The 288358-nt window shown below is 43.7% G+C and overlaps 1 protein-coding gene, 1 long non-coding RNA gene and 1 other non-coding gene across 4 annotated transcripts; 2 read left to right on the forward strand and 1 right to left on the reverse strand.

Moving 5' to 3' along the window:
• Window positions 1–58120: 58120 nt before the first annotated feature.
• LOC116970364 lies at window positions 58121–72225 on the reverse strand. The gene is made up of 2 exons (XR_004411121.1): window positions 72124–72225; window positions 58121–58448 (listed from the first exon to the last, which is right to left on the reverse strand). It is a non-coding gene; the product is annotated as an uncharacterized LOC116970364 (long non-coding RNA).
• Window positions 72226–72281: 56 nt separating this feature from the next.
• Window positions 72282–242636, forward strand: LOC116970348 (genetic suppressor element 1-like). 2 transcript variants are annotated; one of them, XM_033017016.1, is made up of 16 exons: window positions 72284–72769; window positions 111816–112028; window positions 153189–153385; window positions 167854–168017; window positions 178957–179166; window positions 180271–180459; window positions 185529–185830; window positions 190356–190611; window positions 196411–197054; window positions 198319–198431; window positions 211283–211544; window positions 219349–219456; window positions 227316–227669; window positions 228957–229169; window positions 237893–237996; window positions 240766–242636. In XM_033017016.1, exons 1-16 carry the CDS (start codon window positions 72733–72735, stop codon window positions 240883–240885), a joined length of 3486 nt encoding a protein of 1161 aa, XP_032872907.1. In that variant the 5' UTR covers window positions 72284–72732; the 3' UTR covers window positions 240886–242636. The 2 variants fall into 2 exon arrangements, with proteins under 2 accessions (XP_032872912.1, XP_032872907.1); XM_033017021.1 differs by lacking the exon at window positions 219349–219456 and having other exon boundaries at window positions 72282–72769.
• A 20568-nt stretch (window positions 242637–263204) lies between these two features.
• Window positions 263205–263278, forward strand: trnat-agu. Its single transcript has one exon. It is a non-coding gene; the product is annotated as a tRNA-Thr (tRNA).
• Window positions 263279–288358: the final 25080 nt, after the last annotated feature.

Genomic DNA, 288358 nt, shown 5'->3' on the forward strand with positions numbered 1-288358 from the left:
CGTCTTATCTTTGTGTGCTCACTGACCTGCATACCATTACACTCATGCATGCAGCAAATCCGGTCGCTGAGCATTGAAACATTGATTCCTGAAAGCTTTTCAAAGCATTTTTGCTAATCATCATAGCGTTCATTTGATCCACAAATCTTCACTCACCGCTGCCACCATGTTTTGATATGTGTCTGCTTACGATATAGGTAAAACTAGCACATATTAGACGGAGAAAGATGGCTCCACACCCACTTGTGTTGGGATCAAATGCAGGAATTAGTATTTCCAAGTAAATGGTCACTGACTAATTTACATAATTATATACACGAGTCTGAGCATGTGCGAGAATGAGTACAGCTCATAGGCACAAATTATATGGATATTGTCACATTTAGTAACAAGAGAGTGAAGATGAAAACATACAATCTGATTTTTTAGATCACAAGCTCGAGTTATGATATTTCCTGTATTGTAGAAGGCAGAGTACACACATAAGCTGCATGCGGTAGGTCAGTCAAAGCACAGTCATTCTAGCTGCTTGAGCAAATTGTTAGACAGCAGAATACACAAAAAATCAAAGAGTTGCACTTTTGCATTTTGCAGGATCTCTCCAGAACTCCATGCAGCTGGTACACTGTGTGATAACATCATGATTAGCTGTATGATATATCAGATGACAACATGGCATATGTTATCTGCACATTGTGCTTTTATGGATGAGTTACATTCTGGATTTGAGAGTCAACTGGTCTCTTGACTCCAGAACGTGGGGCTCCAAATTAAAGGTCACTGATTAATTTACATAATTATATGCGCGAGTCTGAGCATGTGCTAGAATGGGAAGCAGAGGCGAATGGCATGTTGGCCTTTATAACAAGAGGAGTTGAGTATAGGAGCAAAGAGGTCCTTCTGCAGTTGTATAGGGCCCTAGTGAGACCACATCTGGAGAATTGTGTGCAGTTTTGGTCCCTTAATGTGAGGAAGGACATTCTTGCTATTGAGGGAGGGCAGCATAGGTTGACAAGGTTAATTCCTGGGATGGTGGGACTGTCATATGCTGAGAGAATGGAGCGGCTGGGCTTGTATACTCTGGACTATAGAAGGATGAGAGGATTTCTTATTGAAACATATAAAATTATTAAGGGTTAGGACACGCTAGAGGCAGGAAACATGTTCCCAAAGTTTCTTCACAGAGAGTTGAGAGTGTGGAATTCTCTGCCTCAGAGGGCGGTGGAGGCTGGTTCTCTGGATACTTTCAAGAGAGATCTAGATAGGGCTCTTAAAGATAGCAAACACAGGGGATGTGGGGAGAAGGCAGGAACGAGGTACTGATTGGGGATGATTAGCTATGATCACATTGAATGGCGGTGCTGGCCGAATGGCCTACTCCTGCACCTATTGTCTATTGTCTATTTTCTGTGACACCACTTTCAGGGAACTATGTCCATGTACTCTTTGATCCACTGCTCTGCAACACACCCCAGTTCCCTGCCATTTACTGTGAAGGTCCAGCCCTGGTTTGACCTCCCAAAATGCACCACTTCACACTTATCTGCATTACATTAGCCATGTCTCAGCCCACTTGCCCAGCAGTGGTTTATGCTGTAATATTTGACGACCATTTTTACTACGTATGATACCATGCACTCTACTGTCAGCTGCAAATTTATTAACATGGCTTCTACATTCTTATCCAAATCTTTGATGTATCAAAGTCATAAACATCAACAGGCCCAGCACCGATCCCTAAAGCACATCACTAGTTGCAGGCCTCCAGTCTGAGAAACAATCTTCCTTCATCAGCCTCTGATGAAACAGTAAGAACATTTAAGAGGCTTTGTTATGTACTTGAATGAGCCAGTATAAAGAGATATGGAACTAATGCAGGTAAGTAGGACTAGATAGGCATGATGGCCAGAATGGATGCAGTGGTCTAAAGGCCTGTTTCTATGCTGTACAACTTCATGGAGTGGTAAGGCCTGAGGAACCACAGTTCAAAGGTTTGTAAACCTTGGCTAACTGGGGAAGTGTGTTCCCTACTGAGAATCCGGAATGCTGCATTTAAATCTGGGGCCAACGCAGCATACAAACTGGCAAGGAGTAACCTATCCCGGGGGATCAGGGAAGCGAAGAGGCTGTATGGACAAAAACTTAATAGCCACTTCGCAAATGACAAAGACACACGTCGCTTGTGGCAGGGATTTCATACCATCACTTACTACAAGCCCTCCCCCCCCCCCCCCCCCGCTGCGGATATGCCAAAATGACCCCTCTCTACCAGATGAACTGAACGAGTTCTACGCACGGTTTGAGGTTAAAAACAGCACCCAGACACGTGCACTACTGCCATCTCCTAGTGACCAGTCGCTCAGGCTGTCCGCAGCCGGAGTTAAAAAGGCCTTTGCCAGCATCAATCCACGCAAAGCTGCAGGGCCGGACAACATTCCTGGATGCGTTTTAAGAGACTGTGCCGAGCAACTGAAAGATGTCTTCACAGACATTTTTAACATCTCACTCAGACAGGCAGTAGTGCCCAACTGTCTTAAGAGTGCCACCATCGTCCCTGTCCCGAAGAAACCAAACCCAGCCTGCCATAATGACTTTCGACCAGTGGCTCTAACACCCATAGTAATGGAGTGTTTTGAGCGACTGGTTATGCAGCACATCAAAAATAGTCTACCTGCCGACCTAGACCCACTGCAGTTCGCCTACAGAGCCAACCGATCCACAGAGGACGCAGTCTCAACAACACTGAACCTCGTACTGTCACACCTTGATCGGAAAAATACTTATGCCAGGATCCTCTTCATAGACTTCAGCTCTGCTTTTAACACAATCATTCCACAGCAGCTGGTGGAGATGTTGGAGCTATTGGGGATTGATGCTGGCACATGTAACTGGGTCCTGAACTTTCTATCGCAACGGCAGCAGACAGTCAGGGTGGGCAGTAGGACATCAAAAACCATAGCCGTGAGCACTGGCTCGCCCCAAGGCTGTGTCCTAAGCCCCCTGCTGTTTAGTCTGCTTACACACGACTGTACTGCTAGACTCAACAACAACTTCATCAACAAGTTCGCTGATGACACAACAGTGGTGGGTCTCATCAGTGACAATGATGAGTTGGCGTACAGGATGGAGGTGGAGCTGCTCTCAGGATGGTGCAAATCCCACAACCTCATTCTCAACGTGGGAAAAACTAAGGAGATGGTGGTTGACTTCAGGAGGGCGGGAAAACAACACCATACACCTCTGCACATTGATGGAGCTGATGTGGAAAGGGTCAGCAGCGTGAAGTTCCTAGGACTCCACCTGTCAGATGACCTGACGTCCACGACCAACACCACAGCACTGGTCAAGAGAGCCCAGCAGCGACTACACCCTCTCCGAAAACTACGGAAAGCAGATCTCCCCACTACACACCTACGAACTTTTTATAGGGGGACAATCGAGAGCACATTAACCTACGGCATCACTTCCTGGTTCGGGAGCTGCAAGGCGTACGAACGGCACCAACTAGACAGGATTGTGAAGACCGCCAGCAGAATTATTGGTGCTCCACTCCCTTTCCTGCTGGACATATACAGGAAGAGATGTATCAGCAGAGCCATCTCCATCATCAAAGACCCCTATCACCCATCGCATCACATATTCTCCATCCTGCCATCTGGGAAGAGGTACAGGAGCATTAGCTGCAAAACCAGCAGGATGCTCCTCAGCTTCTTCCCGCAGGCTATAAGACTGATAAACGGACTTTGCCCCCTGCCAAAGTATCGCGCACCAACCACCAACCTGGACACACTGCAGCAGAGCCACTGTCGTGCCGCTGCCGATCGGAACGCCTGTTGATGTTTAGTAGAGAGTAGAGTGTTTAATTTGTTCATGATATATGTATTTTTATTTCTATTTATTTTTTACTGCACACTGAATGGACACTGGTTGAGCAACGTTTTTTTGTTTCCTCTGGGTATGTGAGTACTCAGGAAAATGACAATAAAGATATACTATACTATACATCATATTTTTCCACATTGATATCCAGCTACCATACATTCACCTATTTCTGCATCCTGTCACGTCGGTCTGCTGTACAATTATCATAATCATTTTCAGCATTGCAAAGTTATAAAACATCTGGATGTTTTGAAATGTTTCCCCCACACGAGTGGAGGTCATTTATCATTATAATTAAAAGTCTCATCTTGACCTCTTCCTGGCTGCGCAGTATATTGATTTTAGAAAAAACTCTACCCTGTATCGCTGTGATTTTTGACCATCTTACTCATAGTCCTCCGCTGAGCCAGCCCCGAGGAATTTTCCCATCGATGAAAACTAAAAAACTTATGAGTGTTTAAAAAACCCTGAGATCAGCTGATTGGTCCTCTCGCCGGTCAATCACGGCAATGAAAGTAACGCCCCTTCCGGGGGGGGAGGGGGCAGGAATATAAAATTGCAGATGCCTGAATGTGAGTCAGTCACTCTGCAAGATCGCGAGGGAGAGGCCATGACTGTCATTCTCCGCTGTATATGTATGTGTGAGTGAGTGAGTATGTGTGTATTTGTGAGTGTAGGTGTGAGGTGAAGGGTGTGTGTATACGTGTGAGTGTGTGTGTGTATATGTGAGTCTGTGTATATTGGAATTGGTGGAGAGGTGGAATATTGCGTTGGGGAACCAGCCCTCCCGTGTGAAGCTGGGAGCCAACGGGTCCCACTTAGTCTAGTGTAAACTAAAAAGAGGAATGGATCCGGAATATACTCATGGGATGTACTGAGATAAACCATCTATCATTATTTGAAAAAGCATTCTTCAGCCAGATCCCTTCATATTGTGCTACTCTCCCATCATTACCATAGACTTTCATTGCCCTTTCAAGCTGCCTTTATAATTTGTGGAATGTCTTTGGAAAAATAAATTTAAGGAAATACAAGGAATTTATAAGAAATGAATATAAAGCCTTCTGTGATGCAAAGGGAAGATGGATATGAGTGAAGTATGAATTAAGATTTCCAAACAGTCAGGAAGTTATTTATGTGTGTAAATTCTATGCATTTCTCCACCATCTCTGACACCCTAATTCTGCAACTATATTACATGTCTTGACTCAGACTTACTTACATACAGTTTATGACCCAGCCTTCTGCTCATTATCAAATCTCCATTTTTCATTGGGTCTTGGATCTTTATCAATATTAACTAATACATCCCCCAACCAACCACTGGGATTTTCACTTCTCTTCGCTGCCTGTAGACCAAATTATTATTTAGTTTAATTTAGTTTGCGACATTATTCCATTGTTTACTTTCATGCATATCAGAAATTAATGAATTAGTCTCTTCCCTCCTGTGGGTCCTGTATCATTTCTTTCAAATTGAAGCTAAAACAAGAGTTCGTAAGCGTAAAGGTTAAGCTACTAACAGCTGTGGCATTCTGCAGATACACCACCAGGAGATGCACCAGTCTGAAAATATCATTTAAGAGTTAAGAGTGTTTTATTGCCTTATGTCCCGAAACGGAACAATGAAATTCTTACTTGCAGCAGCACGACAGATATGTAAACATAGTACTCCGTAATACCCATAATAAACAACAACAAAAAATTCTGTATATATAAAAATAAATAAAAATAAATAGACAATAATAGTGCAAAGTCAAAATTAATATCCCCAAGTGTAGATAGTTCAGTCTATTTGGAGGTTGTAATGTTTAATAGCCTGATGGTTGTAGGGAAGAAACTGCTCCTGAACCTGGACATTACAGTTTTCAGGCTCCGACATCTTCTTCCCGATGGCAGGAATGAAATCAAAGCCTGCCCAGGGTGGTGTGGGTCTCTAATGATGCTGGCTGTCTTTTTGAGACAACGACTCTTGTACATCCCTTCAATGGTGGGTGGTCAATACCAGTGATGGGGTGGGAGGTTGCAACCTTCACGTGGTCCATCCTGTTCCGACGAATGCAATCAACCTGGCGTGCACAATCAAATAACATCAAATAGAACAAGTTGTCCTACAACTTTAGGAGGAGGAGAAGGAGGAGGAGGAGAAGAAGGAGGAGGAGGAGGAGGAGGAGGGGGAGGAGAAGGAGAAGGAGAAAGAGAAGTATTTGAGTTGCCGACCCAGGCTGCGTTGCAACCACTTAATATGATCTTCACCGTCCACCTGTCGAAGATCTTTTTTTTTAAGAGTAACCCTACATGTCGGAATTCCATCTGATGTAAAAATCAAATTAGAGAACAGTGGCAGCCCTATATTCAGAGTACGAGTATGATATATAAAGATTAAGAAAGAGGCAAGAGTGGACACTCGACCACTGGAAAATAATGCTGGAGAAGTGATAATGAGAAACTAGACTGTTGGGGCCCAGCTTCACACTGGAGGGCTGGTCCCCCAACGCAATATTCCACCTCTCTACCAATTCCAATATACACACACATTCACACACACACACACACACAGACTCACACACATACACACACACACACTCACAGGCACACACACGCATACACTCACACACATACACTCACACACACACAGACTCACACACACACACACATACACACACACACATACACTCACAAACACACACTCACACATACGCACTCACACACACACGAGCCTATACACTTACACACATACACTCACACACACACACTCACACACACACACACTCACATACACACTCACACACACACTCACACACACATACACTCACACACACACATACACTCACACCCACAGAGACTCATACACACACACAAATACACTCACCCACACACACACATACACACACACAATCATACACTCACACACACACATACACTCACACACACACATACACTCACACACACATTCACACACAAACATTCACACACACTCGCACACATACACACACACACACATACACTCACACACACATATACACACACACATATACACTCACAGACACACACACACATACACTCACACACATACATACACTCACACGCACACACTCACACTCACACACACTGACTCACACACCATATATGTGACAGTAAACATAGAAACATAGAAACATAGAAATTAGGTGCAGGAGTAGGCCATTCGGCCCTTCGAGCCTGCACCGCCATTCAATGTGATCATGGCTGATCATCCAACTCAGTATCCCGTACCTGCCTTCTCTCCATATCCTCTGATCCCCTTAGCCACAAGGGCCACATCTAACTCCCTCTTAAATATAGCCAATGAACTGGCCTCGACTACCCTCTGTGGCAGAGAGTTCCAGAGATTCACCACTCTCTGTGTGAAAAAAGTTCTTCTCATCTCGGTTTTAAAGGATTTCCCCCTTATCCTTAAGCTGTGACCCCTTGTCCTGGACTTCCCCAACATCGGGAGCAATCTTCCTCCATCTAGCCTGTCCAACCCCTTAAGAATTTTATAAGTTTCTATAAGATCCCCTCTCAATCTCCTAAATTCTAGAGAGTATAAACCAAGTCTATCCAGTCTTTCTTCATAAGACAGTCCTGACATCCCAGGAATCAGTCTGGTGAACCTTCTCTGCACTCCCTCTATGGCAATAATGTCCTTCCTCAGATTTGGAGACCAAAACTGTACGCAATACTCCAGGTGTGGTCTCACCAAGACCCTGTACAACTGCAGTAGAACCTCCCTGCTCCTATACTCAAATCCTTTTGCTATGAAAGATAACATACCATTCGCTTTCTTCACTGCCTGCTGCACTTGCATGCCTACTTTCAATGACTGGTGTACCATGACACCCAGGTCTCGCTGCATCTCCCCTTTTCCTAGTCGGCCACCATTTAGATAATAGTCTGCTTTCCTGTTTTTGCCACCAAAATGGATAACCTCACATTTATCCACATTATACTGCATCTGCCAAACATTTGCCCACTCACCCAGCCTATCCAAGTCACCTTGCAGTCTCCTAGCATCCTCCTCACAGCTAACACTGCCCCCCAGCTTAGTGTCATCCGCAAACTTGGAGATATTGCCTTCAATTCCCTCATCCAGATCATTAATATATATTGTAAATAGCTGGGGTCCCAGCACTGAGCCTTGCGGTACCCCACTAGTCACTGCCTGCCATTGTGAAAAGGACCCGTTTACTCCTACTCTTTGCTTCCTGTTTGCCAGCCAGTTCTCTATCCACATCAATACTGAACCCCCAATGCCGTGTGCTTTAAGTTTGTATACTAATCTCTTATGTGGGACCTTGTCGAAAGCCTTCTGGAAGTCCAGATACACCACATCCACTGGTTCTCCCCTATCCACGCTACTAGTTACATCCTCGAAAAATTCCATAAGATTCGTCAGACATGATTTACCTCTCATAAAACCATGCTGACTTTGTCCAATGATTTCACCACTTTCCAAATGTGCTGCTATCCCATCTTTAATAACTGACTCTAGCAGTTTCCCCACTACCGATGTTAGACTAACTGGTCTGTAATTCCCCGTTTTCTCTCTCCCTCCCTTCTTAAAAAGTGGGGTTACGTTTGCTACCCACCAATCCTCAGGAACTACTCCAGAATCTAAAGAGTTTTGAAAGATTATTACTAATGCATCCACTATTTCTGGAGTTACTTCCTTAAGTACTCTGGGATGCAGCCTATCTGGCCCTGGGGATTTATCGGCCTTTAATCCATTCAATTTACCCAACACCACTTCCCGGCTAACCTGGATTTCACTCAATTCCTCCAACTCCTTTGACCCGCGGTCCCCTGCTATTTCCGGCAGATTATTTATGTCTTCCTTAGTGAAGACGGAACCAAAGTAGTTATTCAATTGGTCCGCCATATCCTTGTTCCCCATGATCAACTCACCTGTTTCTGACTGCAAGGGACCTACATTTGTTTTAACCTTCTTGAATCTACTCACACGGCTGAGCGCAGCCTCTCCGCTGTGGGGCTTCCGCAGTCAGCGGAACTTCCGCTATCAGCATGACCTTTACACTTACCAGAAATTACACAATCAGCACGACCTCTGCACTCATCGGAAATTGCACAATCAGCGTGACTTGTCCATGAAGCGGACTTTTGGACTAAACATAGTCGGACCTAATAAAGCATTTATTCCTTCCAAACACAGTCGCACTTAATAAAGTATTTATTCCTTCCGAACACAGTCGGACCTAATAAAGCATTGCAGTTTCAAGCACAGGCAGGGCAGCAGGCCAAACAACTCATGGCATTGCCATTTCATTTCATTTCATTTCCAATTAATCATTGCACTTTCAAGCACAGGCAGGGCAGCAGGCCAAACAACTCATGGCATTGTCATTAAGGGCTAACAAATCATTTATTGCAAGTACGTTGCAGACTCACAGTTCAGTTGATTCACAGCTTAGAATGACACTCGTGGCCTCTCCCTCACGATCTTGCAGAGTGACTGACTGACGACCAGGCATCCAAGGTTTTATAGCCCTGCCCCCCACCCATCCCCCCCGAAAGGGCAGTGATTGACATGTAATAGGACCAATCAGCTGATCTCAAGGATTTTTAAACACTCATAACTTTTTTATTTTTCATCGATGGTAAAAATCCTCGGGGCTGGCTCAGCGAACGAGGACTGTGCCAAAAATCACGGCGATACAGGGTGGCATTTTTTCTAAATTCAATATACAGCGCAGACAGGAAGTGGTCAAGATGAGACTTTTAATTATATAGATAAAGAATGGTAGGTGAAGTGAATACGTTTTTTGCATCAGTCTTACATTGGAAGACACTAGCAAAGTGCAGGAAATGTGTTTGTGTTCCAGAGATAGGTTTAGGGCCCCGAAGATGGCGTCTGCTGTTGACTGTTGTGATGCTAAGCAAACCTCAGCTTCGCAAAGGCTGGGTATGAGGCTGGAGTTAATATGCACCATTAACAGTCTCTCAAAGCTCTTTGTGATGGTGTATGTCAAAGCCACTGGATGGTAGTCATCAAGGCATGCTACCTTACCTGTCTTTGGCACTAGGAGGATAGTGCTCTTCCTGAAGCAGGTGGGAACCTCAGAATGGAATAGAGAGAGGCTAAAGATGTCTGTGAATTCCTCTGCCAGCTGATTCACACAGGCCCTGAGGACATAGCCAGGGATACATTCATCAGGGAGGGATCTATCATTGCCAGTGATACTGCCTGTCTTTGCTTTGTTGCTCATTATTGCATACAAGCCTTGCCATGATCTACTGGTATCCTTCTCATTGCCTTGGGACTTCAGCTTGGTCTGGAATTCCCTCTTGACATCCTTATTGGATCTGCGAAGATCGTAGATCCATTGTTTGTACCGTTTAGGAATACTGCAGATTTGGACATGTCTAATATTTCAAGATTGTTGTAGTTGCAGAATCTGTTATAAATGAGACACAGGCCACAGAATACTTTTCTGCTGTGAAGCTATATGTGTTTCCTATCATAAGGTCTGTCAAAAATAATGTTTCATTTTTATTATGTACAAAATCTATATGCCACATTAATGATATCAATACTGCGACAAATTGCTGGTATTAAATCAGCATATGTAAAGCCTTGGTATGATTTTACAAATATAGCTTTTATTGTGTGCCCAGCCTAGATAGGTAATGTTAGTTGTAATGCCATACATTGGAATGCCATATATTATTCTGCTATTCACTGTTTTAAGTGCGATATCCCATTCAGGCAACAAAGTCTATTTGCTGCAGATAATCTCTATTTGACTTCAGTTTGGTGATGGAACTTTGCAGAGTGATAAATTAAGAAATCAAATTCAAATTATGCTTAAATAATGGTCTTGATTACTTTTTATGTCGACTTGCTTAAATCAAAATGACTGAAAATTAATTCAAATTAATGAGTGTGACAATATAAATGTTTTATGTTAGCTTGATAACCATTGAAATTTGCATGGTAGAATAATGTTGTGACCAAGTATATTACGTGATCATTTTATCAAAGAAGGGTGTAATCAACAATATAACAATAAAACAAGAAATAAATTTAAATGGGAGCATATATTCTGGTTTTACTGCTGCAATAATTTTTTTAGCTAATGCTGCAGATATCGCTGGAATGATTTTAGAGGTTGTCTTACTTGCGCATTTCTTCTTCATGTCACCTATGAAGAGTAAGTGAAGTAAAAAAATTGCACAATACTTAATTAATATTGTAGATTTTAAAATAAATATAAACTTAAGAGTTGAACAGGGTAAAATGGGGGATATAATGGCCGAGATGTCCAGAACTGGGGCTAACTGTCTGAAAGTAAAGGGTGGGCTATTGAGGAATGGCCATTGACGTAGGCTGAAATGAGGAACAAATTCTTTACTCAGAGTGGCAAATCTTTGAAACGCTCTTCCCCAAAGGTCCATGAAGACTAATCAGTGATTTCATTCCAAACAGAGACTGAAACATTTTTGGAATCCTGTACTGATTTCTCAAATGCTTCCCATCTTCAGGCTTACTACTACTCTTAACCTTTTACAATCCTTTTTAAAAAATTTATAACACACTTAACATTCTTAATTTTTAGTTTAGATTAGTTTAAAGATTAGTCGTTGATGGATTGCTTTTCATTTGGATTCTTTATTGCCATTTGAAAGTGTATTACTTGGGAATTATGAAATGTTTTTATGGTTATCTCCTGCTTAACTGCCACCATGTCTTTTTTAAAGTAATTTTAAAATTCACTTAAGCAACTCATACCTCCATAATTATGTTTAGACCCCTAGTTTCAGCCAAAAGGAAACATATTTCTGCCACTTGGGAATATTACAGTGTATATTAAAGATGTCGATAGCGTCCTACTGGGATGCAATACATAATTGCTTGTACATCATGAAATATATGCACTGTCTATACTATTACTAAAACTCTCATCTTGACCACTTCCGGTCTGCGTGGTATTTAAATTTGCGCAAAAACGATCCCGCATAGCGCTACGATTTTTCGCCATCTTACTCACCATTCTCCTCTGCTGCAAATCGAATAAGTTTTGTTCCGATCGGTAAAATAGTACAAACGTTATGAAGATTTTTAAATCGTAAAAACCACCCCTTCCGGAACCCGCTGTCAATAACGCGGCGAGGAGAATAAAAAGCTAAAGGGGCGCAGTGTGTTGAGCAGATTGCAGACAGTCAGCAGTTCGCGGAGAGTGAGCAGCCTGCGGGCTGCATCTGTGGAGACCAGCACGACAAACTGGAAGCTGCTGAGTTGAACCGGAAGCCTCTGACTGAAGCCGGAGTGGAACCCGGATCTGCTGCGTAAGGCCGAAAGCTGAAGGTGAGCAGAGTGCGAGCCCCCTCCCCACACACCCCCCCTTCCCCCAACCCCTTTCCCCACACACACCCCTTTCCCCACACACCCCATTTCCCCACACACCCCCTCCTGATTTACACTGATTACTCACTCTAAGCAACACCATAATTTACATTAAATAGTTGTGTGATACTTATTAATTTTGTGTCATCCTATCATCAAACTTAAATATTCATTCTGATTTTTCTTAATTATTGTTTTGTTACTTGGATATATTGGGGGTATACTTCTATTAATTATTTTCTAATAGTGTCTAGGCGTTACTCCAGCAGGAGACTATAGTTCATACTGCATAGTCATGGAATTGATAATGTGTGGTAAGTCTGACAAAAATCTAACGAGGAATGGAAAAATGTATTCTAAATAGTAGACTGAAACTAGCTGCTAGCAACATGTTTTTACTGTGTAATGAATCTGCTACGACTCCCTTTAAGTCATTGAGAGCCATAGTGTGTACAGCATTGAAACCAACCTTTCGTTCAAACTCGTCCATGCCGACTGCATTGCCTATCTATTTTACACCCATTTGCCTGCATTAAGCCAGCATCCTTTAACCTTTCCCATCCAAATACCTCCCTAAATGCTTTTTAAATGCTGTCATTGCATATGTTTATACTATTTCTTCCGGCTGCTTGTTCCATATAACCATCACCCTGTATGAAAAATATGTCCATGAGATCCGTCCCACTCTAATCTTATAAACATCTATAAGATCACCCCTCAGTCTTGTACGTTCTAGTGAGAACATACCCAGCCTATCCAATTTCTCCTTAAAATAAAGCCCTTCATTCCAGGTAACATACTGGTTAATCTCCATTGAGATTCTTTCTAATGCCACCACATCCATTCTGTCATGTGGCAACCATTTTTTGGGGGGCTATGAGCTTTTACCCCCTGCTTCCTCTACATCAATACACCAGTGTTCCCTAGCATGCACTATTTATGTCCTGGTAGTATTTGACATCCCAAAATGCATTAACTCACACTTTTCTGGATTAAATCCAGCAGCCATCTTTCTGCCTAATTTATCAGCAAATCTATGTCCCACTTACCAGTCATACCCCAATATTCTCATCTAAGTTGTTAGTATATATGACAAACAGCAAGTTTCAGCACTGGTCCTGTGGTGTACCACTGTTTGCAGACTTTCACTCAGAAAAACACCTCTGCACCTTAAAACTCTTGCCTCTTATCACCAAGACAATTTTTAATTCAGTTTGCCCACACACTGTGGACCCCCATATCTGAATTGTGTGCACCAGCCTAATGTGAGGGACTTTGGTCAATCTCTTTGAGCCTCAAATTGTATTTGTATTTCAAGATGAGAGCCTCAGGATTCTATTGCAAGGTTCTCTTGCTGACATTCCTGTAGAATGCAACAGAGTTGATCAGAAACCCACAATCATCTGCATATTGTGCTGAATAATCACCATTTTGAAGATTCATGATGTATCTAATAAAAGTTACAACTTCTGGTCTACCCTGCAAAGACAATTGGAGATACAAGGGTAGACCAATACGAGCAAGACCCTTTATATCATAATTTCCTACCTTTTACTGATGAAGTATATCAGGTAAATCAACTTTTTTTTTTCATATTCTTGAAAATATTAAGAAACAGAAAATGAAGCTTCAAATAATTTTACAACAGATAGTTTTAAATAGCAACTTTTAAATAATCATTGAGGAGGTGCAGTACTCTGCCTTACAGAAAGTGTGTGCTTATAATAAAGTTTCAATATACTGTAGAGGAGAGAATACATTATTAGTTCTTGTATCTTGAATATCTAAGTTTACCTGAGGCTTTGAAGCACCTGCTGTTTACAATCTGTCATGATCAAACGGTGTGCCTACAAGCATCTGCTGTCCTATTTACACAGCTTATGTGCTTTAGAGAATCTGTGAAAACTGATTAGTGAAAGGGTTACACTACAGGACAAGAGGTAAATAATTCACACCCTCTGCTCCCTTTGGGTAAATTTATTACACTTGAAGTGAACATTATATCTTAGCTGGGGGTAGACACAAAATGCTGGAGTAACTCAGCGGGACAGGCAACATCTCTGGAGTGAAGGAATGGTGACGTTTCGGGTCGAAACCCCTTCTTCAGACTGATGTCAGGGGAGTGGGCGGGACAGAGATAGAATGTAGTCGGAGACAGTAAGACTGGTGGGAGAACTGGGAAAGGGGAGGGGATGGAGAGAGAGAGAGAAAACAAGGGCTATTTGAAGTTAGAGAAGTCAATGTTCATACCCAAGCGAAATATGAGGTGCTGTTCCTCCAATTTACGCTGGGCCTCACTCTGACAATGGAGGAGGCCCAGGACAGAAAGGTCAGATTGGTAATGGGAGGGGGAGTTATAGTGCTGCCAAACCGGGAGAGCAGATAGGTTAAGGCGGACTGAGCAGAGATGATCAGCGAGACAATCGCCGAGCCTGCGCTTGGTCTCGTCGATGTACAGGAGTTGACACCTGGAATAGCGGATACAGTAGATGTGGTTGGAGAAGGTGCAAGTGAACCTCTGCCTCACCTGGAAATATTGTTTGAGTCCTTGGACGGAGTCGAGTGGGTAGGTAAAGGGACAGGTGTTGCATTTCCTGCGGTTGCAGGGGAAAGTACCTGGGGAGGGGGTGGTTTGGGTGGGAAGGGACGAGTTGACCAGGGCGTTTCGGAGGGAACAGTCTCTGCGGAAAGCAGAAAGGGGTGGAGATGGGAAGATGTGGCCAGTTGTGAGATCCCGTTGGAGGTGGCGAAAGTGTTGGAGGATTATTTGCTGTGTGCAACGGCTGATGTGGTGGAAGGTGAGGACAAGAGGGACTCTGTCTTTGTTATGAATGGGGGGAGGGGGAGCAAGTGCGGAGCTGCAGGATATCGAGGAGACCCTAGTGAGAGCCTCATCTACAATGGAAGAGGGGAACCCCCGTTTCCTAAAGAATGAGGAAATCTCTGAAGCCCTGGTATGGAAAACCTAATCCTGGGTGCAGATGCGGCGTAGACAGAGGAATTTGGAGTAGGGGATAGAGTCTTTAAAAAATACACAAAATGCTGGCGTAACTTAGGGGACAGGTAGTATCTCTGGAGAGAAATATATAAGCTGTGTAAGAAGGAACAGCAGACCCGAAACATCACCCATTCTTCTCTCCAGAGATGCTGCCTATCCCGCTGAGTTACTCCAGCTTTTTGTAATATACTGTATCTAAGCTGTGCAGTTTTGCAATAGCTCTTTACTTGGGAGAATATGTAAAACCTTTCATTACTCTTGTTCTAGGACAGATAAAGCAAAGGGTAGATTTTTTAAACATTTTAGAACACTTGATAAATAATTTAAATAGTTATGGTTATTATTATAATCGGACATCATTATTCTTGCAAGCGCTTCACCAATATATAAAGCAGCTTTTTTTCTGCAAAACTACAGAGATGTTTTAAATACTAAAGTATTTAGAATACATGAAGAAACACAAACATTACGCAGTATAATAAAACGTTTTCATTAAATTCAAGAGACTTTCCAGAATTGCATTGTCCCTATATTTGGGTGAATTCATTTTTCACAATTAAGGACGTAATTTTTCCTCATTTTAAAGTGATTTTGGATTTACTTATCATCTAATGAGTAATTTTTCTTAGTATTTTCCAAGGCCTGAACAAATACTAAAGCATTTAATGTAAAAAGTATATTTTATCACCACTTAAAGAACCCACCTGGCCCTGCAATGTGATCTACATTCCAACAATGCCCTCATAAAGTTTTGCACAATTCTTTATTGTATTTGTCATACTGAGCCAACCATGGTGTGTGTACAGGGCATACTTGGCCAATCTTTTACATCATAGAAAAGATGGAACATGGAACATAGAAAAATAGTTGCAGGAGTAAGCCACTCGGCCCTTCATGGCTGATCATCTAAAATCAGTAGGTGGACAAAAATGCTGGAGAAACTCAGCGGGTGAGGCAGCACCTATGGAGCGAAAGAATGGGTGACGTTTCGGGTCAGACTGATGTGGGATCTAAAATCAGTACCCCGTTCCTGCTTTTTCCCCATATACCTTGATTCCTTTAGCCCTAAGAGCTAAATCTAACTCCCTCTTGAAAACATCCAGTGAATTGGCCTCCACTGCCTTTCTGGCAGATAATTCCACAGACTTACAACTCTCTGGATGAAAAAGTTCTTCTCATCTCAATCTTAACTGGCCTACCCCTTATTCTTAAACTGTGACCCCTGGTTCTGGACTCCCCCAACATCAGGTAAATGCTATTGTTGTAACTCTGTTGGAACAATGTGGACTTTTCCAGCGCAGGTTTTCGGGCCTGGAGCTGGGATGTTGTCTGGAATCATAACCTTTGCTGCGCATCCCTCTGCAATTGGATCCTTGACTTCCTCATCCACAGACCACAGTCTGTCCGTATTGGTAGAAATGTGTCATCCTCGATAACAATCAGTACCTAAAGGCTGCGTGCTCAGCCCTCTGCTTTACTCTATACTTGTGACTGCGTAGCCGGACATAATGCGAACTCCATCATCAAGTTCGCCGACGACACCACTGTTGTGGGACGTATCACTGATGGGGATGAGTCAGAGTATAGAAGTGAGATTGACCGATTGACTAAATGGTGCAAATAACCTGGCTCTCAACACCAGCAAAACCAAGGAACTGATTGTGGACTTTGGAAGGGGTAGGATGGGGACCCACAGTGCTGTTTACATGGGGGAAATGGTCAAGAACTTCAAATTCCTGGGCGTGTACATTTCCGAAGATCTTTCCTGGTCCCAGCACACTGATGCAATTATAAAGAAAGCACATCAGCGCCTCTACTTCCTGAGAAGACTACGGAGAGTTGGTATGTCAAAGAGGACTCTAACAAACTTCTACAGGTGCACAGTAGAGAGCATGCTGACTGGTTGCACCATGGCTTGGTTCGGCAACTTGAGCGTCCAGGAGCGGAAAATAATGCAGAAAGTTGTAACCACTGCCCTGTCCATCATCAGCTCTGGCCTCCCCACCATCGAAGGGATCTATCGCAGTCGCTGCCTCAAAAAGGCTGCCAGCATCATCAAGGACCCACACCATCCTGGCCATGCATTCACCTCTCCGCTACCATTGGGCAGAAGGTACAGTAGCCTGAAATCTGTTGCATCCAGGTTCAGGAACAGCCTCTTCCCCACATAGAGGCAGGAAACATGTTCCTGATGTTGGGGAGTCCAGTACCAGTGGCCACAGTTTAAGAATAAGGAGTAATCCATTTAGAACGGAGACGAGGAACTTTTTCTCACAGAGAGTGGTGAGTCTGTGGAATTCTCTGCCTCAGAGGGCGGTGGAGGCAGGTTCTCTGGATGCTTTCAAGAGAGAGCTAGATAAGGCTCTAAAAATTAGCGGAGTCAGGGGATATGGGGAGAAGGCAGGAATGTGGTACTGATTGGGGATAATTAGCCATGATCACATTGACTGACGGTGCTGGCTCGAAGGACCAAATGGCCTACCCCTGCACCTATTGTCTATTGTCTATCCATCAGGCTGTTAAACTCGCCAACAAACAGACTCTGAACTGTAACAGCCTATTGCACTTTATCTGCTTATTTATGTGTATATTGAACTAAACTGTTCTGTATTTATGCCTACAATATTCTGTTGCGCTGCAGCAAGCAAGAATTTCATTGTCCTATCTGGGACACATGACAATAAACTCTCTTGACTTGACTTGTATCCAATACTCTCAGCTATTTCTTGCTATCATGAGGCCTGAATCATATTGTTTGGATGCCTGTTTCTGACATACTATTGATCTCAAGAGGAAGGCCTCTCCAGAGTTGAGAATGGGATTGTTCTGGGAACCTTCTCCCATTACCTGATTATTTATCTATCGTCGTCTGTTACCAGATATGGTAGGACTAAAACGCTTTGGTCTGAAGTATTTGTGATTGAATTGGTTAGCTTGGTCTACTATTTGATGTCTTTTTCTTATTTAGCAGCTTCATTAAGTATGTCAGGTGCTGCTTCCAGCAAGCCTTTGAAGTTGTAGAAACAAAGAACTGCAGGTGCTAGTTTACAAAAAAAGAGGCAAAGTGCTGGAGATCATAGCAGGTCAGGTAGTATCGCAGGAGAAATGTGTAGGAAGGAACTGCAGATGCTGGTTTACACCGAAGACAGACACAAAATGCTGGAGTAACTCAGCGGGATAGGCAGCATCTCTGGATAGAAGGAATGGGCGATGTTTCGGCTTGAGACTCTTCTTCAGACCTCAGTCTTTCCAGAGATGCTGTCTGTCCCGCTGAATTACTCCAGCATTTTGTGAGTATCTCTGGAGAACATGGATAGGTGAAGTTTTAGGGTCATCACCCTTCTTCAGACATATTGTGGGGTGAGGGGGAAAGAAAGCTGGAAGAGATGGGCCAGGATAAAGCCTGGCAGGTAATAGATTGATACATGTAAAGGGGGGGGGGGGGGGGCAATGGGAGGGGGGTTGTGGGTGTGGGTTGATGAAAAGACAGTAGTGTGAAACATAAGGATTGAACAGTTGCGAATTACGAAGCTAATGGAAAGAATGTAGGTGGAAGAAGAGGGGGAAAGGAAAACTACGTGCAAGTCCAGGAGGGATATTGGGGAGGAGGGGAGGGGGGACAAAAGAGAAGGGTGGTTTGGTTACATAAAATTGGAGAATTCAATGTTCACCCCATTGGATTGTAAGCTATCCAAGCGGAATATAAAGTCCTCCAGTTTGCACGTGGCCTCACTCTGGCATTGGAGGAGGCCAAGGACAGAAAGTTCAATATGGGAATGGGAAGAGGAGTTAAAATGGTTAGGAACCGAGAGATCCAATAGGCCTTGGCAGACTGAGCGCAAGTGTTCGGCAAAATGGTCGCCTTGTCTACATGTGGCCTTGCCGATGTTAAGGAGGCTACATCGGAAACACCAGATGCAGTAGATGAGGTTAGAGAATATGCATGCGGACCTCTATCTCACCTGGAAGGACTGCTTGCTTCCCTGGATGGAGGTGGACTGTGGGCTTCCTCCACTTTGAGTGGAATGGCTCTGAATAAAATCATTACCATGATTAGTAAGCCATTTAAAGAATCATAACTGCGACCCATGCAACAGTGACCTGCAACACCTTGGAGAATGTTCATTCAGTATTGTATATATTTGCTTTGTTTAAAATAGCCATCCATGCTAAATCTATAGGTTCCTTGAAATATTACCTGTTTATCATTTAGTTAAAAATAAATAAGTGTAGAAATGCGCATGTAAACTTCAGGGAAAGATAACAGAATAATTGAGATCATGACATAAAATAAATCTAAACCAAAGCTTTTAAAAACATTTTTAACTTTCTCAATGCATTATTAATAATACGTGCAAATATGTATCTGGCTGATTGAAAATAATTGCAATCTAATTATACACTAATGGGACAGAGTCATGGAGTCATACAGCACGGAAACAGGTCCTTTGGCCCAACTTGTCCATACTGATCAAGATCTAACCTAGTCCCATTTGCCCGTGTTTGGCTCATATTTCTCAATACCTTTCCTATCCATGTACGTCCAAATGCCTTTCGAATGCAGTTATAGCATGAGCCTCAATGACCCATTTTCTCACCACCCTCTGAGTGAAATGTTGCCCCTCGTTCATATTAAATCTTGCCCCTCTCAGCTTAAATAGATATCATATAACCATATAACCATATAACAATTACAGCACGGAAACAGGCCATCTCGACCCCTCTAGTCCGTGCCGAACACATAATCTCCCCTAGTCCCATATACCTGCGCTCAGACCATAACCCTCCATTCCTTTCCCATCCATATAACTATCCAATTTATTTTTAAATGATAAAAACGAACCTGCCTCCACCACCTTCACTGGAAGCTCATTCCACACAGCTACCACTCTCTGAGTAAAGAAGTTCCCCCTCATGTTACCCCTAAACTTCAGTCCCTTAATTCTCAAGTCATGTCCCCTTGTTTGAATCTTCCCTACTCTCAGTGGGAAAAGCTTTTCCACGTCAACTCTGTCTATCCCTCTCATCATTTTAAAAACCTCTATCAAGTCCCCCCTTAACCTTCTGCGCTCCAAAGAATAAAGACCTAACTTGTTCAACCTTATCCTCTGGCTTAAATATAGGAACTACTTCTATTTTTAGGTGTGCATGAATCAAAATTGATCATTTCTTTCCTATCTGATTTCATTGACATATCTTAAGAATTGAGATTGTTGTGAAGTACACTTTAGGAAATGGAGTATTATTCAGGAGTACTTTACTAACCGAGTTAATTTTAAGAGTTTGTTGTCTTGGTTATGAGTGAGAAAAACAATAATGTATCCCTTTTGTTGTACAGTATCATATCACATTCCACTGGGTGGCGCTGTCAGCGATGGCAGCCTCGCCAACGGTCTGTCTGTCTTTTCGTCTTTTTTGTTATTTTTATTGCGTTTTAAAAAGAATGACTAATGTTCTCAGGTTTGTTTTATGTGGGGGGTGGGGTGGGGGAGGGGTAAACTTTCTTTCAATCTCTCACCTTGTCAGAGATGCAATTGTTTTCCGGATCGTGTCTCCAGTCGCTCTGCGGCCTAACTTCATGGAGCTGGTGGCCTTGCTCGAGACTGACTGTGAGCCCCACCGCGGGGCTGTGGACTTACCATCGGAGCCTGTGATCCCTCGCCTGGGATCGACGCTCCAACCGCGGCCAGCGCATTTCACCATCGTGGAGCTTGCATTCTCAGGTAGAGACTGATGTCGGTAAGCTCCAAAGTCACAGGAGGTTCGACCAGCCCCGACTCAGGGTCCGATCCCCTCGATGCGGGAGCTTGATCGCCCCGACGCGGAGGGCCCAACCGCCGGCTGCCGGGGACCAAGATCGCCCTGACAACGGAGGGCTCGAGGCCCCCGACCACGGCAGAACAAAGAAGGGAAGAGATTTAACATTTTTTTCGCCTTCCATCACAGTGAGGAATGTGGAGGAGTCACTGTGGTGGATGTTTATGTTAAAATGTATTTTGTGTGTTTTGTTACTTTTTATTAGTATGACTGTATGATAAACCAAATTCCTCGTATGTTGCAAAACATACTAGGCTAATAAAGTATGATTATGATTATAGTGATATAGTTTCAAAATAATGATGTTTGCCAAATTAACATTTAATAACAATTGAAAGCTGTCAATTAAAAATAATGCTGTTGATAAACCAATTAAATGATCGGGAGAACCTGAAGATATCTGTATTCAAAGCAGGCCAAAGGACAAATCATCAACAATTAATTGAACAGGCTAAGATAAATGACTAAAAACCTCTATTAAGCATAGTTGGTCAATAGTTGGTCAATAGACAATAGACAATAGGTGCAGGAGTAGGCCATTCGGCCCTTCGAGCCAGCATCGCCATTCAATGTGATCATGGCTGATCATCCCCAATCAGTACCCCGTTCCTGCCTTCTCCCCATGTCCCCATGACTCCGCTATTTTTAAGAGCCCTATCTAGCTCTCTCTTGAAAGCATCCAGAGAACCTGACTCCACCGCCCTCTGAGGCAGAGAATTCCACAGACTCACCACTCTCTGTGAGGAAAAGTGTTTCCTCATCTCCATTCTAAATGGCTGACTCCATATACTTAAAGCGTGGTCCCTGGTTGTGGACTCCCCCAACATCGGGAACATGTTTCCTACCTTTAGCTTGTCCAAGCCCTTAACAATCTTATATGTTTCAGTGAGATATCCTCTCATCCTTCTAAACTCCAGAGTGTACAAGTCCAGCTGCTCCATTCTCTCAGCATATGACAGTCCCGCCATCCCGGGAATTAACCTTGTAAACCTACGCTGTACTCCCTCAATAGCAAGAATGTCTTTCCTCAAATTAGGGGACTAAAACTGCACACAATACTCGAGGTGTGGTCTCACTAGGGCTCTGTACAACTGCAGAAGGACCTCTTTGCTCCTATATTTGATTCCTCGTGTTATAAAGGCCAACATGCCATTTGCTTTCTTCACTGCCTGCTGTACCTGCATGCTTACTTTCATTGACTGATGAACAAGGACCCCCCAGATCCCGTTGTACTTTCCCTTTTTCCCTTGACGCCATTTAGATATAATCTGCCTTCCTGTTTTTGCTACCAAAGTGGATAACTTCACATTTATCTGCATTAAACTTCATCTGCGATACATCTATCCACTCCCCCAACCTGTCCAAGTCACCCTGCATTCTCATAGCATCCTCCTCACAGTTCACACTGCCACTCAGCTTTGTGTCATCTGCAAATTTGCTAATGTTACATTGAATCCATTCATCCAAATCATTGATGTATATTGTAAATAGCTGCGGTCCCAACACCGAGCCTTGCGATACCCCACTAGTCACTGCCTGCCATACTGAAAGGGACCCGTTAATCCCTACTCTTTGTTTCCTGTCTGCCAACTACTTCTCTATCCATGTCAGCACCCTACCCCCAATACCATGTGCCCTAATTTTGCCCACTAATCTCCTATGTGGGACCTTATCAAATGCCTTATCAAATCAAATCTTATTCAACCAAATGAATGGCTTTGCAAAACTAGATGTCAACTTAACAAGGACTTTATGATATTTCAATTTCAAGCTCCTGTTCTTTCCCAATGGATGTATTGAAAACCCATGCTCCTTTGTGATCAATTGCACAGGGGTATTGTGATGAGGAGTAGTGCACTTGAGGTTATGCTTCTCTGTTTCAAAATATAGGAAATGACCTTCAGTGTTATCCACTTTACAGATTTATTCCCTTGTCGCATTCAGCTCAGAGCAGTGGGAATGAGACAGAACAGATTATTTTACTGGGTCATGCACAGGCCATGAACTTTAATCTGCAGGTGAACTAACAGATGCCTTTTGTGAAATTATTATTTCAGAGGTGGCTAAAGAGGAGAAGGTTATCAAGTGATTAATATAAATGTTGACAAAGCCTAGCAGCAGACAGAACTTCAGGTTGAAACTTAGTAAATTTACTAGGATGAAACTTTCATATTAGTGATTAACAAAAAATGATGAAGTAAATGTAATTTAAAAAAACCGGAATTATTGAAATACTACAGCTATTACAAAATCATGGACATAGCTTTACAAATTACATACATCAAAAAAACATTGTAATCACATAACGCCTTAAAACATTAGTCTGTTGATAAAATATCAATTGGTTGATTATAAATTAAATGACTTGCCATGCATTCCTGTGCTCTCTTTTACATGGAAGAACATAAAGAACCCCAAAGATTTAATACTGGTGTGAGAACAAAGTGTGTACAGATAATAAAGTTGCAGTACAAATAGAAAAACAATAGCCGCAGCACTTCTGGTATTTTAGTGGATTTATGTTTGTGGAATGCAGTTATGCAAGAAGGACATAGAGAGCTTAGTAACAACACGTATCAGGACAACAATTTCAGCCTCAATGCCACATAGATGAAGGAGCTGATCATCAACTTCAGGAAGCAGGGTGGAGTACAAGCCCAGCCTGCATCATTGGTGCAGAACTGGAGATGTTCGAGAGCTTCAAAATTCCTAGATGTAAAAATCACCAACAATCTGTCCTCGGCCAAACGCATTGGTGCTATGGCCAAGAAAGCACACTAATGCCTCTACTTCCTCAGAAGACTCAGTACGTTTGGCATGTCTCCAATGAGTCCTAACCATTTTTACAGATGCACCCTAGAAAACATTGCACTGGGATGCATCACAGCTTGGTTTGGCAATTTGGTCTTGCTCGCAAGACCGCAAGAAATAGCGAGTTGTTTATGTAGACCAGTCCTTCATGCAAACCAGCCTCCTCCCCACACATTGACTCCATCTACACTTCAAGCTGTCATGGGAAAGCAGCCAATATGCTCACTCACTCAGACCTCATTCTTTCTTTCTTCTCTGCTCTCCCATCGGGCAGAAAATACCACGGCTTGAAAGAACATACGACCAGATTCAAGAACAGCTTATTTCACACTGTTATCAAACTCTTGAATGGACTCTCACATGCTACGAATGGATTTCTGATCTTCCAATCTATCTTGTTGCAGCCTTTGCATATCTTTTTAATTTGCAATTTCTCTGTAGCCGTAACCCTATATTTTGCACTGTATTCAATTTCTTTTTAGCTACCTGTTGTTCTCTTGTGTGGTATGGTATTGCTGAACAGCACGCAAAACAAAGTTTTTCACTGTATCTCGGTACAATAATAATAAAACACCAATAACCCAAATATCATAGCTTGTTTATGTGAAATGTTTATATATCAGGATCAATGCAAAATAAAACCAAGCGGAGTGTAAAAAAGGAACTGAATCCATTCCCATATTCTTTTTGCCATGTAGTTTAGTTTAGAATTATTCCCCATTATATTTTTGCCCTCAGGCGTACTGTCATGCTTTCATTGAGAGCTGACTGCTCTGTGACCACGTTTCCTCTGCTAAACTCATTTACATGCATCCTTTCTCTTACTGGCTATGCAAGGATACCCATTGTAGGTAAATAACAATTGAGAGCAACCTGACTTGCATGGGATACTTTTGCTTCCCTACTTTATTCAAAATGGTGGATTAATTGTTTTTCTCTTATGAGTGTAGCAGCGTAATTATGAGATGTTCATAACATTCCAACTGATATCAAATGAGTTAGATGAAACATTTCCCAGGAATAAGCGAGTTAGGCATTCCGAATGTGCATGCCCAGTTCATTGGTCACGCGCAATAAACATTCTCAGCAGCTGTGCTGCTGCATGTATACAGACCTGCGTTTCATCCATAGTCAGGATCGAACCCAGGTCTCTGGTGCTGCAAGAGCTGTTGAATTGCTACTGGACCGTCCCCATCCCATCCCGAGAGTCCCATCCCTGTCCGGGGGCAGCCGGAGATGTCCAGGGTGACCCTGGACTGATGGGACACTGGCCCGTTGCAATGGCGGCCCAGGCTTACAGCCAGTGCGGAGAAGAAGCGCTAACTCCAGCTCAACTCTGCCTGTCCTGCTGGATTAACCAACAGCCCTGGACTGACGGGACACCGGCCCGGAGCAGTGGTGGCCCAGACTTACAGCCAGCGCGGAGAAGAAACGCTAATTCCAGCTCAACTCTGCTGTCCCGCTGGGTTAACCAACAGCCCTGGACTGACGGGACACCAGCCAGGAGCAGTGGAGTTAGCGCTTCTTCTCTGCGCTGACCCGTCGGGACAGGGAGGTCAATGTATGGTCAAACAGATATATATTAAGTGGTATATTAAAGGAGGAAAGATAAAAACAGAATGTGCAGCCGAATTTCTGGGCCAGATTTTGAAACTATCAATGTTCACTGCTATTAAATAATTAAGTTGACAGCAACGTAGAGATTTCCGTGCATTGTAGTTTACTGGGAAAATGACCAATATAAACTCAAGTTACAGGACAAATGTTTAGGCTTGTTGCAAGGGTAGTTAATCTGTGGAACATTGCTGCAGTTGGCTGCGGAGGTAGAGTCAGTGGATATTTTTAAGGCAGAGATAGACAAATTCTTGATTACAACGGGTGTTTAGGGTTATGGGGAGAAGGCAAAACAATGGGATTAGGAGGCAGAGATCAGCCATGAGTGGAGTGGAATCGATGGGCTGAATGGCTTAATTCTACTATAACATAGACCCTTGGAACACAATATCAAATCTTTCAATTTCAGATAATTGCCTTCCTTTTCTTCCATAGGTGTGGCTGTAGCTTTCAGTTCCAGTTGGTTTCTTTCTTTCTCTTTCTCAAAATGCTGTTTTTTGAATTATTACTTTGACAGCTTTCATCTGCGCCCTATCACTGTTATCTCCTCTGTTCTCTCCTCTCTCCCACTATAAAAGATGAAATAGCGGCACATTTGGATAGCAGTAACAGGATCGGTCCGAGTCAGCATGGATTTACGAAGGGGAAATCATGCTTGACTAATCTTCTGGAATTTTTTGTGGATGTAACTAGGAAAATGGACAAGGGAGAGCCAGTGGATGTAGTGTACCTGGACTTTCAGAAAGCATTTTTGATAAGGTCCCACATAGGAGATTAGTGGGCAAAATTAGTGCACATGGTATTGGGGGTTGAGTGCTGACATGGATAGAAAATTGGTTGGCAGACGGGAAACAAAGAGTAGGGATTAACGGGTCCCTTTCAGAATGTCAGGCAGTGACTAGTGGGGTACTGCAAGGCTCGGTGCTGGGACCGCAGCTATATACAATATATATATCAATCATTTAGATGAAGGGGTTCAAAGTAACATTAGAAAATTTGCAGATGACACAAAGCTGGGTGGCAGTGTGAACTGTGAGGAGGGATAGACAGAAAGGAAAAGGAGGTGGTGAAGCGTTGCTGGTTAGAGAGGAGATTAGCGCAATTGAAAGGAAGGACATTAGCTTGGAGGATGTGGAATAGGTATGGGGAGAGCTGCGAAACACTAAGGGGCAGAAAACGCTAGTGGGTATGTGTACAGGCCACCTAACAGTAGTAGTGAAGTTGGGGATGGCATCAAACAGGAAATTAGAAATGCGTGCAACAAAGGTAAAACAGTTATAATGGGTAACTTCAATCTACATATAGATTGGGTGAATCAAATTGGCAGGGGTGCTGAGGAAGAGGATTTCTTGGAAATATGCGGGATAGTTTTCTAAACCAACATGTAGAGGAACCAACGAGAGAGCAGGCTATTCCAGACTGGGTATTGAGTAATGAGGAAGGGTTAGTTAGCAGTCATGTTGTGCGGGCCCCCTTGGGCAATAGCGACCATAATATGGTTGAGTTCTTCATTAGGATGGAGAGTGACACTGTTAATTCAGAAACAATGGTTCTGAACTTAAAGAAAGGTAACTTTGAGGGTATGAGACGTGAATTGGCCAAGATTGACTGGCAATTAATTCTAAAAGGGTTGACAGTGGATATGCAATGGAAGGCATTTAAAGACTGCATGGATGAAATACAAAAATTGTTCATCCCAGTTTGGCAAAAGAATAAATCAGGGAAGGTAGTGCATCTGTGGATAACAAGGGAAATCAGGGATAGTATAAAAGCAAAAGATGAAGCGTACAAATTAGCCAGAAAAAGCAGCCTACCAGAGGACTGGGAGAAATTCAGAGACCAGCAGAGGAGGACAAAGAGCTTAATTAGGACTGGGAAAATAGATTATGAAAGAAAACTGGCAGGGAACATAAAAACTGACTGCAAAAGTTTTTATAGATATGTGAAGAGAAAGAGATTAGTTAAAACAAATGTAGGTCCCTTGCAGTCAGAAACAGGTGAATTGATCATGGGGAACAAGGATATGGCGGACCAATTGAATAACTACTTTGGTTCCGTCTTCACTAAGGAAGACATAAATAATCTGCCGGAAATAGCAGGGGACCGCGGGTCAAAGGAGATGGAGGAACTGAGTGAAATCAAGGTTAGTCGGGTAGTGGTGTTGGGTAAATTGAATGGATTAAAGGCCGATAAGTCCCCAGGGCCAGATAGGCTGCATCCCCGAGTACTTAAGGATGTAGCTCCAGAAATAGTGGATGCATTAGTGATAATTTTTCAAAACTCTTTAGATTCTGGAGTAGTTCCTGAGGATTGGAGGGTAGCTAATGTAACACCACTTTTTAAAAAGGGAGGGAGAGAGAAAACGGGGAATTACAGACCAGTTAGTCTAACATTGGTAGTGGGGAAACTGCTAGAGTCAGTTATTAAAGATGGGATAGCAGCACATTTGGAAAGTGGTGAAATCATTGGACAAATTCAGCATGGATTTACGAAAGGTAAATCATGTCTGACGAATCTTATAGAATTTTTCGAGGATGTAACTAGTAGAGTGGATAGGGGAGAACCAGTGGATGTGTTGTATCTGGACTTTCAGAAGGCTTTAGACAAGGTCCCACATAAGAGATTAGTATACAAACTTAAAGCACAAGGTATTGGGGGTTCAGTATTGATGTGGATAGAGAACTGGCTAGCAAACAGGAAGCAAAGAGTAGGAGTAAACGGGTCCTTTTCACAATGGCAGGCAGTGACTAGTGGGGTACCGCAAAGCCCAGTGCTGGGACCCCAACTATTTACAATATATATTAATGATTTGGACGAGGGAATTGAATGCAAAATCTCCAAGTTTGCGGATGACACTAAGCTGGGGGGCAGTGTTAGCTGTGAGGAAGATGCTAGGAGGCTGCAAGGTGACTTGGATAGGCTGGGTGAGTGGGCAAATGCATGGCAGATGCAGTATAATGTGGATAAATGTGAGGTTATCCACTTTGGTGGCAAAAACAGGAAAGTAGAATATTATCTGAATGGTGGCCGATTAGGAAAAGGGGAGATGCAACGAGACCTGGGTGTTGTGGTACACCAGTCATTGAAAGCAGGCATGCAGGTGCAGCAGGCAGTGAAGAAAGCAAATGGTATGTTAGCATTCATAGCAAAAGGATTTGAGTATAGGAGCAGGGAGGTTCTACTGCAGTTGTACAGGGTCTTGGTGAGACCACACCTGGAGTATTGCGTACAGTTTTGGTCTCCAAATCTGAGGAAGGACATTATTGCCATAGAGGGAGTGCAGAGAAGGTTCACCAGACTGATTCCTGGGATATCAGGACTTTCATATGAAGAAAGACAGGATAGACTCGGCTTATACACGCTAGAATTTAGGAGATTGAGGGGGGATCTTATAGAAACTTACAAAATTCTTAAGGGGTTGGACAGGCTAGATGCAGGAAGACTGTCCCCGATGTTGGGGAAGCCCAGGACAAACATAGAAACATAGAAATTAGGTGCAGGAGTAGGCCATTCGGCCCTTCGAGCCTGCACCGCCATTCAATATGATCATGGCTGATCATCCAACTCAGTATCCCGTACCTGCCTTCTCTCCATACCCTCTGATCCCCTTAGCCACAAGGGCCACATCTAACTCCCTCTTAAATATAGCCAATGAACTGGCCTCGACTACCCTCTGTGGCAGAGAGTTCCAGAGATTCACCACTCTCTGTGTGAAAAAAGTTCTTCTCATCTCGGTTTTAAAGGATTTCCCCCTTATCCTTAAGCTGTGACCCCTTGTCCTGGACTCCCCCATCATCGGGAGCAATCTTCCTGCATCTAGCCTGTCCAACCTCTTAAGAATTTTATAAGTTTCTATAAGATCCCCTCTCAATCTCCTAAATTCTAGAGAGTATAAACCAAGTCTATCCAGTCTTTCTTCATAAGACAGTCCTGACATCCCAGGAATCAGTCTGGTGAACCTTCTCTGCACTCCCTCTATGGCAATAATGTCCTTCCTCAGATTTGGAGACCAAAACTGTACGCAATACTCCAGGTGTGGTCTCACCAAGACCCTGTACAACTGCAGTAGAACCTCCCTGCTCCTATACTCAAATGCTTTTGCTATGAAAGCTAACATACCATTCGCTTTCTTCACTGCCTGCTGCACCTGCATGCCTACTTTCAATGACTGGTGTACCATGACACCCAGGTCTCGCTGCATCTCCCCTTTTCCTAGTCGGCCACCATTTAGGGGTCACAGCATAAGGATAAGGGGGAAATCCTTTAAGACCGAGATGAGAAAAGCATTTTTCACACAGAGAGTAGTGAATCTCTGGAACTCTCTACCACAGAGGGCAGTTGAGGTCAGTTCATTGGTTATATTTAAGAGGGAGTTAGATGTGGCCCTTGTGGCTAAAGGGATCAGGGTGTATGGAGAGAAGGCAGGTACGGGATACTGAGTTGGATGATCAGCCACGATCATATTGAATGGCGGTGCAGGCTCGAAGTGCCGAATGGCCTACTCCTGCACCTATTTTCTATGTATCTATAGGAGGATGCTATGACAATGCAGGTTGACGGACAGGTTGGGTGAGTGGGCAGATGCATGGCAGATGCAGTATAATGTGGATAATTGTGAGGTTATCCACTTTGGTAGAGAAAACAGGAAGGCAGATTATTATCTAAATGGTGTCAAGTTTGGAAAAAGCGACGTACAATGAGATCTGGGTGTCCTTGTTCATCAGTCAATGAAAGTAAGCATGCAGGTACAGCAGGCAGTGAAGAAAGCAAATGGCATGTTGCCCTTCATAACAGGAGGAGTTGAGTATAGGAGCAAAGAGGTCCTTCTGCAGTTTTATTGGGCCCTAATGAGACCACACCTGGAATATTGCGAGCAGTTTTGATCCCCTAATTTGAGGAAGGACATTCTTGCTATTGAGGGAGTGCAGCTTAGGTTTACAAGGTTAACTCCCGGGATGGCGGGACTGTCATATGCTGAGAGAATGGAGCAGCTGGGTTTGTATACTCTGGAGTTTAGAAGGATGAGACCTTAAATGACATTGACTCTCTTTCTTTCATCCCTGGCGCTGCATGACCTGCATGAGTTGAGTACTTCCAGCATTTTCCACTTTTGTTTGGGCTACACTGCAATGTAAGCCTTCTCTTATGGAATCAAGGGACAGCAGTTCAAATGAGAGATTGAGATACTGTTTTTACAAAAGCTGTTTTCCTATAACATATCCTGAAAATGTTACACTTTGTTGGATTGTCTAAATGAATTTTTAACAGAATACTAAACCACAATTACTACTTACCAAACTTTCTAGTAAGGTGGCACAGTGACACAGTGGAGCTGCTGCCTCACAGCATCAGTAATCCAGGTTCCATCTTCATCTCGTGTGCTATCTACATACAATTTGCACTTTCTTCCTGTGATCGTATGGGATTCCTCCTGGTGCTGTGGTTTCCTCCTACATCCAAAACCTCCCACATCCCTAAGATGGTGTGGGTAGGTTGATTGGCCACTATAAATTATCCCTGGTGTATATGTGAATGGTAGAATATCTGTGGAATTTAATGGGAACATGGAGAGAATAAAATGGGATTGGTTTAGATCAGTGGTTCTCAAATGGGGGTATGCGTACCCCTGGGGGTACGTGAAGGCACTCCAGGGGGTACGTGAGATTTTAAAATATATTTTTGCGCTGGTTAGGGGGTACTTGGCTGAAAAAATATTTCACAGGGGGTACATCACTGAAAAAAGGTTGAGAACCACTGGTTTAGATGAGTGCTTGATGATCGACATGCGTTAAAGGGTCTGTTTCCATGACATTATGCCTCAAAACAAACTATATTAATGTGTGCATATTATAATATCTTCTCTTTAAGATTTTAAATATAACGTATATTTAACTTGTATTCCATTTTTTACCTGAAGCAAATATGTACATTTCAGTGTTTGATTCCTACTATTTAGTATCAGTGGGCACCACAGTGGTGCAGTGGTAGAGATGTTGCCTTACAGCACTAGATACCTGATTTTGATCTTGACTGCAGGTGCTGTCTGTACGGAGTTTGTATGTTCTCCCTTTGACCCCCTGGGCTTTCCCGGGTGCTCCAGCTTCCTCCCGCATTACAAAGATGTGCAGGTTTGTAGGTCAATTGGATTCTGTAACTTGTTCCTAGTGTGTATGTTAGAACTAGTGCACGGGTGATTGTTGGTAGATGTGGACTCTGTGTGCTATAGGCCTATTTCCACCCTGTATTGAAACTTACCTAATCGAAAAAATATTAAAATGTGAGTGTTTTCTTCTTGTTCAAGTTCAAGTGAGTTTATTGTCATGTGTCCCTGATAGGACAATGAAATTCTTGCTTTGCTTCAACATAGTAGGCATTGACTACAATACAGATCAGTGTGCCCATATACCATTATATAAATATATACACACATGTATAAATAAACTGATAAAGTGCAAATAACAGATAATGGGTTATTAATGTTCAGAGTTTTGTCCGAGCCAGGTTTAATAGCCGGATGGCTGTGGGGAAGTAGCTATTCCTGAACCTGGTCGTTGCAGTTTTCAGGCTTGTGTGCTGTTTGTGAGAATTCTTTCACGTAAATAACTGTTCTGCCAGAATTATGACATTTTAATTTGTTAAAAAAAGTCAGCTTTCAGAAACACATATTTAGAAAAGGAAAATGTGCACCACAATTATAGCTGGATCTTTCTAGACAGCTTTCTTTGAGTGGAGCAGCAAGTACTGTTACTTCACCACAAACTGCAAAATTCACATATACATATATACATCATCCTGAATGCTGGGAATCTAAAATCAAAATAGAAAATGTTGGAAGTACTCAGCAGGTCTCGCAGAATCTGGGGGAACAGTATAACATGTTGGCTGCTGTAATGAGTCAACTCGAACACACATCAAGATACAATACATGTTTATTAAATCCACTTACAGCAAGGATCTGCAGACATTACATCTCCGAGCTGCTACTCATACTAACTAGCGTAAGCAAGCTCTTGATAATATGAAGCACATATTATCAAGGCAGAGTCACTACTAACAAACACTATAATTGGCTAGTATGAAATAGCCAATCTACAGTTGCTTTCCCGAGGCAGCCTGAAGCGTAGATGGAGTCGATAAGATGTGGTTGGTTTGTTTGATGGACTGGACTACATACACAACTATCTGCAATTTATTGGGTGGAGTTGTTGCCAAACCAAGCTGTGATGCTTCCTAATAAGATGCTTTGTACAGTGTAGCAATAGACACTGGTAAGAGTCTTTAAGAGATATGCGTAAACTTGAACCAAATACCAAAGTTAGAGAAAGAGCAGTGGAAGTGGAGGGAAGAACAAAATGAAAACTTTAAAATAGAGTATAGAGGATAAGAACTTAATAGACAATAGCGATAACACTGCAAATCTAAAATAAGAGGTGATGGGGCACGAAAATAAATAAAGTATGAGGCTTGAGCTGCTGCAAATGAAAATGGTAAAATAACTGTAATTGACTGCCTAGAGAGCTGTCTAAATTTTGGACAAATGTTGACATTTTATTTACCTGGAATCAATTAAGGGATTAGTGTGATGAAGGGGCATTAGTTTGATAGCCGTCAGTGAGCAACTGTTCTAGAATCTGGTTGGAAAGAGACTTTCCAACCAGAGACTTTCCAACCTGTAGCAAATGACTTCTTGGTAGGACCTACCAACCGTAGGTCTTCAGACCTTGTAGAGATTTGTGCCTACATTTTATCTTGTGGAAGTAGCCTAGTCTATCGCACAGCCCAGATACACCACCATTGCCTCCATCTACACTTCTCAATGCCGCAGAAAAGCAGCCAGCATAATAATAATAATAATGCATTTTATTTGCTGGTGCCTTTCTGGACACCCAAGGGCAGCTTACAGGACATAAAATCACAATACATTTATCAATATTAAAATCAAGTTGATTAAAAACAAAAAAAACAAAAAATACACAAAACATTTAAAGTCATAAAATCAGGGTGAACATGGTGGAAGTTATGTCGGGTATGCTAATCTAAACAGGTGTGTTTTGAGTTGTGATTTGAATTGATCGATAGTGTCCAGGTGACGGATGGGAGGTGGGAGAGTGTTCCAGAGACGTGGGGCAGAGCAGCTGAAGGCTCTGGCACCCATGGTGCTGAGTCTAAATGTGGGGACAGTTAAAATTGCAGCTGAGGAGGAACGAAGTGACCGGGAAGGAGTGTATGGTAGCAGCAGGTCAGAGAGGTATTGGAGAGCAAGGTGGTGTAGGGCTATGAAGGTCAGCAGTAAAATCTTGTAGTTAATCCGGTGGTGCACAGGGAGCCAGTGGAGCTGAGTGAGGATGGGTGTGATGTGGTCCGATGATCTGGTGCGGGTGATGATCCGGGCTGCAGAGTTCTGAATGCATTGGAGGTGATGAAGAAGTTTATTGGAGGTGCAAGTGAGGAGGGCGTTGCAGTAATCGATGCGGGATGTGACCAGAGCGTGGATGAGGACTTTTGTATTGTCTTTGGAGAGGGAGGGGCGGAGTCTGGAGATGTTGCGGAGATGAAAGTATGCAGAGCGTGTGATATTGCTGATGTGGGGGCCAAAGGAAAGTGTACTGTCCAGAATGACGCCGAGACTTTTGACATGGGAGGAGGTGGGTATGGGTGAGCCATCAACTGAAATGGTGAACGGGTGGGTTTTGGAGAGTGTGGACTTTGAGCCAATTAGCATGATTTCTGTTTTATTTCCATTGAGTTTTAGAAGGTTGAGTGACATCCAGTTGCTGATAGCTTGAAGACAGGTGGTGAGGGCAGTTGGGGGAAGGGAGGTGTTTGGTTTTGTGGAGAGGTAAAGTTGTGTATCATCGGCGTAGCAGTGAAAATTAATCAAAGACGTACCACCACAGCCATTCCTTCTTCCATCTCACGTTGGGCAGAAGATACTGACAGTTGAAAGTGCACACCACCAGGTTCAAGAATAGCCTTTCCCATTCCTCCTAATAGATAAACAAGACCAATTTGTAACAAGTTGGTCTCCATTTATTGACTTTTTGGATTCATGTGGTGCAACTATCGTAAAAACCAATTGTTTCAGGTCTGGGTGAAAGATGATCAACAATATAATAACTCATCTCCTATCGCCGATTTGCTAATCTCTCTTCTGCTCTTTTTTCTTTCTTACTTCTCTTCCTCACTATCTCTGTCTTTTTTTATACACCACACATTTTTCTACTCTCTATTATCTCTTTCTGTCTCATTTCTCTCTTTTTAAAAAAATAAAAAATGAAGTTGTACAGAGAATGTATCATGTCATCATATATTTGGCACCTGAAAAAAGGTACCAATGTATGTACTTACATCTAATAAATAAAATAAAAAAAATAAAAAAGAATAGCCTTTCCCCTCTGTTGTCAGGCTTCTGAAAGATCCTATCATAAGCTGGGGCAGTGGTCGATTTACCTCTAGCCCATAGCGGACATTGGACTTTGTGTCTGGAACTGGTGTGCTACAATTATATTCTACACTCTGTATCTTTCCCATTACCTAATGTACTTGAGTTTGACTTGTACTTATGTATAGCGTTATCTGTTCAGATTGGATGGCATGCAAAACAAAGCTTTTCACTATACCTCGGTACACGTGACAATAATAAATCTAAACCTTAAACCTGAAAACCAAACTGCTTATAGGAAGGGCAGGTCCAAATGTTGGTGTAATGTATCAGTATTTACAGGCAATGCCAAAGAAAGGAGTCAAATTTGAGATACCAGCTGCGCCACTGTGACGCCCTGAACTACCAAGAATATCATTGTTGTGAATAGATGAATGAAATCAGTAAAGAAGGGTTTTCTGAATATGAGATTCATAGCTGAGGTCGGCAAACAAAAACAAAATAATGTTAATTGCTAAATTTAGGACAGTAATATTTACAGGAATAAAGTTCCCATTTTATTTGAGCAGAACGGATATGACAGAATTTAAATTTTGCAAATTGCAACTCTAATCTATTTTTATTTATAAGCAAAATAATTTTGGTAGTGAAAATTTACTCTCAGTGGTCTTTGTTAAACCACAGCAAATAAGTATTAAGGCGAATAAATTAAGAACTAGTTAGAATCATTAAAATAAACTAAGTAGATATTTTAATATTATTTTTAGTTCTGTGCAATTGAAACTAATCTGTGCAGAGTATTTTTTTGAAAATCAAATTTTCAAACCTGTGAACACAACTATCTTAAATAAATGCTGACAAAATAGATGCAAAATACATGCTTCCTATGATAGGGAAATCTAGAATTAAGGGTTTTAGAGTAAGGGGCTGGCCTTCCTGATTGAGAGGCAAAAACATCTCTTTATCTGGAAAGTTATGAATCTGAAATTCTCTCCCCAAGAGAGCAGAGGAGGCTCATGCACTGGATATATTCAAGAAACATTAATAGGTTCAAGTTCAAGTGAGTTTATTGTCATGTGTCCCTGTATAGGACAATGAAATTCTTGCTTTGCTTCAGCACACAGAACATAGTAGGCATTTACTACAAAACAGATAAATGTGTCCATATACCATGATATAAATATATACACACATGAATCAATAAACTGATAAAGTGTAAATAACAGATAATGGATTATTAATAATCAGAGTTTTGTCCGAGCCAGGTTTAATAGCCTGATGGCTGTGGGGAAATAGCTATTCCTGAACCTGGTCGTTGCAGTCTTCAGGCTCCTGTACCTTCTATCTGAAGGTAGCAGGGAGATGAGTGTGTGGCCAGGATGGTGTGGGTCTTTGATGATACTGCCAGCCTTTTTGAGGCAGTGACTGCAATAAATCCCCTCGATGGAAGGAAGGTCAGAGCCGATGATGGACTGGGCAGTGTTTACTACTTTTTGTAGTCTTTTCCTCTGTAGGGTGCTCAAATTGCTGAACCAAGCCACGATGCAACCGGTCAGCATGCTCTCTACTGTGCACCTGTAGAAGTTAGAGAGAGTCTTCCTTGACAAACCGACTCTCCGTAATCTTCTCAGGAAGTAGAGGCGCTGATGAGCTTTCTTGATAATTGCATTAGTGTTCTCGGACCAGGAAAGATCTTCAGAGATGTGCACGCTCAGGAATTTGAAGCTCTTGACCCTTTCAACCATCGACTCGTTGATATAAATGGGGCTGTGGGTCCCCCTCCTACTCCTTCCAAAGTCCACAATCAGTTCCTTGGTTTTGCTGGTGTTGACGGCTAGGTTATTGCGCTGGCACCATATGGACAGTTGCTCGATCTCTCTTCTATACTCTGACTCATCCCCATCAGTGATACGTCCCACAACAGTGGTGTCGTCAGCGAACTTGATGATGGAGTTCGCACTGTGACTGGCTACGCAGTCATGAGTATAGAGTGAGTACAGCAGGGGGCTGAGCACGCAGCCTTGAGGTGCTCCCGTGCTGATTGTTATCGAGGCGGACACATTTCCACCAATACGAACAGACTGTGGTCTGTGAATGAGGAAGTCGAGGATCCAATTGCAGAGGGATGCGCAGAGACTCAGTTCTGCGAGTTTGGTAACCAGTTTGGAGGGGATGATTGTGTTAAATGCCGAGCTGTAGTCGATGAATAACAGCCTGACATGAGTTTTTGTTGTCCAAGTGGTCCAGAACGGAGTGGAGGGCCAGCGAGATCGCATCCACCGTTGATCTGTTGTGGCGGTAAGCGAACTGCAGTGGGTCCAGGTTTTTGTCGAGGTAGGAGTTGATTTGCTCCATGATCAACCTCTCAAAGCACTTCATCACCACCGGCATTAGTGCCACTGGTCGATAGTCATTGAGGCACGTCACCTTACTCTTCTTGGGCACTGGTATAATTGATGGCCTTTTAAAGCAGGTGGGGACCTCAGACCTCAGAAGTGAGAGGTTGAAAATGTCCGTAAAAACTCCAGCCAGTAGGTCCGCACAATATTTTTTAGAACACGACCGGGTATACCATCAGGTCCAGGTGCTTTTCGGGGGTTCACCCCTCTGAAGGATTTCCTGACGTCAGCCTCTGTGACTGAGACTGAAATGCCATCACAGCGAATGGGGGATCGGGAAGGCACATCAGTATTCTCCCTATCAAAGCGTGCGTAAAACGCATTGAGCTCGTCAAGGAGTGATGTTTCGCCGACATTCGAGCTGCCTCCTGGTTTCGTCTTGTAGGAGGTGATTGCATTCAGGCCCCGCCACAGCTGCCGAACATCTGTCTCGTCCTCCAGTTTGGAGCAGGTCCCTTTTGGCCTTTTTGATGGCCTTACCAAGGTCGTATCTGGACTTCATGTAGGCCACTGTATCATCGGACGTGAATGCCCTGTGTCTGGACTTCAGAAGAGTGCGGATCTCAAAGTTCATCCAAGGTTTCTGATTGGGAAACACTCGGAAGGTTTTTGTAGGGATGCAGTCCTCCACACAGTTCTTTATGAAGTCTGTAACGACTGTGGCATATTCGTTCAAGTCCTTTGCCGAGTCCTTGAACATTGCCCAGTCTACAGACTCCAAACAGTCCTGGAGTTGTTCCTCTGCCCCCCCCTCCCCCCTTGATTAGGGGAATCAAGGGCTATGGATTATTGCAGGAGATGACTTTGAGGTAAATAATCAGCCATGAAAGTACTAAATGCAGAACAGGCACATATAACTATATATCGTCCTCCTGTTTATTTCTTAATTTCTTATATTGATCATTTTGCCCTCTGGTAGATTGTGATCAACGAGGATCAGGAATTTTCTCATTAAACATAGTTGCAATTTTTATAGCCTGTACTGCAATAGCACATGAACAAGCTCCAAATACATGCAGAAACAAATAAAATATCAATATTGACGTCCTCAGATGCCAATAACCATTAACATTATGTATACATAATAAAGTTATCCAAAAACTGGTTGGTTATGGAATTCAACTGTAGAATACTTATGTTTTGGGTACAAATTTAGCATGCCATGAAAAAATTCAAGTAATGTGCCTTTGTATGGAATACAGATTAGGAAGATTATGATATAAATAAAGATGCCATTTTGAATAACAACAAACACACGATGGATTAAAAAAAGGACAGAGGTTTAAATATTTTGCAATATTTGGTGGGTCATGGCATTTGAAGACACATTGATGAAACATGCAAGATCATTGAACATCTTGCAGCACTGCAGCAAGTCATCCATGCTTGGCCTTAGGCATTTCACCTCCTGACCCATACCCTGCTACAGCTTTTGCATAGTCTGTCTGGGCAGTCCACAATAGAGAAATTGCAACTTTTTTCTCCCCCTTCTCTTCTGTTAAAGCTCTAGTGCAGTATTGGCGTGCCGTTCTCACCCCGTTGTGCCATGCTTCTTTGATCAAGACTTATTTGTGCCACACTATTTCCAACAGTTATTAGTGTGCACTCCATCCCCCCACCCTTTAAAAGGTGAGGCTGATTTTAAGTAGTGTAACTACTAGAAACCACTATTTCAAATTCGATTTCCCCAAGATGAGCTGCTGATTTAATTAACGTGGTTAGTGTTGACTGCATATCGAAGCTGCTTTAATGATCAGTAACTATGGAATTTGCACCTTCTCGGCACCAGCTTGAATAGGCCCAGGTAAATCATATATTGTGATCCACTCACCCATTTTCTAACAGTCTCCAATTTTACCAATATGATATTAAGTGTTCCACAATCCTTAACCTTTTACTGAACATTTGATGCCTGCAGAGCACTTGCAAACTCATTCAGCATCTCAATCTTGCTTAGCACTGATTTCAGTATATATTACTGCAGCTTCATCTTTTAAATAAAGCCACCACTGAAAAGTGGAATATTTATCAAAATAAAAGTGCTAAAATGCCTCCCTTTGGCAGTATTTGTAAAAGTAATAACAAAAAAACAATTATTATCTGGCACAGTATCACATTTATGAAAGAGTATTCAAATATTTACACCAAAATACTAATTTTTATATGTTCACAGTCGAGTCCTATTCTTTAGTAAGGAATGTGCTTTCATGTTAGCTCACACAAAAAAAGCAAGAGTTCAGTTTTTTGTTTGACAGTCAGACAGCCGAAAGATAATGATAAGCTGTACCTCATTAATGTTAGTAATAGCCAAAAGGTCCTTGAGGTCATCGAGCACAGAGAAGGGAAAATGCTCAGAAATTTGTGGAAGGAGCTGAACTCCTTGACAACTGGCAGCTGCCTGCCAGGGAATGCCACAGCATGGAAGTGCTGGCTTAGCCTTTACCTTTGACCCAGGTGAAGGATACAAGCTCAAGTCCCTATTTTTCTCAGTAAAAATAAAGAGTTGCTTAATCTTCTAGATAAAAAGAGAGAGGAAGACTGAAAACAAGGAATGGATTATATTATTAAATAACTTTAAAGTATTTCTTCACTGTTCCTAAAATTGGAATCAACTAATGTTTTATGCAACAAGCTAATGGTAATTTGAGGAAAATGTAATATTTAGTTATTTTGAATAGTCCTCATTTGTAGTTTACAGCTAAATATTTTCTCATAAACTGTATATTTCAATCAATGCAGTTTTTCTCTTGAAAATTTCTCTATATGAATTGCTGATGTCAAAAATATTATAAAGATAATTTATATTTTTCAATATCTCCATATCTTTTCATTAACTGATTGGGTTTGCACGCAGACTGAACTGATGCCCTATTTTCATACGCGTGACTCGAAGATTTGTTTAGATGAGGTGTTAGCAGCATGGCTCAGGAGGGAGCTTTGAATGGGAGCAAGGTAATTAAGTTTCACGAAAAGCTGTCACAGAAATGTCTGTTATAATTAACACAGCATTTGAGAATAATAAGAACCTGTTTATAGAAAGAAGTGTTAATGCAATATCAACCAGCTCTGCCCCTAAGTGGGATACTTTAGCAGCTGCAGTTGACATATCAAAATACCAGATTAAAAACGTGTTGGGAACAAAGCGGTGTATAACACAAAACTCCCAAGAATTGCCAAAGCAGACTCTATGAAAGAGATAAATTTGCTTATGGTGAAATAGACTGCAGACTAATTTTCTTAAATAAGCCATTATAATTTACGGTTTAACGGAAAAAGAATTTTCAATTTGTACACAATAAGATTAATGGTTTGATGTCAATTCTACACGTCTAATCATGTTTATATGAGGAAATTAGGGTTTATGGAAATATCAATTCTACAGTGCTCAAGCATAACTGAGATTTTAGCTCAATTAAGAGATGGAAGATAATTGCAGGAGAGGTGGAAGGATACATTTTCTGAAATCAGATGTAGCTGTTATTGTCTGTGTAGCCCTCACAAAGGCATAGAAACATAGAAATTAGGTGCAGGAGTAGGCCATTCGGCCCTTCGAGCCTGCACCGCCATTCAATATGATCATGGCTGATCATCCAACTCAGTATCCCGTACCTGCCTTCTCTCCATACCCTCTGATCCCCTTAGCCACAAGGGCCACATCTAACTCCCTCTTAAATATAGCCAATGAACTGGCCTCGACTACCCTCTGTGGCAGAGAGTTCCAGAGATTCACCACTCTCTGTGTGAAAAAAGTTCTTCTCATCTCGGTTTTAAAGGATTTCCCCCTTATCCTTAAGCTGTGACCCCTTGTCCTGGACTTCCCCAACATCGGGAGCAATCTTCCTGCATCTAGCCTGTCCAACCCCTTAAGAATTTTGTAAGTTTCTATAAGATCCCCTCTCAATCTCCTAAATTCTAGAGAGTATAAACCAAGTCTATCCAGTCTTTCTTCATAAGACAGTCCTGACATCCCAGGAATCAGTCTGGTGAACCTTCTCTGCACTCCCTCTACTGGCAATAATGTCCTTCCTCAGATTTGGAGACCAAAACTGTACGCAATACTCCAGATGTGGTCTCACCAAGACCCTGTACAACTGCAGTAGAACCTCCCTGCTCCTATACTCAAATCCTTTTGCTATGAAAGCTAACATACCATTCGCTTTCTTCACTGCCTGCTGCACCTGCATGCCTACTTTCAATGACTGGTGTACCATGACACCCAGGTCTCGCTGCATCTCCCCTTTTCCTATTCGGCCACCATTTAGATAATAGTCTGCTTTCCTGTTTTTGCCACCAAAATGGATAACCTCACATTTATCCACATTATACTGCATCTGCCAAACATTTGCCCACTCACCCAGCCTATCCAAGTCTCCTAGCATCCTCCTCACAGCTAACACTGCCCCCCAGCTTAGTGTCATCCGCAAACTTGGAGATATTGCCTTCAATTCCCTCATCCAGATCATTAATCATGAAAGAGGAAAGATTTAATAGGAACTTGAGGGGTAACATTTTTGCACAGAGGGTGGTGGGGGTATGTTTCAAGTTGTCGGTAGTTGAGGCAGTACTATTGTAATTTATAAGAAGCATTTAGACACATACATGGATAGGATAAGTTGAAAGTGCTATGGACCAAATGCAGGCAGGTGGGACTAGTGTAGATGGGCATGTTGGTCCACGTAGGCAAGTTGGGCTGAAGGGCCTGTTTCCGCACTCTATGACTTTGACATGAAAGAGCCATTGTTTATGGCAATCTACAGTTAGACAAGCACCCTTTCTTTAAAGTCTTTGAAATAATGATGCAGTGGCAAGAATAGGTAAGATACTGCCCATTTCAGGTAAAATTACAAATTTAACAAAAGGCCCGATTATAGATAGGAAGAGGATAGAAATGTATTGTCATTTTAATCAAAGTACCATGTCATTCCTAAATGATAACCAAGTGACCAATCTGCTGCACAATCTAGACCTCTTACAATTTGTGTATAAGAATAATAGGTCTATGAGGACACCATCTCCTTTGCATTGCATTCATCTCAGGATTACCCGGACAATAAAATCCAGGATGCTATGAAAGGATGCTGTTCAATAGACAATAGGTGCAGGAGTAGGCCATTTGGCCCTTCAAGCCAGCACCGCCATTCAATGTGATCATGACTGATCATCCCCAATCAGTACCCCGTTCCTACCTTCTCCCCATATCCCCTGACTCCGCTATTTTTAAGAGCCCTATCTAGCTCTCTCTTGAAAGCATCCAGAGAACCTGCCTCCACCGCCCTCTGAGGCAGAGAATTCCACAGACTCGCCACTCTCCGTGAGAAAAAGTGTTTCCTCGTCTCCGTTCTAAATGGCTTACCCCTTATTCTTAAACTGGCCCCTGGTGCTGGACTCCCCCAACATCGGGAACATGTTTTCTGCCCAAGCCCTTAACAATCTTCATTGACTGCAGCTCAGCCTTCAATGTCATAATACTGAATAAGCTCTTCTCTAGTTCTGGACATTGGCCTTAGGAACTCCGCAGCTGGCTTCTGGACTTCCTCTCAGTTAGTTAGAATTAGTCATAATTTCATCCTCCTGACCCTCAACACAGGTGCTCCTCACGGTTGTGTGTTCAGTCCCCTAATGTAGTGTCTGCACACCCAAAACAGTGTGACTAATTACAGTGCAATTCACCAATAATACCACTGTCAGCCAACAATAATGCAATGTAGTACAGGAAAGAAATCAGGGACCTTATGTCATGGTGTCAGAACAAGAACCTACCTCTTAACACCAGCAAGACTAAACATTAGGTTGTTGATCAAAAGAAGTGGAGGGGTGGGGGAGGATGCATGAACACAACCTTGTCCTCAACAGTGGGGCTGCTGCAAAGATGGTCAACACCTTCATGTTCCTTCACATCAGTATCACCAGCAACCAAGATTGGTCCCTTCACACTGAAGCAGTGAATAAGAATGTGTACCGCATATTTCCTTAGGCATCTGTGAAGATACGGCATCTCCTTGAGAATTCTCTCTAACTTCTGCAGATATGCCATACAATGTATTCTTACGGGATGCATCTCAGCCTGGTATCGCAATAACTCTGCTCGTGACCACCTGAACCTGCAAACAGTGTAAACACAGCCCAGTCCATCATAAGCTCATCATTTCCTTCCATCCAGTCCATCTTCACGGTGCAGTGCATCAGGAAGGCTGGCAGAATCATTCCCTTTTATCTCTCCTACCTTCTGGAGAAGATACAACAGGTTGAAAAGCTGGACATCCAGACTTAAGGACAGCTTCTTCAACTGAACCAATCAATGTGATTTATTACATTATTGCATTTTGATTTTTTTTTGTGCACTTCTTCCAATTGCACTGCAATCTTTGCACCATTCATCGTCATATTTATTATTGTATCTATCATTACTATGTATACGTTTTACTCTATGAGCTTCAGTGCACTCAATAAACTAATCTGAATCTGAGTGTGAATTAGATAGAATGCCTCTAAGGCACAATGCCTCTAAGACTTTAATTTAATCAAGATATCCATGTAGAATATGTGCAAAATCTACCATGTTGCATTGTGGAAGAAACAATGGTGAGGCCCAGCAAGATCATAATATATCAGTAGTTGTTAGTGGCGTGATACATGGCTATCTGAAACTTAATTCTGATGTCAGGTAATTGGGATATTCCTATTTCCCCAGTACTAATAGTTGGGCACTTTTTATGTAGATTGTGTATCTCTTCCTCTGGAACAGTTAATCTTAATATGGCTTGAAGGTTCTTCACTGCTCTCCTGTGAAGAAAGTTAAAGAAAAATATCCATAGTGTGCTTATGCCAGTTGTTCTTTTGATGCATGACTAGTATTTGTTAACAGTGGTGATGAAAGGGAATGATGACATTTCATTAAAATATAGTTTAACATCAGTGGTAGATGGGTGGATAGGAATCTGAGGAAGTGACTATTTTGGGAAGGTTAGGTGCATCGGCAGAATCAGCAGCGTGTGCAGAATTGTATGCTGCACTAGGCTTGAGAAAGCAGAGTAAGGGATTTTGTGTGAAAGTGCACAAAAGGATGTATAAAACCTTGCAGTTACACATGTTGGCACTTTCTCCATTCGGTCCATGAGTGTGTATCCCGCTGTTAAGCTTTTTTGTCATCTTACATAGAAACATAGAAAATAGGTGCAAGAGGAGGCCATTCGGCCCTTCGAGCCAACACCGCCATCAATAACCCGTGCCTGCCTTCTCCCCATATCCCTTGATCCCACTAGCCCCTAGAGCTCTATCTAACTCTCTCTTAAATCCATCCAGTGATTTGGCCTCCACTGCCCTCTGTAGCAGGGAATTCCAGAAATTCAAAACTCTCTGGGTGAAAACATTTTTTCTCACCTCAGTCTTAAATGACCTCCCCTTTATTCTAAGACTGTGGCCCCTGGTTCTGGACTTGCCCAACATTGGGAACATTTTTCCAGCATCTAGCTTGACCAGTCCTTTTATCATTTTATATGTTTCTATAAGAACCCCCTCATCCTTCTAAACTCCAGTGAATACAAGCCTAGTCATTGCAATCTTTCCTCATATGACAGTACCACCATCCCAGGGATCAATCTCGTGAACCTACGCTGCACTGCCTCAATCACAAGGATGTCCTTCCTCAAATCTTCAACCATGATTTCTCCTGCAGGCTTTTACCTCACGTTACAGCCCACAGGAGCATATCAAATGAGGTGTAGGAGAACCCATATACGCCCCTCAAATATTTCACCTCCATTGACATTAGTCTTCATGCCTCTTCGGCAAAGCCACCAACATAGTTAAGGACCAGTCTCACACTGGTCACTCCCTCTTCTCACATCCACATCAGGCAAGAGGTACAGAAATTTGAAAATGCATACATCCAGATTCAGGAATAGTTTCTTCCCAGCTGATATCAGGCAACTAAACTGTCGTCTCACCAACTAGAGAACGGTCCTGACCTCCCATCTACCCCATTGGAGACCTTTGAACTATATTGAATCAGAATTTACTGGACTTTATCTTGCACTAAATGTTATACCATTAATCCTGGATCTGTACACTGTGGACACTGGATTGTAATCCTGTACAGTCCTTTCACTGACAGGATAGCAGGCAACAGAAAAGCTTTTCACTGTACATAGAAACATAGAAAATAGGTGTAGAAGTAGGCCATTCGGCCCTTCGAGCCTGCACCGCCATTCAATATGATCATGGCTGGTCATCCAACTCAGTATCCCGTACCTGCCTTCTCTCCATACCCCCTGATCCCTTTAGCCACAAGGGCCACATCTAAGTCCCTCTTAAATATAGCCAATGAACTGGCCTCAACTACCCTCTGTGGCAGAGAGTTCCAGAGATGTACCACGATACATGTGACAATAATAATAAAATAAAATAAACATTTCTAATCTTTCTCTTCCCCATCCAACTGCTTCAACTTGCATGTTTATGTTGCCTATTTAAATGTGGCGATGGTCATCATACTCACTGCTCACTGAAATTTGACAAACAAGTCAATGCCGTGGTAAAAGCTAGCTTCTTTCAGCTTCGGACGATAGCTAAAATAAAACAATTCCTCCAGTTTGATGACCTCGAAAAGATCATCCACACATTCATCTCCTCCCGCCTCGATTACTGCAACTCCCTTTACACTGGCATCAGCCAATCTTCCCTGTCCCGCCTGCAACTGGTCCAAAACGCCGCAGCGAGACTCCTGACGGGCACCCGAAAAAACGACCACATCACCCCGATCCTGGCCTCTCTCAACTGGCTCCCTGTGCGGTTCCGTATAAACTTCAAGATCCTCCTCCATGTCTACAAAGCTCTCAATGGGCTTGCCCCCACCTACATAAAAAGTCTTCTCACCCACCACTCCACCTCCAGGCCCCTCAGATCGGCCGACTTGGGGTTGCTGAATATCCCGCGGTCTAGGCATAAGCTCAGGGGCGACCGCGCCTTTCCGGTTGCAGCTCCTAGACTGTGGAACAGCATCCCTCTTCCCATCAGAACTGCCCCCTCCATCGACTCTTTTAAGTCAACACTAAAAACTTATCTATACTCCCAAGCCTTTCCTGACGTCCTCTGAGTGAGGGCTACATGTATATAGTTTGTTTTGTTGTGCTATTCTTATAACAAATGTAAAGCACTTTGGCCAACGAGAGTTGTTTTTTAAATGTGCTATATCAATAAATGTGACTTAACTTGACTTGACACTGCTACTGACTGGATTGGGAATCGAGAAATTAAATTGTAATTATGTAACTGCATTTCAGAGTTATCTAGAGTCATAGAATAATACAGTGTGGAAACAGGCCCTTCGGGAGCAAAGAGGTCCTTCTGCAGTTGTACAGAGCCCTAGTGAGACCACACCTGGAGTATTGTTTGCAGTTTTGGTCCCCTAATTTGAGGAAGGACATTCTTGCTATTGAGGGAGTGCAGCATAGGTTTACAAAGTTAATTCCCGGGATGGCGGGACTGTGATATGCCTGAGAGAATGGAGCGGCTGGGCTTGTATACTCTGGAGTTTAGAAGGATGAGAGGGTATCTTATTGAAACATATAAGATTATTAAAGGTTTGGACACGCTAGAGGCAGGAAACATGTTCCCGATGTTGGGGGAGTCCAGATCCAGGACCACAGTTTAAGAATAAGGGGTAAGCCATTTAGAACGGAGATGAGGAAACAGTTTTTCTCACAGAGAGTGGTGAATCTGTGGAATTCTCTGCATCAGAGGACGGTGGAGGCAGGTTCTCTGGATACTTTCAAGAGAGAGCTAGATAATGCTCTTAAAAATAGCGGAGTCAGGGGATATGGGCAGAAGACAGAAACAAAGTACTGGTTGGGGATGATCAGCCATGATCACATTGAATGGCGGTGCTGGCTCGAACGGCCGAATGGCCTACTCCTGCACCTATTGTCTATTGTCTATTTTTTTTATTTTTATGGGATATTCCAGGCCTCAACTACCTCCTCTGGCAGCTTGTTCCAGACACCCTCCATCCTCTGTGTGAAAAGGTTACCCCTTGGATTCCTATTAAATCTTTTCCCCTTCACCTTGAACCTATGTCCTCTGGTCCTTGATTCCCCTACTCTGGGCAAAAGACTCTGTGCATCTACCCGATCTATTCCTCTCATGATTGTGTATACCTCTATACGATCTCCCCTCATCCTCCTACGTTCCATGGAATAGAGACCCACCCTATAGCTCACACCCTCTAGTCCTGGCAACATCCTAGTAAATCTTTTCTGAACCCTTTGTTTGGTTTTGTTTTGTTTATGTCCAGAATTCTCTTCCATTAATGGGCACCTTTCTGTTTGCCATCCACCTGTCTCTCAGTGTTATGTTTAGAAATTCAGACCTTGATTTGGTGATGATCCCACAAAGCACTGGTGCAAGCAAGAAAGTGTATCCTGTATTCGGCATTCCGTTTCCATTAATACATACCACTATGTTTTCTGCTTAAGGTATTGCACTGAAGGGAAAGAAGATTCATAGGATATATTCTTTGTGAGAGACTTCCAGTTCATTGAAACAGAGTTTTTCCAACCACAGATTGCATACACTGAAACATATAGTTAATTTGGAATTCATATTTATAAAGGTTAGTCATTCCACAGTAATCTTAAATATACAATGCAATTATTTTGCTTTCCACTTTACATAAATGTGAAAACTGTTGTAGTTTATTTTTTTGCGTGACAGACCAGCCAACTTGCTTTGGAATCTTTAGTGAGAATCATCTCCTATTTGGAAATGCAATTTGACAGGACATGCCCCTGAGACAGCTGACTGACTTTAGCAGTGGTCCTCACCTACATACTGCTCACCAACTTCTCCATCAAGTCTGGGAATGATAAGAAGTATAATTCAGAGAATTCTGGACCCCTTAAAGAAAATTAACCATTTATTTTCAAACCAAGTTCTTGCGATTGGGGCTGCCACTGCATTGACTTAGTAGCTAAATAATATCAATTTATATTGGCATCATAATTTACATAAATGTATGAAGCTCACATCTGACATAGATGGTATTGTAAGCAAATTAAAATTCAGATGCTACAATTAAAATGGTAGTTGGAACTGAATTAGCATTTCCACTCACTTCATTTTAGCTTTTTTCTACTTTGTTTCCATAAGACATTTTGATTTCCATAAGAAATGTTGCATTCATACTTTATGGCCATACAGTAGGTCTTTTACTTTCCAATCAATAAACGTATAGGCGAGCATCCTAATGAATTGACAATGTGTAGTTCGATCATAAATTAAGCAGCTGTTTTCTGTATATGTGAGAGGCTAACTGAAAAGTGTTTGGGGTGTTAAGTCCTGCTTTTTACTGCTTATTACTCTTCTCGATCTTTCTCCTTTTTGAACACTATTTTGGCTATTATGGTGGTCTCTCATTAACACAAGCAATTTTGTTCTGACATTTTCAACAGCTTTCAGGGAGATATATTCCTCGGACTAAAACACATAATAAGTAACATATGGGCACATTCTCTGAGTCTCCAATTAATTTCCAATGCATTTGATCTATTGCTAATGCATTCTACTTAATAGAGATAATCAGATAAATGGAGCAATTTTTGGTTTCAACAGTGTGCTCTGTTAAGAAAGGAATTGTACTTGTACTTGGTCCACTGCTAATGTATCACGTGTTCATCCTCATGTGTAGAATGGTAAACTAGATGAAGAAACCATGTTTAATACTCAATTTAGTCCTTTGAATCCTTCTTTCTGATTTTTCAGTATCATTCTGGATTTTTAATATTTTTATTAGAAGTAGACATATTATAAAGTATAGTTACATATTATAGTAAAAAAACTTTTCATATACATCAGTCATACATTATTAACATTTTCAATTGTCGATTACTTCTACTTCTAGTGGGTTTTTTTTATATAGAAAAAGAGAGAAAGAGAGAAAAAAGAGTTACAAATATCAAAAAAAACAAAAAAGGTGGAATGGATTACTTATAATACGTCATTGGAGATAGGTTCGTAGATTATAAAGTATGACTTTTCATCTAATCCTGAGTTCAAGTTTCAGTTGGGTTTTCATGCTGGGCCAATCTATCCCGTCAGATAATTAATGAATGGAGCCCATATTTTATCAAAAAGTTCTTGTTTGTCCATTAAGACAAGTCTAATTCTTTCTAGATATAGGGTCTCCGACATTTCCACAATCCACATTTTAATTGTGGGGGTCGTAGGGCCTTTCCATGGATCAATTGCTCTTTAACATCATTTATGCCATCATCTAAGTTTCCATCAACCAGCATACGATGGGAACTATCTCCATCTCCATAACCATCAGCTTATTAAACATTCTGCCATAAAAATTGACATCCATCCGATTAATTGGGGCAGCACGGTGGCGCAGCAGTAGAGTTGCTGCCTTACAGTGCTTGCAGCGCCAGAGACCAGGTTTCGATCCCGACTGTGGGTGCTGTCTGTATGGAGTTTGTACATTCTCCCCGTGACCGTGTGGGTTTTCTCCGAGATCTTTGGTTTCCTCCCACACTCCAAAGACGTACAGATATGTAGGTTAATTGGCTAGGTACAAATGTAAAAATTGTCCCTAGTGTGTGTAGGATAGTGTTAGTGTGCAGGCATCGCTGGTCGGCGCGGACTCTGTGGGTCAAAGGGCCTGTATCCACGCTGTATCTCTAAACTAAACTAAACTAATCAATTGAATCTACCAGTTGACTCAATAGTAATATTTTTTCTATTGTGACAGAGGTATCGCCATAGAATCTCATCAAATATTCTTGTTTCAGGAGCCAGCTTGTTTTATGCTATGCTTGATATTCAGTACAACAGATATTAATCAAATTTATAACAAACATATTAGCTGCTAGCTGCTGATCTGATTTGATTTTTTTTCCCCCCTGTTGATCAATTCATAATAAGACGTGGCTTTAACGAACAAAATAAGTTGTAATTGTACATCATCCATATTCTAAAAATGTAATAAAATGCCAAATGGTGGCCGACTAGGAAAAGGGGAGATGCAGCGAGATCTGGGTGTCATGGTACACCAGTCATTGAAAGTAGGCATGCAGGTGCAGCAGGCAGTGAAGAAAGCGAATGGTATGTTAGCTTTCATAGCAAAAGGATTTGAGTATAGGAGTAGGGAGGTTCTACTGCAGTTGTACAGGGTCTTGGTGAGACCACACCTGGAGTATTGCATACAGTTTTGGTCTCCAAATCTGAGGAAGGACATTATTGCCATAGAGGGAGTGCAGAGAAGGTTCACCAGACTGATTCCTGGCATGTCAGGACTTTCATATGTCATTTCACAGGACTGTCTTATGAAGAAAGACTGGATAGACTTGGTTTATACTCTCTAGAATTTAGGAGATTGAGATGGGATCTTATAGAAACTTACAAAATTCTTAAGGGGTTGGACAGGCTAGATGCAGGAAGATTGCTCCCGATGTTGGGGAAGTCCAGGACAAGGGGTCACAGCTTAAGGATAAGGGGGAAATCCTTTAAAACCGAGATGAGAAGAACTTTTTTCACACAGAGAGTGGTGAATCTCTGGAACTCTCTGCCACAGAGGGTAGTCGAGGCCAGTTCATTGGCGATATTTAAGAGGGAGTTAGATGTGGCCCTTGTGGCTAAGGGGATCAGAGGGTATGGAGAGAAGGCAGGTACGGGATACTGAGTTGGATGATCAGCCATGATCATATTGAATGGCGGTGCAGGCTCGAAGGGCCGAATGGCCTACTCCTGCACCTAATTTCTATGTTAGAAAATCGACTTTAAATATTTGAATTTGAAACTCAAAGGTAGAATATATCATTTGTTAAATGATTAGCCATTGCTTACTTGGCAAATAAATGTACTATTTATTAATATTTTGGTTGTTTTGATCAGATTGATCATGCCATTGATTTGCAGTCAATATTATTAACTGATTTTAATTGAAAAAACAACTTACCTTCTTGCGTCTGCTTATACTAGATTGTCCACATTGGGCAAACAAAAGATCATGCTTGGTTACGTAGCTCTTCGTGGTTAATTGGCCTGTAAATACATTACCTATACATGCATAAAGATTAGCTTTTTGGATATTGCTTCCCTGACAACAATAGTCTGACAAGTATATAGAAAAATGTAGAGAAGAGGGACAACATTTGGAAAAAAAGAGATCCAATCTAATGGTGGGATAGCATACTGGTCAAAAGTAAAGGATTTAAAAAAAGGAGCATGGGGAATTAAACTGGGCAGAGAATTCATGGCTGCGATGGAAAAATGAGTGTGTTTGTAGTGAAGGAAGAGAGATATACTAATGAGATCTATAATTAGAGAAGCATAGAGTGTTTACATATATAAATTAATCACTACAATAGGATAGGACAAGTCATGCAATGGAGGGATTTGGAGACATTTGGACAGAAGAATAAGCAATTGGAAACTGATGCACACGAGGAGCTGAGAAATGGTATGAGTACTGGTAGTTTGATTCCTTCATGAGGATCCAACATGAAATCATGTTGGGTGTTCTTGTCCATTCCCATAGTTTTGATTAATTGGAAATATTACTCAGCTAGAACTAAACTGGCTCTGGGAAATCAAAATGTTTAAATTGTCACAAAAGAAGATTATTCTTTGAGGCTAAGATAAATTTAAAGCAAAGTAAAAGAAGCCCTACGGTGAATTTATTTTTACAAATTCAAGGCAGCCTCTTTTCAGAGTTTTAGTGCTGATTCCCTGTTATTCAACTATATTTGTATTAACACAGACCTAAAACTACTCATGGTGAAGAGGTAGTACAGCCTTGTTTTTATTCTCTAATGGCGCATTTTATAAATTTGAGTAAGGTTCATTCCAGTTTTAGAGCCATAATGAGCTGAAAATATATTTACAGTTTTAAAAATGCAGATGTTAAATAATTGACACAACAGTTATGTCACATTTTATTAAATTCAATATGAAAACATATTCAATGCCATATGTATAACAATTATTTTAATAATATGGAAATGATTCAATGTAGAACAATAATTTGCAGTGCATGAAAAAATTGCAGCTGTTGCGGCCTCACATTTCAATAATACAAATAAGTCGCCAAAACTTCCAATAGATGTGCACCCATGTTTTATGGTGCTGAATGTTCAGAATAAAACATTGAATGTAGAATAGGTACATAGAAACATAGAACATAGGTGCAGGAGTAGGTGCTGTCATTGTTGATCATCAAGGTCTGTTTACATCATATATTGATTTTGAAGAGCAAAAACAATTAAAGGTAAATGTTTTCTGGGAAATGTTCTGGTCATCATCGTGCCATAGAACCTACCACATAGGAAGAAACTATTCGGCCAAAAGTGCTGCTGCTGTCACTTTGAAAATGCAATCTTATTTGGTTTGAGAGCCCTCACCATTTTTGCCATTATCCATAAATTCTTCATACACAAATTACATGCTTAATTTATTTTAAAAATAATGGAATTAATTTCCACCCTTTTTCAGCTGTATCATAGAAACATAGAAAATATGTGCAGGAGTAGGCCATTCGGCCCTTTGAGCCAATCATTCAATATGATCATGGTTGATCAGTACCAAAATCAGTACCCCGTTCCTGCTTTTTCCCCATATCCCTTGATTCTGTTAGCCCTAAGAGCTATATCTAACTCTCTCTTGAATGCATCCAGTGAATTGGCCTCCACTGCCTTCTGTGGCAGAGAATTCCACAGATTCACAACACTCTGGGTAAAAAGGTTTTTCTTCATCTCAGTCCTAAATGGCCTACCCCTTTTTCTTAAACTGTGACCCCTGGTTCTGAAGCAAATAGGGCTGTTGAGCCAAAACCAAAAAGGCCAAAGTCAGGCAACGCCATTGTAGTGGGAGACTCCATTGTGAGAGGTACGGACAGGGGTTTCTGCGGCAACAGACGGGATGCGAGGATGGTGTGCTGCCTTCCTGGTGCCAGGATCCAGGATGTCACGGACAGATTGCAGAAAATCCTCAAGGGCGAAGGTGAACAGCCAGAAGGTAGTGCATGTTGGAAAGAAGGGGATGAATATTCTGCAGCGTGACTTTAGAGAGCTCGGAAAAATGCTGAAAAGCAGGACCTCCAGGGTTGTTACCTCCGGTTTGCTTCAGTTCCTCGTGCTGGCGAGAGCAGGAACAGGGAGATACGGGACCTGAATGTGTGGCTGAAGAACTGGTGCACGGGGCAGGGATTTAGATTCTTAGATCACTGGGATCTGTTTTGGAGTAAGGGGGAACTGTACAAAAGGGACGGATTGCATCTTAACAGGTGGGGGACCAGCATTCTGGCAGGCAGGTTTGCCACTGCTACACGGGTGGTTTTAAACAGAATAAGGGGGGTGGGGTGTCAAATGGGATAGTCGAGGATGGAGTTAAAGGGAAAGGGTTTCTTAAATGTGTGAGCGGAGAGACAGAGGGGGTGTAAAATGAGGGTAGAAGCAATAGGTAGCAAGGTGAAAAGTAAAAGTGGCAGGCAGACAAATCCAGGGCAAAAATCAAAAGGGCCACATTGCAACATAATTGTATAAGGGGTAAGAGTGTTGTAAGTACAAGCCTGAAGATTTTGTGTCTCAATGCAAGGAGCATTCGTAATAAGGTGGATGAGTTGAATGTGCAAATAGCTATTAATGACTATGATATAGTTGGGATCACGGAGACATGGCTCCAGGGTGACCAAGGCTGGAAGCTGAACATCCAGGAATATTCAATATTCAGGAGGGATAGACAGAAAGGAAAAGGAGGTGGGGTAGCGTTGCTGGTTAGAGAGGTGATTAACGCAATAGAAAGGAAGGATATTAGCTTGGAGGATGTGGAATCGATATGGGTAGAGCTGCGAAACACTAAGGGGCAGAAAACGCTAGTGGGAGTTGTGTACAGGTCACCTAACAGTAATAGTGGAGTTGGGGATGGCATCAAACAGGAAATTAGAAATGCGTGCAACAAAGGTAAAACAGTTATAATGGGTGACTTCAATCTACATATAGAGTGGGTTAATTAAATTGGCAAGGGTGCTGAGGAAGAGGATTTCTTGGAATGTATGCGGGATAGTTTTCTAAACCAACATGTAGAGGAACCAACGAGAGAGCAGGCTATTCTAGATTGGGTATTGAGTAATGAGGAAGGGTTAGTTAGCAGTCTTGTTGTGCGTGGCCCCTTGTGCAAGAGTGACCATAACATGGTTGAGTTCTTCATTAGGATGGAGAGTGACATTGTTAATTCAGAAACAAGGGTCCTGAACTTAAAGAAAGGTAACTTTGAGGGTATGAGATGTGAGTTGGCCAAGATAGACTGGCAATTGATTCTTAAAGGGTTGACGGCGGATATGCAATGGAAGGCATTTAAAGACTGCATGGATGAACTACAACAATTGTTCATCCCAGTTTGGCAAAATAATAAATCAGGGAAGGTAGTGCACCCATGGATAACAAGGGAAATCAGGGAGTGTATCAAAACAAAAGATGAAGCTTTCAAGTTAGCCAGAAAAAGCAGCCTACCAGAGGACTGGGAGAAATTCAGAGTCCAGCAGAGGCGGACAAAGGGTTTAATTAGGAAAGGGAAAATAGATTATGAAGGAAAACTGGCAGGGAACATAAAAACTGACTGCAAAGGTTTTTATAGGTATGTGAAGAGAAAGAGATTAGTTTAAACAAATGTAGGTCCCTTGCAGTCAGAAACAGGTGAATTGATCATGGGGAACAAGGACATGGCAGACCAATTGAATAACTACTTTGGTTCTGTCTTCACTAAGGAAGACATAAATAATCTGCCGGAAATAGCAGGGGACCGCGGGTCAAATGAGATGGAGGAACTGAGTGAAATCCAGGTTAGCCGGGAAGTGGTGTTAGGTAAATTGAATGGATTAAAGGCCGATAAATCCCCAGGGCCAGATAGGCTGCATCCCAGAGTACTTAAGGAAGTAGCTCCAGAAATAGTGGATGCATTAGTGATAATTTTTCAAAACTCTTTAGATTCTGGAGCACTTCCTGAGGATTGGAGGGTAGCTAATGTAACCCCACTTTTTAAAAAGAAAGGGAGAGAGAAAACGGGGAATTAAAGACCAGTTAGTCTAACATCGGTAGTGGAGAAATTGCTAGAGTCAGTTATTAAAGATGGGATAGCAGCACATTTGGAAAGTGGTGAAATCATTGGACAAAGTCAGCATGGATTTACGAAAGGTAAATCATGTCTGACAAATCTTATAGAATTTTTCGAGGATGTAACTAGTAGAGTGGATAAGGGAGAACCAGTGGATGTGTTATATCTGGACTTTCAGAATGCTTTCGACAAGGTCCCACATAAGAGATTAGTATACAAACTTAAAGCACACGGTTTTGGGGGTTCAGTATTGATGTGGATAGAGAACTGGCTGGCAGACAGGAAGAGTAGGATTAAACGGGTCCTTTTCAGAATGACAGGCAGTGACTAGTGGGGTACTGCAAGGCTCAGTGCTGGGACCCCAGCTATTTACAATATATATTAATGATTTGGACGAGGGAATTGAATGCAACATTTCCAAGTTTGCGGATGACACGAAGCTGGGGGGCAGTGTTAGCTGTGAGGAGGATGCTAGGAGGCTGCAAGGTGACTTGGATAGGCTGGGTGAGTGGGCAAATGCATGGCAGATGCAGTATAATGTGGATAAATGTGAGGTTATCCACTTTGGTGGCAAAAACAGGAAAGTAGATTATTATCTGAATGGTGGCCGATTAGGGGAAGGGGAGATGCAATGAGACCTTGGTGTCATGGTGCACCGGTCATTGAAAGTAGGCATGCAGGTGCAGCAGGCAGTGAAGAAAGCGAATGGTATGTTAGCATTCTTAGCAAAAGGATTTGAGTATAGGAGCAGGGAGGTTCTACTGCAGTTGTACAGGGTCTTGGTGAGACCACACCTGGAGTATTGCGTACAGTTTTGGTCTCCTAATCTGAGAAAAGACATTCTTGCCATAGAGGGAGTACAGAGAAGGTTCACCAGATTGATTCCTGGGATGTCAGGACTTTCATATGAAGAAAGACTGGATAGACTCGGCTTGTACTCGCTAGTATTTACAAGATTGAGGAGGGATCTTATAGAAACTTTCAAAATTCTTAAGGGGTTGGACAGGTTAGATGCAGGAAGATTGTTCCCGATGTTGAGGAAGTCTAAAACAAGGGGTCACAGTTTAAGGCTAAGGAGGAAATCTTTTAGGACCGAGATGAGAAAAGCATTTTTCACAGAGAGTGGTGAATCTGTGGAATTCTCTGCCACAGAAGGTAGTTGAGGCCAGTTCATTGGCTACATTTAAGAGAGAGTTAGATGTGGCCCTTGTGGCTAAAGGGATCAGGGGGTATAGAGAGAAGGCAGGTACAGGATACTGAGTTGGATGATCAGCCATGATCATATTGAATGGCGGTGCAGGTGTTGCGAGTAGCGCTACAATCCCATTGTGAATTCATAGCTGTAAGCACAGGGAAGAAATTTTTCTCAATTTGTGGTTTTGTAAATCTAAAAATGTTAATGAACTTGTAAAATATAACATCAATCTGAAAACAACTTGACACAAACCACCACAGGACAATTATGAGTAAGGTGTGCAAAAATGTTTGCGCTATCGTATATCGTTTTGGTGTAGTTCCGGGATTGCATACGCGCGCATAGATAGAAACAAACAAGATGAGAGTTTTAGTAATATACAGACAGATTTCAAGTTCAACTTCAAGTTCACATTTATTGTCACATGCACCAATTGGTACAGTGAAATTTGAGTTACCATACAGCTATATGAATAAAAAGAACACAATACACCATGGAGTTTAACATAAACATCCACCACAGCGGAATCAACGTTTCTCACTGTGATGGAAGACAATAAAATTCAGTCATCTTCCTCTTTGTTCACCCGTGGTCGGGGCCTAGAACCCTACGTAGGCGCCGCTACGGACGGCCCGTTGTATAAGCCCTCTCGCCGTGATGATCGAAACTCCAGCTTCAGAACGGATCGGAACACACTCTGCGGCTTGGAGTTCCCGAATCGGCCGCTTCTTACCGGAGACCGTGGCTTCCGAAGTCCACAGGCCGAGCTGGGTGGAGCGCCAAGACCGGCGATCCGCGACAAGGATCCCAGGCTCCGCGATAGTAATTCAGTGCTGCGCCTGCTGCTGAAGCTCTGGGCCGGTTTCCGGTAGGAAAGGCCGCGCCAATCCAGTTGGTAGGCCCCGAGGGGGGGCGAAGATGCGACACAGAGAAAAGACCTGTCCAGGTAAGTGACTGAAAAACGGTTTCCCCCTATTCCCCCCACCTCCCACATAAGACATACTGAGAAAAACATTAAAACACACATTTAGACGCACTAAAAATAACAAAAAAGGCCAAAGGACTAACGAGCTGCTGGCGAGGCAGCCACTGCGGTGACACCACCCATTGGAGACAGATAGTTAGGGATCAGATTGTGGTCAACCGCCTTGCTATACCCATTTCAGGAATGACTTAAGCGCTTGCCTTTTGACAGAGAAACAATATGAAGAGAAGAACACAAAAGAAAAATTATAAAGTGGAAAAATAATGACAGGATATTTTTAAATTTAAAGACAACAAAATAAATACTGTGGCAAATAATTTAGGTAAATTCTGGATATGTATGTAAAGTTTATTTTCTTTGCATAGCGCGTTAGCTTATTCCATAACCCATTGTCACCTGTTATTAAACCTAAATGCAATGCCCTAAGCGTACAAGTACAAATATAAAGAACTTTGTGCATCCTGTGCTGGCAGTTCATGGCTAAATGGTTACTTCATGCACCTGTCCAGCAGCCATACATGAGCACAGAAGGGGTTCCAAGGAGACACATTTGCATGTGAAATATATGGCTTTTTATTTGGTCAAAGGAAGTACTGGGGCATGACAAGTTCATATTGTTACATTATGACTTCTATGCTCTGCTTTGTGGTTAATCCTTGTTGAATAGTTATTTATATAGATGCAGTAGGCCTTTCCCCTTACAACCATGCACATTGAACTGAGACTTTTATAAACAAAAAATCCCCATGGGTTACATAAGATTGCACTGTAATTTATCTTCCAGAGGTTATTATATTTAAAATAATGTTCTGTTTGTATGGAGATCACTCCACTGAGTGCAGTTATTCTTTCATTGTAGTTTGCTTTGACATTTGACCTGGATTTTGAAATAAAAGAAAACTTTATTTATTATAAAACAGCTGAACGAACACAGGCCTGTCAATGAATGCATACAAAAGATGATACTTATATTGCCAGTCATGGGTTACATTTGTCATATTGCCGTTCCTTTCCTTTCATGGTGAAGCTCCTACTGTTAATGTCAAATATTAATACTAAACACAAGAAAAAAAAACACAAAAAAGAAAAATCCTCATTTTAACTTGCACCGGAAATTTAGTATGGTGATGGTAGGCAAGAAATATCCACACATTGACATGCAGATGTGTCAGCTGGACACGTTGACCATGTTCACATCATTGGCACAACTTAGGTAAATTCCCATTCGCATCTTACTCCTCATGCCCCACAAGGAAGCATTAAAATATATATTTTGCTAACCAATCTGGCCCCAATGAAATTGACACACGCTGTTTCTGATGAGTGCCAAACAAGATAGCATTAAGATACTAAGAGTCTAAAGAAGGGTCCCAACTCAAAACGTCACCCAGCCATGTCTCCAGAGAAGCTGCCTGAGTTACTCCAGCACTTTACGTCTTTTTTTGGTAAACCAGCATTTGCAGTTCCTTGCGTCGAGTGTTAAAATACTGTCAGGTTGCAAATAGCTTGATCAGATTGTAGCATCTAAATCCTCATCTTCCTTTGACAATAGCCTCAATGGACAAAGTAAATGCACCTTTAATAAAGTTCAGGCCTTACAGCATTGGAGAGGATGCAGAAGATATTTACTGAATGCTGCCTGGAGTAGGAGCCCAGTAGCAACAAGGAGTTGTTCCAGGTGTCCAGGTGTCAACTCTTGTACATCGGCGAGATCAAGCACAGGCTCGGCGATTTTTTCGCTGAACACTTCCGTTCACTCTGCCAAAACCTACCTGATCTCCCGGTTGCTCGGCACTTTAATTCCCCCTTCCATTCCCAATCTGACCTTTCTGTCCTGGGCCTCCTCCATTGTCAGAGTGAGGCTCAGCACAAATTGGAGGAACAGCACCTCATATTTTGCTTGGGTAGCTTACACCCCAGCAGTATGAACATTGACTTCTCTAACTTCAAATAGCCCTTGCTTTCCCTCTCTCTCGATCCCCTCCCCCTTCCCAGTTCTCCCACGAGTCTCACTGTCTCTGACTACATTCCATCTCTGTACCACCCACTCCCCTGACATCAGTCTGAAGAAGGCAGGGCTGCCAACTCTCACGCATTGAGCGTGAGAATCACGCATTTCGCCAAATTCTCACGCTCTTAAGCTGACCACAAATTTCTCACACTCTGTCGTGAGAAATTCTGTGATCAAAGAAAATTTCAAAACTCATATCAACTGCATGGGCCACGGGTGTTAGAGAGACAAGGCTGAGGGAGGGATGGAAGCAGAAGCAGCAGTGGGGGCAGATGCGCACATGGAGCCGGGGCTGGCGAGTTTTTGCCGGGCTGGCAAATGTTTGCCGGGCTGGCGAGTCGCTCGCTGCAGCTCCAGTTATGGAGCAGCCTCAGTGCAAAAGTCCCGGGCCGTCGGAGGCGTCGGAGGCGAGGGGGACCAATATCCTGGCGAGGAGATTTGCAAAGGCTACTGCGGAGACTTTAAACTAGAACGGTTGGGGGGAGGGACTCAAATAGAGAAAGCTAGTAGACAGTGTGTGAGGCAGGAGGCAGAGAAGAGAAACACTCAGACCCAACATGTAGGGGAGAAAGAAGAAAAATATAATAGAGAATAAGTGGTGGGTTTCTTAAATGTGTGAGCAGAGAGTGTAAAATGAGGGGAGAAGAAATAGGTAGCAAGGTGAAAAGTAAAAGTGGCAGGCAGACAAATCCAGGGCAAAAATCAAAAAAGGCCACTTTTCAACATAATTGTATAAGGGGTAAGAGTGGTGTAAAAACAAGCCTGAAGGCTTTATGTCTCAATGCAAGGAGCATTCGTAATAAGGTGGATGAGTTGAATGTGCAGATAGTTATTAATGAATATGATATAGTTGGGATCACGGAGACATGGCTTCAGGGTGACCAAGGCTGGGAGCTGAACATCCAGAGATATTCAGGAGGGATAGACGGAAAGGAAAAGGAGGTGGGGTAGCGTTGCTGGTTATAGAGGAGATTAATGTAATAGAAAGGAAGGACATTAGCTTGGAGGATGTGGAATTGATATGGGTAGAATTGATATGGATATATTATCAGTGCAGAGGAGCTAGGAGCAAGGCCAAGTGTGAATCCACAGTCAAGGTCTGGAATAGTACTAGGTGTGCAGTCAAAGCTGGGATAATGGGTGTTCAGCACTGGGAACCTAAGCAGGTAAGCAGCTACGATCAGGGTAGAATAGGGGGCCAGGTGTAAGGCTGGACCCAGGGTCAGGAATGAGAGAAGGTATGCAACTGGAGTCAGGGTCAGGAGTAGTACCAGATGTACAGTGAGACCCAGGTTGGTCAATATGGGCCAAGTGTTTGATTACTATCTGATTTCCATACATTAATATACTAAGATCATTCATGTGCTGCACCTGTTGATCAGAGCCTGGCTCTACTGTGGAATGTAATTAGGAATGTAATTTATCCTAACCTTATTCATAGCTAATCCAATTTAAAGCATAAATATTGCATTCAAGTGTAAGTTAAAAGACTCGCTACAGTATGCACCAGATTGCATAATTTCGAGTTGAAAAATGCAAAAGCTCCATATTAATGGGAGGGGGGACACCCCCCTCCCTCACCAAACTCTCGCTCAATGTTGGCAACCCTGAGAAGGGTCTCGATGCAAAACATCACCCATTCCTTCTCTCCAGAGATGCGGCCTGTCCCGCTGAGTTACTCCAACATTTTGTGTCCACCTTCAATTTAAACCAGCATCTGCAGTTCTTTCCTACACAGCTACAAGCAGACACTGGTCAAACCTGGACTGTTTCCTCTAGAACACCAGAGGATGAGAGGAGACCTGATAGAAAATGATGAGAGGCATAGATAAGTAGATATTCAGAACCTTTATCACAGGGTGGATTCATCAAAGGCAAGCGGGTAGAGCATTAAGGTAAGAAGTGCAAAGTTTAAAGGAGATTTCTGGGCAAGCTTTTTATACACAGGATGGTGGGTACACTTGCAAAAAGTGGTGGTGGAGGCAGATGGAGGGGATATGGATCATATGCAGGCAGTTGAAATTTGTCCCTTGGCATCACATACGGCACAGATGTGGTGGGCGGAAGGTCCTGTTTCTATGCTGTACTTTTCTGTTCCCCAATTTTAATCCTCTGCATGAATGCATGCTCAATTCTTGTTGCAGTAATTGAGTGAGTTTGGAGTAATTTAAATTGGCTCTTCGACACAATTATATCTATCGATATATCTAATTTATTTAGCTATCACATATCTGTACAAATGGAGCGACTGGGCTTGTATTCACTGGAATTTATAAGAATGAGAGGGGATCGTATAGAAACATATAAAATCATTAAGGGATTGGACATGCTAGATGCAGGAAACATGTTCCCGATGTTGGGGGAGTCCAGAACCAGGGCCCATAGTTTAAGAATAAGGGGTAGGGCATTTAGAACTCAGATGAGGAAAAACTTTTTCACACAGAGAGTTGTGAATTTGTGGAATTCTCTGCCTCAGAAGGCAGTGGAGGCCGATTCACTGGATGCTTTCAAAAGAGAGTTAGATAGAACTCTTATGGCTAGCAGAATCAAGGAGTACGGGGAGAAGGCAGGAGCGGGGTACTGATTGTGGGTGATCTGCTGTGATCACAGTGAATGATGGTGCCGAATGGCCTACTCCGGCACCTATTGTCTATGTATCTATGAATCAATGTATTTGGTTTTCAACATATTTTCTCTTTATATCATGAATATAAACAGAAAAGTTTTCAACAAAGCAAAACCACAAGATACTGATGTTTTATAGTATTGTGCCCTACAATTTTAGGATTTCAGTCCTTAGGAATAAATCTTTATATGAGCCCACCATATTTCAGAGAAGCATTACTACAGATAAGGAATTAGTGGATATGTTATTGCATCTTTGTTTTATGAACCAGCTAAAGAGCAAGACATTTTAATTATTTTTCCTGAATTAATGTCCTAGTCATAAAATAAATCATTTAAGCTACCATGCCATGGGTAAAAGCTCTTTCTTAAAAGTTGCATGTCATGAAGCCAGAGTCCCTTGTGTTTTGAAAAAGGTGATATGTTTGTACTCAGACTTTAATTGTGATAAACCAAATGAATAAATTTTGGATTCACGTGAAAGGGTTAATATTCAGGTGAGTTGATTGTGCCCTGGGGTTGCTAAATCCTGTGCAGCTTTCACTGTTTCAAAGCAAATCAATTGCTACATTCAGTCTTTGTTGGCCAATAGAACATCTCAAATCAGCACTGTCAGTTATTTGAATTATTCCCAATGATCAGTGTTACTGTTACTACAGTGTTGGAGTGTCTGAAATAGAAGAAAACCACAAATGTTTGAAATGTTGGGTGGATTAACAAAGAGAGAAAAGGAAATGGCCAGAGTGACCAGTATCCTTGACTTCCAGCCTTACAAACCCAAGTGTGACCAGCAACCCTCACTATCCAGCCTTACAAACTCAATGCACATGAAGATGGACTAGATAGATAGAAGTGATGAGCCTGTGATAGGCTGCGCTCTCTGCAGCTTCAGTCAGTCAAGAGCATAGAGTCACACAGGGTGGAAACAGGCCCTTCAGCCTGACTTGCCCGTGCTGACCAACTTTCCCCATCTACATTAGTCTTACCTGCCTGAGTTTGGCCCATATCCCTCTAAACCTTTCCTATCCACGTACCTGCCCAAATGTTTCTTAAACGCTGCAATAGTACTTGCCTCAAATACCTCCTCCAGTGGCCCGTTCCATAGACTTACCACCCTTTGTGTAAAAATGGTGCCGCTCAGGTTCCTATGAAATCTTTCCCCCCTCACCCTAATCCTATGTCCTCTGGTCCTTGATTCCCCTGCTCTGGGTAAAAGATTGTGCATTTACCCTATCTTTTTCTCTAATGGTCTTATACGCCAAGCAGAGCAGTTGTCATAGCCAGCTGGGATACATTCCACCAGAATACTTTATTTAGCACATCTGTAGAAGTTCTAGAAAGTCACATTTATTGTGTTCAGTTTTGGTCACCATGTTATAGAAAATATATTGTCAAGCTGGAAAGTGTGGAGAGAAGATTTACGAGGATTTTGCCACGACACGACGGCCTAAGCTAAAGGGAGAGGATGAGCTGAAAAGGACTTTATTCCTTGAAGCGCGGGAGGAAGAGGGGTAATCTTATAGAGGTGTCAAAGTCATGTGAGTAGTAGATTGGGTAAACGCACAGCATTTTTGCCCGGAGTTGGGGAATTGAGAATCAGAGGACATAGGTTTAAGTTGAGGGGGAAAAGGTTTAATAGGAAACTGAGGGGTAACTTTATTATGCAAAGGGTGGTGGTTGTATGGAGGAGGGAGTTGAGGCAGGTACTATTGCAATGTTTAAGAAACATTTAGACAGGAACATGGAAAGGGTAGGTTTGGAGGGATATGGGCCAAACATAGGCAGGTAGGACTAGTGTAGATGGGCCATGGGTTGGCGCGGGCAAATTGGGCTGAAGGGCACGTTTCCATGCAATATGACTCTGACTCTAAATAACAGGATAGACAAAGAAGAGCCAGTAGATGTTGTTTACTTGGATTTTCAGAGGGCCTTTGATAAGGTGCCACACATGAAGTTGTGAAACTCTTAGAAGGAAGACAATAACATGGATAGAAGATTGGCTGAATGGGAGAAGGAAAAGAATGGGAATAAAGGGGGTTTCTTCTGGTTGGCTGCCAGCGACTGATATTCCGCAGTGGTCGAAGTTGGGTCTGCTACTTTTCACGTTGTACTATAATGATTTGGATGATGGAACTGATGGTTTTATGGGCAGATTTGCAGATGATATCATGGCAGGTGGAGAGGAACCAGAGAGTCTGCAGAAGGACTTGGACATGTTGGGACAGTGGACAAAGAAGTGTCAGATGGAATGCAGCGTAACAAAGTGTGCGGTCATGAACTTTTGCAGTAGGAATAAAGGCGGACTTTTGTCGTAGGAATAAAGGCGTAGATTTAGTAAATAGGGGAGAGGATTCAGCCTTGTAAATTATTTTTGCGCTTTTTCCAGCTTTCCATCTTTCCTCTGGCAGGGTGACCAAAACCAGGGTCAACACTCCAAGTGTCGCCTCACCAACATTTTGTAAAACTGTAACATAACATCCCAACTTCTGTATTCAATTCTATGTCTGACGAAGACCAACATGCAAATTCCCTTGTCAACACACCATCTACCTGTGATGTCACTTTCAGGGGACTATGAACCTTTGTGAGTTCCTGACTAATCAAAGTTCACCTTGCTCACTTTAGAAACTTCAACTTGTATTTCCTTGCCTTATTATTACTCCTCAAGTACAATCAATTCTTTTAATTTTTATTTGTTTTGAGTCTTGCAAAACTTTTGAAACTTTCATTGTATTTTACAAATTCAACAGGAAAGTTTGTCAGGGGTTTAACTGGATGTCAAGTATTTTTCAGCTTTTTTTATTGGTGGGCATTCCCTGTTCCCATTGCATTATGTTGGTTATTTATTTATTAGTTTTCTAAAATCTGACCAGCACTGGCAAGGCCAGCATCTATTGCCTATTCCTAACTGCCCTTCAGAAGATGGCGGTGAGCCCCTTTCATGAACTGTGACAGTCCCTCGGGTGAAATGACACTGTCTACTAGATCTTGAAAAGGTCTTTGACAAAACCTGTTCACGAAAGGCACCAACAAAAAATTAAAATTGTTTTATTTGTAAAAATAGATAAAAGACTGGCTGAAGGACAGAAAGAGGTTTGTGGTAGTATAGGCAATGATATCAAGTTGGGCTTAAACGAAGAGTGGAATTGTAATTCTCCCATTAACTAAGATTCAGAAGCTGAATCACTGGTCCTCAGGCAAAGTGCTGAAATCAGGATGCGGTCATTGAGTCTGAATCAGTATCAGGTACTGATAAAATGAGTTGGCGTACAGAAACGTTTACCAAGAAAAATTGGCTTTCAAAATCGTTCATTGGTGATGCAATAACTAAAAGTAAAACTGAACAAGGTAATGGTGCACTGAATGGAAAAATTTCTGACTCTTGAACCAATAACCAATAAACGAGCAAAATGTTGAACAGTAGAGTACTGTACTAGTCAGAGGAGGACAAGCTTTAACTAGACATTAAACCGTGCTGCATTTTTATTGTCTGTGAGTATATCCTGACTGCTAAGAAATCTCCAAGGTCAAAATATTTTGTTTATTGCTCGTTAATTGTCTGGATTTCTGTAATTTAATTGACGTAACAGCATTTATTTCCTTTATATCATATATGAAAAACAAGGTAATCAGATTTTAATGAAGCCTGGGAGTTAAAATTTCCTGGGCTTAATGCCTTGCGGAGCAAGATACATTTTGTGTGTGCCGTGTGCTGCCAGCCTGAAATCTGCTTTGGGTTAAAATTGACATATCTTCTGCTTGAAACAGCTGTGTTACTGATATTACAGGGAAAAAATGGCACAACATCTGTTTTAGGACATGGCTCTTCTCCTATATGCTTGTGTTGATAGATAAGGATGCCAGAGATTTACCAGCATATCCTAAAAGACAATCTTGCAGTCTTCTGGCCAAATGGATTATGCATATCATTCCGCGCTCCTCAACTCCATCATTCACATATCTACCACAACTGGGAGAATTGGCATCTGGGTTGCCTTATGGTGTACCATTATGGAGTCAACAGTCAGCTTTAGGGTGCCTACTTGGCTCTTGTAATCCATCTCAATATTAACTTGCACTAAACTTACTTGCAAAAAGCATTAAAATCCGCTCCAGAATTCTATTGGGAAGTTGGATAGTAGATTGACACGAAATGCTGGAGTAACTCAGTGGGACAAGGAGCATCTCTGGAGAGAAGGAATGGGTGACGCTTTGGGTTGAGACTCTTCTTCAGATTGCCAGTCTGAAACGTCACCCTGAAACGTCACCCATTCCTTCTCTCCAGCGATGCTGCCTGTCCCGCTGAGTTACTCCAGCATTTTGTGTCTATCTTCGATCTGCAGTTTGTGTCAATCTTCGATCTGCAGCATCTGCAGTTCCTTCCTACATATTTAGATAGTAGATATTTTGGATTACTGAATTATGCAACAATCATACTTGGGGATAAATAAACCAAATAATGTACCTGGTTCAGTATCGCAGGCCTTTTCAGGATCTGCTAACTCATGACACTGTTTCCTAACATGTAAGGCTTAATTATTTGTTCCCTTCCAAGATACTTATTTCTGCTGACATGTTTACACATAAAAAGGTGATATAAACAGTTGTGAAGTTTGATAGAAGCAAAAAGCACACCTGCGTCTGCAACTGACCAAAAACTACTATTAAATGGATAGCCAGCCTTCCACAAAGTGTGTGATAGAAATGGCTCCAGCTTTTCATATTTTGGCAATTGTGCCTACAGTAAACGTTTAGTTATTGAAGGTGCTATCACGCCCACTTACATTTAGAGGCATAGAGACATACAGCATGGAAACCAGGCCTTTTGGCCCAACCTGCTCAGGCCGACCAAGATGCCCCATCTACGCTGTCCCACCTGCCCACGTTTGGCCCATATCTCTCTAAACTTTTCCTATTCTTGTACGTGTCCAAATGTCTTTTTAATGTTGTTATAGTACCTGGCTGATCAACTTTCTCTGGCAGCTTGTTCTATATGCCCACCACCCTCTGTGTGAATAAGTTGCCTTCAGGTTCATATTAAATCTTTCCCCTCTCATCTTAAACCAATGTCCTCTGGTTCTTGATTCCAATACTCTAGGTAAAAGCTTCTGTGCATTCACCTTATCCACCTCCCACCCACCCCTCATGGTTTTAGACACCTCTATATGATCACCCCCTCAGCGCCTGCACTCCAGGAATATAAATCCTGGCCTGCCCAACCTCACTCTATAACTCAGGACCTCAAGTCCTAGCAACATCCTCGTAAATCTTCTCTGCACTCTTTCCAGCTTAATGACATCCTTACTATAGTCCTTTTAGGACTGAGATGAGAAAATCATTTTTCACACAGAGTGGTGAATCTGTGGAATTCTCTGCCACAGAAGGTAGTTGAGGCCAGTTCATTGGCTATATTTAAGAGGGCGTTAGATGTGGCCCTTGTGGCTAAAGGGATCAGGGGGTATGGAGAGAAGGCAGGTACAGGATACCGAGTTGGATGATCAGCCATGATCATATTGCATGGCGGTGCAGGCTCGAAGGGCCGAATGGCCTACTCCTGCACCTATTTTCTATGTTTCTATAGTAGGTTGACCAAAAATGAATGCAATACTCCAAAAGCGGCCTCACCAATGTCGTGTACAACTGTAACATAACATTGCAACTTCTTTACTCAATACCCTGACTGATGAAGGCCAGTGTCCACCTTATCTACTTATGACGCCACTTTCAGGGAACAATGTTCAACACCACTCCCTAAGGCCCTGCCATTCACTGTGAAGGTCCTGCCCTGGGTTGACTCCCCCAAAATGCAATACCAGCATTTATCTGCATTAAACTCCATTAGCCATTCCTCAGTCCACTTGCCCATCTGATCAAGATCCTACTGTAATTTCTCCTAGCTTTTCCACTGAAAAATATTCTGCATTCTGCTACTGGAATTCAGATTGCAACATTGAAACAAGTGAGTCTTTTTCACAGGAACTAATTACTATCTTTGAATTATATATAATGTGAAAAGTTCAGGAAAAGGGGAAAACTACATTGAAAAAATCAGTTTGCAGATTTTAAGTATTTATAAGCATCAATCTCTGTCTCCAACTGTATATAATATTCTGTCAAAAAACATGGATTTATTACTTTTGCTGGCCTTAACTTTTATTTAATGAGCGATGGTGGGGTACCATCTTGGGAGAAATCCATTCCATGTTTTCTGTGCTACATGCCTTAGCTCAGCAGTTGTTCACACAGAATGCATAAACTCCCAAGTGCAAGGCTGATAACATGACATCCTGCCCTTGCAAAGTTACTGACTGACACTTGAATAATTAATCAGCTCACCAGGCCATAACAGCCCCTACACCAGTCTATCTGATAAAAACAGGACACAGTTCACTGCTCTATATGCTGCTGGGGTACCCTACTATTTTGATTCACAGTTCAAATGGCGAGTGATGCAGACTAAATGTCTGCCAGGAATAAAATAAGCCCCAATCCATTTACGTCCCACTGATCTTTTACAACACTTTAGATGTACACAAAAATGGGTTAAAACGAGCAATAAAAAGCTGAAGTAAAAGTGAGGATGATGAATTGGCAGTGTGATACCGTCTGGAAGATAAACAAAGAATGTAAGTTATACATATGACAGTGATAATAGTTTGACTTGTCTTGATAATAAACTAGTGTGAAAGATAAGTGTTCCTAATGCAACCAGACAGATTTTACATATTCTGTCCATCCTCGCATGTCAGTGGTCGGAAAATTATTGGACATTATGCCAGTGACAGGAAAATTATTGGATATTATGTCAGTGTTAGGAAAATTATTGATGAAAGTCTGAAAGGATAAGATTTGTGAACATTTGGAAAAGCAAGAGCTGATAATCATCATGGCTTTGTCCCAGGGGAAATGTGTCACACTAATTTGACAGTGTTTTTTGAGGAGGTAACTAAGAAGATTAGATACAGGCAGGGCACAGTGCAGAAGAGATTCACCTCGATGTTCCCTGCTTTTGGCTACTTTAGTTATGGGGAGAAATTTGGAAGGCTGGATCTCGGAGAAGACTGAGGAGTGTCCTGATAGAGAGATATATGAAATTCAAAGAGACACAGATGGAATCAATAATCAAAATCTTTTCCCCCATAGCACGGGTATCAAAAACAAAAGGTTTAAGGTGAGAGGAAAGAGTTTTATTGGGAATTTGAAGGAGTAGTTTTTATACAGAGAATGATTGACAACCTTTTTCCTGGCGTGGACATGTCAAAGACTAGAGCGCATAGCTTCAAGGTGAGAGGAGTAAAATTTTAAAAAGATGTGCGAGGCATGCTTTTTAACACGGAGAGTGTTGGGTGCCTGGAACACGCTGCCAGATTAGGTCATGGAGGTATTGTTCCTGATGTTGGCTCCAAATAGATACCTCTATCCTGAGGCTGTGACTCCAGAACTCTGGATTCCCCAGCCATTGAGGACATCCTCTCAGCATCATATCCTTCTGGCTGTTAAAATGTTATAGGTTTCTATGACACCTCCTTTTATGTTTGTAAACTCCAGTGAATGTAGTCGGCCCATTCTACATGTATGGGGGAATATAGTGAATATAATATTTGACCGGACATTTAACATTGTTGGAAATTCTATGACCGATGTGTTATGATTTTGCTCTATGATAACTTTTGAGTTCAGCAACATGGCTAGGTGACTGGTTTTCATGCAGCAGAGAGATAGACAGAACTCTGTAATACCTTTCAAAGCACATGTACCCGACACCAAGAATTTCATGGGTTCCCTAATCCATCAGAAATATTAAGCTTCATATCAAGCTTTGCCAATGACTTTATATATACTTACAGCACATGCAAATCAATAGTCATACAGCATGGAAACAAGCCCTTTGGCCCAACTTTATCATCCCAACCAATGTACCCGATCTACACTGGTCCCACCTGCCTGCATTTGCCCCATATCCTTTCGAAATCTATCCTATCCATGTACATGTCCAAATCTAAAGTAAAATGTTTGAAGATTGTTTATCTAATAATAATAATCTGTTAATGGCTTCAGTGCTTTTAAGAATTATTCCACTTTATATTGAGTTTTAGTGGGGAAGACATAGAAACATAGAAAATAGGTGCAGGAGTAGGCCATTCGGCCCTTTGAGCCTGCACTGCCATTCAATATGATCATGGCTGATCATCCAACTCAGTATCCTGTACCTGCTTTCTCTCCATACCCCCTGATCCCTTTAGCCACAAGGGCCACATCTAACTCACTCTTAAATATAGCCAATGAACTGGCCTCAACTACCTTCCGTGGCAGAGAATTCCAGAGATTCACCACTCTCTGTGTGAAAAATGTTTTTAGTCAGTTTAGTCAGTGCATGGACCACATTGGCCAATGGGTTATCCCACATTTAGAAATGACACTAATGAATAGTTTTCAATTTTGGTACAATTTGATGGGTGAGCAATGAAGAGGATCATGGACATAATGTGGGGAGATGGTAGAGTAGCAGAGGACTCTGAGGCAAGGAATCTCCTCAAGGAATACCTACTATGAAGTAGTTCTCCTTTCTCCAGACTGAAGAAGGGCCCTGACCCGAAACGTCACCTATCCATGTTCCAGAGATGTTGCCTGACCTACTGTTAGTCCAGCACTTTTTTTTAAACTCAGCATCTGCAGCTCCTTGCGCCTACATTATATGTTAGTAATTTGCTAAATTACTGGAGAGAAGCACACAATTCGTATTTACTTTAAATAATTAAAAATGAGGTCATGAATGATTTGCACTGGTTACGTGTGCAATAATTGAAAAAATAGAAGCCATCTACTGCCGAATCCAGAATGTATAAAACTGAACATTTCGTGTGCAAAACCTAAAAAATGCCCGATTTGATTTTCAAGGACGTTTTTCTATACACTAAATCAAAACAGATTTTGGAGTCGTGAAGATTTAAAGTATCGCTCGGCACATTAAATTAATTAAACGAAGCCTGCAGTAGGAAGCAAACATTCACAGAGACAAAAACTAGCTTGTGGATGAAGTCATACAAATACAATTGAGGGGGGGAGGTGGAAGAAACAGATCATGCTGCAGTTGTCAGGGTGTTCCCTTGGTCTTCCCTCACAACAGTATCCGAGGGGAAGAGTGAATCCGAGGGTTATTAAAGGACCTGGACATCTGCCCAGTGCTTTCCTCGCGGTTTCCTAGGAGTCTGCTGACTCCCCTTGTTGTAAATCAAACAGTGCTTTGATTGTATGGGGAGTCCAGGGGCCTCCAAGGATCACCTCATTACCTGCTGTCTCCCAAATCTGCATTCACAGGGTCACCAGCTCGGAGCTCCGGCGGGGCTGGTGTTTGAGTGAAGCCCTCAAACTGTGGGGGCGAAAGAAAGGTGGAGAAAGTGTGTGTGTGTTTAGTGAGAGGGAAATGGATGAGTGCGAGGTGATGACATTCCTTACATTCTGAAGCGGTTTTCCACAATTTCTTCTGGGATATTGGAACATAACTAAATCGAGGGACGCGAACGTGGAAATTGACAGGGGGGGTGAATCGATAGATGAAGGAGATGTGCTCGGGTAATAATTGTCGGAAAAGTAAGGACTGCGCTGTCAGTAGTTGCTGCTAACTTTGTGTGTGTGTGTGTGGAGGCGCGCCTCCCACGGTCGCCTAGAGAGGGAAAGAGCGATCTGTGATTCAAGCTACTTGTCACTCTGCCAGCAAACACACTAGCACAAAGATTGCTTGGGGCCGCCGGAGCCGCGTCATGTGAAACCCGAGCTGGATATTTATAAACTGCCTGAGGCCTTTTTGGAGCCATAAAGGTGTTGCTGCCTTCACTTTGTCAACCCCCCCCCCCCCCCCGTCCCCGTCCCTCTTACCGACTGGCGCTGAATAAAGAGCGGAGAGTGGCAACCTTACCAAGATGTGATTGTTGTTGTTGTAACGCTCCTGTGTTGTTATGAATCTGACCCGCAGCTACATAGGCAGAAATCATTATATATTGTTTCCTTTCTGGTTCTTGGCCAGCAGGGGCTTCTTCAGCGGCTTGGTGTCTCCCAGAGTTTGAAAGCGGACACCCCCCCACATCCCACATATTCCGAGCCGGAGTTTCCAGCCGGTGCCAGCCATTCCTTCCACTCATCCAAACGGCGGCGCAGCAGCCAGCCTGAACCGCGGCCCTTTCATGCTGCCGCTTTGACCTCGCATCATTCCCGTCTCTTCGTGTTTTTGTTTCTTCTCTCTCTTTCTTTCTCTGTGTGTGTGTGTGTGTGTGTCGCGGACCCCCCGCTGACTCGAGAGGGCAGCACAAGCCTTTCTTTCTCCTCCGCGCTTCGTAACCTTGCGAGGGGATCGCTCTCTGTGCTGGACCTCGGCTGAACGGTGGCGAGGGGACCTCTCTCACTGCTTTGTACCAAGAATTATCAAGTCCCCCCACCACGACCTCCCCGACACCCGCAGCTGCAATTAAGAGATCTTCCCTCTGGTTATTTTTCTTTCAACCATGTCAAAAATTTGCTGAGACGGAATATGTTCGGATTAAAATCTTCAACCTACTTCTTCACAGGTAAGATCAATTTTAATTCCTTACCTCGCACTGTACAAACAGTTATGTTGGTATCGCTCTGCTGTGCGGTTCAAATGTAGCCATTGGTGAGAATTGTAACTCTGTGCTCATGGACCTATGTTCCATAGTTCAGACCCGGCATCAATAACGTTGGACCAGTCAATGGCTTGTTTCTTTCTTAAGAGGGGAGAGGCAGATGTATCGACAGGCAATGGACACAATAGGCGCCAACACTTAATCATCTGAGGAGGGGGAGAAGGAAGAAGGGCAAGAGGAAAGAAGCAAATACCAAGCGGATAGAGAAGAGCGATCTCGTATGTTGGGTTGCTTTATCTCCCAGGTCATTTTTTTTTTGGCAGTTTGGTGCAATTTAAATGTCCCTGTCTGCGCTCTGTCAACTAAAACAGCGCAGTATATGACTGTTAGTGGTGCAAGATATATCGTAGTTATTCAGAAGATAGACACGAAAAGCTGGAGTAACTCAGCGGGACAGGCAGCATCTCTGGAGAGAAGGAAAGGGTGACTGTCCCGCTCAGTTACTCCAGCTTTTTGTGTCTATCTTCGGTTTAAACCAGCATCTGCAGTTCCTCCCTACATACGTAGAGTTATTAGGCACGGAAATAAGTCCTTCGGCCCAACTCGTCATGCTGGCCAATTGTCCCAACTTGTTTACTTCTATTTGCCAGCGGTTCACCCCGACCCCTCTAAACCTTTACTATCCATGTACCTGACCAAATGTTGTTCTTTTACCTGTCTCAACTACTTCCCATGGCAAAAAAAATGACACGAAGTTCTTCAGAAATGTTGCCTGACCCGCTGAGTTACTCCAACACTACGTGTTTTGTTTTGTAAACCAACATCCGCATTTCCTTGTATATACTTCCCGCAGCAGCTGGTATCATGTACTCACCGCCTTCTGTGTGTGAAAACCGTCCCCCGAGTCGCTTTGAAATCTTTCCGCAACTCTGGGAAACATATCATGTACATTCACTCTACTCCTCTCGTGATTTGTATGTACCTATAAAACCACAGCTCAGTCTCTTGTGGTCGAAGGAATAACGTTCTAATCTGCCCAATCTCTTCCTGTACATCACGCCCTCCATAAAGTCCCAGCAACATCCTAGTAAATCGTCTTTGCATTTGTTCTGGCTTCTGGCATATTTCTATAGCTGGTTGACCAAAACTGAACACAGGTGCAAGTGCAGTCGCACCAATGCCTTGTGCAACTGTAACAATGTCCCAATTTCCATACAGCGAACCCTTGTTATCACGGACCTCTTTATAATGAATTTCAGTTTATAGAGGTCAAGTCAAGTCAAGTTTATTCGTCAAATACACATACGAGATGTACAGTGAAATGAAAGTGGCAATGCTCGCGGACCCACCAACCTTCACCACCAGGCTGGGCTGCCGACACCATCCCTGGCCTGCATCCCCTCCCTGGCCACTTCCAGGCCCGACCTACTGCTGCTACTGCCAGCCCACACAACTTCCTCAGCAGTTTCCAGGCCAGACTGCCATTGCCACCCTCTAGCCTGCGTCGCCTCCCTGGCTGCGTCCAGGCCAGACCTACTGCCGCCGCCGCCGCCGGCCCGCATAGCTTCCTCGGCCACTTCCAGGCCACGCCTGGTGCTGCCCATGCCACCGCCGACCATTATCTGCACTCCGGTAGCCCGCAGGTTGCAACCAATTATTGCACCGATCCTCGCCTCTCTCCGAGCCGCTGCACGCCATCAACTCACTTGGATTCCAGGTCCAGTTCCAGACCGAGTGTCTGAAGGATGCTCTCAACCCGCAACGTCACCTATCCACATTCTGCAGAGATGCTGCCTGACCCACTCCTGCACTTTGTGTTCTTTAGTGTACTAACCAGCATCTGCAGTTCTTTTCCCCCCACTACTGATACAATGATACCCTAGGTAATCCCTTACTTGGTTATGATGAACAATCAGCAATAACATATATTTCCCCTCATGGTCAGTGACAACGAGGGTTTACTGTACTCAATTTCCTGCTCGATGAAGAGTAGGGTGCTAAAAGCTTTTGTCAGCACCTTATCTACTGGCAATGCCATTTTTAGATTACAGTATACTTTGAAATCCTTGTGCTCTACAACACTCACGTTGCCATTCCTTGTCCATTTGCCCAGCTGTTCAAGCACCTGCTGCGCATCTTGAGAATCATTTTCACCGTCAACGATACCACCTATATTAGTGTCATCTGCAAACCTACTAGTCTTGTCTTATGCATTCTCATCCAAATCGTAGATATAGATAGACACAAAATGCTGGAGTAACTCAGCAGGACAGGCAGCATCTCTGGAGAGAAGGAACGGGTGACGTTTCGGGTCGAGACCCTCTCGTTGATATAGATGACAAACAGCAATGGGCTGAACATTAACGTCTGAGACACACCATTAGTCACAGGTCGCTGGTCCAAAAAACAACCTCCACCATCACCCTCTGCATCCTACCTTGAAGCCAATTGTATATCCAGTTAGCTAGCTCTTCCTGGATTCCACGCAATCTAATCTTCCAGAGCAGCCTACCATGCGGAAGCTTACCAAAGGCCATGCCAATGTTTAGGTTCTTTATATCCACGGGCTTGCCCCCCACCATCCTTCTTGGTAACATTTTTCAAAACTTAATCAAATTGGTGCCTCCCACGCACAAAACCATGCTGACTATCCCTAATTAACCCCGATTTCCAAATTAATTTATATCTTATCCCTTAAAATCTTATCCAATAACTCAGTTCACAGATATTAGGTTCACATATCACAGATATTATGTTTACTGGTCACTAGTTCATTATGGCCCTTCTGAAATAAAGGCACAACATTAGCTACCCTCCATAGACACAAAATGCTGGAGTAGCTCAGTGGGACAGGCAGCATCTCTGGAGAGAAGGAATAGGTGATGTTTCGGATCGAGACCCTTCTTCAGTCTGAATTCCTTCTCTCCAGAGATGCTACCTGTCCCACTGAGTTACTCCAGCATTTTGTGTCTATCTTCGATTTAAACCAGCATCTGCAGTTCCTTCCTACACATTAACTACCCTCCAGTCTGCTAACACCCCACCCGTGACTACCTATGATACATATATACCAGCCAGAGCTCCAGCAATTTCTTTTCTAGCTTCCCAAAGGGTCAATTCAGTCAGATGAGTTTAGTTTATTGTCACGTGTCGGGAACAGTGAAAAGCCTTTGTTGTGTGTGAACCAGCATGCAATGATTATATGAAATGGATATATCTGATCAGGCATGGGAGATTTATCTACCATCATGTTTTGGGACATCCAGCAATCCTCGACTATAATACAGACTATCCTCAAGACATCGCCATTAACCTTTCCAAGTTCCCTTGTCTTCATGTCTTTCTCTGCGGAAAAAAACAGAGGAGAAATATTCATGGAGGACTTTACCCATCTTCTGTGGCTCCACATTTAGATGACCACATTGATTTCTATGGGACCCTATTCTCTTTCTATAATTACCCTTTCTTCCTTGATATATTATACAATCAAAACGTCAAAAACGTATAACGTCACGCATATACTGACGTACATAGTCATTTACCCAACACGCCCACCATCAGTGATGCCACCCCACAAGCCTCACTCTCATATTTTACGTGTCTTATTGAGCTCAAGCATTCCCCAGCCAGCCACGAAAGGAATCCCGAAGATTCCTGCCCACCCCAACGGCAGGGCTGGAACACCCGCTGCAGAACCCGGATCCTGCCCGGAAAGGGAAGCCTGGTGAGCCATGGGCATATCCCAACCTCACACCTGGGACTCGTGCCATGGAACTGGGAACCCAACTGGAAAGGAAAGCCGTGGAGAGGAGGATGGAGGGAGACAGCGGCGGATGCTGGATAAAGAAGAACCGGGGTGTCTTCCCCCCCCCCCCCCCCCACCTTCCGCTTCAGGATTAAATGCTGAAGGAGGCCACGCAAAGTGAGGGTCGACAGTTCGCTGGTCGACTAGAATGGAGGTGACGGCTATAATGGGCTTTGTGGCCAACTGCAGCTTGGACTGTAAAATGGTGCCAAATGGCACGTCTTGCATATAGACTTGTGGGCTTTTCTGTAAATTCTTTACTGACTGGGGGTTGTGCATATGTATAGTGATAGTCTTGCTGAGCTACATGCAAACAAAGTATTTCACTGTACCTCGAAAAACAGTACACGTTGAACCATTAAAACAGCAGATAGATTGATATCTTGAAAGCAGGTGATACAGGCCAGACATTTATGGAAACATTTTGCTTTGTAATCCGAATTCAAGTCCTTTTCTTACTTGTGTAGTCGGCCGGTCAAGGCTTTCAGGACCTGATATGCCTATCAGTTTGAACTGCACCGACCCCTTATATCAAAGACAATGGAACAATTTCCACGTGAATTGTAAACATGTTGCGATCAAAGAAAATCACAGGATACATGTCAATGTATTTTGTTTGGAGCTACAAAATACAAATGAATTTCATGTGGGACACTGGAGTTAAAACCATTCTCTGCCTGTAGATCAGTAGGGATCGAATCAGCTTCACACCTATTCAACTACACCAGTCTGAACATTTTAAACTGCTGCTGCATAGCTGGGGCCCAGGTCCATAATGATTGAATTGCACCAGTGAACTGTCCATTTATTTATCGCTCTGATGGCCTGCAGTGTCAATCTGATCAAGTGTGAGAAGAAAATAAAATATTTACAATCTTATTTTGACACAAATCAAAACTGCATTGGACACAGCCTTAACTGTGTGAAATTGCACTTATTTTGTGCAATCTTGTTGATCTAGGTAAACCATTATTCCTGTTTTCCACAACTACTGTCTTTAAAGTGCAATTTAAGTTTGCCCAGTATGAAAGGTCAGAATATGAAGCACTTTCCTGTGGTGCCTAATTAAGAGGTAGAAAACCAATTTCTCTCCTTTTTTGCTTTAAAAGCTTTTGAGTAAGTGCATTAGTAATGTGACAAGAGTGGCTGAGCGGAGACTTCAGTTCCATTAGCAGAGGGCCGTAGATTACAAATCTTGAAAATGTGATGTGTAAGGTAAAATCCTAATTGTAAGGCTGTATCTGTTGTACCGATTGAAGTAAAACACGAGTCAGGGTGACAAGATGTCAGAAGGCATTGTGGAATGACTATTCTCGGGATAGTAACCATGCTGCCTCAGTAATCTACTGAAGGATAAAGTGCGCAAAAGGACATTTTGTAATGACCAAATTTTTCATCTACTTCATTATATGCTTCTCATATCAGTTAACGTTTGATTGTATAATGTTAAGATATTTTAAATATGGTGCTCGTTATGGTCCGTTGGAGTAATGTGTTTCATTTGGTGGGGGGAACAGAGTGATCTCGGACAGGGGCATCAAGCTCGTCTTTCTCAATGGGGCTGCTCAATTGGTTTGACAACAGGTGTTGTCAAAGTGTACAGTATCTGTGTGAGTTCCACCCTGTGGCACCAGTCTTCATCTCATGGTCTGGTAATTCAGGGACAAAGTAACGACTCTCTGTTGCAGGCCATTTGAATTCCACACAGCTCTAGCACTTCAACCAGGCTCATCCGATGAGAAGTAGATGTTTGACTAATTTGCTCCCTGCCATCCTGCTACACATAGGTTGAATTGTTCCACTTTTACAAAATATTACTGCAACATGGACTACAACATGCCTGTGCCAGTGCTGAACCATATATCAGGTAGACAACACTGCTCTCTCTCCCCATCCCCCCCACTCGGAACAAGGGCAGAGTCCCCCTAGTCCTCACCTTCCACCCCACTAGCCGTCACATACAACAAATAGTCCTCCGTCATTTTCGCCATCTCCAACGTGACCCCACCACTCGCCACATCTTCCCATCTCCCCCCTCTCCCCCGTCTGCTTTCCGCAAAGACCGCTCCCTCCATAACTCCCTGGTCAATTCTTCCCTCCCCGGGCACTTTCCCTTGCAACTGCAAGAGATGCTACACTTGTCGCTTTACCTCCCCCCTCGACTCCATTCAAGGATCCAAACAGTCATTCCAGGTGTGACAGAGGCTCACCTGCACCTCCTCCAACCTCATCTATTGCATCCGCTGCTCTAGATGTCAGCTGATCTACATCGGTGAGACCAAGCGCAGGCTTGGCGATCGTTTCGCCGAACACCTCCGCTTGGTCCACATTAACCAACCTGATCTCCCTGTGGCTCAGCACTTCAAATCCCCCTCCCATTCCGAATCCGACCTCTCTGTCCTGGGCCTCCTCCATGGCCAGTGCGAGCACCACCGGAAACTGGAGGAGCAGCACCTCATATTCCGCTTGGGCAGTCTGCATCCCAGTGGCCTGAACATTGACTTCTCCAATTTCCGGTAGCCCTTGCTGTTTCCACCCCTTCTCAGCTCTCCCTCAGCCCTCTGGCTCCTTCTCTTCCTTTCTTCTCCCCACCACCCTGCATCAGTCTGAAGAAGGGTTTCAGCCCGAAACGTTGCCCATTTCCTTCGCTCCATAGATGCTGCCGCACCCGCTGAGTTTCTCCAGCACTTTTGTCTACCTTCGATTTTCCAGCATCTGCAGTTCATTCTTGAACACTGAACCATATATATATATATTTTTAGACTATGGGGATTATTACCCTATCGTTATTACTTGGCATAGGATCCCCTGCTGTCTCAGTTAACACAAAAATCTGCTACAGAAATAGTATTCGTTTTCTGGTTTGAGTTAGGAACATAAAAACAGCAGTAGGAGTAGGTCATTCAAATCTGCTGCACACATTTCAATAAGATCATGGCTGATCCAATCTTGGCCTCAGTATCACTTTCCCGTTCTCCCTATACTGTTGATTCTCCTACGAGTTAAATGTTTGGCAAGCTCTGCTTTAAATATGTTCAATGACCCTGCCTCCACAGCCACATGGAGCAGAGAATTCCCAAGATTCAAGACCTTCTGAATACAAATACCTTCTCATCTCCATCTAATATGAACGATTGCGGTATTCTGAAATTATGTCCCCTCATGTTTAATGACCCCACTATGGGAAACTTCCTCTGAGAATTCACCCTGTTAATCTCCCTCCAAGCTTTTATGATCCAAGTCTTTTAAACTCCAATGACTGTAAGCTCAACTCATATACAAAAGTATGAGGGTTTGTTACCTATCCAGTCACATGCAAGGTCCCGGAGGATTGGAGTGTTTAAGAAGGAACTGCAGATGCTGGTAAATCGAAGGTAGACAAAAGTGCTGGAGAAACTCAGCGGGTGCAGCAGCATCTATGGAGCGAAGGAAATAGGCAACGCTTCGGCCCGAAACGTTGCCTATTTCCTTCGCTCCATAGATGCTGCTGCATCCGCTGAGTTTCTCCAGCACTTTTGTCTAACCCCCAAGAGGACTGGAGAGTGGCCAATGTTGTTCTTTTGTTTGAGAAAGGAAGTAGATAAAATCCACGGAACTATAGGCCGGTGAGCCTCACATCAGCGGTAGGGAATTTATTGGAGAAAATTCTTTTTTTTTTTTTTTTTTTATTTAATTAGAAGTACAATAAATTACAGTAGTACAGGCCACATATATCTTATTACATTTGTTGTACCCTTTCATTTTTTGAGCTTTAGGAATGATAGAAATAAAGGAAGTAAGGAAAGTGAGAAAGAATCGTGATAGTGGTAGAAAGTGTTGAAAAAAAAGCCCATTAGAGAAAGAGTTAGGGAAGAAAGTTAAGAAATAGACCCTAGAAAAGAGAGAAAGAAAGAGAAATAATTGCTTTATTATTTTAAAAAAACACGCAAAAAGCGATATACCAACCATATTTTTCATCCCCCATTACCAGATCCTGGCACCATTTATTTTTTAAATTACCGTTGCACCTTATACTTGTAGTAAGTCAATAAATGCAGACCACGTCTTTTGGAAGTGGTTTTGGAGAGAATTCTTTGAGAGGATTTACTCCCATTTGGAGGGATAACCAGCATGGCTTTGTTGGTGGTAGCTTGTGTCTCACTAACTTTAGTTTAGTTTAGAGATACAGTGCGGAAACAGGCCTTTCGGCCCACCGAGTGATCCCTGCACATTAACACTATCCTACACATTCTAGGGACAATTTACACTTATACCAAGCCAATTAACCTACAAACCTGTACGTCTTTGGAGTGTGGTAGGAAACCAAAGATCTCGGAGAAAACCCACACAGGTCACGGGGAGAATGTACAAAGTCCGTACAGACAGCACCCATAGTCAGGATCAAACCCGTGTCTCCGGCGCTGCAAGAGCTGTAAGGCAGCAACTCTGCCGCCCTAATCTCTTGATTAAGTTTTTTTGAGGAGGTGACTAAGAAGTTTGATGAAGGTAGGGCAGTGGATGTTGTTTTTTTTTTGTAAGGCTTTTGATATGGTCCCTCGTGGTATGGCTGATCCAGAAGATTAAGATGTCTGGGATTCACAAAAACGTTCGCTTTAGAACTGGCTTATTCATGGAAGACTGGGGGTTGTGGTGGAAGGTAGATATTCTGACTGGATGTCTTTGACCCAAGGAGTTCCACAGGGATCTGTGCTGGGACTTCTGCTGTATTTGATATACAGTGTATAAATAACCTAGATGTAAATGGAGATTGGTTGTTGAGTAAATGTTCAGGTGGCACCAAAATGGCACCTTTTGCATATAGACTCAGTGAGCTATTCTGTGCATACTGTACTGACCGGGATTGTACTTATGGATGAGGATAGTCTTGTGGATCTGCATGCAAAAAATGTGTTTCACTGTACCTGGTACACGTGACAATAAAGAAACCATTGATTCATTGTATCATTGAACAAGTTGCAGACAGTGAGGAAGGCCATCAGAAGATACAATGGAATATAGATCAGCTGCAGAAATGGGCATAGATGGCAGATGGAGTTTAACCCAAGCAAGTGTGAGGTGGTGCACTTTAGGAGGTTGAACGTAAATAGCGAGTATACAGTTAATGGCAAGACCCTTAACAGCATAAAGGTGGCAACACAAGTAGATAGGATGGTAAAGAAGGCATATTGTATACTTTGCTAGGGGCATTGAAGATTCAGGAAGTCATGATGTAGCTCTATAGGACTTTGGTTAGGCCGCATTTGGAGTATTGTGTTCAGTTCTGGTCGCCCCCTTACAAGAAAGATCTGGAAGCTTTGGAGAGAGAATTGTACCAGAATGCTGCCTGGATTAGAGGTTTTCAGCTGCAGGATAGACTTGGATTGTTTTCTCTGGAACGTTGGAGGTTGAAGGAAGACTCGATAGAAGTATATAAAATTATGAAAGCCACAGATAGGGTAGACAGTCAGTACCTATTTCATGGCTGCCAACTCTCACGCATTGAGCGTGAGACTCACGCATTTGGGCAAATTCTCACGCTCTCATGCTGATCACAAATTTCTCACGCTCTGTCGTGAGAAATTCTGTGATCAACGAAAACGTCAAAACTCATATAAAGTGAATGGGCCGCGGGTGTTGGAGAGCCGGGGCTGAGGGAGGGATGGAAGAAGCAGTAGCGGGGACAGATGCGGACCACGAGCCGGGGCTGGTGAGTGTTTGCCGGGCTGGCGAGTCACTCGCTGCAGCTCCAGCCATGGAGCAGCCTCAGTGCAAGCCTCAGGGCCGTCAGAGGCGTCAATAGACAATAGGTGCAGGAGTAGGCCATTTGGCCCTTCGAGCCGGCACCGCCATTCAATGTGATCATGGCTGATCATCCCCAATCAGTACCCTGTTCCTGCCTTCTCCCCATATCCCCTGATTCCGCTATCTTTAAGAGCCCTATCTAGCTCTCTCTTGAAAGTATCCAGAGAACCGTCCTCTGAGGCAGAGAATTCCACAGTCTCACAACTCTCTATGAGAAAAAGTGTTTCCTCGTCTTCGTTCTAAATGGCTTACCCCTTATTTTTAAACTGTGGCCCCTGGTTCTGGACTCCCCCAACATCGGGAACATGTTTCTTGCTTCTAGCGTGTCCAAACCCTTAACAATTTTACATGTTTCAATAAGATCCCCTCTCAACCCACTAAACTCCAGAGTGTACAAGCCCAGCCGCTCCATTCTCTCCGCATATGACAGTCCCGCCATCCCGGGAATGAAGCGTTGCACCGCTGCCGTGAGAGTTTCTGTGCCGAATTCGCCCAGGTGACCGGCATGGATCAGGCTGTGGCATCCTGGAGGACAACCTGTGGCTGCTGGAAGTAGGTACCAAGCACTGGGTAGAAACGGTGGAAGATAATGGCTTTCAAATGGGGTGGTTGGAGAAAGCATCCTGCTTGCCTGCTAGATTTTCTCTTACTGTAACTGCAGGGAAAATGTTCCCGATGTTGGGGGCGTTCAGAACCATGGGTCACAGTTTAAGAATAAAGGGTAGGCCAGTTCGGACTGAGATGAGGACAAACTTTCTTCATGCAGAGAGTTGTGAATCTGTGGAATTCTCTGCTACAGAAGGCAGTGGAGGCTAACTCACTGGATGTTTTCAAGAGAGAGTTACATTTAGCTCTTGGGGCTAGCGAAATCAAGGGATTATGGGGGGAAAAACAGGAAAGAGGTACTCATTTCAGATGAACAGCCATGATCATATTTAATGGCAGTGCTGGCTCAAAGCGCCGAATGGCCTATGCCTGCACCTATTTTCTATGTTTCTATGCTTGAGTATATGCAATAAAACTCGACCACTTGATTTTGAAGCATTCATGCATGGGGGAGGTATAATGTTGTCATAGAGTGATACAGTGTGAAAACAGGCCCTTTGGTGCAACTTGCCCACACCCGCCAACATGTCCCAGGTACACTACGTGTTTTTGGTCCATATCCCTCCAAACCTGTCCTATCCATGTATCAGTCTAACTGTTTCTTAAATGTTGGGATAGTCCCTGCCTCAACTACCTCCTCTTGCAGCTTGTTCCATACACCCATCACCCTTTGTGTGGAAAAAGTTACCCCTTAAAAAGTTACTTCTTAAAAACACTTCAAACAAAAAACATTGAAATCATACTTCTACGGTGCACTAAAACATGATTTTAATACATCAAATTTCAAAAAGTTCCTCCCTTGGGAGGGGTACACCCCCCACCCACACCCTCCCTCACTCGGTTGCCCCACTTCCTCGCCGGGTACCCCCAAGGCCAGTGAACAGTGATCGCTCAGCCTCCCATTTTCAAAACCACTCCGTGCCCTCAGGTTCAGACAGAGAGCACTGCCAGATGTGAGCGGAGAACTGAGGCCAGTTGTCCGTGATATCTGGATCCCAATGCTCAACGCTTCGTGTTTCGGAGTTGGCTAATGTTATTGATTTGTAATTAGCCTGATTTGTAATTAGTTGACAAAAACCTTAATTTATTCATCCGGAATATCCAGGGGGATGGGTTAAGTGTAATATTAAAATGACATGCAAGGTGTCAGGCGATAGTAGTTTCACTCATCTAGAAACCCGATCCAGACATTGATTTTCCTAAATGCATGTTTCATTTACTCTTTCAATTTTTCCATATTTGATGACATCACTGACATGTATGCTCATTTTACGTGTTGAATAAAAGTTGGATTAAAGGGTTGTGACCTGTTGCCTTCGAAATGAAACAAGGAGTGCATCAGGCTAATGGTGATGAATCACTTGTGATTCAAAATGTTTCTCCTCCACCCCTACCATCACATCGTTTTGATACTCAAAACATCCTCCCATAACACTGTTCTTAGGAAAGAGTGCAGCAAATGAAAATCATACAAAAAGAGATTGAGCAGACTACATCTCTTTAGAATTTAGAATCATAAGAAGTAGATGTTTTCTCTGGCTAAGGAGTCCTGAACTTGGAATCAAAGTCCCAAAATAATGTGTAGGCCCTTTAGGACTGAAATGCGAACAAATTTCTTCACTCAGAAATGGTGAATCATTTAGTTCTCTACCATGGTGGGCAACACAGGATCGATTATTAATTGCTCTTAAAATAGAGATCAACAGGTTTTTAGATATTAAAGAAATCAAGTCCTAAATCCAGAAAATGGTGTTAAGGTGGAAGATCGATCGATGATTATGCTGAATGGTACTGCAGAGACATGGGAAGGAAAGGGTTACTCCTCTCCTGTTCTTATGTTCATGATCTTTCCATCTTCTAATTGTTGGATAATAAGCTAAAGGAGTATATATTTTTTAGGCAGCCACTTATTTCAGTAGTGATAATGTCTAGTGGTTTCAATTTCTGACTACACATACATTTGCTGGACAAGCTGTAGGGAATCAACCAATACATTGGACCAAATCTGTAAACAGTAAATTAAGTTGCAATTGAATAGTGAGTGGTGATAGTTTAGCTCTCATTAAGACATTTTGAGAAATTGTCACCCTCTCCTCCCATGTTAAGTGTCCAATATCTTTTGGTGTCTCTCTTTGAGAGGTAAAGCTTGCACTTTACCGCTCTGTAACCATCAGTTGCAGTAGATGGAAGTTTTTGACTATGAAGACTCTCTCTCTTTGTCTTTCTCCTCCCCCCCCCCCCCTTTCTCTCTCTCTCTCTCTCTCTCTCTCTCTCTCTCTGCATTGTATAGTTATAAAGGATAAGGATAGATGCATCGGTCCTCCCAGATCTCTGTTTGCAACACTCTCCAAGGTCCTATAATTTACTTTTTAAGTCCTGTGCTGGTTTGACATATCAAAGTGCAACCTCACACCTGTCAGAGTTAAATCCCATTTGCCATTCAGTGGTCTACCTTCCCAATTGATCTATCTCCTGTTGTAAACTTCGATATCCTTTCACATTGTCCACTGAACCACCAATCTTTGATTAAAAAGCCGTTTTTTGATATTTTTAAGACATTTTATTTTTTTGAGTATGACATTGAAACAGATCCAACTTTGTCATAAAAGTCACCAGAGCAGTATTCAGCCCATCGAGTCTACTCTGTCATTCAATTGTGGCTGGTCTATTTTTCCCTCAACCCCATTCTCCTGCCTTCTTCCTCTAAACTTTGACAGCCTTACTAATCAAGAATCTGTCAATCGTTGCTTTAAAAATACTCAAAGACTTGGCCTCCGCAGCCAACAAAATAAACATTTTGTTTCCCACCTTGATACTTTGGTGATTTTAATGTATTCTTGATAAGACTACGTACAATTGCAACTCTTGCTTATTTGTAAAAGCAAGTCTGGAACTGGGTGGCTCTGCACTTCCTTGAGTTTTTACGACTACTAACCTCATTAAGAAGTACGCTAAATCAGACTATTGTGACTATTGTGGTTAATGCATAATAATCATTCCTTCACCAGCTGCTTGGTTTCATATGACTCCCATGCAGAGCATTGAACATTTTTGGCCAATGATGGGAAAATGCTGAATAGTCTTGTAACCTGATTGAAAATTCTCCCCAAAAGTAATTTGTCATTTGCCAGTGAATTGCAGTAATGATGTTGTTCATTCTATCTGGTGCAATTTTTATTCAATTAAAATGAAAACAAAAGCCCGTTTAAATGGGCCATAAATTAACCTGTGGGTTAGACTAATATGTCCCCCTTTGGCAAGGCCTACAATTGCTTTGAGCGCCTGTAGAGCAGCTGCTAGTTTGGATTAATGACAATGGGTTAATGACAAAATCACAGCCCAACAGCCACCCACTCTCATGTTGCTAAATATTCGGCACTGAACGGAATTGGTGATATGAAAATTAGAAATTCTTCCTAACCAAACATCATTGTGAGATGTAGTTCCCACCGAGGAAGGAGCCAGTTGTGTTCTTGAAAATGGTGATAATTTCCACTATGATAATTGATCTCAAAAATGGCCTGACCTGTTTCCAAATTACGTGAGAAGGTGGGGGATTGGAGTGCAGTGGGGGTTGTGAACAAGTGTTGGCTTTATCCCACAGATGAGCACCAGGCCTTAATCTCAAATACCATTACTGATTACATCACTTCCGGCTGTCTGCCTTCCAAAGCCTCCAACCTTATCAGTTCCCAGCCCTTTTTTACTTCTCCCCAAAATCCACAAACACAACTGCCCTGGCAGACGCATTGTTACTGCCTGCTCCTGTCCCACGGAAATGATTTCCATGTACCTTGACTCCATCCTATCCTACCTGGTCCAATCTCTCCCGACCTATGTCCGAGATACCTCACATGCCCGTTGTCTCTTTAATGACTTCCGCTTTCCGAGCCCCCACTCCCTCATCTTCACTATGGATGTTCAGTCACTCTACACCTCCACCTCCCGCCAGGAAGGCCTTAAAGCCCTCCGTTTCTTCCTCGACCGCAGAACCATCCAAATTCCCTCTACGAACACTCTTCTCCGCCAAGCGGAGCTGGTCCTCATCCTCAACAACTACTCCTTTGACCCCTCCCACTTCCTACGTTCAAGGCATAGCTATGGGCACCCGCATGGGCCCCAGCTACGCCTGCCTCTTTATAGCGTACGTTGAACAATCCCTGTTCCAGTCCCTATCCCCAAACTCTATCTCCGTTACATTGATGACTGCATCGGTGCTACCTCCTGCACCAATGCAGAACTCATGGATTTATCAACTTTACCACCAATTATCAATCTGCACTCAAATTTACTTGGACCATCTGCTACACCTCCCTCCCCTTTCTTGATCTCACAGTCTCCATCACAGGAAATAGACTATTAACTGACGTCTATTACAAACCCACTGACTCCCACAAATAAACTTCTTCCCACCCTGCTTCCTGCGAAGACTTTATCCCCTACTCTCAATTCCTCCGTCTACGCCGCATCTGCGCCATGGATGAGGTGATCCATACTAGAACATCCGAGATACCCTCATTCTTTGGGGAACGGGGGTTCCCCTCTCCCATCAAAGATGAGGCCCTCACTCATGTCTCCTCGGTACCCCGCAGCTCCGCCCTTGTTCCCCCTCTCCTAGTCGTGCAGAGACAGAGTCCCCCTAGTCCTTATCTTCCACCCCGTCTGCCGTTGCATACAACACATCCCTCCACCTCCACCCCTTTCCACCTTCCACAGAGACCGTTCCCTCCGCAACTCCCTGGTTAACTTATCTCTTCCCACCCAAACCACCCCATCCCCAGGTACCTTCCCCTGCAACCGCAAAAGATGCAACACCTGTCGCTATACCTCCTCATTTGACTGTCCAGGGACCCCAACAATCCTTTCAGGTTAGGCAGAGGTTCACTTAGACCTCCTCCAACCTCATCTACTGTGTCCATTGTTCAAGATGTGGATACATCAGCGAGACCAAACATAGACTGGGCGATCGTTTCGCTGAACACCTTCGTTCAGCCCGCGTGAACCTACCTGATCTCCCGGTTGCTGGACACTTTAATTCTCCTTCCCATTCCTACACAGACCTTTCTGTCCTAGGTCTCCTCCATTGTCAGAGTGAGGCTACACGCAAATTGGAGGAACAGCATCTCAGATTTCGCTTGGGCAGCTTACAGCCCAGTCTTATGAATATTGATTTCTCTAACTTCATGTAGCCCCGGCATTCCCTCTCTCTCTATCCCTCCCCCACCCAATTCACACTAGCTTCTCGTTTTCACCCTACAAACAGTTTACATGATAAAGTAATGATGATAAAGGCCTGTCTCCTTTATCATCGTTACTTTGTTGCATATCTTTCATTCATTGGTCTTTATCTGTCCACATCATCATCTATATCTCATTTCCCTTATCCCTAACCAGTCTGAAGAAGGGTCTTGACCAGAAACGTCACCATTCCTCCTTTCCAGAGATGCTGCCTGTCCCGCTGAGTTACTCCAGCTTTTTATGTCTATCTTTGGCCTTGCGTTTCTAAAGACAAAGCCAAATATACAACAAATGATGATTTTCATTAACTGAAGACCTCCAGATTATTTATAAAGAAGCTGTAGTAAATGATTATCAAAAGTCTGATAGATGTTTTCACCCTAATAATAGCTATTATTGACGTGAAGTTCTTGAATAGATGGAAGTGCCATACTAGGAATGTTCCTGATAGAGCATTGTTCAGGCAAGATGTTTTAACACCATAAATACAGGCAGGCAGTGAAGAAAGCGAATGGTATGTTAGCATTCATAGCAAAAGGATTTGAGTATAGGAGCAGGGAGGTTCTACTGCAGTTGTACAGGGTCTTGGTGAAACCACACCTGGAGTATTGCGTACAGTTTTGGTTCCTAATCTGAGGAAAGACATTCTTGCCATAGAGGGAGTACAGAGAAGGTTCACCAGACTGATTCCTGGGATGGCAGGACTTTCATACGAAGAAAGACTGGATAGACTCGGCTTGTACTCGCTAGAATTTAGAAGATTGAGGGGGGATCTTATAGAAACTTACAAAATTCTTAAGGGGTTGGACAGGCTAGATGCAGGAAGATTGTTCTCGATGTTGGGGAAGTCCAGAACAAGGGGTCACAGTTTAAGGATAAGGTGGAAATCTTTTAGGACAGAGATGAGAAAAACATTTTTCACACAGAGAGTGGTGAATCTCTGGAATTCTCTGCCACAGAAGGTAGTTGAGGCCAGTTCATTGGCTATATTTAAGAGGGAGTTAGATGTGGCCCTTGTGGCTAAAGGTATCAGGTACAGGATACTGAGTTGGATGATCAGCCATGATCATATTGAATGGCGGTGCAGGCTCGAAGGGCCGAATGGCCTACTCCTGCACCTATTTTCTATGTTTCTATGTAAATACGTTTTAAATTATGCTGCTTAATGGTGGAAAATAATATAGTCAGAAAAGACAGGCTACAAAGGGGGACAGACAGAGCATAATATAAATATTGCTCATTCCTTTTGAAACTCGAAAAAAAATCACATCACTTTTGATTTTATAAAAACTCAGCAGATTTAGTACAGTAGTAGTTTTTGGCTTACTGAACTGATAAGCAATCTATCCACACAACACATCCTTAATTGTGTTTCCGTTATGATTAATAATGATTTGCTTTGCTTTGACTTTTACCTGTACTATATAATAGTAGTATCGAGCTAATTATAATGCACAGTGAACTCACTGACGTCTTTATTTTAATTGTATGAACAATACCTCAAGACACTATCAATAATGCAGAATTACGTTGTGTAGTAATCATAAATTCATCAATCAAAGTCACTAAGTTGGAACTGGCAGTGACCTAGGTCTTACCAGCTAGTCAGTCAAAAACTGTACTGGTCCATTCATTTTGTTGGTTAGATATTTGGATCATTAATCCAATGTCCAGAACATTTCTGACATGAAGAGAAACAGATGGAATAGATCACCCTGCCTTCTGAAGCTTTGAATGAGAATTAGAACATCTCTGGGGCTACCATGTTATAAGGCTTATGCATGAAATAGTTCAGCTACATTTCCAATTAGCTGGAGAGGGTGAAGAGAAGATTTGCCATAACTTGAGGGCCTTGGCTATAGGGAGAGGGTGGACAGATGAGGACTCTATTTCCTGGAGTGAAGGAGGCTGAGGGGTGATCTTATCGTGGTGTATAAAATCTTGATATACAGACAGGGTGAATATGCATAGGGTGAATAGGGCAGAGTGAATTGCAAGGTGATTTCATTTGCTGTTCATTTTTAAAACTACTTTTATTCCTGAATCATTACTGGCATCATATCACAATAGAGTAACAAAGAACACAAACAGGAAATATGCCTTCATTTTTACACCTGTGCTAACCCTTGTAATTCCTCTCTCATCGCGTCTTTACCAATACCACTCTGGTCTGGTCATGAATTTGAGGAGTAGAGGAAAGCACATAATTTAAAAAAATTGCAGATTAATCATATGTAAAGTGGACCCGCCCAGTTGCAATCAGTTTGCCTACCGCAAGAACAGGAGTACGGAGGATACCATCTCAACGGCACTTCACTCCGCCCTCTCCCACCTCGACAACAGAGACACTTACGTAAGAATGCTGTTCATCGATTACAGCTCAGCATTCAACACCATTATACCATCAAAACTGATCACCAAACTCGGTAATCTGGGCATCGACCCCTCCCTCTGCAACTGGATACTGGACTTTCTAACCAACAGACCCCAGTCTGTTAGGTTAGACAAGCACACCTCTTCAACCCTCACCCTGAACACCGGCGTTCCACAGGGCTGTGTGCTGAGCCCCCTCCTCTACTCCCTCTTCACCTACGACTGCACACCTGTAGACACACATTGTAGACTTCAGAAAGTCTAGGGGCGGCACGCACACCCCCATCCACATCAACGGGACGGAGGTGGAACGTGTTTCCAGCTTCAGGTTTCTGGGGGTCAACATCTCCGATAACCTCTCTTGGACCCACAATACCTCAACTCTGGTCAAGAAGGCTCACCAGCATCTCTTCCTCCTGAGGAGACTGAAGAAGGTCAATCTGTCTCCTCAGATTCTGGTGAACTTCTACCGCTGCACCATCGAGAGCATCCTTACCAACTGTATGCAACTGCTCTGTCTCTGACCGGAAAGCACTGCAGAGGGTGGTGAAAATTGCCCAATGCATCACTGGTTCCTCACTCCCCTCCATTGAGTCTGTCCAAAGCAAGCGTTGTCTGCGAAGGGCGCTCAGCATCGTCAAAGACTGCTCTCACCCCAACCACAGACTGTTTACCCTCCTACCATCCGGGAGGCGCTACAGGTCTTTCCGTTGCCGGACCAGCATGTCCAGGAACAGCTTCTTCCCTGCGGCTGTTACACTACTCAACACTGTACCTCGGTGATTGCCAATCCCCCCCCGGACACTCCTTCCACCAGGAAAAAAATAATAATTGCACTACTATGACTGTATGCACGTAAATATATTTATTTATTGCTCATATTCTATGTCGCTCTTCTAGGGAGATGCTAACTGCATTTCGTTGTCTCTGTACTGTACACTGCACAATGACAATAACATTTGAATCTGAATCTGAATCTGAAAAATCTGAATCTGAAACACATTGGTAAAACTTCATGCTTTTTCAAATCTGGTCAGCTCAATCGCCAATGATACAAAAACATCTCCGAATATTTATGTCAGTGACAACCTAAACTTGAGTATCTATACTCTATAGAAATCTACCTTAAAGTGTTTACCTTCCATAAATGAGCGAAAGAGACTAAGTGTTGGAATCTGAAGCCAAATAAAACAGTCTGCTGGAGTAAACTCAACAGGTCTGGCAGCATCGATGGAGGCAGAAGGATAGTCATTGCTCGGAGTTGTGAGCCTGCATCAAAAGCCTGATGCGCAGAGTCTTGGCCCAAAACATTGACTGTCACTCCCACAGATGCTGGCTGATCCATTGAGTTCCACCAGCATTTATTTTTAAACTTACTTTGAATATAGCATTTACTTCTAACAATTTCCGAATTACATTCCGTTGATATGTTAATAAAATTTTATAAAATTGCGTAATCTGAACTTTCCAGTACAAAATATTAAGGCTTCTGTTGAAGGTTAAGAAGTTGCTATAACTTAAACATAACTTAAAAACATAAAGTATAATACATCTTGTCTTATACTGCGCCATGGAGGTTTGTTTGGTTGGCAGCTTTTTCTGTGAGGATGTCTTCAGTATAATAGATGGACATAATAAATATCAGAGGTAGACAAAATTGCTGGAGAAACTCAGCGGATGCGGCAGCCTCTACGGAGCGAAGGAAATAGGCAACGTTTCGGGCCGAAATCCTTCTTCAGTCTGAGTATTTTGGGTGGATTTTAGGGAACAGAATGAATGATGGTTGGCCAGGAATTGAAGAAGTTATTTTACAATGAAAATTGGGTAAAAGCTTGAATTAATACAAGTATAGCACGGAAATAGGCCCTTCGGATTACCTTATCCATGCCAAGAGTTGGCATACTGGGCTAGACCACATTACTAACCAGAAACTATTTCATTTCTTTCATAGTTGTCTCACTGGGTCAAATGAATTTGCATTTTGATCCACATATATTAACTGATTTCTGAGATAGACATAGGCTGGGGTCAGGAACAGCACAATGATGTCTAACTGTGAACTTGACCTAAACAACTCCGTGTGGACAAGTGATGTAAATAGACAAATCCACGAAAAAGTAACTGCAAGCAATCTCCGACGTGGAATATTTTTGCTTTGAGGCATTTAAAAACTATTTTGGAACTGCTGTCTGATTGCATTTGGAACAAAATAAGAAATGTTGAAAGATGATATTTAAAGTGTAATAGATACTCACTGGATGCTAGATAATTTGAAAGCATGATACAAGAATGTGTCCTGGTGTGAGATAGAAAACTGAAAATGGATGTAGCTGAATACATTTATAAGTTTTCATCATACTTTAGAACTTACTGATTCAGTTACAATTCTGAGCATTTGTTATCAAGGTATAGAATTCAAAACATTCCGTCAGACTAAAGGGAAAAATTAATCTTTAAAGGATAATCAAATTGAGCAATATCCCAAATGGACAAAAATATAATTGTAAATAGGTTGCTGAGCTGCACACTGGTTTTCTTTTGAAAATTAAAAAAGGCGTAGTGGCCTGGATGAGGTCGGGGAAAGGCCAGACGCCAGGCAGGTTCAGAAGTTGTGTAAAGAATCATCGCATCAACCAGCACTCCCGCAAGCAGGACCCGGGAAACCCCGTGGGCAGACAATCCTCCCTGTCCCTCAAGAGCCGAGGGGGATGACCCAAGGGGTGGCCTAACCTCCAGGAACTGCCACAGGACCCCCCCACCCCCCACCAAGAACCAGAGGCACGAAACGGACAGAAGGTGCTCTTTTTACATTAGCATTTTTATAAATACTTTATTCCATCTTACTCTGATGAAATGTAAGAAACAGCAAAAATAAATAATTCATTTTCTGACAAGAGATTTTCAGTTAATATAAATTTACCCACAGCATAATACAACGTTTTTAACACAGCCACATTCTGCTGTAAAAGTACATCCTCTGCTGTAATGCTAAGCTGTTATTGTAAAATGGATGCCACTTTGAGGGATGGACTTTGAGGGAAGGCTATTAATGTTAAGAACATAACACAGATTTATTTTTTATTCATTTGTTTGCTGGGGGTAGATATAGTTGGGTTGTCACCATTTATCAAACATTCCTAATTGTTCCTGAACTCAGAGGGCAATGAAGCATCCATCACTTATGTATTAACTACATCTAGTGTGGATAGCAGATCTCCCTCTCTGAGGAACATTAATGATTTATCCCTTATCTCCATGGACCATTATTGACATTAGTTTTTCATTCCAGGTTTCTTGAGTTAGTTATGTTTTAAATTGACCTACTCTTCCACCGAGAACAATGACCTAACTCTCTGTATGACCATTTGGTAAACCTAAATATTCTGTTTCCATACGCATTCTTTAGGATATTTTCTTCCCTGATATAAGGAAAAAAATCCAAAGAGAATTTTGAAAATTGGGCTAGCTAGACTAAGTGGCACCCGTTGGGTCCCAGCATCACATGGGAGGGCTGGTCCCACAACGCAATATTCCAACTCTCCGCTAATTCCAATATTGGTGGCCAGTGGGGGCTTTCTGGAGCGCTAATATGGGTGTTGTGGGCTGAAGTGACTGGTTTCCAGAGGGTTAATATAGACATTGTGGGCCGAATGGATTCTTGGGCTGGTGGCTCAGTCACTCAAGCCTGTTGTGCTGGCAGCTTACTCACTCACGGATGGTGGGCTGGCAGTTGACTCGCGGCTATTCCTTGAAATTCCATTTCAAGCAGGGTGCAAGGCCACCAAATTCAAGTGCAGTTTCTTACCACTTCAAGCAGGGTGCAAGGCCACCAAATTCAAGTGCAGTTTCATACCATTTCAAGCAGAGTGCAAGGCCACTAAAGACAGCAAGTCGTGACCTCTCCCTCCTCCATCTTGCAGAGACTGAGCCACGCCCACACTTCCGGGTTTTATAGTCCCTCCCCCCTCCCACCAGAAGGGGTGTGGCCTTCATGGCGTGATTGACAGGAGAGAGCATCTCAACATTTTTTAAACACTAATAACTCTTATTTTTCATCGATGGGAAAAATCCTCAGCGCCTGATGAACGGAGGGGGACTCTGAGTAAGATGGCCAAAAATCACAGCCGGACGAGTAGCGTTTTTTTCTAAAATCAATATAAAGCGCAAACAGGAAGTGATCATGAGCAAGCTACGAGGGCTGATTCCATGGCTAAGAAGCTGCTAAGTAACAATGCTACAGATTTTTGGAAGGAAGTGAGAGCTCTTAGCAGTTGCAAAACATCTCTACCATGTACTGTAGATGGAATCTCCGGAACAGCTAATGTCGCGGAGTTATGGCGACAACATTATAGCACTATATTTAACTGTGTCCAAGGTGACTTGTATAGGGTGGACAATATTGAGAGTAATGACTCGATGGAAATTATGTCACATGAGGTGTATCATGCCATGAACAAGCTGTCCAACAACAAAGCAAGTGGCTTGGATCATATCTCTGCTGAACATCTTAAGTATGCGAGTATGAGGATAGCTCCTCTCCTTGCTCTTTGTTTTACTGGCTTTATGATTCATGGCTTGTTACCAGACTCAATGTTGTCTGTCCTGTTAGTGCCGGTCATTAAGGACAAAGCTGGTAAAGTAGGCAGCCTAAATAATTACAGGCCCATAGCTTTAGCCAGCATATTGTCAAAAGTCTTAGAAAGAGTTCTGCTGGACAGAATAAATGAGTTTGTTAACTCCACAGATAACCAGTTTGGCTTTAAAGCTAAACATGGCACTGACTTATGCATATATGCCCTAAAGGAGATTGTAAACAAATATAGAGGCAAAAACTCTTCAATTCTTATGTGCTTTATTGATGCTTCCAAAGCCTTTGACCGTGTTAATCACAGAAAGCTGTTTGGTAAAATGAGTCAAAGAGGGGTACCTAAATACATTGTGAGAATTGTGGCCTACTGGTATGCCCACCAGACTATGCAAATAAAATGGGGCAATAGGGTCTCAGCCCCATTTGGGGTTAGTAATGTTGTTAGACCAGGGGGAATTTTGTCCCCAGTCCTTTTTAATCTATATATTGATGATCTGTCTAAACAATTGAAAGCCTGTAACACTGGGTGCATGATTGGTAATATTTTAGTGAACCATATTATGTATGCAGATGATCTTGTGGTCTTTAGTCCATCTAGCGCTGGTCTCCAGCAGCTCCTTACTATATGTTCCGTGTATGGTGTGGAACATGACATTAAATATAATGCTAGTAAGAGTGCTGTTATAGTCTGTAGAACCAAAGAGAATAAATGCCTAAAATATCCTGTTTTTAAATTGTCTGACAACAATCTTAGTGTCTGTAATAAGATAAAATATCTAGGGCATATTATTACAGAACAAATGACAGATGATGAGGATATTTATAGGCAACGACGCATGCTGTATTTATAGGCAAATATCCTCTTGCGTAAATTTGGTGCGTGTGCAGATGTGGTGAAGATGTCGCTATTTAGAGCATACTGCACACCCCTCTACACTGCGCACCTGTGGTCGAACTATTTAAAGACAAGTATGCAGAGACTAAAGGTGGCATTTAACGATGCCATGAGAACACTGCTAAGGCAACCTAGATGGTGTAGTGCCAGTAATATGTTTGTGGCTGCAGGAGTCAGTACTTTAGAAGCTATCCTAAGACACCACATGTATAAATTCATTTGCAGGATAAATGACTCTAAAAATGTGCTTATTCTGGCCTTGACAAACATAAGGGTTAGCACTACACGCTACGAATCCCAGCTGTGGAGACACTGGTATCGTTGTCTCGTTGTAGGACATTGATCATCTTTTAATCTGGATTTTTAACTTAAGTATTGTGGGTTTTTGTTAAATATAAATTATGATGTTTTTATGTGATATACCATGATTTTATATATATTTATGATATTTGATATGCAATGCATTTTTAATGTAATGTTGCCCCTTGTCTGGACCTTGAGTCCGTAATAAAATTTATTATTATTATTATTATTATTATCAAGATTAGACTTTTAATTATATAGAAGGCAAGGCAACTTTAATTAGGCAAGGCAACTTTAATTAGGCAAGGCAACTTTAATTAGGCAAGGCAACTTTAATTAGGCAAGGCAACTTTAATTAGGCAACACAGCTTTATGCATTTCCAAACCAAAGGCACCACAGCTTTAGCATTTCCAAACCAAAGGCACCACAGCTTTAGCAATTCCAAACCAAAGGCAACACAGCTTTAGCATTTCCAAACTATATTTTCAAACCACATTAAGGGCACTGACAGGTCAGTAAAACCACTCACAGTTTAGTAGACATGTGTTCAGTGTTATTCACAGCTCAGACTGAGAGACGTGACCCTCTCGCTTCCCCATCTTGCAGAGACTGACTGAGGCACTCAACACTTCCGGGTTTTATAGTCCCTCCGGAAGGGGTGTGGCCTTCAGGAAAGAATCTCAACATTTTTTAAACACTAATAACTCTTTTATTTTTCATCGATGGGAAAAACCTCTTGTCCTGCGCAGCGGAGGGGGACTCTGAGTAAGATGGCTAAAAATCACAGCCGTAAGCGGCAGCGTTTTTTCTACAATCAATATACAGAACATCTGGTCAAGATCAGACTTTTAGTAATATAGATTACAAGATACTGTAATATATGCACAGCGAAGTGATGTGATGGGGAAAGAGAAATATATAGGATACATGTTCAACTACAGGTCACTTCCGGCAACTGATGGTCTGGCACACCCCCCCCCTTTAATATGGCCAAAATTATGAGAGCGCACACTTGAAATCCACCCTTGGACGTCCGCCATGAAAATGTGGCACCAAAACCGGGTGAGGCAACTGATCTCGACTTTATTGGGACTTCCGCGACTGACTGGCAGGTCAAATGTGCTACCTGTGGCCTGGGGATCTGGAACTGCTGCCCGGCTGGAGCCGGCAGGTCCGTTCCCATGGCCGATTTACGAGGCCAACTATGGGGAGGGGGGGGGGGGGGATTTCCTCGGTCCCGCGAGGCCATGACCTCTGTTGGCCCAGCAAAACGGATTGTTGCGGCAAGGCTCTGGAGCAAGGGTGACGGAAAATCAATGGTGGACCTGCACAGCATAGGCAAAAAACTAAGTATTATATCAGCCATCTGGTGAACACCTGGTCTGTTTCTCCTTTCTATTGACTTCATTAGAAAGTGCTCATCCAGTCATCACAAAGCTAGTGCTACCCACTTCTGGGTCAGTGCTTGAACTGAACGACACTTTGCAGCAGCAAGCAAAAGTAGCTGGGCAGAAAATCAATAGTCTCATAGAGTTGGAGGTGAAGCTGATTTACTAATTAACCCATTACAATATACTTACTCTGCAAACAGTTTATTTACAAAGTCCCCAGAAACCATAATAAATGGACATCATAACTAAAGTTTACCCATAAAAATAGGATAATGCTTCAGCAAACTGCATCGAGTGAAAGCAGGATTGTTTCTTAATACACTTTATTGTATAAAATCAGTCTCATTTATACAGCACCCTCCATAATGTTTGGAACAAAGACCCATCATTTATTTATTTGCCTCAGTACTCCACAATTTGAGATTTGTAATTTTTTTTTAAATCACATGTGGTTAAAGTGCACATGGTCAGATTTAATTAAAGGGTATTTTTACACATTTTGGTTTCACCATGAAGGAATTGCAACTGTGTATATATATAGTCCCCCCCCCCCCCCCCCCCCCCCATTTCAGGGCACCATAATGTTTGGGACACATGGCTTCACAGGTGTTTGTAATTGCTCAGGTGTGTTTAATTGCCTCCTTAATACAGGTATAAGAGAGCTCTCAGCACCTAGCCGCTGTCCGGTGGGCGGCGCGACTCTTGTTAGCAGCGGCCTCTGCAGTCCGTCTGTCTTTTTATTGTTTTCTGTCTTGTTTCTATAGTTTTTATTGGTTTTTTTTGTCGGGGTATGTGGGTGTGGGTGGGGGGGGGGGACTTTAAGGTCTTTCCCCTGCACGGGAGACCCGAACTTTTCTTTGTCGGGTCTCCGTTGTCGTTGGGGCTGCAACGTGGAGCGGCTTCCAACAGGAATGACCTGGGGCTCCAGTCGCGGAGCTGCGGATCTACTCACCATCATGGAGCTGGCCGAGTCCGGAGCGGGTGGAGCTGTGGTGGAGCGCTGCTGTGACCCGACACCCGGAGATTCGGAAGCTCCTACCGCAGGTCTGTGGAAAGTGACACCGGGAGCCCGCGGGTCCCTGGTGGGAGACCGCTTTTCGGGACTTCTGCAACGGCGACTTCTCCCGCCCGAGTTGCGGGGTTGAAGATTACCTGGAGCGGGGCCTTACATCACCGCCCAGCGCGGCTTGGAATGGCCGCGGGACTTTGTGAGCGCCCGCCGGGGCTCCAACACCAAGAGCCCGCCGGGGCTCCAACACCAAGAGCCCGCCGGGGCTCCAACACCAAGACCCGGTGCGTGGCCTTGCATCACCCGGCGTGGCTTTAATGGCTGCGGGACATTTAACATCGCCCGCCGGGGGCTTTGACTCTGTCTTTGACTCTGACATGGGGGGGAGAGGGGAGTGCAGGGGAGAGATATGGTTTTTTTTGCCTTCCTTCACAGCGAGGAGAAGATGCGCTGTGAAGGATGTTTGTGTAAATTGTGTTGGGTCTTGGGTCTTTTTTGTTTTGTATGTATGGCTGCAGAAACGGCATTTCGTTTGGACCTCAACGGGGTCCAAATAACAAATAAATGTATTGTATTGTATTGTATAGTCTTTCCTCCAGTCAAGAGTGTTTTATTGTCATATGTCCCGGATGGGACAATGAAATTCTTACTTGCTGCAGCACAACAGAATATGTGAACATGCAAACATTGTACATAACAGGAAAAAAAGTTCAATAAATAACAAATATAGTACAAATAACAAATAATAATATAGTCTTTTGCAGTTCAGAGCTCAGAGCTTATTCGATGTTGTGTTTAATAGCCTGATGGCTGTGGGGAAGAAGCTGTTCCTGAACCTGGACGATACAGAATCATTGAAGGATTCATTGACCTACTCCTGCACCTATCTATGTTGTTACAAGCCAAGTGTTTGAAATCTACAGTTCTAATTCATTTATTTCAATCAAATTTCCAAAGCACCAGTACCATGTTGCACATTTACTCTTAGAAGTTCCGTCACTATTTACTATTTCCATCCATCAAAGGAGATCCATCAACCTATGGATTCATTGCCAGCTCTGAGAACAATCTCATCAATCCCATTCTCAATTAATTCCCTTGTAACCAATTGTATTAACAACCAAAGATAGACACAAAAAGCTGGAGTAACTCAGCGGGACAGGCAGCATCCCTGGAGAGAAGGAATGGGTGACGTTTTGGGTCGAGACCGGGGGTTATTGACAACCCCCTGACTTTCCTCCTGCCCTTAAAGGGAAATATGCACAATGTAAGAACCCACCTGCAATGGGGTAGTCAAAAAAGGTCCAGCCCATGTGTCTTCAAGACATGGGATGAAACTGAACATTACTCACTTGGTGGAAACCTGCTTGATCACAGGAAGAATATGCAAACTCCATACAGATTGCACGGGAACTGTCGCTGTTTTAGAATTTTGCATAAAGACCATATCTTCAATTATGAGGTTTTTTTTTAAATGGGGATGTTAGTTGGTTTTCACTGTGTCGTGCTTTATCAGCCTCAGCATAAATCATTGCACGGATCAATTGAAAGGTCTTGCACCTGCCAACACTTAATCCTGCAGCCGTGACCTCAGAAATCATCCCTTAAAGGGACACATGCACAAACTCCTTTCAGCTGTTGGAGAGTGCTGCTGCTTAAAGAATGCATGCTCCAATGATGGGGAAAGAAAGGAAGAAGGAAGGAAGGAAGGGAGGGAGGAAGGAAGGGAGGAAGGGAGGAAGGAAGGGAGGAAGGAAGGAAGGGAGGAAGGGAGGGTGGGTTCTTCCAAAAATACAGTGGTGGAAATCGCTATCAAAGCATGGGGGGACCACAATTTCTTGGTGGCACGCACACACACACACTCGCGAGGCTTCCGCCGTGGGCCCTGTTGATGGTAACATCGGGAGCTGACCTAGTTGGTGACCGACTCCGAACTCCAGCAACAGCAGCTTCGTCCACCCTGAATCTTGGGGATTTAATCGGCCCGTTCGCGGGGCCTTTCATCACCCGGTGCGGCTTAAATTCGGCCGACGGGGGTTTCAATCCCCTCGACGCAGCAATTTCATTTTAAGCCACACCGGGCGATGAAAGGCCCCATGAACGGGGCGAATAAGCCCTTAGAAAGCGTCTGATACCCGCTTGAATCTTTGAAAAGTTACAATGTGATAAATAACACAAACAAATAAAACTGAAGCAAATAAAGGCAAACAGAAGGACCAACCATGGGGGGGGGGGGAGGAGAGGGTGAGAGAGAGAGAGGAGAGAGGGAGAGGAGGGGGGGGTAGGAGAGTGTAGAGAGCAGAGGAGAAGTGAACATACGACGATAGAGAGAGGAGACGAGAGAAGAGAGAGTAGAGAGAGAGAGAGAGTAGAGAGGGAGAGAGAGAGAGAGAGAGAGAGAGAAGAGAGAGAGAGAGAGGAGAGAGAGAGAGAGAGAGAGAGAGAGAGAGAGAGAGAGAGAGAGAGCAATGTCATGTAAATGAGAGTAGTCATTTGGATGAGGGAATTGAAGGCAATATCTCCAAGTTTGCGGATGACACTAAGCTGGGGGGCAGTGTTAGCTGTGAGGAGGATGCTAGGAGACTGCAAGGTGACTTGGATAGGCTGGGTGAGTGGGCAAATGTTTGGCAGATGCAGTATAATGTGGATAAATGTGAGGTTATCCATTTTGGTGGCAAAAACAGGAAAGCAGACTATTATCTAAATGGTGGCCGACTAGGAAAAGGGGAGATGCAGCGAGACCTGGGTGTCATGGTACACCAGTCATTGAAAGTGGGCATGCAGGTGCAGCAGGCAGTGAAGAAAGCGAATGGTATGTTAGCTTTCATAGCAAAAGGATTTGAGTATAGGAGCAGGGAGGTTCTACTGCAGTTGTACAGGGTCTTGGTGAGACCACACCTGGAGTATTGCGTACAGTTTTGGTCTCCAAATCTGAGGAAGGACATTATTGCCATAGAGGGAGTGCAGAGAAGGTTCACCAGACTGATTCCTGGGATGTCAGGACTGTCTTATGAAGAAAGACTGGATAGACTTGGTTTATACTCTCTAGAATTTAGGAGATTGAGAGGGGATCTTATAGAAACTTACAAAATTCTTAAGTGGTTGGACAGGCTAGATGCAAGAAGATTGCTCCCGATGTTGGGGAAGTCCAGGACAAGGGGTCACAGCTTAAGGATAAGGGGGAAATCCTTTAAAACCGAGATGAGAAGAACCTTTTTCACACAGAGAGTGGTGAATCTCTGGAACTCCCTGCCACAGAGGGTAGTCGAGGCCAGTTCATTGGCTATATTTAAGAGGGAGTTAGATGTGGCCCTTGTGGCTAAGGGGATCAGAGGGTATGGAGAGAAGGCAGGTACGGGATACTGAGTTGGATGATCAGCCATGATCATATTGAATGGCGGTGCAGGCTCGAAGGGCCGAATGGCCTACTCCTGCACCTAATTTCTATGTTTCTATGTTTCTATGTCATGTTTAGGTTTTTTTTGCATATCCTGTGCCTGCAATGACTGCTTGAAGTCTGCGATTCATGGACATCACCAGTTGCTGGGTGTCTTCTCTGGTGATGCTCTGCCAGGCCTGTATTGCAGCCATCTTTAGCTTATGCTTGTTTTGGAGGCTGGTCCCCTTCAGTTTTCTCTTCAGCATATAAAAGACATGCTCAATTGGATTCAGATCAGGTTCTTGACTTGGCCACTCAAGATTTGACAATTTTTTAGCTTTGATAAACTCTTTTGTTGCTTTAAGAGTATGTTTGGGATAATTGTCTTGCTGTAGAATGACCCACCTGCCAATGAGTTTTGAGGCATTTGTTTGAACTAGAGCAGATAGGATGTGTCTATACACTTCAGAATTCATTATGCTACTACCATCAGCAGTTGTATCATCAATGAAGATAAATGAGTCAGTACCTTCAGCAGTCATACATGCCCAGACCATAACACCCCCACCACCGTGTTTCACAGATGAGGTGGTATGCTTTGGATATTGGGCAGTTCCTTCTCTCCTCCATACTTTGCTCTTGCAGTTAAGTTCATCTTTGTCTCTTTTGTCCACAAGACCTTTTTCCAGAACTGCGGTCGCTCTTTTAATTACTTGGCAAACTGTAACCTGGCCATCCTATTTTTGTGGCTAACCAGTGGTTTGCATCTTGCAGTTCAGCCTCTGTCTTTCTGTTCATGAAGTCTTCTGCGGACAGTGGTCATTGACAAATCCACACCTGACTCCTGAAGAGTGTTTCTGATCTGTCGGACAGGTGTTTGGGGATTTTCTTTATTATAGAGTGAATTCATTTGTCACCAGCTGTGGAGGTCTTCTTTGGCCTGCCTGTCCCTTTGCGATTAGTAAGCTCACCAGTGCTCTCTTTCTTCTTAATGATGTTCCAAACAGTTGATTTTGGTAAGCCTAAAAGCTCTGTCCCATTGTACGAGTTCATTCAAGAGTTCTCCCAAGTTGGCCCTGATTCGAACTCAGAGATTTACGGTAATGGCCGCTCAAGGCTCTCGTGGACATTTTTCAACATGTTGAAAAATCTTCCCGAGCTTACCGCGTTTCCCGAGTACCTGACGTTAGCGTTACGAGTTGCTAAGAGACGTCCCCGAGCTCCGATGTACCCGCTACGTACATTCTATGTGCTTCCACGAGTTTCTTTTTTTTTTAAACTCGGGAGAGCTCTTGAATGAACTCGTACAGTGGGACAGGGCTTTTAGATTTGGCTGATGTCTCTTAACAGTTTTATTCTTGTTTCTCAGTCTCATAATGGCTTCTTTGACTTTCATTGGCACAACTTTGGTCCTCATATTGATAAACAGCAATAAAGGTTTCCAAAGGCGATGGAAAGACTGGTAGGAGCTGAGAGCTCTCTTATCCCTGCATTAAGGAGGCAATTAAACACACCTGAGCAATTACAAACACCTGTGAAGCCATGTGTCCCAAACATTATGGTTCCCTGAAATGGGAGGACTATGTATTTCTGTAATTTCTACATGGTGAAACCAAAATTTTAAAAATATCATTTAATAATAACCACATGTGATTTTTTTCTATTACAAATCTCAAATTGTGGAGTACAGAGGCAAATAAATAAATGATGGGTCTTTGTCCCAAACATTATGGAGGGCGCTGTATTGTGCTTTTTGTCCGGAAAGATTGTTGTAGAACCGCCCTTAATGTATGAACACTTGAGGAATAGCTTAATGTAACCAGTTATTATGTATGTATCTGGAAACTCATAGGCATTTCAGGCACAAGTAAATGATGTTACTCTTCCATCCATGCTTTGCATTCTGTGTGCCTGTCTCCTGGTACAACGTTAAGTGGATCCTACAAATAAATTCTGACACCCCTGCAAATTGCCACTGGCTGTTAAGTGTTACTTTGCTTGAGTGAATTATTGATGATTTCCTCACTGCTTGGAGATATGAATCCTTCAAATGGTGAAAATGGATGCATTGAATTAAAAGTATGAGCAATGCTTCAAATAAAATGCACTTTACCGTGAAAACCGGTGGCTTACATGTCATTAAGCTCAAAAGGTGAGAGCATACAAATGCTACATCTGTAGATCAGGCTATCTAAAGCAATACCTTCTAATTACGTAATTGAAATAAAAACAGAATATGGGAGAAAAAACTCAGCAGGTCAGGTCATATTTCTAGCATCTGCAGGTTTTAATTTTACTTCGGAGTCACGTGAGTGACTACGTGAAGAACCCGCTCAGTGCGCAGGCGCAGCATTACGCCAGCAGTGCAACAGCGGCTGCCACGGGAGTTAGGCTGTCCCGTTACAGCATGAACCGGACCGTCAGGTGAGTACCCTGAGGTCGGGTTTTCTTTTACAGGTGAGCCTTTTTCTGCTTGTGTTTTTTACAGGCAGAGAAAAAGGCTCTGGATAAAACTGTCCCCCGTTTTCCCGTTGGGGAGGGGGGCAGCAACAGGCGGTAGGAGCATTACCCGGTGTTCCGTAATTCCCCGACACCGTGCCGAGGCCAGCCCGCTAGTACCTGAAGCAGCGGGCTGGACGCATAGCCACTCGAGAGGCATTCCGACAGGTGTTCCCGATGTCGGACGGGACGTCTCTCCACCCGCACGGGGGGAGAGAGAGCCGCCTGAGCCGCTGGAGCGGCTCACGGAGCAGATGCCTGCGAGACGCGCTGCTTGAGGGGCGCTCTCGCATCTACAAGGCAAAAGCTCCAGAAGAACCTGTCCCCCGCTCGACTCAAGCAATTGGAGCAGCTCCAGCGAGATGCGCAGAAAGTGCGCTCTCGCGGAGGGAGGTCAGGCACCCCCTCCACAGTGCTTCATGCACTGCCCTCTGCTCCCTCATTACTGGAGGCTAGCATTGGTGACCAGGGCTGGGCTGGTCTGGAACAGGGGCAGGCGGACGAATTCGGGAGTATGCCAGGGGTGCAGGAACATGAAGAGCTGTTGGGTGTGATGGACCGCTTGTAGCAACCCCACGGGCTGGAGCACCGCTGGAACCAAGAATGGCGGCCAGCATCAACCATTACTGGAAAAGGTGCTCGCTGAGGTGCTGAAACAACACAGCACCAGAAAACGGTGAGGCCCTCAAAGTAAAAAGTGTCAACAGCTAAATCTGGGGGCATGTGGGTCACACATCCAGACCCAAGAACTCAAGCTATAGCGGATCCTAAGGCTCCTGACGTCAGCCATCACAGCCTTTGCTCGTTCCGTGGAGACCACGGAGATGGATACCTGCCAGCAGGATGTGCTGGCATTAATGTGTACCACACAATTTGAGATCAACAATCTCCGGAGGGAAACATAAGACCTGCCCTCAATCCCAAATTTGCTGGCTTGTGTAAAGCCCCAGCTGCGGAGACGGACGCGCTGCTATTTGGGAAAGATTTCAATAAAAACTGAAGGAGATGCAGGAAGCATCAAAAACCTTCGGCCTAATGAGGGCAGGCCCCGGGACGAGCAAACCAAGACCTCCGATACCCAAGTGGCAGCACCCCACGGCATCCACCAGTCGACGTCCGCAATATGGGACTGGTGAACGCTTGGGGTCCGCACATTATCCCCAAAGATCTTTCAGATCAGGGCCCGCAGCGGACCCTCTGGAAAATGCGCCTCCCCCCAACATCGCCAGCACGTCAGAACAAAATCTTCAGGAAAATGAAGAAACAGAATCGCCAATAACCATGGAGGTAGGTGGGTCTGGTCCCTACCAGCATATAGAGAATAAGGGTACTTTATTAACAGGGGGGAGATTACACTTGTTTAAAGAAGCATGGGGTATGGTCACGAGTGACAAGTATATACTCAACAACATTACAGGATATAAAATACAATTTATGTCAGAAAAAACGCCGCCAGTTCAACAATGGCCCCAAAGGGTATTTCTCCCTCCGTCAAAGAGAAACGTGAGGGACAAGCTGAACTGGTGAGACTTATCACAAAGGGGGTCATCGAAAAAACCAAACATGAACCTTTGGAAATTGTATCGAATATATTCACTAAAACCAAAAAAGATGGTGTCTGTCGCGTCATCATTGACTTAACATCACTAAACAAATTTGTTAAGTATATACATTTCAAAATGGAGACATATGTTACTGCCAAACAACTGAATTCCAAAGGACACTTCATGGCAAGCATTTATCTTAAAGATGCTTACTATCTAGTACCCATATACAAGGATCATCGCAGATACCTAAAATTTATCTGGATGGTACAAAGCATTGCCCTATGGGCGAACTTCAGCCCAAGATTATTCACCAAAATATTGAACCCAGCCATGGCAATACTAAGAAAACAAAAACATATTGTCATGGCATATCTGGAGGATATTCTCATAGTAGGGAAAACGATGGAATTGGCTGTGGCAGCAGTATCAGCTACAAAACAGCTCCTCAAAACTCTGGGGTTCGTCCTACATCCAGATAAATCTAAGTTGAAGCCATCCACTATCATGGACTACCTGGGCTTCACAATTAACTCAGTCCATATGACTGTTACCTTGCCAAAGGCAAAAATGGTTGAATTAGCACAATCATGCAACAAATTAATGGTCAACGAGCGACCAACTATTCGACAAGTAGCAAGAGTAATTGGGGAAATGGTAGCAGCATTTCCGGCTACACAATTCGGACCTTTGCACTATCAAAAAATTTACAGAGAGCAAAGGTACGGGCAATAAAACGACATACAGGTCACTATGATCGTGTCATGAACTTACCCACTGAAGCAATATCAGAGCTACAGTGGTGGGCAAAAAACGTTTGGCATAGTTTCAGCCCTATCTTTATCACTAACCCTACTTTAGTTATTCAAACAGATGCCAGTGCTCAAGGCTGGGGAGCGACTAACTCCATATCCAGCACAAGTGGTAGATGGACTAAACTAGAGTCATCATTACTACTTACACTGGGCATTAACTATCTAGAAGGTACACAAAATTGCTGGGGAAACTCAGCGGGTGCAGCAGCATCTATGGAGCGAAGGAAATAGGCGACGTTTCGGGCCGAAACCCTTCTTCAGACTGATCTATCTAGAGGGCTATCTGGGATAACTATCTAGAGATGTTGGGCGCCTTTTATGGTTTAAAAGCATATGTATCTAATATGCAGCACTTGCATGTTCGGTTACAAATTGATAAATACTACGGTGATGGCTTATATTAACCATATGGGTGGCATAAAATCATTATCATGCGACAAATTGGTCAACATGATTTGGCAATGGTATGTCGAAAGACATATTTGGCTATCAGCTACTTACCTACCAGGTTTGCTAAACACCCATGCCATGAGAAAATTAAACGCCTGGGTTGCAAGTTTGAACAGACCTTACCTGGAACTGGGATTGTCCAAACAAACCATCACCACCATGTCGGCATCCCTTCGAACATCCACCAAGAGGCAGTACTTAACCAGCATCAAAAAAGGGAGAAGTACTGCCTGGAAACATGGACAACATACGCAACAGCTACAGCCACCAACATACTGGAGTTCCTGCCCATCTACACCACGATGTAGGGATCAGCTACAGTGCCATCAACACAGCGCAGAGTGCTCTTTCTGCTTATCTCAAACCAGCGGCAGGACAACAGGCGATGGGATCCCATCCACTGGTGGTAAAACTGATGAAGGGCATTTACAATATCAAGCCCTAAGCCCAGGTATACCCATATTTGGGATATCAGTGTGGTCCTGACATATCTCAGGGAATGGCCACCAGCCAGATCCCCCGGCCTCGAGCAAGCTACACTAAAGACGCTTAGGTTGATGGCACTTGTATCCGCTCAGAGGGTCCAGTCACTACACCTATTGCGACTGGACAACATGATCACAGCTCCAGACCAGATCTGTCGTTATCCAGCGACTGGTCAAACAGAGCAGACCAGGAACACCTAATCCAGTCGTGGCTTACCCACCAGAACCACGGTTATGTGCCATGACCTACCTACTATCCTACATAGACACAACCAGAATATTCGAGGGAGATGAAAAGCCTTGTGGGTCAGTCACAAAAACCTTATGGTGGGGTACGAGCCAAACCATTGCGAGATGGCTCAAGCAGGTGCTAGAAACTGCTGGGATAAACACTAACATGTACACATTTTATTCCACCAGGGCAGCATCCATGTCGACGGCTAAAGAATGGACATGCCTATACACCACATCCTGGCTACAGCAGGATGGTGGGAAGGGAAAAGACCGTTCAGAAATTTTATAATAAGCCGTTGGCAAAACCTGGTTTATTTGCAGTAAAGATTTACGAACTGCAAATATTTAATTTAAGCCCAGGGGAGCAACTTAATTCTTTGTTGTTATTGTTTAAAAAATACCATTGTGTTTTTCTACAAATAGACTCATTGGTTCATTACGATAACACTTCCTCCCTCAAGAACTTCGGCAGTGAGTGAAATGAAACTGTTACACGGTTTGAAATCACAGAGCTTTGAAATCTTCACGTAGTCACTCACGTGACTCCGAAGTAAAATAGTAAGATTAAACGAGAACTTACCAGTTTGAAGTTTGATCTGTATTTTATGAGGAGTTACGATGAGGGATTATGTGCCCTCCGCTCCCACCCTCATTATATGGATCAAACTAATAAATTGATGTCTCCTTATCTTTACTATGTTTACTTCAAAATAACTGTGTCTATCTGTGATTCCACACCGCTGCTTGGAAGTATGCCGCGCCTGCGCACTGAGCGGGTTCTTCACGTAATCCCTCATCGTAACTCCTCATAAAATACAGATCAAACTTCAAACTGGTAAGTTCTCGTTTAATCTTACTATTTTATTTTCATGTTTGTGATTGGAATGACCAATAGCAACTTTAACAGATCTATGGTCCATGAGTTTGTAATAAATGTTGCCTATAATCCTTCCCAGAACCAGCAAATCTATTCCACTGTTAATGATGCACAGTTGGCCGGTTGAAAGTAACTTTGTCACTCTTTCATCTATTTCGCCAATGGATTGGATAGTTTAGTTTCTGTGGATAAACCAACGTTATATCAGACATGTGTAAAACACGAAGTGCAGGAGGAACTTCAGACTGATGGAAAAGGGGGACGTAAGCTGGAAAAGAGAGGTAGGGGTAGGGCAAAGCTTGGAAAGTGATAAGTGAGTACAAGTGGGTTGTGGGTGAAGATGGTGACAGAGGTTACAGGTGGAAAAGGGTGTCATAAGGAAAGACGAGGAGGTGTTAAAGCTAAAGCCAGAGGGGGGGGGATATGGGTGAGAAGGGAAAGAGGGGGATATAAGTGAAATGGGAGACACGGAGATAGGAGGGTTGGGAGATATGCGTAAGGAGAAGCAGAAATGAACAGGCTCACGGGTGTGGTGGGAGAAATGACAAGTAATGCACCCTACCCCCTTCCCTTCCCCTCCTACCTGCCAACCACACCATAGACATTTCCCCCGTCACCCTGTTCCATTACCCTGACATTGATGTGCCTGTCTCACTTAGGCGATTTTTCAGGGGACTGTCGTTGCCTGAAAAACCAGCAACTGTAACAGGGACTGTCAGAGTGCAACACACACACACACACACATTGCTTCCTTCACCAGGCGAGGGACAGGGCAAGCGGGGGGAGCGCTGTCGGAGTGAAATTCACACGGTGCAAAGCCAAGGTGATACAGACACACACCGCGATGAACAGGAAGGTTGGCGCTGTAATTAAGACGGCTACAGCACAGTGTACAGTAAGTCCTTTAAAAGAGGGGAGGAGAAGGAGTGGAGACAATTTTAAGAAGCCAGAGATACACGGCTGTGAAGCTCGGCGGACATTAACATTACCGGTCGGTTATCCTTGATTCTGAAAACTACTGCTTACGTTTTTTTTTCCCCAATGAGCCATTAAAATTCACCGGTCAGCACCGGCTACAACCTACGAGAACCTACGAGAACCTTCGACCTCCTGGCAACCCACTAGGACCTCCTGGTGACCCACCTACAGCTCGAGAATTCTCGCTACTCTCCATGGCGGCTTCATTCTGGTCGCCGCTAATTTTTCAACATGTTGAAAAATTTGCGGCGACTATAATGAGGCCGCGACTAGTTCCCAGAATGCGGGAACTCCTCACGACCATGAAGGCGACTCCCCGGCAACCATCCGCGATCATGTGGCGACCATGTGGCAACCCGTAGAGTCTCCTGCAGTCGCCTACAAAGTCACCTAAGTGGGACAGGCCCATGACCCTTCCCTTTTCCAAAGATGCTGCCAGACTGCTGAGTGCTTGCAGCAATTTTTAAGTTTTTTTTTCCAAATTTCTGGCATCTGCAGATTTTCTTTGACTTCATAAGCTAGTTATCTGATGCAGGTGTAAACCTACCCTCTGCTGCTTTTGGGAAATTACCGTACTTTGCTAATTTACTTTCTATTTTCATTCAAAAATAACAAACAATGAAAGCGAAACAACTTTTAACCCTGTTGTGTATCCAAAATTGAAAGAACCTGGAGAAAGCTCTTCATTTCTACGAGAAATAAATGTTGGTATCAGGTTCAACAAGTCTCGGAATGCGCTTGGATTATTGCAGCTTCAGCCCTCGTGTGACTGACTGTTGATCGTGTCTGTAAACCTATAGATGATTAAAGAATTGAGACATGAAAAGCATGTTCTTGGTCTACGAATCAGCTGTTTCAGCTCTGCAAACGCTCGGATGATTTCTTGAATCTGCTTAAATGTGACAGGCATGAAACTGCTATAAAAGAGGGAATAGTTTCATGCCTGCAACCGTCGGGCTATTGAACACTACAAACTCAAACAAAACTACAAACTGTCAGCTGCCTGGGTTGCACCAGGGACATTGGGCTTTGTTTTGTTTTTGCATTATATTGGGTTTTTTAATTATATTTTGAACCTTTTTTTGTTTGTTTATTATATTATCTATTAATAACTTTACAACCCGCTATACTGCTGCTGGAAATAAGGAGCTTGATAGGCAATAGACAATAGGTACAGGAGTAGGCCATTCGACCCTTCGAGCCAGCACCGCCATTCAATGTGATCATGGCTGATCATCCCAAATCAGTACCCCGTTCCTGCCTTCTCCCCATATCCCCTGACTCCGCTATTTTTAAGAGCCCTATCTAGCTCTCTTTTGAAAGCATCCAGAGAAGCTGCCTCCACCATCCTCTGAGGCAGAGAATTCCACAGACTCACAACTCTCTGTGAGAAAAAGTGTTTCCTCGTCTCCGTTCTAAATGGCTTACTCGTTATTCTCAAACTGTGGCCCCTGGTTCTGAGAGAGAGTTCTGATGAGAGAGCAACTGAAACACTTTCAAAGATATGAATGCTGACAATGAAACACTTTTCATATCCCAGTTGTGAATTTAAGAGACTCTTTTAAATTCCGATAGCATAACTGCAAGTGGTAATCCTGGAAGGTTGCGCTATACATTGTAGGATTATAAACCCCGTGAGCGCTGTAATACATGAGAAAAATAAAAATTAAGTTTTGATCAAGTGTATTGGAGTGGGTTTCAGTGATGAATTTTAGGACCCAAAACAAGAACGTTATGTTGCAATTATCTTTACTTGCAGGAATGAGCCATGAGCCAAAGTCATCTGCCCTCAGTATGATCTCAGCAACACAGAGGACCACAGCTACTGTCAATCCCTTAATTCCATCCTCACTGAATGGACCAGTTGTAACACATGGGAGTCCAAACACCCGAGGAGGTCATACAGCCGGCTTTGCTGCAGCCCTTCGAAAACTGGCCAAGCAAGCAGAAGAACCAAGAGCTACAGTCAACAGTAAGTAGCCATCTTTCAAACTTTACACACTTTTAAATCCAGAGGTCCTGCAGCTACTAGAAACATAGAAACATAGAAAATAGGTGCAGGAGTAGGCCATTCGGCCCTTCAATATGATCATGGCTGATCATCCAACTCAGTATCCTGTACCTGCCTTCTCTCCATACCCCCTGATCCCTTTAGCCACAAGGGCCACATCTAACTCCCTCTTAAATATAGCCAATGAACTGGCCTCAACTACCTTCTGTGGCAGAGAATTCCACAGATTCACCACTCTCTGTGTAAAAAATGATTTTCTCATCTCGGTCCTAAAAGATTTCCCCCTTATCCTTAAACTGTGACCCCTAGTTCTGGACTTCCGCAACATCGGGAATAATCTTCCTGCATCTAGCCTGTCCAGCCCCTTAAGAATTTTGTAAATTTCTATAAGATCCCCCCTCAATCTTCTAAATTCTAGCGTGTACAAGCCGAGTCTATCCAGTCTTTCTTCATATGAAAGTCCTGCCATGCCAGGAATCAGTCTGGTGAACCTTCTCTGTACTCCCTCTATGGCAAGAATGCCTTTCCTCAGATTAGGAGACCAAAACTGCACGCAATACTCCAGGTGTGGTCTCACCAAGACCCTGTACAACTGCAGTAGAACCTCCCTGCTCTTATACTCAAATCCTTTTGCTATGAATGAGTTCAAGTTCAAGTTCAAGTGAGTTTATTGTCATGTGTCCCTGTATAGGACAATGAAATTCTTGCTTTGCTTAAGCACACAGAAAATAGTAGGCATTTACTACAAAACAGATAAATGTGTCCATATACCATGATATAAATATATACACACATGAATAAATAAACTGGTAGTGCAAATAACAGAAAGTGGTTGCTAATAATCAGAGTTTTGTCCGAGCCAGGTTTAATAGCCTGACGGCTGAGGGGAAGTAGCTATTCCTGAACCTGGTTGTTGCAGTCTTCAGGCTCCTGTACCTTCTACCTGAAGGTAGCAGGGAGATGAGTGTGTGGCCAGGATGGTGAGGGTCTTTGATGATACTGCCAGCCTTTTTGAGGCAGCGACTGCGATAAATCCCCTCGATGGAAGGAAGGTCAGAGCCGATGATGGACTGGGCAGTGTTTACGACTTTTTGTAGTCTTTTCCTCTCCAGGGCGCTCAAATTTCCGAACCAAGCCACGATGCAACCGGTCAGCATGCTCTCGACTGTGCACCTGTAGAAGTTAGAGAGAGTCTTCCTGGACAATCCGACTCTCCGTAATCTTCTCAGGAAGTAGAGGCGCTGATGAGCTTTTTTGATAATTGCGTTAGTGTTCTCGGACCAGGAAAGATCTTCAGAGATGTGCACCCCCAGGAATTTGAAGTTCTTGACCCTTTCAACCATCGACCCGTTGATATAAATGGGGCTGTGGGTCCCCCTCCTACTCCTTCCAAAGTCCACAATCAGTTCCTTGGTTTTGCTGGTGTTGAGGGCCAGGTTATTGCGCTGGCACCATATGGACAGTTGCTCGATCTCTCTTCTGTACTCTGACTCATCCCCATCAGTGATACGCCCCACAATAGTGGTGTCGTCAGCGAACTTGATGATGGAGTTCGCACTGTGGTTCGCTACGCAGTCATGGGTATAGAGTGAGTACAGCAGGGGGCTGAGCACGCAGCCTTGAGGTGCACCCGTGCTGATTGTTATTGAGGCTGACACATTTCCACCAATACGAGCAGACTGTGGTCTGTGGACGAGGAAGTCGAGGATCCAGTTGCAGAGGGATGCGCAGAGACCCAGTTCTGCGAGTTTGGTAACCAGTTTGGAGGGGATGATTGTGTTAAATGCCGAGCTGTAATCAATGAATAACAGCCTGACATATGAGTTTTTGTTGTCCAAGTGGTCCAGTGCGGAGTGGAGGGCCAGCGAGATCGCATCCACCGTTGATCTGTTGTGGCGGTATGCGAACTGCAGTGGGTCCAGGTTTTTGTCGATGTAGGAGTTGATTTGCTCCATGATCAACCTCTCAAAGCACTTCATCACCACCGGCGTTAGTGCTACTGGTCGATAGTCATTGAGGCACGTCACCTTACTCTTCTTGGGCACCGGTATAATTGATGCCCTTTTAAAGCAGGTGGGGACCTCAGACCTCAGAAGTGAGAGGTTGAAAATGTCCGTAAAAACTCCCGCCAGTTCGTCCGCACAGGTTTTTAGAACACGGCCGGGTATACCATCAGGTCCAGGTGCTTTTCGGGGGTTCACCCCTCTGAAGGATTTCCTGACATCGGCCTCTGTGACTGAGACTGAAATGCCATCACAGCGAATGGGGGATCGGGAAGGCACATCAGTATTCTCCCTGTCAAAGCGTGCGTAAAACGCATTGAGCTCGTCAGGGAGTGATGTTACACCGGCATTCGAGCTGCCTCCTGGTTTTGCCTTGTAGGAGGTGATTGCATTCAGACCCTGCCACAGCTGCCGAACATCTGTCTCGTCCTCCAGTTTGGAGCAGAAGTCCCTTTTGGCCTTTTTGATGGCCTTACCAAGGTCGTATCTGGTCTTCATGTAGGCCACTGTATCGTTGGAAGTGAATGCCCTGTGTCTGGACTTCAGGAGAGTGCGGATCTCAAAGTTCATCCAAGGTTTCTGATTGGGAAACACTCGGAAGGTTTTTGTAGGGATGCAGTCCTCCACACATTTCTTTATGAAGTCTGTAACGACTGTGGCGTATTCGTTCAAGTCCGTTGCCGAGTCCTTGAACATTGCCCAGTCTACAGACTCCAAACAGTCCTGGAGTTGTTCTTCTGCCCCCCCCGACCAGCTCTGTGCTGTCCTCACTTCTGGGGGTGCGCTCTTTAATTGCTGCCTGTAGGCAGGAAGAAGCAGCACCGCGGTATGGTCGGACTTACCGAAGTGAGGGCGAGGGATAGAACGATAGGCATTCTTGATGGTGGTGTAGCAGTGGTCGAGGGTGTTAGGTCCTCTGGTGCAGCAGGAGACATGTTGGTGGAAGTTGGGGAGTGATTTCTTGAGGTTCGCCTTATTGAAGTCCCCAGCAATGGTGGTAAATGCCTCGGGGTAAGACGTCTGGTGTTTGTTGACCACGGCCTGCAGCTCCTCCAGTGCCAGACGGACGTCTGCCTGGGGTGGGATGTAGACCGCGGTCAGGATAACGGAGGTGAATTCTCTCGGGAGGTAGAAGGGACGGCACTTCACCGCCAGATGTTCGAGGTGTGGAGAACAGGAGTTGGACAGGACTGCCACGTCGGAACACCACGCAGAGTTGACCATGAGGCAGACGCCCCCTCCTCTCCCTTTCCCAGAAGCCAGGGTACGGTCCATGCGGTGGATGGAGAACCCTTCAGGCTGGACCGCTGAGTCTGGGGAGCTGGGGGTGAGCCATGTCTCTGTGAAACAGAACACAGAGCATTCCCTCAGCTCCCTTTGATAAAGCAGTCTTGCCCTTAAGTCCTCCACTTTGTTGGTATGATACCATACCATATGATAACATACCATCATACAAATGGTATGATAACATACCATTTGCTTTCTTCACTGCCTGCTGCACCTGCATGCCTACTGCATGAAACAAGAATGAAAATCACATTCTGTACGAATTGTAAAGAACTTTGCAACTGCCAAGAAATGGATATAATCTTTGAAAGAACGGTCAGAGGTAGAATTGTTAATGGTGCTAAATCAACTTTGCAAGGGCAGCAACCTGGATTGATATAATGCCTTCATAGGAAAATACATAATAAGGTACTCAATGCAGAGGAATGTGGATAAAACTCTGATGGAGACACGTTCTGATGGAAGCATGTTGAACAAATGTGTTTTAAGGGACATTTTTGTCTGGTTTTATGTCTGGTTGTAGCGGCTTTGACAGTCCGGAGTCGCCTTCCAGAGGGAAGTGCTTCAAAGAGTTTGTGGCCAGGGTGAGAGGGGTCAGAGATGATGAGCTCCAGGTTTTTGCGATGGCACCAGGGCGCCAGCTGTGTCACTTCCTTTCTGTAGGCAGATTCCTCCCCATCCTGGATCAGTCCAATCAGGGTTATGTCGTCCGCAAACTTGATAAGCTTGATAGAGGAGTCTGTGGAGGTGCAGTCGTTGGTGTAGAGAGAGTAAAGGAGAGGGGAGAGTACGCAGCCTTGCGGTGCTCCTATGCTGAGGGTCAGCGGGTCCGAGATGTGCTTTCCCAGCCTCACATGCTGCTTCCTGTCTGTCAGGAAGTTGGTGATCCACAAACAGAGGGGTTCAGGCACAGTCAACTCAGGAAGTTTGGAGTGTTGCTAAAATCCACAAACAAAATCCTTGCAAAGGTCCCCTGACGGTCTAGGTGCTGGAGGATGAAGTGCAGGCCTAGGTTGACTGCGTCATCCACTGATCTATTGACCCGGTATGCAAACTGCAGGGGGTTGTCCAGCAGGGGGTTTGTGATATTTCTCAGGTGGGCCAGCACAAGTCTTTCAAGGGTCTTCATGATTACTGAGGTCAGTGCAACAGGCCTGTGGTCATTTTTGGGTACAGGAACAATAGTGGAGACTTTGAAGCAGGCAGGGACAGTGTAAGTTTGCATGAACTGATTGAAAATGTCTGTGTACAGGGGAGGAAATCCTGGGGGGGGCAGGTCCCCCCTCTGTTTTGAGAGGTGGGGGACATCCCCCCAAGTTTTTGTAATCCCGATTTTAAAACCCGGTGAAATCGCCGCTTTCTGCGAGACAGTGGGGGTGGGACTGCTGATCGAGGGCGCCGATTGGATGAGAGAGACGTCGGTCAGCAGGCAATGGGGGCGGGACATGATGATTCAACGAGATCATTGGAGGAGGGAGGAGTAAGGGGGGTGGGACTGAGGATAGAGCGCGGTGATTGGAGGAGGGAGACGTGCCAAAACACTCACGGCACAGACCTGCGCCTCATCCGCAGCCAGGATCGATCCCGACTCCGGCGCTGTCCCGTCCCCACCCGAGTGCCCCCCCCCACTCCCGGGGGTGGCCAGAGAGGTCGGGAGTCAGACGGGAGCTGTGCCCCCAGGCCCACAGCCAGTGCAGAGAAGCAGCGCTAAACTCAGCTCAACTCTGCCTGTCCCGCCAGGTTAACCTACAGCACTGCCTGGACCTGCGGGAAATATGGCCAGCGCGGAGAAGCGGCGCTGGTGTCCCGTCAGTACAGGCAGGGCTGTAAGTTAACCCGGTGAGACAGGCAGAGTTGAGCTGCATTTAGCGTTGGATTGAGCCTCCGAAGCCTCGCATGTGTGTGTGTGAGTGTGCGCATCCATATTTTGATAGCTATTTCCGTGCCTGTCTGTGTAGACTGGTGCCAGTTGTTCGGCACAGAGCTTGAGGGTAGAGGGGTAAACATTGTCCGGTCCTGGAGATTTCAGGCTTTTCTGTCTCCTGAATAGCTTCTGCACCTCCTCAATTGCTATTGTTAGTGATGGAGAAGTGGCCAGATTGATGTTGGGCAGCAAGGAGGGGGTGGGTAGTGGATGAGGGCCCAGTCTTTGCAGACTGGTGTCAGGCTGTAAGTGGGTATGAAGTGGTGATTGGGGAGGAGGGTGTTATGTTTCTGTCTATCGAACCTGCAGTAGAACTCTTGACTTGCGTCGCTAATGTGTGGGATAGAACTAGTGTACGGGTGATCGGTGGTCAGCGTGGTGGGCCGAAGGGCCTGTTTCCACGCTGTATCTTTAAATTAATCTAAAAACACTAAAACCAGAGGGAGTCTAAAGAAGGGTCTCTACCCGAAACGTCACCCAATTTCTTCTATCCAGAGTTGCTGGCTGCTCCATGGAGTTCCCCCACACAATTAAAGCATCGAATAGTCTTCACCCTACCATAGTTACCCAACCAGATGCAACTACATTTAAGGTAGCTCTTTTTTCCCCAAGATCCTTTTTTGCTTAAGTCCAAGTGAAGAGTGAAGAGAGTTTCATTGTCATGTGTCCCAGATATGACAATGACATTCATGCTTGCTGCAGCACAACAGAACATGTAAACATAATACAGAACAGGAGATAAAAGTTCAGTGTGTCTATATATATATACACAATAAATAAACTGATAAAATGCAATAGGCTGTTATTGTTCAGCCCTCCACCACCTCCAGTTTAAATTCCATTTAGAATATTTATGGAGGACCAGGAAACCAGAAGCAAGAGTTACTCCAGATCCAGGGTCAGGGAGTGATTCTGCGTTGGTTTTCAACGGTCGTGGCGAGGCAGCGACCGAACAGCAATGGCGGCCAAATCTCCCACAATTCAAAGCGAGGGAGAAAGTGCCCAGCGCCGACCAGTTGCCGTGGTTGTGCGCGTGTGCAGGGCGGCCGGCCGATGATGTGCTGACTGTGGTTGTGCGCATGTGCAAGGTGGCCTGTCGTGCCGGCAGATGAGGAGCGAGTGGAGAGCAGAGACCCGGCGACACGGATACGGATGGCGGGCGGAGACGGAGAGTGACAGACAGAGAGAGAGAGATAGAGAGGGGGCCCGCCCAGAGTTGAATGATAGGTGTCCTGCCTTGGCCGGAGGCCCCCTAGATTTCGAGGCCCTAGGCTTAAGCTTGTCAAGCTTATACGTGAATCCGGCCCTGCATGCACCCGTACTCCTAGATCCCTCTGCTCTACAACACCACCCAGAGGTCTACCATTTACTGTGCAGGTCCTGCCCTTGTTCAATGTTCCAAATAGCGAATTTGTATTAAATTCCATCAACAATTCTTAAACAATAACACTCCCACATTGGTACTAGCTCCCCGTTGGATTGCAACCTTGTCGTGGTCGGGGAGCTTGTGTGTTTCAGTGACCCCAAGAGCTATGCCAGCGGGGGATTTGTCTGCTGTTAGGGTCTCCCGTGCTGGACAGGTGGAAGGGTAGAGGCGAGACGAAGTGCGATCCACTGGTCCTCCAGGTTGGGGGTTGAGCACAGGGCTAACAACCCTGTCTCGTAAAACACATATATTATGGAAACAGCAGCTGAAGGAATCAACACTACTGAGTGGAGGGATCTTCGTTGCTGCTCTACATGCCAGGAGGCATAATAGGCAGTAAGTAAGTAAGTATTGGTACTAGGCATTTGTCCAAGATGTTGCATGTGTGACGTGTTTAAGGGAGAGGTTGGATAGGCATGCACCTTTTATTTCAGTGTATGAGGCTGAGGGGTGACCTTATTGAGGTGTACAAGATCATAATCACAAGATCGTGCAACGAAAGCTTTTCAATGTACCTCAGTACATGTGACAAACTTAGCTGAACTAAACTGATAACTGATGAGGAGCATGGATAAATTGAACGCTCAAAGTCTTTCTCACAGGGTAGAGGATTCTAAAACTAAAGGGCATACCCTTCAGGTGAGAGGAGAGAGATTGAAGAGGGAAATAAGAGGGTCATCTGATATTTGAATGAGCTTCCAGAGGAAGCTATAGAAGCGATTCCCCCAACATGTTCCCGATGTTGGAGGAGTCCAGAACCAAGGGCCACAGTTTATGAATAAGGGATAAGCCATTTGGAACAGAGATGAGGAAACACTTTTTCACACAGAGAGTTGTGAGTCTGTGGAATTCTCTGCCTCAGAGGGCGGTGGAGGCCGGTTTTCTGGATGCTTTCAAGAGAGAGTTAGATAGAGCTCTTAAAGATAGCGGAGTCAGAAGAAATGGAGAGAAGGCAGAAATGGGGTACTGATTGGGGTAGATCAGCCGTGATCACATTGAATGGCTTGGTAAATGTAAAAAAAATAAAAATATATAGAAACTTACAAAATTCTTAAGGGGTTGGACAGGCTAGATGCAGGAAGATTTTTCCCGATGTTGGGGAAGTCCAGAACAAGGGGTCCCAGTTTAAGGATAAGGGGGAAATCTTTTAGGACCGAGATGAGAAAAACATTTTTCATACAGAGAGTGGTGAATCTGTGGAATTCTCTGCCACAGAAGGTAGTTGAGGCCAGTTCATTGGCTATATTTAAGAGGGAGTTAGATGTGGCCCTTGTGGCTAAAGGGATCAGGGGGTATGGAGAGAAGGCAGGTACGGGATACTGAGTTGGATGATCAGCCATGATCATATTGAATGGCGGTGCAGGCTCGAAGGGGCGAATGGCCGACTCCTGCACCTATTTTTTATGTTTCTATGCTGGCTCGAGGGACCGAATGGCCTAATCCTGTACCTATTGTCTATTGATTACAATTGCTACTTTTAAAAGACATTTGGATGGATATGTAGATAGAAAGAGTTTAGAGGGTTGTGGGCCAAATGCAGATAAAAGGGTTGACCTCAGTCTGTTGACTTGGTTGGACTGGACAAGGTGGGCTGAAGGGTATGTTGTCATGCTGTATGTCTCTGTAACTATGACACTATGAGAGAGTACTATTTGCTGGGCCATGTTGAAAGAGTAGGCAAATGGGACTGATGGGCTTGTTTTATCAGGGCCCTGCAAGCATTCATTCCATGGTTGGTTAGTCTCTTCTGCACCATAACTATTCAATGTTTCTATCAGAACATTGCAGGCAGCAAATCTTCCCTGGTTTTGTGCAAGGTTCTGGTAATACCTCACTTATTTTATGACTGAAGAAACATCGCAACCAAAACATCGCCTGCTAATTCCCTGCTCAGATGCTGCCTGAGCTGCCGAGTTACTCAGGCACTTTTGTCTTTTGCGTTCCAGCGTTGCAGTTTCTTGTGCCCCTATTAATGTTACCCTGCTGTGCGCGAGTTGCTGAGATCTTCGTGTTTCCTCCCACACTCCAAAGACGTACAGGTTTGTAGGTTAATTGTCTTTCTATAAAAATATAAATTGTCCCTAGTGTGCGTAGGATAGTGTTAGTGTGCGGGGATCGCTGGTCGGCACAGACTCGGTGGGCCGAAGGGCCTGTTTCCACGCTGTATTTCTAAACTAAACTAAACTAAAACTGTGGTTCAAGTCAATACTAAATTATCACCAGGCCAAACTGAATTATAATATTTGAGCGTTGTCGCGTAATTTATTTCATCTGCAATCTTTGTTGTTCCAGTCAAAGAGTCAGCACCCCAAGTGTAAGCCTCCGAGCAGTCTAGACTGGTAGCTATATAGCACATCTGTCAATGTATTCCACTAACTGCAGTAAAGCTTTGATGTTTATCCCTGGAGACTGTTGGATGCTGATAGTTTTCACACCATTTCATCAGAACCAAACAAAAATGGTATGATTTTGCTTTCCTGTCCTGACCTAAGCTCAGCACCTACCCACGGGGATAATCGCAGTGAATATCTGATATTTCACTGAAAATCAGTGTTAAGCCCTCATCAACTTGTCACCATATGCTGAGGTACAATTTAGCGGTTTAAACTAGTGGTGGTGGGATTCATATCAGTAAAAATCAAAGCCATGCACATTAATGATAAGAACAGATGGGAAGTAGTTAACTGCAGATAATCTGCATACGAAGCAATACTAGGATGCGCTCAGTAAAGATAGAGCTGCCTTTTCTCACATTTGCATCTAATACTGATAATCTAATCTTGGAGAAATGTACCAGTTTAAAGACTGCTTCCTGACCTTTAGCCATCCCTTTAGTTCTTGAGATTTTCATTGGCTTTTATCCCTATTCATTATCAAATTATCATTATTTTGGTGAATTGACTGTAAAAAGAGACATCTTAAATGTTAACATATGCGTTACTCCGTGAGAGCGTGTCTGTGCATGTGTAGTGTGTGGTGTGTGTGTAGTGTGTGTGCATGTGTGTGTGTGTAGTGTGTGTGTGTGTGTGTGTGTAGTGTGTGTGTGTGTGTAGTGTGTGTGTGTGTAGTGTGTGTGTAGTCTGTGCATGTGTGTAGTGTGTGTGTGTAGTGTGTGTGTGTGTGTGTGTCTGTCTCCCTGTGTGTGTGCGTGTCTGTCTCCCTATGTGTGTGTGTGTCTGTCTCCCTGTGTGTGTGTCTGTGTCTGTCTCCCTGTGTGTGTGTGTGTCTGTCTCCCTGTATGTGTGTGTCTGTCTCCCTGTGTGTGTCTGTGTCTGTCTCCGTGTGTGTGTGTGTGTCTGTCTCCCTGTGTGTGTGTGTGTCTGTCTCCCTGTGTGTGTATGTGTCTGTCTCCCTGTGTGTGTGTGTGTGTCTTCCTTTGTGTATGTGTCTCCCTGTGCGTCTGTTGTCACATCCTGGCCTTAGACAGGGCTGCCAACTCTCACGCTTTGAGCGTGAGAGTCACGCACTTCAGTCAATTCTCACGCTGATGACAGAATTCTCACACTGTCTTCAGTTCCTGCACAGTTTGTCTGTGCAGTCTGGGGAAGCGCGTCAGTTGGCGGCTGTGAGTGACGTCGCATCTCTTCTCTTCGCTTCTTTCTTGGTTGGATGTGCAGCCGCCGACAACATGAAGCAGCCGGAGATAAAACTAACCAGGTGAATCGGTTGAAAAACATGGGGAGGACCACAATGAGGCCAAACATCTAGGACCGGGTTCGGCAACCTACGGCACATGGGCTGAATCCGGCAGGGTCGGGGCAGGCGAGCCGACCTGAGAACTGCAGCCAGTCCCTGGGACGCGAGCTGATCTGGGAACATCAGCCAGTCCCTGGGCACGCAGAATGCCAACTTGATCATTATGGACAAATTGGGCCAGCCATGTACATGTTGTAAAACTCTGACTCTATGCAGATCTGAATGGGCTTAGAATGACCATTTAAGCAAAATTGCCCGCATTTTCCCCATTTTGATTCTTGAGATTAATATCCCTTTGCTCTGTTAACAGCGTTAAAGTACTTATGAGGTCGAGTCAGGAAAGGGAACATGTTATTTATTTTTAGTTTGCTTTAATTTGTTAGTTGATTGTTTGTTGAGTGCCATCATTTCTGAAATGGTCTTAAAGTAACTTAACTAAAGCAGTAATAAATGATTTTTGTCCAAACAATTGGAACTTGCATAAAATGTTTGCATTATTAGCAGGACTGCCAACTCTCACGCATTGAGCGTGAGACTCACGCATTTCACAAAATTCTCACGCTCTCACGCTGATCACAACATTTCTCACGCTCAAATATCTGCGGGTGCTGAAAGTTCAAAATAAAGCAAAAATTGTTTTAGAGGTGAGTAAAAACCATGAGGGGAATATCAGGTGAATGCATAGTCTTTTTCCCAGGATATGTGATTCAAGCACTAGAGGGGATTGGTTTAAAGCAGGGCTGTCAAACTACCGGCCTGCGGGATGATTTTGGGGGGAAAAGCATAGTTTAGTCTCTCCCATGCAGATGTTGTGATAGGTGAGACACGGCGGCGGTGGTCCCAGCACCAATCCCCCTCCCCCTTCCCCCCTGAGGCACGGCACACACCTCCCACCCTCACCTCCGGCGGCTCTATGTCCGTCGACCGCTCTGTCCACACCCCATGGAGTTTGAACCCCGGCCCGGAGCCAGGAGCGGACCGGGTGAGTTGGTGCCGCCTCCGGAGACTACTATGGGAGGGGGAACACCTCCCCCCATCGGTCGCTACGCTCCCTCGCAATTTCTCACTCTCAACTCTCACCCAATGTTGGCAGCCCTGCTATACCTCTCATGATTTTATACAGCTACTTTAGATCAGCCCTCAGCATCCTGCGCTCCAGTATTTCAGAACGGTTTCAATCTTACATTCAAGTTAAAAAACACCAACGATTCAGACAACATTTATATATACAGTGGCTTGCAAAAGTATTCATACCCCTTGAACGTTTCCACATTTTGTCAAGTTACAACCACAAACGTAAATGTATTTTATTGGGATTTTATGTGATAGACCCACACAAAGTGGTGCATAATTGTGAAGTGGAAGGAAAATGATACATGGTTTTCAAATTTTTTTACAAATAAAAAACTGAAAAGTGTGGCGTGCAAAAGCATTCAGCCCCCTTTACTCTGATACCCCTAAATAAAATCCAGTGCAACCAATTGCCTTCAGAAGTCACCTAATTAGTAAATAGAGTCCACTTGTGTGTAATCTCATCTCAGTATAAATACAGCTGTTCTGTGAAGGCCTCAGAGGTTTGTTAGAGAACAATAGTTAACAAACAGCATCATGAAGCCAAAGGAACACACCAGACAGGTCAGGGATAAAGTTGTGGAGAAGTTTAAAGCAGGGTTAGGTTATAAAAAAAGATCCCAAGCTTTGAACATCTCACGGAGCACTATTCAATCCATCATCCGAAAATGGAAAGAGTATGGCACAACTGCAAACCTACCAAGACATGGCCGTCCACCTAAACTGACAGGCCGGGCAAGGAGAGCGTTGATCAGAGCTCTGGAGGAGCTGTTGAGATCCACAGCTCAGGTAGGGGAATCTGTCCACAGGACAACTATTAGTCGTGCTCTCCACAAATCGGGCCTTTATGGAAGAGTGGCAAGATGAAACATAGAAACATAGAAATTAGGTGCAGGAGTAGGTCATTCGGCCCTTCGAGCCTGCACAGCCATTCAATATGATCATGGCTGATCATCCAACTCAGTATCCCGTACCTGCCTTCTCTCCATACCCTCTGATCCCCTTAGCCACAAGGGCCACATCTAACTCCCTCTTAAATATAGCCAATGAACTGGCCTCGACTACCCTCTGTGGCAGGGAGTTCCAGAGATTCACCACTCTCTGTGTGAAAAAAGTTCTTCTCATCTCGGTTTTAAAGGATTTCCCCCTTATCCTTAAGCTGTGACCCCTTGTCCTGGACTTCCCCAACATCGGGAGCAATCTTCCTGCATCTAGCCTGTCCAACCCTTTAAGAATTTTGTAAGTTTCTATAAGATCCCCTCTCAATCTCCTAAATTCTAGAGAGTATAAACCAAGTCTATCCAGTCTTTCTTCATAAGACAGTCCTGACATCCCAGGAATCAGTCTGGTGAACCTTCTCTGCACTCCCTCTATGGCAATAATGTCCTTCCTCAGATTTGGAGACCAGAACTGTACGCAATACTCCAGGTGTGGTCTCACCAAGACCCTGTACAACTGCAGTAGAACCTCCCTGCTCCTGTACTCAAATCCTTTTGCTATGAAAGCTAACATACCATTCGCTTTCTTCACTGCCTGCTGCACCTGCATGCCCACTTTCAATGACTGGTGTACCATGACACCCAGGTCTCGCTGCATCTCCCCTTTTCCTAGTCGGCCACCATTTAGATAATAGTCTGCTTTCCTGTTTTTGCCACCAAAATGGATAACCTCACATTTATCCACATTATACTGCATCTGCCAAACATTTGCCCACTCACCCAGCCTATCCAAGTCACCTTGCAGTCTCCTAGCATCCTCCTCACAGCTAACACTGCCCCCCAGCTTAGTGTCATCCGCAAACTTGGAGATATTGCCTTCAATTCCCTCATCCAGATCATTAATATATATTGTAAATAGCTGGGATCCCAGCACTGAGCCTTGCGGTACCCCACTAGTCACTGCCTGCCATTGTGAAAAGGACCCGTTTACTCCTACTCTTTGCTTCCTGTTTGCCAGCCAGTTCTCTATCCACATCAATACTGAACCCCCAATGCCGTGTGCTTTAAGTTTGTAAACTAATCTCTTACGTGGGACCTTGTCGAAAGCCTTCTGGAAGTCCAGATACACCACATCCACTGGTTCTCCCCTATCCACGCTACTAGTTACATCCTCGAAAAATTCTATAAGATTCGTCAGACATGATTTACCTTTTGTAAATCCATGCTGACTTTGTCAAATTATTTCACCACTTTCCAAATGTGCTGCTATCCCATCTTTAATAACTGACTCTAGCAGTTTCCCCACTACCGATGTTAGACTAACTGGTCTGTAATTCCCCATTTTCTCTCTCCCTCCCTTCTTAAAAAGTGGGGTTACGTTTGCTACCCGCCAATCCTCAGGAACTACTCCAGAATCTACAGAGTTTTGAAAGATTATTACTAATGCATCCACTATTTCTGGAGCTACTTCCTTAAGTACTCTGGGATGCAGCCTATCTGGCCCTGGGGATTTATCGGCCTTTAATCCATTTAATTTACCCAACACCACTTCCCGGCTAACCTGGATTTCACTCAATTCCTCCAACTCCTTTGACCCGCGGTCCCCTGCTATTTCCGGCAGATTATTTATGTCTTCCTTAGTGAAGACGGAACCAAAGTAGTTATTCAATTGGTCCGCCATATCCTTGTTCCCCATGATCAACTCACCTGTTTCTGACTGCAAGGGACCTACATTTGTTTTAACTAATCTCTTTCTTTTCACATATCTATAAAAACTTTTGCAGTCAGTTTTTATGTTCCCTGCCAGTTTTCTTTCATAATCTATTTTTCCTTTCCTAATTAAGCCCTTTGTCCTCCTCTGCTGGTCTCTGAATTTCTCCCAGTCCCAGGTATGCTGCTTTTTCTGGCTAATTTGTACGCATCATCCTTCGCTTTGATACTATCCCTGATTTCCCTTGTTATCCACGGATGCACTACCTTCCCTGATTTATTCTTTTGCCAAACTGGGATGAACAATTTTTGTAGTTCATCCATGCAGTCTTTAAATGTCTTCCATTGCATATCCACTGTCAACCCTTTTAGAATTAATTGCCAGTCAATCTTGGCCAATTCACGTCTCATACCCTCAAAGTTACCTTTCTTTAAGTTCAGAACCATTGTTTCTGAATTAACAATGTCACTCTCCATCCTAATGAAGAACTCAACCATATTATGGTCACTCTTGCCCAAGGGGGCACGTACAACAAGACTGCTAACTAACCCTTCCTCATTACTCAATACCCAGTCTAAAATAGCCTGCTCTCTCGTTGGTTCCTCTACATGTTGATTTAGATAACTATCCCGCATACATTCCAAAAAATCCTCTTCCTCAGCACCCCTGCCAATTTGATTCACCCAATCTATATGTAGATTGAAGTCACCCATTATAACGGTTTTGCCTTTGTCGCACGCATTTCTAATTTCCTGTTTGATACCATCTCCAACTTCACTACTACTGTTAGGTGGCCTGTACACAACACCCACCAGCGTTTTCTGCCCCTTAGTGTTTCGTAGCTCTACCCATACCGATTCCACATCCTCCAAACTAATGTCCTTCCTTTCCATTGCGTTAATCTCCTCTCTAATCAGCAACGCTACCCCACCTCCTTTTCCTTTCTCTCTATCCCTCCTGAATATTGAGCTATTTTGCAAAGAAGAATGGGCAAAAATGAAAGCCATTGTTGAAAAAAAGCCATAAGATGTCCCATTTGCAGTTTGCCACAAGCCATGTGGGGGACACAGCAAACATGTGGAGGAAGGTGCTCTGGTCAGATGAGACCAAAATTGAAGTTTTTGGCCTAAATGCAAAACGCTATGTGTGGCTGAAAACTAACACTGCACATCATCCTGAACACACCATCCCCACTGTGAAACATGGTGGTGGCAGCATCATGCAGTGGGGATGCTTTTCTTCAGCAGGGACAGTGAAGCTGGTCGCAGTTGATGGGAAGATGGCTGGAGCCAAATACAGGGCAATCTTGGAAGAAAACCTGTTAGAGTCTGCAAAAGACTTGAGACTGGGGCGGAGGTTCACCTTCCAGCAGGACAACGACCCTAAACATACAGCCAGAGCTACAATGGAATGGTTTAGATCAAAGCATATTCATGTGTTAGAATGGCCCAGTCAAAGTCCAGACCTAAATCCAATTGAGAATCTCTGGCAAGACTTGAAATTTGCTGTTCACAGACGCTCTCCATCCAATCTGACTGAGCTTGAGCTATTTTGCAAAGAAGAATGGGCAAAAATTTCAGTCTCTAGATGTGCAAAGCTGGTAGAGGCATACCCCAAAAGACTTGCAGCTGTAATTACAGCGAAAGGTGGTTCTATAAAGAATTGACTCAGGGGGGGCTGAATACTTTTGCACGCCACACTTTTCAGTTTTTTATTTGTAAAAACATTTTCCTTCCACTTCACAATTATGCACCGCTTTGTGTTGGTCTATCACATAAAATCCCAATAAAATACATTTACGTTTGTGGTTGTAACGTGACAAAATGTGGAAAAGTTCAAGGGGTATGAATACTTTTGCAAGCCACTGTAACTGGTTTCAATGTGTGTCTTTTGTAGCGCACTCCTTTACTTTAGCCACTTACCACGGACATTTTCTAATTTCTGCTCCGTATCTTTGTGTGATGGTGTATTCGAGGGAAGCATATTTACCAGTAAATTGATATATAATGTTCCAGGATTATTCTCTCAATAGCCATTCACCTTTAACAGTAGGGAGTCTCCTAAATTGCTTTCCCATAACTCTCCTCTTGCATTTCAGCAATTTTCAGTGAATCTTACCAACTGAATCCTTTTCTATTAATGGTGATAATAAATCAGCGCGAAGGCATTTTTCAACCCAGTCCTGTAATTGTAACTGGCACAGATAAGTGCAGTTCCATTGTTGGAAGCATAAAAACACAGGACATTATTTAATTGAAGTGGGGCATACCTCACTGTATGTCTGCTCATATGTGAAAGCATAAATATCAGTGAGATTGCCACATAAATCATATCTGCTACTCTGTTTCAGACATGTGGTAACATCGTAACTAAAGCACTGAGGCAGGACGTGTTTGTAAAGCTTTTATTTTGGGGGTTTTCTCTGCAATTGTAGAGGTTGGATTGCAACTACCTCTAATTTCTGCTTGTATTTGGATATTGGGAAAGATATGTGAGGGGCTTCACGTCATTGTTCCCTCAGCAGTCCCGATTGTGTCACCTGGTCAATGCTTGCATTAGACCAGCTGTTGAATCCAATGTAGCAATCCATGGCATCAACCATTTCATTTATTTCATTTAGTGTGATTGCCAATCGACATATGCAAAGAATATCTGTGCAGTTTATATCTTCCTACATATAGATACATGATACCAGGATACAACCCAGACAGAAGCAAAAAATAATGGTGTGCAAATAAACAATAGCTGGCTGAATATTAATTACAAAGGATCAATGAGGACAAACAGTGATATGAATCAAAAGTAGGGGCGGCACAGTGGCGCAGCGGTAGAGTTGCTGCCTTGCGGGTTCGATCCTGACTACGGGTGCTTGTCTGTACAGAGTTTGTACGTTCTCCCCATGACCTGCGTGGATTTTCTTTGAGAACCTTGGTTTCCTCCCACACTCCAAAGACGTACAGGTTTGTTAGTTAATTGGCCTGGTATAAATGTAAATTGTCCCTAGTGCGTAGGATAGCGTTAATGTGCAGGGATAGCTGGTCGGCACGGACTCGGTGGGCCGAAGGGCCTATTTCTGCGCCGTATTTCCAAAACTAAATGACTAAAACTAATCCGGAGGCAGATATAACCTTATTCCATACTTTCTACATCTTGTTTCACTTATTTGTTCGCTCCACATCTCTGACTCCAGTTTCTCCTGTTGAGATGAACCAAAAATGAAAAGAAATAGATATGATCAATGTGTTGGTTTCTGAAAGAGATCGCATAGTTAATCATCTAATCAGAAATTGAAAGTGAAGGATAAGCAAGCACGTTTATAGAATTCTTTCTTTCAATATATTTTTGGAATGTTCCTTTTCTCATGCGGGTTCCTTTTTATCGTGAAGTTTAGATTGTACGGAATTGCAACAAAACAAATAATGTATGATGACCAGATGACAATTATGATTGATTTATCAATCGTAAGCACATTTTTAATGATTCCTAATTCTTACTGTCAGTAAAAACACTCAAGTAGTACCAATTACAAGCCCACTTATATTACATGAGCTTCTTTTTTAAATTACAACTTTATGCACTGTACTTCATTCTATAAATCTAAAAGAGGAAATTCTCGTTGATTGATCGAGAGTCTATTGTCAGTAATAGGAACGCCACTGGTGCAGCACTATACTATTCATTACGAAACATCTGTTATCCCACAGCAGTGGCAAACAGGTCAGATTAACAATGGGCTCAGCCCCACAAATACTCTTGTTTCATTCTATCAAATCGGGCATGTTAAAAATGGAGCCAAGGTTGAGAGATCTGTGGAAATAAATAAGGGGAAACTGAAACAATTGGAAAATGGAACAAAAATCAAGTCATCCATTTTAGCTCTTATCTTCAGATTTTATTCCCTCACAACCCCTTGTGTCATTTCCTCCTAATAATCTTTTGCATGCACTTAATCATCAGCATACAATATATGTCAGTGTACTTTACCTACAGGTAAATATTGCAAGTAACAAGGTGGGTGTCTCTAACTGGCATGTTAAGTGAAATGAAGGAACGAGAATATTCAATATGATTCTTTAGTTAACAATGAGCCGTGAACAGATCTGAAACGTATGCACAGGGTGCCATTACCCACTTTTACATCTCTAGTTTTTGCAGCCTATTTAACAATTAAATCGCTGTGCTTGAGACAAGTCTAAACATTTTAGTTTAAAAAAACTGCTCTTATAACTCAGATTACATCTAAACCTTTGTGTTTGTCAGATGGTGTTTTTGAGCCAATTAGAACATAAAAACTGGAACAGTGCAGCACGGATCGACAATGTCTGTGCCAACGATGCAAGTCTTATCAGCCTTCACAATCCATCTGCCTCCATTCCATGCATATCCATATGCATATATAGGTCTTTTAAATGCCACTATTGTATGTGCCTCCGCAACCCACCCCCAGCAGTGTGTTCCAGGCACTCGCCACTCATCCTGTAAAACATTTACAGTGTACATCTCCTTTAAACTTCGTCCCTCTCACCTTAAAACTATGCCCCATAGTATTTACTATTGCCCTCTAATATTTGTGATTTCTATCATGGGAAAAAGATTCTTATGGGCCGTTCCCACTTAGGCGACTTTTTAGGCGACTAGGAGACTATGCGGTTGCCATATGGGTGCCACATGTTCGCGCGTGGTTGCCGGGGAGTCGCCTTCATGGTCGTGAGCAGCTCCCGTATTCTGGGAACTATTCGTGGCCTCATTATGGCCGCCATGGAAAGTAGCGAGAATTCTCGTGCCGTAGGTGGGTCGCCAGGAGATTCCAGTGGGTGCCAGGAGGTTGAAGGTTATCGTAGGGTCATTGGACAAAAAACCGTAAGCGGTAGTTTTCAGAACCAAGGATAGCCGACTATCAGCACCGGCTACAACCTATCTTACCAGTCGCTTATCCTTGGTTCTGAAAACTACTACTTACGATTTTTTTTCCCAATGGGTTAAATGTTAAATGTCCGCTGAGCTTCACAGCCGTGTATCTCTGACTCCTTATGTTGTCTCCACTCCTTCTCTCCCCTTCTCTCCCTTCTCCCCCTCCCCCCCCTTCCCCCCCTCTTTTATAGGACTTGCGTGATCCTTCCCGCACACTCTGCTTCCACCATCTTAATTACAGCGCCAACCTTCCTGTTCATTGCGGTGTGTGTCTGTATTACATTGGCTTTGCATCGTGTGAATTTCACTCAGACAGCGCTCCACCCTTCAAGTTTCTATAAGATCCCCACTCAACCTTCTAGAATTTAGAAGATTGAGGGGGGATCTTATAGAAACTCACAAAATTCTTAAGGGGTTGGACACGCTAAATGCAGGAAGATTGTTCCCGATGTTGGGGAAGTCCAGAACAAGGGGTCACAGTTTAAGGATAAGGGGGAAATCTTTTAGGACCGAGATGAGAATTTTTATATTCACACAGAGAGTGGTGAACCTGTGGAATTCTCTGACACAGTTGAGGCCAGTTCATTGGCTATATTTAAGAGGGAGTTAGATGTGGCCCTTGTGGCTAAAGGGATCAGGGGGTATGGAGAGAAGGCAGGTACAGGATACTGAGTTGGATGATCAGCCATGATCATATTGAATGGCGGTGCAGGCTCGAATGGCCGAATGGCCTACTCCTGCACCTATTTTCTATGTTTCTATGTTTCTACCCGCTTGCCCTGTCCCCTGTCTGCATAACGATGTGTGTGTGGTGTTGCACTCCGACAGTCGCTGGCAGATGCCTGAAAAATTGCCTAAGTGGGACAGGCACATAATAGTCTACCCTATCAAAGCCTCTCATAATTTTATATGCTCTTATTAGGTCTCCCTGCAACCCAGAGAGAATAATACTAGTCTGTCCAACCTCTCCCTGTAGTTATTACCCCTGAATCCAGGCATAAGAGACATCCACCTTGTCACATGCAACATTTACCTGCAGGTAAAGCACACTGACATATATTGTATGCTGATCATTACATGCATGCAAATGGTTATTAGGAGGAAATTGTCCCTGGTGTGTGTAGGATAGTGGTAATATGTGGGGATCACTGGTTGGCGCGCACCCAGTCGGCCGAAGGGCCTATTTCCACGCTGTATCTTTAAACTAAACCTTCTTACATGGTTTGACCTTCTTATGACTCCAAATGCGTGGTGCTATGGTTGACTTATGGTTGTCCAGAAAACAGCAGTCAAAGGTAAAGACTTAAAATAATGCATAAAAGAGGAAGCAAAATTGGGCCCTCATTTTCCCCACAAAGCAAGGTGGCTGTACTGACACTGGAATATGTTTACTCAAGCGACTAATTTATGCTTCAGAACTAGCAACCACAACATTGGAAAGCACCTCTGACCTCTGGCACTAATCCCAGTCTGGCCTTGATCCAGACAGCAGTCACACACTGCAGTAGACTGGAAAACATTATGATGAACATGCTATTCTAAATGTGGATGCTCAAGTATGATTTCATTTTTATTCACATTTGCATTGGATGTCTCTGAGTACCGATTTTACAAATGCTTGAAAGTGCATTTAGCACAATTTGGCTGTAACCAGAAACTTTACTTGTTTGCTATGTTCACAAAGCAGGCACAGGAAGACCTTAATTAAATTGATTTAAATTGTTAGCACATTCAATGAATCAAATGAAAGTAGCAACAAATCACTTTTGCTCCTTTTGGGTCAGTCATGGCATGATGCGTTAAGCTGCGACATGCATTTTTGCAATTCAACATTTTTTTTAGATATCTTTGCCCATTTTATTGGATCAGATGCACCTGACTCCATGCCATGTTTCCAAGAAACACAAGTCACGAAATCCCATGGCATCCCATATCATTGGTTGTATCATCAATTGCTCATTTAAACATTCCCGTTGCTGCAGTCTCATGGCTGACAGTTCTGAGAGTGTTTAGAGTTGGCCACTTTTTTGACATCAACCAAAGTTGTTTTGATGCACTGAAAAATGTAACATTTTGATAAATTGAACATGCCCCCTCTCAATTTGTAATTAGATCTCATTACACTGAGGCCAGTTTTTATGCCAATTAGAATTTGTGCTTGAAGTATTAACGCATCTTGGGGGGGTGTAGTCTGACCGTTGATGTCAGAAACAAAACCAACAGTGCTCACAGCCAAAAGATGTCTAACAAGATTTACCAAGCTGTGTAGCATGGATTTTAACTGTCCCAATGGACAATCTTTCAGGCTTCAGAAATAAGGGATTACTGGTATTTAGCAAAACTCATGTCGTCAAGTAAGATGATCAGCTCCAATTACATACAAAGGTCGGCTGTGGGAGTTGCCCCCTGGAGAACAAGGGCTGAAGGGGGCCGTGCAAGAAGTGGGACGATGGTTTGTGGAAACCCAGACTGGATGCAACGGCTGCAATGGGCCTTTACGGCCAGCTGCTGGTGCAACTGTAAAATGGTGCCAAAATGGCACCTCTTGCAAACAGAATCAAGAGGCTGTTCTGTACATTCAGTACAAACCGGGGGATTGTGCTTATGTTTGGTGCTAGTCTTGCTGATCTCTATGCAAAAAAAAGTGTTTCACTGTATCTTGCTCGATACATGTGATAATAAAAAAACCATTGTAGAATTGACAAAATGTAATATTTTCAGGGTTTTACAAGAAAAGCTCATAGATATCAAAAGGGTTTAAATGGATATGGACCAAATGCAAGCAAATGGGTCCAGCCATGTGTACGAGGTAGCGCAAAGAGCCTGCTTCCATGCTGTTTAGCTCCACGATTCTACATGAAATTAACTTTGGTTATTTTACCAGTTTCCACAGAGACACATAACGTAACTCATGTGCAATCATATTAATGAGCAAAAGAAAAACTGCAATTTTATCATTCCGCTCAAAGCAAAGGTCTGATAATACCAAAGTGTTCTGGCAACATTATTGTTTTGCTAACAGTGCGAAAGGTGCTAAACTCTGCAGCTGCAATTATTTAACAAAAAGCAGAGCTGATTTGAGCTACTGGGATGGCTCAGTCATCCATTCTCCAATCTAATATGTTCGAGCGGAATTTAAAAAAAAGCAAAATCAGCTTCCGTAGCAGAATCAATAATGCCATGGAAAGGATCAAACAGGGAATAACTTAGCAAATAGTACAGCTGAACTTAATTGCAAACCTGACTCTCCAGACCTCCCAGGGCACTTTACCTTCTATTCATTTCATGGGTAACCAAGCGTTCAGAGATTTTTAAGTATTGTTGTCTCTGCATTTGTTTACCTTGTGAAGCCCTTGCAATCTCAAATAGTCCATGTAAATCTAATGGAAATATTCCAAATGCAAATGTTATTACAGAAGTAATTTATTTGCTAAACCAACAGTGAAAAGCAAAAGTTGCATGCATACTGAAATTCCTGCATCTTGTTTTGATAAAGAATACTGAAACCTGAGCAGGAATTTGTTGCATTGAATCAAAGAATAAAAAATACCAGATCGCATTGATCTCTAAATGTAGAATAGAACCAAACAGGCCGAGGGAGATAAAGGGCAATTTTGTAGTTTCATTTATAACAAGCGCAACGGTGTTAGAGCATTAACAATTATTTTAATTCTATTTATCTGATTATTAGCTCAGATAGAATAAACGATAGTCCAGGGAAACCTAAAAGTCTGTGTTCATGAGAATTTATTGTGGACAGTGTTCAACAAGTTCAAAAGGAGTATGTATGTGACTGAGGAGCAAGAGGAGGAGGTTGGTGGTGGGAGGAGTGAGGGTGTTTGGGGATTGGTGGTGAATGCAATTCTCTATTTAGTTTCAGGGAATGACACTGGATAGGTGGAAGCAGTTTCCGTGAGTGAGTATTTTTGTAGAAATCAATTTACATAGAAACATAGAAAATAGGTGCAGTAGATGGCCATTCGGCCCTTAGAGCCAGCACCGCCATTCAAAATTATCATGGCTGATCATCTCAGTACCCCGTTCCTGCTTTTCCCCTGTTAGCCCTAAGAGCTATATCTAACTCTCTCTTGAAAACATCCAGTAAGTTGGCCTCCACTGCCTTCAGTGCCAGAGAATTCCACAGATTCACAACTCTGGGTGAAAACGTTTTCCCCCATCTCAGTCCTAAATGGCCTACCCCTTATTCTTAACGTTATCACGCTATCAAAAAGCATGAGGATATAATAGGAAAGACACAAAATTCTGGAGTAACTCAAGGGGACAGGTGGATATGACATGGGCATCACACGCCGCAGCACTCGTGAGTAAGGCAAGGCAGCGCCTTTACCACCTCAGGCAATTGAGGAAATTCAGAGTCTCTCTGAGGATCCTCCAGTGCTTCTACGCAGCGGCTGTGGAAAGCATCTTGTCCGGAAATATTACCATCTGGTTTGGGAATTGCTCTGCCCAGGACAAGAAGGCTCTGCAGAGAGTAGTGCGTTCGGCCGAATGCACTATGGGAACTTCACTCGCTCCCCTGCAGGAACTATACATCAGGAGGTGCAACTCCAGAGCCAATAAGATCATGGGAGACCCCTTCCACCCCTGCAACGGACTGTTCCAGCTGCTACGGTCAGGCAAACGACTCCGTTGCCATGCGGTGAGAACGGAGAGGTTGAGAAGGAGTTTCTTCCCAGAGACCATAAGGACTGTAAACTCCTATCTCTCCAGGGACTAAGTTTACTGGACCACTCTACTGCTTTTTTTTTAAATTGCTGTTTTTTTTCCCTTTTTCCTTCCGCCCACAATATTTAATTGTAAAAGAATATGTGATTCTGTTCCATTCTGTTTGTAGTTTGTTTGTTTGTTTGTTTGTCTTTTTGCACAAAGTCCACGAGCATTGCCACTTTGCATTTCACTGCACATCTCGTATGTGTATGTGACGAATAAACTTGACTTGACTTGACTTGAAGGAATTCCTTCTCTCCAGAGATGCTGCCTGTCCCGCTGAGTTACTCCAGCATTTTGTGTCTATCTTCGGTTGAAACCAGCATCTGCTGTTCCTTCCTTTTCAGGATATAATAGGATTATGGATTTCAAGACTAATATTACAAGTCTGAGAAATGATTTTGCAAAACTGGAGTGGAAATTATAAAGAAGAACATAAATAGGTCGACAAGAGCAGCATCCAGGGGTGATTGTGTTGTCCCGTTTAAGAAAAGTGTATTTGGCCAGACAGTATTTTCCTATAGAGCGTCGCGTACCTGGAACGCGATCCCCTGCTTCATACGGGATCTGCCAACCATCACCACATTTACAAAACAACTCAAAAAATGGTTACTGGAAAATCAAACCTGTATTCATAATCAACCGTAATATAATCATCTGGCACTTTTATTGTTACTTTTTAACTTTATTGTCTGTTTTGTTATGTTTTTTGTTTGTCTTTTGTTTTGTTTTGATTCTTTTCTTATGGATTGAATGTGTTGTGATGTGTTAACCTGGATTACCAGAGGGACTACAGATGGAAATTAGCCTATAGCTATAATCTTGCGTATTGCATGCAAATGTTTATAAATATGCACTGTCCTTAATAAAAACATCTAAAAAAAAAAAATTTAAAAAAAAAAAGCTATTTTAAGTAAACTAGTCCCCAAACATTTGAAGATATTCAAGAAAGAGGATTCAATAAGTTCAAAGTAAACACCATGCAAAAGAAAAGGGAGGGAGACTAAAATTTCGAGCCCAATAGCTGACAATGTGTAAAGACAGTAAGATGATGCAAAGAAGGAAAGCCTATGTCAGATATCGAGAGCTTAATATACCAAAAAGCCTTGCACAGTATTGAAGGAGAAGGTAAATCAAGAAAGCAGAGAGAAGGCATGAAATGTATTTCCAGATAATGTCTAATAAAGTCTTAGTGACGGAAATAAAAAGAGCAAGCGGTTAAGGAATGTCAGAATCAGAAAAGAGAATCCCATGAGTAGAAGCAGCGGATGTGATTCAGGTTTATAATTATACATTATGACTATTTTCACACAAGAAGAGGAGAATAACAGCTTTGTAGTTAAGAAGTAAGATTGAGAAATATTGGCTGGATAAATATAACAGAGCTATTAATGGATCAGAATGGATTTGTTAATGGAAGATCTTCTTTGACTAATTTGATTGAAGTTTTTGAGGATTTAACTTGAGGGGAGCATGCTATAAGACTTTCACCAGAGATTATACTAAAGCAACATGCGCTGTTACCGCAAGCATACTGTTAGAAAGAAGGTAGACAAAAATGCTGGAGAAACTCAGCGGGTGCAGCAGCATCTATGGAGCGAAGGAAATAGGCAACGTTTCGGGACGAAACGTTGCCTATTTCCTTCGCTCCATAGATGCTGCTGCACCCGCTGAGTTTCTCCAGCATTTTTGTGTACCTTCGATTTTCCAGCATCTGCAGTTCCTTCTTAAATACTGTTAGAAAGAGTCTGCTATCACCTGTAAAAAGTGGATGTTTCAGTTGGTCATGTCACTGCTTTTATTGGACTCCCTCCCTCAGAGGGCGGCACAGTGGCAGAGCGGTAGAGCTACTGCCTTACAGCACCAGCCACACACCTGGGTTCGATTCTGACTACGGGTGCTGTCTGTACAGAGTTTTTAATTTCTCCCCGTGACCTGCATGGGTTTTCTCCGAGATCTTTGATTTCCTCCCACCCTCCAAAGACGTACAGGTTTGGAGGTTAATTGGCTTGCTTATAAATGTAAAATTGTCCCTGGTGTGTGTAGGGCAGTGTTAGTGTGCGGGGATCGCTGTTCGGTGCGGATCCGGTGGGCCGAAGGACCTGATTCCGCGCTGTATCACTACACTAAACAGAGGGTACCATTAAGTATCTGGAGAGCAGCCCAAGCAGGAGAAAAGAAACACAACAAACTAATCAACTTTACATCAGAGGTCATACTCATTCATTGCCTGAATTATCTGACAGGTATGGCATCGGTCATACTTATTTCACAGTCCTGTGCTTCATTGCCATGAGGCAATCATTTTTATTTACATTGCCTCCCTCAACATCTGGCAACAATCATGTATGACCTCAGCCCTCTGATGCAATGCTTGGCCTCGGCATCCTTATTAAATGAGGCATCATCAGTTATGTAGTAGTGCCAGCAGACCATTGTAGCTTCTCTCCACTTGCTGGAAGGTGTTTCATAGGGAGCACATAGAGAAATGTACAGTCCAATTTCTAGACACATTTATTGTACAATAAAAGGCTGGAGTTTGATTTTGTAAATTGCAAGGAGACTTTTAAGCATTATTTTTTAGGAGTGAGTTAGTATTGTGTCCGTTCTTTCTTGCTAGGAGAGGACTGCTAATCTGCCTAGCTTGCTGATGAGTGAGACTGCATCATGACGAATGGCAAACACAGCTGGCACCACTCAACCCCGGGTTGGAGTGAAATAGATAGATAGAGGGATAGATGGATAGATAGATGGATAGATAGATAGATAGATAGATAGATAGATAGACAGACAGACAGACAGACAGACAGACAGACAGACAGACAGACAGACAGACAGACAGACAGACAGACAGACAGACAGACGGAAAGCATAAAACTGGCCTTGAATGATGTTGAATAACCAACCAAATGCAGTTTTTCAACAGTGCATTGTGCATTTCGCTATTTGCAAGTTACAGAGAGTGAATATTCTTATCTCATCTTCAAATTGAGCCCAATTAATCACATGAGTGAAGGTCTACATCGACATCAGCCACTTTTGAGAATGGAGAAGTCAATAGGTATCATTCTGCTGAACCTAACTAGCATTTTATGACAAATACACACTTACTTGTTCATAATCAAATCTTTAGATCTTTGCTCATGGTGAGTCATGTATGAATTTGGCTATTTATATGTTGCATGGAAGGTGAGGAGTGGAGGGAGTTCCCCCCAGCTTCGGGAAATGCCATTGATGACATGTCCTAAAAGATTCAGTACAGTTTCTATTGGGAGATTATTAAGTGCTGGACCACATGTGATAATGGGGACCTTTTTCAAGCAAATGGCCCAAAAGTAACACCTTGTTTCAAAAATAATTGTAATTAGTACCAAATGTTTTTGATTGAATTGTTGAGAAGAAATTATATTTTACTTTTGAAATTGTATAAATTGTCTCATGTTCATGTGATAGGAGTAGAATTAGGCCATTCGGCCCATCGTCTATTCCGCCATTCAATCATGGCTGATCTATCTCTCCCTCCTAACCCCATTCTCCTGCCTTCTCCCCTTAACCCCTGACACCCATCTTAATCAAGAATCAATCTATGCTTTAAAAATATCAATTGAATTGGCCTCCACAGTCTTCTGTGGCAATTAATTCCACAGATTCACCATCCTTTGTCATAGGGTCTCTTTGTTATATTAATTGATTTGGGCCAAATTAAGTACAGTTTGATGGAAAACTGAGCCCACTTTTTTATAATGTGTTTGTAGATATCTCTGCTGCTGAACTTATCCATCTAGATGTCACCCTTGCTTACATTTTTGCACCCTGCCGTATCTTTTGCTCTCCCACTGAACATGTTGCTGCCACTGAAACAATCCAATCTGACTATCAATGTTAAAATGTTTACTACCCTACTCAAAATTATTACATTTAGGACATTTATTGACGGGAGTCCCATGTCAGATTCATTCCAAACTAATAAGAGGACTGAAGAATTTTTAGTCCTTCTAAACTTTTAATTTGATTCAAGTCCATGAAATTCTCTTTCTCTTTTTGGAAGGAGGCCACTTTTTTATAGAGTGAGTTGCTATGATCAGCACTGCATTGCCTGAAAGGGCATTTGAAGCAGATTCATTAGTAACTTTCAAAAGGGGGTTGGATACATACTTGAAAAGAAAAAAAATGCAAAGCCATAGGGAATGGGTCTGAGAGTGGGACTAATTAGACAGCACTTTCAAAAGCAGGAGGGGCCAATTGGCATCCTTTTATGCTCTTAAGATTTTACCATTCATTCAGGACCAGCTGCCGAATTGAAGAAGTGAATGTTTTACCATAGACTACAAGAAACCTGTAGTTTCTTTGTGTTACTGCAAGCACAAATGATTAGACAGAAGTAGACCTATAATAAGACCATCCTTCATTAAAAACAGTAACCAAGAGACATCCCGGTGCAACAATATATCAAGGTTAGGAAACATGGTACACTCAGTTCTTAAAGTTATTTTTCCATAGATAGATTTACTTACATAGTTTACACTGCTTTCCCCTTTGATAAGGAAAGAAACTCAACCAAACCTTCAACTGTTAACACATGTAAAGGTACAGAGTATGCTAATATTTACAATACACAGACATATACAGAGGTATACATTCAAACAATTAGAAAGTTATACTGTAGGTTTAATTGGTTTACTGAAACTTTATTGTCTTATCCATGTACCTGTCTAACTGTTTCTTAACTGAAAAAAGGTCTGAAGAAGGGTTTCGGCCCAAAACGTTGCCTATTTCCTTTGCTCCATAGATGCTGCTGCACCCGCTGAGTTTCTCCAGCACTTTTGTCTACCTAACTGTTTCTTAAACGATGGGATAGTCCCTGCCTCAACTAACTCCTCTGGCATCTTGTTCCATACACCCACCACCCTTTATGTGAAAAAGTTACCCCTCAGATTCCTACTAAATCTTGTCCCCTTCACCTTGAATCTATGCCCTCTGGTATTCAATTCCCCAACTCTGGGCAAGAGATTCTGTGCATCGAACCGATTTATTCATCTCATGATTTTATACACCTCTATAAGATCACCCCTCATCCTCCTGAAATCCAAGGAATAAAGACCCAGCCTACTCTCCCTATAGCTCAGAACCTCTAGTCCTGGCAACACCTTCGTAAAACGTCTCTGAATCCTTTCAAGCTTGACAATATCTCTCCAATATCTTCCATCTTCACCGTGTTATACTCGGCCCAGTATTTCACCATTTATACACTGTGCCTTCTTGGCAATCCCCCTGTTACTCAGGAAGAACATGAACTGCAAAGCCTGGACAACACAACAGCTTAAAACCATTACAAAAAGGATTAAAAATCCCAGGACGAATCAATGTGTGCATCCTCTGGAACGGATGTCCTTGCTGTCTATATATTTGAACAAAATCTTCAACAATCCGACTAATCCTAAATCAGTACACATGGCCACTAATCTCTTTCTAGAAAATGTATCTGACTACTTGCAAGAAACAATCAGCTCCTTGGTCTTACCTTGTGAGCAAGGTTGTTGTTCTGGCACCATTCAATCAGCCAATTGCTCGTCCTCCTATACTCTGACATCGTTACAAGGATGTTGCCAGGACTAGAGGGTCTGAGCTACAGGGAGAGCAGGCTGGGACTCTTTTCCTATAAAATCACGAGAGGAATAGATTGGGTAGATGCAGAGTCTCTTGCCCAGAGTAAGTGAATTGAGGACCAATTCACTTACATAGGTTTAAGGTGAAGGGGAAAAGATTGAGTAGGAATCTGAGGGGTAACTTTTTCACACAAAGGGTAGTGGGTGTATAGAACAAGGTGCCAGAGGAGGTAGTTGAGGCAGGGACTATCTTAACATTTAAGAAACAGTTAGACAGGTACATGGATATGATCATAAGATCATAGGATCATAAGTGATAGAAGCAGAATTAGGCAATTTGGCCCATCAAGTCTACTCCGCCACTCAATCATGGCTGATATATCTCTCCCTCCTAATCCCATTCTCCTGCCTTCTTCCCATAACCTCTGACACCCAGACTAATCAAGAATCCATCTATCTCTGCCTTAATAGGAGAGGCTTGGAGGGAAATGGGCCAAACATGGGCAGATGGGACTTGTGTAGCTGGGACATTTTAGCCGTTGTATCACTCTATGTCAATGACTGTATTACCAGTGTTGTTGTCGGCAAATTTAAAGATGGAGTGGAACTGTACTTGGCCACACAGTCATGGGTATAGAGCAGGGGTGGGGAACCTTTTCATGTTGGAATGCCGCATTAAGTTAGCTGTAATCTAATAAAGCCGCATCCAAGCAACTTAAATTAGATATACAGGTGCACAACCTTTTATCCGAAGATCCAAATAACGAAAACCTCCGAATAGCGGCCATTTTTTCGGTCCTTGAAGAAAGGTCCTTGAAAACGTTCACCGAGGGCGGCCCGCAGAGGTGACAGCGGAACCTCCGGTCGGTCCTCGAAGAAAGGGGAACTAAATCCCCATTCATAAAAGAGAAGGTGAGGGTATATTGCACGGGAGGGTTAATAATTGACAATATGCTGCTGCCTGCCCGCTGAGTTAAAAAGTTCCCACGGTAGACTCACGATACACAGTGCAGATTGTCGCTCCCTTCAGTTTCACCCCACCTACACCCCTCTGCTTCCCGGCCATGTGTGTGACCCCTTCCCTCCCCTCTCCAGCTCCCCGCCCAATGCACCGGCGCGGGGGCTTTGCACTGTCTTCACGTCGGCCGTGCCAGTCACCGGAGACGTCAGGACCAATTGGACACCGACCACCAGGCCCACCGCAAGCACGGAGAACCCAGAGACCCACAGCCAACAGCAACTCCAGCCCAGCCCCACTCCAACTACAGAGGAACCTGGGTTGCGGATGACGGGGCGCAGCTCGGGGCGTCGTAGGGGCCCATCGGGGAGCGGGTTCCTGTTGGTCCTGACGTCTCCGGCCACCTGCCATCCTCCGGGAACTGTACAGCCCTTGCAGGAGAGTGGGGTTGTTTGCATTTGCAGAGGGAGAGGGCAATTCACATAAACATCCATCACAGTGAGTCTCCTCCTCACTATGATGGAAGGCAAAGACTTGCCTCTCCCCTGCTCTCCATTCCTCTCCCGAAGTCGAGGTCAAAGCCCCCGGCGGGCGCTAGCAAGTCCGCGGCCACTCAGCCACGCCGGACGTTGTAAGGCCCCCCTCCAGGTCATTCTCAACCCCGTAATTCGGGCGGGAGAAGTCGCCGCTGCCGGTGCCCCGCAAAACGGTCTCCCATCGGGGACCCGCGGGCTCCCGGTGTCACCATCCACCGGAGTCGGGTCGCAGCAGCTCGCCCCCGCAGCTCTCCACGCTCCGAAGCTGGCTAGCTCCACGGAGGTAGGTCCGTAGGTCCACAGCTCCCATCGCCGCCCACCGACCCCCAGGCCCACTGCAAGCACGGAGATCCCAGAGACCCACAGCCAGCAGCAACTCCAGCCCAGCCCCGCTCCAACTCCAGAGGAACACGTAGGGGCAGAAGCTGATGGTGTGCAAGGTACGTCTTGTTCTTGGGGTGGCGGATGAGGGGGCGCAGCTCGGGCTGTGGGCGAACTGCCACTTGTCGCCGTAGCGGCCCATCGGGGAGCGGATTCCTCTGGAGTTGGAGGGGGAGGAGGGTATTGTGCTGTTTGATCGCCCCCTGCTATCCCAGGGACAGGGAGACACAGCGGCTTTTAGACTGGTGGGCAATCACTTCCAAAGTTCTGCCCACACAGTCAGTACACCTCTACTACACTGCATTTCATATAAACATTTATTCTGCAAGAAAAAACGACATTGAAGACTCAAACTCGCGATCGAGTAACTGCCAGGATCAAGGCGCAAACTCGCGAACTAGCGGATATGAGCCGAGCACTCTACCACTGAGCCAGCCATTAAAATCGACGCAAAAATATTTCCATTCCGAAGACCGACAAATTCTGAATTACGAAAAGTGTCTGGTCCCAAGGCTTTCGGATAAAAGGTTGTGCACCTGTACTTCAAAATGTTCATTATTTTGTAAAAATCGAACAACTATGTACTAACTTCAAGAAAATGAAAAAAAATTGTTGATTCTAAAGTTAACTAACCTTTTAATGACTGTTGTGACTGCTTTTTGTGGGAGGTTAACATTCTAGTCGCATTAGAACTAAATCATGAGCATAACAGGTGTTAAAATAGTCCTCATGACTTACTAACATTTTAATTGTGGCAGTCAGTCGGGGAGGATTATTTCGTTGAATCTTTTACTCTTTTGTATTTTAAATACGTTCTTTTTAAGAATAAAATTAAAATAATAAAAGACGAACAAAAACATATTAATAAAATTAAAATAAAAGGATTTGTTCTACAAAATTTGGATTCATTCGAAAAGCCGCATAATGGCCTAGAAGGCCGCAGGTTCCCCACCCCTGGTATAGAGTGAGCAGAGTTTGAGCTCTGTCTTGCTTTTGGCCCAGTCTTCATTTTGTTTTAGAAAGTTTAGTATAATGTATGTATAATTTATGTATAATTAGTTTTTGTGTGTATGTCTGAGTTTATGTGCCTATCAGGCAGCTGCAGCAAAGATTTTTCATTGACCCTGTACCTTATCGCACATGTGCATTTGACAATAAACTTGACCTGACTTAACTTGAATCACCAGTGAGTGATATATTACACTGGCACCAGAGAGTGTTGCAGAAGCTTTTCTCACAGTATTAGTATCTATAGACCAACTCTATACTGCTGGGTGTGTAGGAAGGAACTGCAGATGCCGGTTTAAACTAAACATAGACACAAAATGCTGGAGTAACTCAGCGGGACAGGCAGCATCTCTGGAGAGCAGGAATATTGTTGGGTACTTGGCTCACATTTACATTTGTCTTGGGTCACAATTCGAGCCCAGTGATCTATGTGCTTAACTTGTACATTGAAGAGAAGCTGTAACATTAAAACAGAATCCATAGGTGAATGAAGAACATCACCTATTCCCTTTCTCCAGAGGTGCTGTCTGATCTGCTGAGTTATAGTCAAAGAGAGTCATAGAGTGATACAGTGTGGAAACAGGCCCTTCGGCCCAACTTGCCCACACAGGCCAACATGTCCCAGCTACACTAGTCCCACCTGCCTGCATTTGGTCCACATCCCACCAAACTTGTCCTATCCATGTACCTGTCCAACTGTTTCTTAAACGTTGGAATAGTCCGAGCCTCAACTATCTCCTCTGGCAGCTTGTACCATACACCCACCACCATTTGTGTGAAAAAAGCTACACCTCAGACTCCTATTAAATCTTTTCCCTTCACCTTGAACCTGTGTCCTCTGGTCCTCAATTTCCCTACTCTGGGCAAGAGATTCAGTGTATATGCCCAATTTATTCCTCTCATGATTATATACACCTCTATAAGATCACTCCTCATCCTGCATTCCAAGGAATAGAGACCCAGCCTACTCAACTTCTCCCTAGAGCTCCAACCTTCTAGTCCTGGCAACATCCTCGTAAATCTTCTCTGAACCCTTTCAAGCTTGACAATATCTTTCCTATAACATGGTGAACAGAACTGAACACAATATTCTAGATGTGGTCTCACCAACGTATTATACAACTGCAACATGACGTCCCAACTTCTGTACTCAATACTCCAATGAGGGCCAATGTGCCAAAAAGCCTTTTTCACATCTTATCTACCTGCGACTCGACCTCCAAGGAACCATGCACCTGTACTCCTAGATCCCTCTGCTCTACAACACTCCCCAGAGGCCCACAAATCACTGTGTCCTTGCCCCTGATAGACGTCCCAAAATGCAATCCCACACCTCACATTTCTCTGTATTTAATTCCATCAACCATTCCTCCGCCCACCTGGCCAATTGATCCAGATCATAGAAACATAGAAACATAGAAAGTAGGTGCGAGAGTAGACCACCAGGTCCGTCGAGCCCGCACCGCCATTCGCTCATGGCTGAACACTAAACAGACACACTTACCCACAAACAGTAGACACAAGACACAGAACACAAGACACTACCCTCCCCTTTATACCGCTATCACCCCTCTCCACCCCAAAAACCTCGTGATCTCCTGGGAGAGGCAAAAAAACGGATAAAAACCCAGGTCCAATTCGGGAAAAAAATCCGGGAAATTCCTCTCCGACCCCAATCCAGGCGATCGACACTTGTCCAGGAGATCACTCGGGTCTTACTATACTAACCATACCTAGGTCCATATCCCTGCCCTCTCCCCGTAGCCCCTTATCCCCTTGGCAGCTAAAAAACCATCTATTTTAGTCTTAAATATATTTAAAGTTTCTGCTTCCACTGCTCCCTGGGGCAGTGAATTCCATAAATTAACCACCCTCTGGGTGAAGAAGTTCTTCCTCATCTCCGTTTTAAAAGAGCCCCCCCTTATTCTGCAACTATGTCCCCTAGTTCTAGTTTCCCCGATCATTGGGAACATCCTCACGATCTTATATGTTTCAATGAGATCGCCTCTCATTCTTCTAAACTCCAAAGAGTAGAGTTCCAGCCTACTTAACCTTTCCTCATATGTCAATCCCCTCATTGCAGGAATTAATCTTGTAAACCTTCGCTGCACTGCCTCCAGGGCTAGTACATCCTTTCTTAAGTATGGACCCCAGAACTGTACACAGTATTCCAAATGTGGTCTCACTAATACTGTGTACAGCTGCAGCAAGACCTCCGTGTTTTTATACTCAATCCCCCTAGCAATAAAGGCCAAAACTCCATTGGCCTTCCTGATTGCTTGCTGCACCTGCATACTAACTTTTAGTGATTCATGTACTAATACCCCTAGATCCCTTTGCGTTGCATTACAACGCAGCTCCTCCTCATTTAGAAAATAACTTGCCCTATCATTTTTTTTCCCAAAGTGAATGACTTCACATTTATTAGTATTAAACTTCATCTGCCAAGTTGTTGCCCACTCACCTAGCTTATCTATATCCTTTTGCAGACTCTTCCTATCCTCCTCATCCCCTACTTTTCCTCCCATTTTTGTATCGTCCGCAAATTTTGATATATTACACTTGGTTCCCTCCTCCAAATCATTTATATAAATTGTGAACAACTGGGGTCCCAGCACCGACCCTTGCGGAACCCCGCTAGTTACCGGTTGCCATCCCGAGTATGAACCATTTATCCCCACTCTCTGCTTCCTATTTGTTAGCCAATCCTCTACCCATGCTAATATATTACCCCCAATCCCATAATTTTTTATTTTTAGCAATAGTCTCTTATGTGGCACCTTGTCAAAAGCCTTTTGGAAGTCCAAGTATACCACATCCACCGGTTCCCCTTTATCCACCCGGGTTGTTACTTCCTCAAAGAATTCGAGCAGATTCGTTAAACAGGACTTCCCCTTCACAAAACCATGCTGGTTCTGTCCGATGAAGTCATGTTTATCCAAGTGCCCCGTTAGTGTTTCTTTAATAATTGTCTCTAACATTTTACCCACCACCGATGTTAGACTAACCGGTCTATAGTTACCCGCCTTCTGTTTACTTCCTTTTTTAAATATAGGTGTTACATTGGCCATTTTCCAATCCACTGGGACCGTTCCTGCCTCCAGGGAGTTTTGGAAAATTATCACCAATGCATCCACAATCCCCACCGCTATCTCCCTCAAGACCCTTGGATGTAATCCATCAGGCCCAGGGGATTTATCCTCCTTCAGTCTCATTAATTTCCCTAATACCACCTCCTTGGTGATTTTAATAGTATTTAGCTCCTCCATTCCTACCGCCCCCTGTTTATCCAGCGTTGGAATATTTTTTGTGTCTTCTATGGTGAAGACTGATACAAAATACTCGTTTAATGCCTTTGCCATTTCCATGTTCCCCACCAACAACTCTCCAGTCTCACCCTCCAATGGACCAACGTTCACCTTAGCCACCTTTTTTCTTTTTATATAGCTATAAAAACTCTTACTATTAGTTTTTATGTTGTTTGCTAATTTCCTTTCATAGTCTATTTTCCCCGTCTTAATTAATCTCTTAGTTATTTTTTGCTGACCTTTAAATGCTTCCCAATCCTCTACCCTCCCACTATCTCTGGCTACCTTATATGCCCTTGCCTTCAGCCGAATACTATCCTTTATAGTTTTACTGAGCCATGGCTGACTGTTCTTACCCTTACCCCTTTTTTTCTTCATAGGAATAAATTTTTCTTGAAGGTTATACAGTAGACCCTTAAACGTACACCACTGCTCATGTACCGTCTTATTCTTGAGTCTGCTATCCCAGTCAACTTTGATCAGCTCATTCCTCATACCTTCATAATCCCCCTTATTTAGACTAAGCACCCTAGCCTGAGTTTCAACCTGCTCCCCTTCTATTTGAATATGGAATTCGACCATATTGTGGTCACTTGTTCCCAACGAGTCCCTAACTATGACATTTTTAATTAATCCTGCTTCATTACACAGGACCAGATCCAAGATTGCCTCCCCCCTTGTCGGTTCTGTGACATACTGTTCTAGGAACCCGTCTCTAATACATTCTATAAACTCTTCCTCTAGTCTACCCTGCCCAGTTTGGTTTGCCCAATTAATATGAAAATTGAAGTCCCCCATGATTACAGCAGTTCCCTTTTTACATGCGTCAACTATTTGCAGATTTATGTTCTGACTAACAGCGTCACAGCTATTTGGAGGTCTATAAATTACACCCACTAGTGTTTTTTTCCCCTTGTTATTCTCTATCTGTACCCAAGCTGTTTCACTATCCTGATCCTTCAACGCAATATCCTTCCTCTCTATTGCCGTTATTCCCTCCCTTATTAAAAGGGCCACCCCTCCTCCCTTTCTTTCCTGTCTATCTTTCCTAATTGTCGAGTACCCCTCTATATTTAACTCCCAGTCCTGATCCCCTTGCAGCCATGTCTCCGTAATGGCCACAATATCATAACTATATATACTTAATTGCACCGTTAATTCATTTATCTTATTACGAATACTCCGTGCATTTAGATAAAGCACTTTCAGATGATTTTTACTACCCTTCCTTTCCGTTTTTGCCCCTTTTACATCTAGAGCTTTATCTTCACACATTCTGTCTCCTGTCACATTTTGACTTTCCGCTTCCCCACTGATACCCTGCTCTATTTCCTCTACCCCTGCCGTTATTACCCCCCTTGATACCTCCCCCCCGCTACTTAGTTTAAAGACCTCTCTACTGCCCTAGTTATATGATTTGCCAGGACCCCAGTCCCAGCACCGTTCAGGTGAAGTCCGTCCTTACAGAACAGATCCCCCCTGTCCCAGTACTGGTGCCAGTGGCCCAAGAAACCAAACCCATTATTCCCACACCAGTCTTTGAGCCACGCATTCAGCTTTTTAATTTTACGTACCCTCGCCGATTTGGCCCGTGGCTCAGGTAGCAATCCGGAGATCAGTACCCTCGAGGTTCTGCTTTTTAATTTATTCCCTAACTGCTCAAACTCCTTCAGCAGATCCTCCTTCCTCGTCCTTCCTATGTCATTGGTCCCCACATGGACCACGACCACTGGATCCTCCCCCTCCCACTGCAAATTTCTCTCCAGCATCGCAGAGATATCCTTAACCCTAGCACCGGGTAGGCAACACAGCCTTCGGGACATGTTCTGCTGGCCGCAGAGAACCCTATCTACCCCCCGAATAATACTATCCCCTATCACTACGGCATTTCTTCTAACTCCCCCCTCTTGAATGGCCTCCTGATCCACGGTGCTGCAGCCAGGTTGCTCATCCCTCCCACAGCCCCTGATCCCGTCCTTACATTGAGTAAGAGCCTCGGTCATGCTTGTCAGGGACAAGGGCTGTGGCTCCTGCCGCATCTCCTCCTGGTTCCCCCTACCTGCCTCACTTATGGCCACACCTTCCTTTCCTTGCTCACTGCCTACTGAATTAGTTAAACTGGTCGGTGTGACCATCCCCTGGCACAAAACATCCAGGTAATACTCCCCCTCCCTGATGTACCGCAGCGTATGAAGTTGGGTCTCCAGCTCATCAATGCGGAGCTGGAGTTCCTCTAGCCTCAAACACTTACTGCAGCTGTAGGGATCTTCTACATCAATGGTGTCGACAAATTCCCACATCTCGCAGTATTGGCACATCTCCTGACCGCCCATCTTATATAAGTAATTAACTGGTCCTATTTAAGAATCCCCTACTGTATTGATACACCCCTTATTGATATAATCCTACCTCCTATAAATGGGAAAGTACTCACCCCAGCCGTAAATTACCTACTGGTTTGGCTGTCTAGTGGTAATTCCGTCCGCTCTTCCTGTCTGGTCCACTGCTCCCTTGCAGTGCGTGGCAAACCTCTTTGCCTCTGTTAGTCTCTCGAGCCGCGGCTCCGTCCGTCCTCCCTCGGCGACAGCACCTGTGGCACCGCGGTCGTGACTCCCTTCCGTTCCTGCAGAGCCTTCCTGTCCTGGGCGGAGTCTGCGGCTAACTGTGTGCTCACGTCCGGTAGCTCACGTCCGGTAGGTCAGCCTCACGTCTCCGGTCCCTCGTTAGCGCAATCAGCAAGCGTTAGCGCAATCAGCTGCTGCAATCTTTCACAACCAACTTCACTATCTGCAAAACCACCCACTTTTGTATCATCAGCAAACTTGCTAATCTTGCCCTGTATGTTCTCATCCTGATCATTGATGTAGATGACAAACGGTAATGTCCCAGCACCGAACCCTGAGGCACACCGCTAGTCACAGGCCTCCAGTTTGAGAAGCAATCTTCCACCATCACCCTCTGCTTCCTTCCATGAAGCCAATTTGCTATCCATTCAGCTATCTCTCCTTGGATGCGATCTAACCTTCCAGAGCAGCCTTCCAATGCGGAATCTTGTCGAATGCCTTACTGAAATTCATGTATACAACATCTACAGCTCTGCCCGCATCGACCTTTGTGATCACGTCTTCAAAAAACTCAATCAGATTTCTGAGACACGACCTCCCATGTACAAAACCATGCTGATTATCCTTCAGTTACTCCAGCTTTTTGTGTCTATCGTCAGTTTATACCAGCATATGCAGTTCTTTCCTACACACTGGGTGGAAACCACTGCCAGTTACCAAACATCAGAAACAGAAGCAAGAGTAAGTCCATCACATCTTTCCCACCATTCTATAGAGCACCATTCTATAGAGCTATCTTTTTATACCCTTTTATCTGTATATATTTATTTGTCTATGTACTAGATCAATATATCAACATTGTACATATTGTTTTAACCAGTATTTTACTACTTTGTAGCAATGTTACAAAATGTTGAGATTTTAAAAATCAAGTCTGTAATTTATCCCATCAGATAAAGCATAAAAATAAGTTTAATTTGACACCTAATTCACTTTCATATCATCAGTATTAAAAATGTTATGGCAATTTTCATACTGGGATATTAGCATCTTGTTCCCTATTGCTTTTCCATTGACTGAACACAAAAGCTGTGATCGAGGACAGTCAAATAGCCATAACTTTATTAAAAATTAAGAGAACTGAAAGACATTTTCAGTTAATATAGCTTGAAGCATTCTGAAACAAATATGAAACAATCGTACTTAGATGACTTGCAATTAAAGCATAAAATTTGTTAGTTACCTAATTGTAGCTAATTACAAAATTCAATTACTAGATCTAAACATCTATCAATTTCTTAAGAATAGATTAAGTGGGACAGGCCCCTTTACCGTCAACTAGATAACAGTATTTGGTAAAAGTACAAATCACGATCATACTCAGTGGTACATTTGGTTCTTAAAATGACTTATCAGTCTTACTAATCAGTCTTACTGGAAAGATCTTTAAACTACAAATATTTAAATATACAAACTATTTTTATCTTCAGTTCTGAACCTGGAAAAGGCTACAGGAGAATTCAATTGCATGAATTGTTGCTGAATGATTCAATCTTTGGATGTGCAATTAACTTTGACGTAATCCAACAGTGCAGTTAGTCTTAAACAAAATACCTTCTGGGCGATATTTATGCATCCATATTTTCTTCTTTTTCTGCATTTTTCACACCTGCCTTTCCATTCTGTCACTGGCATGTCTGGGTAATGTGGTGGGACCACAGATTGGAGAGCCAAACATCTTTCCTCCACTCCAGTTCCTCTAAACCTTCTGATAGTACCTGCATGTAACTGGAATATACATTAAATATCATTATCAATTGATACTGGCTCTCAGCGGTTTGACTGTACCTACAGTTAGATTTATAGTTAGCTGGTTATTATTATTTGATTTTTGTTGAACAATTTGACTTAAGTGCGTCACCTGAAATGAAGTTTGGGAACCACTAATCAAATGAAGGGTCAGGATTTAATTCCATAATCCAGATTACTGCTATCAAACAGCACCAGATATTTTTGAAGTATTTTCATGAGTCTAAGGGTAAGTTACTGACCATGAGGGAAGAAAGGTGAAATACAGATTGAGTACTTCCTGCTGTTATTGTAGCAAAACAAAGACCACTGGAGGATGACACAAAGTGCTGGGGTAACTCAGCGGGTCAAGCATCATCTCTGGAGAACACTTGAATGCTGAATTCTCTAATTTTAAGTAACTTCTCTAACACTTCCCTGCCCCCCTTCCTCCACCCTAATCATTTAACCAGTTCGCCACATTGTATCCCTCTTGAGATCCCATCTTCCCTAGCCAACAATTGGCCAGCAGGACACCATCCTGCGTGAGGTTATTTGTTGTGGCTCTGACTTGTCCTGGTCTTTTCTCGTCCCCAGCTCCACCCCCTCTCCCACCCCCAACTATCAGTCTGAAGAAGGGTCCCGGCACGAAACGCCACCTTTCCTTTTTCTCCAGAAATGCTGACCGACCCGTTGAGTTAATCCAACACTTTGTGCCTACACTTCAAACCTAATTTGCATGTCAGAGCTCTCTTCAGTGTCCACAAGGGAGTGCAGGATCAGTCAATTTGTCCAATACCGTACAGCATTTTTGTCAGACTGTGCCCACAGTCTGACAAAAATACCGAGTCTCATGAATAACATAAGAGTCCTTGCCAGAAATATTTAAGAATTTATGATGAAGGGGCAAGGCAGAGAGTGGAGAATCTGTGGAATTCTCTGCCACAGAAGGTAGTTGAGGCCAGTTCATTGGCTATATTTAAGAGGGAGTTAGATGTGGCCCTTGTGGCTAAAGGGATCAGGGGGTATGGAGAGAAGGCAGGTACAGGATACTGAGTTGGATGATCAGCCATGATCATATTGAATGGCGGTGCAGGCTCGAAGGGCCGAATGGCCTACTCCTGCACCTATTTTCTATGTTTCTATGTAAGGTATGAAATTATAATATATCATACATGAGCGCTTAAAGCAGTAAACATGGGATAAATTAATCAGTGCAATGCTGATGACCAGAAAAATGTAATACTAAGATTTTGTTTTTCCCTTTATAATTTCAGGTTCTTCACATTGTAGTGAGCATTCTCCCACGTCGTCGCCAGTTGCTAAGCACTGTTCTCCTGCTAACACACCCAAAAGGGCTGCAGGAACAATAATAGTTCCACCCGGAACCCACAGAGTGGCAAATACCCCGCCCGTGGTGACTATTGCTCCCACGCAATCCATCAATGGGCTTTGGAGAGGTGATGGTAGACAGGTAAGACAAGGAAGTCTGATACAATGATTGCAACCATTGCTTCAGAGATTTAACTTGTTTTTGTTTAATAATACAATGTTCAGCAATTTATCTTAATGTTGTGATGAAAAGGTTTGAGTCAAGAAATAACAGTTAGCGATACATTAAGTAAGTGAAGAGTGAGTGTTGTATTCTCTCCATACTGTAGATTAGGCATGAACCAATTTAAAACAACCTGCTTGTTCAATTTGATGTTCAAGCATGAGGTGCATGATACCATTTTTGATTATGTGCCTATGTGCTGATTACTAACATTTTCTTGACTGAAATAACATCTATATTTGGACAGTACTTGGAGATGATTCTTTTGTTTTAGTTTTAATGCGGGATAAAATCATAGGCTCAGAAATGATTGGTGAGGGTTGACAAACTAACGCATGGGCACTTGCACTGTCAAAGCCTTGCCTGAATAAGCGAGTTCAGTATTCCGACTGCGCATGCCCAGGTCAAAGGTTACTATGCATAAACAGCCCTGGAAAGCAGTGGAGCAGTGAAGCAGTGGACCTTCATTTCTTCCGTTTTTTCCAGCTTGGATTTTTTTTTCTCTTTTTTTTTTCATTTTTATTTATTAGAAGCAAATGTACAAAAATAGAAGCAATGGCATATAAAATAATACAGTTATTGTCCAGCTTCAATTTTAACTTTTAGCTATAGTTGGAAGAAAAGAAAGGAGAAAAAACAAGAAAGAGAAAAAGTGAGATGTGCAAAGATAGAACCCCTAGACTACCAAAGTGGTGAAGCCAAAGAACGAATAAATGAAAGAAAGAAGAGAGGAATAGAAAAAAATAAATAAATAAAAGGATTTTTCTAGGTAAGAAAATATTGCTTTCAAACTATGAAATAGTTGTATTTATTGTTCCTGTTAAAATCTGAGATTATTTAATCATTTTTATTGCTTTATTACGCTTTGGTGAGTGAGAAAGATCGTGCTTGTCTGTGGCCTGTGTGGGGCCCGGGTCCGTTGTTGCTGTTGGGCCGGGCCGAGCTTGCAGCTGGTGCAGGGAGGAGGCCAAGTTGCTTTGTGTGTATCCCCGCTGATGGCAGGTGCTCAGCTTTCGCCGCGGGGGGGGGGGGGGGGGTTGGCCGCTGGCGGTCCCCGGCCCGTAGGGGAGCGGGGCTTGGGCTGGAGTTGGAGCTTCTTCTCCGCTCTGGCTGTGGGCCTGGGGCCGCTGGTGTCGTTGGTCACAACCAGCGCGGAGAAGAAGCACCAACTCCAGCCCAACCCCACTCCCCAAAGGGGCCAGGGACCGCCAGCGGCCAACCCCCCCCCTGGCGCCGGCGCCGGCGAAAGCTGAGCACCAGCCATAAACGGGATTACACACAAAGCACTGTAGCAACTCAGCCTCCTCACGCCAGGCCCAATACCACCAGCTGACCCCAGGCAGAGACGAGACACCCTGGAGGGGACGGGGACGGGGACGGAGACGGCCCAACAGCAACTCAACAGACCCAGGCCCCACACCAACGAGCACAATCTCGCTCACTCACCAAAGCGTAATAAAGCAATAAAAACAACAAAATAATCTTAGCTTTTAACAAAGGAACAATAAATACAACTATATTATACTTTGAAAGCAATATTTTCTTACCTAGAAGAATCAAAGCTGGAAAAAAACAGAAGGTCCCCTGCTTCACTGTTCCACTGCTTTCCAGGGCTGTTTATGCAGAGTGACCTTTGACCTGGGCATCTGCAGTCAGAATACCGAATTCGCTAATTGCAGGGAGATCAATCCTTATTCCTTAATTTTTGGTTTGCTTTATTTAAAGTTCTGGATGTTCAAAAAGGGCCATTTTTTTCAGCACGTTTGTTTTGTTCACGACTAAATATAGAATACAAACACAAATATTGCAAATCAAGCATTAACAAGTGAGAAGGGAAAGATAGGAACTTAATGGGCATTTTTTTCACACAGAGGGTGGGTGGTGGGTATATGCAATGTGCAGACTGAGGAAGTAGTTGAGTTTAGTACTATAACATCATTTGAAAGACATTTGGTGAGGTACATAGATAGGAAAAGTTTGGAGGGATATGGGCCAAAAGCAGTCAAATGGGCATATTAGTCAGCATGGGCAGGTTTGACTGAAGTGCTTATTTCTCTGCTATATGGCTCTATTATGTGACTCTATTACAGATTAATGGAGTGTTTTATTTATGGCTTGGTGGGAACTAATGTGCCTTGGATTTGATTGAGACTTTAAATGCAAAGGTTTCCACATTGTGATTCTTTTTATCATCTGTGGCTCACCTTGCATTAGAGTACTGCCTAGATCTATGTCAGTTGTGCCACATTTACCACTTTCCGATGCTTGTTAAGGTTGCCGTAAGAGCCGAGCGTTCAATAAAGATCATAGTTGATGTTTTTAAAACTACAAGAGCAAAGAGTTTAAATGGAGAATACAGTCAGTCAGACTGTCATTCACCACAGTCAGAACAAGATGTCTGGGAATTGGAACACCAAGACACAACACAACAGCAAATTTTAAAAGTAGATGATTTAGTGGTGAGATTTAAATGTTAAATCAAAAATTTCACATTTAATGTTTTGTGGAACGCGAAATCAAAGAAGTTAAACAAGAACAGGGGGAGATTTAGGAATTGGAATGTGAATGGGGCATTCACATGGGCAGCAATAAAAATATTTCAACTTACAAAAATACATAATACATTTTAAACTATATATTAAGAACAAACTAGCATTTATATATTGACTTTCCATATGGTGCTTTTCACATATCCAGAATATCCTGAAGTGTTTCACAGGCAATGACAGACTTTTGAGGTATGTTTCTGTATAACAAATGAGTTGATATCTGGTTCAGTAATTTTGATTGAAGAGGGGTGCAGTTCAAGATGTCAGGAAAACCCCCTTAGCAATGTGCACATGGCTTTGTTTTCGACATCTCATCTAAACAGAACATCTTTAAAAGAGCAACATGCATGCAACATTGCATGAAGTTTTAGCATTGGATGTATCCTGAGCTCATTGGAATGAAGTTTGGACTTTTGACTTGGATGCAAGTATGTAAGCATTCTACCAAATGTAAGACATGATATTTCTGATAGCTTTACAGAGTCAGAAGCTGTACAGCATGGAAACAGGGTCCTTTGGCCCATCACATTCATGGTGACTAAGTTGGCATACTGGGCTTGTCTTATTTGCCTGCATTTGGGACATTGCCCTCGAAACCCTTCCTGTCCATGTATCTATCTGTTCTGATGACTTTTAAAAGATCCAATTGTATTTGGTTCTATAGCTTCCTCTGGCAGCTCATTGCCGACAAGGACCACCCTCTGAATGAAAACGTTACCCCCTGAGGCCTCTCTTAAATCTCTCCTCTCTCACCTTAAACCTATGCCCTCTAGTTTTAGATTTATCTACCCTAGGAAAAAGTGTGAGTGTAAATCCTGTACCTGAGAATCCTTTCCAATAACATTTTTTACTTCCAGTTCTTTCCGTCAGTTTTTTCCTCAAAATACATTAAGACATGTCTACCTTAAGACATACTAAGGTGTATTCTGTCTATTAGGACATTGTGATATATTTAAAGTGATATTGCTAACATCCTGCGAGGTTTCCCATCAATTTAGCTCTGTTCCCCATTCATGAATCTTGATGGAGTCCAACACTAGAAGAGCTATTACTGTTTACCAGTTAATATCTATACAAAACATTCAGATCTGCCGCCAAAGTTCAAATAACTGTTGAGGCATGTGAATTTATACATTGGGTTAAAATTTATTGCAAGCAGTGAATTTGAGGCTTGTCTGCACACAATTTATTTATTTTAGAGTGGGTTGACATAAATTAAAAATGCAAATTGGCCAGAGTCACGTAAGGACCATTGAAAGAAGCAACCAATTCCATGTTGCCTCATGCAGTATTGTTAGTAAACAGCACAGAGTCTGAATCAAGAAGGGTCAATTGGAATAGTAACGTCAATATAAGTTCATGAACAAGAAGTAAAATAAAGAGAAAAGTCAAAAGATTGGGCTAAAATCAAATGGAAAAAAGCAGAACAAAAATTACTCTGCAGCAATTAAAATGTGAAAAAAATGTGAACCATAACACAAATAATAATTTTCTGTATCACATATTTGGTAGCTATTAAGATGTTTCACATCATTGGTAGAAACCAGGCGCTGCAGATGCTGGTTTACCAAGTAAAGACACAAAATGCTGGAGTAACTCAGCGGGTCAGGCAGCATCCCTGCAGAACATGGATAGGTGATGTTTTAGGTTGGGACCCTTCTTCAGACCGATTACAGGTGTGGGGGAAAAGAAGCCTAGAAGAGTGGAGGGGCAAGACAAAGCATGACAGGTCAAGATGTTTCACAAGGTAGACAAAAATGCTGGAGAAACTCAGCGGGTGCAGCAGCATCTATGGAGCGAAGGAAATAGGCAACGTTTCGGGCCGAAACCCTTCTTCAGTCCAGCATCTGCAGTTCCTTCTTAAACAAGATGTTTCACATCATTGCTTACACTGAAATAGAAAAATCTGACTTGCCGTGGTGAGATGTCTGCATTTTATCATTCATGTCAGTTAATCCGACAATGGCAGAAGTTATTGTTTGGTTTCTGGAAGATGATGAGTAATGAGTTACTTTCTGAAGATTTTGTGGTTCTTGTGGTGAAGGTACAATGTTATGGTGAAAGTTCATCCAGATCATCCGCCTCTTCCATGATGGCAAGACAAGAACAGTTCTGCTCAACGGTGAAACCTCTGCACCTTTCGACATCTCCAATGGAGTGAAGCCAGGTTGCGTTCTGGCCCCTGTACTCTTCAACCTCTTCTTCGGCTGCGTCCCGAGTCACGAACTCCAGGACCTCGACCGTGGCGTGTACCTGAAGTAGCGTCTGGACGGATCTCTCTTTGACCTTCGACAACTGAACACCAAAACCAAGACGCATAAACGGCTCATTCTTGAAGCCCTTTTTGCAGTTGACTGCGTGGTTCACGAGGAGTCTGACCTCCAGTTCATTGTGACCAAAGTTGCGGAAGCAGCACAGGCTTGTGGGCTCACAATCAGCCTCAGCAAAACGGATGTCATCCACCAGCCGGCTCCAGACTCTGCAGCACCGCCCCTAAGTGCGCACATTGACAGCACACAGCTGTAGCCGTTGACTCCTTCAAATACTTGGGAAGTGTAATATCATCTGATGGCTCCCTGGACAAGGAAATCTCAACGAGAATCAGCAAAGCCAGTCAAGCACTTGGACGACTACGTACACGAGTGTTGAACCAGCACAACATCAAGCTGTCAACTAAACTCAAAGTCTACAAATCAGGTGTGCTCTCCAGCCTTCTCTATTTCTGTGAAACGTGGACCTTGTATAGGAATCACATCCGTCAACTTGAGAAGTTCCATATGCGCTCGTTACAGTCCATCATGGGCATTCGCTGGCAGGAGAAAGTGCCCAACCGAGAAGTATTGGACAGATCCAGCTTCACAAGCATTGAGGCAATGATCATCAATGCACAGCTCCGATGGACTGGGCACGTCCGCCATCAGGATGGATGGAACCCGCATGCCTCGACAGGTCTTCTACGGCGTGCTCTCACAGGGACAAAGGAATCGTGGCCATCCCAAGAATGAATACAAAGATTGGGTCAGGGACCATCTCCATTATTGTGGTCTTGAGCCCAAGCAACTGGAAGCCATCGCCAGCAACAGAACACGCTGGAGCGTAGCAGTGCGAACAGCAGCCGGCAGCTTCGAGGAAAGCCACCTCGAGCGACTTACCAAAGCCAGGGCAAGGAGGAAGGCTGCCGCCCAGAACCCGCCAGCAACGACCTTCATCTGCCCCCACTGCCCTCGAGTGTGCGGTTTACGAATTAGACTCGTGAGCCATGTCAGAACTCACCAGAATTGAGACTACACAACTTGCCATCATGGTTACCAATGGGAGACCACCAATTCCATAATGCTTTTAGATAAAGAACTCAAAGGTTTTCACCCCTTGAAGAAAATGTTATTTCTAAATCAGGAAATTATGTGACTTGGTATGGTGGACTCCATTGGGCTTGCTGTCTGTCACAGATTTTAGTGCTATCAAAGCCCACCAGATCACTGTACGTTCCAGAGAATGAGCACTATCTTTGAGAAATCTCTCCTGCTATTGAGCTCGAATGAACTTAGTTGAGTTAGTAAATGATGAGTGATTGTATGATGTCCCAATCAATACATAGTTTGGTGTTGAACTCCTTCAGGATCTGACTGTCAGTGGAAATTCAACCCATTCCATTCATTTATCTGTGTAACTAGGCAATTAAATGCAACCTCTCATCCCTGTAATGGTGGAAACAGCTACCCTACTGTTTGACATTAAAATCACAGTCAAAATGTCAAAACTATTTAAAAAGGAAAATGAGGGATAATTATTTCAGTCTGAACATTACTGAGCTAAGAGTTTATAAACATGCATCAACCTGAACATTTTCTGCATCAAAATAATTAACTTTTAATTAACTAAAAAGAACATTAAACTCTGCCGGTGTTAGCCACCTAATAACATTAAGGAATGAATAAGCATCTAGTCTAACAATGATACAGTTGAACATTGAACAATTCTTGTATGTTAAGAATTAAAATAGGCTCTTTTTTAATTCTTGGATTTTATTATGGTTGTTGGATTGATAAAAACGTATTTTGACATGAAATTAGAAATGATAAATAACGTAATAATGTGCACAAAACCAAATGTTCTGAGCCTTCTCGAGATATGTACCTTTTTTCCCCACGAATGTTCTTTATTAGCAGAACAATACAGATGTCTATTGAGGTCCACCAGCTTGCACGTTGTCCCAGCAGACATTGAGGCATCGAGTCATGCAGCATTGAAACAGGCCCTTGGCCCAACTTGTCCATGACGACATAGTTGTTCCATCAAAGCTAGTTCCATTTGTTCGCATTTGGTCCACATCCCTCTAAACCTTTCGTATCTATGTACCTGCCCAGGTTTAAAAAATATATATTGTTATTGTACCTGCCTCAACTACCTCCTCCATGTGTAGGTGGCAAGCAAACAAACCACCTGAGTGGCATTAGCTTTCCACCAAAGAGCAATCAATCTGAAGAAGGGTCCCGAACAGAAACGTCTTCATCAAAGGGCAATCGATTCTGAATCCAGTCTGCAAGCCCCAGCATTGGATCGAAGGAGAATTTCCACATTGTACCTTTTTCCTTTGGCCTGTCAAGCCTCTGATTTTCTATCTTACAATAGCAGGATGCTAGATCAGGATGCTAGATACTGTAACTGCCCTCAGTTTCTATTGTAACTGTACATGAGAGGCCAGTCATGAAAGCAAACCTAACTAAAGAAAATGTTTATTTCTAATAAATAAAAACTGAAATAGACACAATTTTTCATTCACAGTTTTATTCATGGATATTATTACAATACATATTTCAATTGTCAAATTGAACAGTTGAATATAATACACTGAAGGGAAATGGGGAATTCAATAAGAAGAACTAATAATCTGCATTGAAATTTCAAATGAATTACATAGAAACATAGAAAAATACGTGCAGGATTAGGCCATTCGGCCCTACGAGCCATCACTGCCATTCAACATGATCATGGCTGATCATCTAAAATTAGTACCCTGTTCCTGCTTTTTCCCCATATCCCTTGATTCCTTTAGCCCAAAGAACTTTATCTAACTCTCTCTTGAATACATCTGGTGAATTGGCCTCCACTGCCATCTGTGGCAGAGAATTCCACAGATTCACAACTCTCTGGGTGAAGTTTTTCCTCATCTCAGTCCTAAATGGCCTACCCCTTATTCTTAAACTGTGGCCCTGGTTCTGGACTCCCCCATCATCGGGAACATGTTTCCTGCCATATGGCCATATTTCTATGGAGTGGAATGGCCACTCTCAAAAGGACATACACCCAATGTTACATCAGCTAAATGTGCGATATATTTAAGAAAAATTAGAAAATAAAATTAGAAAATAAAAATCACACCACTATTACTCTCTTAATATAGCAATGCTTGTTGCTGAATTAATTGGTGTTGATAAAGTTTGTATGAGAATTGAAAGTGGGTGGACAAAATAGATAAACAAATTCTGCGACTGAAGAAGGGTTTCGGCCCGAAACGTGGCCTATTTCCTTCGCTCCATAGATGCTGCCTCACCCGCTGAGTTTCTCCAGCACGTTTGTCTACCTTCGATTTTCCAGCATCTGCAGTTCCTTCTTAAACACTCTGCATCAGAAGAAGCAGGATGCCTGAGCTTACATCTAACAAATTGTTCTCTGCCACCTGATAAAACAACTTAATATTCTCCTATATTTTCTCTCCAACTCTTTTTTTAAATTTTGCTGCTGTGAACTTCTGTCCTGAGATTAGGATCACATCATTCATCTAAGATTTCTCAAGTATTACTACCTCCCATAATCAACATGAGATTTCGACTGAGTCATCTACTGCATTCCTGGTCTTTTCAATGTTGGCATTGCCCTGAATTATAGACCTTAGCTCCCCATTCAATATTTCCACACAGAGTGGTGAATCTCTGGAAGCACAGAGAGTGGTGAATCTCTGGAATTCTCTGCCACAGAAGGTAGTTGAGGCCAGTTCATTGGCTATATTTAAGAGGGAGTTAGATGTGGCCCTTGTGGCTAAAGGGATCAGGGGGTATGGAGAGAAGGCAGGTACAGGATACTGAGTTGGATGATCAGCCATGATCATATTGAATGGCGGTGCAGGCTCGAAGGGCCGAATGGCCTACTCCTGCACCTATTTTCTATGTTTCTATGTTTCAATTGCAATAGGAATGTGGTTACATGACAGCAAATTAGCAAATACTTATGTGTATACAAATACGAATAGAGATAAAAGAAAGGGGTGACATCTTAATAGGAGACCTGTTTATGTATCTATGGCCTATCCTTATAGTTCATGACTAACAATTCCTCATTTACATAGCTTGTATGAACCCATAATAATTCTAATGCCAGAGCATTTTTCACAAATGTAATAATTGGCTGTTGAAAAATTCCACAAAGGCAAAACTAATCACGAGAGACCACATATTTTTGGTGGCTTTGTGAAAAGCAACCTAATTAAGCGAAGCTGTCTTCTACCCCATGAAGCATTTGCTGATTCAATAATAAGCTGCCATTAATTAACTGGGGACAAATCAAAATGTCCCTGAGGCTTGTTGTAAGTTACACCAGTTACCAACAGCTCGACTAGTTAACTGTGGAAATCGCTATGATTTCCCAGGTCAGCTAATTTATCACACCACAACTGAGAGGGCTGGTTTATTTTCTCTCTATTTCTATGTTTGCAGGATATTAACTAAACGACAAATGGCTCAGAAGCAGAGATGTAAGATGTGGCATCCGTATATAGGCCTGGGTCCTTATAACACAGACAGAACATGAATACAGGACGGCTCCTCGTCTCTCTCTCTGAACCTAGCCTTCGTGCTAGCTTCACTCTTTATATCCCTTGTTAGCACCTCCTGTGGATGTTAAATTTGTGTTTATTGTATGTTTTTGTCATTTTTATTATATGTATGACTGCAAGGCAACGACATTTCGAAAATAAAATTCAATTCAATTACAATTCGAATCCTCCACAACTAACTCTGGACCATCATGGGCTCCTTAGCCATCGGTGGCAGCTCTGATTTATTCTGTACCTTTTCATACCTCTAGTCTCCCTCTCTCATGACTCTCAGTCTGAAGAAGGGTCTCGACATGAAACGTGACCTATTCCTTTTCACCAGAGATGCTGCCTGACCCCTGAGTTACTCCAGCTTTTTGTGTCTATCTTCGGTGTAAACCAGCATCTGCAGGTCCTTCCTATAAATTCTACCAATTTTGCCATGTCTCTTCTGTCTTGCCTCAGCTTCCTTACACTGATATCCCATAAACACAACATTTTATCGAATAGTGCCTCATCCACAAAATTGCCATTTATATTTCCTTCTCGCTCCTGAATATCACTGATCTTCCAGCTTTCACTGTGTCCTTAACTCCCCTCCCCCCCCATATATTTTTGCTTGTATTTGAATGATGGGAGAAGAAATTGTATATTAGTTATCAAAAACATTTCATGCCAAACCCGCCCACAAACAAACTTCTAACTCTGTAAAGAGATGAGAATTAATTTGATGCAATGAGCAGTGAAGTTTGGTTTTTGCAGATGAATGTAAACCCTTTCCACTGGGACTGGAGATTAAATCATCCAAATGAATCTATGATGTGCTGACTCCAAGAAAACTATCTACCTTTCTATATGAATGCTGCAAATATTCCTCTTATGCTCAAATTATTTTGCAGTAAATTACACTAAGCATTAACCTTACCAAATTCTTACTTCACTGCATATTATTTTTGCTAAATTTTGTAGCCGAATGCCTTTCTTTATTAATTTTCAATTATTTAAAATATTCTATTTTTCTATTTATCTTCAACATGAATAACATAATTTCCCCCAAATTATACAGCTTCTTGCCCCAAAGGTTCACGTGGATTTCAGTATTTGATATAAGGTTAATGTAAGGCCAACTATCCTGAGTTTCCCTTTTCTCTCTCTCTCTGTCTCTCTCGCTCTTTCCTTTTCTAAATACTAATGGTACCTTTGCTGCCTTTCAGTCAACTGGGAGTATTTCAGATTGTAGGAAAGATCAAAACCAATGCACAGTAGATTGAAGAAAAGAGTGATTGTTTCAGCACCACAATCAACTCTAAACAAAAGATTCTGAACATCGATGATTTTGAATCACGAAAGGACATGAATGATTTCACAAATGAGGCAATCAAATTACATGTAAAATTGGAACCTAAGGAAAGGTTTGAAATGACAAAATGTTGCCTTCGGAAAACTTCTATCTCGGTCCGTATTCAGTACAGCTAACCACCGCATAAAAAAGGGTAAAGATTCGACGTAAAGTTGGGAAAGGGCACTTGAAAATCATTTCACAGTGCTGCAACCTGCGCCCAGATTAGTCTGAAGAAGGGTCTCGACCTGAAACGTCACTCATTCCTTCTCTCCAGAGATGCTGCCTGTCCTGCTGAGTTACTCCAGCATTTTGTGTCTATCCCAGAAGATCATGCTCTTGACATGGGAGAAGGGCTCAACTGGCAACAGAGTAGTACACCAGTAAAAAGCTAGCACTTTGCTTTTCACCTTACGTTACTTAAAATCCTTAGTGCAAAATTCATTGGGCAGCACACTGCCTGTTAAAAGGTGATGATGTGGTGTTCATCCCAAAGTCACTGGAACACTGGGAACCTTACAAATGTGGGACAAATCCAAAGTAAGCTTTTTGCATTTATTACGGAAATTTGTCACTAAGGAAACATTTATTTTTATAAGTACTTTGCAAGTGAGCATTGTGACAAAGCAAAGCACTCAGTTAAGACACTGGGTCAGAAGTTAGCAGAATGATTTATCAAGGTATGTCAAGAATAATAAGCAGGTGAAACTGATGCGTGATTCAAAACAGAAAGCAGCACAGGTTAAAAAAACAAAAAATGTGTTTTGTTAGCTTTGTAGTTAAAGGACTAGCAAGCACATGCAAACTTAAATTGAGAGCATTTTATCAAAACAGTACTTGTTATGCCAACAAATATTATGGGTTTGATTTTACAGGTTTGTTGCAATTTGATCCTCAGAATACCTATAAGATGTTTCTCAAAACATAACTACAGGTAGTCTTGTTGGCTGTGCAACAAACTCAGACTTTCCCTAAATAGATCGAAGTCCTCATTAATGGTACACATGGTCCTGTATGTCTTTGCTATTGAGTAGACAATGCAGTATTTTTGAAAGTATGTAGATTAGCAAATTTGCAGATGATGCAAAAGTGGGTGGTTTTGCAGATAGTGAAGGTTGCTAAAAATTGCAGCAGGATCTTGATCAATTGGCCAGGGGGGCTGAGGAATGTTTGATGGAAAATGTGAGGTGTTGTATTTTTGGAATTCTAACATGGGCAGGACCTACACAGTGAATGGTAGGGCTCTGGGGAGTGTTGTAGAGCGGAAGGATCTAGGAACCAAGCAGGTGCATGGTTCCTTGAAGGTGGAGTCACAGGTAGATAGGCGTTGTCAAAAAGGCATTTGGTACATTGTCCTTCATCAGCCAGGGTATTGAGTATAGAAGTTGGGAGATCATGTTGCAGTTGTATAAGATGTTGATGAGGCCGCATTTAGAGTGTTGTGTTCAGTTCTGAGCACCATGTTATAGAAAAGATGTTGTCAAGCTGGAAAGGGTACAGTGAAGATTTACAAGGATGTTGCCGGGGCGAGAGGATCTGAGCTATAGGGAGAGGTTGAGTAGGCTGGGTCTCTATTCCTTGGAGCGCAGGAGGATGAGGGATGATCTTATTGAGGTGTATAAAATCATGAGTGGAATCGATTGGGTAGATACACAGAGTCTCTTGCCCAGAGTAGGTGAATCGAGGAGCAGAGGACATAGATTTAAGGGAAAAAGATTTAATAGCAATCTGAGGGGTAACTTTTTCACACAAAGGGTGGTGGGTGTATGGAACAAGCTGCCAGAGGAGGTAGTTGAGGCAGAGATTATCCCACTATTTCAGAAACAGTTAAACAGGTACATGGATAGGACAGGTTTGGAGGGATATGCAACGTGGACGGGTGGGACAAGTGTAGCTGGGACATGTTGGCCGGAGTGAGCAAGTTGGGCCGAAGGACCTGTTTCCACATTTCCTATGTCTCTATGACTATGACTATGATCAGCCCAAATTTCATAAATCCAATTTCATAAATATCTTCACGTAAAAAACAGTCAGCATAGAGCTGCAACTCCCAATTCTGATTGAGTTTTTGAAGGTGTAACCAAAAACGTTGTATATATAGAGTTCAGCAAGGTATTTAGCAAGGTTCTGCATGGTACACTGCTCTGGAAGCTTCAATCATATGTGATCAAAGGAGAGCTAACCGACTGGATGGAAAATCTGCTTCATGGAATTGATGGTGGAAGGTTGTTTTTTGGATTGGAGGTCTGTGACTAGTGGTGTGCCTCAGGGTTAGGTGCTGGGTCCATTGCTGTTTGTTATCCATATCAGTTATCTGGATGAGTTCATACCAGGCACGATTAGTAAGTTTACAGATGACACTAAAGTGGATGATATTGTAGATAGCGAAGGTGGTTGACAAAAATTGCAGCAGGATCTTGATCGGTTGGGCAGGTGGGCTGAGGAATGGGGAATGGAGTTTAATCCAGATAAATGCGAGGTGTTGCATTTTGGGAAGTATAACCAGGGCAGGACTTACACAGTGAATGGCAGGGCTCTGGGAGGGATAGATTTAATTACCAATCTGAAGGGCAACTTTTTTACACAAATGGGTGGTAGGTATATGGAACATAGAAACATAGAAACATAGAAAATAGGTGCAGGAGTAGGCCATTCGGCCCTTCGAGCCTGCACCGCCATTCAATATGATCATGGCTGATCATCCAACTCAGTATCCTGTACCTGTCTTCTCTCCATACCTCCTGATCCCTTTAGCCACAAGGGCCACATCTAACTCCCTCTTAAATATAGCTAATGAACTGGCCTCAACTACCTTCTGTGGCAGAGAATTCCACAGATTCACCACTCTCTGTGTGAAAAATGTTTTTCTCATCTCGGTCCTAAAAGATTTCCCCCTTATCCTTAAACTGTGACCCCATGTTCTGGACTTCCCCAACATGGGGAACAATCTTCCTGCATCAAGCTGCCAGAGGAGGTAATTGGGGGCAGGTACCATCACAACATTAAAACACACTTGGACAGGTACATGGATAGGATAGCTTTAGAAGGATATGGGCCAAACACAGGCAGGTGGGACTAGTGTAGATGGGGCGGGGTTACATCCACGCCCGGGTGGTACTAGAAAAGGACTACGCGCTGCCTGCAAAACCATGGGTTTAATCTGACTGGGTCATTTATTCCACCTTTTTTTTCACCTCCTTCAAAACACCTGCGTGTAAATAGTACAGATGCAAAATCCATTTACAGTATTTTCATATGAAACTGTTTTTGTGACTTTAAATGTGGGACCGGACATGATTTACGTGAGTTGCTGTTAAAATCTACAAGGCAATAATATACTTTTCTGCATAGTGCGCACATCGGTATTGAATTTGTGGCATTTTCTTTAATGCCATTTTCCTCGGCTGCAAATTACACAGAATTAGTTCCCTGGGGTGTAGACGCAACACAGACCCAAACAGGCCAGCTGCAGTACAACTGCTAATGGAGAGAAAGATTAATTAGAAAAGCAGCAGCATGCCGATATGTAAATGAGTATTTCTCCATTACCCTTCCGATCAGACTGTAATTGTTTAATTTTACGTGAAATGGCATAGTCTTCCTTCTGGTGTTTAGCCCAGATGCTACGAGGTAACCGAATGTTAAGATTTTTGACAACTAACTTTAATTATATTCTCTCTTTCCTTAGCCCTCAGACAGCACCCTGAGATCCAGAAGCTGTGATCACCCACTTTCTACAGAGTCATTATTAAAAAAAGATAAGCCACCATTGGCAACACATGCTGCTCCCTCACATCCAGCTTTCTATCTATCCAGTCACCCCATCCAAGAGTCACCTTATTCAACCATCAAGTAAGTCATTCATCAGTAACTACCGGTAGCATACAGTGACATTTCAGTCCCTTAATCTCAGTACCTCAAGTCTCAAGATGTCTGAATATTATTAAATGTACTAAATACTAATCAATTCTTTCCTCTCAACCTGGGCTTGTCCCCACAATATGTCTAGTTTAAACACTCTATTTGTTTAATAGTTACTATCTAGAAAATGCTTCCAGGTGCTGATTTATTGGTGAAAATGTAGTTCTGTACTATAGTATGTGTCCTGCAAATCATAAAAATGGCAATCTTCTGTATTTTAAACTCATGTCATCCCCTCCCTCCTGCCACTCCTGTACTTACACTATGTGCTGTATTTTTCCAACGTTCTTGCGTTCTTGGTACAATCCCACCCTCACCCTTCCATTGGGCCTTTTTACTTTTTCCAGTCTGTAGAAAAGACAGCTAAGGGTACAAAAACACCCCCATGTTGATCTTTCCTCGCCTTATTACAGTGTTTCACTGCTTTACTTCATTTTTCCTGGCTCTGTCACAGGAAGAGATTATCAAGTCGACAGAGGAAAAGACTCAAAAAGTCCCCATGAATTAGATTAGATTAGATTAGATTAGATCCTTTATTTGTCATTCAGACCTTTCGGTCTGAACAAAATGTCGTTGCCTGCAGCCATACATGTAATAATAAACAACAAAACACACAATAAACACAAATTAACATCCACCACAGTGAGTTCGCCAGGCACCTCCTCACTGTGATGGAGGCAAAAATCTTAGGGTTACTGTCTCTTCCCTCCTCATTCTTCCTCTGCGCTGAGGCGATACCCCACCGGGCGATGGTATCAGTCCCGCGGCTCACCGAGGTCCGCGAACGGGCCGGTTCAAACTCCGCGGCCCGGGGTGGTCGAAGCTGCCGCCCTCCAGTCCAGCGGACGCAGCTGTTGCCGCGGGGGCTCCGGAAAACAGGCACCAGCCTGTGACCAGCGAGCTCCCGACGATGTCGTCCACTGGCCCGCGGCCGAGCCCCGGATTCAGGTCGCCGCCGCCTCAGCCACCGGAGCACCGCCTCAGCCCCGCGCCGGGCCGCCTCACCGGAGCGCCGTCTCAGCCCCGCGCCGGGCCGCCTCACCTGAGCGCCGTCTCAGCCCCGCGCCGGGCCGCCTCACCGGAGCGCCGTCTCAGCCCCGCGCCGGGCCGCCTCACCGGAGCACGGTCTCAGCCCCGCGCCGGGCCGCTGCCACCGGAGCACCGTCCCAGCCCCGCGCCGGGCCGCCTCACCGGAGCACGGTCCCAGCCCCGCGCCGGGCCACCCTCACCGGAGCACGGTCTCAGCCCCGAGTCGTGCCGCTGCCACTGGAGCGCCCGAACGCCGCCACAGCTCGAAGACGGCCAGCCTCGAGTCCTGGCTGGCTCTGCTTCCGGAGTCTCGAGGTCAGTCGCAGGTTGGAGGCCGCCAGCTCCACCATTAGGCCTCAGCGCAGACGGAGGCAGAGAAGGGGGGATACGACAAAAGAGTCGCATTCCCCCGAAGGGAGAGACAGAAAACCATGTTTCAGCCCCCCCCCCCCCCCCCCACATATAACACAACCTAATAACCAAAATTTTTACTAAAACAAGACCAAAAAACAACAACAAAAAGTAAAGACAGATGGATTGCAGGCGAGCCGCAGCCGTTCAACAGCGCCGCCACTTCCGGAACATGAAGAATCATAACCACAGAGACTCGAGGAACGTCTGGCCCATTGCTGCTCAAAGTAACTGAGCATTCAAGGTTGCATTGCGAACCTTGATTCCTTGCTTCGGGAACATACAAAGGGCCTGCTTAAGTGGCAGAAGCAGTGGACCACCTCAAAAAATGCCCACAGTTGGTGGTTCCACATCGACTTCACCAGCCACCGATAACACAAGTCATCTTCAATCCCGAGGCAGTTCTAAGAAGAAGAACACACTGCATGATAGGGCTTTATCAATTTATTGCACTATTGTTAGTTCAATTACTGGTGTTTGAGCTTCTGTTGTCAGGCATTGAGTTCCAAAGGGATAGCCTCAATTCAACGACTGGTGTCGCTGGAACTGATGCAAAAGTGTCTCAAACATAATTAATCAAACATATTTGATTTATAATCTGAAACTTGGGAACTGAATAGTATCAGCAGTATTGTTTGTAATATAATTGGACTGGTTTGAAGTAGTTATTTTTCTCTTTATTTTGTCATTACATTTTCCAGTGTTTTGATTGAAATGATGAGCCACTGCAGTTATCCCACACTGACCTTTCTGTCCTGGGCCTCCTCCATTGTCAGAGTGAGGCCCAGCCCAAATTGGAGGAACAGCATTGCATATTTCGCTTGTGCAGCTTACACCCCCGCGGTATGAATATTGACTTCTCTAACTTCAAGTAGCCCTTGCTTTCCCTCTCCCTCCATCCCCTCCCCATCCCAGTTCTCAGACCAGTCTTACTGTCTCCGACTACACTTTATCTCAGTTTGCTTTGTTGTTACCTTCTCCCAACTAACAATGATCAATTCTACATTTTTCTTGATCTCTATTCCCTGATCTGTTTTCCATCTTATCTATACACTTCCTTATCTATGTACCTCCCACTTCCCTGACATCAGTCTAAAGAAGGGTCTCGACCCGAAACATCACCCATTCCTTCTCTCCAGAGATGCTGCATGTCCTGCTGAGTTGCTCCAGCATTTTGTGTCTGTCTTCACAGTTATCTCACTGGTTTCTGCAGCAGGATACACAGCTACAACTGGCAAAGAACACTAGTTTGAGATCCAAGGTGTTGCTCGCCCCTGCTAACCTTCCTTTTCATCTGTCAAGTAGATACCGTCGTGCTTGACCCAACAAACACGTCATTGATTTTTCAACAAGACATCACGTATTATGTTCAGTTTCAAAAGCAAGTCCATCTTTAAAAATGAAATGACCTGGAAAATTCCTTTGCAACACTTCATAAGAAATTAGCTTCTGCAGTGGGGAATTCGCTTTACCCAGATATGTAATGCTGTGTCTATTTCTGGCTGTCATGAGATTCTACTCCTGATTTTTCAGAAGGATTTTTATCTCCCCCAGATAACATCAATAGTAATACAACACACAAAATGCATCTTCATCTTCATCTTCATCAACCTCACTGATGTGAAAAATGGTACTTCTTGTTTATTAACAAAATGGCAAGATTTTGCCTAATTTTGCCTAATTAGCCATATTTTGCCAAATAACGATATTTAAACGGCTGTTACTTTTAAAGTGGTAGGCATATGGAACAAGCTGCCAGAGGAGGTAGTTAAGACAGATACTATAACAGCATTTAAAAGTGATTTGGACATCTACATGGTTGGGAGAGCTTTAGAGAGAGATGGGCAAAACATGGGCAAATGGGATTAGCGTAAATAGGTGCATCTTGATTGGCATGGATTACATGGGCCAAAGGGCCTGTTTCCCTGCTCTATAGCTCTGTAATTCTATTCCCGAATCACTTTAAACTTTGAAGAAAGTAGAAGTGCTGGAATGCCTTCATGATTACGTCTGTCTGCTGAGACCAGGTCAGTTCATCCAAGATGTTAGAGCTCTGCCATTTGAAGCAGCGACCTCTCTCCAACACTGACCTGACAATGCAAACTGACATGTCATCTTCTAACTTCCCCTTTCTGAAGTCAACAATTAGTTCCTTGGTTTTGTTGACATTGAATTATCATTGCAACACCACTCAACTAGGTGTTCTTTCATTCTCCCGTACGCTGACTCATCACCACCTGTAAGCAGTCCAACAACAGTGGTGTTGTCAACGAATGTATAGATGGCATTGCAGCTAAGCTTAGCCAGGTGAGTGTAAAGACAGAAGAGCAGGTGTCTAATGCCCCTGTCCCACTTAGGAAACCTGAATGGAAACCTCTGGAGACTTTGCGCCCCACCCAAGGTGTCCGTGCGGTTCCCAGAGGTTGCAGGTGGTTGCAGGTAATGGAAGCAGGTAGGGAGACTGACAAAAACCTCCGGGAACCTCCAGGAACCACACGGAAACCTTGGGTGGGGCACAAAGTCTCCAGAGGTTTCCGTTCAGGTTTCCTAAGTGGGACAGGGGCATAAGCATGCAGCCCTGAGGTGTACCTGTGTGGATGGTCAGTGAGGAGGAGATGTAATTATCATCCATATTAATTGAGATCTACTGATGAGGATGTCAAGGATCCAGTTGCAAAGGGAGGTACAGAGATCCAGATTATGGAGCTTGGTGATGTGTTGGGAAGGAAATATTGTGTTGAACTGTGGTTGATGAACAGCAGCCTGACATAGGTATTCCTATCTGCTGTTGACCTGTTGTTGCGATCAGCAAACTGACGTGGATCTTGGTCATTTCTGATGCAGGAGTTGAGTTACACCATAACCAACCTCTCAAAGGCACTTTATGACAGTGGGTGTGAGTGGCTGCCATAATAAATTAATGCCCTTTTGCAATCGGGAAATTTAGACTGCAGCACCGAAAAGTTTAAGTTGTCCTTGGAGACACAAGTTTTTAGTCGTTGGCCAGTTATGACATCTACGCCCGAAAACCTTTGTATGGATTCAACTTGGTGAATGGTGTTCTGATATTGGCCTCCAATTCTGAGATTGACTGTAGCTGTGGAGACTCATGTAGGTGTGTTCTCCCTTTCAAAGAGTGCATAAAAATCACTGAGCTCATGCGGAAGTGATGCATCGTTGCCACTTATGCTACCCGGTTTTGCCTAGTCGAAAGCACTAGTGTAAAAACCTTGCCACAGCTGTTGAGTATCCATCTGTGACTCCAGTTTTGTCTGGACTTGATTCTTCAGCGCTTGCGATGACCTTCAGAGATCATATCTGCATATGACTCTGGTTTGCCAATCCTAAACCCACAAATCTAACCCTCAGCAGATCTGTGGTGCTAACTCTTGCATATGGCAAAGTGATAATGACTAGATATTCGGTCTTATTGATTGGGATCAGAGAATAAATGTATAGGAAGGGTCTGCAGATACTGGTTTACAACATTTACAGAATAAATGTAGTCCAAGACACTAAAGATATTGGTCAGCATGCGCTGTTGCTCATTAATCTGTATGCATCACCACCTGGTGAAGATAAGATATCACCACTGATAGCTAGAATCGCTGTTGATCAGCATGACTATGCAGCACCACTAATCACCCAGTATTATACAAATACCAAGGCACACATGCGACAGATATTGACTTTCAGTAATAAACCTCGACTATCAGAATTTCACAGTGGGAATCAGGGTGCACAAATCATGATTGTTCTGGGGCCACCAGCCTGAATTAGGGATATGCGCTGACAATCTTACACAGTGCCAGCAACACTATAGAATTCTTCTAGCATTATTCCCTTAATCATAATAGCATTGAAATATAGACATAAACCTCCAACAATTTGTTGAGAATGTTATTAACAATTTTGCATCTTGTGGAAATATACTTCTCCCCCTATTGCTCTTACTTTAAAACATCAACTAATCTTTTGTTATCATTTCATTACCTTTTTGTATATCTAACTTATTTTTCAACTTCGCATTAATATCAAATCTTACCTAAAGGGAAATTCAGGCTTGATTTGCTTGTTGTTTTGAAACCTAAACAAATTCAAAGTCATGGTCAAAAATTGTAGTGCACAGTCTCAGCTTGTGCCGTTTCCTGCCAATCCCTGTATGCCATCTTGAATAGCAAAATGCAGAGTCACAAGTGCCTGCCTCTAACTGAAATACTATTGTTGATAATTGGGAAGAAACCATTGTTTCCTATAATATTTTCCCACCTAATCCCCATATTCTCTAATGCCCTTAGCTTCAGGAGATTTATTGAATCCAGCATTAGATATTTTCAATTGTGTTACAATTCCCCATGTAAAGAAGTATTCTCATATTAACTCCAAAATTGGTAATTCCTTACTCTGAATACAGAACTGTTGCTGGCAAATTTTCCAGACAGGGGAAATAGCTTGTCAGTAATTCAATACTTTTCTCTGTTATTTTTGTGATTCATGTGCAAGTTCTCTTAAATCTCTCTGCATGCGAACATTGACTGGGTTTTCACCATTGAAAATGTATTCTGTTTTGCCACAGCCACACATTTGTCCACATTATTCAGGAGGTCAATCTTTTGGCTCCCCCAGGGTTTGCTGCAGGAGGTCCCTGCGCAGAAGAACATCAGCAGGTTGTAAATCTGAAGAGATTTAGGGTTCAGGGGGTAAAGGGATGTGAGAATGGGTTTCAGAGAACAAGAACACTTTCCATGACCCATCACCTCTGTGGCAGGTACATCAATAATGGCCAGCACCCTCACCTTTTCTTCTGTGAGTTAATGGCCATAGGCTTGGCCTCTCCCATTATGCCAATATTGGCCCTGACAATGCACCACCTTTAAAAGGAGAGAAAAGTATATAATGAGGTTGTTACATTGTATTCAGGTGCCGTGTCTGCATTGGCTTAATAGCTGGCAGTAGAGGGACACTGAATATGACCAGGTCAGTCAGAATAGTGGTAAGTATGTGGGACTCTTAGACACCAAATTAATATTGGGCAATAGTTACTACTGATAGAGATTGGTAATGATAATAGGTGAGTTTCATATGAATGGGGATGTTGGAAAACCAAATCCTGTTGGAAGCCCAGATCTGAGTTTTTTGAAGACGTGACCAAAAAGGTAGATGAGGGCAGAGCTATAGTGTGGTATACATGGATTTCAATAAGGCATTCAACAAGGTTCTGCATAGTAGGCTGGTTTGGAAGGTTAGATCGCATGGGATCCAAGGAGAGATAGCTGATAGCAAATTGGCTTCATGGAAAGAAGCAGAGGGTGATGGCGGAAGGTTGCTTCTCGGACTGGATGCCTGTGACGAGTGGTGTGCGTCAGGGATTGGTGCTGGGCCCATTACTGTTTGTCATCTGCATCAATGATTTGGATGAGAACATACAGGGCAAGATTAGCAAGTTTGCTGATAATACAAAAGTGGGTGGTTTTGCAGATCATGAAGATGGATGCGAAAGATTGCAGCAGGATCTGGATCGATTGGCCAGGTGGGCTGAAGAATGGTTGATGGAATTTAATACAGAGAAATGTGAGGTGTTGCATTTTGGGATGTCTAACAAGGTCAGGACCTACACAGTGAATGGTTGGCCTCTGGGTAGTGTTGTAGAGCAGATGGATCTAAGAGTGGTTCCTTGAAGGAGGAGTCACTAGTAGAAAAGGTGGTCAAAATGCTTTTGGCCCATTGGCCTTCATCAGTCAGATGTTTAGCAGTTGGGAGGTCATGTTGCAGTTGTATAAGACGTTATAGGGTATTGTGTTCAGTTCTGGGCACCATGTTATAGGAAAGATATTGTCAAGCTTGAAGGGGTTCAGTGAGAATTTACGAGGATGTTGCCAGGACTAGAGGGTCTGAGCTATAGGGAGATGTTGAGTAGGCTGGGTCTCTATTCCTTGGTGTGCAGGAGGATAAGGGGTGATCTTATAGAGGTGTATAAGATCATGAGAGGGATAAGACCATGAGATGCACAGAATCTCTTGCCTAGAGTAACGGAATCGAGGACCAGAGGACATAGGACATTCATGCCTACTATGTTCTGTTGTGCTAAAGCAAAGAAATAATTTCATTGTCCTATCAGGGACACATTACAATAAACTCTCTTGAATCTTGAATCTAGGTTCAAGGTGAAGGGGAAAAGATTCAATAGGAATCTGAGGGGTAGCTTTTTCACACAAAGGGTGGTGGGTGTATGGAACAAGCTGCCAGAGGAGGTAGTTGAGGCTGGGACTATCCCAATGTTTAAGGAAAAGTTAGACAGGTACATGGATAGGACAGGTTTGGAGGGATATGGACCAAATGCAGGAACAAGACTTCTTTTTTTCTATTATATTCAATGGCTACTAGGAAATTTCTCCAGCCCTCATCAACCTTCGACTGGCCTCTACCCTCACCCCACCAATCCTCTTCTGCCCCATTCTACCTTCACCTTAGTATTCCAGTTGTTTCTTCTTATCTCCAATCTCCTTCTAGTACCATTCCTAATTTTACTGTGAATCCTATAACCAATAATCTCCCTTACCCCACTCAATACTCCACTAATTTATTCTTCCATTCCACACATCTTCTCGACCATGATATTCTTCCTCTCACCCAGTTATCCCCTGTTGGAGCTCCCTCTCCACTCCAGGTCTTCTAATTATCAACCTCTCTTATCACCAAACGTGGTCTTCTCCCCACCTCTGATTTCCTGCCTAAATAATGAGCCTACCTCCACACAGCTGGCCACGAGTAACCTAGGATGTTGTGGGAAGCAAAAAAATCGCTGAGGTCCTGGCAGATATTTCTGTATCTCCAACCATTGCCACAGGTGAGGTAGCGGAACACTGGAGAATGGCGGATTTTGTCCTTTTATTTAACATGGGCTACAAGGACAGGCCAGGGAACGGCAGGCCGCTGAGCTTAACATTAGTGGCTAGAAAGCTACCATTAAGAGATTCTGAGAGACAGCATTTATTGGCACTTGGAAATGCAAGGAATGTTTAGGGATACTCAGCATGGTTTTGCGCAGGGGGAATCATGTCTCACAAATTTGATTGAATTTTTAATGATTGATGAGGACAAGGTCGGAGATGTTGTCTACATGGACCTTAGCAAGACTTTTGACAAGGTTCCTCATGGTAGGCTGGTCCTGAAGGTTAGAACTTATGGGATCCAGTGTGAGCTCACCAATTGGATACAAAATTAGCTTGTTGATAAGAGGCAGAAGGTGGTAGTGAAAGCATGTTGAGATTGGACAGGCTTGGACTGCTTTCCCTGAAATGAAGGAGGTCTTATAAAAAAAATCTTATAAAATAATGATGGGTGTAGATAGGGTTGATAGTCACAATTTTTTTCTCAGGGTAGGGAGTCTGAACCTATGGTGGCGCTGGGAATGGCTGCAGCTCGCCTGCAGTCCATTTGTTTTTACTTTTTTGTGTTGTTTTTTTTCGTTTTGTCTAGTTGTGTTTTTGGTTTTTAGGTTATGTTTATGTGGTGGGGGGGGGGGGTGGGGGGTTGAAACGGGGTTTGCTGTCTCTCCCTTGGGGGGAATACGACTTTTTCGTCGTATCCCCCCTCTCTGCCTCCGTCTGCGCTGAGGCCTAATGGCGGAGCTGGCGACCTCGGGACTCCGGAGGCAGCCTGTCAGGACTCGCCCTGGGTTCGCTCCCGTGAGGGCGGCCCAGCTCGGGGCTGGAACTGCGCTCCCGTGAGGACGGCCTGGCGAGGGGCCGAGACTCTCCTGTGAGGGGCTGTGGCGCTCCCGTTGGAATGGCCCAGCCCGAGGGTGGAACGGCACTCCCGTCGGAGTGGCCCAGCCCGAGGGAGGAACGGCACTCCCATCAGAGTGGCCCAGCCTGAGGGAGGAACGGCACTCCCGTCGGAGTGGCCCAGCCCGAGGGTGGAACGGCACTCCCGTCGGAGTGTCCCAGCCCGAGGGAGGAACGGCACTCCCGTCGGAGTGGCCCAGCCCGAGGGTGGAACGGCACTCACGTGAGGGCGATCCGGCTCGGGGCTGGAACGGTGCTCCGGTGGCTGCGTCCGCTGGACTTGAGGGCAGCAGCTTCGACCACCCCGGGCCGCGGTGTTTGAGCCGGCCCGTTGCGGGGTTCGGTGAGCCGCGGGACTGTTTGTACCATCGCCCGGTGGGGAATCGCCTCAGCGCAGATGGAGAAGAGGAGGGAAGAGACTGCAGCCCTAAGATTTTTGCCTCCACCACAGTGAGGAGGTGCTTGGAGGACTCACTGTGGTGGATGTTAATTTGTGTTTATTGTTGTTATTATTGTATGTATGACTGCAGGCACGAAATTTCATTCAGACCGTAAGGTCTGAATGACAATAAAGGCATTCAATTCAATTCAATTCAATGTCTGAGGCGAGGAAATATTTCCAGAGGATCTATGAGGTAGGTTTTAACACAATACGTGGTGGGTATGTGGAACAAGCCATCAGAGCAGGTCGGAGAGGCAGATAAATTACAATATTAAAGAAGTCATTTGGACAGGCACATGGATAGGAAAGGTTTAGAGGCCTAGGAGTCAACTCAAGCAAATTGGATTATCTCATATGGGCATTTTGGTTACCATTGACTTAATGGCATATTTCCATGTGTAACTCGATGAGTACATGAATTTGTAATATTCCCATCATTATTTTGGATCGGTGCCCTCTCCCATGTAACCTGTGCAGGAGTTAACGAGTGATACAGTGTGGAAACAGGCCCATCGGCCGACAATGTCCCAGCTACCCTGGTCCAACATGCCTTTGTTTGGTCCATAACCCTCCAAACCTGTCCTATCCATGTACCTGTCCAACTGCTTCTTAAACGATGGAATAGTCCCAGCCTCAACTACCTCCTCTGGCAGCTTGTTCCATACATCCACCACCCTCTGTGTGAAAAGGTTACCCCTCGGATTCCTATGAAATCTTTTCCCCTTCACCTTGAACCTATGTCCTCTGGTCCTCGATTCCCTTCCTCTGGGTAAAAGACTGTGCATCTACCCGATCTATTCCTCTCATGATTTTATATGCCTCTATAAGATATCCCCTCATCCTCCTACGCTCCATGGAATAGAGACCCAGCCTACTCAACCTCTCCCTAAGGCTCACACCCTCTATTCCTGGCAACATCCTCGTAAATGTGCATGCAAGGTCCAATTCTGCTAGTGTGCAGAGAATTTTGAGTCTCATTAATGCTGGAATATCAGTTTCCCCAGTGGCTATTCCCACCACTTGAACACCTGCAATGAGGAATTTCTAGCCGAGACCTTTTAGATGAGAAACATCCAATCCATACAAGCCTGGTGAAAAGTTTAGTTTTGAATTATGTTCCGTTTCATTTTAATTCACCAACAGAATTTGTAGATCCTCTGCCTCAGCAGAATATATCTCCTAACAGCCTTTGTATTTGCAGTTTGCAGAGACCTCTTCCACACCTGGTAACATCCAGCAGCAGATCAGATGATTTCCTCGCAAGCTTCCGTCCATATCATGGGCGAGATGCAATCCGGACATTGTCTTCTCTGCCTTCGATAGGATTGAATTCGCCAACAGCAGCTACAGCTGCGGCTTTCTACCATCCTGCCATCCTTTCGCATCCACCTTATCAACATCCACCGTACAGGTGAATATCTTACGATCAACATAATGAATATACTGTCAGTGTTACTCCTGGTCAGAATTGGGGTGATCAGGTAAACCCTATCATTCAGCCACTATAAACGGCAAAGATTCATGTTCATAATTTGTATGCAATTGGTCTTTCCTGCATTTTTCTGTGGAAATTTCATATTTTTATGAAGATGATGTAAGCTATGCTGCAAGCACAATTTAAACAAATTTTGTCTTGAAAATAAATTGACATTGTTTACTGCCTGTCAGCTGTCCGCTCAAAACCCAGACATATGCCACGCCTTGGCCTGACTTTCATTGCCTGACTTTATTAGCAAAAGATATCCAGATAAACTTGTCAATTTTGTACTTGTAACTTAACTGAATTTAGTTGTCAAATAAATGAGCTAGGTTTTTCTTGTACGTATTTAATACTTGAGCATTTAAACTATTTAATTGAAGCATCCCAGGAGAGAAGGAATGGGTGACGTTTTGGGTCAAGACCCTTCACTCTAAAGAAGGATCTCGACCCAAAACACTACCCATTCCTTCTCTCCAGAGATGCTGCCTGTCCTGCTGAGTTACTCCAGCTTTTTGTGTCTATTTTCGGTTTACACCAGTATCTGCAGTTCCTTCCTGCAGACTCATTGAAGCATCCTATGGTATTAGCATCCTGAGGCTATTAGGTTAAGATTTGGAAATATCCTTCAGCTTGCATGTTTTACTCAGTTCAGTTCAGTTTAGTTCATTGTCACGTGTACTGAGGTACAGTGAAAAGCTTTTGTGGCATGCTAACCAGCTAGCGGAAAGACGATACATGATTACAATCGAGACATTCAGTGTCCAGAAACATGTCAAGGGAGTAACGTTTAGTGCAAGGTGAAGTTAGGAAAGTCCAATCAAAGAAAGTACGAGGAGTTCCTGATTAGATAGACAGTAGTTCGGGACTGCTCTCTTGTTGTGGTAAGATAGTTCAGTTCTCTAAGAATGGTCTCCAAATTGGTACACGCTGAATTGCCCAGTGATCAAGCACATTAATAAAAAGAATAGTTACTCAGAATGGATGCTTGTAACAATTGCGAACAGTTGAAGTAATCTTTGTGTGCTTCACTTGCAGAATTGATGACCCATATTTCCTGTCGCTTCGTGCACCATTTTTCCACATCCCACAGCCTGGTACCATTCCATCCATCCAAGCTTCCAACATGCAACTCTCTCTCACTGGTATGCGACCACCATCAGATGTAGCCCATTCATCACTCTCTGGCACACACACAGATCATTTGTCGCTTCATGCAGCAAGAAGGTCAGTACTGAACAAAGCATTCATGCATTTTGTAATTATAACAATCTACATGTTTTTTTCCCCCACGTAGTCTATTTATTTTGTTTAAGAAGGAACTGCAGATGCTGGAAAATCGAAGGTACACAAAAATGCTGGAGAAACTCAGCGGGTGCAGCAGTATCTATGGAGCGAAGGAAATAGGCAACGTTTCGGGCCGAAACCCTTCTTCAGACTATTTATTTGACTTTATCTTCAGAATAAAATTCGCGGCGACCATAATGAGGCCGCGACTAGTTCCCAGAATGCGAGAACTCCTCGAGACCATGAAGGCGACTCCCGGGCAACTACTCGCGAATATGAGACAACTGCATTGTCTCCTGCAGTCGCCTAAAAGGTCGCCTAAGTGGGACAGGCCCATAAGGAAGTCATGATGCACTTGTATAGGACTTTGGTTAGAGTTTTACATGACTTTGGTTATCACCAACTAGAGAGTGATCCTGACCTACCATCAACCTCATTAGAGACGCTCGGACAATCTTTAATTGGCCTTTACTGGACTTTTCTTGCACTAAACGTTATTCCCTTTATCCTACATCTGTACACTGTGGGCGGCTTGATTGTAATCATAAATAGTCTTTCCATTGACTGGATAGCAGGCAACAAAAAAGTTTTTCATGGTACCTCAGTACATAGACAGTAAACAAAACTAAAAAAAATATAAGTAGGGCACATTTGTAGTATTGCATGTAGCCCAATTATGGAAGAATGTGGAGGCTCTGGACAAAGTCATTGTTAATTCCGTGCTCTTTAATATTCTACCATGGGGGACTTTTATCAAATACCTTAATATAATCCACGTAGATCACATTCACCACCCTACCCTCTTAGTTCATCTTTGTCACCTTCTCAAAAAACTTGATGTGTTAATAAGATATGGCCTGCCATGTACAAAGCCATGCTGACTTCCCTAACTAATCCATTCTCTTCCAAATTGAAGTAAATCTTATCCCAAAGAATCCTCTTCAACAGCTTCCCTCCCACTAATGTGAGGTTCACAAGGCTATTCCTGGATTGTGGACCGTGGATTTTCTCTACTCCCCTTCTTAAACAAAAGAACCACATTAGCTACTCTCCAGTCATCTGGGACATTGCCTGTGGCTGGAGAAGATGCAAACTTTGTCAAGGCTCTTGCAATCTCCTCTGTTGCCTCTCTTAATAACATGGAATAGATGAAAAGAAAACAGAAGTGATAGTGTTTGATCCCAATGGCTCCCGTAAACCTCCCCCTGTTGACTTGGGTCCCCTGGCACTGTATGTGAAGCCAATAGTTTTAAATTTGGGTTTTAAGATGGACAGTGATTTTAAATTAGATCGTCAAATAGGCGCGGTAGTTAAGTCCAGCTTCTTTCATTTAAGGCAGCTGGCAAAGGTGAAGCCCATTCTTGAGCAGCAGCATTTTGAAACAGTAATCCATGCCTTTATCATGTCTCGGCTGGATTACTGTAACGCACTTTATTTTGGAGTTAGCCAATCTTCCCTGGCTCGTCTCCAGTTGGTTCAGAATGCTGCTGCTCGCCTTCTAACTGGAACACATAAGAGGGAGCACATAATGCCTATTCTGGCCTCCCTCCACTGGCTGCCGGTGTACTTTCGAGTTCATTTTAAGATTCTTTTATTTGTTTTAAAATCTTTAAATGGTCTCGCCCCGCCTTACCTCTCTGAGCTGCTTCATCCATACGCTCCTGCTCGGTGCCTCAGGTCAGCTGATCAGCTGCTTCTGGAGGTACCGAGGTCTAAGCGGAAGCTCAGAGGGGATAGAGCCTTCTCTGTTGCTGCTCCGGCACTCTGGAACACTCTGCCGTTGCGCATTAGACAGGCCCCCTCACTGTCCATTTTCAAAACTAGTCTTAAAACCCTTTTCTATTCCTTGGCCCCTGCATGAGACTTTGCTCCTGTTTTAGTGTTTCTATTGTTTTTTTATTGTTTTTACTGTCTTTTAATGTTTTTATTGTTTTGTTTTATGTTTATGATTAGTCATGTACAGCACTTTGTTGCAACAGTGGTTGTTTTTAAAGTGCTCTATAAATAAAGTTCAGTTCAGTCCATCAGGCCCTGGGGACTTATCCATCCTAACGATCATATTCATAAAGAACCCCAACACCTCTTCCTTCTTAATCTCAAACTGCCCTTGCATATTAGTATTCTCCACACTGATCTCACCGCCCTCCATGCCCTTCTCCTTGGTGAAATATTATTTTCCCCAGAAATATTATGGATATTTCCCCTTTGGGGGACTTACATGCTTGTATATCTATGAGATAGAATTTCATAGAAACATAGAAACATAGAAAATAGGTGCAGGAGTAGGCCATTCGGCCCTTCGAGCCTGCACCACCATTCAATATGATCATGGCTGATCATCCAACTCGGTATCCTGTACCTGCCTTCTCTCCATACCCCCTGATCCCTTTAGCCACAAGGGCCACATCTAACTCCCTCTTAAATATAGCCAATAAACTGGCCTCAACTACCTTCTTTGGCAGAGAATTCCACAGATTCACCACTCTCTGTGTAAAAAATGACTTTCTCATCTCGGTCCTAAAAGACTTCCCTCTTATCCATCCTGGGGGGTGGGGAGAAGAAAGGAAAAAGGAAGAGGAGGAGCCCGAGGGCTGTGGGAGAGCTGAGAAGGGGAGGAGACAGCAAGGGCTACCGGAAATTGGAGAAGTCAATGTTTATGCCGCTAGGGTGCAGACTGCCCAAGCGGAATATGAGGTGCTGCTCCTCCAATTTCTGGTGGTGCTCACTCTGGCCATGGAGGAGGCCCAGGACGGAGAGGTCGGATTCGGAATGGGAGGGGGAGTTGAAGTGCTGAGCCACCGTGAGACCAGGGTTAATACGGACCGAGCGGAGGTGTTCGGCGAAACGATCGCCAAGCCTACACTTGGTCACACTGATGTAGATCAGCTGACATCTAGAGCAGCGGATGCAATAGATGAGGTTGGAGGAGATGCAGGTGAACCTCTGTTGCACCTGGAACGACTGCTTGGGTCCTTGAATGGAGTCGAGGGGGGAGGTAAAGCGACAAGTGTAGCATCTCTTGCGGTTGCAAGGCAAAGTGCCCGGGGAGGGGGTGGTGCGGGAGGGAAGGGAAGAATTGACAAGGGAGTTATGGAGGGAGCAGTCTTTGCGGAATGCAGACATGGGGGGAGATGGGAAGATGTGGTGAGTGGTGGGGTCACGTTGGAGGTAGTGAAAATGACGGAGAACTATTTGTTGTATGTGACGGCTAGTGGGGTGGAAGGCGAGGACTAGGGGGACTCTGCCCTTGTTGCGAGTGGGGGAATGGGGAGAGAGAGCGCAGTGTTACGGGGTATGGAAGAGACCCTGGTGCGAACCTCATCTATGGTGGAGGAGGGGAACCCCCGTACCCTGAAAAATGAGGACATTTCAGATGCCTTGGTGTGGAACACATCATCCTCAGAGCAGATGTGGCGTAGACGGAGGAATTGGGAGTAGGGGATGGAGTCCTTACAGGAAGCAGTGTGGGAAGAAGTGTAGTCCAGATAGCCATGGGAGTCAGTGGGTTTGTAATGGATGTCGGTCAGATGTCTATCACCTACGATGGAGATAGTGAGGTCAAGAAATGGTAGGGAAGTGTTGGAAATGGTCCAGGTGTATTTGAGTGCCGGATGGAAGTTAGTGGTGAAGCGGATGAAGTCAGTCAGTTGTGTGTGGGTGCAGGAGGTGGCTCCAAAGCCATCGTCGATGTAGCTGAGGTAGAGGTCGGGGATGGGGCCCTGGTACACCTCGAACAAGGATTGTTCGACGTACCCGACAAATAGTTATATGGATGGGAAAGGAATGGAGGGTTATGGTCTGAGCGCAGGTATATGGGACTAGGGGAGATTATGTGTTCGGCACGGACTAGAGGGGTCGAGATGGCCTGTTTCCGTGCTGTAATTGTTATATGGTTATATATGGTTAAAGAGGCAGGCATAGCTGGGGCCCATGCGTGTGCCCATAGCTACGCCTTGTGTTTGGAGGAAATGGGAGGAGTCAAACGTGAAGTTATTGAGGGTAAGGACCAGCTCCGCTAGGCGGAGGAGAGTGTCAGTGGATGGGTATAGGTTGCTTCTCTGGTCGAGGAAGAACCGGAGGGCTTTGAGACCATCCTGGTGGGGGATGGAGGTGTAGAGTGACTGGACGTCCATGGTGAAGATGAGGGGATGGGGGCCTAGAGAATGGAATGCGCGGAGACGACGGAGAGTGTCTGAGGTGTCTAGAACATAGGTAGGGAGGGATTTAACCAAGGGGGATAGGATGGAGTCAAGGTATGTGGAAATGAGTTTGGTGGGGCACGAACACGCAGAGACAATGGGTCTACCGGGACAGTCAGGTTTGTGGATTTTGGGGAGAAGGTAAAATCGGGCCGTGCGGGGCTGGGGAACGATGAGGTTGGAGGCTCGGTCGGGCAGGGCGTGGGATTTGATGAAGTCAGTGATGGTGCTAGAGATAGTGGCCTGGTGCTCGTCTGTGGGGTCATGGCCCAGGGATAAATAGGAGGAGGTGTCTGAGAGTTGGCGCGTGGCCTCAGCTTTGTAGAGATCGACGTGCCAGACTACCACGGCACCTCCCTTGTCGGCGGGTTTGATAACCCAGTCTGGGTTGTTGCGGAGTGAGTTGATGGCAGTACGTTCAAGTAGAAGAGCTCCAAGTTGTGGTGGGCGCGGAACTCAAGTAGAACACAAATGGGTCACTACTCCACTGGTAGATCCTCTTCCCACTGGCTTTCTTAAAGTTAATTTTTTGTCATTTCTAAAAGACGACAACCTAATCCTCAAGTTTTAACTTTCGTAGCAGTCTTATGACATGATCTTTGTCAATGGCCCTTTAAAAATCGCTAAATATCCTAAAGTGGAAAACATGGTAATACAATGGCAAAAAAACGGGATTACATTACATCCACTTGTAGTGATATAGGTTACGGGACAAATCAATCATGATCGATGTTGCTTTTAAGAGGAAATGAAAACAAGGAAATTCCAATAATCCTGAAAAAATTCAAGGCATTTATTTTGTCGCCACAGATTACTAATGGATGATGAAATGAGAGAGCGAGAAAAGGAGCAGGAACATGAGAAAAGGGAATGGAAACGAGGGTTTACACAAGAAAGGGAACTTGAAGTGTTGACAGAAAGGGCCAGGAAAAGAGAAAAACAGCGAGACGCAGAATGGGAGAAAGAAACTAAACGAAGGAAAGAAATGATGAAGCAGGAGAAACATCTCAAGATTGAACATGGGGCAGAACAGAATGCAATTCTCATCAATGATGCGGCAAAAAGACATAAGGAGGAATGGAAGGATTTCATATCTGCCATGGAACATAGAGGTATTTTTCAATATTGTCTGACATCAATTTACTTAAGCAGGTACTCTGTTAACATGGTGTTTAAGAATGAACTGCAGATGCTGGAAAATCGAAGGTACACAAAAATGCTGGAGAAACTCAGCGGGTGCAGCAGCATCTATGGAGCGAAGGAAATAGGCAACGTTTCGGCCCGAAACAATGCCTATTTCCTTCGCTCCATAGATGCTGCTGCACCCGCTGAGTTTCTCCAGCATTTTTGTGTACCTCTGTTAACATGGAACGGCTTGACTAGTCATTTGTTTAAAGTTATATGATGGTGCGTTTACAAAATTGCATTTGAGTGTATAGTAAAGATTAAATGCTACTAAATGTTAACGAGCGCCAGCATGATTCTCCACATCCTACTGAGTATGCATAATGCAATCTGTTTGCCAATATAATATATTCTGTGAGGTGAGTAGGCTTGAATTCATATTTATTCAGGCACAAATCTGGGATAGATTTGTTGTCCATTACAGAAACAACATCAATTTCAATTCCATCTCACCCGTGTTTGAAGTACAGGAGAGGAATATTAACCAGATGTTACAAATCCAAGTGTGGGTTATCTTTCAAATATTCAGGGAAAAATTGAAATAAGGAACAATAAAAAGATATTAAAGTAAATATGATCTCAGAAATAAAACTAACGTTAGCAAATTGGCATTTTGGCTGATGTGGCACCTCTATCAAGGAAGGGCGGCGAAGATAAAACTATAGACAAATAAACCTAACAGATGCAGAATGGGAGTTACAGGAAATGGGCTGAGGGACAAGGTACGAATGCAGGCATTGGTTAGGGATAGTCAGCAGGGTTGTCTGTGTGGGAGATGGTGCCTCATGTATTTGGTTGAGTTTTTTGAAGAAGCAATCAAGAACGTTGAAGAGGGCAGGGCCATAGACATAGTCTCCGGGGAGAGTAAAGGGCCTGTCCCATTTGGGTGATTTTTCAGCGGACTGCCGGCGGCTGTCAAGTTCGTGGCACTCGCCTGAAAAACCGCGAACCGGAAGTGCGACTGTCAAGAGTGGAACATACGCGCGCACGCACACACGCGCACGCGCACACATACACACATACACACACACATCGCAAAGGCAGGGGCCAGGGCAAGCGGGGGGAGCGCTGTCTGAAATTCACACGGTGCAAAGCCAATGTGATACAGACACACACTGCGATGAACAGGAAGGTTAAGACGGCTAGCACAGTGTACGGTAAGTCCTTTAAAAGAGGGTTGGGGGAGAAAGGTGGGGGAGAAGGAGTGGAGACACTATTAAGAAGCCAGACAACTTTTAATAAACCAGAGATACACAGCTGTGAAGTTTAGCGGGCATTTAACATTACCGGTCGGTTTTCCTTGGTTCTGAAAACTCGTGCTTATGTTTTATTTTCCCCAATGAGCCAATGAAAACGCCCGGTCAGCAAAGACGATTAACTAAATCTACCAACGGCTACCTCGACTACCCATAACTACATGGCGACCCCACTACAACTGTACCTACGACTACAGGATTATCGATTTTCTCCATGGCGACCAATTTTTGGTCGCAGAAAATTTTCAACATGTTGAAAAATTTGCGGCGACCATACTGAGGCCGCGACTGGATCCCAAAATGTGGGAACTCCTCGCGACCATGAAGGAGGCTCACCAGAGACCACCAGCGAACATGTGGAGACCATGTGGTGATCATGAGGCGAGCGCAGAGTCTCCTGCACTCGCCTAAAAAGTCGCCAAAGTGGGACAGGCCCTTTAACTTACTGGATACAATAGTGGCTTCATGGTAGGAAGCAGAGGGTGGTTGTGGAAGGATGTTTTTCAAACGGGAGGTTTGTGACTAGTGGTGTGTCTCAGTGATCAGTGCTGGGCCCCTTGCTGTTCAGCATCTATATCAACAATTTAAATGAGAAAGTCATTTAGTTTAGAGATATAGCAAGGAAACAGGCCCTTCAGAGCATCGTCTGCCCTTGCCAATGATCACCCATACACTAGTTCTATTCGACACATCAGGGACAATTTTACAGAAGCCAATCAACCTATAAACCTGCACGTGTTTAGAACATGGTGGAAAACCGGATGAAAACCACCCGTGCAAACTCCATACAGACAGCACCCAAGGTCCGCTGCACCACTGTGCTGCCCTTCTGTTTAGTAAGTTTGCAGATGACATCTAAGTAGATGGCATCATAGATAGTAAAAATGATTATCAGAGTTGCGGTGGGAAATTGACCAGCTGGACAAGTGGGCCGAGGAATGGCGTTCAATTCAGATGAGTGTGAGTTTTAGTTTGAGGTTTAATATTGTCATATGGACCTAGGTACGGTGAAAAGGTGTGTGAGTACATAGTCCCCTGAACGTGCCATCTCAAGTGGATACGGTAGTGAAAAAGGCTTTTAGCATGCTGGCCTGCATCAGTCAGGGAATTTTGTACTGAAGTTGACACTGTAGTCAATAGGTGCAGGAGTAGGCCATTCGGCCCTTCGAGCCAATATCGCCATTCACTGTGATCATGGCTGATCATCCACAATCAGTACCCCATTCCTGCCTTTTCCCCATATCCATTGACTCCGCGATGTTTAAGAGCTCTATCTAGCTCTCCTGAAAGCACCCAGAGAATTGGCCTCCACTGCCTTCTGACACAGAGAATTCCACAGATTCACCACTCTCTGGGTGAAAAAGATTTCCTCATCTCCGTTCTAAATGGCCTACCCCTTATTCTTAAACTGTGGCCACTGGTTCTGGACTCCCCCAACATCGGGAACATGTTTCCTGCCTCTATGTTTCCTGCCTCCTGCCTCTAGCATGTCCAATCCCTTAATAATCTTATGTTTCAGTGAGATCCCCCCCCAAATTCCAGTGTATACAAGCCCAGTCGCTCCATTCTTTCAACATCTGACATTCCCGCCATCCCAGGAATTAACCTTGTGAACCTACGCTGCACTCCCTCAACAGCAAGAATGTCCTTCCTCAAATTTGGAGACCAAAACTGCAAGCCCTGTACAACTGCAGAAGGGCCTCTTTGCTCCTATACTCAAATCCTCTCATTATGAAGGCCATTAGCTTTCTTCACTGCCTGTTGTGCCTGCATGCTTACTTTCAGTGTTCAAAAGGGAACTGCAGATGCTGGAATATCGAAGGTACACAAAATTGCTGGAGAAACTCAGCGGGTGCAGCAGCATCTATGGAGCGAAGGAGATAGGCAACGTTTCGGGCCGAAACCCTTCTAGGCGAGGTTTCGGCCCGAAACGTCGCCTATTTCCTTCGCACCATAGATGCTGCTGCACCCGCTGAGTTTCCCCAGCAATTTTGTGTACCTTGCTTACTTTCAGTGACTGATGTACAAGGACACCCAGGTCTCGTTGTACTTCCCCTTTTCCTAACCTGACACAATTCAGATAATAATCTGCCTTCCCGTTCTTGCCACCAAAGTGGATAACCTCACATTTATCCATATTATACTACATCTGCCATGCGTCTGCCCACTTATCCAACCTGTCCAATCATCCTGCATTCTCATAGCATCCTCTTCACAGTTCACACTTCCACCCAGCTTTGTGTCATCTGCAAATTTGCAAATGTTACTTTTACTTCCTTCATCTAAATCTAATGTATATTTTAAATAGCTGGAGCCCCAGCACCGAGCCTTGCGGTAATACACTAGTCACTGCCTGCCATTCTGAAAGGGGCCCGTTAATCCCTACTCTTTGTTTCCTGTCTGCCAACCACTTCTCTATCCATGTGAATACCCTATCCCCAATACCATGTGCTCTAGTTTTGCCCACTAATCTTCTGCATGGGGCCTTATCAAAGGCTTTCTGCAAGTCCAGGTACACTACATCCACTGGCTCGCCCATGTCCATTTTATTTGTCACATCCTCAAATAATTCCAGAAGATTTGTCAAGCATGATTTCCCCTTCGTAAATCCATGCTGACTCGGACCGATCCTGTTACTGCTATCCAAATGTGCCACTATTTCATCTTTTATAATTGACTCCAGCATCTTCCCCACCACCGATGTCAGGCCAACTGGTCTATAATCATGAACGAGAGCATTGGTTTAAGCTGAAAGGGGAAAGATTTAATGAGGGGTTACGTTTTCACACAGGTGGGCGTTTGAAACTAGCTGGCAGAGAAAGTAGTTAAGGCAGGTATAATAGCATTTAAAAGAGGAGATGAAAGGAAACGTAGATGGTAGTTTAAAAAAAACACCTGAAAAAGGGTCCCGATCCAAAACATCACCTCTTCATGTTCTCTAGAGATGCTGCTTGACCCACTGAGTTACTCCAGCTCTTTGTATCAACATTTAAGAGACAATTGGACAGGCACATGGTTAGGAAAGGTTTAGAAGGATATGGAGCATACATGGGCAAATGGAACTTCTTTATCTGGGGCCTTTTGGTTGGCATGGAGGAGTTGAGCTGAAAGGCCTGTTTCCATAATGTATGACTCTATGGTAACCCATTATTCATCAGTCACCTCGAGTTGTAATGTGGTGATCGTTTCATTGCAGAGCCATCTCCGGGGAAAGGAAAAGTTCGAACAGTGCCCCTGGAACCTATAACGTTACCTGGTCACTGTTCCCTATTTAATGTTCCCTCAAATGCTCCCTCATGCTCTTCAGCCTCGGAGGAGAAGTATGGGCGGCATCACAACCATCAGCAGCAGAGGATGGATGAACACTCTGGACATGGTGTGGACTTTCATCAGCATCACCATCGTAGAGAACAAGGGGACCTGTTTTCAGAACAAGAACAGGACAGGAGTAGGTGAGTAACTGGGTGTTGAGAATTACTTCCTTTCAAAGTCAAAGTCAACGTAGCCTTTATTGTCATTCAGACCTTGCGGTCTGAGCGAAATTTTGTTGCCTTGCAGTTCTACATATAGTAAAAAATGGCAAAAACACACAATAAACACAAATTAACATCCACCACAGTGAGGTGAATACTCCTCACTGTGATGGAAGGCAAAAGTCTTAAGTCTTTGTCTCTTCCCTTCTTATTCTCCCTCTGCGCCGAGGCGATCCAGGCTTCGGATGTTGTGACCCCGCCGGGTGATGGTAAGTAATGTCAGTCCCGCGGCTGAATCCAAGCACCGCGAACGGGCCGGTTCAACTCCGCGGCCCAGGGTGGTCGAAGCCACCCTCCAGTCCAGAGGACGCAGCTGTTGTCGCGGGAGCTCCGGAGAACAGGTCACCAACCTGCGAGTTCCCGACGATGTCGTCCACTGGGCCCGCGGCCGAGTCCACCGGGCCTGTGGCCGATCCTCCGAGGTCGGGTCACAGCTGCCTCTGTCCGCTCCGAGTTCGGGTCACCACTGCCGTAGTCGCTGCCCGCTCCGAGGTCAGGTCACCGCTGCCGCTGCCCGCTCCGAGGTCGGGTCGCCGCTGCCGCTGCCCGCTCCGAGGTCAGGTCACCGCTGCCGCTGCCCGCTCCGAGGTCGGGTCGCCGTTGCCGCTGCCCGCTCCGAGGTCGGGTCGCCACTGCCGCTGCCCGCTCCGAGCTCGGTTCGCCGCTGCCGCTGCTCCAGCTCCGAGGCCACCAGCTCCGCTATTAGGCCTTGGCGCAGGCGGAGACGGGGGATACGACAAGAGAAGTCGCATCCCCCCGAAATAAGAGACCAAAAACATGTTTCTCCCCCCCACCCACACACATACACAATAAACCAAAAATGAGCTAAAACAGGAAAAAAGAACAATACAAAAAAGAAAAAAAGCAGACAAACTGCAGGCGAGCCGCAGCTGCTAAGGCAGCGCCGCCATCTTGGTCACACCCGCCTGTAGGTGATTTATTTTAACATGGGCTGTCCATCACAACCCAGCTTCCACAATGTCTTCAAAGAGCAAGCAAGGTCTTTGTCCAATGCCGAAGAAGTCCAAGACGATTAGAGACTTGGATCTGCTGCCTGGACTTGCATGTTTGGACTCTTATACACTTAATAAAACCTTCACAAACTCAAAGCTTACAGATGGATAACAGATATGCTCTTGCCCAAACTCTCTTCCTCAGTCTCTTTCCCCCACTATGACTGCCTCCATCACAACCACCACCAACCTCACTCACACCTCTCAAGCAGGACAGCACTTGATCAAACGTTGCTGTCAAGGTGTCACTGAAGCCAATAGCACTTGCTATAATGAATGTACGAACGACATAGCAACATTGGACAAAGTGATGTCACGCCAACATTGGTATGTTACTGTTTGAAATGGATCACTTAGTTTAGAGCTGCACTAAAACTATTCCGTAGTTTGAATCACCATTCAAAAGCATTATATGTGTGAACTTAAGACAAATTCTGGACATAGACACAAAATTCTGGAGTAACTCAACGGGACAGGCAGCATCTCTGGGTAGGAATGGGTGATGTTTCAGGTCTGAAGAGGGCTCGACCCGAAACGTCACCCATTCCTTTTAGGCAGAGATGCAGCCTGTCCCACTGAGTTATTCCAGCATTTTGTGTCTATCTTCAGTTTAGAATAGAATAGAATAGAATAGAATAGAATATGTTTATTGTCATTGCACAAAACTGAGCAACGAAATTCCATTTGCTTCTCCTCCGTTAAAAGAAATACAACACGACAACCAATACACATATGTACAGTTAATAGTAAAATAATAGATACATTTTTTAAAAAGTTTAAAAGAATTTAGCGGTATTCCTCGAAGTTACTTCTTGCTTCCCAGTGTTCACTGTTGGAGTTAAGCTCTTTTACCGCACATGGGTAGAAACTATTTTTTAGTCTACCGGTGCGAGCCTACAGAGACCTGAGTCGCCTCCCCGAGGGTAGCAGAGTAAAAAGGTGGTTGGCAGGGTGGGATGTGTCCTTCTTGATATTTATGGCCCTGCGCAAGCATCGGGCCTTGTATATGTATATGTCATCCAAGGAGGGCAGTTGGGCGTTTGTAATGCGCTGCGCAGTGCAGTTTTTATAATTCCCTGCAGTTTAAACTAGCATCTGCATTTCCTCCCTACACAAATTCTGGACAATCAGGAAGCAGTCAGTCAGAGGCTTGGCAGCATGAAACCTGGATAAGACAAATGGTCACAGTCTTTTTCCCAGGGTGGATGAGACGACAACAGGTACAACGTTGATGTGTGTCAATGAGTTAATGAGTGAATGATACTTTATTGTCACATGTGCCTAGGTGCAGTGAAATGCTCTGTTTACCATGCAACCCGGTAAAATCACACAGCAGACCTCGGCAGTACACCAGTGTCACCACATTACTGGCACCAACAAAGTTACAAAACTTCACCGTACTTCATCAAAGTTCATCAATGTTTAGACAAGTCCCTACACCTTCTCCCTCACCTCCTTCCTGGGACCCCAGAAGCTCTTCCAGGTGAGACAAAGGTTCCAAGCGTCTTAAACCTCACCTATTGCATTTGGTGCACCCGGTGTGGCCTCCTTAACATTGGCGAAACCAGGTGTAGATTAGGCGACCATTTCACTGCTACCTTGTGCTCTGGCACTAAGGCCTGCTGAATGTCCAGGTTGCTAACCATTTTAACTCCTCCCATACCGATCTTTCTTACCTTGGCCTCCTCAATTGCCAGAATGAGCTCACATGCAAATGGAGGAACAACATCTCATCGTATTGTATTGTATTCAATTTATTGTCATTATCTCATATTAGAGACAACAAAATGAATTTTCCTAACAGTCAAGTAACATATAAATAAATAATAAATAAATAAAACATTAAAATTGGGGGGGAAAGCACAAACACAGAAGTCCACGACACAACATAAACCACAACACAACACAGTGGCACCAAAATTGAGGAAGGAACCAAAGTCCAGCCCGCCTCCCCGCCGGTCTTCCCAGATGTTCACCCGTGGTTGGGGCCTCCCGATCACCCGCAGTCGCCGCCACGGGTGGCCCGATGCTCAGGCCCTCACGCCGTGCTGATGGAACACCGACGCCGAACCCCGACGGAGAACATCCTCAGCGGCCCGGACCTCCAGATCAGCCACCTCCCACTGGAGTCTGCGGCTCCCGAGTCCACAGGCCGAGCCGGGCGGAGTCGCAGGACTCCGCGATGTTGGTCAGCGTCGCCCGCGTTGGGAGCTCCACGAACCACAGCTCCGCGATGTCGGTGCAGCAGGCCCAGCACTCCGGGGCTCCAAACAATGATCCCCGGTAAGGCATCGCCCGCCCCGCGATGTTCCAACACTGCGCTGCTGCTGCTGGAGCTCTGGTCGGTCCTGGCAGGAAAGGCCGTGCCAATCCAGTAGGTAGGCCGCGGGGGGGGGGGGCGAGGACGCGACTCGAATAATAGTCGCATCCTCTCCAGGAAGAGACTGAAGGACTGTATCCCCCTTACCATACCCTCTTCCCCCACATAAAGACATTTAATAAAACACAGAAAACCCTTTTCAACATAACAAAAAAAACAAGAAAGATACCGGACTGAAGGTGGAGGCAGCTAGCACCAGCGCCACCGGAAATACATCATTGGGTAACTTACAACTCAACAGTATAAACTGAATTTACCAATTTTAAGTATTAACTTGCTGTTTATATAAAGAGTTTTATAAGATAAAGTTAGTCTTGTGTAGGAAGGAACTGCAGATGTTGGTTTAAGTAAGTAAGTAAGTAAGTTTATTGGCCAAGTATTCACATACAAGGAATTTGCCTTGGTGCTCCGCCCACAAGTAACAACATGACATACAGTGACAGTTACGAATGACTCAGAAAACACTAAACATTAATAATAATAAAACACCATTGATCAAGCATGGGAACCAACAAAATACCAGATCAAGAGGAGGCTACAGATTTTTGGCTGTTGAGTTGAGCAACTACTCGTGGATAAAAACTGTTTTTATGTCTGGCTGTGGCAGCTTTGACAATCCGGAGTCGCCTTCCAGAGGGAAGTGATTCAAAGAGTTTGTGGCCAGGGTGAGAGGGGTCAGAGATGATCTTGTGGCAGATTGTGCTTCCTCAGCTGCCACAGGAATTACTTCCTCTGTTGTGCCTTTTTGACTGTGGAGTCGATGGTAGCCCCCCACTTAAGGTCCTTGGAGATGATGGTTCCCAGGAACTTAAATGACTCCACAGATGTGACTGTGGTGTTGTTGATGGTGAGTGGGGTGAGGGGAGGGGGAGCTCTCCTAAAGTCTACAATCAATTCCACTGTCTTAAGAGCATTGAGCTCTAGGTTGTTGCTACGGCACCAGGACGCCAGCTGTGTCACTTCCTGTCTGTAGGAAGATTCCTCCCCATTCTGGATTGGTCCAATCAGGGTTGTGTCATCCGCAAACTTGAGAAGCTTGACGGAGGAGTCAGTGGAGGTGCAGTCGTTGGTGTAGAGTGAGGAGAGGAGAGAGTGCGCAGCCTTGCGGTGCTCCTATGCTGAGGGTTTAAACCAAAAATAGACATAAAATGCTGGAGTAACTCAGTGGGACAGGCAGCATCTCTGGATAGAAGGAATGGGTGACGTTTCTCTCCAGAGATGCTGCCTGTCCCACTGAGTTACTTCAGCATTTTGTGTCTATAAAGTTAAGGGCTGTCCCACTTGGGCGTCATTTGCGCGTAACGCAGATGGCGCGCGAAGATTTTGTACATCCTGAAATCCTGGGGCGCTGCGCGAGACCGCACGTCACTGCCTACGTCACCACGCACCATGTAATGACGCCCAGGTGGGACAGGCCCTTTAGTCTTGTCTATTTTCACCAGTGCACCTTAATCCTAATTCTTATCTGATGAATTAATCTTATTTTCAGAGCCAATCTTGGTTCATACATTACAGAATTATTTATCTCTAGTGAAGTACAGGTGACCTTTATAACACTTATCACAGATTCAAACACTAAATGATTCTCTATGTAAAATAGACTGATTTCAAAATGTTATTCTTATGTCACCCCAAACAGTAATTCAGTCATTGCTTTTAGTTCAATAAGAAGAATACCCTCGGGTTACTTTTTATTTATCGTGAAATGATGGTGTTTGACTATGAAATAAATCAATTGGTTGTTTTCAAGAATCAGACGTTGATGAAATTATATTTCATGCAATTGCTGACAATTTGGGGTCTTTTTTGTTCTTTTTCTTTATATGTAAGGTTATTATTTTTAGAATCAATGTTTTTTTCCCCCATTTATTTGTCATTCTGACTTAGGTGGCCAATCTTTTAAACTGCAGTAGTAGAAAAAAATCGATTGTATATCTACAGAGCACAACTTTGATTTCCGATCTTGTATCCATTCTTCCACATTAAGCTGCCTCATCTTGTTTAACTTCCAAGAAAATGCCAGCATTTAAGATTAGCCATTGTGAATACACCAACACAATTGTGATTCTCCCCTATTAATTTTCCGCATGGTTCGGGAGCGATTAATTACTTAAAGTTATTTATGTAGCAGATTTAAAGTAACCCTTGAAGTGGCTCAAAACTTCATTCTGAATATAATTACTGGGCCAACAAAGAGTCAAGCTAATCAATAAAAGTTACATGGATTTTTGATTTAAAATAATCTGATGAAGGCTGAGCTTTCATTGAGCAATATGCAATCATATTGCCATTTGTTTCACCAAATATATATATTTTTCTCCACAGAGTTTTCCTGGCAGATGAAAATCAGCACCAGCCACTACACATAGGAGCTCCCCCACCTCTCATCTCACCACAATACCCTTTGAAGGAGACCTCCCCTTTGCTAAGGCCCTTCATTTCTGCCCATGCACTTCAACCAGCTCAAGCACTTAACTACAGCACTAATTGCTCTAAACTCAACCATGATGCACCAAAAGAGCCAGAGAAACTTCTCAATAGTAATGTGAGGCTTGATGCTTCAAAAAAGACCACTGGAGAGCACTTTAACGCAGAACTTCTTAAATCTTGCACTGACAAAGATATGAATGAAAGCAAGAAGTCTGGAATACCAAGTTTAAGAACAGGTATGCCACCACACCTGAGGAACCAGAGCTCCAGTCATCAATCCATCAAAGATTTGCAATGCCAAATTCCCAGTAGACATCTCGAAGAGTTGCAGAAAGAATGCTTGGACCTGTCCTTCACCTCTGGAGCAACTGATTTGAGTCTGAAAAACAACAAGAGTTCTCCAGTGCCCAAAATGTTTATTCTTTATAGCAATGATGCCACTACCAGCAGTGTGTACAATGAGGAGCTTCCACTTCAGCTGCCTGTTGTCAGCAAGTTAGATATGGCAGAAAATAAACAAAAAGAGGCCAGGATGAATGGTATGACATTGTTTCTGATTTTAAACATCTTATATGTAAACATTAATTTAGTATGCAGCCCATTCCTACATCTACAAAGGTCTTTGTCAATGATAATTGATGTCTTGTATTTCTCTCAAATTTAGATAAAGTAGACATCTTAGTGACCTGAAGCAGCGTGAATATGTGCCTTCGTCCTTGGTTGCCTCCTTGAACTACTCTAGTCCTTCTGGATACGCCCAGAGTTCTATTAGTTGGGGAGTTTGTACGATTCAGATTCTGTGAAGGAATAGGATGATATTTCCACTTCAGGATGGTGAATAGTTTGTAGGAAAACCTGCAGGCTGTGACATTTCTATGCACCTGCTGCCCTTGTCCGCCCTGGCAAATATGTCAGTGTTTTTTGCAAGTAGTACACACTGGAATGAAAATAATGGAGCACGTGTATGTCTCGGATAATTTCTGAAATATCAGTGAAGTGAGGGTTGAAGCCACTATGTTTTGACCTATGATATGCCGGAGCAAATAAAACTGCAAATCCAAAATAAAAACTGTAGATCAAGTCGCATCATTGCGGAGAGAAATAAAATTCAATTTCAAATCAAGGAAAGAAGGTACTTTTAAACTGCAGAGAAAGGGAGAGAGGAGTGGAGAGAGACAGAGGGAATGACTACGAAAGGGTCCAAACCATAGTTGTTAAACTAAGAATCACTTTACAAACCAGCAATTAGACAGGGAAGAGGAAACAAAAGACACATTAAAACAGAATAACAGCAGAAACAGAAACAGAGTAGTGATTCCCCACTGTTGCTAACTTCAACTTGAACCATAAGTATTGCAACCTACTAAGAGGAAGATGAGGTGCTGCCCCTCAAACTCATGCTGGGGATTGGTGGAGCAATGTAGGAGAGATCACAGTAAGTGTGGGAAGGAGGATTAAAGTGGGAGCTCAGGATCATCCTTGTAGACTATGGAAGTCACCCAGTATGAGGCTGCAGAAGGGTCTCGTCCCGAAACGTCACCCATTCCTTCTCTCCAGAGATGCTGCCTGTCCCGCTGAGTTAAAATGCTGATTTATCCGAGTCATGAGTGGGACATAAGATTTTTTTTTGTCGAAGTGAAGTGAATGAATTTAAAAGACTTTAGTGTTGATGGCTGTTAATTTGCACCTTTTAAAACTTGATGCAGAAATATTGCGATGGAGATTGAGAACATATGTTTTTCTCTTGATGATTTGCATTTGTTTTGTGATCAACCTTATTCTTTCTTGATTTTCATTTTCCAGAAGAGCTGTCTGGCTGTAGCTCTTCAGATGAAGCATTCTGCAACGGTGAAATCAGAAACCGGATTCGCAGACTGGCTGATCGGCCTCCTCTCAAGCTAGATGATGCTCCTAGGGTAGGTGCACTTAACCCAAATCTGAGGTCACCATGCAAATCAAGATGCTTTTCGGACGTTTGTCCAGATATTGACATCGAAGCTTTTAGAACCGAGTTCAGAATTTTTTTTTTCACACATAACAATATAATTTCTCTCCAACTCTGTTTTTTTTAATTTTGCTGCTGTGAACTTCTTTCCTGAGATTAGGATCACATCATTCATCTAAGATTTCTCAAGTATTACTACCTCCCATAATCAACATGAGATTTAGACTCCGAGTCATCTACTGCATTCCTGGTCTTTTCAATGTTGGCATTGCCCTGAATTATAGACCTTAGCTCCCCATTCAATATTTCCACAGAGAGTGGTGAATCTCTGGAATCACAGAGAGTGGTGAATCTCTGGAATCACAGAGAGTGGTGAATCTGTGGAATTCTCTGCCACAGAATGTAGTTGAGGCCAGTTCATTGGCTATATTTAAGAGGGAGTTAGATGTGGCCCTTGTGGGGGTCAGGGGATATGGAAAGAAGGCAGGTACAGGATACTGAGTTGGATGATCAGCCATGATCATATTGAATGGCGGTGCAGGCTCAAAGGGCCAAATGGCCTACTCCTGCACCTATTTTCTTTTTAAAAAATGGTTTCGTTTGTTTAACGAAGACACAGTGAAAATCTTTTGTTGCATGCTATCCAGTCAGTAGAAAGACAATACATTATTACAATCAAGCCATTCACTGTGCATTTACACATGATAAGGGAATAATGTTTAGTACAAGGTAAAGCCAGTAAAGTCAGTCTGAAGAAGGGTTTCGGCCCGAAACGTCGCCTATTTCCTTCGCTCCATAGATGCTGCTGCACCCGCTGAGTTTCCCCAGCAATTTTGTGTACCTTTAAAGTCTGACCAAGGGTAGTCCGAGCGTCACCAAAGAGGTAGATAGTAGTTCAGTGCTGCTCTCTGGTTGTGGTAGTTTGATTCATTGAAATGCATTGTACTCATTCTACACATTCATTTTAAATGCCATGTAATCTGAAATAATTTTCATCCAGCATTGAGTAAATTTGCAATAATTTCTGTGTAAATTTGATGACAATTTTTTGGTCACCGTTTAGTCAGCATGCCTGACATTTCCCAGTATCAGATGCACACCTCTTGATGCAATTATTCATGAATGGCATGTTTCGGCCTAAACTGACATGAAACTGTCTTAATCAATCCAGGAGCACATGGTGTTAAGTTCTGCCTTTGCTTGTTATTTCAAGGGAAGTCATGCTGACACTGAGTGACCTGGCTGGGCAGCTCCAGAATTGATTGCACTCTGCTCAGACATCTTCCTTAAACCCCTGTCCCACGGTACGAGTTCATTCCACGAGTTCTCCTGAGTTTGCCCTGATTTGAACTCGGAGATTTACAGTAATGGCCACTCGTCAGTACTCGGGGCTCTCATGGACATTTTTCAACACGTTGAAAAATCTTCACGAGTCTTCCCGTGCTTACCTGCCGTTAGCGAGTCTACTCGAGTACCTGCCGTTAGCGCCAGGAGACGTCTCCGAGCTCCGACATACCCGCGACGTTCATTCTCCGTGCTTACCACAAGTTAGAATTTTTTTTTAACTCAGGAGAGCTCTTGGAATGAACTCGCACCGTGGGACAGGGTTAATAGTCAACAGAGTACGGTGCCACCGACATTGAGGGTGTTATTCAACATATAGCTGCTGAGGTACACATGGTTGCCTCAGTCCTGACATTGTCAGTAACACACCATCACTGGAGGATTATGACCCTCAGGAGAGGAGGCAAAGACATGACCATTCACAAAGAGCCTTTGACGGAATCTTCACAATATTCTGCCTGAACCTATCTGATGACCAGTTCATTATCTGGCGCAGGATTTTAAGGCGTCATTGAGGAGATATGTGGCATTCAATGGAGTGTTCCCATGCCTGGAATACTTCTATTGTGGAGCTCAAGAAGATGTTGGATATCAATTTCATAAGCACCTGCATGATCCAACAAACCACTGCCATTTTTCTTAAGTGACTATTCACTATAGCAACAGTGAGGTATCCTTGAATTGCTACACTGAGTACCGATTGGTTTCAGTAAGAAGATGGCATCATGGCCACTGGAATCTACTAGCCTCGCTGGCACCCTATGAGTACCGACAACTATTGAGTGTGCACATGTGTCCAGAAGGCATCCCATTAATGATTGTGATTATTTCAATGAAAGTGTTCAATGAGTAGCTTCAGGCTACTGATCGTGGACCCTCATGTGGAGAATGGTCAATGTCATGGTTCCTAGTAGATTTCCGTGGAATTCTCTGCCTCATAGGGCGGTGGAGGCAGGTTTATTTATTTATTTATTTGTTTTATTCTTTATTTCGAACAGAATAAAAGAATAAAAAGCAAGTGTGAAACAGCATACATAAAACAAAACAAGAATATTTATAAAGTGTCATAAACAATATCTATAAATAAATGAAATCGTATGTGTCCGAAAAGGAGCAGGAAAAAGCCAAAGTTTATTAATTCCCACCCCTTATTCAACTGCTTGTAATTATCTTATACAAATTTAGCAGCTATATGTACACCATATGTACACCAGCCACTATATGTACACCAAATTATTTACATTTATACACTAATCAAATATTTACAAAGCCATACAAAAAAGAAAAAAAGAAAAAGAAAAGAAAAATCCCTCATATACTATACAGTATCTTAGTCATATATACAACCCATCACCCTTCCCAATACAATCAGTATAACAAATATCCCACTCACAATCACCTATCCTCAGGTTCTCTGGATGCTTTCAAGAGAGAGCTAGATAGGGCTCTTAAAAATTGGGGAGTCAGGGGATATGGGGAGAAGGCAGGAACTGGGTACTGATTGTGGATGATCAGCCATGATCACAGTGAATGGTGGTGCTGGCTCAAAGGGCCAAATGGCCTACTCCTGCACCTATTGTCTATTGTCTATTGTCTAGTAGCACCCATGATCCCTTCATTCCAAAGGAGGTAATACTGCTGGCCATTTTCAGTCACCAGACTTTCCTCGGGGTATTGACCTGATGTACATATAGAAGAGATTCCATTGCCATTATGAGTTCCGGGGGGGGGGGGGGGGGGGGGAGGGAGAGAAGTGTACAGTGCATGCCAGCTAGGTGCCGAGATCGTCGTGGGTTGTTGCATGATGCCTACCTAGCCTTGCAGCTGTAGACAGGAGCTGGAAGAAGCGAGCATGGTGACATGAAGCCTGAAGTCTAAGAGGCGCAGAAGAAGACCAGCAGATGCAATAGGAGTTGGATGAGAAAGGTTGCAGTTGAACATCAACATCCTCAACTTTTAGCTGAACGAAGGAACGGAAGCACTGTTTTCAGGGCTTATCAGAGGTCCTCACAGAAAACCAGTTTGCATTAGAGTCTTCTACTTCAATGTCCCATGTGCAAACCAAGTGTTTCATTCATCACTCAAATTATTAACACCAGCATAATACACCAATTGTAGATTAATGAATAGATTCAGCATGGAAACAGGCCCCTTCTGCCCACCGAGTCCACACGGACCATCAATCCTCCATTCCAAATCGTTCTACAGTATGTCATTACACTTTCACATCCACTTACTATACATTACAGACAATTTACAGAGGCCAATTAATCTATAAACCCATTGGGAAAGTTGGAAAAAATTGGTTGATACATAAAAATACCTGGTACTGCACTGATAAATCCCTAACTCAATCACTTAAAAGGTTAATCGCAATGTCTCCATATTTAACGATGAGTGATGCTTTGCCTAAACAGTAACGGCCTCTACACAAAATATATTCTCCTCAAGGCAGCTACACTCTCCAGATCTTAGCATTGTTTAAAAACTTGAATCCCTTTCACTGCTATTCATCATCGATGGTGCTTCATCACGACTGCAACAAATGCAGCTGCGATGATGCATGCAAATATTGATCAGGCAGTGAGGCAGCACTGATCAACTAGAAACTGCAATTTCCTCAGCTCACAATAGCTGCGTGCAATTGGTGCCATCATTTCTTATAGAAACTACCACTTTTGACAGAATGTTTCTCAACTATTCCTTCCAATTTCAATAGTTAAGTCGAGTCTTTGGTCATATGAACAAGTACGGTGAAGTACAGGTACAATTAAAGTCTTGCTTGCAACAGCATCACAGGGACATAGACTCAGACAGCACAATAAGCATAAATTACACCTACATTCTGCAAGACAATAAAATGAAAAAAAGACTGTCCCAAAGGAAGACATTGGTGCAAAACACAAATAGGAAACAAGTGCAGGTAGTGCAGGAGGTGGCTGCAGAAAGTGGAAGACATCTTGGATGTTGACCTCCCCACTGTGAAGATATCTGGAAGAAGCGCTGTCCCAAAAAGGCAGCTAATATCATCAAAGACCCACAAATCCCTGATTACACACGCGTCACGTTGCTGCCATTCGGAAGGAGGTACAGGAGCCTGAGAACCACGGCCTCCATGTTCAAGGAGTTTTTGCATCAACCACAGGCTTCTTGAACCACTGCATAACCCTAACCCCAACCTTCCTCTGCAATGAGCTTACATCAACTTTGTTAAGGTTGCACTATGTATTTTGGTTTGCACTATTATGGCCTGGTTACCTAAAATTGTTGATCATTTATTGTATCGTTGATTATTGTATACATTTAGAAACATAGAAAATAGGTGCAGGAGTAGGCCATTCGGCCCTTCGAGCCTGCACCGTCATTCAATATGATCATGGCTGATCATCCAACTCAGTATCCTGTACCTGCCTTCTCTCCATACCCCCTGATCCCTTTAGCAACAAGGGCCACATCTAACTCCCTCTTAAATATAGCCAATGAACTGGCCTCAACTACCTTCTGAGGCAGAGAATTCCAGAGATTCACCACTCTCTGTGTGAAAAAGGTTTTCCTCATCTCGGTCCTAAAAGATTTCCCCCTTATCCTTAAACTGTGACCCCTTGTTCTGGACTTCCCCAACATCGGGAACAATCTTCCTGCATCTAGCCTGTCCAACCCCTTAAGAATTTTGTAAGTTTCTATAAGATCCCCCCTCAATCTTCTAAATTCTAGCGAGTACAAACCGAGTCTATCCAGTCTTTCTTCATATTAAAGTCCTGACATCACAGGAATCAGCCTGGTGAACCTTCTCTGTACTCCCTCTATGGCAAGAATGTCTTTCCTCAGATTAGGAGACCAAAACTGTACGCAATACTCCAGGTGTGGTCTCATCAAGACCCTGTACAACTGCAGTAGAACCTCCCTGCTCCTATACTCAAATCCTTTTGCTATGAATGCTAACATACCATTCACCTTCTTCACTGCCTGCTGCACCTGCATGCCTACTTTTAATGACTGGTGTACCATGACACCCAGGTCTCGTTGCATCTCCCCCTTTCCTAATCGGCCACCATTCAGATAATAGTCTACTTTCCTGTTTTTGCCACCAAAGTGGATAACCTCACATTTATCCACATTATACTGCATCTGCCATGCATTTGCCCACTCACCCAGCGTATCCAAGTCTCCTTGCAGCCTCCTAGCATCCTCCTCACAGCTAACACTGCCCCCCAGCTTCGTGTCATCCGCAAACTTGGAGATGTTGCATTCAATTCCCTCATCCAAATCATTAATATATATCGTAAATAGCTGGGGTCCCAGAACTGAGCCTTGCGGTACCCCACTAGTCACTGCCTGCCACTGTGAAAAGGACCCGTTTACTCCTACTCTTTGCTTCCTGTCTGCCAGCCAGTTCTCTATCCACATCAATACTGAACCCCCAATACCGTGTGCTTTAAGTTTGTATACTAATCTCTTATGTGGGACCTTGTCGAAAGCCTTCTGAAAGTCCAGATATAACACATCCACTGGTTCTCCCTTATCCACTCTACTAGTTACATCCTCGAAAAATTCTATAAGATTCGTCAGACATGATTTACCCTTCATAAATCCATGCTGACAATGTCCACTTTCCAAATGTGCTGCTATCCCATCTTTAATAACTGATTCTAGCAGTTTCCCCACTACCGACGTTAGACTAACTGGTCTGTAATTCCCCGTTTTCTCTCTCCCTCCCTTTTTAAAAAGTCGTGTTACATTAGCTACCCTCCAATCCTCAGGAACTACTCGCGAATCTAAAGAGTTTTGAAAAATTATCACTAATGCATCCACTATTTCTGGGGCTACTTCCTTAAGTACTCTGGGATGCAGCCTATCTGGCCCTGGGGATTTATCGGCCTCTAACACCACTTCCCGGCTAACCTGGATTTCACTCAATTCCTCCATCTCATTTGAGCCCCGGTCCCCTGCTATTTCCGGCAGATTATTTATGTCTTCCTTAGTGAAGACGGAACCAAAGTAGTTATTCAATTGGTCCGCCATATCCTTGTTCCCCATGATCAACTCACCTGTTTCTGACTGCAAGGGACCTACATTTGTTTTAACTAATCTCTTTCTTTTCACATATCTATAAAAACTTTTGCAGTCAGTTTTTATGTTCCCTGCCAGTTTTCTTTCATAATCTATTTTTCCTTTCCTAATTAAGCCCTTTGTCCTCCTCTGCTGGTCTCTGAATTTCTCCCAGTCCTCCGGTATGCTGTTTTTTCTGGCTAATTTATACGCATCATCCTTCGCTTTGATACTATCCCTGATTTCCCTTGTTATCCACGGATGTACTACCTTCCCTGATTTATTCTTTTGCCAAACTGGGATGAACAATTTTTGTAGTTCATCCATGCAGTCTTTAAATGTCTTCCATTGCATATCCACCGTCAACCCTTTTAGAATTAATTGCCAGTCAATCTTGGCCAATTCACGTCTCATACCCTCAAAGTTACCTTTCTTTAAGTTCAGAACCATTGTTTCTGAATTAATAATGTCACTCTCCATCCTAATGAAGAACTCAACCATATTATGGTCACTCTTACCCAAGGGGCCATGCACAACAAGACTGCTAACTAACCCTTCCTCATTACTCAATACCCAGTCTAGAATAGCCTGCTCTCTCGTTGGTTCCTCTACATGTTGGTTTAGAAAACTATCCCGCATACATTCCAGGAAATCCTCTTCCTCAGCACCCTTGCCAATTTGATTCACCCAATCTATATGTAGATTGAAGTCACCCATTATAACTGTTTTACCTTTGTTGCACGCATTTCTAATTGCCTGTTTGATGCCATCCCCAACTCCACTACTACTGTTAGGTGGCCTGTACACAACTCCCACTAGCGTTTTCTGCCCCTTAGTGTTTCGCAGCTCTACCCATATCGATTCCACATCCTCAAAGCTAATGTCCTTCCTTTCTATTGCGTTAATCTGCTCTCTAACCAGCAACGCTACTCCACCTCCTTTCCCTTTCTGTCTATCCCTCCCTGAATATTGAATATCCCTGGATGTTCAACTCCCAGCCTTGGTCACCCTGGAGCCATGTCTCCGTGATCCCAACTATATCATATTCATTAATAGCTATCTGCACATTCAACTCATCCACCTTATTACAAATGCTCCTTGCATTGAGACACAAAGCCTTCAGGCTTGTTTTTACAACACTCTTACCCGTTATACTATTATGCTGAAAAGTGGCCCTTTTTGATTTTTGCCCTGGATTTGCCTGCCTGCCACTTTTACTTTTCACCTTGCTACCTATTGCTTCTACCCTCATTTTACACCCCTCTGTCTCTACGCTCACACATTTAAGAAACCCTTTCCCTTTAACTCCATCCTCCACTATCCCATTCGACACCTCACCCCCCTTATTCAGTTTAAAACCACCCGTGTAGCAGTGGCAAACCTGCCTGCCAGAATGCTGGTCCCACACCTGTTAAGATGCAATCCATCCCTTTTGTACAGTTCCCCCTTACCCCAAAACAGATCCCAGTGATCTAAGAATCTAAATCCCTGCCCCGTGCACCAGTTTCTCAGCCACACGTTCAGGTCCCGTATCTCCCTGTTCCTGCTCTCGCCAGCACGAGGAACTGGAAGCAAACCGGAGATAACAACCCTGGAGGTCCTGCTTTTCAGCATTTTTCCGAGCTCTCTAAAGTCACGCTGCAGAATATTCATCCCCTTCTTTCCGACATCGTTTGTGCCGACATGCACTACCACTTCCGGATGTTCACCATCGCCCTTGAGGATTTTCTGCACTCTGTCCGTGACATCCTGGATCCTGGCACCATGAAGGCAGCACACCATCCTCGAATCCCGTCTGTTGCCGCAGAAACCCCTGTCCGTACCTCTCACAATGGAGTCTCCCACTACAATGGCATTGCCTCCCTTAGGCCTTTTTGGTTTTGGCTCAACAGCCCTATTCGCATCACAAGCCAGTCCGTCGCCCAGTGTAAACACCTCTTCTGTCCCGACAGCTTCTAAGTGGGTGAACCTGTTCACAAGAGGTATAACACCCGGGGACGTTGGCATTCCATGCTTCCCTCCCTTTCTCACTGTCTCCCACCTTCTCTCTTCCAGTACCTTAGGTGTAACAATCGTACTGTAGGACTTGTCGAGGAACGACTCAGTTTCTCGGACGAACCGGAGGTCATCCACTTGCTTCTCCAGTTCCCCAACACGGTCCTTCAGGAGCTCTACCTGGATGCACTTCTCGCATTTGTAGCAGCCAGAGGCACCTAGCGGTGTCCTTGACCTCCCACATACTGCAAGCATCGCACTGAATCAGCTTGCCTGACATCTCCTTCTTTTTATTTGCTGTGTTGTTGCGTTGATGTATTTGTAAAGAAGCAGCAAGTAAGAATTTTATTGTTTCATTCCTGATGGATAGGACAATTAAATACTCGACGCTTGAGCCGTGATAATTATTGGAAGAACAGATCAAGTAAGGAAGAAGCATAGTGGGATAGTAATGAACCACATTCAGGGTTATGCACATGACATGTTTGACATGAACAACCTCTCTAATTGAGACATTACAGAGAATGTAGAAATGCCAGCTGCTGCACACTGTCACTCAAATATATATTCTGCTCTAAATGGAATGTATTTGGACAATGCTGGTGTCCCAAGGATCAATTATCATTGATTTATCCAGTAAAATCAATTAATCCAGAAATGAAAAAATCCTTACACAAAGTGTTGGAGTAACTCAGCAGATCAGGCAGCTTCCCTGGAAAACAAGGTTAGGTGATGTTTCAGGGTCGAGAGCCTTCTTCACACTGATTGCAGGGGGAGATGAAAGCAGGAAAAGGGGAGAGGAAGGTACTAGGCTTAATGGAGAACTTTGATCATCAACAGCACCAACCCGTTCTTTTTCTTCGCCTCCACATTTCCCTCATACACCTGCTTCCCCTCCTGGTCTGTTTTAGTATTAGAGATACAGCGCGGAAACAGGTCCTTCAGCCCACTGGATCCGCACCGACCAGCAATCCCCGCACGTTAACACTATCCTACACATACATGGGGCAATTTACATTTATACCAATCCAATCAACATACAAACCTGTACGTCTTTGGAGTGTGGGAGGAAACCGAAGATCTCGGACCATAGTGGAGATCGTACCATAGTGGAGATCGTACCCGGGTCTCCGGCGCTGCAAGCGCTGTAAGACAGCAACTCTACCACTGCGCCAACAATGAGCCTGAAATGGGGAAAACAAAGGTTAACTGTTTTTATATTCTGCACCCAAACAGCAGCATTCAGTACATGCTTTTCAGTACAGGATTTGAGTATAGGAGCAGGGAGGTTCTACTGCAGTTGTACAGGGTCTTGGTGAGACCACACCTGTAGTATTGCGTACAGTTTTGGTCTCCTAATCTGAGGAAAGACATTCTTGTCGTAGAGGGAGTACAGAGAAGGTTCACCAGACTGATTCCTGGGATGTCAGGACTTTCATATGAAGAAAGACTGGATAGACTCGGCTTGTACTCGCTAGAATTTAGAAGATTGAGGGGGGATCTTATAGAAACTTACAACATTCTTAAGGGGTTGGACAGGCTAGATGCAGGAAGATTGTTCCAGCTGTTGGGGAAGTCCAGAACAAGGGGTCACAGTTTAAGGATAAGGGGGAAATCTTTTCGGACCGAGATGAGGAAAAAAATTTTCACACAGAGAGTGGTGAATCTCTGGAATTCTCTGCCTCAGAAGGTAGTTGAGGCCAGTTCATTGGCTATATTTAAGAGGGAGTTAGATGTGGCCCTTGTGGCTAAAGGGATCAGGGGGTATGGAGAGAAGGCAGGTACAGGATACTGAGTTGGATGATCAGCCATGATCATATTGAATGGTGGTGCAGGCTCGAAGGGCCGAATGGCCTACTCCTGCATCTATTTTCTACGTTTCTATGCTAATGAAGATGGCTACTGCTTAAATCCAGGGGGGGGGGGGGGTGTAGCAATCACAGTTAAATATTGCCATGAACATCTCTGACAGATTCCGTACAGAAGAAGGGTTCCAACCTGAAACATCACCTATTCCTTTGCTCCAGAGATGCTGCCTGACTGGCTAAGTTACTCCAGCATTTTGTGTCTCTCGTCAATGTTAATCAGGATCTGCAGTTCCTTCCTACAGATTCTGCACACTCGGCTCAAGACGTGGTCCATAGCTCTGTTGTTCCACTGTTCATTAGGGAAAGAGTGGTCCTCTTGGCCCCATTGAGGTACCGTTCTCAGGACGATCCCTTTCCTTGTCCATTCTTTTTTAGTCTAAACAGGGATGAAGTACTTTGAGTGACATTTTCATTTTAACTTCAGTGACTAGGTTTCAGCATTTATCTTTTTACTCGGTCGATTGTGGGCATTAATCAACATTACAATGTTAAAATATTTATAGATTTTATTCTGTGAATGGTATTTGCTTTCTCATTTTTGTATTCACATGTGGAATTGTATCATTCTGGTCTCCTTACCTAAAAAACATATTGTGGTATGGAACACAGTTCAAAGGAGATTCACCATGTTTTTTTCCTAAGATGAGTAGATTGTCCTACGAAGAGATACTAAATAGTTATGGTCCCATATTTCCTGGCATATAGAAAAGTCATTTGAGGAATAACTTTATTCAAAGATATATATAAGACCCTAAAGATGCTTGGCAGAGTCACTGCTGGGAGTGTCTCGAACAAGGAGACAGGACTACTAGATAAGGGGCCAAGCATGAAATCCTGAGGTACATACACATTTATTCTCACAGAAGGTGGTGAATATCTGAAATTCTTTGACCCTGCAGGTGGTGGAAGCTGAATACTTTGAAGTATTTAAAGTAGAAGTGAATAAATATTTGATAGATCGAGAAATAGAGGGACACAGAAAGATGAAACCAAGGGGAGATTGTGGCCAGTAAAGATAAGCCATGATCATATTAAATGGTGGGGCAGGCTTGAAAGACCTTGATGGTGTACTGTTACCTACAGAGCCAACATTCCCCATGAAATTATTAAAACACAGAAGGAAGACATCCATTTATGTGGCACTTGTCACAATTTCAAGCCACAAAGCTTCAGGGCAAGTTGTTCTTTTACTTAGTTATGCAGGGCTGAATAATTTATTATGTTACAGAATTGAATTTGATATAACACACAGCTGCAATGCCTCTATTACATAGTTGTACTGCACATTTTACAAGGTTAAATTGCATGCATTGCACGGTTGAATTCCACGTATTTCATGGTAGAAATGCATGCTTTACATTTGTGGAACTCTATTTGTCATCTCCACTTGTTGAAAGGTTGAACAGCATGAGTTATAACAAGAGCAGCAGACTTACGGCCCTGTCTCACGGTGCGAGTCCACCCACGAGTGATCCCAAGTTTAAAACAAATCAAACTCGTGGTAATCACGTAGAATTAACGTAGTGGGAACGTCGGAACTCGTAACGCTAACGGCAGGTACTCGGGAATCTTGTTAACTTGTGATAATCTTTCAACATGATGAAAGATTTCCACGAGTCAATTTACTCTTGAAGTAAAAATTGTAAACTTTTAAACTCGTAAGAACGTAGTAGCCCGTGAGTTTACCGTAGTGACTCGTGAGTCTACCGTAGGCGCTCTTTAACTCAGCGGGACAGGCAGCATCTCTGGAGACAAGGAATGGGTGACGGGATGAGGTTTCCAAAATTCTGCTGCGTCTTTGTGTTACTCCAGCACTGTGTGTTCACTTTTTGTCAACCAGCATCTGCCCTTTCTTGTGTATGACATTATTTGTATCCGTGGCAGTTGATTGTCGCTCCCTTCAGTTTCCCAGGGGGTCGGGACGGGACTGGAGTTGGGAGGGAAGGTGGAGGGGAGGGGGGAGGGGAGGTGAGGGGGGGGGGGGGGGGGGGGGGGTTGGGGTGACTTAGTACGGGAGATAAGTGTAGGAGAAGTGTACTGACTGTGTGGGCAGACACTTTGGTCGTGATTGCCCATGGAGTTGACAAAAAGTGAACACACAGTGCTGGAGTAACACAAAGACGCAGCAGAATTTTGGAAACGTCACCCATTCCTTCTCTCTATAGATGCTGCCTGCCCCGCTGAGTTAAAGAGTTCCCACGGTAGACTCACGAGTCACTACGGTAAACTCACGGGCTACTACGTTCTTACAACGAGTTTAAAAGTTTAAATTTTTTACTTCAAGAGTAAATTTGACTTGTGAACATTTTTCATCATGCTGAAAGATTTTCACGAGTTAACAAGTTTCCCGAGTACCTGCCGTTAGCGTTACAAGTTCCGAAATCCCCGCTACGTTAATGCTACGTGATTTCCACAAATTTTATTTGTTTTAAACTCGGGATCACTCGTGGGTGGAGTCGCGCCGTGAGACAGAGGTTTTACAGTATTTATATATGTTCACTCTTTGCAGACATATAGTGTTGGAGAATGTAAAATTATTCTTTTTACATATAATTTCTTGTCACAGAAAATGTTGCTCCTTGGGGCCATGGGTCTCACCACCCAGAGCAAAAAAGATGAAGTCATAGAGCAGAGGATGAGGAGGCGGCGGCAGCTGCTGAGAGAACGCTCCCCTTCCCCACTTGGTTTAGAGCAGAAACCTCTTCCTCCTCAACTACCTTACCTCAAACTTTCTCCACGTGAACTGAACAAGACATCTGATTTTGAGGAAAAGAAACAATTTCTTGCACTCTTCAACTTAAAGCACTTGAACCCTGCACAGAAGAAAGGTAGGTGAATACTCTGGAAATGAGAACTGACGGGCCATCACCAGCATCTCTTTTTGTTAGCTAACCTGCTTATTTCGAGATCCCGACCTTTGAATAAATTTGGCATTCATTCAGGGACAGAATAACCTGATTTTTTCCAGAATAGCATCTCTTTGCTCCATTTCATCTAATTCCTTTACTGGTTCATGGCACCTGAAGTGGGCTGGAAGCATTAACATAGACAAATCAGTTCCACACCAACGGAAGGCATTCCAGACATTCAAGATAAACATATTTCTAAGAAAATAGGGGACGGTGTTGATGAACCCGGAGGACATTGAATGGCACCAAGAGTGGAAAGTGCAAAAAAAGGAAAAGGGAACATCTAATGTATCAAAAATCCTGGATGAGTATAAAAATTGAGAGAGTAAATTTAAAAGGGAAGCTAAGAAAATTAAAAAAGAGGGTTCAGTATTACATTTTATTTAGCAAGGAGTCAAGGAAAACTCAAAGCTGTATTTTGTAAATATTTAAAGAGCAACTGAAGAAGATTAGGTCCCATTAAAATGGAACCCATGTGTGGTGAGTCTTAAATTGGGGCAAGGCCACTTTTGTTGGTATTGGACAGGAATTTTCAAAGGATGATTGGAGACAAATAGATGGGTCTGGAAAATGGGTTGCTTTTAAATGTGACAGTTCACAGCCAGCATGTTCCTATTAGAGTGAAGGGCAAGGCTGCAGGAAGCCAAAACCCTGGATGACAAGAGATATTGAAGCTCTGGACAAGAAAAGGGAAGCATTTGTCAGGCATAGGCAGCTGGAAACAAGTGACTCCCTTGAGGAGTGCAGGGACTATAGGAATACACTTAAAAGGGGAAATCAAGGGGATAGCATTGGCAGATAAGCTAAAGGAGAATCCAAAGAGAATCTACAGGTATATTAAGGGCAAAATAATAACTAGGGAGGGAATACAGCCCCGTACAGAGCAACAAAAGCATCTGTGTAGAGCCACAAGAAATGTGATCTTATAGAGAGGTGTATAGATCAGGTAGATGCACAGTCTCTTACCCAGAGTAGGTGAATCGAGGACCAGGGGACATAGGTTTAAGGTGAAGGGGAAAAGATTTAATAGGAATCTGAGCGGTAACTTTTTCACACAAAGGGTGGTGGGTGTATGGATCAAGCTGCCAGAGGATGTAGTTGTGGCTGGGACTATCCCAACATTTAAGAAACAGTTACATGGATGAAACAGGTACATAGGTACGACAGGTTTGGAGGGATATGGACCAAAAGCGGGCAGGTGGGTCAAGTGTAGCTGGGCAGTGTGGGCAAGTTGGGCCGAAGGACCTGTTTTTCCACACAGTATCACTATGACTAAATGGGTGAAGTGTTAAATGAATATTTATGATCTTTATTTATCATGAAGAAATCCATGAATGCTAGGGAACTCAGGAATATTAATTGTAATATCTTGAAGAGAGTTTACATTACATAAGAGGACGTGCTGGGTCTTAAAACACATAAAGGTAAATAAACAGTGTATCCTAGGATACTGTGGGGAAACTTGGGAAGAATTTGCAGAGCACAAGATAGACATATATGCATCATCAATAGCCATGGAATGAGGTGCTGGAAGACAGGAGGGAGGCTAATGTTCATAAGATCATAAGTGATAGGTGCAGAATTAGGCTATTCGGCCCATCAAATATTCTCTGCCGTTCAATCATGGCTGATCTATCTCTCCCTCCTAACCCCATTCTCCTGCCTTCTCCCCATAACCTCTGGCACCTGTTTACTAATCAAGAAATGTGCCTCTATTTAAGAAAGGTTGGAAGGACAAACGATGGCATGATATTGGTGGTGGTTAAGTTATTGGAGGGGATTCCGAGAGACAGAAGCTACATGTATTTGGAAAGGCATGGAATGATTTGGGATAATCAGCGTAGCTTTGTGTGTGTGAAATCCGTTCTCACAAATTTGGAACGAGTTGCCAGAGGAGATGATAGAAGTGTGTACAATTTTACTTCGGAGTCACGTGAGTGACTACGTGAAGAACCCGCTCAGTGCGCAGGCGCGGCATTACGCCAGCAGTGCAACAGCGGCTGCCACGGGAGTTAGGCTCTCCCGCTACAGAATGAACCGGACCGTCAGGTGAGTACCGTGAGGTACTTCTTTTACAGGTGAGCCTTTTTCTGCTTGTGTTTTTTACAGGCAGAGAAAAAGGCTCTGGAACAAAACTGTCCCCCGTTCAAGGAGGAACGTATTCCCGTCGGGGAGGGGGGCAGCAACAGGCGGTAGGAGCGTTACCCGGTGTTCCGTAATTCCCCGACACCGTGCCGAGGCCAGCCCGCTAGTACCTGAGCAGCGGGCTGGATGCATAGCCACTCGAGAGGCATCCGGCAGGTGTTCCCGATGTCGGACGGGACGTCTCTCCACCCGCACGGGGGGAGAGAGAGCCACTTGAGCCGCTGGAGCGGCTCACGGAGCAGGTGCCTGCGAGACGCGCTGCTTGAGGGGCGCTCTCGCTACTACAAGGCACAAAAGCTCTAGAAGAAGGCGGTAGGAACAATTACCGGGCGCTCCGCTATCCCCATCACCGCGCCGAGCCCAGTCCCGCTAGTGCCTGAACTGCGGGCTGGATGTCTAGCCATCCGAACAGGCATCCGGCCAGTGGCGTCCGATTCGTCGGACGGGGACATGTCTCCACCTAAATGGAGGAGAGACAGCCGCCTGAGCTGCATCCAACAGCAATTGGAGCAGCTCCAGCGAGATGCGCAGAAAGAGCGCTCTCGCGGATGGAGGTCAGGCACCCCCTCCACAGTGTTCTGTACACTGCCCTCTGCTCCCTCATTACTGGAGGCTAGCATTGGTGACCAGGGCTGGGCTGGTCTACAACAGGGGCAGTCGGACGAATTCGGGAGTATGCCAGGGGTGCAGGAACATGAAGAGCTGTTGGGTGTGATGGACCGCTTGTAGCAACCCCACGGGCTGGAGCACCGCTGGAACCAAGAATGGCGGCCAGCATCAACCATTACTGGAAAAGGTGCTCGCTGAGGTGCTGAAACAACACACAGCACCAGAAAACTGTGAGGCCCTCAAAGTAAAAAGTGTCAACAGCCAAATCTGGGGGCATGTGGGTCACACATCCGGACCCAAGAACTCAAGCTACAGCGGATCCTAAGGCTCCTGACGTCGGCCATCACAGCATTTGCTCGTTCCGTGGAGACCACGGAGATGGATACCTGCCAGCAGGATGTGCTGGCATTAATGTGTACCACACAATTTGAGATCAACAATCTCCGGAGGGAAACATAAGACCTGCCCTCAATCCCAAATTTGCTGGCTTGTGTAAAGCCCCAGCTGCGGAGACGGACTCTTTTGGGAAAGATTTCAATAAAAAACTGAAGGAGATGCAGGAAGCATCAAAAACCTTCGGCCTAATGAGGGCAGGCCCCGGGACGAGCAAACCAAGACCTCCGATACCCAAGCGGCAGCACCCCACGGCATCCACCAGTCGACGTCCACAATATGGGACTGGTGAACGCTTGGGGTCCGCACATTATCCCCAAAGATCTTTTAGATCAGGGCCCGCAGCGGACTCTCTGGAAAATGCGCCTCCCCCCCCCAAACATCGCCAGCACGTCAGAACAAAATCTTCAGGAAAATCGAAGAAACAGAATCGCCAATAACCATGGAGGTAGGTGGGTCTGGTCCCTACCAGCATATAGAGAATAAGGGTGCTTTATTAACAGGGGGGAGATTACACTTGTTTAAAGAAGCATGGGGTATGGTCACGAGTGACAAGTATATACTCAACAGCATTAGTGGATATAAAATACAATTCATGTCAGAAAAAACGCCGCCAGTTCAACAATGGCCCCAAAGGGTATTTCTCCCTCCGTCAAAGAGAAACGTGAGGGACAAGCTGAACTGGTGAGGCTTAACCAAAGGGGGTCATCGAAAAGACCAAACATGAACCTTTGGAATTTGTATCGAATATATTCACTAAAACCAAAAAAGATGGTGGCTGTCGCATCATCATTGACTTAACATCACTAAACAAATTTGTTAAGTATATACATTTCAAAATGGAGACATATGTTACTGCCAAACAACTGAATTCCAAAGGACACTTCATGGCAAGCATTTATCTTAAAGATGCTTACTATCTAGTACCCATATACAAGGATCATCGCAGATACCTAAAATTTATCTGGATGGTACAAAGCATTGCCCTATGGGCTAACTTCAGCCCAAGATTATTCACCAAAATATTGAACCCAGCCATGGCAATACTAAGAAAACAAAAACATATTGTCATGGCATATCTGGATGATATTCTGATAGTAGGGAAAACGATGGAATTGGCTGTGGCAGCAGTATCAGCTACAAAACAGCTCCTCGAAACTCTGGGGTTCGTCCTACATCCAGATAAATCTAAGTTGAAGCCATCCACTATCATGGACTACCTGGGCTTCACAATTAACTCAGTCCATATGACTGTTACCTTGCCAAAGGCAAAAATGGTTGAATTAGCACAATCATGCAACAAATTAAGGGTCAACGAGCGACCAACTATTCGACAAGTAGCAAGAGTAATTGGGGAAATGGTAGCAGCATTTCCAGGCTACACAATTCGGACCTTTGCACTATCAAAAAATTTACAGAGAGCAAAGGTACGGGCAATAAAACGACATACAGGTCACTATGATCGTGTCATGAACTTACCCACTGAAGCAATATCAGAGCTACAGTGGTGGGCAGAAAACGTTTGGCATAGTTTCAGCCCTATCTTTATCACTAACCCTACTTTAGTTATTCAAACAGATGCCAGTGCTCAAGGCTGGGGAGCGACTAACTCCATATCCAGCACAAGTGGTAGATGGACTAACCTAGAGTCATCATTACTACTTACACTGGGCATTAACTATCTAGGGATGTTGGGCGCCTTTTATGGTTTAAAAGCATAGGTATCTAATATGCAGCACTTGCATGTTCGGTTACAAATTGATAAATACTACGGTGATGGCTTATATTAACCATATGGGTGGCATAAAATCATTATCATGCGACAAATTGGTCAACATGATTTGGCAATGGTGTGTTGAAAGACATATTTGGCTATCAGCTACTTACCTACCAGGTAAGCTAAACACCCATGCCATAAGAAAATTAAACGCCTGGGTTGCAAGTTTGAACAGACCTTACCTGGAACTGGGATTGTCCAAACAAACCATCACCACCATGTCGGCATCCCTTCGAACATCCACCAAGAGGCAGTACTTAACCAGCATCAAAAAAGGGAGAAGTACTGCCAGGAAACAGGGACAACATACGCAACAGCTACAGCCACCAACATACTGGAGTTCCTGGCCTATCTACACCACGATGTAGGGATCAGCTACAGTGCCATCAACACAGCGCAGAGTGCTCTTTCTGCTTATCTCAAACCAGCGCCAGGACAACAGGCGATGGGATCCCATCCACTGTTGGTAAAACTGATGAAGGGCATTTACAATATCAAGCCCTAAGCCCAGGTATACCCATATTTGGGATATCAGTGTGGTCCTGACATATCTCAGGGAATGGCCACCAGCCAGATCCCCCGGCCTCGAGCAAGCTACACTAAAGACGCTCATGTTGATGGCACTTGTATCCGCTCAGAGGGTCCAGTCACTACACCTATTGCGACTGGACAACATGATCACAGCTCCAGACCAGATCTGTCGTTATCCAGCGACTGGTCAAACAGAGCAGACCAGGAACACCTAATCCAGTCGTGGCTTACCCACCAGAACCACGGTTATGTGCCATGACCCACCTACTATCCTACATAGACACAACCAGAATATTCGAGGGAGATGAAAAGCCTTGTGGGTCAGTCACAAAAACCTTATGGTGGGGTACGAGCCAAACCATTGCGAGATGGCTCAAGCAGGTGCTAGAAACTGCTGGGATAAACACTAACATGTACAAATTTTATTCCAGCAGGGCAGCATCCATGTCGACGGCTAAAGAATGGACATGCCTATAGACCACATCCTGGCTACAGCAGGATGGTGGGAAGGGAAAAGACCGTTCAGAAATGTTATAATAGGCCGTTGGCAAAACCTGGTTTATTTGCAGTAAAGATTTACGAACTGCAAATATTTAATTTAAGCCCAGGGGAGCAACTTAATTCTTTGTTGTTATTGTTTAAAAAATACCATTGTGTTTTTCTACATATAGACTCATTGGTTCATTACGATAACACTTCCTCCCTCAAGAACTTCGGCAGTGAGTGAAATGAAACTGTTACACGGTTTGAAATCACAGAGCTTTGAAATCTTCACGTAGTCACTCACGTGACTCCGAAGTAAAATAGTAAGATTAAACGAGAACTTACCAGTTTGAAGTTTGATCTGTATTTTATGAGGAGTTACGATGAGGGTATTTCGTGCCCTCCGCACCCACCCTCATTATATGGATCAAACTAATAAATTGATGTCTCCTTATCTTTACTATGTTTACTTCAAAATAACTGTGTCTATCTGTGATTCCACACCGCTGCTTGGAAGTATGCCGCGCCTGCGCACTGAGCGGGTTCTTCACGTAATACCCTCATCGTAACTCCTCATAAAATACAGATCAAACTTCAAACTGGTAAGTTCTCGTTTAATCTTACTATTATATAGTACATGGATAGGAAAGGTTTAGAGGGATATGGGCCAGGCATAAGCAAGTGGATAGATCTAGCTCGGTTAGGCAAGCTGTCTATGCTGTATAGCTCTATGACTATGTGAGGAAGGATCTGGACAAAGTTCTTAATGAATACTTTGTGGCTTTTTTCACACCAAAAAGGGAGGAAGTCAGCTATTGTTAAGGAGGAAGAATGTGAAAAGCTGAATGGGTTGAACATGGTAAAACAAGCATTATTAAAGGATTTTGAATTTTTTAAAGTGGAAACATTTCCCAGGCTGTTTTTTTTTTTTAAAGCAAGGGAGGAATGAATGGCTTGTGGAAATTGTGGAGAACTGTAACTTGCAGGGTGCATATCAAGAATTTGGGACACACTTTCTTGACACAATAGGCCTCCTGTATTGGACATTTTCTGTGAATCTGTGAACCCAGAATTTCCATTATGTCTGCCATTAGTAGAGATGATAAAATGAACGGTACAGGTTTTTGAGCAGCTACCTCACAATTCCATTGACCGAGGTCCAATCCTGACCTCTGGTGCTAGCCTTGTAGAGATTTACACATTCTCTCTGAAACTACCATTGAAACTACCATCGAAACATGAAAACATTTCATGTTTTAGTGCATCAGTGTGAACACAGAACGCTGTCACAGCTGCAAAAATAATCAAAGTTAGCAGCACCAGGGAAAACAATGAGCTGAGTTAAAGGGAAAATCAGACAACAGAAAGTAGGAAATGCAGACAGTGATGCAGATGAATAGAAATAGAAATGGCAAGTAAAGACAGGAGCGAAGAAACTTGGAAATAAAAGAAAATAAATGGTTAGAAACCAGCAAGAAAACAAAATAAAGAATTGATTAGGATAAGATAACTACAAAGTAAAGTGCTGAATTAAACGAGGTGTAAATGGTGTGTTCAATGGAATCCCAAGTGAAATAAATGCAATGTGTCTACTTTAAATACAATGGAAGAATTGGCTAAGAGATTTAACAATTCTTCCACAAAATTTTAAAGCCATTTAATCATTCAAGATACATTTGATAATTACTGTGCAAGCCTTTAACCCACCAATTCTCAAGAAAATGTCAACTCAAAATGGGATTTCCAAAGTCATCAAATATTTCATTCTAAATGATCACCCCACAGATATTGAAGAGGCATTGTTGAAGATATGTAAAAGTAAGAACAATTCTGAAACACATTCTGAATCACCAGAGTCATCTTATTCTAACAGGGTCCTGACACCACGTCCAGGTCGGATGTTTGTGGAGTCATGTTCTAAAGTTCCAGCCCTATGTGTATTGATCACAGTGAAAGAAGCACAAGGAACACAATATCAACTCGTTTGTTTGCATTGGGTTTATTTGGTAAAATATAATTAATAATTGAACATTTGTAAACCATGACAACAAGAATGGCAGATAAAATTCACGATTAAATGTTATCACTATTTGTAACTGTTACATTTTTCCTTTATTGCCCACCGAAGGAAAGATATTTTTGATATTTGTTATTGTTATTTAAATGAAATCATGTCCATCTCTTATCCTCATATTTACAATGTCACTACAGTTAGCAAGAGAAAAGTACTTGAGCAGGGTTACATATTACATAACAATTTGACTTCATGCTTAATCTGCTACTGACAGATTATCTGGGCATTTTCAATGCTTACAGTAGTTTAATGTAAGTTTTCTTATACCGCAGGTTCACAGGACACTTTAAGATATTTACATTATATACAGAACAGAGCACATATGACAGGAACAGGCCCTTCAGCTCACAATGATTGTGCCAACTTGATTCCAAAACCAACTCTTAACTGCCTACACATAGTCCAGATCCCTCCATTCCCTGCACATCTATTTGCCTAGCCAAAGGCCTTTAAAATGCCACATCCTATCTGCCTCCACCACCACCCCAACAGTATTCTCCAGGCACTCACCATCCTCTGTGTAAAATATTTCACCTGCACATTTCCGTTGAACTTTGCACCTCTCAGCTTAAAGTTATGCTCTTTAATATGGCATTTTCATCCTGGGAAAAAGATTCTGACTGCAAACCTTACCTATGCCTCTCATCATTTGATGTACTTGGGACACACTTTCATGACACAATAGGCCTCCTGTATTGGACATTTTCTGTGAATCTGTGAATCCAGAATTTCCATTATGTCTGCCATTAGTAGAGATGATAAAATGAACGGTACAGGTTTTTGAGCAGCTACCTCACAATTCCATTGACCGAGGTCCAATCCTGACCTCTGGTGCTAGCCTTGTAGAAGTTTACACATTCTCTCTGAAACTACCATTGAAACTACAATCAAAACATAAAAACATTTCATGTTTTAGTGCATCAGTGTGAACACAGAACGAAGAAAGTCACAGTTTAAGGATAAGAGGGAAATCTTTTAGGACTGAGATGAGAAAAACATTTTTCACACAGAGAGTGGTGAATCTGTGGAATTCTCTGCCACAGAAGGTAGTTGAGGCCAGTTCATTGGCTATATTTAATAGGGAGTTAGATGTGGCCCTTGTGGCTAAAGGGATCAGGGGGTATGGAGAGAAGGCAGATACAGGATACTGAGTTGGATGATCAGCCATGATCATATTGAATGGCGGTGCAGGCTCGAAGGGCCGAATGGCCTACTCCCGCACCTATTTTCTATGCTTCTATGTGCTTCTATCAAGTCTCCTCTCGACTGCTGGCTTTCCAGAGAAAACAATCCAACTCTGTCTACCCTTTCCCTGCAGTTAACATCCCCTAATCCAGCCATCATTCTGGTAAAATTGCACAATTGGAGGAATTGTCAGAGTGGGGCCCAGCGCAAATTGAAGGAACAGCACCTCATATTTCGCTTGGGTAGCTTACATCCCAGCGGTATGAACACTGACTTCTCCAATTTCAAGTAGCCCTTGCTTTCCCTCTCTCCCCATCCCCTCCCCCTTCCCAGTCTTACTGCCTCCAACTTCATTTTAGCTCTGTACCGCCCCCCACTCCCCTGACATCAGTCTGAAGAAGTGTCTCGACCCGAAACATCACCCATTCCTTCTCTCCAGAGATGCTGCCTGTCCCGCTGAGTTACTCCAGCATTTTGTGTCAATCATTCTGATAAACCTCCTTTGAATCCTTTCCAAAGCCTCCACACCCTTCCTGTAATGGGGTGACTGCATGCAATACTCCAAATAAGGCCTAACCAAAGTCCATCTTGACTTCCTGACTTACACTCAATGCTCTGACCAATGAAGGCAAACATATCATATGCCTTATTTACCACTCAATCTACCTGTATTGCCACTTTCAGGTAGTAATGGACTTTGACCCTTTATTTGGGCTTTAAGCCATAACAACTTTAATAACCTGTTCAAACGTTTATTGAAATATTTCTGCTCCAATTTCTGCTCCAATGTGCCACATCAAAACCTCAGACTATTATCTAAATGGTGGCCGACTAGGAAAAGGGGAGATGCAGCGAGACCTGGGTGTCATGGTACACCAGTCATTGAAAGTGGGCATGCAGGTGCAGCAGGCAGTGAAGAAAGCGAATGGTATGTTAGCTTTCATAGCAAAAGGATTTGAGTATAGGAGCAGGGAGGTTCTACTGCAGTTGTACAGGGTCTTGGTGAGACCACACCTGGAGTATTGCGTACAGTTTTGGTCTCCAAATCTGAGGAAGGACATTATTGCCATAGAGGGAGTGCAGAGAAGGTTCACCAGACTGATTCCTGGGATGTCAGGACTGTCTTATGAAGAAAGACTGGATAGACTTGGTTTATACTCTCTAGAATTTAGGAGATTGAGAGGGGATCTTATAGAAACTTACAAAATTCTTAAGGGGTTGGACAGGCTAGATGCAGGAAGATTGCTCCCGATGTTGGGGAAGTCCAGGACAAGGGGTCACAGCTTAAGGATAAGGGGGAAATCCTTTAAAACCGAGATGAGAAGAACTTTTTTCACACAGAGAGTGGTGAATCTCTGGAACTCCCTGCCACAGAGGGTAGTCGAGGCCAGTTCATTGGCTATATTTAAGAGGGAGTTAGATGTGGCCCTTGTGGCTAAGGGGATCAGAGGGTATGGAGAGAAGGCAGGTACGGGATACTGAGTTGGATGATCAGCCATGATCATATTGAATGGTGGTGCAGGCTCGAAGGGCCGAATGGCCTACTCCTGCACCTAATTTCTATGTTTCTATGTTTCTATATGACAAAAACTCAACTAATTTAGAGAAGAGAGATCAGGGTCTTCCACACAGTGAAGGCCAAATCCATTATGCAGATCATTTCAACAGCAATAAAGGCAAGGGCTCAGGAGTATGCTCTTGAGATGGCCAAAGGGATGTTATGCTGTCTCGGCAAAACTAAATCGAAGAAAGTAATAGGTTAAAGAGAGATTTCAAGAATATTGAAACATGAAAGGAATCTTCTCACTGAGTGGAGGTATATCCAATATCCCTATCGAGCAGCAGAAGGACCACCGTCATTGAAACGACATGATACATTTTTAGCAACAAAAAAGCTTTTCACTGTACGTCAATAAACTAAACTAAATTAAACTAAGGTCAATTTTCTTTCTGGAGTACTGAGAATTCCTGACTGATACTGAGTTGCTTTTATACTTTTCGATTTGGGTTGGGACCCTTCTTCAGACCTTCTTCAGACTCAAGAAGACTTTAACCAGAAGAAGGGTCCCAGACCCGAGACATTACCCATCCATCTGCTCCGGAGATGCCGCCTGACCCGTTTACTCCAGCATTTTGTGTACTATCTCCAATATAAGTTGGTGATTGAAATAATTTTTTTTGTGACATTTTAGAGTGGCGTTATGGTTACATCAGATCACTTTTCATTCAAAGAATGCATTGCAGTAGATCAGAAAGTAGGGTCACATATTGATTTCTATCTGATTATCAGCAAGGGAACATCATTCCAGCATTGTACAAAACACCTATTAGATTCCCCAAGCCAACTACCAACGTGTCCTTTTTCCTTCTGGAATTCCTACACACTGCAAACCCACATGGTTTCAGGAGCGGTAGAAACAGCTGCTGAAATACCTATGCTGAACACATCATTTTTGAAACCTGTCAATACAATACCAATACAATACCATTTATTGTCATTTGAGCCTCAGTGAGGCTCAAACGAAATTCCGTTTCCACAGCCATACAAACAAAGACAATTCCTAGACATACACACAATTTAATTCACACAAACATCCATCACAGTGAACCCACTGTGATGGAAGGCAAAGTCTTTTCTCTCCCCTGTTCTCCATTTCTCTCCCGATGTCCAAGCTCCAGGCGGGTGATGATTAATCCCACGGCCATTTTAGGCCGCGCGGGGCGATTTACGGCCCCGCTCCCGGTCTAAAAGTCACAATGTTGGAGCCCCCGGCGGGCGCTGGAATGTCCCACGGCCATGAAGCCGTGCCGGGCGATGTACGTCCCCGCTCCGGGTCGTTCCAACCCCGCGACACGGGCTGGAGAGGTCGCGTTGCGGGAGCTCCGGGAAGCGGTCCCTCCCCCCGGACCCGCGAGCTCCCGATGTCCCAGTCCACCGGACCTGCGGCTGCGTTGCTGGAGCCTCCGAGCCCCAGGAGTCGAGTCGCAGCAGCGAGTCACCACCGCTCCCCACGCTCCGAGGCCGGCCAGCCCCACGATGGTGAGTAGTCCGCAGCTCCGCAGTCTCCCGAGCCCCCGGGTCGTTCAGGTTGGAGGCCGCTCCACGGTGCTAGGCCCCAACGACAACGAGACCCGACAGGGAAAAGGTCGGGTCTCCCGGACAGGGAAGAGATTTTAAACCGTTTCCCCCTCTCCCGCCCCCCACATATACACATTTAAAACCAGTATTAAAAAAACACCAACACTACATTTAACTAGACAAAAAATAAAAAAAAGACAGACAGGCTGTAGGGGCCGCTGCAACGGGTGAGTCGTGCCGCCAATTATCAGCATCTATCCCTTCACAGATTGCTCCACATGCATCAGTGCAGAGGCAAAATTGTCCATTGGGAGAATAGTAGCATGTGGGATTTTAATTGAAGAAAGCCAACAGTTGTAAAAAGGATAAGTTTTAATCTACAATTTGAGAGGGAGAAAGGTAAATGGGAGATGTCAGTATTACAGTTGAACAAAGGCCATGAGGGAGGAGCTGGTCAAAGTTCACTGGAAAGATACCCTAGTAGGGACGACAGTGGAACAACAATGGCAGGTATTTCTGGGAATAATACGGAAGGTGCAGGATCAGTTCATTCCAAAGAGGACCTGCCGTTAGGGTTATGCGTCGCTAAGTTGCGTCCACGAGCTCCGACGTTCCCGCTACGTTCATTCTAGGTGATTACCACGAGTTTGATTTGTTTTTAACTCGGGATCACTCGTGGGTGGACTCGCACCGTGAGACAGGGGTTTAAGGGTTTGGGCACACTAGAAGCAGGAAATATGTTCCCGATGTTGGGGGAGTCCAGAACTAGGGGCCACAGTTTAAGAATAAGGAGTAAGCCATTTAGAATGGAGATGACAAAATACTTTTTCACACCAAGAGTTGTGAGTCTGTGGAATTCTCTGCCTCGGAGAGCGGTGGAGGCCGGTTCACTGGATGCTTTCAAGAGAGAGTTAGATAGGGTTCTTAAAGGTAGCGGAGTCAAGGGATATCTGGAGAAGGCAGGAACGGGCTACTGATTGTGGATGATCAGCCATGATCACATTGAATGGCGGTGCTGGCTCGAAGGGCCGAATGGCCTACTCCTACACCTATTGTCTATTGTCTATTGAAGCACAAAGCCTTTTCTTACATATCTTTTGTTATGAACAAACTTATTTGTCTTCTTCAGTGTCCTGCTAACAATGAGCAGCAAAGCATTTAATTGGACTATTAGGGATGGTACACCGTATATAAGGTTTTGGTGAGGACCTCCATCCATTCATTGGTCACAACCTTTGAACCTCCATCCAATTTTCCATGGACCATACATCAGGCCAAATGCCTGCAATACCACACCAAGCTCTTCTAAAGCCGCATAGTATTGCCACTTCAAACGTTTTTGCATTAGCACCAAAAATACCCACTAATTGACACCCTTCCCTCTTACCACCCAGGGAACCTAACCAGTTTAGTTTATGTGTACCGAGGTACACCAAAAAGCTTTTAGAAACATAGAATAGAAAATAGGTGCAGGCATAGGCCATTCGGCCCTTCAAGCCAGCACCTCCATTCAATATGATCATGGCTGATCATCCTAAATCAGTACCCCATTCCTGCTGTCTCCCCATATCCCTTGATTCCGTTAGCCCTAAGAGCTATATCTATCTCTCTCATGAATACATCCAGTGAATTGGCCCCCACTGCCTTCTGTGGCAGATTCACAACTCTCTGGGTGAAAAGTTTTTCCTCATCTCAGTCCTAAATGGCCTACCCCTTATTCTTAAACTGCGACCCCTGGTTCTGGACTACCCCAACATCGGGAACATTTTTCCTGTATCTAGTCTGTCCAAGCCCTGAAGAATTTTATGTTTCCATAAGATATCCTCTCATCCTTCTAAATTCCATTGAATATAAGTGTTTAAGAAGGAACTGCAGATGCTGGAAAATCGAAGGTACACAAAAATGCTGGAGAAACTCAGCGGGGTGCAGCAACATCTATGGAGTGAAGGAAATAGGCAATGTTTCGGGCCCGAAACGTCGCCTATTTCCTTCGCTCCATAGATGCTGCTGCACCCGCTGAGTTTCTCCAGCATTTTTGTGTCCCTTCCATTGAATATAAGCCCAGTTGATCCATTCTTTTGTCGCATGCTAACCAGTCAGCAGAAAGACAGTACATGATTACAATCGACCCATCCACGGGTACAGCCACAAGTCTATATATATGATAAAGGGAATAATGTTTAGTGCAAGATAGTCCAGTAAAGTCAGATTAAAGCTAGTCTGAGGATCTACAACGAGGTAGATAGTAGATCAGAACACTCTCTAGTTGTTGATAGAATGGTTCAGTTGTCTAATAATAGCTGGGAAGAAACTGTCCCCAAATCTGGAGGTGTGTGTTTTCACACTTCTATACCTCTTGCCTGATGGTAGAGGGTAGAAGAGGGAGTGTCCGGAGTGGGACTCATCTTTGATTATGCTGCTGGCCTTGCCGAGGCAGCACAAGGTCTTGAGTACATCAGGACATGGGTGAACGTTCCACTGTGTTTGCCTTTTCCAATCCAAACAGGTTGAAGCACTGAATTCAGAAGAAGTGAATTATATTCTTGCTATATCCACCTGAAGTCATGCAATCTTGGTGTTGTCAGGCAATTTCTTCCACCTGTCAGCAGAGAATATACTTTCCTTGAATGTCCATGCTATTCTCAATGTCATAACCAGCAAAATGTTGTTGAATTTGTGGCAATATTCTTGCGTTTACTGTCCATCTACCAGTCTTCCTTTGTAGAGGAAGCTTCAGAATCCATCCAGTGTAATGTCTGAAATGTGCCTTTAAGTACCCAAGCTGAATATCTTGTATTCTGCTATCTCACCTCCACTGACGGACCGGTTAGAAAATGCAAAGCTAATGTGTCGATGAATTAGATGAGTTAAGTTTGCTCCAACAAATGCACTTCAAAAATTGTCGGGACGTCTACCCACTGTGCATGTGTTGAGAAGTTTAAATTCCCCTGAGTGGATTGAAATTATTCATACAATCCGGAGTCTCTCCATCAGTGAGGCAGCTACTCAGCCGTGCATGGTAAAAAATATAATCTTGTTTCTGTAGTCACAGGTTTGGTGACATTTTGATGGGATGCAGGCATTTTGTATTAATCTAAACCAAACTAAATAGGTGCAGGATTTTCAGCAGGTATAAAATACATCTCTAATATTATAATAGATCGATTTAGCTTGGCTTTCATTTCTCGCCTATTGCCAAGTTTACGGCAACCATTGAACCGGCTCCTGTATGGACCTATCCCAGATTTATGACATGTTTGCTTTAAATTCACCTGTTCAATCAATTATTCTCAAGAATTCGAATGCCACCAGGTGAAATGCTTTTCACATAAGATGCGTTATATTTACATCAGGAAACTTGACATTTTATAAAGCTGTTCCAAGGCAAATAGATGATCAGTTATTATTTTGCAGATTCCACCGGCCAGCCAGGTGTATCTGACGTCAGCCTTCCCCCACCTGACAGCGATCCAACTGCTTGTTCTCGGAGGGAGCTGACTGTCCTGCCCCGGGCAGAGCTATGCAGGCCGCTGCTCACAGCAGAAGCATCAGGGATTGTGTCAACGGATTACACCAGCAGTGTCAATGGGAACAAATCTAACAAGCTGGGAACTGTAGATTCTGGCAGATCTTCAAGTGATGAGGCCAAACCATCTGGGATGGCAACTGGCAGGAATGGAAAATTCAAGCTTCTGGATAAGATTTGGCATGAGTTCCAGGAGACGATATGGCAGAGCACGAAACACCAGCCTACAGATCCCCACAAAGGTATTTACATAACACATCTCTCTATGCACCTCACTTTTATTCTTTGTTTCTTATTTTACTTACAAGTTCCAGTACCCCCCCCCCCCCCTCTTGTGTCTTCCTTATTCTTTTTAAGGGTTCCACCCAAAGGAGCATAATCCATCTCCCGCCTGTGAAAAAATGGTGACAGTTACCAGTTGCTCTCTATGGTTCAGCAACAGGAAGCACTGTTGAAATGAGCCGAGCAAAGAAACAGACTGTTGGGCATTAGGCATGAGCTGAGTCAGCCAAAATTTGTAGTATGCAGCAGAAAACACCTGGAGGAACTCAGCAAGTCAAACAACACTTAGTTTATTAGAGTCATGGAGTCAAAGAGTGATACAGCATGGAAACATGCCCCTTGGCCCGACTTGCCCACAACGGGCAACAAACCCCAGCTGCACGAGTCCCACCTGCCCACGGCTGGCCCATATCCCTCCAAACCTGTCCTATCCATGTACCTGTCTAACTGTTTCTTAAACGTTGGGATAGTCCCTGCCTCAACTACCTCCATTGGCAACTTGTTCCATACACCCGATTTATACCTCTCATAGAAACATAGAAAATAGGTGCAGGAGTAGGCCATTCGGCCCTTCGAGCCTGCACCGCCATTCAATATGATCATGGCTGATCATCCAACTCAGTATCCTGTACCTGCCTTCTCTCCATACCCCCTGATCCCTTTAGCCACAAGGGCCACATCTAACTCCCTCTTAAATATAGCCAATGAACTGGCCTCAACTACCTTCTGTGGTAGAGAATTCCACAGATTCACCACTCTCTGTGTGGGAAATGTTAGGCAGCTGGAAACGCAGGGCTGATCTTAATCTGTCTTGCCCCTTGGAATTATTTATGTTTCAATATGGTCGCCTCTCAGTCTCTCAGTTTGCTCTCTCAATAATGTTGATCTCTAAAGGAAAGCCTTTGAGTACGCCCCTATCTGTATGCACCAAATCTGTGCAGATGTCTCAAAGTCAGAGTAAAGCAGTCCACACCAGCTTTAAATCTTTCAACCTGGAGCTCGCATAGTAGTTTAAATCTGACCACTTTTGAAAGGATGCATATGTAACTTATATATGCCCATTCATAATGTACATGGGTTGTCAGGAGGATGACTATCCCTCTGTTGTCATTCCTCCCTCGCTCAGACACCAGGCCACGTGTTAATCCTGATTTTGAATTTTGACCCAGTTCTCGTCAAAGCATAACATTGATCCAGATTTCATCCGTCTGTTAACTGAAATGTCGTTTTGTGCTTTGATTTTCCAGAAGTTGTACAGCTGAGTGACAGAAATGGTAGTTCACTGGCTCAGAGTTCATCACTGTTTGACAAACCGAAACAGCAAGCATTTCAGATGTTGCATCAGAGCAGACAAGTTAGCCCTCAGCCCGATGAGCTGGACAGTGAGGAAGAAATAGAGCAGCAGCCAAAATGGCACGGTGTGACTGATGTTCTTGAAGCCTACCACGAATACCTTGAAGGTAAGATGAAAGAAGACGCCAAATTAAGCAACTTGACCAACCATATCCAATTGGGCAACATATACAGGGTTGGGTGCATTTCTGTGGACATTGTTTTGAAATACAGCACGCAAACAGGCCCTTCGGCCCACCGAGTCCGCACCGACCAGCAATCCCCACACTATCGTACACATACTAGGGACAATTTACATTTGCACCAAGCCTATTAACCTACAAACCTGCACGTCTTTGGAGTGTGGGAGGAAACCGAAGATCTCATAGAAAACCCACGGGGAGAACGTGCAAACTCTGTACGGACAGCACCCATAGTCAGGATCGAACCCGGGTTTCCGGCGCTGTAAGTGCTATAAGGCAGCAACTCTACTGCTGCTGCTGCCTGGCACATTGTGGTGGAATAGAATTGTCAGCGTCAAATTAGGTTCACTCTAACTCACAAAAGTGAAGTGAGGCGGTCTGAAAATAATATTGGGTCACATAACACCTGCTCAAATGCTTGGATGATCCAGGTGAGCGTCCACGTGTAAACTGGAAATCAGAATGTAATGATTTTAAATATAAATGGTCAGAATGAATTTATCACTCATGCTCCACATTTTCTAAACCTGGGCTTTTTACAATAGACACCTGGCGTGCATTCAGACAACAAAATCTAAAAAGATGTTTGGTGTTTGGAATGCTCCTTATGCTTATCCCTTACTCAAACTCCACGTTGGAAGTTGTGAAAGTGACTAGGGCTGAGCCACGTCACTTCCACAACTCCCAACATGGATGACTCATCCTGGGATCTATGGATTGTGCCTTCTGATAACCCAATTTTTACCATCTGTTAGGCTTGTATGACACAGAATATAGAAGAGCGCAGGAACAGGCCCGATGGGCCACAATGTTTGTGCCAAGCATGATGCCAAGTAAAAATAATTTTATCTGTCTGTACATGATCCATATCCATCCATTCCCTGCACTCCATGTGCCTACCTAAAAGCCTCCTAAACAGCAGTATCTGCCTCCACCGCCACCACAGGCAATGTGTTCCAGGCCCCCACCACACTCTGTGTAAAAACCTGGCTTGCACATCTCCAATAAACTTTCCACCTCTTAGCGAACAGCTATGCCCTCTAGTCTTGTACATTTCAACCCTAGGAAAAAGGTTCTGACTGTCTACCCTATCTATGCCTCTCATAATTTTATATACGTCTATCAAGTCTCCCCTCAATCCGATATTCCAGAGAAAATAATCCAAGTGAATCTAACCTCCCCATGCAGCTGAAACCCTCTAATCCAAGAAGCATTCTGGGAAACCACTGCATCCTCTCCATAGCCTCCACATTCTTCATGTCATAGGGTGACCAGAACTGCACAGAGCACTCTAAATGCAGCCTAACCAAAGTTGTATAGAGCTGCATTCACGTTCTTTTAGGGCCCCTGATTCATGGTTTCCACCGAATAATTCACTGGAATTTAGAAGGATAAGAGGGGATCTTATAGAAACATATAACATTCTTAAGGGATTGGACAGGCTAGATGTAGGAAAAATGTTCCCGATGTTGGGGGAGTCCAGAACCATGGGTCACAGTTTACGAATAAGGGGTAGGCCATTTAGGACTGAGAAGAGGAAAAGCTTTTTCATCCAAAGAGTTGTGAATCTGTGGAATTCTCTGCCACAGAAGGCAGTGGAAGCCAAGTCTCAAGAGAGAGTTAGATATAGCTCACAGGACTAACGGAATCAAAGGATATGGGGAAAAAGCAGGAACGTGGTACTGATTTTGGATAATCAGCCATGATCTTATTGGATGGCGGTGCTGGCTCGAAGGGCCGAATGGCCTACTCCTGCACCTATTTTCTATGTTTCTAATACTGCTAGGAAATCATCCCCCATTGCTTTCCTTAAGCATGCTGAAGAGTGATCAAATGATGCTGCACATCACTTTCTTATATCAATGTAATGAATTCCAGAGGCAGTGTACGACTCAATGGTATTACTATATAATGTGTTTTGTTTAATAACAGGTCACGTATCTTTCTGAGCATTAATTTTAACAGAGAACCAGAGAACATAGGTTCAAGGTAAAGGGGAAAAGATTTAATAGGAATCTGAGAGGTAACTTTTTCACACAAAGGGTGGTGGTTGCATGGAACGAGCTGCTAAAGGAGGTAGATGAAGCTGGGACTGTCCCAACTTTTAAGAAACAGTTAGACAGGTACATGGATAGGACAAGTTTGGAGGGATATGGACCAAACACAGGCAGGTGGGACTAGTGTAGCTGGGACATGTTGTCCGCGCTGGGCAAGTTGGGCTGAAGGGTCTGTTTCCACACTCTATCACTCTATAACAGATTTAATTTCCTGTCTGATTGCAAATTCTCAGTAGTTTTGCTTCGAAACTTAACAGATATTTCTGAGCAAGAGGAGTGGACAAAAATCCAAGTGCTATACTTTAAGGATACAATCTGCACAGGTTCATACATATTGTGGAGGATCACCAAGAAAAAGATTTTAAAATAATACTTAGTCCCTGTCACCATCATAGATCTGTTTTTCATTCTGGCTATAAATGAAGTTCCATATGTTTGATCCCCAAGTTGAAGTGGAAATAATTTATAAACCCTTTTTGACAGGCATGAAATACCAGATATTTTCAAAATGTGTCCTCTTAGGATGAGTGGTGTTAGCCCGTAAATGAAGCAAGAAACCAACTAACCTGTTCATTCCTTCAATTTGACAGTAACTGAAAGAATAGAAACATAGACATAGAAAATAGGAGTAGGCCATTCGGCCTTTCAAGCCTGCACCGCCATTCAATATGATCATGGCTGATCATCCAATTCAGTATCCTGTACCTGCCTTCTCTCCATACCCCCTGATCCCTTTAGCCACAAGGGCCACATCTAACTCCCTCTTAACTATAGCCAATGAACTGGCCTCAACTACTTTCTGTGGCAGAGAATTCCAGAGATTCATCACTCTCTGTGTGAAAAATGTTTTTCTCATCTCGGTCCTAAAAGATTTCCCCCTTATCCTTAAACTGTGACTACTTGTTCTGGACTTCACCAACATCGGGAACAATCTTCCTGCATCTAGCCTGTCCAACCCCTTAAGAATTTTGTAAGTTTCTATAAGATCCCCCCTCAATTTTCTATTGAATGATAAGCAGTGTCAAAATGCCAAGGCTTTTGTTGAGGAACAAAAAGAACTTATGTGTAACAAAATGCTAATTCATCTAATCTTTAAATGGTTACGTGAGCTCAGTGAGACAGCCTGCAGAAATAGGAGCATGATTAATCGCATTCAAAGCACTTAAGTATTGCGGCAGAAGTCGACTTTTCTGTTTCCTATTATGCCAATATTCCATAGGGGGTGAAGTAGCTACGTATTTAAAATACCCGAGAAGAGTAACATTTAACCTCTTGAAATCCTACTTCTTCTTCTCTCTTCCTCTCTCTTCCTCTCTCATCCTCTCCCTTCTCTCCTCTGGCTGGAATGCCTGCAGTAGGCTGACACGGTTCAGGTGGCCAAATCTTATGGGGAGCATGGTAGCGCAGCAGTAGAGTTGCTGCCTTATAGCGCTAGAGACATAGAAACATAGAAACATAGAAATTAGGTGCAGGAGTAGGCCATTCGGCCCTTCGAGCCTGCACCGCCATTCAATATGATCATGGCTGATCATTCAACTCAGTATCCCGTACCTGCCTTCTCTCCATACCCTCTGATCCCCTTAGCCACAAGGGCCACATCTAACTCCCTCTTAAATATAGCCAATGAACTGGCCTCGACTACCCTCTGTGGCAGGGAGTTCCAGAGATTCACCACTCTCTGTGTGAAAAAAGTTCTTCTCATCTCGGTTTTAAAGGATTTCCCCCTTATCCTTAAGCTGTGACCCCTTGTCCTGGACTTCCCCAACATCGGGAGCAATCTTCCTGCATCTAGCCTGTCCAACCCCTTAAGAATTTTATAAGTTTCTATAAGATCCCCTCTCAATCTCCTAAATTCTAGAGAGTATAAACCAAGTCTATCCAGTCTTTCTTCATAAGACAGACCTGACATCCCAGGAATCAGTCTGGTGAACCTTCTCCGCACTCCCTCTATGGCAATAATGTCCTTCCTCAGATTTGGAGACCAAAACTGTACGCAATACTCCAGGTGTGGTCTCACCAAGACCCTGTACAACTGCAGTAGAACCTCCCTGCTCCTATACTCAAATCCTTTTGCTATGAAAGCTAACATACCATTCGCTTTGGTACACAAAATTGCTGGAGGAACTCAGCGGGTGCAGCAGCATCTTCACTGCCTGCTGCACCTGCATGCTTACTTTCAATGACTGGTGAACCATGACACCCAGGTCTCGCTGCATCTCCCCTTTTCCTAGTCGGCCACCATTTAGATAATATTCTGCTTTCCTGTTTTGCCACCAAAATGGATAACCTCACATTTATCCACATTAAACTGCATTTGCAGTACCTGGGTTCTGCAGATGCAGAACCTGGGTTCGATCCTGACTACGGGCACTGTCTGCACGGAATTTGTATGGTCTCCCCGTGATCATGTGGGTTTTCCCCAGGTACTCCGGACATACAGGTTTGTAGGCTAATTGGCTTCGGTAAAACGTGTAAATTGTTCCTAGTGTGTTGGATAGCGTTAGTGTATGAGAAGCACTGGTCGGCATGCACTTAGTGGGCCAAAGGGCCTGTTTTCACTCTGCATCTCTCAACTAAACTAAACCAATATCAGCTAATTAGACCCAGCTGTTCCCAGTGATGCTGGGGCTTGGCCTCTCCTGGCCAGTCAGCCAGTGATGGGGATCAGGGCAGCATCCAAGGGAGGGGGCTACTGATGAGGGGGCGTTTGCTTCATCTAATGCTGTAACAATGGATGCTTTACGCTTTCTCTTTGGTGCCAAGGACCTCAAGCTTCAACAACACTTGAATCCAAACACTGGATGTCTGTCCCTCTTCATTTCCTCATGGCCCTATCTCTCTTCACCATCTCTTCTGATTGGTCTGCCTGAATGATCAGATCCCAGCTTCATCCCGGTTAATATCACTGCGTCGGTGAACTTTACACCGGTCGAGTTCTTCTTGGATTGTGTTTTTCCGGAACACCAGCAGTTGCGGGGAGACCTGACAGAAGTAAATAAAATTATGAGAGGTATAGATAGGATAGACAGCCAGAACCTTTTTCTCAAGGTGAAAATGTCAAATAGGGCATAGCATTGTTGTGAAAAGGAGCAGAGTTTAAAACAATGTGCGGGGCTATTTTTTTTTACACAGAGTGACGGGTGCCTGATGGGAGTGGTGGTGGAGGCAGATATGATAGTGGTGTTTAACGGGGTTTTTTGATAAGCACATAGATATATGTGGGGAATGGAAGAATATAGATCATGTGCAAGCAGATGAGTTTAGTTTATCTTGGTATCTTTGTGTTCTGTGGTAAAGGGCCTGTTCTAGTGCTGTACTTTTCTATGTTCTACAGTACGGTGGCACATCGGTAGAGTTGCTGCCTTGCAGTGCTTACAGCTATGAGCGCTGTCTGCACGGAGTTTGTACGTTCTCCCCGTGACTGCGTGGGTTTTCTCCGAGATCTTCGGTTTCCTCCCACACTCCAAAGACGTACAGGTTTATAGGCTAATTGGCTTGGTATAAATGTAAAAATTGTCCCTAGTGTGTGTAGGATACTTTTAATGTGCGGGGATCGCTGGTCGGCGCGGACTCGGTGGGCCGAAGGGCCTGTTTCTGCGGTGTATCTCTAAACTAAACTAAACTAAACTATGCTCATCTGCTCCCTTTGCAGTAATGCCATTTCAAAAATGTTCTTTCCTGTTTACACCCTGGAAATCAGCCTTTTCCTGTTTTCTCCTGATCCACCAAGGCACTTTCCTCTGGCCTCCTCTTGATCACAAGCTCCCAATAAAATAAGCAAAAAGGAAGGAAAATGGACGGCTGAAATATCAACTGTTTCTCCCTCTGCAGATAGTAGCTGTCCTGTTGGGCATTTTCAGCACTTTATGTTTTATTTCAGGTTTCCAGCACCTGTGGTATTTTGCTTTGGATAACTCTTAAAGGGGCTGTCCCACTGCGGCGACCTAATTGGCGAGTTTAGAAGAGTTTAGGAGAGTTTGGAGAGTTTGAAAAAATGTCATGTTGAAGACCTCCTTCGACTATGTTGAAGACTAGCTTCGACTAGCTTCGGGAAAATTGGACATCAAATAGTGGAGAGTGAAGACAACCTCCTTCGATCTCCTACGACCTCCCTTCGACTATGTTGAAGACTATCTACGATTACCTTCGACTACCTTCGATTACCTACAAATAACATGCCAACCTACTATGACCTACTTTGATTAAACCTACGAGGTTGGTGTGGACAAGTTGGGCCGAAGGGCCTGTTTCCACACTGTATCTCAATGACTATAATTATGCAAGCTGCCTGGTGAAGCTGTTTTTGATTTGAGATCAAGTTATCATTATTTTACAGCAAAACATAACATATGTGAGACCTCTTTGCACATGGTAATAAAGTCTGTCATAGATAGATCCCTCACCCGTGTCTCCTCTGTGTCCCAGAGCTCTGCCCTTGCTCCCCATCCCCTCAGACAAGGATAGAGTTCCCCTGGTCCTCACCTTTCATCTCACAAGCCAACGCAGTCAACACATCATACTCTGACACCTCCAACATGATCCCACCAGGTTCAGGAATAGCTACTTCCCCACAGCCATCAGGCTATTAAACATGGCTTGGACAAAACTCTGAACATTAATAGCCCATTATCTGTTATTTGCACTTTATCAGTTTATTTATTCATGTGTGTATATATTTATATAATGGTATATGGACACACTGATCTGTTTTGTAGTCAATGCCTACTATGTTCTGTTGTGCTGAAGCAAAGCAAGAATTTCATTGTCCTATCAGGGACACATGACAATAAACTCACTTGAACTTGACCACACCAAACCCCACCAACCTCATTAACCTGCTGAATGAAGCAATCCCCAGCTGGTTCCATTTTTATGCATGAACATATTATGGAAAGGTGTAAAAGCAACAGGATTGTCATACTGGGTAACTATAACTTCCCCTAATTTGACTGGGATTTCCTTGGCACAAGAGGCTTACGGGAGAGAATTTCTTGGATGCATTCTTGAAGTAGTATTGGGATAGTCCAATTGCAGGGACCCTACTGGAACTTGTATTGGGAAATGAGCCTGGCCAAGTGACTGACATTTCAGTGGGAGAGCGTTTTTGGAACAGTGATCACAACTCCTTACGTTTCAAGATACCTATAAATAAGAGTAAATCAGAACCTTGATGGAAAGAGGTGGTGGGGAAGTTATTCTTCTGACCTCCAATAACACAACTATCATGTGTGAGACATGAGTGCAACCAGTGGTTTTCCCCTTCTAGGCCTTTGATTCCAGTTTTACCAGAGCTCTGACAAATGTTGCTTTGGACATTGCTCTGAAATTAAAATGGTATATGGATATATAAATTCCTTATTATTATGACATTACTCTTTCCAAAGCTCTGACATTCTTCACTGCGTCTTCAGCCCAACCTTTCTATGGGCCGCAGGCTACTGCTTCTGTGTTGATATTGTCAAACGTTGTACAGTTACATCAGATGATCTATGATTTACCTTACTTGACATGCACAGCAGTTAACTGTGTTGTGGCCCCATGAGAAAGTTGCATCTGCGTGGCCCACTCAGTTGCTCAGACAGTATCCGTGAGCCTTCTGTAATTGGAGCCAGATGCTGGCTCCTCAGCAGGTAACTCTTTGCTTCCACTGTTCAACAGCTTTTTGTCTAGTTTTTTTATATTCTCTTAGGCCAAGGATATTCCAATGAAGCTGCTGCTCTTTGTATGTTAGATAGCTTTCCCTGCTAGATTCTGATCAACTACCGCTAATTCACCTCATAAGAGGTCGAATTTATCAACCGCTCCAAAGACTATATAGTGATGAGGTGATTATATTAACGTTAGATCAAAGGGAACGACACAAACATGATGAATCTGGAATACCTGTAATTAGGTTTAGAGAATGTAAAAAAATTCTTCCATTTCCTTTCCCATTGCCTTTCATTTTTCTGATAATATCTTTCTATTATCTTTCTATTTTACACATTATCTTTCTATTTTCCACATATTTTCCTCATCGTTCTATTTTATTCATTGTCTTTCTTTGCTTTTTCACCACAATGTGTCATACTATCTTCATATATCTCTCTGAATCAGTTGTATGTGTTTGTAATTATTTCTTCCTTTATAACTAGCATGAATGTTTTTGCCTTTGTCAATGGACTAAATTAACAGTACATTGTGCATGACTGTGCTGCACAGTCCGTCGAGGTTGAGATGACTGAACAAGGTATTAATCCTAGGTACACAAAAATGCTGGAGAAACTCAGCAGGTGCAGCAGCATCTATGGAGGGAAGGAAATAGGCAACGTTTCGGGCCTAAACCCTTCTTCAGACTCTTATCACAGAGGGGGGGGGGGCAGTTAGAAAGGAAGTTGTGAAACTGTCTCCGGAGAGAGGAGGAGAACTTCTTCAAAGTAGGCATACCTTGAGGAGATTAGGTATTAATCCTGACTGCTTCAGATTCAATCTTGGTCAAATGCAGGCCGCAAACTTGACGTGCATAAGACATGAATTGTAGTGAAGAGAAAGGATAAGGCAGTCTTATCTGACTTTTATTAATGCAATTGTTACCTTATTTTTGTTATGCAGAGAAAAATTTGGAACAGCGAATTCTTCAGGTGCAGCTGAATCGTCTCAAGGAAAGAAATCATGAATTGAGTTTGACAGCAGAGCACCTCAGTGTCCACATGTTGGTAAGAAATAGCAGTGATAACCAGGTGGCTATACCTAAAGCTGCTTCCGATAGAATGCTTTTGTTAAGCTGGGCATCTTCTCATATTATAAGCATTTTAATATTAATGAAGCATTTTGCAATCCTTATGACTTTCAGTTCTATTTCTTCTTTACTCAGAGAGTGGTAGCTGTGTGGAATGAGCTTCCAGTGGAAGTGGTGGAGGCAGGTTCGATTTTATCATTTAAAAATAGATTGGATAGATAAATGGACGGGAAAGGAATGGAGGGTTATGGTCTGAGTGCAGATAGATGGGACTAGGTGAGAGTAATGCCCCTGTCCCACTTAGGAAGCCTGAACGGAAACCTCTGAGACTTTGAGCCCCACCCAAGGTTTCCGTGCGGTTCCCGGAGATTGCAGGTGGTTGCCGGAGGTTGCAGGTAGTGGAAGCAGGTAGGGAGATTGACAAAAACCTCCGGGAACCACACGGAAACCTTGGGTGGGGCGCAAAATCAAATTAATATACCGTTGCCCTTAAGAACAGCACAGCCTGCTCAAGTCCCAGAAGTGCCCAATGCCTTAACAGCCATTTTTCTACTGTGTCGAGGATGCTAGGAGGCTGCAAGGTGACTTGGATAGGCTGAGTGAGTGGGAAAATGCATGGCAGATGCAGTATAATGTGGATAAATGTGAGGTTATCCACTTTGGTGGCAAAAACAGGAAAGTAGACTATTATCTGAATGGTGGCCGATTAGGAAAGGGGGAGATGCAACGAGACCTGGGTGTCATGGTACACCAGTCATTAAAAGTAGGCATGCAGGTGCAGCAGGCAGTGAAGAAGGCGAATGGTATGTTAGCATTCATAGCAAAAGGATTTGAGTATAGGAGCAGGGAGGTTCTACTGCAGTTGTACAGGGTCTTGGTGAGACCACACCTGGAGTATTGCGTACAGTTTTGGTCTCCTAATCTGAGGAAAGACATTCTTGCCATAGAGGGAGTACAGAGAAGGTTCGCCAGACTGATTCCTGGGATGGCAGGACTTTCATATGAAGAAAGACTGGATAGACTCGGTTTGTACTCGCTAGAATTTAGAAGATTGAGGGGGGATCTTATAGAAACTTACAAAATTCTTAAGGGGTTGGACAGGCTAGATGCAGGAAGATTGTTCCCGATGTCGGGGAAGTCCAGAACAAGGGGTCACAGTTTAAGGATAAGGGGGAAATCTTTTAGGACCGAGATGAGGAAAACATTTTTCACACAGAGAGTGGTGAATCTGTGGAATTCTCTGCCACAGAGGGTAGTTGAGGCCAGTTCATTGGCTATATTTAAGAGGGAGTTGGATGTGGCCCTTGTGGCTAAATGGATCAGGGGGTATGGAGAGAAGGCAGGTACAGGATACTGAGTTGGATGATCAGCCATGATCATATTGAATGGCGGTGCAGGCTCGAAGGGCCGAATGGCCTACTCCTGCACCTATTTTCTATGTTTCTATGTAATGTCATCCCAATTCTGCGGCAAAGATGGGAATTTCACAGTAACTGAAAGGAACAAAATTGGAGAAAATTCACAATTTATCAGGATAAACATCTGCCTGGTGGATGGGAAGATTAACTTCCTATCAGGATGTTACCAAAGTGCAAAATCCAATTTGCAATCATTAAAAAATATATTGTTTTTAACTACTTCAATGCTAGTTTTGAATATTGGTTTCTTTTACAAGTTAACATCAAGTTCTGTACTACCCACATTAGCGGCTCCACGTAGACATCTCCAGATACCATTCTCTCCAATCCCTTCACTTTCCCACTATAAAATCACCAGGCATTCACATTTACTTACTCAATGTGACCGGTAGGTGGCCCGTCAAACGGGTGAAAAGATGCCGTTTTCTAATCTCATTTCTGATAACTCCAATGACCCAAGAACACCAAGCTTTGCCTGCCAAGCCAAGCCAAGCTTATTGTCAAATGCACAAGTATGGTGAGCTGCAGATACAATGAAAATATTTCTTGCAGCAGTGTCACAGGCAATAGACAAAATAATAAATGATACATCAATTACACAAAAATCCTGCAGTCCGTGACAAGATAAAAGACTAATGCAAGTCAAGTCAAGTTTATTCGTCACATACACATAGAAACATAGAAATTAGGTGCAGGAGTAGGCCATTTGATCCTTCAAGCCTGCACCACCATTCAATATGATCATGGCTGATACGAGATGTGCAGTGAAATGCAAAGTGGCGATGCTCGCGGACTTTGTGTAACAAACAAACAAACAAACAACCAAACAAACTACAAACAGAATGGAACAGAATCACATATTCTTTTACATATTAAATATTGTGGGCAATGGTGTCCTGTTGTTAAGGTAGGGTTGTGTAGGTTGGTTCCAGAACCTGATGGCTGTAGGAAAGTAGCTGATCCTGAGCCTGGTGATGTGGGACGTCAGGCATCTGCATTTACTGCACGATGGTTACAGTGAGAAGAGGGCCTGGCCCAGATGCTGTCGGACCTGTTTTTTAAAACAAATAGGTAATTATCACATATGAATCACCAAAGAGAAGGGCTACCATTTGGTTGTAATTCAGTATTCCCTTATCTAAACGTTATTTCCTTTCATGTATCTGTACACTGTGGAACGGCTCGATTGTAATTGTGTATATTTTTCCGCTGACTGATTAGCAAGCATCAAAACTTTCAACTGTACCTCGGTACACGTGACAATAAACTAAACTAAACTTTTCCAAATAACATTGAATATATGTAATTGTTACATTTTGTTTCTGCAGGAGTTGCAATCAAGTAAAGAGAGATGTGAACTGGAACGGCAGCATCAACAAGCTGCCCTCTCTCACTTGCGCAAGTGCCTTGATCTGACACATTGCCTGCCCACATCATCATACAGGTGAACTGAGGAGTTTGACACATTTGAGCAAAGGTGACACCTTGGTGGGGAACTGTGTGCTCTGGGTTTATGGTGCTCATTTCAAGGAGATCGATTATCCTCTGCTTATGCCACCTTGATTTGCTTCAAGAATCATCAGGATACAGCATGGAACTTTTCAAGTTGTGTTCAAAAGGAACCTCTTCAGAAAACTCCCTTTGCCAAACAGCTCAGCTCGCATGTTTCAGCCAAGCTCAACCCAAAGCTACTGCAGTTTTAGTACTGATCCACTGAGGATTTAAAATGAAAAGCTAGATATAAACATCATGAGCCTCCACAGGTTATATTAAATGCAGTGACGGCCACACAAAATAAATGAAAAATAGTTTTGTGCCTTTATGCATTAAATGAAAATAATATTTTTTTGTTTTACTTAAATGTGTAGTCTAGCTGCCGAAACTATGTTTTTGTAAGTTTGAACCAGAAGGGTAATTTGTCCAAACCCGGCTGTGTAAAATAAATTGAACAGCCACACTTTTGAAATGATTGTTAACTATTAATTTTCTTTTGCAACCTCGGGAGGTTTTAAGGATACATGTAAGCATTTAAATGTTCTAATTCCTCCCTTTGCTTCATTGACAAAAGTATTAACCTATTTCAGGTTATTGCCTTTGTTCAGATAATATGGTGATGAATTTGAGATGAATATTTTCAGTACTCTTATCAACTATTTTCTTTAACGTAACGTTCTTTCAGTGCCACACATTGTCTAACGTACAGAGCGTTGTACTTTTGATGTTTATATTTATATATATTCGCAGTGAATCCTCTCTTGTTTTTTTATTTTTATAGCAATCAGCTATTGTAAAGTTAAATGTATATTTTGATGTTTTGCTTTTAATCCCGTTGTTGGTAATGAAAAGGTACAGATTTACAATAAATAAATAGATTCCTGCAGAGCTAGGTTCAGAATTTTGTAAATTAATAGACTTTTTATTTTGTGGCATAAATGATGTAAATGTCATGGGAAAATTACCGTTTACTACAGCACCACTTTTAATATTAGAAATTACTTGAAGTACTTTCTATTTTTTTGTACTGATTAATTAAAGCAGAAAGCTTGCAGTAACAAAATGATAGATAAAACTGGCCTCGCTGAGGTAGAATAGGGATCATCAAATGCCTTTATTTCCAAGTACCAAGTTATTTTAAACATGATATACCATATGAATTATTTCCATTTCCAATAAAGATGAACATTTAAGTGAATCTAGTTGGATAAAAATTGCCTAAAACAATTTAAAATTGCATAATGTATAATTGTATATATACAATTACAAATTGTTATATACAATCTGATGCACTTTTAGTGCAATGAAGTTTTCTTTTCTAAATATGAGCCTTGTACTACTAAAACGTTGTTTCTATTAAGCATTTTGAAGCAGTTACTAAGAAGATAGTTTTAGATAGCTTTAGGCTATCTTAAGGAGTAGTTCCATTAAATTATGAGTAGAAAACATTGAAATTGTGACTTAGGTCCTCTGAAGTAAGTTGGATTTCTTTCATTCATTCTTTTTAAACAATGGCCTAGTGAACAAATCGACTGTTACATGTTTAGATATGATTGGCCTTGTTGTTTGTTAACACAAGCAACAGTTTTCACAATGTATCAGGTATTTATTATTTTGTCATAATTTTTCAGTATTTACGTATTCATTTTGTCTGCTGTGACTAAAATAAGCATTTGTTAATAAAGTTTTGTATACATCAAGCTTTTATTTAATTGTACTTTCAGAGTGATTTACCTTCAAAGTGTAATATTTAGAATGCACATAATCCATGTTTGTGTATAATTTATGACCAGCCACAGTGCACCGTGCGTTTTGAGTTATATATGTAAGGGGAGTTCAGTGAGTCATGAGCTACAGAGATATTTCACTCTAGGGATGTAAGATTTTTATAAGATGCAACCAGCCTTTCATCCATTCTCATACTTCTAAATTCTCCAGGGTCTAAAATTTAGTATCAGTTGGTTGTGTTTAATGAATAAAAGTGCTTTTCTTCAGCATCTTTTTCAAGAGAGAAAATACCATTACTTTGCTCCTAGTTGTTCGGCACGGACTTGAAGGGCCGAGATGGCCTGTTTCTGTGCTGTAATTGTTATATGGTTATATGGTTAAGACATTGATAGCAATAAAAGTTGCCAACTATGTATTCAAGCCTGTGTCTTGACATTAGAAGTAAATTAATATTAAACTATCTAACAAAGTTTTTTCAAACAACCCTAACTTATCCTAACTTGCTCTATCAATCAATCAATCAATCAATCAATCAATCAATCAATCAATCAATCAATCAATCAATCAATCAATCAATCAATCAATCAATCAACCTTTATTGTCATCTTCCAAGCAACAGTTGTACAGTGCAAAATGAAAAGACGTTTCCCAGGGAATACCGGAGCATCGCACATGAAATTTAAAACATTTCACACATAATAACACTAACAACAATCCAGTCCCTGATGGAACAGTATAAATAGTTAAAAGCAGGTAAAACAACAACGTTAAAATACAATAAACCAATCATAAAATGTCCGGGGCAGCTGATTTGAGTGGCCAGTGCCAGTTATTAAAGTGGCCAGTGCCAGTTATTAAAGTGTCCGTGCCAAGCCACAGAATCAGGTGACTGTGAGTACAGAGTGACCTGTACTATGGTCAAACTGTACACAAAGAGGTTTGCACAAAGATGGCAGCACGGTGGAACAGCGGTAGAGTTGCCGACAGACCGCGCAAGAGACCGGGTTCAATCCTGACAACGGGCGCTGCCGGTACGGAGTTTGTATGTTCCACTGTGATCCACATGGGTTTTCTCCGGGATCTCCAGTTTCCTCCCACATTCCAAAGACGTACAGTTTCCCGTGCGGAATCTCTAAACTATTGTAAAAGGTCCATTATATTGTTGCGTGGTTTTCCAAACGTTATTCAATTAGTTTCAAACTGAAGAGACGCATGTTTAAAATTAAACTTTACAGAATTAAAGGGCGATTATTGACCTGCTTAGGACATTAGTTAGGCAGCAGAAAATACTAGGAATAATTATTATTATTATGTAAACAAATTGGAAGGAAATAGCTAATGTTATCCTTCAGGATTTGGATTAGAACTTCAACCATTCATATTGTGTATTGACAAACAATGCCACAGCAAGTCAAACGCACCAATCCCACAGTCTATTAATTGGTATTGATAGCATTAAAATTGCAAGTGATGGATTGCTTCATTGAAATTCACAGTGAACATCATTGAATCAAAGATCTGCACATACTAAAAATCAAAACATAAACTGGAAATGGTAGAAGAACGCAGTAGTTCAGGCAGAGTCAGTGGAAATAGAAACAGAGTTGACTTTTTGGGTCAGGGACCTTTTGCAGAACTGATAAATACAACAAAATCAACAATCAACAATCAGTTTTATTCGTCACATTGCACATAAAGTGCAAGTGAAATGAATTTGTCAGCAGCGGTACAATGATAAAGAACACACAATACACAATAAAAATTTGAACACAAACATCCACCACAGCATTCATCATTGTGGTGGAAGGCACAAAATTTGGCCAGTCCTCCTCCATTTCCCCCCTTGGTCGGGACCAGAGTCCAGAGTCAGTCCAGGATCGGATCTTCCCCACCGGAGACCGCGGCTTTAGGTTGGTGTAGGCCGCAGGCCGGCAGTCGAAGATTTAAAGTCCCCGCCACGGCCAGAAGCACCGCAGACCACAGGGCCGGCGGTCGAAACTCCCCTCTAGGGGTGATGGTAAGTCCACGCCGGGTCCGCCGTAGAAGTTGGCCGCGGGCCGGCGGTGGAAGCTCCTTCTTCTCCCGGGTCCCCAACGTGAGATCCCGGGCAGCGGACGCCGCGCCAGCTGAAACTCTGCAGACCGCGGCTTCAGGCTGCCGGCTGCCGCGGGCCAGCGAAACGGAGCGCTCCCCTCCGGCGAGCCCCAGTGAGGGCTCGCCTGCTCCACGCCGAGAGTCCACGCTGCGCCCGCCGCTGAAGCCCCGGGCGCGTCTCCGGGAAAGGCTGCCCGATCCTCGTTGTTAGGCCACGGGGGAGGTGACCTGGAAAACGTTGCCTCTCCATGGAGGAGGCGACCGAAGCGGTTTCCCCCTCACCCCCCACACCACCCCCCACACAAGACACACAAAGAAACACAAAAAACATACTTTAAAACATACTAAAAAAACAAAAAAAGTTGGGAAAAAACGGACACGCTGCTGACAGGGCGCCGGCTTGCAGCGCCCCCACCGACCGAAGAAATATGAAGATGAACCTGACTTCTATGTCTTCTATTTCTATTTATTCCTAATTCTAGATAGGGTCCTTAAAGATGACAGAGCCTATGGATAAAATTACTATATGATAAGCCCACGGCTAGAATACTGACTAATAATATACTATCCCCGAAATTTCAACTATCCAGGGGCAATAGACAGGGATGTGCTTTATCACCACCTCTATTTGCCCTGGCGATAGAGCCCTTAGCAGAAAACATAAGAATGCACCTTAATATTCATGGTTATAACACTAAAAACTCTAATAATAAAATATCATTATATGCAGACCATTTATTATTATACATTACAAAATCACACATTAGTATTCCAAATTTATTAAATTCGATCCAATTTTGGAAAACACTACCGATGTCCTTAATAGGCAGAATAAATGCCATTAAAATGATTTTTCTTCCACAAATACTATATTTATTCCAATCAATACCTACATACATACCTAAAAACTTCTTTAAAAAAATTGACATACATTACAAATTTCATATGGGACTATAAATCCCATAGAATTCAAAGAAGACATTTATGTAAACCCAATGAATACGGTGGACTTACACTTCCCAACTTTATGTACTACCATTGGGCAGTGAACATTAAAAATATAATGTATTGGTTAGACAGTTCAACACAACAGGCAGAATGGACAATAATGGAGAAGGAGGATTGCACTCCTTTTAATATAGGAGCGATCCTTTTCTCACCAATAAAACTGAAGAACACAATATATAATAGAAACCCGCTGATTCACAGCACAATACGAATTTGGAGAAAATAAAATCCTCTCTTAAATTAAGAAATCTTTCGCTTCTTTCACCGATAGCTAACAACCATCGACTATTGACAAAACATTTACTCTCTGGGAACGATTAGGAATTAAGACTTGGGAAGATTTGTATGAAGCGGGAAATTTTTTACCAGTCCAAGATTTACAGATGAAATACAGTTTGGAAAGTAACCAATATTTTAGATATTTACAAACTCGAGACTATTTGAAAAAACACTCAAAAGATTATCAAAATTTGAAGCTGGACCCTTTAGAACAAAGCATGAATAGACAGGTAGAATTGGATCACTTAACATCGTATTTTTATAATACTATTTTAAATATAGACATACCTTCGATAGAAGGTATAAGAAAAGAATGGGAACAAGAATTGTCTATAGAAATCTCCAAGGACAGATGGGAAGATCGTACGAAGCTTTTCAAAAAGGGGGGTGGCATGACAGGATTACAAAAAACTTAATGTGAAATAATGTGCGCGCTGCGCACATCACGAGCGCAAAGCGTGAAGTCCCTTGATGCCAGGGTCCAGGGCCCGCTTAAGGGCCCTGGAAGCTCAGGGGTTTTAGATGCTCTCTGATGCATTCTGAGCATTATTTTGGAGCATTTTTGCACCAAATTTATTACCAATATTTCAGAAATTAACAGGAACCTGAGGTAGCTTTTTCACACAAAGGGTGCTGGGTGTATGTAACGAGCTGCCAGAGGAGGTAGTTAAGGCTGGGACTATCCTAATGTTTAAGAGACATTTGGGCACGTACATGGATAGGACAGATTTAGATCGATATGGGCCAAACACGTGTGAGTGGGACTAGTTTAGATGGGACATGTCGGTCGGTGTGGGCAAGTTGGGCTGAAGGGCCTGTTTCCACACTGCATCATTCTATGACTAAAAAGTGAAAAAGAAAAATGCATGTAGATAAGTAGAGCAGATTTGAAAGAGGAGTGAAATGTAAAGGCAGAGAGAGGTTTATGGGTGGAAAGGAACATAGGAAAGGAGGGGGGAGAGTGGGCTTGGGCAGATGGGTGAAGGGAAAATAGTCACAAAGTGCTGGAGTAACTCAGCGGGTCAGGCAGCATCTGCGGAGAATATGAATAGGCGACGTTTCACAGAGTGCTGGAGTAACTCAGCGAGTCAGGCAGCATCTGTGGAGAACATGGATAGGTGACATGTCACAGAGTGCTGGAGTAACTCAGTGGGTCAGGCAGCATCTCTGGAGAAAAGGTATAGATTATATTTCGGGTCAAGATCATTCTTCAGTAATATTCATGATGTGCCATGCATAGACATACCTGAATGTTACCCAAACCATCGTGAGCTACTTTGTTACTGTGCTTGCCCTCTCCTATAATGTCTCTGCTGCCTTGGGTGATGCAGGACAGGACACAAGCTTTGGGACACGGTGTGAAGCTGTTGCCGTCTGTCCCAGCCTGGTAAAAACCTGGATGGAGTGGATGTGGAGAGGATGTTTCCACTAGTGGAAGAGTCTAGAACCAGTGGCCACAGCCTCAGAATTAAAAGACATTCCTTTAGGAAGGAGATGAGCAGGAATTTCTTAAGTCAGAGGGTGGTGAACTGTGGAATTCATTGTCACAGACAGCTGTGGAGGTCAAGTCAATGGACATTTTTCAGGAGGAGATTGATAGATTCTTGATTGATACGGGTGTCAGAGGTAATGGGGAGAAGGCAGGAGAATGGGTTTGAGAGGGAAAGATAGAGTCATAGAGTGATACAGTGTGGAAACAGGCCCTTCGGCCCAGCATGTCCCATCTGCACTAGTCCCACCTGCCCACGTTTGATCCATATCCCTCCGAACCTGTCCTATCCATGTACCTGTCTAACTGTTTCTTAAATGTTGCGATAGTCCCTGCCTCAACTACCTCCTCTGGCAGCTTGTTCCATACACCTACCACCCTTTGTGTGAAAAACATACCACACAGATTCCTATTAAATCTTTTGCCCTTCACCTTAAATTTATCTGCTCCTCGATTCACTTACTCTGGGCAAAAGACTCAACCATATCTATTTAAATCATGATTTTATACACCTCTATTAGATCATCCCTCATCCGCCTGTGCTCCATGAAATAGAGTCCCAGCCTACTCAACCTCTCCCTATAGCTCTGGCCCCCTAGTCCTGGCAACATCCTCATAAATCTTCACTGTACCCTTTCCAGTTTGATGACATATTTCCTATAACATGGTGCCCAGAACTGAACACAATACTCTGAATGCGGGCTCACCAGCTTCTTATGCAACTGCAACATGACCTCCCAACTTCTATACTCAGCCTGAGTTACTCCAGCACTCTGTGAAACGTCACAGAACAGGGCAGGATTAGCAAGTTTGCTGATGATACAGAAGTGAGTGGTTTTGCAGATAGTGAAGATGGTTGTGAAAGATTGCAGCAGGATCTGGATCAATTAGCCAGGTGGGCAGAGGAATGGTCGATGGCTGCATGGTTCCTTGAAGGTCGTGTCGCAGGTATATCAGGTGGTCAAAAAGTATTTTGGCACTTTGGCCTTCATCAGTCAGAGTATTGAGTATAGAAGTTGGGAGGTCATGTTGCAGTTGTATAAGACTTTGGTGAGACCGCATTTATAATATTGTGTTCAGTTCTGGGCACCATGTTCTAGGAAAGATGTCAAACTGAAAAGAGTACAGTCCAATCAGGGTTGTGTCATCCGCAAACTTGAGAAGCTTGACAGAGGTGTCTGTGGAGGTGCAGTCGTTGGTGTGGCGAGAGTAGGCGAGAGGGGAGAGTACGCATCTTGCGGTGTTCACATGCTGAGCGTTTACGGGTCCGAGATATGCTTTCCCATCTCACATGCTGCTTCCTGTCTGTCAGAAAGCTGGTGATCCACCGACAGTCTTCATGACTACAGAGGTCAGTGCGACAAGCCTGTAGTCATGAAGACCAGTAATCCTTACCTTTTTGGGTACAGGGAGAATAGTGGAGACTTTGAAGCAGGCAGGGACTGGTTAAAAATGAGTGATTGGATGTGAAGTAGTGATTGGAGTGGGGTGGGTGTAGAAGGGCCCAGTCTTTGCAGACTGAGGTCAAGCTGTGAGTGGGTGTGAAGTGTTGGTTGGGGTGGAAAAGGGTCCACTCTTTTCATACTGGAGTCTTGTCTTAAGTAGGTGTGAAGTGATGAATGGCAAGGAGAGGGTGCAGGGTCCATTCTTTGCAGACTGGGGTCTGGCTGTGTTTGTTGGGGAAGGGGTAACAGGGTTACGTTTCTGATTTTCAAACCTGCAGTAAAACTCATTCAGGTAGTTCGTCAGCTGACGATTGTCCAAAGAGCGGGGGGATTTCCTCTTATAGCTGGAGATTTCTTGCATGCCCTTCCAAACTGAAGAAGAGTCATTAGCTGAGAACTTGCTCCTCAGCTTCTCAGAGTACCTTTCCTTGGCAGCTCTGATTCCTCTTCTCAGCTCTCTATCGATTAGGCTATCTTTTAACTCTTTAACGATTAGGCTATCGACTTGACGCATATTTGCCCCCAACTCCCCCCCCCCCCCCTCCCCCTGATCTCGAAATTGAAATGTTACATCTGTATATAATTATCCCATTAAAATGTGTATTTATGTCACAAACTATGGAATTCATATTTTTCAGTATTGTTATCAAGGAAAAGAAAGCGGTTCCAATTGTTTGATATTATTTGATATTGTTTAATATTATTCATATGGAGGAGAAAATATAATAGCTCTAAAACCTACCTTAATTTTGCAATCTCAATAAAGATAATCCCCCTTTCCCTCTCCCCTCCCCCATCTCTCGCTCTCCCCCTAACCCCTCTCACATCCCCACCTCTTTCTTGTGGGGAGGGCGAAGCTGAGGGTGGCGCGGGCCCAGCGGGGGTGGTGGGGGTCAGTGGGGGTCAGCGAGGGTGGCGTGGACCCAGCAGAGGTGGCGTGGGCCCAGCGGGGGTCAGCGAGGGTGGCGTGGACCCAGCGGGTGTCAGCGAGGGTGGCGTGGACCCAGCGGAGGTCAGCGGGGGTGGCGTGGACCCAGTGGGGGTGGCGTGGGCCCAGCGGGGGTCAGCAGGGGTGGTGTGGGGGGGAAGATGGCTTGGGCCCCGGCGGCGGGGGGAGGCGGGGGGAGGCGAGGGGAGCGGGCTCCACCCCAGCGGCATCCGGTGTTGGGGTTACAGCCGTTGGGTTCAGATTCAGCCACTCTTGCCCGGCGACGGGAGAACAGAGAACTGGCCTATCCAAAGTGGAAACGTTGATTTTTTTTCCCCCATTTTAAAATTTTTCCCAATTTTTTTTTTTTTCCCGTGTTTTTTTCATTTTTTGTGATTTTTTCTATGGCGGGAAAAAAGTGGGGTGCGGTCGTACCCAACGCACCCCCCCTTCGGACAGCCATGTGTTATATATACATAAATGTTCGATCAACGTTAGACACATATTGATCCAATTTAAAATTGTACACAGATTATATTACTCAAAAACAAAATTAAATAAAATGTTTCCAAATGTCTCTCCTATCTGTGATAAGTGCCTAACTAAAGAGGCAACAATAGCACATTCATTTGTTTCCTGTGCAAAACTTCAGAAATTTTGGAAGGAAATTTTTGAAAGCTTTTCAAAAATATTTAAATTAAGATTGGACCCAAATATAGAATTGATTATTTTCGGAACAATGTTAGACAATTGGCATCTGGTTTGTCCAATGTCGAGGTGATCATATTACGAACACTAAATGCAATATATTAAGCTGGAGGAAGCCCAAGTCCAATTCTTCCAATTTAGTGCGTTACATTCACTAACTAATGATATAACAATTTCAAATGTAAAATCGTCAACCTTTGACAGAAGGAGCAATGGCAACTGGGTGAAATTAAGATTTAGATCAATCCTTGAATGACAATGACATCCCACTTCTATGTTCCTGTATTTTAAGAGGACGACAGATGGCACAATGGGCTAAGCGTTCGGCTGGCGACCGGAAGGTAGCCTGTTCGAATCCCGCTCGGAGTGCATACTGTCGTTGTGTCCTTGGGCAAGACACTTCACCCACCTTTGCCTGTGTGAGTGATTGGTGGTGGTCGGAGGGGCCTTAGGCGCAGATTAGCAGCCACGCTTCCGTCAGTCTGCCCCAGGGCAGCTGTGGCTACAGAAGTAGCTCACCACCACCGAGTGTGACTGAGGAGTGTATGAATAATGCGATGTAAAGCGCCTTGAGTATTCTAGAAAGGCGCTATATAAATCCCATCCATTATTATTATTATTATTTTGGTTTTCAAAAAAGAACAGGGCAGCATTTTGTCTTAGTTGTGAACGACAATCTGCCTTTCGGTATGCATTGCACCTTTTTTTCTACCGGTTGAAAAGTGAAAATAAATTATGAAGCTTCAGTCATGTTTTACTTAGCAAGTCCAGAGCTGCGACGAAGGTCTTGAAAGGCTGCTCAGCATCATCTGGTGGTGAGATGTGGAACTGTGACTGGAAGAGAAATAGCACCACAATTTCCAATTTAATGCCATCGATTGCACATCATACATTTGTAAGCAAATAAGTGAAACGAAAACTGAAAATAATGGAGTGCTCGATAAAATAGTGGATCAAATTGGTTAGCGCTGCATACATGAATTTTCAAATAGTGTTTGACTAAGCACCACATAATAGATTTTTATTTATTTATTTATTTATTTTTAATTATCATTAATTTATTGAACATGTTAAAAAATACAAACACAAATAAACTTGTAAGCAATAAACAAAGAAAATAAAACACAAAGGAAAACAAACAAATAAGTAACTCAAATAATACAAATAATATGTTCAAAAGGGGTAAGAAGAAGTTCGAAAGCTTTTCTGGTCCTACCCCCTCTTATTTTCTACACATTTTCATGGAAAAACAGAATAATGGGAACAAATGGACCCAAAATCTGTTGAACAGTCCACAAACAAGAAAGAAATAACCAAACAGAAAAGAAAATCACTGGTCCAGCTCATAACCATTCAATCTTTTGTTTCTGAAGAGTGTTTTTAGTTTGAATAGAGTCTTACATTTTTTCAGCTCATCATGGCAGTTAATTAGCAAAATTAAAGACTGTGCTTTTAATTTATCCATGAGTCAGAGAGCAGAGGGACATAGCAAATGATTATTTTTCAGGAGGAAATAAATTGCTTTTGGATTGGTTTCGGAACCACAACATATTTTGACGTATCTCGGTGAACAGGGCTTTGAAATAATGACTTTTATATCAAAGTCTTTGATGACAGAAATGTAAAATAAACAGTAAAGGGAACGGTAGTAAACTTCAATAGTACTGTAAAATGGGGAAATACATCGCAGATGAAATTAATCCAGATAAGTGGCAAGGAATATTCACACGAGTGAAGTAACAGGTAGTGCCAGGTAGCACCAACCTGAGAGTAGCTACCACACCCTCATGCCATTACCATGGTCACGTCTTATGTAGTGTATTGACAGTTTAAGGAAACAGTTCCAAAAATCAAGAGAACTATGGGAAATTATAGTTAGGGCATCTTCTATCTTCTATAAAAATCCTGAGTTCTTGAAGAAGATTTGGAGTTATTAGTTTTTGACAATCATTTTATTTGTTGTTTTGATTGCACTAATTTTGCTGTGACAGCCTCTGCAGTTATCTCGACAGAACCTATCACATCTCAAGTCAAGCCAAGTCAAGAGAGTTTATTGTCATGTGTCCCTGATACGACAATGAAATTCTTGCTTTGCTTCAACACAACAGAACATAGTAGGCATTGACTACAGAACAGATCAGTGTGTCCATATACCATTATATACGTATATACACCCATGAATAAATAAACTGATAAAGTGCAAATAACAGAAAATGGGCTATTAATGTTCAGAGTTTTGCCCGAGCCAAGTTTAATACTCTGATGGCTGTGGGGAAGTAGCTATTCCTGAACCTGGTCGTTGCAGTCTTCAGGCTCCTGTACCTTCTACCTGAAGGTAGCAGGGAGATGAGTGTGTGGCCAGGATGGTGTGGGTCTTTGATGATACTGCCAGCCTTTTTGAGGCAGCGACTGCGATAGATCCCCCCCCATGGAAGGGAAGTCAGAGCCGATGATGGACTGGGCAGTGTTTACTACTTTTTGTAGCCTTTTCCTCTCCTGGGCGCTCAAGTTGCTGAACCAAGCCACGATGCAACTGGTCAGCATGCTCTCTACTGTGCACCTGTAGAAGTTAGAGAGAGTCCTCCTTGACAAACCGACTCTCAGGAAGTAGAGGCGCTGATGTGCTTTCTTAATAATTGCATCAGTGTTCTCGTACCAGGAGAGATCTTCAGAGATGTGCACGCCCAGGAATTTGAAGCTCTTGACCCTTTCACACAGAGAGTGGTGAATCTATTTTTCACACAGAGAGTGGTGAATCTGTGGAATTCTCTGCCACAGAAGGTAGTTGATGCCAGTTCAATAGCTATATTTAAGAGGGAGTTAGATGTGGCCCTTGTGGCTAAAGGGATCAGGGGGTATGGACAGAAGGCAGGTACAGGATACTGAGTTGGATGATCAGCCATGATCATATTGAATGGCGGTGCAGGCTCGAAGGACTGAATGGCCTACTCCTGCACCTATTTTCTATGTTTCTATGTTTCAACCATATAAACGGGACTGTGGGTCCCCATCCTACTCCTTCCAAAGTCCACAATCAGTTCCTTGGTTTTGCTGGTGTTGAGGGCCAGGTTATTATGCTGGCACCATATGGACAGTCGCTCGATCTCTCTTCTATACTCTGACTCATCCCCATCAGTGATACGTCCCACAACAGTGGTGTCGTCAGCGAAATTTTGGCGCCGACCTGTAGGGGGTATGGCTGCCTAGCCTGCAGCTGTCTGTTTTTCATTTCTTTTTTCTTATTTTTAGTTAGTTTAGTGTTTTGTTTTAAGGAGTTCTAGCTTTTTTATGTGTGGGGAGGGGGGGGGGGAAGGGGGAAACTAATTTTCAGGGTCCCTACCTGGTCGGAGATGCAGCTTTTCTCCGGGTTGCACTTTCGACCCGTCCTCGCGGCCTACCAGCGGGCCTGGAGCGGCATTTCCTGAGGGGACCGCCCGGAGCCTCGGCATCGGCGGCGGCGGCTGCGGAGCTGCGGGTCCGAGGAGCGAGGGGACCGCCCGGAGCCTCGGCGGCAGCACCGGCATCGGCGGCGGCGGCACCGGCATCGGCGGCGGCAGGGCTGCGGGTCTGAGGACGGCGGTGCAGCGCTGGAGCGCCATTGCGGGGCGGGCGGTGCCTTGCCTGGGTCGCTGAGCTGGAACTCCGGTGAGCTGGGTCCATTGCGGAGCTGTGGGTCTGTGGAGCGGCTGCGGGCGGCGCCGCTGAACTTTCCATCGGGAGCCTGGGATCTCTCGATGAGATCGCCAGTTGAGCTCCATTCGGCGCGGCCTTGTCGGCTCCAGAAGCCACGGTCTCGAGTAGGGAGGCGGCCGTTCCAGGGTTCCCAGGCCGCTGAGAGGACTCTCCCGACGCCGGAACATCATCACCCGGCGAGGACGGCCTGGAACATCGGGCCTCCGTAGAGGCAACTGTGGAGGCCTCAATAGGCCCGACTATGGGTGGACATTGGGGATGGGACTGGACTTTGTGCCTTCCCTCATAATGGGAACCATTGTGGGGGGATGTTTTTTATGTTAAAGCTATTTATTATTGTTATGTTTGTATTCTTTTTTATGTGCTGCATTGGCAAAAAGAATTTCACTACATCTAGGTGTATGTGACAATAAATCAACCTTTGAACCTTTGAACCTTTGAACTTGATGATGGAGTTCACACTGTGATTGGCTACGCAGTCATGAGTATAGAGTGAGTACAGCAGGGGGCTGAGCATGCAGCCTTGAGGTGCTCCCGTGCTGATTGTTATCGAGGCTGACACATTACCACCAATACGAATAGACTGTGGTCTGTGAATGAGGAAGTTGAGGATCCAATTGCAGAGGGATGCGCAGAGACCCAGAGACTCTGTGATCTCCCGATAAATCTCCCTCTTCCAATATGCAGAAATTGAATTTTGTTTCTACTTCCATGCATAGTGAAAAAATGCTATGGAGGTCTGCACACAACTATCTGCAACAGCAGAAATCCACATAGCAAATGCGTTCTCTGAGGAAATTACAGGAAATTTAAGTATAGACACAAAATGCTGGAGTAACTCAGCGGGACAGACAGCATCTCTGGATAGAAGGAATGGGTGACATTTCGGGTCGAGTCTGAAGAAGGGTCTTGACCTGAAATGCCACCCATTCCTTCTATTCAGAGATGCTACCTGTCCTGCTGAGTTACTCCAGCATTTTGTGTCTTTCTTTGGTGTAAACCAGCATCTGCAGTTCCTTCCTATGCATAGGAAATGTAAGTATATTGCATGAAGACTTGGAAGTAAATAGGTAATAGACAATAGGTGCAGGAGTAGGCCATTCGGCCCTTTGAGCCAGCACCGCCATTCAATGTGATCATGGCTGATCATCCACAATCAGTACCCCGTTCCTGCCTTCTCCCCATATCCCCATATAAACAGAGGAGTTATTCATTATAATATTCAGTTGTTATGCATCATCTGGGTGTTCATACTTGCTTTGTTCTAGCTTATTCATTATTTGAAAATCATTCAAAATAGAATCATAAAATTCTTAAGGGATTGGACAGGCTAGAGGCAGGAAAAATGATCCCGATGTTGGGGAAGTCCAGAACCAGGGGTCACAGTTTAAGAATAAGGGGTAGGCCATTTAGGACTGAGATGAGGAAAAACATTTTCACCCAGAGAGTTGTGAATCTGTGGAGTTACAGTATTTGCCACAGAAGGCAGTGGAGGCCAATTCACTGGGTGTTTTCAAGAGAGAGTTAGATATAGCTCTAGGGACCAATGGAATCAAGGGATATGGGGGAGTAATCAGGAACGGGGCACAGATGATCAGCCATGATCAGATTGAATAGCGGTGCTGGCTCGAAGGGCCGAATGGCCTCCTCCTGCACCTATTGTCTATGATTCTATTCCGGACACCATTGGTAAAGCCATCATTCATGGCCCAGTCCTCATAGGCCTTGAGAGGATGGTGTTGAGATGCTTGCTTGAGTGGCTGAAGCTCCTCTGGTGAAGGTACTCCACAGAGCTACTGAGGAGAGAATTCCAGAATGTAAAACCACCAAGAACAATGTACATTTAAAATTGGAATACAACCCAGAGAGGAACCTGCATTTTGTATCTTTAAATCATTATTAACTTCCATACTTCTTGCCTGTTAAAATGTCAGGTTTGGAAGATGCTAATGCAGTAGCTGAAGTGAGTAACTGGCAGGCATTTTGTAGATGATACACACTGCAGCCCACTGCACACTTAATCTGAAGGGAATGAATGTTTAGGATGGTGGATGAGGTATGTAACATATGTGCTTTGTTGTGGATGGTGTGGACCATTCCATCACATGCCTGACGTACGCCTTTTTAGAATGAAATAAAAAAACTCTGAGATGTCAGGGGGTGAATCACTCACCACTGGATACCTGTTCGTGTAGCCATGGTATTTATGCAGCTGGTCCAGTTGAGTTTCTGGTCAATTGTAACCCCCTTGGGGCATTAATGGCGCAGACTCAGTGATGGTAATGCCATTGATTGGCTGTCTTTATTGGCAGTAGTCCTTGGCTGCTTCATCTGTGGTGCAATTGTTACATGACCCTTTACAGCTCTTCCTGATCTGTTAATGAGGCAAGGGGTGGTTTAGTTGTTCAATTGCTGCAAACAGAATTGAATACTATTGTGCCATCAATAAACCTCATATTTTGACCTTATGAAGAAGTTAAATGGTTGATCTTAGAACACCGCATTGAAGAATTTTCTAACATACGTATTGTGACATAAACGAAGAAGGTGATTCATCCCATCAGCCCTGTGGGACTCCTGTAGTGATATCCTGGGGCTGTTGAGAACCACCTCCCAACAATCTTCTTTGGTACAATGCATGACTCCAGCCCTTGGCCTGTTTTCTCATTGATAACCATTTGCTTTAATATCACCAGAGGTTCTCCGCGTTGCTCCTGCTTCACCTTTCAAGGATGTGATCAGATCTGAAACTGATTGGTCCTCCTGGCAAAGCCCAAATTGAACATCAATGAGGAAGTCATTGGAGAGTAAGTGCAGCTTAGTAGCGTTGTCAGTACACCTTCCACCACTTTGCTGACATGTAGAAGGCATGTGGTATGCTTGCCTTCATGGCCAGGGGGTTGAGTACAAAAGTCAGGAAGTCGTGCTCTAGAATACCTTAGTTAAGCTGCTTTTGGAGTACTGTGTGCAATTCATAAGTTCATGTGATAGGAGCAGAATTAGGCCATTCGGCCCATCAAATCTACTCCGCCAATCAATCATGGTAAATCTACCTCTCATAAACCAATCTCCTGCCCTCTTCCCATAACCCCTGACACCCGTTCTAATCTCTGCCTTAAAAATATCCATTGACTGGATCGCCACAGCCTTCTGTGGCAATGAATTCCACAGATTCACCTCTCACTAAATACATTTCTCCTCATCTCCTTCCTAAAGGAACGTCCTTTAATTCTGAGGCTATAACCTCTAGTCCTAGACTCTGCCATTAGTGGGAACATCCTCTCCACATCCACTCTATCCAGGCCTTTCACTATTCGGTAAGTGTCTATGAGGTCTCCCCTCATTTTTCTAAAATCCACCAAGTAGAGGCTCAGTGCCGTCAAATGATCATCATATGTTATGTGTCCTGTGCGAAGTTCTGGTCACACTAATCCAGGAAAGATGTGGAGGCTTTGGAGAGGGTGCAGAAGAGATTTACCAGAATAGGGTCTAGATTAGGGGTAATCTAGAAGAGACTTGGATTGTTTTCTCAGGGACGCTGAAGGTTGAGGGGAGACTTGATAGAAGTATATAAACTTATGAGAGGCATAGATTGTCTGAGTAAGTAAGTAAATAAGTATGTACATTTTATTTATATAGCACGTTTAAATCAACTCGCGTTGAAACCAAAGTGCTTTACATAGAAGAAATAATTAGGTTTCCATACATCCATTAAAAACTATTTTTTTTAAATGACACAACACACTATAGAATTTAACATGAACGTCCCCCCACAGCAGAATCAAAATTTTCCACGATGAGGAAAGTCACTAAAAAGCCCAGTCCTCTTCCTCTGTGATCACCCGAGGTCGGGGTCTATTTGAGGCCTCCGCAGTCGCCGCAACGGTGGCCCAATGTTACAGGCCCTCTCGCCGGGTGCTGGAGCTCCGGCGTCGGGAGAACACTCCTCAGATAATCAGAACCTTTTACCCAGGGTGGAAATGTCGAACATTAGAAGGCATAGTTATAACGTGAGAGGGGGAATGTTTAATGGGGATGTGCGGGGCATGGTTTTACACAAAGAGTGGTGGGGGCTTGCAATGCATTGCCAAAGGTGGTGGTGGAGGCAGATCCGATAGTGGCGTTTATGAGGCTTTTAGTTAGGCACATAAAAGTGCAATAAATAGAGGGATATGGATCATGTACAGGCAGCTGAGATCAGTTTAACTTGGATTATGTTTGGCGCAAACATTATGGGCCAAAGGGCCCGTTTCTGTGTTCTCTGTTTTATGTTCTAGAATCAGGCAATAGAGATTTGCCCTGATGCTTATGTACACTTGGTCATTTACACAGGGTAATTTTACACATCATTCAGTAAACCCCACTGTTGTAACGAGACACGGCTAGTTTGAGAGCTTGGGTCTTTTATTCTATGACAGGGATGTTATCTGGCCCATAGATTTGCTGCATCCATTATTCTTATTCACTTATTGATAGCACTTGGAATAAATGACATTGATTGAAGTCTTGCTTCTCTGCTGGTGGGGATTGCGTGAAGACGCTGAGCTGTGCAGCCCAAAATTGTCTGCAAAATGCTTTGAACCTGAACCATTAACTCTCTTTTTCGCTCCACGGCTGTTGACTGAACTGCTGAGCAGAGCCATGTGGTGTGGAAACTTCTATGGTCTAACTCTTCATACCAACCATGATGCTGATGGTCCATCTTGCCCCATATGCCCAGTATCATTGTACTTTTTTTATCAATGTACATATCCAAACAACTTTTAAATGTTCTTATTTTGCCTGCCTCAACTACTTTGCATTCTTTCCAGCTTAATGGCATCTTTCCTATAGCAGGATGGCAAAAACTGAACACGATTGTCCAAGTACGCCTTTACACGTGTCTTGTAGAACTGTACATAATGTTCCAACTTCTATAACTCAACTCCATCACAGATGAAGGCCAGCGTGCCAAAAGCCTGTGCACCACCCTTTCTACCTGTGACACCCCCTTTTAGAGAACTATGTATTTATAGGTGTTTAAGAAGGAACTGCAGATGCTGGAAAATCGAAGGTACACAAAATTGCTGGAGAAACTCAGCGGGTGCAGCAGCATCTATGGAGTGAAGACTCCAACCTCATCTATTGCATCCGCTGCTCTAGATGTCAGCTGATCTATATCGGTGAGACCAAGCGTAGGCTTGGCGATGGTATCGCCGAACACCTCCGTTCGGTCCGCATTAACCAACCTGACCTCCCGGTGGCTCAGCACTTCAACTCCCCCTCACATTCCGCATCCGACCTCTCTGTCCTGGGCCTCCTCCACGGCCAGAGTGAGCAACACCGGAAATTGGAGGAACAGCACCTCATATTCCGCTTGGGGATTCTGCATCCTGATGGCATGAACATTGAATTCTCACAATTCTGTTAGCCCTTGCTGTCTCCTCCCCTTCCTACCTCTCCCTCAGCCCTCGGGCTCCTCCTCCTCCTTTTTCCTTTTATAGAATTTAAGGAATACATTTTAAGTACTAAACGAGTTTTGCCTGAAATTTAACAGATCAAATCAAAATTTGGAAAATTACTAAGGTGCTGCTGAAACCATCATCTAAATGTATTCTTGGGAGTTAAATGTCCATTTCAGGAAGTTTAATATCTGTTTCTCATTATAGTCATGCTTTAGTTATATTAAGCAAATAATTTTCATTGTATGTAAATGTAAAATGAAAAGAAAAATAAATTGTAACCATGCATTTGTTTCTAAAACTGGTGTAATATTAAATCAGATGCATTGGTGTTAGAAGCAAGAGTACAGATTTTTTTTTTCATTTGATCCCCTAATTTGCAGGGTGACTTGGGCAGGTTGGGGGAGTGGGCAGATGCATGGCAGATGAAGTTTAATGCGGATAAATGCGAGGTTATCCACTTTGGTAGCAAAAACAGGAAGGCAGATTACTATCTAAATGGCGTCAAGTTGGGAAAAGAGGAAGTACAACGGGATCTGGGGGTCCTTGTAGATCAGATTATGATAGTAAGCATGCAGGTACAGCAGGCAGTGAAGAAAGTGAATGGCATGTTGGCCTTCATAACAAGAGGAATCGAACATAGGAGCAAAAAGGTCCTTCTGCAGTTGTACAGAGCCCTAGTGAGACCACACCTGGAGTACTGTGTGCAGTTTTGGTCCCCTAATTTGAGGAAGGACATTCTTGCTATTGAGGGAGTGCAGCGTAGGTTTACAAGGTTAATTCCCGGGATGGCGGGACTGTCATATGCTGAGAGAATGGAGCAGCTGGGCGTGTACACTCTATAGTTTAGAAGGATGAGAGGATATCTCATTGAAACATATAAGATTGTTAAGGGCTTGTGATGAAGCTGAATTTTAGTTAAAATATAAGAAGATATTAAAATAGGTTTCTGGGCTAGCTTACAGCTTATATTTATTGTCAAATTAGGCTTGCCTTAGGTTGCGGTGTGTGAGATAATAAATACCATAACATTGTCTCCCAAGTGACAAGCAGAGAAGAGCTAGATCTCTTTGAAGTAAGATGCCGTAAACAAAGTGGCCAATGTTATGGGGGAGGAGGCGAGAAAGGAAGAGAGAAACAGCTAGTCATATCTGTGAAGTAAGATGCCATAAACCAAATGGCCAATGTTTATGAGGGACCAAATGACAGAGAGGAAGCAGCGAAAGAGCTAGGGTGATCTCTGTGAAGATAAAATGGCATTATCCAAATAGCCAATGTTTATGAAGGACGAGAAAGGAACCAGGGAAGTAGAAAGATAAAATGTCGTAAACCAAATGGCCAATGTTATCTTGTACTATGTAAACAAAAGGCCTTTGATGTGATGCATTCTGTGGAAACCTTTTCCTGTACCTCTGACCATGACTAATGTCTGTGAAATGTGCTAAGGGGACAAAAAAACCCTATTTAAGGCAATGTAATTCTGTCGTTCAGCGAGGTGAACGGAGGACGGTCAAGTGTCTGTATTGGTCACTTGACTGGAGTTCTCGCTCCCTTCCATCGGCCGATGTTAAGTAAAGTTTTGAACTGTTCTACCAAACAGTTTGTGTGGTGTCTGTTTATTAAGAAGCGAACCTGGTTTAGTAGTTATAAAAGTAACTTTTTCACTTGGACACGCTAGAGGCAAGAAACATGTTCCCGATGTTGGGGGAGTCCAGAACCAGGGGCCACAGTTTAAGAATAAGGAGTAAGCCATTTAGAACGGAGACGAGGAAACACTTTTTCTCACAGAGAGTGGTGAGTCTGTGGAATTCTCTGACTCAGAGGGCGGTGGAGGCAGGTTCTCTGGATGCTTTCAAGAGAGAGCTAGATAGGGCTCTTAAAAATAGTGGAGTCAGGGGATATGGGGAGAAGGCAGGAATGAGGTACTGATTGTTCACCTATTTTCTATGTCTATGTTTCTACAATATCGGACAATCAACCTTGATCATATTGAATGGTGGTGCTGGCTCCAAGGGTCGAGTGGCCTACTCCTGCACCTATTGTCTATTGTCTATCGTCTGTTATCTATTGTAGGGCATATTATCAGAATATCAAAATATCTAGGGCATATTATTACAGAACAAATGACAGATGATGAGGATATTTATAGGCAACGACGCATGCTGTATGTACAGGCAAATTTCCTCTTGCGTAAATTTGGTGCGTGTGCAGATGTGGTGAAGATGTCGCTATTTAGAGCATACTGCACACCCCTCTACTCTGCGCACCTGTGGTCGAACTATTTAAAGACAAGTATGCAGAGACTAAAGGTGGCATATAACGATGCCATGAGAACACTGCTAAGGCAATCTAGATGGTGTAGTGCCAGTAATATGTTTGTGGCTGCAGGAGTCAGTACTTTAGAAGCTATCCTAAGACACCACATGTATAAATTCATTTGCAGGATAAATGTCTCTAAAAATGTGCTTATTGTGGCCTTGACAAACATAAGGGTTAGCACTACACGCTACGAATCCCAGTTGTGGAGACACTGGTATCATTGTCTCGTTGTAGGACATTGATCATCTTTTAATCTGGATTTTTAACTTAAGTATTGTGGGTTTTTGTTAAATATAAATTATGATGTTTTTATGTGATATACCATGATTTTATATATATTTATGATATTTGATATGCAATGCATTTTTAATGTAATGTTGCCCCTTGTCTGGACCTTGAGTCCGTAATAAAGTTTATTATTATTATTATTATTATTACTATTGTCTGTTATCTATTTCCATTTATTTGTCACATTTAAAGAACACAGCGAATTTGTGGGTAGGGGTTTAAATACCGAAATACGAAATAAACTTGACACCGGATCGTTAGCAGTTGCGGAAACAAAAGAAATTTGTGGCACATAAAATACAAAAAGAGAACTGCACTTCCCGGGGGTTTGTAAGAAAGTCCCGATGATCACAGACAATGACTATCGAAACCAATATGCACGTCTGACAAGATGTGTTGTTTTTTTGTTTTAAGCCTTTGTATGTAGCAGAACATGCCAACTCGGTTGCATAAGGAGAGGCACGGTTGTTTAGTGAGGCACAACACTGATGTGCATGAATAGCTGGAGTGCATGAAATGCAGGAAGGTGCTGTGCTGTGGCTCCAGGGGGGGTTTGCAACATTGAGCCCAGACGCGCGTGGTCCCGGGGCTCCAGCCTTTTGTATCCATCGTGGAGTGGATCAAAGATTACAGTGGAGCTCCTCTATAATCTTTGGAGTGGATCATCCCTCTTTGTGCAGGGATCTGAACCGTGTTGCACCATCCGCACTCTCCATCCTAGCATGCAATGCATTTATCCATCAGTGCACCGTACAACTTAAAAACAGCACGGGCAATATTAAAAATAATTGTGAACAATTTAGGGCATTAGGGCAGTCAATATTTTGCAGTCTTGAAACCAGAACGCTATAGCGGCGCCGTGGCTTAGTTGGTTAAAGCGCCTGTCTAGTAAACAGGAGATCCTGGGTTCGAATCCCAGCGGTGCCTGCTGCTGCTGGGGTGTCTCTCGTCAGTCATTTTTCCAGTTTTAGCATTTCTCACAATGATCGACAAATATTCCCAAACGCCACTTCTGAAATTTGTAAAAAAATAAGCCGTTTTGCAGATTTGACCGTTTTTCTAAATCATTCCGTTGGGTTGCTGCCCCCTGGTTTTGATTCAGTAAAAGAGTGGAAATTATTATTCCAGACAAAAACGGGAATTTCCCTTTGTGTTTCTTGTCTCTGTTCTTGCCCCGGGTTCCCTGACGGAATTGGAGAATCTTGCATCAAGCGTCATCCTTTTACCGTTTTTTTTTTGTGCAAAATATTACAGATGAGTTGTTTACTATGTGACAATAAATCGTCATTTTTGCCCAACTTAACTTTAAATTGAAAAACGGATTTCCTTAGAGCACAGGTACACACACTGTTAATGTGGGAAAAGCCATATTAAAGATGAGGGCCATGCAGGCAGGAGGAATAGGAATACTTTATTGTCACATGTGATTAAGCACAGTGAGATTCTTTGCTTGCATACACAATGTATACATAGAAACATAGAAAATAGGTGCAGGAGTAGGCCATTCGGCCCTTCGAGCCTGCACCGCCATTCAATATGATCATGGCTGATCATCCAACTCAGTATCCTGTACCTGCCTTCTCTCCATACAAATAGCAGCCACCTACAGCGCTGACAAAGTTACAAAGCACGCAGGCTGCCCCTCAAAGGGCGGTGGAGGCCGGTTCTCTGGATGCTTTCAAGAGAGAGCTAGATAGATAGGGCTCTTAAAGATAGCGGAGACAGGGGATATGGAGGGAAGGCAGGAACGGGGTACTGATTGGGGATGATCAGCCATGATCACATTGAATGGCAGTGATGGCTCGAAGGGCCGAATGGCCTCCTCCTGCACCTATTGTCTATTGTCTATTTTGTCCCCACTCCCCTACCACAGCAGTTCCCCCACGCCGGTCCCCATTGTCCTTTGTCCCCCCCCCCCCCCGTTGTCCATTGTTCTTCCCCTCTCCCGTCATGGCGGTCCCCCCATGGTGGGTTCTCCATTCTTCCCCTCTCCCCTCCCGGTGGTTCTCCACGCTCTCGGGTGGGGGGGGAGGTCGACTCGCGAGGCATTGCCGCCACCGCAAGGCTTCACCACTGACCCAAGGCCCCATCGTTGCGAGGCTTAGCCGCTGCCACCACCGAGGTCTCGCCCCTGTCGACGCCCCACTTCACGCCTCCATGGTGCCGACCCGGGCACCAGCCGCGGGCTCTGTCGGCCGCTTCGCCAACCCGGGCTTCTTCCCGTGAGGCACCGCCGGGCCCCGGCCCGGGGTTCTACGCAGCGATCCGGGAGGCATCGAGACCGTGGCGCCTCGATAAATTCCCTGGGAAAGCCTCGCCAGTCGAAGTTAATGGGGAGATTAATGCAATAGCAAGGAGAGACATTAGCTTGGAAGCTGTAGAATTGGTATGGGTGGAACTGCAAAATAGACAAGGGCAGAAAACGCTTGTTGGAGTGGTATACAGACCACCAAACAGCAGTAGGGAGGTTGGGGATAGCATCAGACAGGAAATTCGTGATGCATGTAGCAAAAGTACAGGGGATCCAAGGGAGCATCACGGCAGCAATGAAATGAAGTAAACAACCAACAAAGAAGACATTTTAGACTTAATCCTCATTAATCTACTTTTCCCTGTCATGACAATATTTAAATTAGTGAGAGTCACCAACAAGGGGTGCGCAGAATAGTACAGCACAAGTAAACAGTCTTCTCCCCGCCACCACCCATCAGTCTGAAGAAGGGTTTTGGCCCGAAATGTTGCCTATTTCCTTCGCTCCATAGATGCTGCCACACCTGCTGAGTTTCTCCAGCATTTTTGTGTACCTTCGATTTTCCAGCATCTGCAGTTCCTTCTTAAACACAAGTAACAGGCCCTTCGGCCCATAATGCCTGTGCTGAACATGATGCCAAGACCATCACTTATCTACCTGAACATAAGCCGTATCCCTCCATTCCCTAAATATCCAAATGTTATCAAAAAGTATGTTAACTGCCACTGACGTGTCTGCTTCAACCACCATCCCTGGCAGCACATTCCAGGCACTCACTGCCCGGTGAAAAACAACTTGCCCCACATATCTCCTTTAAACTTACCCCTCACATTATGTCCTGTAGTATTTGATTTTTCCATCCTGAGAAAAAAGATTCTGACTGTCTACCCTAAGTATGCCTCTCTAATTTTATATAGTTCTATCGGGTCTCCGGCAACCTCCGGTATTATAGAGAAAGCAATCTAATGCCCCTGTCCCACTTAGGAAACCTGAACGGAAACCTCTGGAGACTTTGCGCCCAACCAAGGTTTCTGTGCGGTTCCCGGAGGTTTTTGTCAGTCTCCCTACCTGCTTCCACTACCTGCAACCTCCGGCAACCACCTGCAACCTCCGGGTACAGCACGGTAACTGTGGGTGGGGCGCAACCTCTCCAACCTCTCCTGTATCTAATACTTCCTAATCCAGGCATCATTCTGGTAAACCTCCTCTACACCCTTTCCAAACCTTCCATAAGTCTTGTTGTGCGTGGCCCCTTGGGCAAGAGTGAACATAATATGGTTGAGTTCTTCATTAGGATGGAGAGTGAGTGACATAATTAATTCAGAAACAAGGGTTCTAAACTTAAAGAAAGGTAATTGAGGGTATGAGACGTGAATTGGCCAAGATAGACTGGCAATTGATTCTTAAAAGGTTGACGGTGAATATGCAATGGAAGGCATTTAAAAACTGCATGGATGAACTACAACAATTGTTCATCCCAGTTTGGCAAAAGAATAAATCAGGGAAGGTAGTGCATCCGTGGATAACAAGGGAAATCAGGGAGAGTATCAAAACAAAAGATGAAGCGTACAAATTAGCCAGAAAAAGGAGCCGACCAGAGGACTGGGAGAAATTCAGTCCAGCAGAGGAGGACAAACGGCTTAATTAGGAATGAAAATTGATTATGAAAGAAAACTGGCAGGGAACATAAAAACTGATTGCAAAAGTTTTTATAGATATGTGAAGAGAAAAAGATTAGTTAAAACAAATGTAGGTCCCTTACAGTCAGACACAAGTGAATTCATCATGGGGAACAAGGACATGGCAGACCAATTGAATAACTTCTTTGGTTCTGTCTTCACTAAGGAAAACATAAATAATCTGCCGGAAATAGCAGGGGACCGGGGGTCAAATGAGATGGAGGAACTGAGTGAAATCCAGGTTAGCCGGGAAGTGGTGTTAGGTAAAGTGGATGCATTAGTGATAATTTTTCAAAACTCTTTGCTAATGTAACCCCACTTTTTAAAAAAGAAGGGAGAGAGAAAACGGAGAATTACAGACCAGTTAGTCTAACATCGGTGGTGGGGAAACTGCTAGAGTCAGTTATTAAAGATGGGATAGCAGCACATTTGGAAAGTGGTGAAATCATTGGACAAAGTCAGCATGGATTTATGAAAGGTAAATCATGTCTGACGAATCTTAAAGAATTTTTCGAGGATGTAACTAGTAGAGTGGATAAGGGAGAACCAGTGGATGTGTTATATCTGGACTTTCAGAAGGCTTTTGACAAGGTACCACATAAGAGATTAGTATACAAACTTAAAGCACACGATATTGGGGGTTCAGTATTGATGTGGATAGAGACCTGGCTGGCAGACAGGAAGCAAAGAGTAGGAGTAAACGGGTCCTTTTCAGAATGGCAGGCAGTGACTAGTGGGGTACCGCAAGGCTCAGTGCTGGGACCCCAGCTATTTACAATATATATTAATGATTTGGACGAGGGAATTGAATGCAACATCTCCAAGTTTACGGATGACACGAAGCTGGGGGGCAGTGTTAGCTGTGAGGAGGATGCTAGGAGGCTGCAAGGTGACTTGGATAGGCTGGATGAGTGGGCAAATGCATGGCAGATGCAGTATAATGTGGATAAATGTGAGGTTATCCACATTGGTGGCAAAAACAGGAAAGTAGACTATTATCTGAATGGTGGCCGATTAGGAAAAGGGGAGATGCAACGAGACCTGGGTGTCATGGTACACCAGTCATTGAAAGTATGCATGCAGGTGCAGCAGGCAGTGAAGAAAGCGAATGGTATGTTTGCATTCATAGAAAAAAGATTTGAGTATAGGAGCAGGGAGGTTCTACTGCAGTTGTACAGGGTCTTGGTGAGACCACACCTGGAGTATTGCGTACAGTTTTGGTCTCCTAATCTGAGGAAAGACATTCTTGCCATAGAGGGAGTACAGAGAAGGTTCACCAGACTGATTCCTGGGATGTCAGGACTTTTATATGAAGAAAGACTGGATAGACTCGGCTTGTACTTGCTAGAATTAAGAGGATTGAGGGGGGATCTTATAGAAACTTACAAAATTCTTAAGAGGTTGGACAGGCTAGATGCAGGAAGATTGTTCCCGATGTTGGGGAAGTCCAGAACTAGGGGTCACAGCTTAAGGATAAGGGGGAAATCTTTTAGGACCGAGATGAGAAAAACATTTTTCACACAGAGAGTGGTGAATCTCTGGAATTCTCTGCCACAGAAGGTAGTTGAGGCCAGTTCATTGGCTATATTTAAGAGGGAGTTAGATATGGCCCTTGTGGCTAAAGGGATCAGGGGGTATGAAGTGAAGGCAGGTACAGGATACTGAGTTGGATGATCAGCCATGATCATATTGAATGGCGGTGCAGGCTCGAAGGGCCGAATGGCCTACTCCTGCACCTATTTTCTATGTGTCTATATTTCTATAATCTCAATGGAAGGGTCAGTCATTTAAAACTGAGGTGCATTTGACTTTTTTCTCTCAGGCGGTAATAAATCTTCTGAAATTCCTGCCTCTGAGGGAGATCATTCGCTGCATTTAAGATGGAGATGGATACGTATTTTAAAGGTCGTGGAATGTAGGGTTCTGCAGATTTAGAAGAGTTGTGGCCAGCTTCAGATTGAATGGTGGGGCAGGCTTGAGGAATCTGGCGTTATACACTTGTTCCTATTTTCTTGTGTCGTTGTGTATTTAAAGGAGTAGCGTACAGTGTTTGTGGAGATTACATTTTGGATGTGTGCCAAGAATATTTGCAATAATTTTATGTGGCGGTGATGTGTGCTAAATAGTGTGGACTCATTATTGATTTAACATAGGTGTCAAAATGTAGCAAGGAGAAACTGAGGATACTGGTTCACCAAGAACAGTGACAAAATGCTGGAGTAACTCAGTGGGTTAGGCAGCATTTATGGAGAAATTCATGACCTGGAATATCCCACATTCTATCTTTATTGTCAAAGCAGGGAACCAACCCTACCTCAATTAGGAATTTAGAGAAATATAATATAGAATATATTTTAAAATAATCTACCAAAAGAGTCATCAAGTTTTAGACTCCTTCATGCTTCCTCAGCATCACTGAATTCAGTCATCTATATATACCTACTTGAAGCAAATAACTGAAGATGCTAGAAATCTGATGCAAATTTTTTTTTTAAATGCTTTATTCATTCATTGCTCAGCAGTACTGTGGCAGCACAAGTGGCGAGAGAAACATTCAATGTTTCAGATCTCTCTCCACAAATGCTGCCTGCTCAGCCGAGTGTTGCTGGGATATCTGTTTTTTTCTTTCACTCTCCCTGACATCCAGAACCACTTATGTGCGCTGCATACAACAAACCTTACAGGTTTTATTCTGATTGAAGTCAGTTACTCATGCTCAAAGTTAGCTCCACCTCCCTTTACCCAGGTCAACAAGTCAAGCTAATTGTCATAAGAACAAGTATGGTGAGGATACGGTGTTATTGACAATTTACTGTATTATCGATTATTGTATATTTATTGGTTATGTTCATGCACCAACATAAGAATAGCTGTAGCTGTAAGAAATGTTTGTTGCTTTCCTGGTGCACATGGCTTGGGACACAGGTACAATGACAATCTTGCTTGCACCCACATTACAGGCACATCAGACAGATACATAAAAACATAAATTATACATTAAGTGTTTCACAACAATTAGAGCCCTGGCATTTATGTAGTATTGCGGGAAATAATATATATATTTCCTATTTATTCAGTGCAGGACAAAAGTGGCTATTTCGAGGATATAGTGAGGATCCTCGACTTCCTCATTCACAGACCACAGTCTGTTCGTATTGGTGGAAATGTGTCAGACTCGATAACAATCAGCACGGGACCACCTCAAGGCTGCGTGCTCAGCCCTCTGCTGTACTCACTCTATACTCATGATTGCGTAACCGGTCATAGTGCAAACTCCATCATCAAGTTCGCCGACGACACCACTGTTGTGGGACGTATCACTGATGGTGGTGAGTCAGAGTATAGAAGTGAGATCGACTGATTGACCAAATGGTGCCAGCACAATAACCTGACCCTCAACACCAGCAAAACCAAGGAACTGATTGTGGACTTTGGAAGGGGAAGGATGAGGACCCACAGTCCCGTTTATATCAACAGGTCAATGGCGGAAAGGGTCAAGAGCTTCAAATTCCTGGGCGTGCATATTTCTGAAGATCTCTCCTGGTCCCAGAACACTGATAAAGAAAGCACACTAGTGCCGCAACTTCCTGAAAAGATTACGGAGAGTCGGTATGTCAAAGAGGACTCTCTCGAACTTCTACAGGTGCACAGTAGAGAGCATGCTGACTGGTTGCATCGTGGCTTGGTTCGGCAACTTGAGCGCTCAGGAGCGGAAAAGACTGCAAAAAGTTGTAAAGACTGCCCAGTCCATCATCGGCTCTGACCTCCCTACCATCGAGGGGATCTACCACAGTCGCTGCCTCAAAAAGGCTGGCAGCATCATCAAGGATCCACACCATCCTAGCCACAAACTCATCTCTCCGCTGCCTTCAGGAAGAAGGTACAGGAGCCTGAAATCTGCAAAAGCCAGGTTCAGGAATAGCTACTTCCCCACAGCCATCAGACTATTAAACTCAACTCAAACAAAAATCGGAACTTTAACAGCCTATTGCACTTTATATGCTTATTTATCTGTGTATATATATATATTCAATGGTATATGGACACACTGATCTGTACTGCATTTATTTATGCCTACAATATTCTGTTGAGCTGAAGCAAAGCAAGAATTTCATTGTCCTATCTGGGACACATGACAATAAACTATCTTGAACTTGAACTTATTTACACCCGAGCATGTTAGGTCAGATGTGGGAATATCTGCTGATGGTTGTGGCAACTTGTAAACGATGCCACTCGCTGGCTGAAGCTGACAGATATCTACGTATATTACTAAATCTCTGATCTTGACCGCTTTTGGCCCACTGTGCTGCGATTTCCGACAGAACGTCACAACCTACGGCCTTCATTTTTGGCCACCTCGCTCAGAGCCCCCCTCTGCCTTACGGGTGCAGAGGATTTTTCCCATCGATGACAAATCAGAGAGATATTAATGTTTTTTTTAAAATCACCATTCTCTCTGCTGCTCCTGCTGGAGGGAGGGGGAGGGACTATAAAACCAGGAAGTGGTGTGCCTCATAGTCTCTGCAAGATGGATGAAGCCACGGATCACGTCACTCTGAGCTCTGAATAACACTGAACAAATGTCTACACAACTGTGAGTACCCTTAATGTGGTTTGAAAATGAAAATATGGTTTGTTTGAAGTAAAAAGAGCAGAGAGAATCATTAGAGACACACTACATCCAGCTCACTCCCTGCTCAAACACAAAAACTGCACATACAACCTCAGGCACAGACGAGCGGACAGTATCGCCACAAATAGAACACGCTTTTTTAAGAGCTTCTTCCCTGCAACAGTGAGACTCTTGGCCAAAACACAACAAAATGAACTGATGTCCTGATATAGGGGTTGTGCAAGTTACAATGCTCTATGTGTCTTCTGTGTGTCTTTTTAAATTTTTAAATAATTTTAATTTTAATTTTTAACTTAACTTGACTCTCTGAATAGCCGCACAAGAGTTCCTATGTGTGTAAGCACAAATGGCAAATAAAGTTTTTGACCTTTGACCTTTGAAAAAGGCACTGCCTGCCAATGGTTGTTTGGGTGCTTTGGCTTGAAGTTGAAAGGCACTACTTACTGCAAATGGTAGCTTGGGAGTTTTGGCTTGAAGTAAAAAGGCACTACTTACTGCAAATGGTGGCTTGGGTGTTTTGGCTTGAAGTTGAAAGGCACTACTTACTGCACATGGTGGCTTGGGTCCTTTGGCTTGAAGCTGAAAGTCACTACTTACTGCAATTGGTGGCTTGGGTGCTTTGCCTTGAAGTTGAAAAGCACTACACTGCAAATGGTGGCTTGGGTGCTTTGGCTTGAAGTTGAAAGGCACTACTTACTGCAAATGGTGGCTTGGGGGCTTTGGATTGAAGTTGAAAGTCACTACTTACTGCAAATGGTGGCTTGGGTGCTTTGCCTTGAAGTTGAAAGGCACTACTTACTGCAAATGGTGGCTTGGGAGCTTTCGCTTGGAGTTTAAAACAATCACCATTCTCTCTGCTTCCCCTGCTAGAGGGAGGGGGAGGGACAATAAAACCAGGAAGTGGTGTGCATCACTCAGTCCCTGCAAGATGGATGAAGCCAAGGGTCACGTCTCTCTGAGATCTGAATAACACTGAACAAGTGTCTACACAACTGTGAGTACCCTTAATGTGGTTTGAAAATGAAAATATGGTTTGTTTGAAATACAAAAGGCACTGCCTGCAAATGGTTGTTTGGGTGCTTTGGCTTGAAGTTGAAAGGCACTACTTACTGCAAATGGTAGCTTGGGTGCTTTGACTTGAAGTTGAAAGGCACTACTTACTGCAAATGGTGGCTTGGGAGCTTTGGCTTGAAGTTGAAAGGCAGTACTTACTGCAAATGGTGGCATGGGTGTTTTGGCTTGAAGTTGAAAGGCACTACTTACTGCAAATGGTAGCTTGAGAGCTTTGGCTTGAAGTTGAAAGGCACTACTTACTGCAAATGGTGGCTTGGGTGTTTTGCTTGAAGTTGTAAGGCACTACTTACTGCAAATGGTGGCGGGAGCTTTGGCTTGAGGTTGAAAGGCACTACTTACTGTAAATGGTGGCTTGGGCGATTTGGCTTGAAGTTGAAAGGCACTACTTACTGCAAATGGTGGCTTGGGAGCTTTGGCTTGAAGTTGAAAGGCACGACTTACTGCAAATGGTGGCATGTGTGTTTTGGCTTGAAATTGAAAGGCACTACTTACTGCAAATGGTGGCTTGAGAGCTTTGGCTTGAAGTTGAAAGGCACTACTTACTGCAAATGGTGGCTTGGGTGTTTTGCTTGAAGTTGAAAGGCACTACTTACTGCAAATGGTGGCGGGAGCTTTGGCTTGAGGTTGAAAGGCATTACTTACTGCAAATGGTGGCTTCGGTGCTTTGGCTTGAAGTTGAAAGGCACTACTTACTGCAAATGGTGGTGGGTGATTTGGCTTGCAATTGAAAGGCACTTCTTACTGCAAATGGGGGCTCGGGTGCTTTGGTTTGAAGTTGAAAGGCACTACTTACTGCAAATGGTGGCATGAAGTTGAAAGCCACTACTTATTGTAAATGGTGGATGGGTGCGTTGGCTTGAAGTTGAAAGGCACTACTTACTGCAAATGGTAGCTTGGGTGTTTTGGCTTGAAGTTGAAAGGCACTACTTACTGCAAATGGTGGCTTGGGTGCTTTGCTTGAAGTTGAAAGTCACTACTTACGGCAAATGGTGGCTTGGGTGCTTTGCCTTGAAGTTGAAAGACACTACTTACTGCAAATGGTGGCTTGGGTGCTTTGGTTTGAAGTTGAAAGGCACTACTTACTGTAAATGGTGTCTTGGGTGCTTTGGCTTGAAGTTGAAATGCACTATTTACTGCAAATGGTGGCTTGGGAGCTTTGACTTGAAGTTGAAAGGCACTACTTACTGCAAATGGTGGCATGGAGTTGAAAGGTACTACTTACTGCAAACGATGGCTTGGGAGCTTTGGTTTAAAGTTGAAAGGCACTAACTGCAAATAGTGGCTTGGGAGCGTTGGTTTGAAGTGGAAAGGCACTACTTACTGCAAATGGTGGCTTGAGAGCTTTGGCTTGTGTTGAAAGGCACTACTTACTGCAAATGGTGGCTTGGGTGTTTTGCTTGAAGTTGAAAGGCACTACTTACTGCAAATGGTGGCATGGAGTTGAAAGGTACTACTTACTGCAAACGGTGGCTTGGGAGCTTTGGTTTAAAGTTGAAAGGCACTAACTGCAAATGGTGGCTTGGGAGCTTTGGCTTGAAGTGGAAAGGCACTACTTACTGCAAACGGTGGCTTGGGTGTTTTGCTTGAAGTTGAAAGGCACTACTTACTGCAAATGGTGGCGGGAGCTTTGGCTTGAGGTTGAAAGGCACTACTTACTGCAAATGGTGGCTTGGGTGTTTTGGCTTGAAGTTGAAAGGCACTACTTACTGCAAATGGTGGCTTGGGAGCTTTGGCTTGAAGTTGAAAGGCACTACTTACTGCAAATGGTGGCATGGGTGTTTTGGCTTGAAGTTGAAAGGCACTACTTACTGCAAATGGTGGCTTGGGTGCTTTGCTTGAACTTGAAAGTCACTACTTACGGCAAATGGTGGCTTGGGTGCTTTGCCTTGAAGTTGAAAGACACTACTTACTGCAAATGGTGGCTTGGGTGCTTTGGTTTGAAGTTGAAAGGCACTACTTACTGCAAATGGTGGCTTGAGTGCTTTGGCTTGAAGTTGAAAGGCATTACTTACTGCAAATGGTGGCATGCAGTTGAAAGGCACTACTTACTGCAAATGGTGGCTTGGGTGCTTTGGCTTGAAGTTGAAATGCACTATTTACTGCAAATGGTGGCTTGGGAGCTTTGACTTGAAGTTGAAAGGCACTACTTACTGCAAATGGTGGCTTGGTTGCTTAGACTAAGTTGAAAGGCACTACTTACTGCAAATGGTGGCTTGGGAGCTTTGGCTTGAGGTTGAAAGGCACTACTTACTGCAAATGGTGGCTTGGGTGCTTTGGCTTGAAGTCGAAAGGCACTACTTACTGCAAATGGTGGCGGGTGATTTGGCTTGAAATTGAAAGGCACTACTTACTGCAAATGGTGGCATGAAGTTGAAAGGCACTACTTACTGCAAATGGTGGCTTGGGTGCTTTGGCTTGAGGTTGAAAGGCACTGCTTACTGCAAATGGTGGCTTGGGTGCTTTGGCTTGAAATTGAAAGGCACTTCTTACTGCAACTGGAGGCTCGGGTGCTTTGGCTTGAAGTTGAAAGGCACTAACTACTGCAAATGGTATCATGAGGTTGAAAGCCACTATTTATTGCAAATGGTGGCTTGGGTGCTTTGGCTTGAAGTTGAAAGGCACTACGTACTGCAAATGGTGGCTTGGGTGCTTTGCTTGAAGTTTTAAGTCACTGCTTACTGCAAATGGTGGCTTGGGTGCTTGGCTTGATGTTGAAAGGCACTGCTTACTGCAAATGGTGGCTTTGGTGCTTTGGCTTGAAGTTGAAAGGCACTACTTACTGCAAATGGTGGCATGCAGTTGAAAGGCACTACTTACTGCAAATGGTAGCTTGGGTGCTTTGACTTGAAGTTGAAAGGCACTACTTACTGCAAACGGTGGCTTGGGAGCTTTGGTTTAAAGTTGAAAGGAACTAACTGCAAATGGTGGCTTGGGAGCTTTGGGTTGAAGTTGAAAGGCACAACTTACTGCAAATGGTGGCTTGGGTGTTTTGGCTTGAAGTTGAAAGGCACTACTTACTGCAAACGGTGGCTTGGGAGCTTTGGTTTAAAGTTGAAAGGAACTAACTGCAAATGGTGGCTTGGGAGCTTTGGGTTGAAGTTGAAAGGCACAACTTACTGCAAATGGTGGCTTGGGTGTTTTGGCTTGACGTGGAAAGGCACTACTTACTGCAAATGGTGGGATGGGTGCTTTGGTTTGAGGTTAAAAGGCACTACGTACTGCAAATGGTGGCTTGGGTGCTTAGGCATGAAGTTGATAGGCACTACTTACTGCAAATGGTGGAGGGTGATTTGGCTTGAAGTTGAAAGGCACTTCTTACTGCAAATGGTGGCTTGGGTGCTTTGGCTTGAAGTTGAAAGGCACTACTTACTGCAAATGGTGGCATGAGGTTGAAAGGCACTATTTACTGCAAATGGTGGCTTGGGTGCTTTGGCTTGAAGTTGAAAGGCACTACTTACTGCAAATAGTGGCTTGGGTCCTTTGGCTTGAAGTTGAAAGGCACTACACTGCAAATGGTGGCATGAAGTTGAAAGGCACTACTTACTGTAAATTGTGGCTTGGGTGCTTTGGCTTAAAGTTGAAAGGCACTACTTACTGCAAATGGTGGCTTAGGTGTTTTGGCTTGAGGTTGAAAGGCACTATTTACTGCAAATGATGGCTTGGGTGATTTGGCTTGAAGTTGAAAGGCACTTCTTACTGCAAAGCGTGGCTTGGGTGCTTTGGCTTGAAGTTGAAAGGCATTAATTACTGCAAATGGTGGCATGAAGTTGAACGGCACTACTTACTGCATATGGTGGCTTGGGTGCTTTGGCTTGAATTTGAAAGGCACTACTTACTGCAAATGGTGGCTTGGGTGCTTTGGCTTGAAGTTGAACAGCACTACTTACTGCAAATGGTGGCATGAAGTTGAAAGCCACTACATTGCAAATGGTGGCTTGGGTGATTTGGCTTGAAGATGAAAGGCACTACTTACTACTAATGGTGGCTTTGGTGGTTTGGCTTGAAGTTGAAAGGCACTACTTACTGCAAATGATGGCTTGGGTGTTTTGCTTGAAGTTGAAAGGCACTACTTACTGCATATGGTGGCTTGGGAGCTTTGGCTTGAGGTTGAAAGGCACTACTTACTGCAAATGGTGGCATGAGGTTGAAAGCCACTACCTATTGCAAATGGTGGCTTGGATGATTTGGCTTGAAGATGAAATGCACTATTTACTGCAAATGGTGGCTTGGGAGCTTTGGTTTAAAGTTGAAAGACACTACTTTCTGCAAATGGTGGCTTGGGAGCTTTGCCTTGAAGTTTAAAAAATTCACCATTGTCTCTGCTGAAGGGAGTGGGAGGGACTATGAAACCAGGAAGTGGTGTGCCTCACTCAGTCTCTGCAAGATGGATGAAGCCAAGGGTCATGTCTCTCTGAGCTCTGAATAACACTGAACAAATGACTACACAACTGTGAGTACCCTTAATGTGGTTTGAAAATGAAAATATGGTGTGTTTGAAGTAAAAAGGCACTTCCTGCAAATGGTTGTTTGGGTGCTTGGGCTTGAAGTTGAAAGGCACTACTTACTGCAAATGGTGGCTTGGGTGCTTTGACTTGAAGTTGAAAGACACTACTTACTGCAAACGGTGGCTTGGGAGCTTTGGTTTAAATTTGAAAGGCACTAACTTCAAATGGTGGCTTGGGTGTTTTGGCTTGAGTTGAAAGGCACAGCTTACTGCAAATGGTGGCGGGTGATTTGACTTGAAGTTGAAAGGCACTTCTTGCTGCAAATGGTGGCTTGGGTGCTTTGGCTTGAAGTTGAAAGACACTACTTACTGCAAACGGTGGCTTGGGAGCTTTGTTTTAAAGTTGAAAGGCACTAACTTCAAACGGTGGCTTGGTTGGTTTGGCTTGAAGTTGAAAGGCACTACTTACTGAAAATGGTGGCATGAAGTTGAAAGTCAAACTTACTGCAAATGGTGGTGGGTGCTTTGGCTTGAAGTTGAAAGGCACTACTTACTGCAAATGGTGGCTTGGGTGCTTTGGCTTGAAGTTGAATGGCACTACTTACTGCAAATGGTGGCATGAAGTTGAAAGGCACTACTTATTGCAAATGGTGGCAAGAAGTTGAAAGGCACTACTTACTGCAAATGGTAGCTTGGGTGCTTTGGCTTGAAGTTGAAAGGCACTACTTACTGCAAATGGTGACAGGTGCATTGGCTTGAAGTTGAAAGGCACTACTGACTGCAAATGGTGGCTTGGGTGCTTTGGCTTGAGGTTGAAAGGCACTACTTACTGCAAATGGTGGCTTGGGTGATTTGGCTTGAAGTTGAAGGGCACTTCTTGCTGCAAAGCGTGGCTTGGGTGCTTTGGCTTTAAGTTGAAATGCACTAATTACTGCAAATGGTGGCATGAAGTTGAACGGCACTACTTACTGCATATGGTGGCTTGGGTGCTTTGGCTTGAAGTTGAAAGGCAGTATTTACTGCAAATGGTGGCATGAAGTTGAAAGGCACTACTTACTGCAAATGGTGGCTTGGGTGCTTTGGCTTGAAGTTGAAAGGCACTACTTACTGCAAATGGTGGCTTGGGTGCTTTGGCTTGAAGATGAAAGGCACTACTTACTGCTAATGGAGGCTTTGGTGGTTTGGCTTGAAGTTGAAAGGCACTACTTATAGAAAATGGTGGCTTGGGTGCTTTGGCTTGAAGTTGAAAGGCACTACATACTGCAAATGGTGGCTTGGGTGCTTTGGCTTGAAGTTGAAAGGCGCTACCTGCTGCAAATGGTGGCTTGGGTACTGGCTTGAAGTTGAAAGGCACTACTTACTGCAAATGGTGCCTTGGGTGCTTTGTCCTGAAGTTGAAAGGCACTACCTACTGCAAATGGTGGCTTGGGTGCTTTGGCTTGAAGTTGAAAGGCACTACTTTCTGCAAATGGTGGCTTGGGTGCTTTGGCTTGAAGTTGAAAGGCACTACTTACTGCAAATGGTGGCTTGGGTGCTTTGGCTTGAAGCTGAAAAGCACTACATACTCCAAATCGTGGCTTGGGTGCTTTGGCTTGAAGTTGAAAGGCACTACCTACTGCAAATGGTGGCTTGGGTCCTTTGGCTTGAAGTTGAAAGGCACTACTTACTGCAAATTGTGGCGGGTGCTTTGGCTTGAATTTGAAAGGCACTACTTACTGCAAATGGTGGCTTGGGTGCTTTGGCTTGGTTGAAAGGCGCTACTTACTGCAAATGGTGGCTTGGGTGCTTTGGCTTTAAGTTGAATGGCACTACTTACTGCCAATGGTAGCATGAAGTTGAAAGGCACTACTAACTGCAAATGGTGGCTTGGGTGCGTTGGCTTGAAGTTGAAAGGCACTACTTACTGCAAATGGTAGCTTGGGTGCTTTGGCTTGAAGTTGAAAGGCACCACCTACTGCAAATTGTGGCTTGGGTGCATTGGCTTGAAGTTGAAAGGGCTACTTACTGCAAATGGTGGCTTGGGTGCTTTGGCTTGAAGTTGAAAGGCACTAATTACTGCAAATGGTGGCTTGGGTGCTTTGGCTTGAAGTTGAAAGGCACTACTTACTGCAAATGGTGGCTTGGGTGCTTTGGTTTGAAGTTGAAAGGCACTACTTACTGCAAATGGTGGCTTGGATGCTTTGGCTTGAAGTTGAAAGGCACTACTTACTGCAAATTTTGGCTTGGGTGCTTTGGCTTGAAGTTGAAAGGCACTACCTACTGCAAATTGTGGCTTGGGTGCTTTGGCTTGAAGTTGAAAGGCACTACTTACTGCAAATAGTGGCTTGGTGCTTTGGCTTGAAGTTGAATGGTGGCATGAAGTTGAAAGGCACTACTTACTGCAAATGGTGGCTTGGGTGCTTTGGCTTGAAGTTGAAAGGCACTACTTACTGCAAATGGTAGCTTAGGTGCTTTGGCTTGAAGTTGAAAGGCAATACTTACTGCAAATGGTGGCTTGGGTGCTTTGGCTTGAAGTTGAAAGGCACTACTTACTGCAAATGGTGGCTTGTGTGCTTTGGCTTGAAGTTGAAAGGCACTACTTACTGCAAATGGTGGCTTGGGTGCTTTGGTTTGAAGTTGAAAGGCACTACTTACTGCAAATGGTGGCTTGGATGCTTTGGCTTGAAGTTGAAAGGCACTACTTACTGCAAATTTGGCTTGGGTGCTTTGGCTTGAAGTTGAAAGGCACTACCTACTGCAATTGTGGCTTGGGTGCTTTGGCTTGAAGTTGAAAGGCACTACTTACTGCAAATAGTGGCTTGGTGCTTTGGCTTGAAGTTGAATGGTGGCATGAAGTTGAAAGGCACTACTTACTGCAAATGGTGGCTTGGGTGCTTTGGCTTGAAGTTGAATGGCACTACTTACTGCAAATGGTGGTGTGCAGTTGAAAGGCACTGTTTACTGCAAATGGTGGCTTGGGTGCTTTGGCTTGAAGTTGAAAGGGACTACTTACTGCAAATGGTAGCTTGGGTGCTTTGGCTTGAAGTTGAAAGGCACTACTTACTGCAAATGGTGGCTTGCGTGCTTTGGCTTGAAGTTGAAAGGCACTACTTACTGCAAATGGTGGCTTGGGTGCTTTGGCTTGAAGTTGAAAGGCACTACTTACTGCAAATGGTGGCTTGGGTGCTTTGGCTTGAAGCTGAAAGGCACTACATACTGCAAATGGTGGCTTGGGTGCTTTGGCTTGAAGTTGAAAGGCACTACCTACTGCAAATGGTGTCTTGGGTCCTTTGGCTTGAAGTTGAAAGGCACTACTTACTGCAAATGGTGGCTTGGGTGCTTTGGCCTGAAGTTGAAAGGCACTACCTACTGCAAATGGTGGCTTGGGTGCTTTGGATTGAAGTTGAAATGCACTACTTAGTGCAAATAGTGGCTTGGGTGCTTTGGCTTGAAGTTGAAAGGCACTACTTACTGCAAATGGTGGCTTGGGTGCTTTGGCTTTAAGTTGAAAGGCACTATTTACTGCAAATGCTGGCATGGAGTTGAAAGGCACTACTTACTGCAAATGGTGGCTTGGGTGCTTTGGCTTGAAGTTGAAAGGCACTACTTACTGCAAATAGTGGCTTGGTGCTTTGGCTTGAAGTTGAATGGTGGCATGAAGTTGAAAGGCACTACTTACTGCAAATGGTGGCTTGGGTGCTTTGGCTTGAAGTTGAAAGGCACTACTTACTGCAAATGGTAGCTTAGGTGCTTTGGCTTGAAGTTGAAAGGCAATACTTACTGCAAATGGTGGCTTGGGTGCTTTGGCTTGAAGTTGAAAGGCACTACTTACTGCAAATGGTGGCTTGTGTGCTTTGGCTTGAAGTTGAAAGGCACTACTTACTGCAAATGGTGGCTTGGGTGCTTTGGTTTGAAGTTGAAAGGCACTACTTACTGCAAATGGTGGCTTGGATGCTTTGGCTTGAAGTTGAAAGGCACTACTTACTGCAAATTTTGGCTTGGGTGCTTTGGCTTGAAGTTGAAAGGCACTACCTACTGCAAATTGTGGCTTGGGTGCTTTGGCTTGAAGTTGAAAGGCACTACTTACTGCAAATAGTGGCTTGGTGCTTTGGCTTGAAGTTGAATGGTGGCATGAAGTTGAAAGGCACTACTTACTGCAAATGGTGGCTTGGGTGCTTTGGCTTGAAGTTGAAAGGCACTACTTACTGCAAATGGTGGCTTGTGTGCTTTGGCTTGAAGTTGAAAGGCACTACTTACTGCAAATGTTGGCTTGGGTGCTTTGTCTTGAAGTTAAAAGGCACTACTTACAGCAAATAGTGGCTTGGGTGCTTTGGCTTGAAGTTGAATGGCACTACTTACTGCAAATGGTGGTGTGCAGTTGAAAGGCACTGTTTACTGCAAATGGTGGCTTGGGTGCTTTGGCTTGAAGTTGAAAGGCACTACCTACTGCAAATGGTGTCTTGGGTCCTTTGGCTTGAAGTTGAAAGGCACTACTTACTGCAAATGGTGGTGGGTGATTTGGCTTGAAATTGAAAGGCACTTCTTACTGCAAATGGGGGCTCGGGTGCTTTGGTTTGAAGTTGAAAGGCACTACTTACTGCAAATGGTGGCATGAAGTTGAAAGCCACTACTTATTGCAAATGGTGGATGGGTGCGTTGGCTTGAAGTTGAAAGGCACTACTTACTGCAAATGGTAGCTTGGGTGTTTTGGCTTGAAGTTGAAAGGCACTACTTACTGCAAATGGTGGCTTGGGTGCTTTGCTTGAAGTTGAAAGTCACTACTTACGGCAAATGGTGGCTTGGGTGCTTTGCCTTGAAGTTGAAAGACACTACTTACTGCAAATGGTGGCTTGGGTGCTTTGGTTTGAAGTTGAAAGGCACTACTTACTGCAAATGGTGTCTTGGGTGCTTTGGCTTGAAGTTGAAATGCACTATTTACTGCAAATGGTGGCTTGGGTGCTTTGGCTTTAAGTTGAAAGGCACTATTTACTGCAAATGCTGGCATGGAGTTGAAAGGCACTACTTACTGCAAATGGTGGCTTGGGTGCTTTGGATTGAAGTTGAAATGCACTACTTAGTGCAAATAGTGGCTTGGGTGCTTTGGCTTGAAGTTGAAAGGCACTACTTACTGCAAATGGTGGCTTGGGTGCTTTGGCTTTAAGTTGAAAGGCACTATTTACTGCAAATGCTGGCATGGAGTTGAAAGGCACTACTTACTGCAAATGGTGGCTTGGGTGCTTTGGCTTGAAGTTGAAAGGCACTACTTACTGCAAATGGTGGCTTGGGTGCTGTGGCTTGAAGTTGAAAGGCACTACTTACTGCATATGGTAGCTTGGGTGCTTTGGCTTGAAGTTGAAAGGCACTACCTATTGCAAGTTGTGGCTTGGGTGCTTTGGCTTGAAGTTGAAAGGCACTACTTACTGCAAATGGTGGCTTGGGTGCTTTGGCTTGGTTGAAAGGCACTACTTACTGCAAATGGTGGCTTGGGTGCTTTGGCTTGAAGTTGAAAGGCACTACTTACTGCAAATGGTGGCTTGGGTGCTTTGGCTTGAAGTTGAAAGGCACTACTTACTGCAAATGGTGGCTTGGGTGCTTTGGCTTGAAGTTGAAAGGCACTACTTACTGCAAATGGTGGCTTGGGTGCTTTGGCTTGAAGTTGAAAGGCACTACTTACTGCAAATGGTGGCTTGGGTGCTTTGGCTTGAAGTTGAAAGGCACTACTTACTGCAAATGGTGGCTTGAGTGCTTTGGCTTGAAGTTGATAGGCACTACATACTGCAAATGTTGGCTTGGGTGCTTTGTCTTGAAGTTGAAAGGCACTACTTACAGCAAATAGTGGCTTGGGTGCTTTGGCTTGAAGTTGAATGGCACTACTTACTGCAAATGGTGGCATGAAGTTGAAAGGCACTACTTACTGCAAATGGTGGCTTGGGTGCTTTGGCTTGAAGTTGAAAGGCACTACTTACTGCAAATTGTGGCTTGGGTGCTTTGGCTTGAAGTTGAAAGGCACTACGTACTGCAAATGGTGGCTTGGGTGATTTGGCTTGAAGTTGAAAGGCACTACTTACTGCAAATGGTGGCTTGGGTGCTTTGGCTTGAAGTTGAACGGCACTACTTACTGCAAATGGTGGCTTGGGTGCTTTGGCTTTAAGTTGAAAGGCACTATTTACTGCAAATGGTGGCATGGAGTTGAAAGGCACTACTTACTGCAAATGGTGGCTTGGGTGCTTTGGCTTGAAGTTGAAAGGCACTACTTACTGCAAATGGTGGCTTGGGTGCTTTGGCTTGAAGTTGAAAGGCACTACTTACTGCAAATTGTGGCTTGGGTGCTTTGGCTTGAAGTTGAAAGGCACTACTTACTGCAAATGGTGGTTTGGGTGCTTTGGCTTGAAGTTGAAAGGCACTACATTCTGTAAATGGTGGCTTGGGTTTTTGGCTTGAGTTGAAAGCCGCTACTTACTGAAAATGGTGGCTTGGGTGCTTTGGCTTGAAGTTGAAAGGCACTACTTACTGCAAATGGTGGCTTGGGTGCTTTGGCTTGAAGTTGAAAGGCACTACTTACTGCAAATGGTGGCTTGGGTGCTTTGGCTTGAAGTTGAAAGGCACTACTTACTGCAAATGGTGGTTTGGGTGCTTTGGCTTGAAGTTGAAAGGCACTACTTACTGCAAATGGTGGCTTGGGTGCTTTGGCTTGAAGTTGAAAGGCACTACTTACTGCAAATGGTGGCTTGAGTGCTTTGGCTTGAAGTTGATAGGCACTACATACTGCAAATGTTGGCTTGGGTGCTTTGTCTTGAAGTTGAAAGGCACTACTTACAGCAAATAGTGGCTTGGGTGCTTTGGCTTGAAGTTGAATGGCACTACTTACTGCAAATGGTGGCATGAAGTTGAAAGGCACTACTTACTGCAAATGGTGGCTTGGGTGCTTTGGCTTGAAGTTGAAAGGCACTACTTACTGCAAATTGTGGCGGGTGCTTTGGCTTGAAGTTGAAAGGCACTACGTACTGCAAATGGTGGCTTGGGTGATTTGGCTTGAAGTTGAAAGGCACTACTTACTGCAAATGGTGGCTTGGGTGCTTTGGCTTTAAGTTGAAAGGCACTATTTACTGCAAATGGTGGCTTGGGTGCTTTGGCTTTAAGTTGAAAGGCACTATTTACTGCAAATGGTGGCATGGAGTTGAAAGGCACTACTTACTGCAAATGGTGGCTTGGGTGCTTTGGCTTGAAGTTGAAAGGCACTACTTACTGCAAATGGTGGCTTGGGTGCTATGGCTTGAAGTTGAAAGGCACTACTTACTGCATATGGTAGCTTGGGTGCTTTGGCTTGAAGTTGAAAGGCACTACCTATTGCAAGTTGTGGCTTGGGTGCTTTGGCTTGAAGTTGAAAGGCACTACTTACTGCAAATGGTGGCTTGGGTGCTTTGGCTTGGTTGAAAGGCACTACTTACTGCAAATGGTGGCTTGGGTGCTTTGGCTTGAAGTTGAAAGGCACTACTTACTGCAAATGGTGGCTTGGGTGCTTTGGCTTGAAGTTGAAAGGCACTACTTACTGCAAATGGTGGCTTGGGTGCTTTGGCTTGAAGCTGAAAGGCACTACATACTGCAAATGGTGGCTTGGGTGCTTTGGCTTGAAGTTGAAATGCACTACCTACTGCAAATGGTGGCTTGGGTCCTTTGGCTTGAAGTTGAAAGGCACTACTTACTGCAAATGGTGGCTTGGGTGCTTTGGCCTGAAGTTGAAAGGCACTACCTACTGCAAATGGTGGCTTGGGTGTTTTGGCTTGAAGTTGAAAGGCACTACTTACTGCAAATGGTGGCTTGGGTGCTTTGGCTTGAAGTTGAAAGGCACTACTTACTGCAAACGGTGGCTTGGGTGCTTTGGCTTGAAGTTGAAAGGCACTATTTACTGCAAATGGTGGCATGACGTTGAAAGGCACTACTTACTGCAAATGGTGGCTTGGGTGCTTTGGCTTGAAGTTGAAAGGCTCTACTTACTGCAAATGGTGGCTTGGGTGCTTTGGCTTGAAGTTGAAAGGCACTACTTACTGCAAATGGTGGCTTGGGTGCTTTGGCTTGAAGTTGAAAGGCACTACTTACTGCAAATGGTGGCTTGGGTGCTTTGGTTTAAAGTTGAAAGGCACTACTTACTGCAAATGGTGGCTTGGGTGCTTTGGCTTGAAGTTAAAAGGCACTATTGCAAATGCACTTACTTCCTGTTTGCACTGCATATTGATTTTAGATAAAACGCTACCACTTACGGCTGTGATTGTTGGCCATCTTACTCAGTCCCCCCTCCGCTGAGCAGGTGCAGAGAATTCTTCCCATCAATGAAAAATAAAAGTGTTATTAGTGTTTAAAAAATGTTGAGAATCTCTCTCCTGTCAATCACGCCCTGAAAGCCGCACCTTTTCCGGTGGGAGGGGGAGGGGTAATAAAACCCGGAAGTGTGGGTGTGGCTCAGTCTCTGCATGATGGGAGAGGTCATGACTGTCTGAGCTGTGAATCAACTGAACACACTGAATGTTTACTGAACTGTGAGTTTGGTGTTTTGTGTGGTTTTATGGTGGTTTCGCCCTGCATGAAATGGTATGAAGCTGCATTTGAATTTGGTGGCCTTGCATCCTGCTTGAAGTGGAATGAAACTGCACTTGAATTTGGCGGCCTTGCATCCTGCTTGAAGTGGTATGAAACTGCACTGAATTTGGTAGCCTTGCACCCTGCTGAAAGTGGTATGAAACTGCACTTGAATTTGGTGGCCTTGGATCCAGCTTGAAGTGGTTGGAAACAGCACTTGAATTCGGTGGCCTTGCACCCTGCTCATAGTGGTAAGAAACTGCACTTGAATTTGGTGGCCTTGCACCCTGCTTGAAATGGTAGGAACATGGATTTGAATTTGGTGGCCTTGCACCCTGCTTGAAATGGAATTTCAAGGAATAGTCATGAGTCAACTGCCAGCCCACCAGCCGTGAGTGAGCTGCCAGCAGATCAGGCTTGAGGGACTGAGCTGCCACCCCAAGAACCCATACCAGCACTCCAGAAAGCACCCCCACTGGCCACTAATATTGGAATTGGTGGAGAGGTGGAATATTGCGTCGGGGGACCAGCCCTCCCGTGTGAACATGGGACCCAACGGGTCCCACTTAGTCTAGTAGAAGCCTATATTCCTGAAGAGAAACTTCTTAAATTCTAAACATAAATTTATTTGTAATTAAAAATGTACAAAAAAAACAAAAACACCGCAAAACTCTAAACACATTCTTGGTACATTTATAAATATGGGTTTGCTAGTGTTATACCCAGTTGTATTAGCACCTCCATTACATATACCATTGACCAGAAACGTCACTCATTCCAAAGATAGACTAAACATGCTGGAGTAACTCAGTGGGACAGGTAGCATCTCTGGAGAAAAGGAATGGGTGATAGAAACATAGAAAATAGGTGCAGGAGGAGGCCATTTGGCCCTTTATTGCCAGTACCGCCATATATTGTGATCATGGCTGATCGTCCCCTATCAATAATCCGTGCCTGCCTTCTCCCAATATCGCTTGATTCTACTAGCCCTATCTTACTCTCTCTTAAATCCATCCAGTGACTTGGCCTCCACTGCCCTCTGTGGCAGGGAATTCCATAAATTCATAACTCTCTGGGTGAAAAAGTTTTTTCTCACCTCAGTCTTAAATGACCTCCCCTTTATTCTAAGACTGTGGCCCCTGGTTCTGGACTCGCCCAACATTGGGAACATTTTTCCTGCATCTAGCTTATCCAGTCCTTTTATAATTTTATATGTTTCTATAAGATCCCCCTCATCCTTCTAAACTCCAGCGAATACAAGCCTACTCATACGACAGTCCCGCCATCCCAGGGATTAATCTCGTGAACCTACGCTGCACTGCCTCAATCACAAGGATGTCCTTCCTCAAATTAGGAGACCAAAACTGTACACAATACTCCAGATGTGGTCTCACCAGAGCCCTATACAACTGCAGAAGAACCTCTTCACTCCTATACTGAAATCCTCTTGTTATGTAAGGCCAACATTCCATTAGCTTTCTTCACTGCCTGTTGTACCTGTAAGCCAACTTTCAGTGACCGGTGTACAAGGACGCCCAGGTCTCGCTGCACCTCCCCCTTACCTAACCTAACCCCATTGAGATAATAATCTGCCCCCTTGTTTTTGCCGCCAAATGGATAACCTCACATTTATCTATATTATACTGCATCTGCCACGCATCTGCCCACTCACTCAACCTGTCCAGATCACCCTGCAACCTCCTAACATCCTCTTCACAGTTCACACTGCCACCCAGCTTTGTGTCATCCGCAAACTTGCTAGTGTTGCTCCTAATTCCCTCTTCCAAATCATTAATATATATGGTAAACAGTTGCGGCCCCAACACCGAGCCTTGTGGCACTCCAATCGCCACTGCCTGCCATTCTGAAAAGGACCCGTTCACTCCTACTCTTTGCTTCTGGTCTGTCAACCAATTTTCTATCCATGTCAACACCCTACCCCCAATACCATGTGCTCTTATTTTGATCACCTGTCTCCCGTGCGGGACCTTATCAAAGGATTTCTGAAAGTCTAGATACACTACATCCACTGGCACCCCATCATCCATTTTACTTGCCACATCCTCAAAAAATTCCAGAAGATTAGTCAAGCATGATTTCCCTTTCATAAATCCATGTTGACTTGGACTAATCCTTTTACTGCTATCCAAATGCCCCATTATTACCTCTTTAATAATTGACTCCAGCATCTTTCCCACCACCGAAGTCAGGCTGACTGGTCTGTAATTCCCCATTTTCACTCTTGCTCCTTTCTTGAAAAGTGGGATAACATTAGCTATCCTCCAATCCACAGGAACTGATCCTGAATCTATTGAACATTGGAAAATGATCACCAATGCGTCCACTATTTCTAGAGCCACCTCCCTGAGGACCCTGGGATGCAGACCATCAGGTCCAGTGGATGTATCATCCTTCAGTCCCATTAGCCTACCCAATACTATTTCTCGCCTAATGAAAATTTATTTCAGTTCCTCTTAGATCCTCTGTCCTCCAGTACATCTGGGAGATTGTTTGTGTCTTCCTTAGTGAATACAGATCCGAAGTACCTATTCAACTCTTCTGCCATTTCCTTGTTGCCCATAATAATTTCACCCGTGTCTGCCTTCAAGGGACCCACGTTTGACTTTGCTACTCTTTTTCCCTTAACATATCTAAAGAAGCTTTTACTGTCCTTCTTTATATTCCAGGATGTTTCAGGTTGAGACCCTTCTTCAGTTCTCCGTCTAGATTCACTGTCCTGATTAACTTTACTGATTGAACGGCTCGTATCACTTTCACCTCAGCCAACAATTTCCTTGATCGCCATCTGCTTTGATCTGTCATCTTTACACCTTACCCTATCATATCTCTAGTCTCCCTCTCCCCTGACTCTCAGTCTGAAGAATGCTTCTCTCCAGAGATGCTGCCTGTCCCACTGAGTTACTCCAGCATTTTGTGTCTATCTTTGACACTCATGTGGCCCACTGGAATGATATATCTTCCCTTGTTTGAAGGGTGTCCTTACAGGACTCAGCCCCTTAATCAGAAAGAAACAGATATTTTCTTGGAGATTTTTGGTGGAATTCTTGGAGATTCTCTTGGTGGAATCTCCTGGACTCAAAGTCTGTTAAGTTTTATCTTCTTAAAATAACCATATAACAATTACAGCACGGAAACAGGCCATCTCGGCCCTTCTAGTCCGTGCCGAACACTTACTCTCAACTAGTCCCATCTACCTGCACTCAGACCATAACCCTCCATTCCTTTCTCATCCATATACTTATCCAATTTATTTTTAAATGATAAAATCGAACCTGCCTCCACCACTTCCACTGGAAGCTCATTCCACACAGCTACCACTCTCTGAGTAAAGAAGTCCCCCCTCATGTTA

This window comes from Amblyraja radiata, chromosome 2 (genome assembly GCF_010909765.2).
Source record: "Amblyraja radiata isolate CabotCenter1 chromosome 2, sAmbRad1.1.pri, whole genome shotgun sequence".
NCBI lineage: Eukaryota > Metazoa > Chordata > Chondrichthyes > Rajiformes > Rajidae > Amblyraja > Amblyraja radiata.

Excerpts from the sequence above, each read along its gene's own strand:
- LOC116970348 (XM_033017016.1), top strand. The coding sequence starts at position 72,733 with ATGTTCGGATTAAAATCTTCAACCTACTTCTTCACAG. Across the intron at positions 180,460-185,528 it reads TCGCTTCATGCAGCAAGAAG|ATTACTAATGGATGATGAAA; the intron begins GTCAGTACTGAA and ends TTGTCGCCACAG. Across the intron at positions 197,055-198,318 it reads AAAAGAGGCCAGGATGAATG|AAGAGCTGTCTGGCTGTAGC; the intron begins GTATGACATTGT and ends TTCATTTTCCAG.